At 38.8% G+C, this 288,358-nt stretch overlaps 3 protein-coding genes and 1 long non-coding RNA gene across 11 annotated transcripts; 2 read left to right on the plus strand and 2 right to left on the minus strand.

Moving 5' to 3' along the window:
- Positions 1-12,714: 12,714 nt before the first annotated feature.
- Positions 12,715-116,436, minus strand: osbpl8 (oxysterol binding protein like 8). Of its 4 annotated transcripts, XM_062980868.1 has the most exons (24): positions 116,095-116,436; positions 101,312-101,400; positions 93,170-93,206; positions 85,764-85,901; positions 66,019-66,089; positions 57,904-58,002; positions 56,132-56,233; positions 53,303-53,506; positions 40,844-40,928; positions 36,452-36,620; positions 32,855-33,080; positions 31,879-32,063; positions 29,753-29,834; positions 28,552-28,650; positions 27,495-27,591; positions 27,182-27,280; positions 25,294-25,391; positions 23,726-23,815; positions 22,069-22,205; positions 21,312-21,497; positions 19,464-19,551; positions 18,765-18,864; positions 18,412-18,514; positions 12,715-17,281 (listed from the first exon to the last, which is right to left on the minus strand). In XM_062980868.1, the coding sequence occupies exons 2-24, from the start codon at positions 101,351-101,353 to the stop codon at positions 17,146-17,148; spliced, it is 2,673 nt and encodes an 890-aa protein (XP_062836938.1). In that variant the 5' UTR covers positions 101,354-101,400; positions 116,095-116,436; the 3' UTR covers positions 12,715-17,145. The 4 variants fall into 4 exon arrangements, with proteins under 4 accessions (XP_062836938.1, XP_062836940.1, XP_062836939.1 ...); XM_062980870.1 differs by lacking the exons at positions 93,170-93,206; positions 116,095-116,436; XM_062980869.1 differs by lacking the exons at positions 85,764-85,901; positions 93,170-93,206; positions 101,312-101,400; positions 116,095-116,436 and adding exons at positions 71,034-71,181; positions 76,171-76,472.
- Positions 72,569-95,758, plus strand: LOC134299123 (uncharacterized). Of its 5 annotated transcripts, none has more exons than XR_010006264.1 (5): positions 72,569-72,741; positions 73,370-73,473; positions 77,815-77,987; positions 80,031-80,127; positions 94,907-95,758. It is a non-coding gene; the product is annotated as an uncharacterized LOC134299123 (long non-coding RNA). The 5 variants fall into 5 exon arrangements; XR_010006262.1 differs by lacking the exon at positions 94,907-95,758 and adding an exon at positions 83,612-83,974 and having other exon boundaries at positions 72,586-72,741; XR_010006263.1 differs by lacking the exon at positions 80,031-80,127 and having other exon boundaries at positions 72,586-72,741.
- Positions 116,437-167,280: 50,844 nt separating the features above from the next.
- Positions 167,281-221,428, plus strand: zdhhc17 (zinc finger DHHC-type palmitoyltransferase 17). The gene is made up of 17 exons (XM_003221156.3): positions 167,281-167,431; positions 184,711-184,814; positions 187,936-188,058; positions 189,475-189,552; positions 190,969-191,113; positions 193,221-193,285; positions 195,213-195,375; positions 202,725-202,850; positions 204,787-204,929; positions 205,544-205,644; positions 208,376-208,500; positions 209,653-209,715; positions 211,437-211,530; positions 212,453-212,536; positions 213,868-214,025; positions 215,049-215,143; positions 218,174-221,428. Exons 1-17 carry the CDS (start codon positions 167,369-167,371, stop codon positions 218,310-218,312), a joined length of 1,869 nt encoding a protein of 622 aa, XP_003221204.1. The 5' UTR covers positions 167,281-167,368; the 3' UTR covers positions 218,313-221,428.
- Positions 221,429-224,400: 2,972 nt separating this feature from the next.
- csrp2 (cysteine and glycine rich protein 2) lies at positions 224,401-245,842 on the minus strand. The gene is made up of 6 exons (XM_003221158.3): positions 245,687-245,842; positions 232,891-233,009; positions 230,126-230,294; positions 227,730-227,859; positions 226,696-226,789; positions 224,401-225,997 (listed from the first exon to the last, which is right to left on the minus strand). Exons 2-6 carry the CDS (start codon positions 233,000-233,002, stop codon positions 225,921-225,923), a joined length of 582 nt encoding a protein of 193 aa, XP_003221206.1. The 5' UTR covers positions 233,003-233,009; positions 245,687-245,842; the 3' UTR covers positions 224,401-225,920.
- Positions 245,843-288,358: the final 42,516 nt, after the last annotated feature.

The following is a 288,358-nucleotide window of genomic DNA, read 5'->3' on the forward strand; positions in this document are numbered from 1 at the left end:
CTGACACATCCAGACTGACCCTTTTTAAAGGAAATATGTGTGCAAGTGAATTCCCTTCATGAAAGGCTCCAAGAGTAGGCACTTTACTTTGAAAAAGAGTGCAGCGCCCTGTAGTATTTAACATTGCCATGTGTCCTACTTTACAGAGGACAGTCTTCTCTTTGAATATTTTGCATTTGAAATATCTGCAGTCCACTTTAAAAATAAAGACTTGAATCCTGTGGAAGTTCAGTAGCTTGACCCACTGAATAAATTACTGAATGGTGAGTCAATGCTTATGTAAATTTCATTGTCTTATTGGATCTGCTTTAGTTAGGGCTACTCATAGGCTTCAAGGCAATTCTTCAGAATGCAGAGTAAGCTGGGGGGTGTTCTGAAATTGCCCACCAGCCCTGAGTGATCCCGAGGCAAAGTGAGTGCCTGGTCACAGCCTTTCACTATTCTAGTCAGATATATTCTTCTTCTATTGGAATTAAAACCAACTGTCCCTAAATGTGCACCAGTCTCTACATGTTAAACAGTATATGTGTACTACTTTTGCACATTTGTGTCCTCTGTTATGCTAACTAGCAAGAGGCCCTCTGAATTTTTTTAGCAGACTTTGGAAAGCAACCTTATTTGGACAATGTCAAACTCAAATTCTATCTCTATGGCATTGTTGTTGCTGCTGCTGTTTTGTGTCTTCAAGTGATTTCTGACATACAGCAAACTCAAACGTTTACACCATGCTGGATCTCCAGGGGCCTGTAGGTATGGAATTGGGGAGCTTTAGCCTCCAAAAGTAACCTTCCCAAGCTCTGTAAAAAACCCAAAGGAGGACCCTTGTGCACTCCAGCACAATGGTATTCACATCCACTTAGAGGTAAGCACCATTGATGTTCATGGCATTTACTGCTAGTTAGTGTCTCTGTGATTTCACCCCAGCCCTTGGAATAGTAGTGGCACAATGCTTTATACTATATTCATGTTACAAAACAGAAACTGTTGTGATTTTTCTATCAGTTTCTTTTTTTTTAAATGCAGCAAGGAAAATAAATACTGAGGTGTAACTACTGGGATTGCTAGCAAAAATCTGGAACAAAACAGAAGATATGCACATTGTGTTGGAATGGCGGTCAAGAGGGGAGCTCCGGAGATCATTAGTAAAATTAGGCCACGGCTCTTTCAGTGCTCAGAATGCTTTTACAACTGTCTTGCATAGCAACAGCAGAGATCACACTATTAAATTGGGGAAGAGTCTAACATACCGCTCCGAGCAAATCACAGCATTGTTATATAACATGATTTCACTTTCAGCTGCTTTCAGTACCTAATCCTTTTATGAGCTCTCCTTCAACATTCATCATTCAATTTAATGCCTAGCAAATATTGAGTCTTTTCATCTCTGTTCTCAAAATCATAATGGATATTTATGTTTGAATTCTGAATTAGCTCTTTGTTTTTCATTGTTTGAGATGTGTGTCACTGTCTGCGTATTTAATTGTTTGTTGTATTGTTCTAGAATCCTTTGCTTGACTACTAACTATTGGAACTCATCAATTTGCGAATTATTCCTAATTCTCCTTGGATGCTTATTTTGTGTTGAATTCATAACATGTTCAATCATTAGAATTAAATATTTGAAAAGTAACACTGAAAAAACTAGTGCTAGGTGAGGTTTTACTCCACTGCTGCTTATGACAGCACAATCCTGTGCTTGTTTTCTCAGATACGAGGTCTACTGTGTTTAAAGAGACCCGGCCTTGCACTTTATTGAGTACAGATGTTCAACATTGCATTGATAGACCAGTTTCCTATTCCTAAGAATTAGCGATCAAAACAATTTTAATGATTTCTCTTGTTTAAACATAGTATAGATATATAAATATAAATAAGCATGTTAAAGCTATGTGTTTACATATAAATATAAATATAGCACAACCCTGTACTTGTGGGCCAGTATCAGTGGAAGAAATGTACAGACACAAATGTGAGGAGTATATTACTATATTTACTCAAATCTAATGCTTGCCTTTTTTTGGCTAAATTTCATAGCTAAAAGTAAGGTGCACATTAGATTTTATAGCACATCAGAATTGCACACGTAAATACACCTTCGCTGATGGAAAGGCATGGCATCTTAACTGCCCTCATTTATAAGGCCTTCAGAACCTCTCTCTTGGTTTTGAAGGCCTCATGAATGAGGCCTTAGTTGGGAAGTCAACACCCGTTCACCAGCCTCAGAGTCACGGAGGGGCACAAATTACTCTTGCCCATCAGCCACTCTGAGGCAGGAAGCAGAACAGCCAATAGGCAAGGGGAAGTCACACATTACATTCGACAACAAATATTTTTTGCAACACGTACCTTCAAAATTGAGGTGGGCATTACAATCAATGGTGCACTATACTCAAGTAAATGTGCAACAGCCGCTCTAAAATTTTGCACAAGGTCACTGAAACTGCTTAATACATAACCGACTTGTGCCCTTATTGGTGCCATTGAATCCGCTGAATCCACCTGTGGTCATAGGCCCCTTCTTCCTTTGTCCAATAGCAGCTGCATTCCTACCGCCCACCCTAGCTGTGTCCACTCTCTGTTGTCTCTGTGTGGGGTGGTTCCTACCTTACTCATGGTCACTCACTTGGGCATGAAGGTTGAAAGGGGACTGGCTGGGGAAGATATCTAGTGAGAGTGCAAGGAGGATGGTAAGATTGGCAGATAAACAATAAAGATTATTAGTTGATCAGTTTATCTATGCTGGGAAGAAAAGCAAAGGAGCATCCCTTTTATAATGATTTGAATTTGGGCATGGGAAATGTGTGGCTATTCATTGGAATCCAGTTAATGTGGAGTCGGTGTGATGCTAACAGAATGAATCGAGGAAACAATACTCTGAATTACAACTGAATTATTTTGCTGATATAGACCAGGGCTTCTTGAACTTTTTCCACTTGATTCCTTTCTGCCTGACAAATTAGTATGTAATCCCAAGTATATAGGTATAAATATTAGGTATAAAAATAAAGCATTAATTATAATAAATCAGCATTTGCAAGACATGCAAAACAAGCTGATTTTCCTTTTTGTAGAGTACAGCTGAAGCATTTGCTGCAGGGTCCACTGCAAACATTGTTGCTAACTCATCTATATAAATGTCTGAAACATTAACTATAGGTGGCATTCAGAAACCTTTTATGGTTGCCAATTTTTTGTGACTCTAGCATTGAGCTAAGGGGACCCCATTTGTGGTTGGGATCTCTGGTTTAAGAAACAGTGGTCTAGACTACTGCTCTGTCACACTCATTTTATTACCAACAGCTCTCTAGTAAAAACTAGGGGGACTGCTAGGATCCACTTGGAAAAGGGACACTTAGGAGCAATTACATCCTCTGCCTTGACCATTGTGTACTTCGGGAATCACCTGCCAAAGTATCAGGGAATTCCCCAGATCCATAAGCATCCAGGGTGGACCATTCTAATTGCTCTTTTGATCCTGTAAGGGTGCCAAGTCACAGTGAGTCTCAACCTCCACAGGAATTCTAGACCTATGGAAAGTTCTTCCACACATAGACCACCATCATGCCATCCAGGACTGAAAACTGAGTTCAGAGTGTGTATTGCAATATGGGTGATACTAGATGGAACTTGGAACAGGACCATGGTCATCATGGAAGACATTCTAAACTGCTTCTCACAGAATGTTCTTGGAACAGATGTTGAAGTTTTCCAGCCCAATAAGCCGTGGCGGAGGAAAAAGCTCTAATGCCACCACTGAAACCAACTCACTTTGCTGAGTCTTTGTTGCCTAAAACATCACACATCTACTGGAATTGGTTTATAGCATGAATTGATAAATTTTGACCCTTCAGATATTAGAGTCACATGGCACAGTCAATTGTTAGAGGTGAAGGGAACAGTAAGGGGTTCCCCATCACTGAGGCTAAATCTAGCACTATGGCAGCTAGTACAAAATTCTAGTACATAATTCCCTCCTCTTCCCTGCATTACTCTAAAACATATTAATGGGAGGAGTTCTCAGCCATTGAGTCAGTTGGGTTTATAAAGGGCTGCAATTGCTCTTGTTTCTGGCTGGCTTCTAACATTCTGGCAACAAAACTTCACTGTCAAATCCTGGCCACATTTTGTTGCCCTCCGCACCCCACTGATGTGAATGTTTGTTTTCTTTGGATGGCTAGTATCCAGTGGTTGAATAAACATTTCTCTCTCAGAATTGCATCATGTAACGACCTTAACTGTGATGGAAAGCAGTCTTGCATCTTTGATCTTGCTTTATTTCCATATTATTATTCAGCATGCATGCAGCTCATGAAATTTAATCATCTACATTGTGGGAGTTCAGATTTTGATGTGGAAGAAACCTAGGTCTCTGATTATATTGCTTATCTCAGAACAGTGACAGGGGATTTACATGGAATTGTTTACATTTCCTCTGTATGCAGATGAATATAACAGATCGGAGTGTTCCTCTTGAGCCTATGTTTATTTCAGAATGTTTTTAGTTACAGCTTGTTCTGAATTGTCTGGATTTCAAAAGCTGGTTAATTGTTCTATTGAAGGTGAAGAAGTAAAATGCTATATGAAAAAGAAAGCTGTGCATATTAATGAGCTTCTATAACCTGCCATGTCACTACTTTTCTTTGGTGATAAAATTGTGAACTCCTATGAGGCAAGAGACTACGCTGATGGGATATCAGATAGGCTTTTGCTGAGGAGCCAACAAAATGTGAGAAACAGCTACTGGGCAGCAGCAGTATTAGTGGACTGAAGAAGTAACACTGGTGGAAAATCTTTCAGAGGCAATGACTGTGGCACCATAGCTAACACTTATTAGTATTGCTCAAAAGGAGGCCCAGTAAACCATTAAAAATTACACTGTATATATATCTAGGAAATGAAATCTATGAAGAAAGGAGGTGGCATTAATAGTGACCCCACAAGCAACAAACCTCCAAGTCTGAGACCAACAGACTGACTTTTGTGAGGCCAAAGTTTGTTTGACATTCCCTCCTTAGTTCCAACCTTTGGGCTTCTGTCAATTACTTTGCCCCTTTCCCTATAGACAAAAAGGAGATCCCTATAAGGACCAGTGGATGTTTTATATGGTTCACTGTGGTAAGTGTGACCAGATTCTCTACGAAAATTTCACAGAAACAGTTAGACCAGTGGTTCTCAACTTGTGGGTCCTCCGGTATTTTGGCCTACAACTCACAGAAATCCTAGCCAGTTTTTTCAGCTGTTAGGATTTCTGGGAGTTGAAGGTCAAAACATCTGGTGACCCACAGGTTGAGAACTACTGAGTTAGATACAATGGCAACAAAGAATAAACAAGTGAGAATTTATTAATACACAATTAGATCACCACTCAAACTCTGAACTATACAATCATTCACAGCTCTCCAAAACCATATTCAGTTCTTCCCTCTGGTTGACTGTTATGTATAGCTTTTCCCTATCTCTGGTCCACCTTTCCCTTTCTAGCAGAAGCAAGACTCAGGGTCCCCCCTCCCACCGGCACTAACTAGGCTTGCTAAGCTTCTTTCTTCACATTATGCAGTCTTCAAAGAATCAGTGCAGTGACTACATACATGGACATCACTTAATAGTCAAGATATACTACATAATCAGAAGATGGAGAACCAAAAAACAAGACCAGGAGCAGATTGTGGTATGGGCCATGAACTGCTGACATTTAAAAAATGAATAAATCTAAAGAAGAAAACTGACCCAACCTTCATGATGATTGAAGGACAACCTCTTGGAATTTAAAGACAATGTAAGAATAGATTCGTACTATTAAGTTTAATTGACTGAAAAACAGAGGAACTCTGGACTTGCTAGAAAGGTGTACATGCAGGGTGTTCTGAAATTATTTCAAAGCAGTATATTACAAACTATTACAAACTGTTTAATGAGTTTTCAAGTTTTACTAACCATTTCAAGCCAGAAAGAAATCTAAAACATAATTCTGCAAATGAAGAATATCTTATTAGGCCTTATGTTGTGGGGTTGTCATCTTGCAAGTGATTGAGGCTCAGGGCTGTTTGTAAGCTGGGAGAGGCATCTAGTGGTAATCATTTGAAACTCCGGGCCCCAACCTTTTAAGGGCTAAGATTTGCAATAATGGACAGTTCATGGTTGCAGAGATATAGTGATTTCAAACTGGGTCCATATTTTTTTTTGAAATACCCTGTACAGGATTTTGTTCTCACAAAGAATAAAACTTCCAATAGTTAATAATAATAATAATAATAATAATAATAATAATAATAATAATAATAATAGGTCACCCTACTGGGATCTATGCGCATCATCCGAAAATACATCACACAGTCCTAGACACTTGGGAAGTGTTCGACTTGTGATTTTGTGATACGAAATCCAGCGTATATATCTCGTTTGCTGTGTCATACTATATCTTTGTGTCAACAATAATAATAATACTTTATTTTTCTATCCCGCCTCCATCTCCCCGGAGGGACTCGGGGTGGCTAACATGGGGCCAGGCTTGAACATAAGAATACACAAGCCACTATTTACTGCTTCATGGCAGAACCCCTATAAAAAGATCGATGTTGGCTTCATATACATGCAATAGTTCATCAGCTAAATCCATTATTAATAAATTAATGCAAGGTTGCTAGACTCAAGAAACTTTGTAAGTCACAAAACCTTTTCTCCTCTGATAGGAACAGGGCTTGGATTTGATGACCTTGAAACTTGCTGGAATAACCTATTTTAGGAGCAAGGAACAATTCCACCGTATAATTTTATTCAGAAGTTAAGTCCTATTGTATTCAAGGGAACTTACTCCTAGGTATGTTTGCACAGAACTGCAGCCCTTGCCTTTTACTTGTTGTTTTGTGCAGACAGACATCAATTTTCTGTGGAAGTCTAATGCCAGGAATCAGTGTCAGATTCAATTTTGCTCACTGTAGAAGAAAAACCATTGTTATTGTTATGTGCCTTGAAGTGGCTTCTGACTTATGGCAGCACTAAAGCAAAGCTATAATGGGGTTGTCTGAGGCTAAGTCTGTGATTTGCCCAAGGTCACCCAGTGGGTTTTCACTGAGTTTGAACCTTATTATCTAGAGTTGTAGTTCATCATTCAAACTGTACACCACATTGGTTCTATAAGGGAATAAAACCCTACTAAATGGAATTCAGATACACTGATTTACAATTTTTAAAAATGATATTTTGATAAAAATAAACATTTTAAAAAATGTGTCCAAATCTCTTGATTGCTTTCCAAGGGGATTCTGAGATAAGGCTAAAATTATTTTTTAAATGTTCTCTAGAAAATGGAGGGGGCCAAGGGGAAGAGCTTTTAGCAGCACACCTACAACTTGAAAACAGAGACATGCTAGGTAATGGAAATTGCTTTGCATGGCAAAGAAGTCAGTCATGCAATAGCAACTCAAAGATACCCTCTACTGGCAAACTGATCTTGTTTTTAGGGAAGAGTCAAAATGCTTAGGAATTTGCTTTTGTTTAACATAAAGTACGACTTATCATTTCCAGCTATATTGCTAGTGTGTAATTGTGGCGATATAACTTTAGAACATGCAGGGAGCCTACAGCTTGTTGTAGATTAAAAGGGGGAAAAGTAATTTCACCTGAGATGACTGGGAGCCTGTGAGAGTCTATAAGAATCTTCATATTCTTCATTCCTGTTCCATCCCAGAGACAATATGGTTTTTTACTATCAAGTCTTCTTCCTCTCCACGTACATTTCACCCTCCCTGCTTTGTGAAATCCTGTCTGACAAAGAGATTGAATTACCTTGAAGAATAGAATAACTTTATTGTCATTGTACATTGTACAACAAAATGAAATGCTTTCCGCAGCACACATTACAAAAGCTTGCACAGATATTTTATGTAAAGTGTAAAGGGGCACTGGGTGTGAAAAAAAATCTACTACAGACAAAAGATCACACAAATTACAGTTGCACTTGTGCCATATTCTCCTCAGGAAACTACTTAACCATCTCATCAGCATCCTTCATAGAAAACAAGAGAAGATCAAAAAGGAAATCTCAGATCTGGAACCATATACTATATCCAAATTTTGAACAACTACTTATTTACATAAACAGGATGCATTACATGGATAGTAAAACAGGGACACAATCCTGCTACAAATCCATGTGCCAGCTATATCCCTGATCTACCCTGGTAACAATACTACAGGGGCCAATAATATTAGCCATAAAATCAGAAGTACATTTACGTTTTCTTCCCCCAGTGTGCTAAATATCATTATGCCAGCAATGCCCCTCTGTACATCGGACAAACAGGGCAGTCTCTATGCAGGAGAATTAGAAGTGCAAATGTCCCAAAACCAGTTGCAGAACATGGGCATGCAGTGTGGGATCTAGAAGTTGAGTCCTTGAACAAGGAAATAATAAAAGAAGGCTAGAAAGAGAAGCAGCTAAATTGAATTATATTCACAAATTTCAATCAATTAGGAGGGGTATGGACAAAGATAATGGCTTCACGGCACACAACATGTATAAATTCAAGAGTCCTTGTAAGAGGAATCTTCTTAAAGAAGGGTTTGCACTCAAGGAAAGTCACTTTGGGGTAAGCAGATCTATTATATTTCACATATCAGCACTAATTAAGCAGCAGCACTGTAAAGAGCTTGAAAAACCTCTGTTGCCTTACCCAGCCTTTTGAGAATTTAGACCAAGGGTCACGATTTGCATCTTTATGGATCCCATTTTGTCCCATCCCCACAACTGTGTAAATATGCTTATCGCTTTGTACTGCAATCTGAAGGATTGGGTTTATATACATAAAAGCGTGTATTAACATTTTAAAAACTGGGTTGCTGTGAGCTTTCCAGGCTGTATGGCCGTGTTCCAAAATCATTCTCTCATGACGTTTCGCCCACATCTATGGCAGGCATTCTCAGAGGTTGTAAGGTATACTGAAAACTAGGTCACTGAGGTTTATTTATCTGTGGAAGGTCCAGAGTGGGAGAAAAAACTTTTGTCTGTTGGAGGCAAGTGTGAATGTTGCAATTAATCACCTTGATTAGCACTGAAAAGCCTCACAGCTTCAAAGCCTGCCTGGGGGAATCCTTTGTTGGGAAGTGTTAGCTGGCCCTGATTGTTTCTTGTCTGGAATTCCCGTTTTCAGATTCTTGTTCTTTGCTTACTGTCCTGATCTTAGAGTTTTTTAAAATAGTGGTAGCCATATTTTTTTCATTTTCATGGTTTCCTCCTTTCTGTTGAAATTGTCCACATGATTGTGGATTTCGATGGCTTCTCTGCGTAGTCTGACATGGTGGTTGTTAAGAGTGGCCCAGCATTTCTGTGTTCTCAAATAATAGGCTGTGTCCAGGGTGGTTCAGGTGCTGCTACATCCCTTCTTTTAGCCCCCTCCAGCTCCCAGAGGGTTACATTGAAGAATTAATGCAGTTTGATACCACTTAACTGCCATGGCTCAATGCCATGAAATCGTGGGAGCTGTCCTTTCACAAGGTCTTTAGCCTTCTCTGCCAAAAAGTGCTGGTGCCTCACCAAACTGCAACTTCCAGGAACCTACAGCATCGGGCCATGGGCGTCTAAAGTGGGATCAGATTGCATTAATTCTACAGTGTAGATCAGGCATGGGCAAACTTTGGCCTTCCAGGTGTTTTGGACTCCAACTCCCACCATTCCTAACAGCATCAGGCTCCTTCCTTTTCCCCCTCAGCTACTTAAGCTGCGGGAGAAAAGGAAGGAGCCTGAGGCTGTTAGGAATGGTGGGAGTGGAGTCCAAAACACCTGAAAGGCCAAAGTTTGCCCATGCCTGTTGTAGATGCATCCTTTGTGAACCTTTCCCTATCCTCTTCAGACAAGGATTTGAATCCCTTGCTTGCCCATTGGGAAGCCACTAGTTGGCCTTGGGCAAGTCACATTGTCTCGGCCTCTGAACAAATCTTGCCAAGAATACCCCAGGATGGGTTGGTTCTCTTCAGGGTTGCCACAATTCATCAGGCACACAACCACAATCAATTCTGAAAATGTGTAGACACCTCAGGCCATCGTTCAGTGGTTCTCAACCTGTGGGTCCCCAGGTCTTTTGGGACTACAACTCCCAGAATTGCCATCCAGTTTACCAGCTGTTAGGATTCTGGGAGTTGAAGGCCAAAACATCTGGGGACCCACAGATTAAGAACCACTGCCATAGTTTAAGCCTCCTGCACTGGGGAAAAATATTGAGGAAGAGCATACCGCTTTCTCGTCCCCAGCCTCCCCTCAGAGTCTGCAAACAGTAACCGGAAGTAAAGAGCAGCCAATAGTTCTTTCTCCCACCCTGACCTTCCACAGATAGATAAACCTCCCTTGCCTAGTTTCCAACAGAACTCACAACCCCTGAGGATGCCTGCCATAGGTGTGGACGAAACGTCAAGAGAGAATGCTTCTGGAACATGGCCATACAGTCCGGAAAGCTCACAGCAACCCAGCGATTCTTAGACTTTGAGTCTTCAGGTGTTTTGGACTTCAGCTCCCATAATTCTTGAATGATGGTAAAGCAGCCTGAAGCACCCTATAACACTCTCACAAATGGGCAACTAAAATAGCAGTCTTTGCTAACAGGATATGATTTTATTTTCCTGCAATACAACAGAGGTCTGTCATGATGGGAAATTAACTCCCAGCAGGTAACAAACTCAATATAAAGGCAGTTTGTTTTTTCATGTCAGAGTGACTTGAGAAACTGCAAGTCACTTCTGGTGTGAGAGAATTGGCCATCTGCAAGGACATTGCCCAGGGGACGCCCGGATGTTTGATGTTTTGCCATCGTTGTGGGAGGTTTCTCTCCTATCCTTGCATGGGGAGCTGGAGCTGACAGACAGAGCTCACTCTGCTCTCCACATTTGAACTGCTGACCTGGCGGTTAGCAGTCCTGCTAGCACAAGGGTTTAACCTATTGCGCCACCAGGGGCTCCATAAAGACAGTGGAGCACCAGGGGAAAAAAAGTTCTTTTTGTTAGATCTCTTCTTACACATCCAAAAACAATTTGTCACATGGTAGGGTGAAAAGAGAAAGCTTTAGTTCTTGGTAGTTTGGGTAACATAATAATGCACCCTCTTTGGCAATTAGAAGTAGGGCCTGATCTAATTGTGCACTCACTCTTTCAAAGCAGTAACAGAAAGCAGCTGCAACCTGTTTTTTCTTGAATTTTTGCTCTAAACCCTTTTATGATTCCCACGAGTAAGCTACCATGAATGATGTTTTGCCTGGATCCAGAGAGACGGTCTGAGAGAGAAGGACAACAGACATCTCATAACTTGTAATAATTCACTTTTATGAAGGAAATTTGTTGCTGCACATCTGCGCATGTACAGAAACTGACCCAAGTCACTGGCCTATCAGATTGAACTCTGGCTCCCCAAACTCAACATCACAGATCTTCCTGGGACAAACAATAATACAAATGGCTTTGTGTATATCTTACTCATTCTGCATGGGTTTCTCTTCTGGTATCAGTCACTGATTGAGGTTTCAGGATGAGAAACTCCCTCCTGGGCACACAGAAGACTGGGCGACTTGGAAGGTGCTGAACAAATTGCGCTCTGGCACCACGAGATGCAGAGCCAACCTTAAGAAATGGGACCACAAAGAGGAGTCCATGACATGTAAGTGTGGAAAAAAAGCAAACCACAGACCACTTACTACAATGCACCCTGAGCACAATGGAGGGCCACATGCACAAATGGAGGGCCTTTTTTTTTTTTGAAAGGAGGGAGGGCCAAAATGGAGGGTCTTCTTACAGTGACACCAGAGGCACTTGAAGTGGCCAGCTTCTGGTCAAAGGTAATTTATAAAATACTGTACATTATAACTGTATTCTCAATTTGCAAGAGGATTATGCTTTTTAAACCAGTAGCTCCTAAATTCTGGTCCTCCAGATGTTTTGGATTGCTCCCAGATTTCCTAAGTATTGGCCAAGTTTGCTGGGGACTCTGGGAGTTGAAGTCCAAAACATCTGGAGGACCAAAGTTTGGGAGCCATTGGTTTAGGTTTAGAGAGAAGGATGCTTTGTTTCAGACTGACATGACTAGAACTAATTTCAAGATTGATTAGTGTAAATATTAGATGATCTTTTTTTCTCTGTTCAATCTATTTCTCTGTGTTGATCTATCTTGAATCAATATAACACTGAATTACTTATGAAAGCTGTTTGCAAAGTAACGATCTATCTCACATGATTGTATACCAGCACCCCATGCACAGTGTATTGAAGGAAAAGTAATGGCAATTTGCAAATACGACATTGCTATTCCCTTCATTGTAAGTAAGCTCTGCAGACTGGGATTTCTTATGTCCTCCATCTTTAAAATACTGAACACAGTGATACTATTCTTAAGTAGACAAAGGTGGTTTCCAGAATATTTCTGCCTCATCAGAAGAGTGAGAACATGTGCCTTTCATAATTTGAAGAGGAAGCTATCCACAGCTATTCTTGATCTATGCACCATGTTTCCTATGAATGATGTGGGAGAAATTACTCAAATCACATACCAGTGGTTCTCAACCTGGGGTTCCCTAAATATTTTTGGCCTTCAACTCCCAGAAATCTTAACAGCTGGTAAACCAGCTGAGACTTCTGGGAGTTGTAGGCCAAAAACATCTGTGGACCCCAGGGTTGAGAACCACTGCATTATACTAAATGACTGGTGAGAGGTTTTAATTCACACAATAACTCAAAGTATTGTTTTGATCACAGCTCTTTATTCTAGTTCTTTAATTGTACAAAACTACTGACCAGTGCTAGAACTTTAAATTTATAAATGGCCTTTTAAACAAGTCGTTGAACTGAACCGTACACAAAGCATGCAACACACAATTTCCCGTTCTTTCAAAAGAATGACTCGTTTGTTTTATCACACTGCATGCAGCATGATTTTTTTAAAAAAAAAATACAGTGCAACACCAACAATGCTATTTTACATGATATGCAGAAACAAACAAAAACCTTCTAGGAAGAGGGTTTCCTATGTATAAATCTGAATAGGTGCATTCACATTCACATTTTGTCATCACTTCTGGCTTTCTTTAGATATTTTTTAATTCATTGGACTAACACCGGTCCTATACAGCTGTAGTACAACAAACCATTTTCAGTTTAAAAAAGTGTAACAGTATAAAAATCCAAGCAATGTGTTAAAATAAAAAGAGAAGGGGGAAGTGTAAAAAAACATTAGTGGAAGTTCAGAATCTAGAAGGAAGTGAAAAGAGTTCAAGACTAACAGAAGGTCGTATATTTCAAAAGTGCTTTCCAGACTTGAGCCAAAGTTTAAATCCATAAAATGTGCTTTTGGGTCACACAAGGAAGTATAATTTTTCCAAAGGTTTTAGCAAGAGTTCAATACAAATTTTCTTTTGATCTTCAACCATATCCCTTAAAAGAGTATTTTCTTAGAATGGTTTTAATCCATAAAAACAAATGTGAAGCCAAAATTGTCTGTCTGTGATGTTACGGTTTTCATTATGGCTATTTTTGTGATATCACAAACAAAGAGTTGTGGCTTCGTTGTACAAGAATGAATGTTCCACAACATGGAGATCTTGTTGATTCTAGTTATTTTTAATTACTGACTGTGAAAAAACCCTGATGTGCCATACTTTTTTTAAAAAAACATTTGTTCTGAAAGTTAATATTGGAAATATAAAAACTTTCAGACAATAGCTATGGCACAATCTTCATAACATCTTTTTATATACAGACCTCACCTATGTGTGAACTCCATCAAGGCACTATTACAATACTCAAGTATCTGATGGCCTGCTCTCAAAAGATACCCCAAAACTGAGGATAGAGGAGAAATACATTTATCATTCAGTTCAGTAGTTAACAATTCTATTTACAATAGGATAAAAACCACAAGACAATACAGCAGTTAAAGCAGATGACTATCACAATGGAAGATGAGACAAAAGTAACTGAACTCTCGTTCCATTTCATTAACATTGAATTGGCAAGATTCCCCTTCCCCCCCCCCCCCCCAAAAGGCACAGGTGGGCAGTGAACTGTAAATAGTAAGATCATTATACAGATTAGCTGTCTGAGTGAAGTTTTCATGAAAAGCAAGCATGCTGTATATCTAAGAGATGCCCAATAATAGGTAACAACTAACCTATCATATGAGATACAAGAAACACTATATATTGCCAGGACTCCATTATACACACAACACATTTTTATAGTTATGTTCATAGTAATGGTTACAGGGTATATTAAAGGCTTATAGTGCATTTAGTTTAAACAAACAGCCATGAATATGGCGTTAACAAGCAATTCTGAATATTTTCTACTTATGTACAAGTAGGACCATACACAATCAAGTGAAAAATCAAGTGCTTTTCTTTAAATACTTAACGTTACCAAAGAGCCCTTGCCTTCGAGTTCTACAAACTGTACAATCACAGTTTCCTTACAGCTTTGTGCAGAAAACAGTCAATCTGAAGGAATTTAAGGTCATGACACATGGCTAAATATTATATATGAACAAACATTTCATAAACCAAAGCCACATTCAACCATATAATATAAAAAGTAATCAGGCAACAAGTTCTTTTTTCAGCATCAAATGGGCCAAACTAGGAATTTAGGCATTATAAGCTGTGCTTTTCTGTGTCTGACACAGAAGACAACAATACTTGTAATGTAATGCTGTCACAGAAAGTTTAAGAACCATATGCTTTCTTAAAATAAGAAATGCCTAATACTCTGATGGAGAGAAAACAACCCTTCAGGTGTTGCACTGCAACTCCTACTAACGTAACCTTCACAGTTAAAAGGCAAGGGCTGAAGTCTAACATAATTCCTCATTACTACCCTAAAAAAAGCAATGCTACAATTTATGTAGCTATGCCTCACAAAGTATATTCACATACAGAAAGGGGAGAAAGCAGATAGAGACAAAGTATGATATACATCAGGCATGGGCAAACTTCGGCCCTCCAGGTATTTTGGACTGCCAGCTGTTAGGAATTGTGGTTGCTCAAGTCCAAAACACCTGGAGGGCCGAAGTTTGCCCATACTTGGTATACATCGACATCAGTGGATGGGGCCAAAGCAGCAGAAGCAACTTAAATATAACTGACAGCTGTTGCATGAAGCTAGTTATTCCAAATGCTTACCAATAAATACAAAGCAGGACAAAAACTTACTTTCTTCTGCTATCATATTTCTTTACTATAACTATTTTAATGAATTACGCAGCATTTTAGAAACTACATAATAATCTATAGAACTGAAGAAACGTTGTTCATTGTATCTCAGGCTTGTAAGAAAAAAAAGGATTTGGCAAAAAGTCCACAAGGCAAAAAAAGAGGGGGAAATTGAGACCATCTAAACTTCCAAATTAGACTCATTTATTAAAATGTGTATTTCTAAAGATTCTAAAGATATCCAAATAATAATCAGAAATACACATCTCAATAAATTTGTTTAATTTGAAAGCAAGCATTTTATTTTGATAACATCATTTTGGGCTGTAGAAAAACACACATTTTTTTTTTAAAAAAAGATACCGAAATCCAAACTGAATAGGAGAACTTATTTTTGTCATAACAGAAGGCTGAAGATTTCTGCAGTACTGTGTGTTATCATGCATATCTAATTATTATTATCCTTGTCACGTAAACAGAATAGAAGGGCTAATACAAGCTAAAACTGATCTACCTTCCAAAATGTAAGCGTTAAGAGTTCACTCTAATTTACAGGATGGAGGTTTTCATTTACAGAAACACCTTATCAAACCTATGTTTTACAGTACTGTGCGCTCCATTAATGTGCTAAGATCTGGGGAAACAAAAACATCATTAAAAATTGCTAATGCTGCTAAATAGGCTTTGAGTGGCAGATTAACTAGAACTGGCCCGTAATTCTTCAACATATGGGAGTGTTATGCAAGCCTGTATATTATAGCATAATTATTCAGATGCAATTACAATTGAATGGACTGACTTAAGCCCAATATTTAAAATATCACATGGTCTCATGTTAAGCATCCATGGGTCAAATCCAGAAAATCCTTTATATCATTCACTACAGTATGGTATCCTGTGGCCTACATATAGCCCAGGACAGCTTTGGTATAGCCTTCAAGCCTCTCGTTTTCCAGCAAAATATATTACAAAGTAAAAAAAAGTGCAATTCTGTTTCCAGAGGCCTCTAGAAGGCACCATTATCTCATTTCTACTTCTTTAGGTCAAGCAGCATTAGACAAGAAGCCCCAAATTGGTGAACAAATGGACCCAGATGTCACTTCTAGTTTCATCAAAATGGTGGTGGTGTGGGCTGTACACAGAGGACCCTTGGACACACCACTGCTGCCCAACCCTGCATTACAGCCCTTCCTTTTCTCATTCAAATAGTGACTCCATCACTGTCCCCCACCCTTTGCATCTAAACTTAAAGTATTTCTGGGTCTTTTGAAGCAATGTGTCAACAGGAGCTGCTATTTAGGAAGAGATGGGTACAAATACTACTGAAAAGATAAAGCTATTTGTGTACTACTCAGGACTGTTACAATCACTAACACTATGATCACACTCCATTTTCATAAACTAATGGAAACATCTGCCAAGTGACAATCACTGAAATGCAGCAGGGTTAGTGAAATGTTGGTGGACTAATATAGCTTAATATATTTAATGGTAACAAAGAGCTGAATAGCTTAATCTTTGTACAACTATATACTGACATCGCTGGATGGAATCTTCCTAATGAAGTAAGATCTCATTAAACTTTGAACACATATTGAACTTAAACTGGCCTTTGGGAAGTATGCGGTCACACTGAAAAGGATGCCATAATTGCTGAGAGTGACAATGTTGTATACTGGCATTTATCACTGGAGCCTAACCACACTTTAGAATATGCAAGGCAGTTTCCTAGTATATCAAAGATACAAAGAAAAAGGTACTGGCACATAAGCATCATCCATATCTTCTGGATAAGACAGAATATAACAGACACTGCCACGTGAGCACAAGCCTTTGAGGCAAAGGCCTACATCTTCACAGCTCTTGTGTTTTAGAAAATATTGCCTTATTTGAAGCCAACCCAAGCTTAAAATATGGTCCCACGAAGAACACAATCATTCCACTTCATATATTCTTCCATCCAGGCATTCTATTTAAACAAGTAATTGATCATAAGTTGCAGGAGAATCATCAGCAAAATGAAGACATAGTGCTTGAACTGAAAAAAGGTATTATCTTGTGGTGGCGGGCTGGTAGACATTCGGGTTCTCAGAGCAGTGATGTCCCTATAAGAAATGAAAACGAGTACAATAAATGTATAGATTCGCAATACTAAATTTGCACCAAAGTTGCAAAAATGCCATATACTGAATGTGTGGCTGTTGGATTGTTGCAGCAACTGAATAACTTAATAGCAAGATTCAAGGCTAAAGCAATAGCTTCTGTCAGTGTAACAGGACACAGTAGCTTTGGCAAAGTTTCTACACAACACAGAAAACCTATGGGACTCAGGGTATTCATTTCACCAGAGTTAGCACTAATCCTGTGGACCTCAAATTCAAGGTCCTGACACAAAAATCTGCTACGAAGTAACTTTTGTAAAATATGATTCTTTTGAATGTGATTAAAACAAACAAACACAAACAAAAAAAAACAAAGGACAAGACTGAACAGCAACAAAAAGTGGTTTTCCCTTAACTGGTAGACTCCCATTCAATTTAAGCAGCTTGGGTGAGAAGTACACATTGACTCTTTATGAAGCCAAGTAAAACATTATGATGCCAAGTAAAACATTTTAGGTCTAAGTAGCAAACTGATTTTTCATTTGTTGAATTTACTGTAATTATGAAATTATAGAAAAAGCAAACAAACTTTAAGCTCAGATAAAGCATTTATAATAATGCATGAGCACCTGCAGTTTATATCAACATGAATTTCATCCTATATCTAATGTCTTAAGAATCAGTTCACACAGTCCTCTGTAGGTACCAAAGTCATTGTAAAATGGTACAGTACACTCTTCCTCCATTCCAATAAAACACAGAAAAAACTATGAAGACAATAAAGTGAATGAATTCCTATCTCAATCCACAGATACAAAGAAACTGGTCAGAGACAGCTCATAATCACAAAAAAGTCTGATTCTCACCTTGAAAAAAAGGAATCTTATATGTTGATTTCTGTGTAAATTAGAGTTGCTTATTTTAAAATGGATGTGATCAACTGTGGCTCTCCAGATGCTTTTGGATTGCAACTTGCATAATCTTTCACCACTGGCTAGACTGACTAGAGTTGATGGGAGTTGTGAGCCAAAACTAAATCACGGTCTACAATTGCTCATCAATTTGAAACCAAACACTTACGGTAATAACAAAAGGTATTGTAAAACAACCAACCAAAACAATCAAAATCCTACCTCCGTATGTCTTCCTGCGTCTCCCTTATAGATTCAATGGCACTTTGCAATTCAATAAGATCAAGGGTCTTCTTTCGGACTCTTGTACTATGTGTGAGTTGTGCTTCAAAAGTAATTCAAAGAATGTATAAGGATATAAATCATGTACATTACACCAAAGAGCTTTTAAAAATTCCCAAAATAAAACAAGTTCTCTCCCTCTCTTTTTTATAAGTCAGAGCACAAAAACTCAGTCCTCAAATCATGCTACAGCACAAAATGAAAACAAAGTAATAGCATGTGTTTAATGCACTCACAATAAATGTAGCAAAAAACTGAAAAAGGGTAGGACAATGAACAGATACACTGCTCACCTTCACTGCCAGATGAGTCCTGATTATCAGGTTCCGGTGAGGAGAAGCCACACTCCCCTTTCTTTGACTTTGCAGACCGCTTTATTTTTGCAACACTAACCTGAAATTAATCAATGTACAATGCTCATCTGCTCAGAACAAAATATACTCAATGGAATTATAAAAGCACTGAAGAAAGAAGTCAGGGTGGATATTTTATCTGATTTCCCCTTTTTCTGAAACTTCTGGTTCCAACTCTCATGGTGTCCTAGAAGACTGGGAAATTGTGAAGGACATGGGGAAGGGGACACAGTGCCCTTCCATTTATACAGTGGGCAGCCTGGATCCACCATAACTAGATAAAAGAATGGCTGTAGTACAATGGCAGATTGAAAATTTGCTTTGAAACGACAGGCAAGAAAAGTGATAATTGAGGACAGGAAGGTGTTAAGTTATTAACACTGCTTACCAACTAAACTGATCATGTTTTAAAATAAAACTACAATATTTCAACTACTTTTATTCAGTTACTCAATACACAATTTTGACTAGTCACCTATGAGATATGGCTACTGTAAAGATTTCACTATGACCTTGTCATCAGAACAGAAAGTAACACAAATGTTCCAAATCTGAATCCTAACGTAAATATTTCATTCTTTCCACCCCATTTAATACAGCAGTTGACCAAAAACAACCATTGCTACCACAAGAGCATACCATTGGTGTCCGGTGTTTGACCTTTGTTTGAATGGCACCACCTTTTTCAAACTGTATCATATCATTCAGTGGATCCCATGGTCTTGTGCTGTGGATGACAAACAGCACAACTTAAGACAGAACAATAAAGATGCTGTTTCAATCTTTTACAGACATTTCAAGAGTATATCGTTTGTTGGTATTGCGTGCCTCCAAGTCATTTCCGACTTATAGGGACCCTAAGGCAACCCTATCTTGAGGTTTTCTTGGCAAGATTTGTTCAGAGACCTTCCTCTGAGTATGAATGAGTGTGACTTGGTGTGCCATTGCCTTCCTCTGAAGCTCAGTATGCCTTGCCCAATATCATCCAGGGGCTTTTCATGGCCAAGTAGGGATTCAAATCCTAGTCTTCCAGAGACCAGAATAGCTCTCAGAAAGGGTATTAACAAGTGGCAAGGGGGAACATGGATGGTTGCAATCTGACAATTCCACTTTTTCTGGGTAGGTTGTTTGCAAGGGTCAGAGTAAAAGATCTTCCTGTCTCACCAGGCAATAATCCTTTGGATCAGAAATGTACAACAAACATTAGAAACATTTCTACCTCTGAAAGATTCTGGATCCAAGAGATTATGCAGATTAGGCCTGAACAGCTTGTAGCTCTCCAGGTATTTTACACTTGATCTCTCAGAATTCCTGACCATTGAAGCAGCTGGGCAGGGTTTCAGGGAGTTGGAGGCACAAACACCAGGAAGGCCACAGGTTGTGTAGGCCTGATGTACAGCAACTCAAGAGTAAAACCTATGCAACTATGAGCAAAAGGGAAAAAAATCACAAAAGTGAGTGAAATTTAAACAATCAGAGAATCAGATCTCTTCTTTTCCCTCTTCCTCAAATTTAAAACAAAAATCTTAAACAAGCAGCATATAAAACCCAGATGAAACCTACATGTCAGTATGTATAGCCCCCCCTCTTTTTAAAAAAGTAGCAGTGATATGAACAGAAAAGTACCAGTTCCATTACAGTAAGGTGTTGTATCACTGGGAAATTCAATGAATAAAAGGGAACACAAATTTAAGTCATTTCAATCTCTAACACAAGACAAAAGTTTCAGCTGTTCAACCTCTATCTTCCATCATTAGTACTTACAACAAATGAAACCAGTCTTGTAGTGTCAAATATCTGTGTAAGAAGCACCCATTTTGTGTAAACAATATAGTTAAAGAGAAGCAAATTGGATACTGTAATGATGAGATCAATTCTGATCACAAGAACATAAAAAGAGATCAGACCAATCTAGTCCATTATTCTTACAGTAGCCAAGCAGGTTCTGCCCCAAAACAGAACATGAATGCAACACTACCAAACTAGTTGTATCCAACTTGTAATTACATGTATCACACCTTCAGGAAATTAAAAGGTAAAAGCATCTTCATAAAGGCCTTTTCGGTAAAAGAGAAAGTGGATATTTTCTTAAGAAGTCACATACTATATATTGTTTTGTAAACAAGATTTTCAATTACAATTCTTGACTAAGGCGAAATCAATTATCAGGTGTTTGTATATTGACACAAGTTAAGGTGATAGCTGCAGTACATTTGTGAGCCAAAAAAATATGTTGCATGCCATTTGAAAATTCTGAAAGTAGACCAATTGGTTTTTCTGCAGTAAAATAAATAAATGGGCATAAATGATACTATGCACAATCCAAGGCAAATTTAAAATACTGAATTTTAAAATCTGCCTTGGATAACAGCCATGATGCAGTAAGTGATTTTTTTCATTTTGTTTGCTTGTATCTTAAGTAAAGACGTACCTACAATGCACGCGCATGCGCGCGCCCACACACACACACAGACCTCTGTGACTCACTCTGCATATCTGTAAATCCATTCTCCTGTGAGTGGATCTGGCTCAAATAGCCTGCATATCCACTCTTCATCATGGGCTTTCCTTTCTTTGGCAGATTTTCTCTGAGCTTCCTCCAAAACATATTTTTCCTGAGTTGCTTCTGCTTGGTCCTTGTTGTTTATTGCTCGAGTCACATGTTGCCAAAGTCTATCAGATAAGAGCAACAAAGTTGCAAAAATTATTTTGACTGCATTGTCAGAACAGAGGTATTTGGTCATTTTTAAAAAGTGTGTTATTTCATTCTGTTTTGTTGTGGAATTCAGGGTGATTACATATATGTTCAAATGAAACTATTCTTGTTGGCACACAATTCCAATATAATAAAAACAGCTAATAACAATAATGGAAAAATCGGTTTTAACTGTTTATTTTTAATACTGTTAATATTTAATTCTTTTTAATATTTGTATTTTTTTAGGTTTTAAATCATATTGTTGGTTTCACTGTAAGTTGCTTTGAGTCCCCTTTTTAGAGAGAAAAAGCAGGGTACAAATAATAATACAAAAATCAATGTAATAGACTAAGAAAAAGACTAATGCATTAAAACATGTTAACTGTCAAGATTAAAAAATCTCTTTCTCTAGTTTGCTAGAGGTAAGTGATCAAATGTCTACATTCTTTTGATGGAACATTACTTCCATTCTGCTTCACCTTTCTGCTTCAGCCATTAACAAAATACTTCTTGCTGTGAGCTAATACAAGTTTAGAAGGAACTTACTTTGCCGACTCAAAGTCACTTTGCTCCTCAAACTTCACTGTGTGTCTTCTTAATCTGCACTGCCTGATTTCAGATGTTGGATTCCAGAATGTTGCTGAAATACCCGTCTTTTTGTCTCTAATAAAAACTTCACTGTCCTGCAATGTTTAACATATTGGATTACTTGAATAGCCAAAGAGTAAACAATTTTTACTGAGTCAATAAGAACAAATGTTTCCTTCAGAAAGACTCTTTTTGCAACTCAGAAGGCTGCTGTGCCAATTTGGCTAGAGCAGCAGAAAGTCACATCTGAAAATAGATCTTATTTCAAGAGCAAGGACTTGACTTAAGGGAATGGGTATATTCAGTTTCAGTTGTGCCCTGATGTTTGGTAAAATATAACCATTTTCAAAGTCTTTTGCCAACTGAGCATTAGTAGGATTTTACCTTTTCCCTGTAATCAGTTTCTACTGCTACAAGTGAAATTTTCCTGATGTCCTGTCTAGCCTCTTGTGCCTCTCCAGACTATTGTGACAACAATGGAACAATTTAATTTGTTTTACATTTGTAAGAATTTCAGGCAGGATATTACTACATAATACACTAGCCATGGTTGCACAGTATTTTGTAATAATTCCTAACAAAGCTCTGTTCAGATTTATCATGGAAAGGGCAAACTATTGATCAATGTTTTTTAATAATTTCATTGCCTTCAGACTGCAATGCTAATCAAGGAGCAGGCTGCCGGGGAAGTGTGGTTGGGATTCGGGGGGGGGGGGGGGGGGAAGATAAAGTAAATAATAAAATAATCTTCTGCTGTATTAGCATGGGACTAGGAAACTGCCACAAGCTGTTCCTGCTTGTGTACCTCATTAGTCAGCCATGATTTAATGAATCATTAGTGAACCTTTCACTTCAAAGTGAGTGGAGCAAAATCTATTATTTGTTCTTTTCACTTCATACTGGTTTTACTAGCTGCCTCTCTCTGGGTCCTTATGACTCAACTCTTACCCTATTTGCCCTCTCTTACATATATCTAAAGTTCATTTCCACACTTTCTTTTCCTTTAGAGTGAAAGTTCTGTATGCTAGAATCCAGAAGAATGAAACTGTTTATAAATGTATATAATTTTTGTGCTTTGATGTCCCAATAGAGGTCAATAAATTTCGGAAATGAAGGTGTCACAAGGAAACATGACTATCATACAAAGTGATATATCAAGTTAAGCTTTCTTCTCTCCGTTGACTCTTATTACATGTCCTGACATAAGCTTACTTTGGGGTTAGATTTTATGCCCTTCTCCATACATTGTTACAAAATATGTGCCACAATTTTGGGTAACAGGCAGAGTATAAATAAAGTATAAAATAATATTCAGCCCCACTCTGTAGCTCTGTGAGAACATGAAGAAATTGGTAGAAGCATTCCTGTTCAACATGTCCAGCTAGACTTACATAAGTATGCAGTTGCCACTTAAGAGGTGATATTCTGTATTTTAGGTTTCTGAAAACACATAGAATATTTAAATTTCAACATGATTGCAAATGATCATTATGGAGATCAGAGGATGTGCAATGGATACTAGCACTAAACGTTGTAATGCATCTAAATGTAAAAATACATTTTAAAGATCTGGCCAATATTTAACAAAAAAAAACAATGTAAGTGTACAACTTACCCAATGGCCTTCCAGGGTAGCTAGAACTTCTTTTCCCAGTTTAATTTTCCCCATTATTTGATTAACGTTGTCATTGTTGCCTAAAAAGGGCTATTGAAGATAAAAAGATTTATGTTTAAGATGCATAGCACTTCAGTTCTTTAGAAAACATTACAAACTGCTAGATTTCTGAAATCTCAGCTAAAATTATTTCAATGTTTTCTGTTGAAACTACTTAAAGTCATCCACAGAAAAATATTTGAAGAAAATTAAGTGTATGGCAAAAATTAAGCTGGGCATGACACCTTTCATGAAAAGGGTAGAGTAAGGTCCTACATCTACACATCTAGAGTAACCTCCTGTGGAAGTGCTTCCAAGTTATAGCCTGGATTCAGAGTTGTCCTCAGTAGAGTTTTTAGGCACTAGAGAAATGCTGGGAGAGGCAATTTTATATGAAGTGTCTTGCTTTTCAAATCTTTCAAAAATTATTCTAGAAGAAAAACCATCCAGAAAAACATGGAAGATACTATGGAGGAAGGAAGAATCAAAATCACCACAGCATCTTTTTCTTCTGAAGAAGAGCTTTAGTAGGACCATGAATCCCTTAGAGAATGGGAAGTACACTTCCATTTGTAGAAGGCCAAGTCCAGATATTAGAGAAGGACCCGAATTCTCTTTCATCTGTTTCTTTCATGGTTTTGTACCATTCCATCCATTTGGCACCCCACAAGAACAAAAGAAACAGTGAAATGAATTTTTAAAAAACGGCAGCCATTTGGTTGACTGATTTTCAGCGCTTGGCTGTAGGCCTTGGCTGGCAGGTGCTCAATGGCTCGTAGGCCCGGCTCATAGGGCCTGGCGCTCTGCTGCCCAAGGCCCAAAAAACCTTTTGTTTTCAGACCTTGGATGGAAAGACCCATTTGTATAGGCACCCGTTTCCATAAGTGGCGGATGGAAATGGAAATGGGGCCATACAAATGGCACAAATAGAAACAGTAAGTACCCTATATACTCGGGTATAAGCTGACCGAATATAAGCCAAGGCACCTAATTTTACCACAAAAACTGGGAAAGCTTATTGACTCGAGTATAAGATGAGGGTGGGAAATGAAGCAGCTACAGGTCAATTTCAAAAATAAAAATAGATATTAATAAAATTGCATTATTTGAGGCATCAGTAGGTTAAATGTTTTTGAATATTTATATAAAACTGTAATTTAAGATAATAAGACTTTAATAAAATAAGACTGTCCAACTCTGAATACCTATATACTTAAGTATAAGCCGACCTGAATAGAAGCCGGCCAGGACCCTCACTCAAGTGTAAGCTGAGAGGAGCTTTCTCAGCCCTAAAAAGGGGCTGAAAAACTAGGCTTATAATTTTATACAAATGCACAAGTCTACCAAATATGTCTTCTTGCATTTTCATTATGAGCAGAAACATAGTTTACTATTCAGCACAAATGTAACATTAGAAAATGTTCATGCCCATAATAATAAATGTATTGTTTAAAAGCATAGCAATCTGAATGTTAGTGTTTTCAAAAAATGTGACTACTCATTTTCCACCAATATATCCACCAACTAACCTTTAGTTTGAATTCAAGTGCTGCACTGTATCCAGTTTTCTCACATGCGATGTTAACAGTTCCTCCTAGCTCTAAAGTCAGTGTACCATAGAGAATTCCTGTAAGAAGCAGCAGCAATTTTATTTCTAGTTTTGTTACAATTTCATAGGGTACAAAACTTTCAATTTCTACTTATAACCAAAAAAGTACACAGAAAAACTCAAGCCATTCTGTTATAATTAATGACATCGTATTTAATTGATTATAAAAGCACAAGGGCAGGGAAAATATAACAGAAAGTGTACATTGATTAAAAAATGGAAGTACACAACCAGTGGGCAAACGCCGAACATAACTGGCCAGCAGAGGGACACATCTCTAAGTGATAAAATCCGTTATTCTAAGCTGCTATCAAGTCAGCGTCCTACAAAGATGCAAATCCTGAAAGGCTGGAGCCTTAATTCAGATCGGGCCATAAGGATCTGGCTTTCAAAGTCCACAGAAACTTGCAGATCATTTGTTTTAAAAAAAGTAAATACTAAGGTCTCAGAAGAGGATGGTCATGAAAAGGCTATATTCCAAAATATGATTTATATGGTTGCCTTATCTTCTCTGCCACTGCCTTTTACATTTTCAGATGTGCATTACTAGTCCACTTTCCTGTAAGTCCTCTTCCATTGCAACTTCTCTAATACCAACAGAATGTCTTCTAAATGACTCATCAGTAACTATAGTTCAAAATGTCCCACAGCTATCTCTTCGAGACTTGAAGCCTAAGCTTTTTTAGAAAACATATTGACTATTCAGTTTGGATTTTGTAACTAGGATTCAAGGAATCTACTTGATATATTCTCCATTAGTCAGTACAACAAGAAATGTAGGTCACACTATTAAGGACAAGTTGACTTTCTGCAATACAGCTCTGTATTTATTGGAAAACCTTTGTATTTTGGAATCAGGATCCAACATTGACACTTCTGCAGATTGAAAATGAATATATTTGCCATGTTAGCAAAGGACTAACTTACCATAAAAAGGACCATTGTTATTGTTGTTATCATAATCACTATTACTATTATTACTAAATCTTGATTCTCCGCTAAAGTAGGCTTTTCTCTTTTACTGATCACATGAACTGTAGCCAGCCTTTTAGGAATAAAATTGATTTTTATTGAAGTTGAGAACTACCTCCCTCCAATTATTTAAATTAGTAAACAATATTCTGAAATGTGGTTCCTTCAATAACAGGAGTATATGAAAAGGAATATTTGTTAAATAAAATCTGAGGGCCTTAAAATAATTTGGATCAGGCACCAGGTTCTAAAATGCATCGACTAATTCCTCAGTTTGTATACGCAGCTGACAAAAGAAAAAAAGAAAAAAGAACAATGCTTCTCACAAAAGACAGAAAAACCTAACTGCTATTTTTGTCCCCAGACCTTGGGGGACAGTGGAGATTTCTCTCAATTGAAATGCAGTCTGAATAAGAGCAGGAATTTCACTTCCCAATTCCTATCTTATCAACACCTTTCAATAGGTCAGAACACATTCTAACTCTTTCCTAGGCCCCCTGAGATTGTCAGAGGAATGGGGGAATTGCTAGCAACGATGGACAGAGGTTTGGCTAGTAAAGTCAAGTTCTTCTTTACAAATTCCTGGAAAATTTATTTATTTATTTACTTCATTTATATCCCGCCCTTCTCAACCCTGAGCAGTTTTACAAATTTTGTAAAGTTTTGTAAAATAGGCAGGAATTTGATGCCATAAATAAACATACAATACAATAAACAATTACATTAAAACCAAAGACATTAAAACAACATAATTTAAAACCAATTACTAAAATCATGCCAGCTAAAATCATAATCCAAGGCCATTCCACTTGTCATTTCACTAAACAAACATATACCTTTACAATGTGCATATGGCATATTCATTATATATTCCTCTCCTCTGTTTAGGAAAAGAAGTCGCCCTTCCCCTTCCAGAATGGCAGATAATGAGTTTCCTGAAAAAACAATAACATGGTAGATTCAAAGAAACATGTCCAAAAATGAACCAGATTTCTGTAAAGTGATGTTTCAAATCTTAACAAATTTCCAGCAATACATTCATCACTATTTTTATTCTACTTCCTATACAGATGTATCCTGCAAAAGCAACAATTAAATACAGAATACTCTCACAGACAATACAAAAATGGAGACCTTTGAAGAACTCACCATAAAATCTGGATTTGGCCAAAATATTTCCACTAAGGCAAAATCCATCCTTTCGGTTGCTTACATAAAAGGCAGATATGGGGGGATGATGAGATACCTGTCAAAATGTAATAAAGTTACAAACAAGCAAAAGAGTTAAGAATCTGATTTTTTCAACATTTATAGAAATGTGTGGCTATTCCACCACATCTAGGAATCTTTGACTACAGAATGTATGAACGTAAAGTCTGATATGTAAGAAAGTTATATCCAAACACTTCTCAAACTACCGTACAGTTCTCAATACACTCAATACTACATATAAAGTTACATGGCTCCTGCCTTCAGATGATCAAATCTTATTACATTTGCTCATGACCGATGTCAAAAGCCTCTTCATACCAAACTGAAAACCACCAGGCACATTTCTTTTCTTTTCTTTTCTTTTTTAAAATAATTTTTATTGAATTTAAAATTTTTCACACCAGGCACATTTCAACAAGTTTGCTGAGAGGTTTGTATTTACACTAGAAGAAATATCCAAAATCCCACACGTAATACTTTGAAACCAGTGGTTAACTAGGTAGATTTGTTACTAGTACAGAATGTGAAATGTGACACTGATGTTTCATTTGCAGCCCAGTCTATTAATTTCTCCTCTCTCAATCCATCAATTATAATAAAATCTTGAGTATTTTAATATGCTCAATACATTCTTTGTACGCAAATATATACATGATGCTTAATTCACCAGTCAGTTTTAAGCAGTTTTCTCCACCTCAGCTCACTTTGTTTTGCAGCTTGGCTTAGGAAAAGTAACAAATTTATTCAAAAATGTTGTGAAGGACAGGGAATCCCAAAGAAGAAATGGCAAGGGGAAGATTTAACCAATCCCAGAATGGAGCAGGAAAGGAAATAAATATAACACATGGATTGTACTGAATTATTATGAGACTAACATGCCAAATTCTACTTTAGATTTTTACTAATTGGGCAACATTGTGAGCAAATATAACATATGGAAGAAATGAAGAAAGCTAATTAAAAAAACAGACTTGTGTCATATTATTAGTAATACCTGTTCAGCAATATAAAAAGTCTTGCTATTGGTCTTTGGATGAACCCACAAGCAACGGAAGGTCTCACCAAGTATAGGATTGTAAGGTTTTTTAAGACCCTGAAAAGACAAATACATGTTTATATATACCATTTATAATTTCAAAAATCTCATCCAAATGTCCAAAGCATTTTTTTTTCAAATATTCTACAATTGGAGTCCAATGATGTCATACTTCACGGGGTACGAATGGACGGTACGAAATGGAAACACAAATGAAACAAAAGGAACAAATACTGCGCACATCTCTGTAAGGTTGTAAAGAGGTCATATGAGACAATACATATTGTAAATAAGAGTATGGCTGTATTAAAGATCAACCCAGAATGTACATAATAGTTAGAACAAGGATCTGAATCATTTGGCTATTTAGATATTGTTGGATGGCAGTTTTTGCCATTCCTTACTACTGGCTATGCTACTTAAGACCACTGCAACTTGTTTTCCAACATTCCCCATCCCTTACTTACAAAACAATGCATGGTTCTACTTGACCAGACTTTTCTACGTGAAGTGATTCATGAAAGCAACATAAAATATAAATAAATCAGTCATGGTTAAATAACTCCTGGTTAGAAACAAATCATTTTTGTATGGTACCAAAAAGTGGTGGGCCAGAAAGAAGGCACTACAATGTCCAAAGCTAAGGTGTTTTTTAAAAGAAAAAACCCTCTGAGATATACTGACCCATTTGTAACAATAGCTGGGGAAATGAATAATTTGTTATGAAAATAAATAAAGTATTCATTTTTAACTATAAGTATTCATTTATAATCTTTTCATACATGACATGGTAAAAATAGTTCTGGTGAAAATCATAGAAGAATAGAATTGGATGAGACCACATGGACCATCTAGTCCAAATCATACAGCAGTTTGCAAAGTCAGCTTGACTCCTAACACATTGCATTCTTAGCCATTCCAACACGATAGATCTGATGCTGAAATTTAAAATAACCACAAGCAAATAAAGGAAAAATTAGACAAAGAGAAACACTTTTAAAACAGATTTTTCACTAGATTTAGGATGATTGGGCAAAGAGAGACATTTCATATAGCCCACCATGGCAGCCTAGATCTTTTAAATACCGACATAAATATCCGATTATTTTTTCCATCACCACAGGATTATATTTGACTCAAAAAGTATTCAATGTGTTACCTTTGGCTTTTTGTAGAATCCCGACAAATACCATTTCACAACTTGTTTCATACGATTGTAAGCATTCTCTTCAAGGGCAGCTCTAGAATGAGATTCAACAAATTTGTGATCTACATTTAAGTAAAGCATAGATCAATCTTTGTCATGTCATATAAAGCTTGAACCTCTTTTTCAATTATTACCTAGGAAACAAATGCTAATATATTAGAAAATGCAGGGAAATCATAAATCTTCCCTAAGCTCAAGAACAGCAGCACTCAGCAACAGTTTTCTTGTGTATTGGTGTTCTTCAAACATTCATCTTGTCCAGTCACACATATGGGATCTGTGGCTTCATGGAACATATGGAATTTTTTAAAAGGGACTTCAGCATTCTACACATTCCCTCACAGAGAAAGGTTCTTTTCCCCTTTAGTACACCTAAATAATTAAAGAAATGCTCACTTCTTTCATGCAAAACTATTAAACATTTGCAGGGAAGGAGAAGAGTAGCCATGGTAGCCCACACTTTAGTTACATCTTGTATGGACTATTGCAACACTCGCTACATGAGGCTGCCTTTGAAGGTAGTTCAGAAGCTTCGACTAGTTCAGAGATTGGCAATCAGGTTACTAACTGGAGCGCTGTATAGGGAGAGAACCGCTCCCCTGTTACGGCAGCTCCACTGGCTGCTGGTCTACTTTCAGGCTAAATACAAAGTGCTGGTTATCACCTATAAAGCCCTAAATGATTCGGGCCCAGGCTATTTAATCAATCGTGTCTCTACATGCAAACCAAAATGGGCACTGCAGTCAGTGCAGGAGGCCCTCCTCGCAGTCCCACTTGTTGCTACTAGAGGTTTACAATAGGCTTTTTCTAAGTAACAGGGAGGATCAGAACCTTTTCTGTTATAGCTGCCACAAGTTAATTGGGTGTGTTATCAACTTCTGCATAAAACAAGGCACTAAGTTTGTAAGTTTTGAGCTTTGCATTTTAGCTTAGCTTGATGGCTCATTGAGAGCTGAAGAAGCTGTTGAAGTCGTTTGAAGTGCTGCTTATTTATGGAAGATAAGAACATTCTACTAATAACAAAGTAGAGAGACTATTGTTTGCAATGTGTTTGCGTGTCGTCATTTAAAGAAGACTCACCGGAGATATTGTTTATTATATTGTTTGGTGAGAACAACTCTTCTGTTTTGCTTTGTGTTTTTGTGCTACAGTGAATAGAACTAAAAAAAAATTTCTACTTTAAAGCAACAGACTCATGTGTATGTTTTATTTTTTATCACACTAAGAATAAAAGGGGCTGGGATATTCTGCGGGCTGCTATCATTATCCTGACACCATCCTGTTTCAAGTACGGCTGGTGGAGACGAGAGAGGTCGGTGATTCAAATCTGAGGAGAGGGGTGAGCTCCCCATTAGCCCCAGCTTCTGTCAACCTAGCAATTTGAAAACATGCAAATGTGAGTAGATCAACAGGAACCGTTTTGGTAGAAAGGTAACAGCGCTCCATGCTGTCATGTCGGCCACATGACCTTGGAGGTATCTACGGACAACGCCAGCTCTTCGTCTTAGAAATGGAGATGAGCACCAACCTCCAGAGTCAGACACGACTGGACTTAATGTCAGGGAAAACCTTTACACCTTTACTATTATTGTTGTTGTTGTATTTTCAAAGAAGTCAACTACTGGTAAGTGATATATTTTTCTAAACATACACAAAAAGGACCACTGAGCTTGGCCTACCCAGAAGGTGGTGCTGGAATTAAGACAACATCTATGCATCACCCTGAGATCTTGTGATATACAGCAGGATACAAATATATGAAATAAGAATCTGATGGATTATAGATAATGTTTTCCATTTTATTTTTAAAATACTATTTTATGAATACTGAATACTAAAAAAGAAAATAAAAAGATGGTTAACCTTCACTATCTGTAGTTTCTCAAGTTGCTCCTGACACGAAAAAACCCAAACTATCTTCCCAATAGCTTCAAGTTCTCCTTTGTGTAGCACACAGTACCCACTTCACATCAAAAATGAATTCAAATTTATAATTGATAGTTTTTGTTTAAAATAAGAAAAACTATGAGCTAACACATAGCCATTCTTTTTATTGCAAAATAATAAAATGAACTCACTCAGATAGGAAGTCCGCATGATAGTAGTAATCAGAGAGTTTGTCCAAGAATGAACGTGTTTCCAAAATAAATGTAGGAAGCACCACTTTAGAGAGATCCATTCCCGGCCGTACTTGTTTCAACAGTGTCCAGATCAAACTCTTATTCTCTTCTGATACTGTTTCTGTTTGAGAAGCTTCTCCTGCCTTCATCAAATACAAATCAGAATGTAGGAAGACTTGAACATTGACATAGCTAATACATTACTGAAAGATATCTGGCTTGATACACAATAATCCAAAATTCTTTCTATGTGTCCTCTTGTTTGTTTAAACATTAAATTTAGGCAAATTTTGGATGGCTCTCTAGAGACATTTTTTTCAACATACTTGTCTAACACAGACTTCTTTAAAATAAATAGCCTTGAGTATTCAACTTGACTGAGCAAAGGATAACATATAAGATGTGAAACACTTTACTCATGAATAAATCAGGGAATACTTGAGGAAAGGAATCATTAGACGATAGATGAACATTCATGGCCTGCAATAACCTTACAACTCCCAGATGAACAACTAGTTCCAGGTTTCTGTTTAGCCTTTTTTACTGCACTTGGTGATGTTTTTGCTTCTGATCAGAGCTATAGTTCTAGATCAGGTTTGTTCACCTTTGTGTTGCTCAACTAAAATTACATGGTACACAAACTGACTCTTTACATTTGTAATTGTCATGCCTTTCTAGCACTTTATCAGCACAACTTCTAATAGTTCTATTTGCTTTTTAAGGAGCTGGTTTACATTTAGATATACACTGACAACTTATTGATGATTCTAAAATTGTCGACCTTAAGAATATACAAAGACAATAAAAATAGCCACCTACACAAAACTATTTTGCAGTTCAATTACATTCAAACTGACACTGTCTTTCTCTTTCCAGTATGCTTCCAATTTAATTGAAATATACTCATTACAATTGTATAAAAACTATTTTTTACCTCACCAAGTTCTTCATGTGCTTCTTCTATGTAAGTCGTTTCCTTGACATGATCAGGTTCAGGGTCAATGTAAGAGTCGTCCTGCCGCTCTGATGTGTCAGAGTCGCTTTCTCCTAGGGCATCATTATCGGATTCATCACGATCATGATCATTTTCCCTATCCGATTTATCGGAATAGAGATCTGGATCTTTAAAGTGATGCCTTTCAATTTCACTATCGTTTAAACTAGATGGGGGTGGGAGAGGGAAGGAGATAGAAAAGTTTCAATTTTGGTGTTTCTCTGCTTCCGTTATATAATTTACTAAATAAGAAAATGTAAGATAACCTCTGTACTCAACTAATAGCTTTCTGATATTCTCCATTCAATAAACAAAACTCAATGAAGCTAAATTTATGGACTTTCCATCTTTTAATGGCTTTTAAGGAGAAATGTTGTCAACAAAGAATTAACAGGACAGAAAAATTGTTAAATTTGATTGTGTTAACTACTGAAAATTGATGCAAATTAATTTCTAAACCTTAATACATATTTATCAGTATCTTGTTTCTGGCATCTTTATTTTAAAATATCTATTTATATTCCTTAGCTCTATAGCATACCTTATCTCAGGGAGTATATCTTCTCCAACTGATTGAGGAGAAGAGTCCATACTTTCAAAGCTCACAGTATTCTAATATACATTTGGTTTATATATGTACACTCACACATATCTATATGTACATGGGTAGTGATCTTATTAATAATATACTAGTTTGTCAGTTAAACCTGAGATAGATTTTAGTATAAAAATACAGTATTTCTTCCAAAATACATCAACATAAGTTAAAATGGAAGTATTCATATAACCATAATACTGCCTGTAAAGAAATCACTTTGACAATTGTAATTGAGAGCTACAATCGTAATGTGGGCCCTTTATTACTTCAAGCCATTGGTAAATATTGGCATTATGACACATGGTTAACTCAACCAATCACCACTCTCTAAATTTGCTGCAGCTGTACTGACTGAAACAGAACAATGCATTAAGTGGGGCTGTTTTGTGTATCAGCAATTTTTTTATAGCCTTCATGACTTAGTGGTAAAATAAAGTAATAAAACATGTAAATATCAAAAACTACAAAGCACAAAAAATTAAAGGCAGCATGAACAGTAAGCTATATTAAAATAATTTCTAAAGGTCCAGGAGAACCAAATGAAAACTGCCTGCTGCATAGGAATGTCTGGTAGCCCCAACATAAATTACTCTGGGAATAATAATAATAATAATAATAATAATAATAATAATAATAATAATAATAATAATAGTTTATTTGTTTTACCAGTCATATGACCATTTCAAAGTGCAAAATAATTTTAAAAAGGCAAAAAGGATGGGAGGACAGGCAGCTGACCTTCTGTTTCCCGTCAAAATCTTATTTTCTGGGAAGAACATATGTAAGTGGTACACCAGCACCAAAAGATTTCTCACTTTGTTAGTGATCAGCATCACATTAGATGGTAAGGATCTCCAGAGTGAGTCCTCCAGTGAAGATCTTATTATATAGGCAGATACATATGGATCCTGCTGGTCCTTCAAGTGTTTTGGGCTTAAGCTATATGGGGCTTTTAAAGGCCAAACCTGCACCTTCCAAATTTTTTTCAAACAATGATGGAACTATGGAAAAAGAACTACCACACTTGTGCATTCTTTGGTCTAGAAAATAGGGAATATAATGTGAGGAGTGCTTTTTTATAACAGCAGAATGTGAGGTCATTTAGCAAAGCAAAATCATGAGAGATTCAAAACAAGCAGAAAGAATTACTTCTTCACAGACAGGTGTGCATTAGATGAGTAAATATGGTACATTGCAGCAGTTAACCTGGAGCTTAAACAGAACATGGATAACTGAGGCCAGATTTTATCTGGCCATGCAGAAGCACAATGGGCCTAGGTATAAAAGGAAGATGGCAACTTGTCTTAGCACCAGATGAACACCACTCCCTTGGTTAAATGAACACTTATTAATTGTATGGCTATCATATTTGTACTGAGCTTCATTTAATTTGTCTTAATCCAGTACAGGCACTCCCCAAGTTACAAACAGTGGAGACACCTTTTCCTCATTGTAACTCTTTCAGGAGTGAATTTCCTTTCCAAGGGGTAGATTTCTCTCACTTCCTGCTGTTTCACCCGTTTGCAACTATGAGTCATTTATAATTCAGATGTTTTTTGTAAGTCGGAGACTGCCTGTACATTACTACAGGCCAACACTGCCTTGATAAAAAGGGGAAAACGAACAGGGTATTTTATCTGAATATCAGCAGCACCTCTCTCAAACTATGAGATGATATCAGTTCAGCACTTTTATGTTAATGTTCACCGTGTTATGATTAATTTCACCCATAATATACTAGCTGTTTATAATGTTACTTTAATGTTCAGGTTATTTGAAGGACCATGTTTCTCTTTATCAGCCAGCTAGAGCTCTGGAGAGGCCCTTATCTCTGGCCTATCACCCTCTCAAGCTTGTTGGGTAGGAACATGGAAGAGGATGTTCTCATGGCTGCTCTCAGTCTTTGTAACTCCCTGCCTAGACAGGCCAGGATGGTCCCATGCTGGCTTGCTTTTCACCTGCAGGTAAAAAACATTTTTCTCCCCTTAGGTGTTTACAAATTCATGGGGGCTGGGCTTTTGAATTGTAATTTGGATTTTAAGGTGTGCATAAAGTTTTAAATATTTTTAATGTTTCATGGATCTAACAGTATACAATTAGCAACCTCCAGGTATCTGAAATGGTAGGTAGTTGAGCAGTAATCCCACAGAACCCCATTCAGCAAGAAAGTGCCTCCAATTTCCATTCCAGGCAGCCTATCCAGAGTGATACTATATTTGATGGTCTCAAAAGCAACAGGAAGAATGGACTGGATTGCATTCCCCATGTAAGTCATTCATCAAGATGGCCAAAGCAATCTCAGTGCTAAAACTGAATGAGATATAGCTAGACACACAAATTCTGTAGTGATATTTGGAACTGTATAAGTACCTATCACAGCAACATGCCTAAGAATTATTAGCACTCCCTATTCCCATTTATAGACCGTAGAAAATACAGCAGAAAATTGTAAAGAAACATAATGTAAGAACAAACATAGCTTGAGTAATTAGTTGCATTGACTACATGTCCCTTTTTCAGTTGTTCTTTTGTTTCCTTTGAAAAAGCTGCAACAGACACACATGAAGCTTAAAACAACAGGACACAGTGGCTATATGGGTGAAAACTCTGAAGCAGCCCACTACAATACAGCAGCAGCAACAAAGCCAAGGCTTTTTAACCACTTCTCCACCTTTCTCTTCCTGATTGTTCTGTTTCTTCCCCTCAGATCCAAAAACGATCAGGCATGCTGTAAACCATCAGTAAAGAACCCTGTCTTGCCTTCTACCTTAGAAAACCTCTTGATTGATTTCTGAGCCAGAAACTTTCTAGGGAAAGGAAGAAGATGGCTGGTTGGAGTAGTGGCTACTGTTGGTGCTTTACATCACACATTCCTTCTTTAAAATAATTCTAAACAGACATCAATGTCAAGTAATGAAACAAACATTTAGCTGACTTACGGAAAGCTTTCACTACTATGCACGTTGTTTGCACGCAGCAGGCCATAGAAAGACACATGTGCACCATCTGTTAAGTTGGGTTCATGCTCTTTACCTTCTCTAATCATTGTACGCTTGAGCAAGCTTGAGCATTTCAAAGCCAGTTCCAAGGCATCCATCCAACATCTACCTAGAAATAAATGAGAATATTTGTACACCTCTCATATTAGCGGAATTACAAATGGAATATGTTAGGACTTCAACTTAATAGCTTTATAGCACAGAACTAGAATTTTAGATATCTCATTGCTTGTGGGAAATCATTTAAATGGGTCTCTTTAAGCCCCAATTCTCATCTTTTATTTCAATAAGATGCATTTTCATGCAACTATACATGGGGATGCATCTCTTGCATCTGATTTTCCAAAACACAAGGCACTGGATTCAATTACTTTATTTATACATACACGCACAGTAGACTCTCAGTTAACCAGAATTCAAGCAGCCCGAATTTTCAAGTAACTGCAAACATGTTTAAAATTGCATACTGCATTTGCAAAGCTATTTCTATAACACAGTAAAACTATATTCCATTATGTATATCTTTATTTGTTTTAATTTGCTGTTAATTACTGTATTTCAATTGTAATATCAAGTTAATACAGAGTTTATGGCAGAATACAGAATAGAATACAGTATTAGTTGGGCCTATTTTTAATAATAACTCAAAAACAATGAGAAAGTTGATTTCTTCAATATCTTCCAATCCCTATGGATGCTGGTTAACTGAGAGTCTACTATATTTGGATTAAACGGGAGAAGGGGAGACTTCTTGTTATGATTGAGCCTCATGGCTCTGTTACTGACAGACGTGGGCGTAAGACTCCTCGAGAGTCAGATACTCTCGAGGAGCGAGAAAGAAAAAGACTGCGAGACATTTTTGCAGCACCATCTGACGAAGAGTCTTTTGAGGGGTTTACGGAGAGAATGGAGGAGGGGCTGGTTAGCTCGGAGGAGGATGAGATGGATTGGACTCGGGTAAGGGAGGAATTGGGTGCCACTGGTCATGATGGGATAGAAGATGAATGGGGACCTTCAGGATTAGACCCATGGCTTAGCTGGAGGGATGGGACGGGATCCACAGCTGGAGATGCTGTGGGGCGTAGTCAGAGGTGTTCCAGCTCTGATGAGGAAAGTGATGAGGAAACGCCCGGGTTAAGGAGGACAGCTGACAGTGATGAGGATTTGTAACTGGCATAAAATGGGGCTTGGGAGCAATTGCAAATTGCGTTGGGCAAGGTAATCTGGACGAACGCTTGGGATCTGTGTGGGACGCTTTCCTGAAGACTGGTGTGTTTTCCTGTGCTGAGACGTAAGTTGTTTTGGAATTCAGGGTCAGACGGCGGGAGGAATTGTGTGGGCATTTGTTTGTGCAAACCTGTGCTTACTCTTATTAGCTTGACCTTCCGTCGTCTTCTTGACGAACGCCATCTCCTGTTTTGAAAACTCGGACTGAACTGACCACGGCTTGTCTTCCCCCCTTCTTGGACTTGGAATCTACAAACGTCTGCTTCTGGCTTTGAACTACGGAAAGGAACTGGGTCTACTCTACTGCTACAATCCTTGGCTGATCTGTTCGTGTTGGAAATCCTGTCTGCTGTGTGTGTGGGAGCGACGCAAGTTACTCTAAGCACAGTGTTGGCAGCAGAGAGGAATCTGCTGCCAATTAGTTGCATTCTTTTGTATCTTTTGTTCCTCGGCTTTTGTTTTGTTTATCCCCAGGCTGAAGCAAGCAGTTTGTTTTTACCCGGATTAAACTCCGGTTTAATCCGGTTTATCTTTTGAACGTTTTTCCTTGCCCCTTTTTGCTCCTAAAGGCTAATACTGCCTGGCCCTTGTATTTTACGGGCATTTTTGAGTTCTGTAATCCAATAAACTCTGTTATCTTGAACCTTGTGGCGTTCTGTCCTTGACACTTCTTAAGGAAAGATACTGGACTACTCTGTCTAATATTTGGAAACTATCCTCAAAATTTTGTTGTTTATTTGTTCAGTCGCTTCTGGCTCTTTGTAACCTCATGGATCAGCCCACACCAGAGCTCCCTGTCGGCCATTGCCACCCCCAGCTCCTTTAAGGACAAGCCAGTCACTTCAAGGATACCATCCATCCATCTTGTCCTTGGTTGGCCCCTCTTCCTTTTTCCTTCCATTTTCCCCAGCATCATTATCTTCTCCAAGATTTCCTGTCTTCTCATTATGTGGCCAAAGTATTTCATCTTTGCCTCTAATATCCTTCCCTCCAGTGAGCAGTCGGGCATTATTTCCTGGAGTATGGACTGGTTTGATGTTCTTCCTCCAATAGTTCATTATTTTTAATAGTTACTAAATTCAACCAAAACCTATATATATACCATTGCTCAGGAATTAAACTTTACACTTACAATGACACTACTGGGAAAAGTTTGTTCCATCAATTTCAATAAGCCTATTAATGACAAAACCTGGAACTAATGCAATGTCTAATAGATAAGATTTGAAAGAATGATCTGGTTAGGTCATGCTGGAAAATAAAATTGCAATTTTAGAGCAATAATCTGAAAGATTGTCTTAAGTATCTGTATATGCACCTGATCCTCCCCTCATCCCAGTTCTCTGCACAGAAGGGCAGCCCCTTATATCTCTTATTCTTGGAAATTTTTAACATCAGAAAACCAAATGCAAAAATATTAGGTAAAAACCAGTATTTCTGAATCAAGAAGCTCTGTTTGTATTAATGCAAGAAAAAACAAGGAACATTTCCCAAGATAATGGATGCTATCTACATTCTTTCAGGGATTCTATATATATGTATACACAATAAATTAATTACTCCAACACACTCTTTTAATAAATAGGCAGAGCAATCCTAGTTGCTATGCCCAACCTTCCCAACACCCAGACAGGTTCTGGGGCAGGGCAGCATTGGGCAACCTTCTTGTTTTTTCTTTATTGCATTGCTTGCAATAGGGGGCATTTAGATCAAACATAGGACAAGTTTAAACAATTTCCTATATTTAGAAATAATTTAAATCAGCTCTAGGGAAAGTGCAATGTTTTCTTACATTGCGATAAGGTCAGTGAACTCAATGACTTTGGATCCTCTTTCTTCTTCCCTGAAGAAGTGAAGGGCATGGATTTTCCCATGTTGACATGGAAACTGAAATGCAATCTCTTTATAGAGTTAAATGCAAAGCTCTGATAATCCGGACTGCGTCTCAAGCATCAAATTTCTGTGTGTTTTCCAACTTAGGGGTTACAGGGTTGTACAGTGGGCCTTTGATATCTTCTACGGATTGATTCTAGGAACCCCTGTCGATACCAAAATCCATAACTGCTCAAGTCCGATTGTATACAATGGCATAGTAAACTGGTGTCTCTTATATAAAATAACGAAATCAATATTAAGTTTTTGGAATTTTGGGAGGGGGGATGGGATATCTTCAAGCCATGGATGGTTGAGTCTGTAGACATAGAATCTGTGGGTATGGAGGGTCAACTATACTGTAAAAGCAAAACAAAACATCAAAACACTGTTCCTTTTAATATATTTCATTGATTAATTTAATTTTGCAGCCCTCTTAGCTCTAACATTTATAACCTTTTCACTATTTTCTAAATGGTTTTGATGAATTTTGATTGTTTAAAATCCTGAGCTAACTTAAAAACCAATTTAGCAATTTCTTAAAACCACTATTTGAAGAAGGCAAATGAAAATATAGCTGTTTTCCTTCACCAGAATCTCAGGCAAAGCTTTCCATGGTTGAACTAAGCATAGTGAAAAACCTCACAATATTTTATTGTCTTTGTTTTTTATTCTGAAAAAGTAAACTGAAAGCATAAAATCTGTAAACCATAAGCAAAGAATGCAATAGTGTCACCATTACAAACCATTTTCTGAAATTCTTTGATCACAGTGGTATTTGCAGTGCTACCCCGACCTCTAAAGGAATTCAAGCAATATATCCTACAAAAATTATTTCCGGCTTCCTTATCTAATTAGAAGAGATATGGGGCACTTCAGTTTTTGCTCTTATGAAGGGATGCACTGCCTTAAAAAACAAACAAACCTGGAAATCACAGTTTGAGTTCACTTCCAACCGCAATATCTGCCATTTGGTGGCATTGCAGGCATTTGTGTATGTGTTGAGGAGCAGGGAATGCACAGCTTTGGCATGCCAAAGAATAGGCATTGTGTGAACTGCATATGGCCTATAGAGCAAATTTCTCCCACCTGCCATTCATAATATACTATAGTATTTGGTCAAATCTAATATCCAGTTACATACTCAGTTATTCTACTTCTTATTATCATTTGCTTCAAATACTTTCACATTAAGAATGGTAATAAACTGATCTCAAAAGGAAAAAAAAATACCATCTGATTCTGAAGCTGCTCGGATGATCAAATAACTGCTAGGCAATGGTTGTGTTATAGAGCCAACAGCTTCCCCTTTAGGACCCTGAAAGTAAAAACAAGAGTTTTACGTTGATTTTAATGCACTGATCTTCAAAGGTTTTATTTTTAATTAATTTAAAGCAACCAGTGATCCTGGTGACATTGAGAACTCTGATTGCTCATTTATGTCGATGAAGAAAGTAAAAAGGGATGTTATCAAGAAAAAATGGATGATAACAAGAAGCCACCTGGGAAGAAGCCACTAATGTTGCCTGTACTTTAGATCCATGTAGTAACTCAAGAAACTGGGAAACAGTTAAGCTGTAGCAGAATCAGAATAAACTAGTTTGGAGAGTTGGCTCAAGCCCCCTTTCCCAAGAATTTCTTGTACAGTACATATTTCCAGGTAAGTATGGGCATGCAGAGCGTGAGCCATAACAAAGTGCACAGTAGAAAAACCACAACGTATCTGTGTAGGGTTCAGTTATGCCTGATTCATAATATGTAACAGCAATCCTAAAACTAGAGTATGATACACAATTCACTACAGTGTCTACATTGAACAGTCCAATATGATGCAAAAAGTGATATTATCTTTTACATCAAATAAAATCAATATGACATAATATTACTGTTCTGACAAAGAGCAAGTATCTGCAATGACAGTTATAAAGATCAGCAGTACAAGTCCTGCATGCTGAACTTATGCTGAATTTTAAGACTGATCCTAATTCTTATAGACCAATATCCCTAAGCAATGTGGACTACAAAATATTTACTAAAATATTAGCAAAAAGACTGAGAGATATAATACCGGATATAATTAATGAAGATCAATACGGTTTTGTAAAAAACAGGAAATTAGCAGACCCTATAAGGAATATTTTGAACATTTTGAACCATGCCACAGAAAAAAAATCTAAAGTACTTATATTAAAATTGGACTTTTGCAAGGCATTCGACTCAATAGATCACAAATATTTGAACAGACTCTGCGAGGAATGTAATATGGGGGGGAAAGTGTGCAAGGTAATAAAAGAACTATATAGTGAAAACAAAGCAACTATCTTGGTAAATGGGACACAAACCAGACAAATAAATATTAATAGAGGAACTAAACAAGGATGCCCCCTTTCCCCGGCCCTATTTTCATTAGCCATTGAACCTTTAGCAAACTTAGTAAGGAATAACCCGGTCATTAAAGGCTATAAGATGGGCAAGGAAGACATTAAGATTAATTTATATGCTGATGATGTTATGATAATTTTAGGGGAGGTGGAGGAATCACTACAATCACTACAAGAAGATGAAATACCTAGGAGTGGATATACCAAAAAAACATCAACAATATAATACAAATGAATTATAATCACCTATGGAAAAATATAAGCAAACAAATTATTACATGGGGAAAGAAATTCCGAGACATATCTACAAGGCTAAAAATCTATAAGATGAAGATCTTGCCCAAATTTTTATTCTTGTTCCAAACCCTCCCGGTGAATATTCCTACCAATTTGTTGAAGAAGTGGGATAACTCTATGAAACAATGGGTAGTGGGAGGAAACAAAAATAGAATTGCCAACTTTTTATACTATAGTAAACAAGAAATGGGTGGTTGGGGAGCTCCCTCGTTGGGAATATACTACGAGGCAAGCCAGTTAGCGAGGCTATTAGAATTCGAATTGGAAGGGTCAAAAAAATGGGTGCAAACAGAAAAGGAAGCAAATAATTGGCAAAGGGGAACATTATTGGGAGAGAGAATTGATAGAAAAGACTTAAAGAATTTAAAAGCGGGCCCTTGTTTTTCAATGTTGTTAATCTGGAAAAAATGGCAAAATAAATTACAAATAAATAAAATTGACCCTTTCCCACTAGAAACATTGGAAAATAAGGACAAGACATTCACAAATCTAATTAGGGCACTGAAGGAAAACGGTTTCAAAAGGATTGGGGACATCATGAATCCCAAAGGAGAAATACTAAAGTGGGATAAAATAAAAGATAAATGTGGTCAAGGGAACTGGATAGCATGGTTAGGTCTGTCCAGTAAAGCCCAGGCCATGAAAAGAAGAGAAGTTGTCGAAACTCCACTGGATAGAATAATTAAAAGGAAAATAGAAATAGATAAAGGAATAACTGGGCTATTGTATGATGTACTAATCACATTAACTTACAATACAAAAATAACCATTATAGATAATTGGAAACAGGAAAAAAACTTCACTGAGAAATTAATTGGGACTTGGATTGACAATATTCCTAAAATTAAGCATATAAGGATTAAAGAAACACAAAGGAAAATAATATCTAAATGGTATAGAACCCCACTCCAAGTAGCACATATAACGGGAAATACTTCAAATAAGTGTTGGCATAACTGTGGGGAAATAGGTACATTTTCCCACATGTGGTGGGACTGTAGAAAAATTCAGAACTTCTATAGAAAAATAAGAAAAATAATGGAAGAAATAATAGGGAAAGAATTAATATGGGACAAAGCTAGATACATGTCTCTCACAGTAAAGGTAAGGGAAGATAATAATAACTGGACAGAGATTCTAAAATATATGACAGCCGCAATACAAGCCACGATAGCCCGAGGATGGAGGGATGATACAAAATGGAATGTAGAAACCTGGTGGACTTATATATCAGAATATATAATTAACGATTTCATCATTCAAAAGAAAAAAATTTATACAAATAGCCTAAAAGATCAAGACTGGTTAAGGAAATGGACTGTTCTAATCGACAAAATAGACGGAGACGAAAGATACCGTACCTTGAACCAGGCGTTCCACATGATTAAACTGATGTATTGACAATTTTGAATGGCTGTTCCAGGGGGGTGGGGGGTATGGGGGGAGGGTGGGGGTGGAGGGTGATACATTTCTAAGAACTGTTTGAAATGTCATTTAAGAAATAGTTACCTTTGGAACAATGTATACTGAAATAAGTTATGTATGGCAAAAAGAGTTAATTGTTAGGATGTATCAAAAAGCAATAAAATAATTTTAAAAAAAAGAATTTTAAGACTGTAGACACAGTCTTCTCCAATCTGATGCTCTCAAGATAGGTTGTACAGTGAACCCTATCATCACCAGAAAAACATGGTGGAAATTAAGTCTGGCTAGGGACAACAGGATTGTAGCTGAAAACAAATATAGGACAACAGATTGGGAACAGATGGGTTAATGGAAATCAAAGCAAAAAAAAGGGGAGGTGGAGAAGAAGGAAGAATTCATAACAGAGGCACGGATAAAAAACAACAACTGTAGAGTTTTTGAGTTTACTAACAGCATGAATTAAAAAAGTCAAATTTTTGGCTTTTGTGGGCCTCAGATTATTATTGTTTTGGCACACTGTCGATATTATTTTATTTTGGTCATGTGCTTAGGCTGGCTTCATTTTTTTCCATGTATGGTAATTTTCCACTTCAGTTTTTTGCTTACTTATGAGGTATGCTTATTTTAAATCTGATTACTCTCACAGCCACTTTGTAGATGAAGACATATTAAATTAAAATAAAAGGGCTAAAAATAATGGCTGGGACCCTTCAACTTCACACAGAAATTATAATAATGACCTGATGATGCCATCTTTGTTCAGGCCATGCCCCAACAGAAAGAGTTCCAAGGTGTTGGAAATAGCAACCTTCTACAAGCCTCCTATACAAGTTATTTGTTATGTATATAACTAAGATTGCTTACTATATTGTATGTATATATTGGTATACAATTTTCCCTTAACACTATGTTGTTTGAAGTTGTGGGAGGGATTACAGACCATGTGACCAGACCTGAGACTGTTCAGAGTGAGACTCCATTATAGAATCCGTTTGAATCAGAAGTCAGTTAGAAGTCAGTTAAGTCAGTTGATGTCAGTTAGAAAATGAGTCAGTATGCATTAGCAGTAATCTGTGGCCTAGTAGATTAAAGCCTTGTGACTTGAAGGTTGGGTTGCTGACCTGAAGGCTGCCAGGTTCGAATCCCACCCGGGGAGAGCGTGGATGAGCTCCCTCTATCAGCTCCAGTTCCATGCGGGGACATAAGAGAAGCCTCCCACAAGGATGGTAAAAACATCCAAACATCCGGGTGTCCCCTGGGCAACGTCCTTGCAGACGGCCAATTCTTTCACACCAGAAGCAACTCAGGTTGCTCCTGACACGAAAAAAAGCAGTACAGTTGAGTATAGCATAGTAGTCTGTTTGCATCAGTTGATGTATGAAGTCAGTTGAGTATAGTTGAGTATAGTACAGTATGCTGCAGTGAGTAGTCAGTTTATATTAAGTTAATGTTCAGTAATGTATTAGACCAGGGGTCCCCAAACTTTTAAAGCAGAGGGCCTGTCCACAATCCTTCAGACTGTGGAGGGGCTGAATTATCATTTGAAAAAAAAAAAACCCAAACAAATTCCTATGCACACTGCACATGTCTTATTTATAGTGCAAAACAACAACAACAACAATGAAAGAACAATACAATATTTAAAAAGGAAAACAATTGTAACCAACATAAACCTATCAGGATTTCAATGGGAAGTGTGGGCCTGCTTTTGGCCAATTAATTAGGATTGTTGCCGTTGTGTGCCTTCAAGTCATTTCAGACTTCGGGAGACCCTAAGTCTAAAATTATTTATTTATTCATTTACTACATTTATTTATTACATTTATATCCCGCCCTTTTCACCCCAAAGGGGACTCAGAGCAGCTGTATGTACATACAATATATTATACTATTAGCATAGCACAATATTAGCATTATATATTACTATATTGAACTATACCACTATACTGTAATATCATATGTAATATATAACATATAATTAATATTATTATATGGTATTATTATTAGCATTATATTGTATAACATTATAATATTATCAATATTATATGTATATACAATTATTATATTATTAAAAATGATATAAAATATATTATAAAACTGAGGGCGGGGGCCAGGTAAATGATCTTGGAGGGCCGCATCCGGCCCCTGGGCCTTAGTTTGGGGACCCCTGTATTAGACTGAAAGGAGTATCAGTTAATATGAAACCAATAAGCAATGTACCTATATGCTAAATATATTAAGTTTGTAAGTAAATCAACCTTGTTAACTTTTTGGTCTCTCGAGAGCACGATATGAAAGCAATATATTTTATGGGAGAGTAGATATTTTTTGGACATCTGAAATAACGCTTTTGAAGATCTGCTATATATTTTATGCATTAGTATATTTTTGTCGTAACCATTCAAAGAGAGAACCTGGGATATCAGTGTTATGATTGAGCCTCATGGCTCTGTTACTGACAGACGTGGGCGTAAGACTCCTCGAGAGTCAGATACTCTCGAGGAGCGAGAGAGAAAAAGACTGCGAGACATATTTGCAGCACCATCTGACGAGGAGTCTTTCGAAGGGTTTACGGAGAGAATGGAGGAGGGGCTGGTTAGCTCAGAGGAGGATGAGATGGATTGGACTCGGGTAAGGGAGGAAGTGGGTGCCACTGGCCATGATGGGACAGAAGATGAATGGGGACCTTCAGGATTAGACCCATGGTTTAGCTGGAGGGATGGGACGGGATCCACAGCTGGAGATGCTGTTGGGCGTAGTCAGAGGTGTTCCAGCTCTGACGAGGAAAGTGATGAGGAAACGCCCGGGTTAAGGAGGACAGCTGACAGTGATGAAGATTTGTAACTGGCATAAAATGGGGCTTGAGAGCAATTGCAAATTGCGTTGGGCAAGGTAATCTGGGCAAACGCTTGGGATCCGTGTGTGTGTGGGACGCTTCCCTGAAGACTTGTGTGCTTTCCTGTGCTGTGACGTAAGTTGATTGGAATCCAGGGTCAGACGGCGGGAGGGATTGTGTGGGCATTTGTTTGTGCAAACCTGTGCTTACTCTTATTAGCTTGACCTTCCGTCGTCTTCTTGACGGACGCCATCTCCTGCTTTGAGAACTCGGACTGAACTGACCACGGCTTGTCTTCCCCCCTTCTTGGACTTGGAAAAACTACAAACGTCTGCTTCTGGCTTTGATCTACGGAACGGAACTGGTCTACTCAACTGCTACAATCCTTGGCTGATTTACTCGTGTTGGAGATCCTGTCTGCTGTGTGTGTGGGGGAGCGACGCAAGTTACTCTAAGCACAGTGTTGGCAGCAGAGAGGAATCTGCTGCCAATTAGTTGCATTCTTTGTATCTTTTGTTCCTTGGCTTTCGTTTCGTTTATACCCAGGCTGAAGCAAGCAGTTTGTTTTTACCCGGATTAAACTCCGGTTTAATCCGGTTTATCTTTTGAACATTTACTTTTGCCCCTTTTTGCTCCTAAAGGCAAAAACTGCCTGGCCCTTGTGTTTTACGGGCATTTTTGAGTTCTGTAATCTAATAAACTCTGTTACTTTGAATCTTGTGGCGTTCTGTCCTTGACAGATTGCCCAACGCCCATAAAAAGTTTATTGCAGCAATAAACCCGTCAGGAAGACGATGGATGAGTTAAGGGCCAAAGTAGACCAATTGCAAACGGCTTTTACCGTTATCCAAACAGCTCAGGCTGTGAAAGGACATGTTTTGACTCCTGAACGCTTTGACGGAACCAGGTGCAAGTTGCCAACCTTTTTGGCACAAGTGGAGCTTTATTTTTCTCAGCTCAGTGCTCATGCTTTTCCTACAGACACTAGCAAGGTGGCCTTTATTTTGAGTTTGTTGACCGGTCCCGCAGGACAATGGGCCACTAATTTAATTTTGGGAAATGACCCAGTCAAGGACAATTTGAATAATTTCAAAAAGTTGTTAACTGATACTTTTGGGGATCCTCTCCGCACGGAGAACGCTGGGTGGGCTCTGTATCGGTTGAAACAGGGAAAGGGGACTGTTTTGGATTACTTAAATAAGTTTAACCTGTATCGCCACCAGCTGGATTGGGGGGAAAATGCATTCATGCTTTTATTTACTGCCGGGTTAAGTGATATGCTCCAGGATGAATTAGCACGCTTGGAGCCGGCTGAAAGCTGGGACGCCTTAGTAGCTAAGGTGCTGCGTTTAGACGCAAGGTTCGAGGCTCGTAAACACTCAAAAGCAATGTGTGCGCCACCCATGCATGTAACCAGGGCACCTGTGGTGATGGGGGAAGAGCCCATGGAGCTTGGGGTCTTTAAAAAGCTGTCTACAGAGGAAAAGAGCCGTAGGAGGCAGCTGGGCTTGTGTTTGTACTGTGGGAATGCTGGGCATTTTGCCAAAAATTGTAATGTGAAACCTTCCCAGCTTTCGGGAAAAGGCCAGCCCTAGTGCGACGTGAGTCCAACGCACTAGGGCTCCTCAAGCAGTCAACTGAGGGGAGGAAGCATGTTTTCGTACCCATTACATTATCTGTTGGGGGAAGGGAACTTGTTTCTACTTTGGCACTGCTGGACTCAGGGGCTACGGTCTCCTATGTAGATATTGAGTTTGCTAAGAAGCATGGCATTCCTAGAGTACGCAAGGCATGCGACGTGTGGGTGGAAGGAGCAGATGGGAGACTGCTGGAGACTGGGGTGGTTAACCATGAAACCTCAGCAGTAACGTGGGAGGTGCAGGGAGTAACGGGAACGTTTGTGTGGGATATTACGAGCTTGCCTAGATATGATGTGATCCTGGGGATGGATTGGCTAGCTGTAGTAAACCCACATGTAGATTGGGCAACACGTAAAGTGATCTTAAAGAGGCAGGATTGTTGCACTCTAAATGTTACTCATTCTGATATGGAGGGAGTGCCTGCTGAGTATGGGGAGTTCTCTGATGTATTTTGTAAAAGAGAAGCGGACAAATTACCACCGCACAGGCCATATGATTGCGCCATCAAGTTGGCAGAAGGTGCGAAACTGCCAGCAGGGAGGCTGTATGCCTTGACTGTACCGGAAAGGCAAGCTTTGCGGGAGTTTCTAGATGAAAATTTAGCCAAGGGGTTTATTCGCCCATCTAGTTCTCCAACTGCGGCACCGGTATTCTTTGTAGCCAAAAAGACTGGGGAACTTAGGTTGGTCTGCGATTATCGGATCCTAAACAAATACACCATTCGGAATAGGTACCCGCTGCCTTTAATCTCGGAACTGTTATCAAGGGTGCAAGGGGCTAAGGTCTTTACCAAGCTTGACCTGCGGGGGGCCTATAACTTAATCCGTATACGGGAAGGGGATGAATGGAAGACGGCATTTAACACGTGTTTCGGATGCCACGAGTTCCGAGTCATGCCTTTTGGGCTTTGTAATGCTCCTGCGGTATTCCAGAGGTTCATGAACGATGTGTTCAGGGACCTAATTGACCAATTTTTAGTGATTTATTTGGATGATATCTTGATTTTTTCTAAGGACGAGAAAGAACATCGTCAACATGTCAAGCAGGTTCTGCACCGACTGCGGGCTAATGGGCTTTTCGCCAAGGCTTCCAAGTGCGTCTTTCATGTGCCTGAAGTGGAGTTCCTAGGTCATGTAGTGTCAGGTAGGGAACTTAAAATGGACCCACATAAGGTTGACGCCGTCAACTCATGGCAGGAGCTAAAGACTAAGAAGGATGTACAAAGGTTCTTGGGTTTCGCTAATTACTACCGGGAGTTTATTCCGAATTTTGCAAAGCTCACGGTACCTTTGACGCAGCTTCTGCGCAAGAAACAGCCATTTGTGTGGGGGCGGGAAGCTCACGAGGCGTTTCTACAACTAAAGTCTAGTTTTCAATCGGACAACATACTAACCCATCCTGATGTTGACAGACCGTTCGTGGTAGAAGCGGACGCTTCTAGCTACGCGTTGGGGGCTGTATTGTCTCAGAAGGATTCCTCAGGGACCTTGCGTCCCTGTGGATTTTACTCGCGGCAACTAACACCCTTCGAGCAGAACTATACCATATGGGAGAAGGAGTTGTTGGCGATTAAGGTGGCGTTTGAGGTGTGGCGGCACTGGCTTGAAGGGGCACGGCACCAGATCGTGGTCAGATCTGATCACAAGAACTTAGAGCACTTGCAAACAGCAAAGAAGTTAAACCAGCGTCAAATCCGCTGGGCTTTGTTTTTCTCCAGGTTTAACTTCAAGGTGCAGTTCGTGGAGGGGAAGGCAAACTTGCGGGCCGATGCTTTATCCCGCAAGCCGGAATTTAAGACCAATGAGCAGGTAGTATGTCAGACCATCTTGCCTACTGCCTCTCTGTGTGTTGTAGATAATGAGCTTGGGTTACATGACCAGATCCTTGAGGCTCAGAAGGATGATGTGTGGACTCAGGAGCAACTGATGCTGCTCTCTGCAGGTAACCGTACCATACTGCCGCATCTCCAGGATCAAGACGGGGTATTGGTGCGTAGGGGGCAGGTTTACGTACCAGTAGGGACCCTCAGGTTGGAGGTGATTAGAGCCCACCATGACGAACCCATGGCTGGGCACTTTGGCAGGTTCAAGACCGTACAGCTTATCACCAGGAGCTACTGGTGGCCAAAGATGCGGCAAGACATTCTGCGCTTTTGTGACAGCTGCGCCGTTTGTCAGCAGAGTAAGACGCCTGTTGGGCGCCCTAGAGGGTTGTTATCGTCTTTACCTGTTCCGGAGAGGCCATGGCAAATCATTTCCATGGATTTTATTTCAGATTTGCCTAAGTCTGGGGGTTATACTTGTATTTGGGTGGTGGTGGATTTATTTAGTAAACTGGCTCATTTTATTCCTTGTTCAACCATTCCGGCGGCCCCTACGTTGGCCTTACTATTTACAAAGCACATCTATCGTTTGCACGGAGCACCCGAGGTGATTATTTCAGATAGGGCTCCGCAATTTGTGTCACGCTTTTGGAAACACTTCCATGAGTGTTTGGGGACTAAGTTAAACGTGTCTTCAGCTTTCCATCCGCAAACGGATGGACAGTCGGAACGGGTTAATGGGCTCTTAGAGCAGTATCTGCGTTGTTTTTGTTTAGATCAACCCACGGCTTGGGTAAAGTGGTTACCGGTGGCGGAATTTGCTTACAACAATGCGGTGCACACGTCTAGTCAGCATACGCCATTTGAGCTAACTTATGGTTTTCACCCACGGGGAGGTGTGGCGCCGTCGACCAATGTGGTCTCTTCGGACCCTGTGTACCGCTCTTCGGAAATGGCTGCATTGCATGATGTTGCCCGTCGCTTACTGTTGGAAGCTAAGGCAACGCAGAAGACTCAGGCTGACCGCCACAGGCAGGCAGGGGAGGAGTTGGAAGAAGGGGATTTGGTGTGGTTATCTTCCAAACATATTAAACAGGCTGGGGGAAAGTTTGCGCCTCGGTATTTGGGTCCCTTTCCTATCGTTAAAAAGATTTCTTCTGTTGCGTTTCGTTTGCGTTTACCGTCTAGTTTAAAGGTCCATCCAGTCTTTCATCGTTCGCTGTTGAAACTTGATACCTCTAGTCGTCGTGGTGCTATAGCGGAGGGTATCACTGCCACTTCTCCGCCATCGGGGGAGGAGGCCTTTGTGAGAGGGGATAGTGTTATGATTGAGCCTCATGGCTCTGTTACTGACAGACGTGGGCGTAAGACTCCTCGAGAGTCAGATACTCTCGAGGAGCGAGAGAGAAAAAGACTGCGAGACATATTTGCAGCACCATCTGACGAGGAGTCTTTCGAAGGGTTTACGGAGAGAATGGAGGAGGGGCTGGTTAGCTCAGAGGAGGATGAGATGGATTGGACTCGGGTAAGGGAGGAAGTGGGTGCCACTGGCCATGATGGGACAGAAGATGAATGGGGACCTTCAGGATTAGACCCATGGTTTAGCTGGAGGGATGGGACGGGATCCACAGCTGGAGATGCTGTTGGGCGTAGTCAGAGGTGTTCCAGCTCTGACGAGGAAAGTGATGAGGAAACGCCCGGGTTAAGGAGGACAGCTGACAGTGATGAAGATTTGTAACTGGCATAAAATGGGGCTTGAGAGCAATTGCAAATTGCGTTGGGCAAGGTAATCTGGGCAAACGCTTGGGATCCGTGTGTGTGTGGGACGCTTCCCTGAAGACTTGTGTGCTTTCCTGTGCTGTGACGTAAGTTGATTGGAATCCAGGGTCAGACGGCGGGAGGGATTGTGTGGGCATTTGTTTGTGCAAACCTGTGCTTACTCTTATTAGCTTGACCTTCCGTCGTCTTCTTGACGGACGCCATCTCCTGCTTTGAGAACTCGGACTGAACTGACCACGGCTTGTCTTCCCCCCTTCTTGGACTTGGAAAAACTACAAACGTCTGCTTCTGGCTTTGATCTACGGAACGGAACTGGTCTACTCAACTGCTACAATCCTTGGCTGATTTACTCGTGTTGGAGATCCTGTCTGCTGTGTGTGTGGGGGAGCGACGCAAGTTACTCTAAGCACAGTGTTGGCAGCAGAGAGGAATCTGCTGCCAATTAGTTGCATTCTTTGTATCTTTTGTTCCTTGGCTTTCGTTTCGTTTATACCCAGGCTGAAGCAAGCAGTTTGTTTTTACCCGGATTAAACTCCGGTTTAATCCGGTTTATCTTTTGAACATTTACTTTTGCCCCTTTTTGCTCCTAAAGGCAAAAACTGCCTGGCCCTTGTGTTTTACGGGCATTTTTGAGTTCTGTAATCTAATAAACTCTGTTACTTTGAATCTTGTGGCGTTCTGTCCTTGACAATCAGTCTGAGAAGCCTACACTGCCTTGCATGAATATTAGTGGATATTTACTACTAAGGAGAAGATTTACTCAAGTGAGTTTTTAACTCTTCTCAGGAAGATCATACTTAACAAATAGGTTGTGATTATTCTAAATAGTGTGGATGCCAATTAATCTCCAAAAAGGGTCACACTTCCAAATGGCTTTGAAGTTGCTAGTTTTCCAAAGGGTTACGATCTCTAACAAGGTCATGCCTTTCCAAAACAAGATGCTGTAGATCATGTTATTTAAATTATTGTTTTTATGTGTATTGTGCAGTCTAGAGTTATTTTGTATCGCACCTCTTTACACCAAAGGTTTAAAATTTAGTACAAATTATCATTCAACATTCATCCTTGATAGACCATGCAAATTGGACATTTCATACATAAAGTGAAAAAATGTCCCATTCTGATGCTAAAACATTGACAGTGGAAGTATTTTCACACTTGCTGAAACAAAGAGGTTGTGTTAACCAGTGCTTTAAATTCATGTCCAACAGCTTTCTCCTGCAAGTTTCATTTGTTTCAACAGACTTCCAGACCTCTGGATAAGAGGAAGATACAATGCACCCACACAAGATGAGATTTTCCTCTTTCAATGTCCCCAGCTATCCAAAGCAGTATTGTTCAGGATACTAGGATTTGAGAAAATAAAGTAAGCTTAACAGAGGTGTAGCTCTGCTGGACTAATCTATGCCAAATGAAAACATTCTGAGATCATTAATATTTAAATGTGCAGAAAGGTTTAGCATGTCATCAGGGCAATGTTCTATTCAGCATTAAGGGTACATATTCACTTACCTTAACAGCCCAGATAGATTGCTCCAAAGGATGGAAAAGTTTGAAACAAAATCCATCCTTTTTTGAAGGCCGCTCAATGAGTTCACATGCGTTCAAAAGTACTGTTCCTACCCACTGGCCATTTTTAGGAGTTTTGTAAATAAGCAGTACTCCTGGTTTCAGCACGCACCAAAGTTTTGTCCAGCTTTTCAATGTACCACGAATCTTAACAGGAAAAAAGAAGATTTTAGTTTGCACTGCAATTCCTCTCCTCCTGAGCAGAGACCTGCCCTGAAAGTATACATAACCAGTTCAGTATTATAAAATTAAATTAAGATAGTTCCAGGTTTCTTTCAACTATCCAAATGTCATGGAGTTATCCATAACCAGAATATGTATATTGCACATTGTATATTGTTATTTGATAGACTAGTAAACTACTAAAAGATATCAAATGTAACATGCAGGGATTTTTTAATGAAATAAAATCATGCACAGTAACCCTATAAATATCTATCTACTCAGAAGTACAGATACTTCTAGCCAAGTATAGGATTCCATTCCAAACTAGTACTGTGTGTTACATATGTAAATGGAGATATAATGCTCTTAAAGAGTCAATTGACAGTTTGGGTGTGGGATTGCAATGTGAACTGAATTCAGGTTAGGCTGATTTCCAATCAGCAATGAGGTTCACTTGCAAGCCACAAGCAAATCACTCTCCAGGGTTGTTGTGAGAAGGGTACAACTGTAACCCATTGATTAACAATGTTGTACATTAACAAACTCTCAGATTTTAATCCATTTCAGAAAATACAGATTTTGAGGTAACAATATCTCAGGCATAATATTTTATTGATCAGCCTAAGGTATTTAATTTGCATTTGACCTGTGATAATCACTAACATTAAGCAGTGCTGAATTACAGTATAATTCCCATAACTACAGTCGATACGTTCGTGAATTTTTGGTGGAAATGTAAAACTGCAGATAATAGCAAATCCAGAAGAAGCATACTATAGAATTTAACTGGAGGGCCTAAAAGATGTGTAGAAATGATAAGTGAAATCACAGGAACCGGTCCCATGGATACAAAGGTTATACTGCATTTAACACCCATGTTTGTTTTACCGTGTCTTCTTGATGGAACAATTTATATAATTCTAATTTTCATAAATGAAACATTCAAATCTTTATGCCCTCATATATAAAAAGAGTGTATGTGTGTTTGTTTTCAAGAAATAATCTGTTCAAAATACAGTAGAGTCTCACTTATCCAACACTCGCTTATCCAACGTTCTGGATTATCCAATACATTTTTGTAGTCAATGTTTTCAATATAACATGATATTTTTGTGCTAATTTTGTAAATACAGTAATTACAACATAACATTACTGCGTATTGAACTACTTTTTCTGTCAAATTTGTTGTATAACATGATGTTTTGGTGCTTAATTTGTAAAATCATAACATATTTTGATGTTTAATAGGCTTTTTTCTTAATCTCTCCTTATTATCCAACATATTCGCTTATCCAACGTTCTGCTGGCCTGTTTATGTTGGATAAGTGAGACTCTACTGTAGTTGTATATCCATAACCTCCAATTTTCTAATATTAGAGGAACATCTTGTAATTCGCAACATATTACCGTATTTTTGCTTTATAAGACGCACCTGATGATAAGACGCACCTAGTTTTCAGAGGAGGAAAATGGGGAAAAATAATTTGAACTAAAAGATGACCTAGAACATTTTAATAAAATAACATCTGAGGGGGGAGAAGGGCACCCACCAGCGGTCCTGCTGCCCGCCCGTCCCGCGCGGAGAGGGCGCCTAGCGAGGCCAGGCTCCATCCTGGGCGGGCAGAGCCACAAGAAGGTAGCCATCTTGCCTCCTCCTGCAGAAGGAGCCTCCACAGGGGCGCCGCTTTCGGGGGTCTGCGGCCATGGTGTCGCTTGTTGTGTTACAAGGAGGCGCAAGGGCGAGCCGCTTCACCTGCTGCCAGCGCTGGGGACGTGCCGGGCATGCCTCCCCACTCCTTCCTTCCCTCCCTCTTTTCCTCCCTCTTTCCTTCCCCACAGGTGCCTCAGGCACGGAAAGGCCTCCAGGAAGGGCCCAGCCTCCTCCTCCAGCCTTCGAGGGGGCCAGTCTGTCTCCACATGCACACGCACACACGGAAGTGCCTTTTGACTCTATAAGGGAAGAGGCAGCGCGTTAGTAGGGTGCTTTCTCCTTCTCTCTCTGAGATGAGGGTTACGTGGGGACACTGTCTGCAGGGGGAGGGGGAAGAGCAGCAGCCCACGCCTCACGTCGCGCGCGTGACGGAGCCCATTCAGAGCGAGCGATAAGGGAAAGCAGGAGGGGGAGGGGGAGGAGGAAGAGGGAGGGGGCTCGAGACCGCTTGACGGCGAGATATGAGGGAGGAACTGGCTCTCCCCGCGTTGTTTGGAATGTTTCGGGGAGGGGGGGGACACACTCTACACTGCTCTCTAATGCAGTTTCAAACTGCATTGTATGGTGAATGTAGATATTGCGTTTATAAGACGCACTGACTTTCCCCTCTATTTTGGGGGGGGAAAAGTGCGTCTTATAAAGCGAAAAATACGGTAAATACGAAGGAATCATCAACCCAATTAGTTACTGCAGACAGATGTAGCCATGGCAATAGCAAGAAAGCAGTAACGAGGTATTCCCCTTGGCTCCTTTTCCAGCAAAGACTGAGCCTTTGGGATACAATTAATAAATTCCCTGCTATAGGTAAACATCAGAAGTTAAGCAAGATTCTACTATTTAATATTTTAGTAGATGAACAATTACAACTTTCACTAATATTACATACGGTTTCTGACCTTTAGCCAGTCAGCCATAACAATGACTGATGGATCAGTGATTGTACTAAGTAATTCTTTTGTAGCTCTTTTCTTCTCTTCTCTGTAATTTTTCTTTTGAACCTATAACAAACACAAAATAAATAAAAGAGTAAGAATCATAATTAAGGGAAAGAAAGTTATAAATTGACTAGACTTGCAAAAACCAAAGGTCAAAACATAAAAAGAACTGTAAAAGGACTAATTCATTTGAAAAAACAACAAATCCCACTGTTAGTGGCACTGTTTATCTAATAGAAGAATTATCATTCTATAATACTTATTTCTAACTAGTTTCCTATAGAAGTCTTTATATGACGGTTCTTCAACTATGTAAGCTTACATCAGGAACCCCTTTTTGTAGTGGTATTTTGCCCCCTTAGAAACTCATTTAGTGCTGATGTTGGCCTCATCACAAAGTTCAAATCTAGATTTTCACCAAACCTTTTGAGAGATATAAATCATAGTCTAGAAAAATGAGATTTTACAGACGGTATAAACTGTTCTAAACTGCTGCTTTTTGGACCATATCCAAAACCTAAGATTTTAATATATATAAATATTTTCATAAACAAACTAACATCTGTTGCCAAGAACTGACTGAGCAGGTTTCCATGCCTGAGCAGGAATTCAAATCCTGGCCTCCCCAACCCTTGAAACTTTACATCAAACTTGTTCTCATTACCTCATTACCTTATATTAATTATTTATATTTTCAATTTACAATTCATAGTTCCTAGTCACTTTTCAATCCCTTTTCAAATTGGCTTTCATAATCTTACAAAATAATTCAGCAGCTTGGCTTAGAAAATACTTCTAAGTAAAGAAAACAGCTTCTGTAATTCCAAGATGAAAGAATAGTAAAGGTAAAGGTTTTCCCCTGACATTAAGTCCAGTCGTGTCTGACTCTGGGGGTTGGTGCTCATCTCCATTTCTAAGCCAAAGAGCCGGCGTTGTCCGTAGACACCTCCAAGGTCATGTGGCCGGCATGCCTGCATGGAGCGCCGTTACCTTTCCGCCTGAGCGGTACCTATTGATCTACTCACATTGGCATGTTTTCGAACTGCTAGGTTGGCAGGAGCAGGAGCTAACAGCAGGCGCTCAAGCCGCTCCTGGGATTTCAACCTGGGACTTTTCGGTCTGCAGGTTCAGCAGCTCAGCGCTTTAACACACTTTGCCACCGGGGCTCCAGAAAGAATACCAGACTTCAAGTGAATCTAGCATCAATTTCTATAGATGTGACCCATCTTTGCTAGCATAAAGTGGTAATGACTAGCAACATATTTATTATTTTCCCAAAAACATATGACGTGCAGCAGGTTGGCAATAACTGGTCCACTTTGTCTATACATAATTATCACTGAGGTGACAAAGTCATGTGCAGGCTATGTTATACCATTTGGATGGAAACTGGAGACTGCTGTGATTAAATGGGCTTGTTTAAAAGCTGGTAATATACTCGATGAATTTTACCAGTAGAGGTTATGTTGGTGGGGCTGTTAGGAGTCCAACATCATTTTGAAGGCTACAGCTTATTTATTTAACTACGTCCTTAAGATGTATCTAGAGATACATCAAGTCTCATAGAATATTTTCTAAAGATGATGACATTGATTCAGCACTGCAACTCTTCCAATATCCTAGTGTTTTTCTAAAGCTCTTCAATATTTCCTGTTTAGCTTCTGCCAGTTGAGTGATGCTACCTAGCCAGAATAATGGGGACAGTAAGTATGCTGTTTTGAAAAGCAACTGACCTTAAGAGACTCCTTCTTGGTGAGTTTGGTAGTTGAGGAGGTGGTGGTGGAGGCAGCAGCAATATCCTTCTCTGACCCATTATAAAGCTTAGATTCCGACTGAAAATATACAGTACACAAGAAAACAATGAGTAAAATGCTGCACTAGTTAACTTTTGAGTCAGTTAAACTTCAATTAAGTAAAAAAAGAAAGCCAAAAAGCTTTCCAGTCTACAGGTCTAATGTTTATATTCATATTGCTTCATTTCATTGAGGCAGACAAGGAGTTTTTAATTAATCCAAAAACAAGTGTTTTTATGGTACTTTGTATGTGCCTCTATTTGCATGTCTTTTGAAAATGAACTAATTTGCATAACAGAGTTCAAGATTATCAACTGAGCGCCACATGTACAAACAGAAACAAGACTTCCCTTGTTCACTATCTCCTTCAAGGAGAATGTCTCCACACTTAATATTTGAACAATTTCCTGTATATATTACAGATTTATAGATGCATTTTTCCATTTAAGGCATTAATTGTATTCTATTTACCATGGAAGTGAATACAGTGTGATGCATGCGATGAAACTCCCCAGACACTCCTAAATTTAAAGGAAAATGTCTATTTTTTTTTTTTTTACTATTTCTTACTTGACTGACCAAACTGACCAAACGCCTGGCACAAATGCAACAGTTTCTTCCCCCTTAGAACCTCCATGCCCAAAACAACAACAAGAGACCACAAACCAGTCAAAATGCCACAGAAAGTGACACATCACTACTTCTGGCATGCCAAAACATGGTGGTACAGCCTTATGTAAAGGATGCAGGGGGAATGGTTCCTGCCCACAGTTGTCCACCACAAACTTATAGCTGTGGCAGCATATGATTTTTAGTTGATTTGAGATAGGGTTTGATCTATTCTGCTTTCTGAGAGAGAATCCACACCATCCGCAAAGAACTCGCAAACAGAGACAAAGAACTGCTGCACCTCCATATCAACATCAGTCAAAAGATGAACACCCAGGACTGGGATAAAATAGACAGCCTCACCTACAAAAAAAATGGAGAAAGACATGGTTCTCCACACCAAGAGACAAAAACAAAAATTCAACAAATGCCGTAAGCAACAGCCAAAACCAGAACTGGCTAAGTCACGGACCATCATCAACCTGACTGACAGACAACTCACTGAAGAACAAGTATCCATTCTAGCAAAAGGAGGAAATTTTGCAGTCACCACCACCAGGATCCCAGTAGAAAACATCATTGCCAATGTTGAATCAGCAATTTACCGGCTACCTGAGGAAGAAGCGGAGGAGGTAAGAATGGAAACAGCAAGGATCCTGAGAAATGAAAAACTTCCCCCCAGCAACATAACGAGAAAAGAAAGACAGGCCATCAAAGATCTCAACTCAGATCCAGAAATCATCATTCTCCCGGCTGACTAGGGGAATGCCACGGTAATCATGGAAATAGAACAATACAAAGAAAAAAATCAGACAACTTCTAGATCCCACAATTTACAAGAAACTGAAACAAGACCCTACTAACAAAATCACCAGAAAAACGAACAATCTAATCAAGAACTCCATTAACTTTGACATACGCCAACAGCTGTGCAAATCAGAAGCCCTCCCACCCAGGCTTTACACACTCCCAAAAATCCACAAGGACTCCATCCCACTCAGACCCATTGTAAGTGCCATTGGATTGCCGACTTACAACCTGGCAAAATTTCTGGTTACACAGCTACAAACCCATATTGGGCTCACTGTGCACTATATCAAGGACTCAACACACTTCATAGAAAAGATCAGCAACCTCAAGCTAAGCACCAAGGACATCCTGATCAGCTTTGATGTGGTGTTCCTATTTACCAAGGACCCGGTAGCTGATACCCTCACACTAATCAAACAAAACTTCCCAGAAGACATCACAGCCCTGTTTCACCATTGCCTCACCACTAGCTACTTTCAGTGGGACAATGGATTCTATGAACAGAAAGATGGAGTGGCCATGGGGAGCCCTCTCAACCCAGTAATAATAATAATAATAATAATAATAATAAATTTATTCTTATATCCCACCCCATCTCCCCGAGGGGACTCGGGGCGGCTCACAACAATAATAAAAACAGTGACAAATTACACATTGTAAAATCAAACATGAAAAGCAGTCATACAATCAATACATACATCACATGTGAAAAACAAGGAGATAAAACAGTTCTAGGCCGAAATAGAGGGCTTCTGTAGCTTCGTGGCAGAAGTATTCAGCAAGGTATCAATAATCATGGCAGAACACTCTCTAATTAAATTAAATGGGCAGACAAATCAACCCCCAAAAATTAGTCGTCGAAGGCCCTCTGGAAAAGCCAGGTTTTAAGGCTTTTTCTAAAGGCTAGGAGGGTGGGGACCTGTCTAATCTCCCTCGGGAGTGAGTTCCAGAGGCGGGGGGCCACAGCAGAGAAGGCCCTCTCTCTCGTCCCCACCAGCCGCAACTGCGAAGGTGGTGGGAGCGAGAGGAGGGCCTCCCCCGAAGAGCGAAGAGATCGTGCAGGTTCATAGGGGGAGATGCGGTCTCTAAGGTAGGTGGGTCCCAAACCGCAAATTTCTATATGGAACACTTTGAAAAACAAGCCCTAGAAACAGCACCAAAAAAGCCAACTGTTTGGTTCAGATACGTAGATGACACCTTCACAATTTGGAGCCATGGAGAGGAAGAACTCAGCAAGTTCCTGGACCACCTTAACAGCATCCACCCAAACATCCAATTCACCGTGGAAAAAGAAAAGGAAGGAAAAATGCCATTTCTAGATGTTCTGGTCATCCGCAAACCCAATCAACAATTGGGCCACACAGTTTACAGAAAACCTACACACACAGATAGATACCTTCATAAAAACTCCAATCTTCACCCAAGTCAAAAAAGAAGCAAAAAAGCCCTGACAGACCATGCACAAAGAATCTGCGAACCTCACCTCCTCCAAGGTGAACTAAACCACCTAAACTGGGCTCTACAGGCCAATGGATACTCCACCACAGACATCAGAAGAGCTGAAAGGCCAAGAACAAGCCATGAGAGTCAAGACAAAGATCCACCCAGAGGAAAGGTGTTCTTACCATACATCAAGGGAACCACTGACCACATAGGCAAACTAATGAAGAAGCACAACCTACAAACTATCTACAGACCCACAAAGAAAATCCAACAAATGCTACGGTCAGCGAAAGACAAGAGGGATCCTCTCTCCTCTGTAGGAGTCTACCGGATACCATGCAGCTGTGGGCAAGTATACATAGGGACCACCAAACGCAGCGCACAAACACGAGTCAAAGTAGCAGACTAATTCAACCAGAGAAATCAGCACTTGATGAACCAACCTGGACACAGTATATTATCTGAGAACACAGAAATGCTTGACCACTCCAACAACTATCATGTCAGACTACACAGAGAAGCCATTGAAATTCACAAACATGTGGACAACTTCAACAGAAAGGAGGAAACCATGAAAATGAACAAAATCTGGCTACCAGTATTAAAAAAACTCAAAAAAATCAGAACAGTAAATAAGAAGCAACACTCTGAGACATGGGAACTAGGGGCAGTTAACAAAGAATGCCCCCAGGCAGAAAGTAGCTAGATGTAGCCATTCAATACAAATTAGGGTGATTAACTGGAACATTTAAGCTGGCTTCCAACTGACAAGAGTTCTTCCCTCACCCTGGACTTCCCACAGATATATATAAACTCTCCTTGCTCAGTTTTTCCATACCTCACAACCTCTGAGGATGCCTGCCATAAATGTGGGCGAAACGTCAGGAGAGAATACTTCTGGAATATGGCCACGCAGCCCGAAAGACATACAACAACCCTGCTTTCTGATTATTGAGAGTGCCTGTTTTTCCCATATCCCACTCCAACATAACAAACCATCCCATTGAGAATGGTCCCTTGACTGTGGTTGGAGAGATAGGAAATTTCATTTTCATTAATTCAACTGCATGCACTGACTATAGTTCAAATCCTTGGTTTGAATAGTCTAAACATGTTTTTTTTACATGTACTTCCCACAGGCTGGAAAAAAACTGGATGATAATAATAGAACTAATAGAGCCTCATAACTCTTCTGGCAGCCAGTTATTCCTTACTAGCTGATACTGTAACCAAGTTACTAGGAATTTCTCAGTAAGCATTTGCTTACTAAAAATATACTTTGGATGAGTTACAAGGCATTTGTTTTCCCGGATATCAAACCACCAACTTGACTGACAAGAGGAGCTTAATTAAGATAGTCAACTAAACCTTCCTGCTAAATAAAAGGTCAATATTTTTTCTCAAAACCATTCTCATTGTAGTTTTCAAAAAAGACGCTACTTGCTCTTTGATACAAAACACCAGTTTAAGAAGTATTGGCTGAAAACTGTACATGTGAAAGGGATCTAGGAGTCTTAGCAGACCACAAGCTAAACTGTGTAATGTGGTAGCTGAAAAGGGTCAGTATGATTCTAGGCTGCATCAGAAGGAGTATTCTAGATTGAGGAAAGTAGTAGTCACACTCTATTCTGCTTTGGTCAGACCTTACTCAGAATACTATGTCCAGTTTTGAGCACCACACTTTAAGCAGATATTGACAAGCTAGAACGTGTCCAGAAAAGAACCACCAAAATGGTCAAAAGTCTGGCAGCTAAGCCCTATGAGGATCAGCTTAGGGAGCTGAATATGTTTAGCTTGGAGAAGAGAAGGCTGAGAGGGGACATGATTGCTATGTTTAAATATTTGAAAGGATGTCATATTGAGGACAAAGCCAGCTTTTTTCTGTTCACTTCAAAGACTAGGACATGGAGCAATGGACTCAAGTTGCAGGAAAAGAGATTTCACGTAAACATTTGGAAGAACTTCCTAATGATCAGAGCTGTTTGACATTAGACTATGCTGCCTTGGAGTGGGGTCTCCTTCTCTAAAGGCTGGAAGCCCTCCAATTCTATGATTCTATGAGGAATTTGAGACCAGAGGCTGTATTTCATAAAGCTTATAAATTTGAAAGCTCTACAATCTAAATAACACTTGTGCAAGAGAAACTTCAGTAGCAACTTCTGAGGACTCCAAAATACCTTTCAAGGATGGGCATTGGAGGGAAGACAATCTTGTTAATAAATTAAGAATCCTCTTACATATAATTTTCTGTGTGACTTTCCAAGAAAATATTTAAACTTCATAATTCAGCAAAACAGATGTAACTGCTCCTTAAACTATCAGCTAGTACAGTAGATTCCACAAAAATAGATGCATTATAAGCCAATTAATGTCGGTACACAACAATTAAAACTTCTAAATGCATGGTTTTGTTTGAATCATTCAATCCAATTTTTTCAGAGATAAACATCAGGTTTTTTCTACCAGATCATAAATTGACCGTTCCCTGGTTCCACAGATTCAGCAGGAAAGCTTGCACAAAAGTGACCTTGATTGTTCCTCTAATAGCAGGTACTGCCAGGTTTCTGTTTTCCCTTTGTGATATTGGCTGCTGAGAAAACACTTCCATACGGCTGGAGAGTCACATGTAAATCACCCATGTTTGTCATGTAAATAACACATTTTGCAGAAGCAATCATTCTGATGGATATACAGTACTGATGATGGAGGAAAAGGAACCAAACAATCCATACAATCCATACAACTATCAATAGCATGAATTATTGGTGGAATACTCAGCACAGGTGACATTAAAGCATTTTCCTAGTAAAGTTGATTTTTCAAGGTTAACTATTGATGAAACTAGTTGTGTGACTACCTCCCAAAACTGGAAAGATCCTAAGTTTTTGGTTAGTCAAAGGAAAAATAGTATAAAGACTGTCTCAGCAAAACTATATTTTAATGCTGTTCACAGAATACAGAAAAATCTGCTAATTTTGGAAAGCTAGTTCAAAACAACTGAAAATCCTTTTTCAAATCTCCTATGTATCGTTACTGTATTAAACCATGAAGCATATGGAACAACAGTTAAAAGCCTGAATGGAATATTTTTAAAAATACAGTATTCATGGGAAAAGAAACAAACTGGAAAGAAACATTTGGACTTAAAATATTTAACACACCATATGGCTATAATAACCTGATGTCAATTTGCTGAAATGTATGTTTCGTATTCCTAATACAAAACTCTAAAAACAATGTTTTAAGCTGACTGAACCTAAATAAGACAAAAAAACACCCATTAGGCATAGTAAAATGGTGTCCCTTATATAAATGGTAAAATCACAGTTTGCTTTTTAAATTAAAACTACCGTATATACTCGAGTAGAAGCCAATCTGAATATAAGCTGAGGCACCTTATTTTACCACAAAAAAACGGGTAAACTTATTGACTCGAGTATAAGCCGAGGGTGGGAAATGCAGCAGCTACTGGTATACCAATAAAATTACGTTAACTGAGGCATCAGTGGGGTAAATGTTCTTGAATATTTACCGTATTTCAAAGAAAAACAGTAAACTAACTCTATAAGTGGAAAAGTAGGGTCAACAAAAACAATATGGTATCCACAATAACTTTATCATCATCATCATCAACAACAACAACAACTTCCTTTGTATCCTGCTCTATCTCCCCTTAGGGACTCAGGCCAGCTTCCAACATAACAACAAGCAAACATTCAATGCCTATATAAACAATGCAGAGCTAGATACAGATCGATAATTATATATACTAATTTCACATTTGCAATTTCCCCTGAAATGTTTGCAAATCCTCTCTCTATATATGTGCATTTCCCTCCTGCAATATTTGCAAGCTCCATTTATCTACGTTTACATCTATACTTACTTACTTACTTACATCTATCTAGACATCTTTCTGTGTGTGTGTGTGTGTGCATATTTGCAAGTCCTATATATCTATATTAATATATATATATATATAGACATCTCTCTATATATAATTATATCTATATAGGACTTCCAGAGACTTGCAAAAATGTGAGGGGAAATTCATATATAAAATTAATGTATACATATAGATACATGGAAATCTCTCGATATCTATATGTATATAGGATTTGCAAAAACCTGCAAACATATGAGGGGAAATTCATATATTAAATTAATGTCTCCCTAAAAGCAACTTTGGCCTCTTTTCTCCTGCCCTTTCCCACCTCTTTTATTTCTCCCTTTTTCAAACTCTAAAAGTAGCCTGAAAAGCCTTTTTAAAACTCACCCCTCTCAAAAAAACCCACCCCATTTTGTTTCCTTAGGAATAAAAAGAAATACACACCTTCTGTTCCTCTCCCTTCCCACCTTTCCTCCTTTTTGACTCAAACGTTCTTGCAATAATAGTAATAATAATAATAATAAATCCTGCAAATTTGCCAGACTCTTTTTCTTCCCCTTCCACCCATGCAATACTTTTCTTCTTCCTGGCTTGAAAGGCTTTCACTCACTCTCCTTTTGCTTTTGAAAACATTCCCTTCTTGTCTCTCTCTTAAAGAGAGAGATAACTCCAGCCTGAGAGGAGAAGCGGAGAAAGGAGGTTTTGGAAAAGAAAACATACTGTAGCCTCCAGGCTCCGCTGTCTGGTTTGACCTTGACCCCATTATAAGCCAAGGGAGGCTTTTTCAGCCCCCCAAAAGAAATAAAAAACTCAGCTTATCTTCAAGTATATACGGTATATTTTGTAGATATAGATGGGTAAATTTGTGGATATAGCTCGTAATGTTATAACCAAAGTTATATATAGATGTTATTTATCTTATGGTGTTAAATTTTATTTTAGGAAGGTACAAAATATGTTTTAAAATAATACTTCACTCATTCAAATTCACATTGTTAGTAGTACATTTCATGCCATCATGAAGACTGTCATGACTTAATAGGAAATGACTTCCCTCTACCACATAGTAAAATAAAGATCCAAAAACACTGAAAATACATTAAGGTAAAAGATGCAAACACAATTCTGATATTTGATTCCTATTAAATATATACCTAGTATTAAAATATTAGTAAAATTGTATATTATCAATTCATAACTGAACCAATGAGGCAATGTTCAAAAATTTATTAAAATGAAACATTCTAAAAATGTTGCAAACAGAACAATGTCTTCACTTGTACAAAATGAATTAATGTACTTACTTTGCTCTTTGACATGGACTGTGAGGAATCATCTTTACCTTGTGAAGCATCATCTTTCCCCCTGTCAAACCCTAAAAAAGAATTTGAGATGACATCAATTTAGTGAATGCTATATTTTTAAAAAAAGATTTCTATTCTGGCTTTCAGATGAAGATTCTCCAAAACAAAGTAAGAACATTTAAATACTCATATATAAAATACAATTAATTTAAACATAAAACATTTACATCCACATTTAAAAGTGATTCCAAATGTATTTATTTAAAATATTGTTATGAGATATAGCATATGGTGTAGCAGTTCCAGCACTGGACTATGACTCTAGAGACCAGGATTCAAATCCTCACTTGGCCACATCCTTTTAGCATCAGAGAAAGGCAAAGGCAAACCCCTTTGAACAAATCTTGCAAAGAAAACACAGTGATAGCTTACTTCAGGGTTGCCACAAGTAAGAACTTACTTGAAAGCACATGCCAAAAAACCATATTTTGATTAAACAGTCTATCATTAAAATAGAGTGGTATTTAGGACTAAGATATGCTCTAAGAAAAACAATCTAACTATACAAAATATCCTTACACAATATAAATTCTAACTACATATATGTGGAATGCAAATCATTTGGGATATTATTTGTTTGCTATACAGTGCAACAATTACTTTAAAACTAAGAAAACTTTGTTTAAAGTTAAAATTACATTGGAGACCAAAATACAAATCTTGTTCCCAATCTTTTTATATTGTATTTGCAGTAAGTTCTTTTAACAGTTTCAAAAATCAACAAAAAAAGTGTTACCAATTCATCTTACCAGTTATTCCTAAACTAAATTCAGATGTCAAAAGACTCTTTGTGAAAGAAATAAATCAAGGATAATAATAATAATAATAATAATAATAATAATAATAAAACTTTATTTATATCCCCCCACCATCTCCCCACGGGGACTCGGGGCGGCTTACATGGGGCAGTGGCCCAAACAACATAAGAACAAAATATAAGCAACACAATACAATCACAATATAAAAAGATAAAACAATAATACAATATATCAATATAAACAACAATACAAGATAACAGACGTTAACCATACATTCTGGCTACTTCTGAACTGGAAAGTATGGTTAATATGGTTAATATGAACCAACCATAGCTTTCAAATATTGGCTTATGTGGAAGCCATCAAACATAGTTCCCACCTGATATGTAACAGGTAGCTATGATGAATTAGGAGCTTCTTGACTTAAGACTGCTGTTCACACCAGAGGCTAATATAATCTAGTCATTAATTATCATTTTTGGATTTAGCTGTAATAGCAGACTATGGTTAATTGCTGCTTCCTGAATATGTGAAGCAGGGAAGCAGAGTGGATGAGTGCATGGAGGTCATTAAATATCCTGGTTTATAAAGTCAGAATCTGATCTTCCAAATGTGATCTTTTTATTTGCACTGGATCTAATCCATCCCATCTGTTATCATTTGATGATACAAGTGCTCTTCAGCAATATTTTAAAAATAAAAATGCATATTTATATTTGTATTTAGGAAACCAATAAAATGTGTTTACAATAATTTCCAAGAACATAAAGAAGTACAATTAACAGATTTGATGTTATGAAACATACATCTTCGTGGTCATTCAAATTAGAGAAGACCTATTACATTAATGGGATTTGCTTAAGCATGCATTCACTATTCAAATTTAATTCATTGAGTTTACTCTAGTAGGACTACCAACAAGTTGTTGCCAGGACAAACTGCTTGAAAATCAAATGTTTAATATTACTACTATGAATACTAACACTAAGTTTCTCATTTTTTGTGTAACAAAATTTCCAATACATTTACACTTAAGTTATGTTCTGGGAAACATAATAGCAATGAAAGAAAACAAAGAAATATATTAAACATTATTCAGAAATTCTGAGCTCTGAAAATGATTGCGAATTTCATATACAGTATATATTCCTCATGTGTAAGTTTTGAAATTTTGGTCAAAACATTGATCCCTAAAACCTGAGGTGACCTATTCTAAGGGTCTATGTAAATACTGTACTTTAACTCTTATTCATAAATAAACCATCTCCTTCTGTGAATAGCGTGGCAAAACGCAAGAACTTAGTCTGCTCTGGGAAAAACTGGGTAAAAAAAATAACAGTGATCGTCAGGGATGGTGGACCCTCAGATAACACTGGCCCTTTCCCCTCTTCATGGAATGACCCTTTTGCTGATTCATGCGTCCCATCAAAAAAAGGTAATTTTGGCCCAGAAACTTGTCCTCGACAAATACATGAAGTCGACATATACATGTATGTATGGCAGGCATACCAGACAATTTATGAGCTTAAATGCAATCCTCTGACTTAATACAGTCCTCCAGAATATGTGTTCAGCCCTTTATAGATATCCGGCATGCTAAGTAAATCCAAAGAAAATGATGGGAATGAATAACAATCGAATTCCAGTGAGTGATTTACTAGAAATAGCCTGAAATATAAAATAATGCCATATCATCTCCCCATCTTTTACATAAAGGGATTTTATTAAGGCAAGTTAGAAATTCTGAGGGTAACAGTACTAAATTGTTGACAGTTTCTTCCTGTTGAAACCTAAACTACACATACATATGCAATAACCTATACCAGGGGTCCCCAAACTTTTTAAGCCGAGGGCCGGTCTACAATCCTTCAGACTGTTGAGGGGCCGGATTATCATTTGAAAAAAAAAAAAAACAAATTCCAATGCACACTGTACATGTCCTATTTGTAGTGCAAAAACAACAACAACAACAACAACAACAACGAAAGAACAATACAATATTTAAAAGTAAAAACAATTTTAACCAACATACATTTATCAGGATTTCACTGGGAAGTGTGCTTCTGCTTCTGGCCAATGAGATAGTCAAGTTAATTAGGGTTGTTGTTGTTGTTGTTGTTGTTGTGTACCTTCAAGTCATTTCAGACTTTGGGCAAGCCTAAGTCTAAAATGTATTTATTTATTATTTATTTATTTACTACATTTGTATCACACCCTTCTCACCCCAAAGGGGACTCAGAGTGGCTTACAAATTATATAACTTTTATAACTGTTTATTGATGTTATGTTTTTATTGATGCGACATTGTTTTATTGCCGATCTTGTTTTATTGTTTTATTGTTGTTATTGTATTGTTGTCGGGCATGGCCCATTGTAAGCCGCTCCGAGTCCCTCGGGGGAGATGGGCGGGATATAAAAATAAAGTTATTATTATTATTATTATTATTATTATTATTATTATTATTATTATTATATGTACATACAATATATTATATTATTAGCATAGCACAATATTAGCATTATATATCACTATATTGAACTATACTGTAATATTATTAGTAATATTATATGTAATATAGAATATATACTTAATATTATCATATGGTATTATTATTAGTGTTATATTGTATTACATAATTATAATATTATTATCAATATTATATGTGTATACAATATATTATATTATAAAACTGAGGGCGGGGGCCAGGTAAATGACCTCGGAGGGCCGCATCCGGCCCCCGGGCCTTAGTTTGGGGACCCCTGACCTATACTAACAAAGGCGCCAAATCAAAATTGATTCTTATTTCCTCTCACTATAGTTATTCAGAATATTCAACATCACCCTAGACAAATGAGCTTTCCAAAAAAATACAAGAAAACCTCTGATGATAACATATGGCTAAACCTATTAATGAAGGATCTATGTTCTGAAAATAGGAATTATGTGTATTAAGAGTCTTGACTGTCAAATCAAATATGAGAAAGGGGCAGCAAAGTGGAAGATTTCTGAGTTATACAATATCTTACTATAGCTAGAGAGATGGAAGCAAATGAACTCTATTTTTCTTGTTTGCTGTAGTTCTGACAATTTTAACTCCCTACATTAAAACAGAAAAACAAGAAAAGCCATGCTCAGTCCCATTTCAAGGAAAAGGGGAGGAATGTAAAGAAAGATTGTGATAATAATTTCTAGGGGGTGATCATCATTTTTATGGTCAAATAAAGGATAAAACATTTACAATAAAAAGCAAACTCATAACAGACCCACTAAAATGAAACCAGAAGATTGCAATTTTAAATAAACTAAATTTATGTTCACAGTAAATAGCAGTGGCAGTGGGTTAAACCGCTGGGCTGCTGAACTTGCAGGTTGAAAGGTTGGAGGTTCGAATCCAGGGAGCGGGGTGAGCTCCCACTGTTAGCCCCAGCTTCTGCCAACCTAGCAGTTTGAAAACATGCAAATGTGAGATCAATAGGTACTGCTTTGGCGGGAAGGTAACAGCACTCCATGCAGTCATACCAGCCACACAACCTTGGAGGTGTCCACGGACAATGCCAGCTCTTCGGCTTAGAAATGGACATGAGCATCAACCCCCCAGAGTCAGACACAACTAGATTTAATGTCAGGGGAAAACCTTTACCTTATGTTCACAGTATACTCCCATTATACCCAAAACTGATCATTCAATAACAAGTACAGATCCAAACTACACATGCAACATCATGAGTAGGGTTTTTTTTTTATTGTTAGAGAATGTAAAACTGAGGACACAGCACTGATTTAACACCACACCAAATCTGAATGCTTAGTTACAGGAATTTTAGATAACAAATATCTACTGTAAATTCGACAAGGAAATTCAGATTATTAGAAATTCTGTTCCCTTTCATTTAAAAATCAGAGTCGGTATCCCATCCCATCTACAGAAGCCAACTACATTAAGAACAGACTCTTTCGTCTGGGACAGCAGGATCGCTTACGGGGCACAAAACTCTGTTTGCCAATACAATGGTCCTACTTTAATCACAACACATTATTTCCAAATCTCAGTTGATTTCATTCAATCAAACGTCTGCCAAAAAAACTCCCCAGAACATTTTAGGAAATAGCTTTTAAAAAAGAAAATAAGAGGTACTATCTGTACGTGTTTAAACACAGAGCTATTTCAGTGACAACATTAAAAAGACAAAACAAACCTCGAAAGACAGGAGAAAGTTCGTTGTATCCTCCAAATGAAGCATTCCGGACAAGTTTTCGACCATCAGCTCGTGGAGGAAGCGAAACCCCAGCACATGAAGAAAACCTACGTCGTAATGGGCCCTCTTCCTTCATGAGTTAGTTGTTCTGTGTAATAATTGTTGTCATTCAGAAGGCTGATTGTAATAAGAATGCTGCAGAGAAAGCCTTTGCCCTCACAGTCAGATCAGCAACATGCAAACCACACATATAGAGTAGGTGCCATATGCTCACTTGGACTGACAACTAACTAAAGCTGATAAAATTGGGAAAACAGTCTTGAGATGTTTAAAAATTCAATTATAGTTGCAGTAAATCTTTCATCAAAATATTGCATATTATTACTCCTCTTTGTTGTGTAGACACCCGACAACTATCATGATAAAATACATTAAACAGAGGAGTTATTACAGGATGAGTATCCCTTATCCAGAATTCCAAAATCCAAAATACTTCAACATTCAAAATAGCCCACATGGGTGGCTGAGATAGTGATATCTTTGCTTTTTCTAATGATTTAATACACCTAAACTTTTCTTAATGCATAACATTTTAAAATGTTGTGCATAAAATTATCCTCAGGTTCTCTATATAAGAAACATAAATGAATTTTATGTTTAGACATGGATCCCATCATCAAGATATCTCATTATGAATATGCAAACATTCCAAAATCCAAAATACAGTTCAAAGCATTTCAGATAAGTGATACCCAACCTGTATAGATTCTTCCACTGCCAAATTGTGAAACACACAAAGCAGCTTATCATAAATTGGGTATCTGCCTTCTGCTGCAAAAATTATACCTGCTCACAGAAGATGGTTTAACATGAACATCAGAGATCCCTCCCATCCCCAACTCAACTATATAGATTTCTCAATAGACTGTTGAATGGTAAGCCAACACTTATGTACATCCTATTGATTCATGTGTTTACTCCAATAGGGGCTGGCAATTGCACTAAGGCCAGTCTATAGAATTTTCATAACTAGAAAACAACTGTTCTGTTTAAAAAAAACCATAAACCATTTATACAACCCCTCCCTGACCTCAAGGGAACTCCTCCTCCTATCCAGATAGAATTCAGCTTTTATTCCGCTCTTGATTGAAAAGCACAGTAGAAGCAGGGTGGCATCAACATCCCATGTAGGATCTTCTATTCCTCTTTGTGTACCTTTTTCTGTTTCTCATTTTATATGTACCCACATCTAGATAGAGCTAAGACAGAGCACACTTCTGAGGCACACAGCCTGTTGTTATAACCCTTGTACCAGAAATGCTCTAACAGTATTCTGCTTTTTATGACATAGAAATGTGCTATTCATAAAATAAGTTTCAGCTGTGCCGTTTATTATGACCCACATTGTAACTCTAATAATAAACACATACAAAGGCAGAACCTGTACCCGTGTGTAGAGATTAAAGGGCAGAACTACACTTGACAAACAATGGTTTCCTTAGTAACTACACTATGTGGGTGGGCAACTACAGGGCAGAATCAATGGGTAGGACAGTAGTAATTATCCCATTTTGAACACAACAATTCTCCTATACAAGTTCTTCTGTCATTATTAATATATATTTACCAAGCCAGGCTGTGAAAGAGGACATGTGCCTAACCAAGAATGGGACTAATTGACCTGGTGAAACATGTGTGCAGAATATTCGTAAGCATGGGAAAATTGTCACTGTTCATATTCTTGTTATCCTAGCAAACAGATGTTTATTGAAGAAGAAAAAGGAAGAAAATTATTTAAGAAGGGTTATGGTTGAAACTATTGTCATATGTTTAAAATTCAATATACTGGACATATGGATAAAACTAAGCCACTGTCTGCCTCCAACATTTTAATGGATATATTTTAGTTCAACTGTCTACAGGTAATATTTGGTTTAAAAGATAGCATTACATCAAGAAATGTAATATTAAAATTGCTATTGTTAAGTACAAGATTTTAAAAATATACCTATGTTATAGTATCAATATTTTCTGTGGTTTTCCTCCCATAAGGTGTTCTACTGGAGATTACAAAATAATCACCATTATTTCTGCTTAAAGAAGCTGTAATCACCTGACAATTTGGCACACTTGAGAAGGCACAGTAGTCTTAGTTCAGACCTAGTTCTTATTGAGTTGTACATTTGTGTTTGGGTTGTACCACTTTAAAAAACAAACCCAGTTGTCTCTAACAAAGGTAGAATGTTTACCCATAAAAACTACTGAACAAAGTCTGCACTAGAAGACTTTCTCTGCAACAATCAGACTGTCTGTGCTTCTCTTTTTGTACTATGCAGCATTGAATTATATGAGCCTCCACCTGCATCCCAAAATGGTATAATCTTGACAGAAATGAAAGGCTATATGAAACAAGAGGCTCTGAGTCAAAACTAAAGAACAGGTAAATATGTGGTCCTCTATGTTTGACTACATCCCCCATTGTCTCTAAACACTGCATTGATGTGAGTTGGTTCTGAAGAACATCCTAAAGCAGTGATTCTCAACCTGTGGGTCCCCAGGTGTTTTGGCCTACAACTCCCAGAAATCCTAGTCCCTTTAACAGCTGTTAGGATTTCTGGGAGTTGAAAGCCAAAACATCTGGGGACCCATAGGTTGAGAACCACTGTCCTAAAATAAAGGGACACCATTTCTTAGTTTTAACAAATTTCAATAAAGGAGTGAAATATTTCAAATATATTGTGAAGAATAATTACAGGTATCCTTCTTGAAGCAATTTCTGTCACCAGCAAGTAGTCTATTTTATGTCACGCCTTAACTTTAATGTCAAATCTTAATTTTCTCTCACCATAGTCTGTATCAATACAAAACTCTTTTCTTTCTGTTCTTAGTTTATGCCCTTGCTCCCAAATTCCAGTCTTGACTTCAAATCCATCTTTGGCTTTCTTAGTCTATTTTTTATTAGCTCCAACATTTCATTCTGTATTTATTATCCTATTTCCCATTCATCACTACATCAGGAAAGCAGAAGACATCAGGTATAATATGATTTACAGCAATGATATATTCCTAGTCCATGCTATATTTTCCATTCTAATCTGAGGTTCTTTTTGGATTAAATTATATTGAGTTCTAATCATTATTTTATAGCACAAACACTTTAAAACATTGCTGCTTCTCTAGCTAATGGTCAAATAGAAAGAAAAACAAAGATCTTGAGAGACAGCTTTCCAACAAGGAAATTGTGCTTAATATGTAAGTTCCCATAGGATAATTCAATTAAGTTGAATATGTTGGGTCTCACTAATCATATCTTTTTATTGGTTCATGCCAATACAAAGGCAGCCAACATTAAAAGATTTTAGTAACAGAATATGATGACTAGGACAACAAAACATTTGATTCTTCTAAAACAGGAGTTGAATCATTTTTAAAAGGGCTACGGATCCAGAGACACATGAAACTAAAAGTGTAATTGAGTCATAGAGAAATGCCTAGAAATCACAATGGAAACAATGTGCATAACCAAAATGTGTGTTTATAGTGTATGGAAGTACACTGTAATGATCTCTAAAAACAATTATGGAACTTTTAACTAATCCCTTTATTCAGATGACTAGTATATTTCAAATTATGGAGAAAATAACTAAATACCCTAAAGTTACCAGATCCTGTATGTTCTTGGAAGAAAAGCAGAGTTAGCCCTGGCTAGTACTCGGATAGGTGTCTGCCAATGGATACCAGGTGCTGTAGGCTATATTTCAGAACAAAGAAATGGCAAAATAATTTCTGAATGTTCCTTGCATAAGAAAACCCTATGAAATTTATGTGGCAGCCGTAAGTCGACAGGCAACTTGAAGGTATGTGTGTGCATATATATACACACACACACAATGATAAGCTAGTAAACACATGAGAATAGGAGATTTTCTAATGCTGACTAATGATGCTCAAACAGAAAAGTAGTTTATCAAATCTGTAGAGACTGGAAAAAGAAAAGAAAAATAATATCAGACTTTTATCAAAGCAAGCTAATAATCTATGCAGCTCACCACTGGAGCAAAAGCCTTAAATTGGGATAAGAGTCTTAGTTACTGGAAGGAGAAAAATTGACCAAACTGCTACCAAATACAATTGTCTAGAAAATACTGCTAATAAACATCATGTTAAACATTCAACATGGATTTTACCTATGGATATTCTTAGAAGAACTATATCACTAGGTAAGAAAATCAGGAGAAACTAAATACATGTTTAACTACTGGCAATTATTCAGCTAGCTCAGTATTAACTTCCTAATCTTTGGTTAAGTCCAAGACCTAATGTTATTTTTACTGTCTTTAATGGAAGCACTGCTTTTATTTTGGAAATGCACTGAGCAGTCTATTACTGAAAGCTATTCAGGTGGATGTGTCTCCCTTCAGTAGTTGAGGTATTTTTTACTACAGCCAATTACAGCAAAGCATATGCACACACATCATGTACAATATATATATATAAAACAATGTATGTAAAACATATATACCTAATAATAATAATAATAATAATAATAATAATAATAATATCTCCTGTAATTACCATATTGGAGGTTGGATTTTTTTAAGCTGGATTGAAAAGTACTAACATTTAATGTAACATTACAAATGCATTTTAATATTCTTATTCTCTGCAACAGCTGAATAATCAATTGAGAAAATTGAGCTAAAAACAAAGGTTGTATTCAAGTAGCACAGCCTATATAACAAGAATAGGCTTTGTTGCTTCACTACACATTAACACAATTCAGATATTTAGGGCAGCTAACCTGGCTCACAAATGTAGTTACCTCTATAGATGAGTGTAAGAAGGGGCATGAATGAATGAGAGAGATCAGTAAGGGGTGAAGGGGATCTGTTTATTAAGAATGCTATGCCATCTTGTTACATCTACAAAGCTATCTAAAAGGAAGCATAAATAAGTACACATTACCTACCTATATCAGTGACATATGCTCTTTCCTAACAAAATATATCTGTAAAATATAGTGAGCCGCTTGCAGCTTGTCTAGCAACAGCTGTAGAATATGCAATTTAGAAGGCACCAGTTGCTTGTCTGACTATTCCCTGTGAAAAAAATCCGGAATCTTTAAAGGTATACTTACCTTCACGGGTGTATCCACAGGGTGAAATTTCAAAACACAAACCAGTTTATATTATCACAGCTCCAAAGGGTTTTACAAAGAAAAAAACTAACGCTTTCAGACTTGATTTTCTTTAAAGGAAGCTCAACTGAATCACAATGTCTTTTGGCACATCAGGCTGCAGCTGAGGCACTTCTTTTAAAAGGAGCCTGCAGCTTATTGCGTCTGGCTTGGCTCTCTGACTGCTCTGCAGCTCCTCCCACACACTTGTTGACTGCTCAGGTTTCGGTTATTTTAGCGCAAGTAAGACCTCTAAATTGCCAAGGACAACAGATTAGACTCAAATGGGTCAATCTGGCTAAAACCCATTCTGAATGAAAGCTTTGTTGAAAGTATTTTATTTGCATTCACACACACTGAGCCAAAATCCTATTTCTCATATACTCAGGATAAGCGATCACATACAAAGGAAGGAACAGGATCACAACACTAGCTGCACTTTATAGGTATTCTGATGTCTCTCTGCATTAAGTCTTCTAATATCAACAGTGTTGCTTAATGCAAACTGGCAGATACTCCCCAAAGTATGTATCAAGAGGTCGAATAGCCAGATGCCTTAGAAGCAACTCAAACTGTGGCTTAGGCACCTTGTGTCCATCTGCTCCCCAGGCTTCTGTCCATGGAACAAGAAGGCAATTTGCACCAATTCCTACTACCCCATATTCCTCTGAAAGCCTCTCCCCACCCAAAAAAATTAAGTTGGAGAAGAGAAGGTGGCCCTTCAGAAGTACATGATGTAGAAGGCTACAAGGGAGGGGGAGAGGTGAAAATAATCTAATTTTGCATTCAGATGACAGATGCCACTGCAGGATCAAGGGACCTTCTGCCAGCAGAAGATACTGACGCATCCTTTACTTAACAAATCTCTCACAACCTCCTTATAATACTGGTTTGAGCCTCTTTAAGTAGTAAGAGGTCAAAACATGTCCCTCTCTATTTATAGGCATTAGCCAGACATCTTGGTTATATTCAAGAATAGCTCAAATTACAGTGTGTAATTTCAAGTTGTACACTTTCAAGTGGAAAAAGCCAACTGCAGTATTATTTCTCCCTGTTTGTCAACAGAGGATGGCTTTCACCATTCAAAGGCAGTGTAATGTTTACTATTATTAGAGACGACATATAGGTATGCTAATATTTTAAATGCGGCTCTAGTCTATCACATATAGATCTTGGTGGAGATTATGGGTCTAATTTTCAGGACAAATCATCATTTGATCACAAAGCTGTGACATCTCTTAAACCTGCAACTTCTTTTTAAAAAATGATTTATTTCTCTAAAGATGGCCCATCCTGCTCACTAGCAAAGAATGTAACCTCAACTAGGAAGATACTGGGAAGGTATGGCTTTGGCAAGTAATAATCTAGCACAGGAAGAATTTATTTTCATTGATATGATCCCTTTTTTCTGAAAATCAGCAGCACCTCTTCATATAAGATTTACATTCCAATCTTGGGCCAGGTATTTTCGGAGCTCTGAGTCCAATGAGGTTCAGAGGGGCTTACTCCAATGTAAATGTGAATATGATTATAACTGAAATCTGCAAAGTCATAATATTAACACTAATAACCTTATAAATACCCATCTTCCATCTTGCATTACAGGAAGGGCGTAGAATTTAATCTGGCCGGCTAGAGATCTCAATACAACCAAGAAAGGATGTACAGAATGTCCACTACACACTTCAACTCTTACCCTGATCACAAAAGTTAATGGAGAAAGGCGGGTGGACTGAGACGGAAGCCCACTTCTCAGAGATTGGAGATAATGTGATGAGGTGAGGGGAGAGGATGTCACAAAACTAAGTACCAAGACTATTGGTACCCGATCTGATTGAAATGAGCCATACAAATGAGAGAAAAAAATAAATGTTGTCTATGTTCCTGGCTAACGAAGAGATTTTAAAAAAAAATAATGAGAGTTAAATAGTCAATTTATGCTTAGCTTCAAAGCCTTAACTGCTTTATTTCCACATGCCTTTTGTACCTTCAACCATTCTACAATTCTCTTTAATACAATACCAGAACTACACTCAATCTTCTAAATACGTAATGGAATTCTGATCCATTTCCCCTCCATAAAGGTAATAATGTTGCTTACTTTTCAATTAGGGAACAGAATTAAACTACATTTCAGTGGTCATTCTCCTATGAATCCATATTGGCATATATAGTACGCCAACCCCCATCCCACCCCATATCTGTGGGGCCAGTACTTAACATGTCACTGTTCCAATTCTTTAAAAAAATGACCTCTTTAGTAATTTACTAGGTCCTCCAGCATTACTCTATGGTATTTTTAGGTCAGAGTTCATTTCAGTAGGGTTTTCTATTATCCGTAATTTTGCATATCCATGCAAAGGCTAGGAATGTATCATCCATGAATATGAAGGTCATGTCATATCTTTTCTAAGCAGTTACAGGCCCTTTTAGAATCCATATGCACGTATATTTTGTTCTAATATAATCCTTTAAAACTTGCATTGCATTTCCCCAGACGTTTCGTAGCTTAATGCTTCAAGTGGACAAAGTAAATGACCTTGATTTGTTTATTTAGATAATTTATTTAGATAACCACTTAAGGGGAAATTTCATTTCAATTTGAAAGTAGGAGAAAATGGTACAAAAGATCCAACTTTCAGACTTTTAGGAGCAACTGAGGCTCCATCTGATCAGTTAATACAACTGATCAGTTAATACAATTCAAAGCTAGCTTCAAACTGTGGTGGCTCTCACAAAGGTCCTTAGTGCACACCAGTGCTCTGTGGTTTGTGTGTAATCACCATCTGGGGTTCAAACTGGTTCCAAGATCTCCTATGTATGTAATCATCTGCACAGTGAAGCCCCTTTCTTCAATATCAGTTTGAAACTGCATTAAACTGTCAGTGTAGATGGGGCCTAAGAGAGTGCTGACATGTATTGATTTTCAGCTTTTAGGCTAACAGTTCACTGGTCACTAGTGGCAACCAGAAGTTGCTCCCGAGCTGACCAGTAGCTCAGAAAATGAGCTTTGTAACAGTTTCTCCAGGATGATGCATCTATTCCTTTTGAATTAATTTCAAAAATCACTTCAATAGGCAATGGTGTTATCCTGCAAGCCAGTATCAGAAGCCACGGATTTCTGCAATGGCATTATATATGAAGCCCTGTATACCAAGTATGATTCACCATTATTTAAACTTTTTTTTTGCCTTGAAGTTCAGTCATACAAAAAGTTGTGCTCTACATTAAGCCAATGCAAAAACTACTACACAACACCGGTTTACACAAACCTTTAAAAAAGGTTTTAAAATGGATGTAATTTGTAGGTCATGCAATATTACCTATGGCACAGTAGGTGAAAATGACACCTCAGTAATTCTAAAGCTCCAGATTACTTCACATTTTTCTGGGTCAATATAAGGTAGTAAAAAAAATTATAAGCAATAGGAGGGAGATATGTATATTTGCCTTCATAGTTCCGGTGCATTGCTGCTTGTTAACTTGTGCTTTGTTTTTGTCAGTTACACATTATGAAAGGGATCCAATAATGAGAAGCTGCTATACAAGTGGCCCTTTGTGCTCCTCTCAGCTTGCAAATATTCAATTGAAATTGAAATTGAAATTCTAGGACTGCTGAGAATTTAAAAACACATGGTTGCTAAGATTTTACTTTCACAGTTAAAAGGTATATTTTGTGTGTTTACTTACAAAAATAGAAGCACATCTTATTGCTCATATTAAAAAATGGGTGTACAAATGTCTCTCCAAAACAGTGTTCTAACCATCAAGATTTTTATTTTCATACTTAAATGCATACTGAGCTTCAGGTTTTCATTTAGGTTGAACATACCCAAGCCATTTTGACATTCTAGAAAGATGACATTCCTAACCATCTCTACAGTATGAAAATGGCAGTGTTTATCTAGCCGTTAAAAGGTAAAGGTAAAGTTTTTATTCTGACATTAAGTCTAGTCATGTTCGACTCTGAGAGTTGATGCTCATCTCAATTTCTAAGCCAAAGAGCCAGCGTTGTCTATAGACACCTCCAAGGTCATGTGGCTGGCATGACTGCATGGAGCACTGTTACCTTCCCGCCAGTACCTATTGATCTACTCACATTTGCATGTTTTCGAACTGCTAGTTTGGCAGAAGATGGGGCTAACAGCAGGAGCTTACCCCGCTCCCTGATTCGAACCACCGACCTTTCAGTCAGCAAGTTCAGCAGCTCAGCGGTTTAACCCACTGCGCCACCGCGGGCTCCTTTTATCTAGCCATTACGCTGCAAATACAAGTAACACATATTTCCTTCCCCTTCACAAGCATACTTTTTGTCAGTAGGATTTATTAAGTAAAATAATTTGTTACAACTATCACAATATAAGATCGTTGAAAAAATAACAAAATCCTCCTAAATCATATTTTTTCATATTGTTTTAGATAAATTGAACATGATGTTGATGTAAAAGTTCCTTCATTCTTTTCTTTTATTTCTTTACATATTACTTGGCCTTAACAATTCTTCCTGAATTAGTATCACAAGCATTTTTTCACTTGCAAAGTTGAACGCATTATCATAATCGTTGCAGGGTCATATGGCAGACCAACCAAATATGCATAGACTTTTTTTTTATGCAGCACGCATCATCATATTCAGCTATAAAGCCATTCTGGATTATTGGCTAACATGTCGTGTGCAACAAAATCAGGCTTTTTGCTAGTTTGATTTAGAATCAGCAACATTTTTTAAAAAATTATGCAACCGAAAAGCAGTGAAACGAAAGTGTATGCCAATCTAACATGCTTGAGGACATTACAATACCATTGTTAATTGTACAGTTATAACCTAATGTTAAAGATTAAAGCATTGGCAATTTCAGTTGACCAATTTCAAACCTCCCATTTTTAGGCAAGGTTTTGGAGCGAATAGTGGCCTCTCAACTCCAGGGATCCTTGGATGACACCGATTATCTTGACCCATTCCAGTCTGGCTTCAGGCCTGGTCATGGGACTGAGACGGTTTTGGTCGCCTTGGTGGATGACCTCCGTAGAGAGCTTAACAGGGGGAGTGTGTCCCTGTTCGTTCTCTTAGACATCTCAGCGGCTTTCGATACCATCGACCATGGTATCCTTCTGGGACAGCTCTCCGGGATGGGCCTTGGGGGTACTGCTCTGCAGTGGCTCCAGTCCTTCCTGGAGGGCCGATCCCAGATGGTGAAGCTGGGGGGACACTTGCTCAGACCCCTGGCCTTTGACCTATGGGGTCCCGCAAGGTTCTATTCTTTCCCCCATGCTTTTCAATATCTACATGAAACCACTGGGCGAGGTCATCCGGAGTTTTGGAGTTTGGTGCCATCTCTACGCAGATGACACTCAACTCCACTACTCCTTTCCACCTACTTCCAAGGAAGCCCCTCGGACCCTAGACCAGCGTCTGGCCACTGTAATGGGCTGGATGAGGGCCAACAAGTTGAAGCTTAATCCTGATAAGACAGAGGTCCTCCAGGTCAGTCGTTCGACTGATCGGGGCATAGGGTGGCAACCTGTGCTTGACGGGGTCACACTCCCCCTGAAGGCACAGGTCCACAGTTTGGGGTCCTCCTGGATTCATCGCTGTCGCTTGATGCTCAGGTGTCGGCGGTGGCCGGGAGGGCCTTTGCACAATTAAAACTTGTGCACCAACTGCGACCGTACCTCGAGAAGTCTGGCTTGACCACAGTGTTCCATGCTCTAGTTACCTCAAGGATGGACTACTGTAACGCACTCTATGTGGGGCTGCCCTTGAAGATGGTCTGGAAATTGCAGTTGGTACAACGGTCGGCAGCCAGGTTACTTACTGGAGCTGCTTACAGAGAGCGGTCAACCCCCCTGTTCAAGCAGCTCCACTGGTACAGGTTATTACCTATAAAGCTCTAAACGGTTCGGGACCTGCCTATCTTCGTGACCGCGTTGTCCCCTATGAACCTACTCAATTTCTAAGATTCTCTGGGGGGGCCCTCCTCTCGCTTCCATCTTCCCCACAGTTACGACTGGTGGGGACGAGAGAGAGGGCCTTCTCGGCCATGGCCTCCCGGCTCTGAAACTCCCTTCCCAGGGAGATTAGGTTGGCGCCCTCTCTATCCTCCTTCAGGAAACAGCTGAAGACCTGGTTGTTTAGGTTGGCCTTTGGTGAGACAGTCACTATAACTCTATCCTGAATTTTATTAGGTCCCTTTTATTCTGGTATTTTAAGTGATGATGTTATTTTATATTGCTGCTGCAGTCCCCCCCCCCCCACCCCCAATTAAGTTGACTGAATTGTACTTGGTGGTTGATTGATTTACTGCTGTATTAACTCTTGTTTTATTGTCTTACTGTGTTTTACTAATTTTTGTATATAGTTTAATGTATTTATGCTGTTGTTTTTGTAAATTGTGCTAGTTGGGCCTTGCCCCATGTGAGCCACCCCGAGTCCCCGTGGGGAGATGGTGGCGGGGTATAAATAAAGTTTTATTATTATTATTATTATTGACAGACATGAAAAACTTGAACATTTATTTACAATAGTATCATGATGTTTCTAGTACTGTAGTTTAAGAAAAAAAATGGAAGGCAATCATAAACCAACTCCAGAGAAGTTAGTAGAGGAAAGAATGCAATCAGCAATCAGAATATTCAACTCAATAATGGATTTATCATGGCAAATACATTATACAATTAATGTTATCCATATAGATAAATAGAAATCTACATGATGATGCTAATATGCCATGTGCTCAAAACTGATAGACTGGTTAGATTTCCTGTCCATTGCTTTATAAATGTAGATTTTGTGTACTTCCAATGTCAGCATATTAGCTTTTTTTGGCAACCAGCAGTAGGTGAAGTCTAGGATTTTAAAAGGCCTTATATAGTACAGAAGGATATTCATCTCAGAATGTTTTAGGCCCCTTCCACACAGCTAAATAAAATCCCACATTATCTGCTATATGGCAGTGTGGACTCAGATAACCCAGTTCAAAGCAGATATTGTGGGATTTTTTTGGCTGTGTGGAAGGGTCCTTAGTGACATTTTCCCACAAATCTATATAAATACAACCCACTTCCAGAAATTTTGTTACTAGCACTACCATATCAGGTAAAAAACATGAAACAAACTTGAGCCTGAAATGCTAGCATTTAATCAACTCCTTCAGACTTAGAATCTAAATATGGTATTTAGAACAATATGTTCTAAACTTCAGTTTCTGATGTGTTATATCTGATTAAAGATCCAATGTGGAAATGCAAACAAAAACAATAAATTGTTCTATTAATGTTTATATGCTGAGTGTCCCAGTTTCACTCCATACTTTCTCTTAAGGGTCTCCTTAGAGCAATTTATGCATAAAAACTACTGGAAACTTCACAACTCGCTCTGGAGCTTTGTTCTCTTGCATTCCAGGGTTCAAATCCATGTTTACTAATGGAATCCTATCACGTATTGGGCAAGTCACACCTCGAGCCTTAAGAGAAGAGGAATGGCAAACCTTCTTTGAGTAAATTTCAGCGACAAAATCCTATGATATAGCTATAATATGCGACAGGCATATAACAGAAACAACAACTAAAAAGTCCAACCTTATTTTTACTATTGTAACACTTCACATGTAACACTTCACATATACTTATCACATGATAAAATCTGATAAATAAAAGGCATTAAAACATAAGATAATTGACGGTGAACAACAAGGCTGAGGTAAATTTCCAATATCCAGATAACCAGTCGGTCATATTTGATTTGAAGTAATCAAGACAATAAACTTCTAACCACTTTTATGGCTATAGTGTTGTGCTTTTGTATGGAATTGCTGTTCGTTTAGTGTAGTTTCATTCGTGTCATCTCATTTTCGTATTTGGTTCCCGCTAACAAAAATGGGCCACCTATACGACACAAATTTTCATCTGGCTAATGAAAAACATGAAAATTTTCATGCCATTGGCAGCAATAGGAGGGCTTCTGAGGCTCATCCTCCCCCTCTCGGTTTTTGGGCTAGAGGGGTGAAAATCACCACATGGAAGGCATTTTGATCTCTTTTAGCCCACCAACTTTTAAAACACTTGGATCTTCCCCAGAGTATTATTATTATTACCCATTGGCACACATCAGCTATCATGGAGAAGCACTCCTCTCCCAGACTGTTGCACTCCTAGGCTGCAGAGGCACCTCAAAACCGCACTGGAGTCACAGATTATAAGCAAGAAGCTGTTTACTGGCGATTATATGCAAGCAATACCAAATCAAAGTTCAAAGTCAATGAAATAAAACTTGAGTCCACAAGGTACAAATACTTGAGAATCTTGAAGCAAGAGTTCATTGAAATCACTCAAAGGACAGAGTCCAAACAAGGTATCAAAATTAGTTCAAGGCACAGGATCAAATTGGAACACAAGAATCAAGGCACCAAGATTAGTCCAAGGAACAGGATCAATGCTGGAACACCAAACAGGATCTTAACATGAGCAGGAAAGCCAAACTGCAAACTTACAGGAACAATGACTGGATACTCCAAAAATCCCCAAGAGCAAGACCAAAGACTGGAACAAAACTCAAGGCCCAAGGCTACATAACTTGACATGGAAGTGTACAGGTACATGAAACAGGATTCTATAAAGAATGAAACAGGGATCACCTCTGAAAATCTCTCACAGAAGCAGCTCTTCTTAAGGGTAATCAAGGCCTCTTCCTGTGGGAAGTCTGTTCATTATTCTTTCTCAATAACAGCTTCTTGCTGCGCCTGGAAACTTCCTTTTCTCTTCTCTGCTGATATATCGCTTTCTTTCTGTCAAGCTCATTAGCTTTATCACAACTAGAATGCCCATCTGGCAAAGGAAGGTTCAATCTTGACTCTCTCAAGGAATGCGGTTCAAGCTGCCGGCTTGAAACCATTGTGTGCCTGTTCCCAGAATCCTCCGAACCAAACTCTGGCTGGCCTGGAACAGCAGTTTCGTCCAACTCTAGCTGCGTAGGAATCTCAGACCCAAACCCAGAGTCCTTTGACAAGTCAGGTGCAGAAACAATCACAGAGTCAGGAGCAGGGGCAATCACAGGCTGAACAGGCCCAACCTCAGGCTCACCTGACAGCTCAGATGTAGGCTGGGCTACAACACAGACACAGCTTAGATTCCTAGAGTAGCTATTGTTACACACACACACACATATTATTAACACCCATTGGCACACATCAGATGTAATGTGGAAACATTCCTCTCCCAGACTCAGCTGAGATATATATATATATAGTTAACACCCATTGGTACACATCAGCTGCAATGGGAAAGCAGCTCTCTGTCAGTAACTGCTTATTGTTACAGGGCATAAACAAAAGGAAAACAAAAGCAAGCACAATGATTGTGCGGCTTTCATTTTCGTGTTGCCTCTCGTTTCCTACGAAAATGCCATCATTCGTTTTGTGTAGAACGGTCTAAATGAAACGAAGGAAACATTTTCACGCACATCTCTACTATGTATAAATCAAAAAATCAATGTTATCAGAAGAAGGATATCATATCAAGCTTTGTGTCCCAAAGAACTAAAATAAAATGCTTCTTACCATGGCTATGGACTGATCCTGGACTGAGTGATGGCTGGTGTAATTCTTTGGTTGGAGTAAGATACCCTTCTTTTCCTTGCCGTTGGCTCATTTTTCCTGGACTCTGAGCTTGAGATTCATCATTGTTTGTTACCATATCTGGAAAATAATGGATTTTTAACATTATTTAGTATCTTTACTACCACTACTACAGAGGTATACAACTAAAATATCACTGATCAGAAGCTTATCTCTCCATGGTATGCAATGCATGTCAGGTATTCCTTTTTCTTAGTTGGAGAACAGGCAGTACAGTCAGGCATTTCCCATTCATAATGCACTAGCTGTTCCTCATTTCCCAAAGCATTCTGTGAGTAAAGCACCAGGGTACTCTTCTACGGCATGGAAGGATAACGTGGCATTTGCCAGAACATATTATTAAGGTACATGGCTAAGTTCCTGTAGAATCACTACTATGTGTGTGTGTGTTAAGAGAAAAATCTCCCTAGTTGATAACAATCCACAGGCAGAGTAATTGGGGTAATTAAGGTCAACAAGTATTGGGCCACTCCCAAAGAGGTATAACTGGGGATTGTTTGTTGTATGTTTTTGGGTTTACTGAATGTTTGCTCTGAGCTTACTTGGTGGCAAGTTTGTCTTCCATACTCGTCTCCATGAACAAGAAATGAAGATGGAGAGAAGACATTTTCTGACGGAAAGCATTACAGGAATTAAATGCAAGGATCATACATGAGTTTGATATTCCAGAGGAACTTTTTTTTGTGTGTGTCAGGAATGACTTGAGAAACTGGTAATCACTTCTGGTGTGAGAAAATTGGCTGTCTGCAAGGATGTTGCCCGGGGGATGCCCAGATGTTTTGATGTTTTGACCATCCTTGTGGGAGGCTTCTCTTGTGTCCCCACATGGAGCTGGAGCTGACAGAGGGAGCTCATCCACGCTCTCCCCGGGTTGGATTCAAACCGGCAACCTTCAGGTCAGCACAAGGGTTTAACTCACTGCACCACCGGGGGCTCCTCCCAGAGGAACTTTGATTGTATTATTACTAGAAAGTTTGAAGTTGCTGTTTTTTCCATGAACTCTGCAGCACAATACTAAAGTTTAAATTTTGCATTTCTTCTACTAGTGTTACTAATCTTCTGCTGGTCTGCACATATCATCAAATTGTAACACATGACTCTTCAATGCTATTATTCTGATAACATCAAAAGATTAAGAATATATGGCTTGAAAATATAGCATTGGTGCTTTCCGCCAAGAATCATATTAAATCTTGGACAATACTGACATGGCAAAAATTCATGCCACTGATATTTCCCACATGGTTAGTTCTTTCAAACCACTCTTTCACCAGTAACCATGTCATCATTTCAAAGAAAATACATATTTCTTCACAGAATTCTAGATTCTATTAAGGCAACTGCTAATTTGAATAATAAAAGCTAACTTATATTTCAAAATCCTCCATAGAATTTTGAGTCTTCCTTTTAAATGCTGGTACTCATATCTTTATAAATTAAACAGGAGAATTTAGTGTTAAAGTTTATTAAAGTTTAACTTGAGAGAACAGTTGCTTGCATGTCCAAATATCTACTCCTATAGGACATTTACAAAACAGTAAACCTTTCAACAAATCACATTAATCCTCAAAGTTTTCTTGCATCTAATTAAAAATTTCATAGAGAAAATGACAACTTTTGTAGAAAATCAGCTTGAAATTTGATTCATAAAAGCATAATGGTCAATTCTGAGATAGTGTTGTCTTTTGTGCCAATCAATAAGAATTAAATAATTTGATTCTCCCATATAGTTGCTTCAGTCGTTATTTTTCTCATTTCTAATTTTCTGTACAATCACATTGCCCTCTAGAGGCTCCATTATTGAAACACAGGTCTCCAATATTACTTCAGAAGATTTTACCGCACTTTCTTTCCCTGTGATAATTGCATGTTGAAAAAACTGGCTTGCTGGGGAAACAAGGATTCGAGGTAAATCTTCCATTCAGACATCTTTTCCCCATAATAACTCTTTCAGGAGTGAATTTCCCTTCCTTGGGATAGATTTCTCTCACTTCCTGTTGTCTCACCCTCATTCTTAACTATGAGTTGTTTGTAACTCGAGGACTGCCTGTATATGTATTTTCATCATGGTTACACGTATTAACAGAATTCAATCCAGAAAAAATTCCACCCATGATAGAATTGATTGTCATTTCGGCATATCAATGTTTCAACACTTAAGCTTAATAGACAATACTTCCACATTGTCAAGCTGTTTAACAAACCTTTATCGGTTTACACAGCTTTTTGAGTCACAATTTATAAAGGTATTTCATTACACAATATTCTGTATCCTACTACACTCTGATACAACCTCTAAAACACCTGTACTCCAGTAATATGTCTGATGAAATGGACTGAAATCTATGAAAAAATTATGCTTAAATAAATCAAGTAGTTTCAAAGGCACTATTATATTATCCCCCCCTACCACCACCATTTTTATTAAGAAAACATGCTTCACCAAATAAGTCTTCCCTCCATTCAAAATTCCGTATTGATAATGCATCATACTGACTATAAAACAAAATGTGCTTTTGATAGAAAATGCTTTATATCTTAACAGCTTAATTATTTCAAAAGCTCTGCAATAAAAGCCTAATAACATACATGATGAGGTTGACACTAATTTGCAATAAGCAGTATATCTAGTTTGTTCTCATATCTGAAGGATGAGGATTGACAAACCTTCAAATTGAGAATCTAGTTATGAGGTGGAGTCTGGGACAGAAAAGCTTTCAGGTCTGCAATTAAACATTTAAAGAAACTAGCAATAGTTCCATTTGCTATTTTTGTATGTAAGGATACAGTAATGTACACAATGTTATCTCAGTTCAGTGAACAATATAATTTAGACTCCAGTTTCAGTGGTGCTATTTGAATCTAAAAATGTAAGACTCTAACCTTCTTAAGATCACTTAGGGACAATAGAACTTTAACTTTATATTTAAAGCATAAACAAATGTATGCCAATAGTTCCCATAAAGTGTTCATCTACACTGGAGATCAAAGTAGAAACCCCATGTGAAATCTAATTATGAAAACCCCTGTAGCTTTTTATTGCTTGTTAATATGTTTTTGCTGACTAGATATTATGTCTACGACATTACTCAGATGACTGCTCATCTTAATGTGAAGTAATACAGATATTATAGAGGCGTACTCTCACATGTTACCATGAACCCCAAATAAGGTACTATGAATCCAACCTCTCCCTTTCAGTAAGTCAGGTTTGTAACAGACAAAACATCAGAAGTAGTGAGGTAGTAAATACAGTAGACTCTCTGTTAACAGGAACTCAAGCAGAATTCTCAAGCAACTGGCAAAAAATGAAAGAAATAATATTTTAAATAAAAAATTTAATAAAATCAATTTTAGTGGAACAAAGATGTTTTTATAATTTAGTAATTTTTTCCTTTATTTCTCTTTATTTGCTTTTAATTGCATTATGTAACAACATTTGAAAAAATGTCTGTTCCTAGTTTGAAAGTGTTATTTCCTTTTTACTTGTGTGGTACATACTCTAAAAATAGTTGTTATATTCCAGAAACTTCGTTTGTGTGTTGCTTCGTTTGTGTGTTGTGTGTTGAATTGATTGATATAATCATTGAAAAACTATAGCAAAATGCGATACAGGATGTCCCACAAATACAAAGTTTTTGCAGTTTAATAAACCTTTTCCATGTTTTTATGATAGAATCAATTAGGAAATGACATTTATAACCCAGGAACAAAAATCATGTTAGAGTGTTATTGTATTTCAATATTAATATCAAGAATACAGATTTTAGTTGGGCCTATTTTTAATAGTAACTCTCAAGCAGCCCCAATATATTTATCTGACATCTACAAATCCCCATGGGTGCCGATTAACTGAGAATCTACTACTGTAAATAAACAATTAGACATTTCTAATCCAAAAGAAATGTATTTGAAATGAATAAATTAAAGATTTAATCCAATTGTATTTAGGAACGGGAATATTTCTTTTTCAAAAACATTTTTCTATTGTTATCATGCACTTTGCCTATATAGGTATAGGGCACTGGTGAATCAGCATCTGAAGCGCTAAAAAAAGAAAAAATGAAGTCTTTAAGAGCAAGTGGGATTGCAATAAGATATTGTTGTTTAAAATGTCCTTGCTCATTGCAATTAGAATTAGTGGTCTTAGAGTTCCACACCAGAGTTTCTTAAACGTTTCTACTCACAAGCCCTTTCTACCTAAGAAATGTGTATGTGATCCTGGGTATATCTATATATATAAAAGAGTAATGGTGTCCTCCCCTCCCACTAAACAACAATAGTACAAGCCCCAGAACCTAGAAATTTGGCAGCACAATCCACCATCCTTGCCCCTAGGTTCCGACAACAAAAAGAAAAGAAAAATAAAGTCCTAATTAGAGGGAGAGGAATAAAATAAATACAAAAAACATTTTAAAAAACAACATAAAATAATACAATTAAAAAAACAAAAATAAAAATAATATAATAATATAATCAAATAATAAAATGTAATACAGTAGAGTCCCACTTATCCCACACTTGCTTATCCAACGTTCTGGATTATCCAACGCATTTTTGTAGTCAGTGTTTTCAATACATCGTGATATTTTGGTGCTAAATTCATAAATACAGTAATAACTACATAGCATTACTGCGTATTGAACTACTTTTTCTGTCAAATTTGTTGTATAACATGTTTTGGTGCTTAATTTATAAAATCATAACCTAATTTGATGTTCAATAGGCTTTTCCTTAATCCCTCCTTATTATCCAACATATTCGCTTATCCAACATTCTGCTGGCCCGTTTATGTTGGCTAAGTGAGAGACTACTGTACATACAAATAATAAAATAAAATAATAAAAACACAAATAATAAAAGAATAGAAAATAACATAAATACAAATAATACAATAAAAATAATAAAAACACTAAAAATTAATACAATAAAATACTATAACAGAAAATAACTAAAATAATACAAGAAAATAATAAAATATAATAAATAAAAAGATAAGTTACAATAAAATTAATTATAAAATACAAATAACGTCAAATAAAAATTCCACAACAATTTTTAACCAATACCACCACCACTTTGCTACAGCAACGCGTGGCTGGAGACAGCTAGTAGGTATATAAAACGGATATTTTAAAAAATCAAACATTTGCTGATAACAAATCAGTATTTCCAAGGGTTGCTAAACAGGCTGGTTTTTCTTTTTATGAAGTACAGCCACTAGGTGATGTTCAGAAAACGTTTACTGGTGCCAAACATTTTGGGACTTCAACATTGAGCTAAGAGGATCCAATATGGGGTTGGGGCTACAGTTTAAAAAACAGTACTAAAGATGATGCCTTAGAGAAGTGGTTCTCAACCTGTCGGTCTCCAGGTGTTTTGACCTACAACTCCCAGAAATCCCAGCCAGTTTACCAACAAGTCAAGTACCACTGCCTTGGAGCAACTTTCCAGTAGCAGCAAATGCATTTCTAAGAAACTGCCAAGCCTTGCTAACTATAGTGACATTTTTCAATTAGTTAAAGAGAACTGCTCCTCGGTTCATTGATATCAGCTATCTGAGAAGGCATTAACAATGCATTTTAGCAGTCTTCTAACTGTTTGTGCCAGAAGGGGGGAAATGAAAGGAACATATTCATCCTTCATTTCTCTTATAAAACAATTTCTATTACAATAACTGTATCAAAACAAGAGCAACATGATTTTTAAAAGTACTGTAATATGGTGAGGTACAGTGACTATATAGTACAATGTTGGGTTTGCTTTTCCGTTAAAACACCATGCTTTTTAAACAGCATGAATAATAAAATATCCAGTTTGGGCTAAATATCATTCATTATTCTGCAGAAAGACTTATTTACTCATAAACAAATTTGTGTCGATTTAAAATATGTATATTTTGCAAAGATTTAAACTGTCAAGTGACAGCACCACTGTAATAAAAAATAAAATAGTAAAAGTCAAAACATATATATTGTTAAATTCGTTAATCCAACATGAAAGTGTTGACTGGGTGTGGACTAAATTTCTTTACATAACAATCTGTATATATAATTAAAGTCAGTGTTTGTATGTATGTGGGTATGTATGCAGTGGTGTATGTGGCAGCTTTCTGATTCGCTCCCCCTTTCACAGGTCACTGCGACCGCCAGGAACGACGGACCTGGCCCAAACTTGGCACACAGAACCCCCATGACACACTTTATGTCCTGGTGCAGTTTGGGGGAAGATGGACCACGGATGATGGGATTTGCAGTACTTTCGATAGCTTTGCCTTCCACAGACACTGCGACGCCTACCAGTGAGGGAACTGGACCAAACTTGGCACACACAATCCCTGTGACCCCCTTTAAATCCTGGTGCAGTTTAGGGCAGGATGGACCAAGGATGATGGGATTTGCAGTACCTTCATCCAATTCACCTCCCACAGACCACTGTGATGCCCATGAATGACAAAACTGTACCAAACTTGACACACAGGTGCAATGTGGCCCACTTTACATCCTGGTGTGGTTTGCAAGAGAATCAACCAAGGATGATGGGATTTCCAGTACCTTCATCCGATTCACCTCCCACAAACCACTGTGATGCCCATGAATGATGAAACTGTACCAAACTTGACATAAAGGTGCAATGTGACCCACTTTATGTCCTTAGGGGACAACAGACCAGGGACTATGGGATTTATAGTCCCTTCACACACTTCCTCAGACAACCAAGCTAGTAATATATAAAAAGGCCAAGTATATGCTTTAAAATAACTTCAAGTTTCTTTATTTGATTGTTTTGTACAGAAAAAAAATCCTTACCAAAATTGCTTTCATTTTACTAGTCCAACAGATTTAGATTGCAGTATAACACAAAGTCAATATAAACAAACTTATGCTGAAATTAAGGAAGCCATCGAAGTAAGTCCAAGATCAGAACATGACATTCACACATCATCAATTTTCAAATGTATCAGAACCCTTCCTATTTTCACATTATGCTATCTATAGACTGTACAGGCTATATTCTGAGGAAAACAATAGCATCTTCTTATGAAAATCCTGTAAATTTCATGATGCACTTAAGTCAACATATGACTTGAAGTCACATATTTTACTTGTTACCTGGAGTATAATACCATCTTTTAAAGACACATAAGCCTTTAAGTTAACACACAAGAGCGTGCACATGCATTTCATTAGTTGAGTTATATTCTTCCCATTACTTGAGTTTTTGCTCAGCATTCATTAAATTAGTAAGATGGGGACAGGACAATTAAATCAAGATTTTGCTTTATGAAAATTCAACTATGCAGAGGAGGCAGCAGAAATATTACTTACTTGAGGGTCCCTGCCAATCTTTGATCTCACCATGATTCTGAGGATGCAGTGCAATTGAGTACGCAGTACAGCAAACAAAAGCATCCAGGCCAAAAAATGGGGAGAGGATGAGGAACACGGGGGCCACAATAAAAGGGAAAGAAGAACAAGGGAAAGAGTATGTTAGTCTGGAATTAAAAATGCAACATGACAGAATTTTAATCAAGTCGCGCCAAAATAGGGGAAATGAAGCAAAATGAAAATTCACACAGGAAAATGCTTAGCAAAGGCAATCATTAGCTATGCTACAGTTAGTAAACAGCTCCTATACTCAAGGCATAAAATATTTTTGAAGTTATTTCAATAAGGTATCATGTAACATGTCCAGTATATTTGTCCACTGAAACACTCCAGCAACAGAAAAGAATGGAAGATTAACTTGTTTAATAAATAGATAGTTATTGCCACTACAGTGTTCCCTCACTTATTGCGGGGGTTAGGTTCCAGGACCACCCGCAATAAATGAAAATCCGCAAAGTAGGGACGCTATATATTTATACATTATTTTAGTACTTATACACTATTTTAAGTCTTTATCAACCAATCATGTGTTGATAAATCACCTCCTTCTCCTCCCGTTGCCACTTGGGTTCCTTTTCTCTCCCTTCGGCTTCTCTTTCCTCCCTTCCTTAGGCTGTAAATTGTAATTTTTTTAATGATTTATAATATTATTTTAGAGTTTATTGAAAAACCGCGAAAGAGCGAATCCGCAAAAAGTAAACTGTGAAGTAGTGAGGGAACACTGAATACTGGAACTCAAACATCTCATTTTCAGTCTGACAGTAGTTTGCTAAAAGTTGCTAATATATGGCTTTCAAAACAACATATTGTATTTAATATAGAGGCAGTCCACGAGTTGGAAACATTTGACTTAGGAATGACTCATACTTACAAATAGGAGTGAAACAACAGGAAGTGAGAGAAATCTACCCCTCCAAAGGGAAATACACTCCTGAAAGAGTTATTATGGGGAAAAGGTGTCTACTGAAAATTTCTCACCAATTATTGTTTCTACAAGAAGCCAAATTTGTCAAAATCCAATCATCAAAGGAACAGAAAGTAAGGTGAAATCTTCTGAACAGAATCAGACAACAAAACAAAAAATGAAAGGGTGTCAACCCTTCCCTATTCTATCCAAAGTTTGTATGTGTGTGTGTGTGTGTGGCTGGAGTTGCACTTTAAAATGTACTTGTTCTGACTTAGAAACAAATTCAACTTAAAAACAAACCTACAGAACCTATCTTGTTTGTAACTTGAGGACTGCCTGTAGTGAGTAAAGAATGGAATAGCAAATTGAAAGATGGGGTACCTGTATTCTTCTCCCTGTGATAAGAAAACAGTGGGGGAATTATGACTAGAAATGGCTGGAGAAAAGGTTACACAGAATGTTTACCCTGCTATTCCTCTGATCAAACTACCTCCAGTAGCTACTAACATATAACTGAAAGAAGGGGAAAAAAACAGTTGAACACGTGTTGGACTCTGCACAGGAATAACAGGGGGGGGGGGAGAGAGAGAGATTACCACTCTCATTATCAGCCAGTGTTTTTGTTAATGTTTTTGTTTTTCTAAGTTTTTCTTTATTAGTCTAAACTTGGTATATATCTTGTAAGCACATCTTTAGTTGCATGTAAAAGTCTAAATAGTTTAATATCTGTCTCTTCCACATCTAAATGGTTTAATATCTGTCTCCTCTAGATGGAGCAGAGAGCGATTTCTGATGGAAATTCAGAAGCTGCTGACATTTGGCGAAGACAATATTGGCCTGGATTGATTACTTCAGCTCCCTATTTCTCCCTGATGTTCCACAATCCCAACTTGGGAACGTTGCCTTAGCAGAACCTCCATCTTTTATCTTTTAGAAACAGAAAATGAAGAAATGAATATAGTTAAAAAATAACAAGTGTGTCCCATGATGCAGATAGAAAAGTAAAAACAGATTTATCCACCTGAAGAAGTTGAAAACAATCTGATTATACTATTAGCATATCTGTTTAGATATACCTCAAGGTGCTTACACAATGAAAAAAGTTATGAGAGGGCCTCTGTAAGTTACAAATGGCTATAAAAATATCTTTAATTTCTCTGACCAACGTTGTCAGCTTCCCTTAATATGTTCAATTATAATTCCATGCTACATTTTAATAGATTACACAAATATTAAAGTACTTTTTTGGTCATGACATCTTTCAAAATTTACTGCAACTGAAGAAACAGATCTATTTGGGCCTAAAGAGGAATCAGTATATTTTGCCACATGATTTGCTTTCTTTGAACTTTGGTGCTCTAATGTCTTCTGAAGATGATTCTTGCACATGGATGTCTGTTTTTGCTCTTCCCTTCCATTCTTGACTTTTTTTTCTTTTTTAGCTGGTTATTGCACTTCGGAATTATGCATAATTATCTCCTCTTACTCTGCACTGTTTTGGAAACACTGTACTGCCTGTTTACACTATCACTCAGATTTATTAGCAGTCACTCTATAAGTTACTCTCTTAGATTGAAAACGGAAACTAAGAACAGTAAACCATAAACTTTGGGAATACAATACCTCACAGCTTTGATTTTTTTTTTGTTCTCTCCTGTGACAGTGCTAATTTTTAAATGTGTTATAACAAAGCAAGGGATAGCTAAACCAAACAAAGCCTCCAAACAGCTCAAGATTAATGTACTCTTTAGCAACAAAAAAAAAACAAAACAAAAATACAAAACACACACATACATAAATAATTCTAGGGGCAGTTCATTAGTTACTGTAGAAGCAGTAGTTAAAGTGATGCTGAAAAAGCCTTCCCTGGATTCTCTGGACCTTGATAATTACAAACCAACCAGTCTCTAACCTTCCTTTTTTGGGCAAAGTGATTGAGAAGGCAGTTGACCTCCAACTCCAGTCACACATTTGGGTGACACGCACTTCCTTGACCCATTTCAAACCAGCTTCAGAGAAGATACGGAGTTGAGACTCGCCTTAGTGCAGTGGTTCTCAACCTGTGGATCCTCAGATATTTTGGCCAATAACTCTTAGAAATCCTTGCCAGTTTATCAGCTGTTAGGATTTCTGGGAGTTGAAGGCCAAAACATCTGGAGACACACAGGTTGAGAACCACTGTCTTAGTGGATGATCTCTGTCTCAACAATGTCAAAGGTTTTGTGTCCCTGTAAGTACTTCTAGATCTCTCACTGGCTTCCGATGCCATTTAACATGGTGTTCTTCTGAGAGTATGGGGGGGATTAGAGGCACTGTGCTGCCGTGGTTCTGGTCATACCTCTCAGGCAAGTTCCAGATGGTGGTGCTTGCAGATAGCTGCTCAAAAAGGAGCTATTATGTGGCTTCCCACAAGGGGCCATTCTATCCCCAATGTCTTTTAACACTCACACAAAACAACTGTGAAAGATCATATGGAGGCTATCAGTATGCTGATGACACCCAAATATATTTAGCCATGCCTTCAGAAACAGCCTCAGCTAAGGATTGTGTATCTCCTCTGAATAAATGCCTGGAGAAGGTAATAGGCTGGATGAGAAAAAATAAATTGAAACTGAATCCAGACAAAACAGAGATGCTTAACATCAAGGGTCATAACCTAGAGATGGAGGTGTGTCAACCAGTTCTGCATGGGTTTACGCTCTCCCTGAAAGACTGTGTTTGTAGCTTGAGAGTGCTCCTGGATCCATCCCTCCAAATGTCAGCCCAGGTAGCTGCAATGGTCAGAAGTGCTCGGCTGATACGTCAGCTGTGCCCCTTCCAAGAATTGGAGGGTGTGGTAGTGCACGCCCTGGTAACCTCAAGATTGGACTTGCCATGCGCTTAACGTTGGATTACCTCTGTACCAAATTCGGAAACTCCAATTAGTTCAAAATATGGCACCAGATTGGTTACAGGAACATCTAGGAGTGAGCATATTACACCCATTTGAAAGTCACTCCACTGGTTGCCAATTAGTTTCTGGACAAAGCACAAAGTTTTGGTTTTGATCTTTAAAGTCCTCCATGGTTTGGGTCCAAGTTACCTAAAAAATCACCTTCTCCCATACAATCCACCCTGAACACTTAGGTCCTCTGGGGACAGCTACTCCAGCCTGCCAGAACCCAACTGATGACTATCACCTAGAGGACCTTTTCATTGGCTACCCCAAGACTGTGGAACAACCTGCTGGAAGAGCTCTGACAGCTAAATGAGCTGTCAGAATTTAAAACACATCTTAAGACCTATCTCTTTCAGCAGGTCTACCCAGTCAGTTTTAACAATGAATTTGAAACATATGTCTTGCGTTCACTATTTTAATATTTGTTCTGTGTAATTTACTATATATATTTCATAGAAATTCCTTCTGAGATGTGTATTTTATATAATCTTTAGATTATATGTTTTTAACTATGTTGTAACCTGCTTTGAACCATAAGGAGAGGCAGGTGAGAAATAAAATAATAATAATAATAATAATAATAATAATAATAACTCTAAAAGAGCTGGAAAAAGGAAACCGCAAGGGGACTTGAAAACCAAGCCAAAGTCATGTTGTAAATTGCCTATAACAGAATAATCTATGGTAAATGGAGGTGGTGTAAAGCTATTAGATTTTCTCTGAACCAACTTTTACATATGTTTCCTCATAGTATTGGCAGCTATAGAACTGCTTCCCAGGGTATCTGATTTAAAAGACTTATAGTAATATTTGAACAGTGTACAATTTCTTTTACATTGATACATACATGTTTTGTTTAGCATAGGGAAGGGTCAACACCTTTGTGGCATTTGTTTTGCTGTCTGTGCCCCTGTTTAGAAGATTTCACTGCACTTTCTGTGCTTGTGATAATCTGATTTTAAAAAAAAATGGCTTCTTGTGGAAGCAAAGATTGGCGAGAAAATTTCAGTGGAGATACCTTTTGCCATTATAACTCTTTCAGGAGTGAATTTCCCTTTCTAGGGGTAGATATCTCACTTTCTGTTGTCTCACTCCCATTCTTAACTATGAGTCATTTGTATGTTGGATGTTTATAATTCAGACACTGCCTGTACTACATGGAGACATAGGGATTGAGTCTTGTCTCCTGTGGCATCCTGGTTGTACAATGCCTTCTTTATGACACACATTCAGCACCAACGTTGGCTGGATTTCAAACATTTCTCTAATGCAACCAGCACAAGTATTGTCTCCACTCTGGCAGTGACAGTCTCTTTACTCTCCCTAAAAAGACACAGGTATATTTTAATCACAGTTTCCCTGACTTTTGACCAATGTTCATTACTGACTTTACAAAAGAGGTAAACTTAAAATAGCATATGAAACTAAAACAGTACATCTTTAAATGGATTTTTCTCTACAACTAAAATGACAGAATTATAAATAATTATTAAATGAAGTGCAATGTAACAGAATAAAATTTAGCCAGTATGATCACCAATGAAACGAAGCTTTTCTTACAAAATGGCATGCAGAAAGAGAGAAGAGACAACTGCATTTTAAAGATAAGTGACTTCTCAATGCAAATACTGTATTAACATCATTACTTACATGATGAAAAAGAGAGCATAGCCACAAACACTACCACTAACTTCACAAACCTAGATGAATGCACAATTGCCAACAAAACAAACAGTGAAGCAGGAAAGCTAAGAAGAAACTGATCATTCAAGATTACTGTAATAACCAGTACGTAAATATTTCAGCACTGCAATGCATTGCTAATCACTTTCAAGTAGCTTCTAAGAAACAAGCTAACACAACCTTAGTTGTCTACTTCTGTTGTCTCAAGTTTATGAAAAGAAGTACACTGTACACATTTAATCATGCGTAAAAAATGAAAAAGCAGCTCATCTACAACTTGATAGCAGACATTTTATTTCATGTTCATGTAGGTAAATACGCAAGGATAACTTAGCAGTTTTCAATTAAATAAAACAAATTACCGAAAAAAGAAGCTTCTACAAAAACAGAAAACATTTTCCACGCTGATCTTTCTCTTATGTCTCTTTATGAAATGATTTTTATATCCGTTAAACAAGTGCACACCTATATAAACAAGTGCACACCTACATAATGTGTAACCCACCAATATAATGTGTAACATAAACAAATGCACACTTACATAACCCACCAAGCCAAAATAACACCACAGTCATATTTTTTACAGTTTTCGTCATCTGACACCTAGTAACAGAAAGTACCAGAAGCAGGAGGTTTATTCGGCTCTTGGTAATTTTTCCCCCCAGCTGGATGCAGAACTTCTTTTCTGATGTAGCAGACTGATATATCTTTCTTCCCAAAAATGTCAGGGAGTGGCATCATATTCATGCCTTTTGGCTGCAACTGTTTCCTCCTTTCTTGGAAACTTGCCACAGAGTAGCCAATGGCTTGTAAATCATCACTTTGAGTAATACTGAATTACACTACATTAGGTTACAATTATGATTTCAGACTTAGATCTTTCATTCTTTATGTGGGGCCTACCATCCTTATTCTTTTGGTCTTTTAATACCAGCCATGAACCACCAAGATAATGTTTTTTCTCCCCCATCATTTTATATGCATCTGACCTTCCTTTTATTGGCTTGATATTGGTAGATTTGATATATAATTTTTAGTGAAAAATTCAATGATAAAGTCACTTGAAATGTCATTAAAGACGATGCTTCACTACTGTGCCACCATGCATACAATAGAAGCACTAATTATTCCACCAAGGTACTGCCTTTCTTTAGTTTTCTCATCTACTGGATCGATCACTAACATATAGGAAACACTGCATGAACACCAAGCACAAAGTAGCTGTGCACAACAACATCCTGCGGAAACTTACAGGCAGTGCATGGGATGCAGACACACAATAAGAACATCAGCCCTGGCCTTGTCTTACTCAACTGCTGAGTACGCCTGTTCTGTCTAGCACAAGTCTGCCCATGCGAAGCAGGTGGACATAGCACTGAACAAAACATGCAGAATAATCACAGGATGCCTTAAACCTACACCTGTTGATAAATTGTACAAGTTAGCTGGCATTGCCCCCCCCCCCCCGATGTATGACGGGAAATTGCTAACTGTGAGAAATAAGGTCGAACCTTGTGAAAGTCATCCAATGTATGACTATCAGCCTCCTCCCAGTAGACTCAAATCAAAGAAAAGTTTCATGAGAACCGCCACTCCTCTTAATGTTCCTCCAGCAACAGCAAGAGTATCCCTCTGGGTTAAACCTGGCAATTCCAACTGGATGGCCCCCCATGAGGGTCTGCCTCCAGGGGCAAACCAAAAATGGGCAACTTGGAAGTCTCTAAACAGATTCAGAAGCGGAGTGGGCAGATCAAAAGACAACTTGGCAAGATGGCACTACCTGGAGGAATCCTCCACCTTGTGTGACTGTGGAGCAGAACAAACAACCCCACATATGTATGCTTGCCCACAATGTCCTGCCTCATATATGGAGGAGGAGTTATTTAAAGCTACGGATAATGCGGTTGCTGTTGCCCGCTTTTGGTCTAAAATTATTTAGCTGCTTGTGATTCCTTTATTTTGACACGAAATAAAAAATAACAATCTTCTGGTTCAAACCAATTTTCATTTAAAACTATTGTTGTTTTCTTCCACCAAGAGCTTCAAATCAAAAAATGTAGATTGACAGTAAATTATTATTCCTATATAAAATGTATTTCAACAGATAGGACAGCATATCAATTATTTTAAAATAATGAAAGAAGAGAGACCAGTTCCTGCCATTTTACTGCACACTTCCCAAGAGGACACTGGAGTTACCATCTCCTAGCTTTTATCTTTGCCTCTTACAATTGTAAAAGAAATCAAAATAATCCAGTCTGTCATTTTGACTGAAATCTCTCTTTTAGCTTAGCTAAATATTATGTAAAATTTATGCAAAGAAAGGTCTTAAAGGGGGGAATCATTTTAGAGGAGAGCTCAATTATTTCCCTGCTTTCCTCAAGCCTTGGGTATTCTAACAAAGTAGATTGCCAATGTTTCATTATATGAAGCCCCTACTGCAAAAAGGGGACAAATACAAGATCTTTAGTTTTCTGTCATACACTGTGTGCATTAGGAAATGTCTCTTCTTTTGATCTATCAGTTGCCAGCCACTTTATATAAAATTACTCACCGAAACTCTATCAGGTTCTCCTTCAAACAAAACAGTTTCCATTCTGAAACGGAACTTGTCTTTCTCTTAGAATTTTTCCATTCTGCAATCTACAAAACAACCAAACAATGAATTATTGGCTATTGTAATCAACTACTTTTGAAGAACAATGCAATAATACATTACATATTTTACCCCTACAAAATCTAAATACATACAATATTTAAAGAGAACACATTATTGCTCTGGTCAAGACAGAAATAAAAAGACACACAAGATAGTAAAGAAATGTCCAAGTTTTGTCTTTTGGTTATATTGCGTAGACTGTATCTACATATGTAACGGAAATACACTGTTGACACATGATTTTTTTTTAGCATAACACTTAATATGCTTTATACTGGTCAGGTTTATGGACACATACTATTTGTCAAAATTGCTATGACTTTTGGCTTAATGTAGATAAAACTATGCTTTACTCAAAATTCTGAAAAAAATTACTATTTGATAATGCCCTTGTAACAAAACTTAGAAAAAAGTTTTTAAAATCAATGGCTTTTTATCAGTATATCTGAAAAGTGACAAAACAAAATGCAAAGCAAAATTTGTATGGTAGGTTTCCTGAACTTGCAGCCATCAGTGTCTTGAGGTACAACCAACTCCAACATGGCATGGTCAATGGGTCAGAATTATGGGAATTGTAGTCCAAGACATTTGGAGGAAAAGGTTCCCAAGCTTTTCTTATCTGGTAATTTTTATTTTCCAAATAATTGAAACCACTGCAAATTGAAGACCAGATAAGACAGCAGGCTCCCTAGCTTTAATCAATAAACTACAATTAGGTCAAATTTCTCTCTCTCTGATCCTGCCCTACTCTCTTGTTACTCATCTCACATTCTAAAGTTAAATTATAAAGTTATAGTCTTAATATTCTCTGAACCATAAGGTTTAAAGGTTCCCTCCCAGCCAGGATTAAATCTGATTTTGAACTGAGTTTTTAAATTGGAGGGTTTTTTTCCAAGGATCATATGAAGCTGTAATTTAAACAAGATATCTTCACCAATATTGAATAATGGGAGGAGCAAAAAGCCCATTTCATTTCTGAATTAATCAATATTTCTCAGGATAATATACTCATTCTCTCACTAAGCATAATAATAACTAAGCTAAACATTCCAGAATTGTGACTGGCTGCTACTGGAATGATTTTTTTTCCTGGAAAACTCAGAAGCAGTGGATAGATACCATTATCACTTAATATATGTTCATAGCATCCAATATTCACACACATATACTTTTCTGAAAATGAAGCTCTCATTGAAGTATAGCAGCAACTGGTAGTAAATCATTATTACAGGTGCAGTATTTCTTTCCCCAAAGGTATGAGCTTTTCATTGAAATTGAGACCTTTTGCATTCTACTAAGAATTCAGGCCTTTCCTGAATAATACTGAAGATAGAGTCAAAGAATTTTAATAATCTATGATTGTTCATGAAAATATATAGCTGTGAGTAACCTAGTAAGCAACTGGTAAAAACTGAAATTCCTTTCTAGCAGAAACTGAATAACATTGCTTACAAAAACAAGCCAACTAGGTTGGACAGATTAATTGCAACACTGTTTTATTCTCCTTGGGAGGGCATAAGAACATCAAAAGAACTCTTCTAGTTCAGACCAAAGGCCTATCTCAGTGTTGTCAAGATCTTTTTCCTCAAGGGTCACATTGGCCTTATGGTTGCCTTCAAAGTGCCATTAAATCCATGGACAGAGAATCTATATTTTTTAATATAGTCATCAGTGCTCTTTAGGTTTTACCCAATTTTGGTCCTCAGATGTTACTGAATGACAATCCCCATCACTTTTTATTACCCACCATGTGGATGAGGTATAATGGAAATTGCAACCCAACAGCATTGTGGTTCTGAGGTTTGGAAAAGGATCAAATACATTTTTAAAGTCAAACAACCTATCCACAAGCCTTGTTATCTAAATTCAAAGTCCACTATCCAGACTAAAGTCAACAAACTGCAGCCATAGCACTGTATCCTAACTTTCATCAGCTCCCGTCATGATGTCTAATGATCAAGAATACAGGAATTGTAACCCAGCACCTTGAGGGCCACTTGAAATAACAGGGTGGGACAGATATGGCCCACAGGCCTTGAGTTTGACACATGTGGCCTATACAGTCTAATATTCTGCTCTTACAGTGGGCAACCTTGCTTTTAGGAAACTCCATACAAGATTTAAACGCAACAGCATCCTCCTTATGTTTTCAATAATGTGCATGCTACTTCTGATACTGGGGGTAATTTACAGCTATCCTTAACTAAAAGCTGTTGACATCAAGGAGTTTAAGAGGAAGATGTGAAATTGCATTCTTCCCTTCCTCCCCTTCAGGTGTATGTCTTGTCCACCTTTGCTAAAATTTATCCAAAAGTAAAAGTGATATTAGGGAATTTGTTTTTACCCAGATTGTTAGGTTGTTAGGAAATGTTATATAGTTTTTATCATAGTATATGTTTATTCAACCTTCAGATTTGTTTTGTAAAATCTACAACAGTTCAAAAACATTAACATGGGGAAAACCCCACTAACACAAAGAAGTGCTAAAAACAGTACAGCAAGTTAAAAACAGTACTGACAGAAAATTGCTGCAGCAGATTGAAATTTCAGAAGCTCTGGATAAATTAAAAACTATTGGCTGTGGTCTATATAGAATTAGATTTTGTCTCAAACAGACTCCTTGTGGAAAATATATCTGAGAAAGCACCATAGCTGAAGAGATCCATTTTCAGCTACTATTTGCCAATTTTATGATGATGGGGCACCAAGAATTAGGCCTATTCTAATATCAGGTTCATGTAGTGACTACTAGGTTATGAGATGAAGACCATCTCAGGAATGAAAATGGATGTGCAGGAATAAAGAGATTATCAGAATTACATATGCACAAACTCAAAATGTAGAATTCACTTCCCCTAAATGCATGTCAATACCAACCAGGTAGTGAGTAATGACTTATCTTGAATAGCTCACTAGGTCTCCAACAAGCAAAAACCTGCTGACACAGAAAAACCACAAAGATGAGAAGGACCTGACAAAAATAACAAGAGGCAGAAAATGTTCAATAAAATGTTACCAGAAAGGAAATAGAAGCACAATTGCCACAAAGCTTATAAATCTTTAGTCAGCCACTGGGCATGCATCATTGTCACTCTGATAAGTTTTTCTCTATATGTCTCTGGACAAAATTTATAATCAGAATTGCTTCCTTCTTTATGAATTTTGGAACAGGTAGACAAGTGAAAAAGGTTGCAATCCTTTGGGCAGAATTTGGCCCATTTAGTGATCCTTCCTTGCATTATTTATTTAGGTTTCCTGGAGTACCAGTCAAAGATCTACACTATTATATGCAATGCTTAATCACTGTGAGAGTGCAGTACTATATTTAGCCACTCTATTTTGTTTTATAAGCAAGAACAGCTTATTTCCAGATAATCACTGCTTCCTCTCTTGCCAATGCCAAAATATTCACAACACGTTTATCAAAAAGATTCCAATGGTATGACTGGCCAACTATTTCTTTAAAACATATACAGGCAGTCCCAGAGTTTTAAAACATCAGATTGACAAATGATTCATAGTTAAGATTGTGGGAGACAACAGAAAGTGAGAGAAATTGGCCCCTTGGAAAGGAAATTCGTGCCTGGAAGAGTTATCATGGGAAAAAGGTATAACTGAAGCTTTATTGCCAATCCTTGTTTCCACAACATGCCATTTTTTTTTTCAAAATCCAGTTATCACAGAAACAGAAAGTAAGGTGAAATCTTTTGAACAGGGGGGCAGACAGTAAAGCAAATGTCACAGGGGTATTAACCCTTAGCTATGCTATCCAAAACTAAAATTATATACAGTAGAGTCTCACTTATCCAAGCCTCGCTTATCCAAGCTTCTGGATTATCCAAGCCATTTTTGTAGTCAATGTTTTCAATATATCGTGATATTTTGGTGCTAAATTCGTAAATACAGTAATTACAACATAACATTACTGCGTATTAAACTACTTTTCTGTCAAATTTGTTGTATAACACGATGTTTTGGTGTTTAATTTGTAAAATCATAACCTAATTTAATGTTTAATAGGCTTTTCCTTAATCCCTCCTTATTATCCAAGATATTAGCTTATCCAAGCTTCTGTCAGCCCGTTTAGCTTGGATAAGTGAGACTCTACTGTGGAACTTGAAGGAACTGGGGGCGGCGACGGCCAACAGGGAGCTCTGGCATGGACTGGTCCATGAGGTCACAAAGAGTCGGAAACGACTGTGTGAATGAAGAAGAATATATATATATATATATGGCTGGAGTTCCACTTTAAAAACGTACCTGTTCCTTTATTATTCAGAAAATCCAAGTATGTTTTGATGTAAGTGCTCTCATCAATATTTTTGATGGTTTAGAATAACTTTAATGCATTTAATCTATGAATTTTAGTCTTTTATATGCCACAGTAAGAATTCTTCAAGTCAGCTGGCAATACAAATGGATTGCTATGTTGGCAAAATATAGCATGACTTGTACAGTTTTCACTGTATACAATTCTGTTTGTCAATTATGTTTACGTGTGTTTTTAAAACAAACATTTAAATCTGCATTCTAATATTTTTAAGCTGGCAACAAGCCTCCGTGCTACTAGAAAATATATGGTCCTGTTTATTATTTGAGAAGGGCTATATTCCTGGCTCACTGTAAAAAGTCAGTTTACCTCTTCACATGAAAAGAGGTAAATGTCATCATGACATTACTTACGGTAATCTGCAGAATTTAAGTAATATATTTTTATGTTTAATAAGTTATAATAATATGTCTAAATAATGATTTTTTTAAAAATGGCAGTCATTTCCAAGATGCTTTCTATTTAAAACAGTTTCAAACCAAATATTCATCAATGCCAGACAATGCAAACCGTTCTCATGGTAAGTCAAATTTTCCAAAACCTCAACAGTTCTGAAATACTTCCAAAAAGGGACAACCCCAAGGATCAATGACAAAGAAGAAAAATTCCACAGTGATTTATATGGATTTTATCTGCAAGTAGGAATCATTTGAATGATATTCTTTATATATCTTATGACTTTTCAATGACAAATTAGTTTTTATGTGGCAAAATAATTGTGAACACCATCTTCACTATATTAAGCAGAAACTAGGCTTTTTCCACAAAAAGTTGCAATTTCATTTCAGGCAGAAACCACTATAACTCAGAGAAACCTATACTGCATATACGTAAGATACTTTTTCATGTATATAAATGGCATACACTAGATAAGTGAGCTGCACTTTGCAATCAAACTAATATTTCCCTCAACTTTTAAAGATACTGCATCTGTTTATTTATTTATTTCATGTCAAAAGCATTGCATAATAAATAAGTTTAAAAGCGATAAAAACTGCATTGGTGAAACCATCAATGTTTTCAGTTTAGAGTTCTGTCATGCAGAGAGCAGAGATTTAGTTGTATTCTCCAAGAGCTCACAAGAGCAAATGCAGACAAGAAAAGCATATTAACTATAGACTATATGCAACACATACTTGGCAGTGAAATCATTTTTATGAAATTTAAAAGATTCTGAAATTCTTCCAAAAAAGGAAAGACAAAAAAAATTCTTAAGAATTTAAGTACAGTAGAGTCTCACTTATCCAACACTCGCTTATCCAACGTTCTGGATTATGCAACACATTTTTGTAGTCAATGTTTTCAATACATAATGATATTTTGGTGCTAAATTCGTAAATACAGTAATTACTGCATAGCATTACTGTGTATTGAACTACTTTTTCTGTCAAATTTGTTGTATAACATGATGTTTTGGTGCTTAATTTGTAAAATCATAACCTAATTTGATGTTTAATAGGCTTTTCCTTAATCTCTCCTTATTATCCAACATATTCGCTTATCCAACGTTCTGCCGGCCCGTTTACGTTGGATAAGTGAGACTCTACTGTATAAATAATTGTGAATTGTGTAACTGAATTACACAATTATTGCACAATTATATTAATGTACAATGAAATAGAAAATACGAGTAGTTTGCATCAGTAAAATCTCCAGAAAGACATTTAAATGGTGGTACTTCACGATAGATAAAAAAGAAATCACCACACAATGCTCAACCACAAGCTCATGCTGACATGCTTTGAGAATTATAGCACTGGAGATTTTAAGTTGGATCCAGTGCTGTTCTTCAGTTGACAAAAGTTTATTTCATCCAGCAGAGGATTTTGCAAACCAAAATGGTGAGATTTCTGACAATTCCTCATTCTTCTGGGAAACCCTCCTGCACCACCTTCTGTCATCCATCTTCTCCCTTAACCTTTTAGACAACATGTTTGATGATGCAGGAAGGTGGGGGCAAAAGAAAAATAACCAATGAAGGAATGTCAGTAGAGATACAACCATAGGGGTGGGTTAAAAGCCTTAAGCCTACCTGTGATACAGCTATCTGATAATGGTGAAATTTCCCAACTATTCAACCTACTCCCTTTCCAATTCAACACACTTTTCCCATCTGTACTCAAAGTTGGCAACCCTTTGAAAAATTACTTCTCCTATGAGCATCCATGACAATGTTGTCAGAAATGCTTTCCTTTCAGGCTTTTTATTGTGAATAACAGCATACATACGTCTGTGTGAAATTCCCAGCCCTTTTTCTATGAATCACAGTGTCACTATTTTAAAAAATAATTTTTATTGGTATTTTTCAAATACAGTGCAGGTTTTAAAAACGGGGATAGGTGCAGGAAAATAGGGGGAAAGGGAAGGGAAAAATTAGGGGGTGAGTAAGGGAAAACAGGGAAAGGGAATGAATCAGAGTAACTTTCAGGGAAACATCAACAAAACAGGGAAGTAATCTTCCATTCTTTACCTATTTACATAAGTTCACTGTATTTGACATTTCCCTGCTTCTCAAACTCTTAATCTGTATCACTACATTTCTTAAAGTATTCTTCCATTTTACTCCAATTTGTCCTTCTTACATATTTTCCTCTTGTATCTTTCAGAAGGAACGTAAGTTTGTCCATGCTGTGTATCTCTTCTAATTTATAGATCCAAGTGTCTTTCTTCTAATTTCCATGCTGTCGCAAATGTCATCCTGGCGGCTATAGCACAATATGTAAATAAAATTTCATCATTTGTATCAAATTTAGTCTCATTGTCTATAATTCCAAATAAATAATGCTCAGGTTTTAATAAAAATTTCTTTTGTAAAATAATTTGTGTTTCTTGATGGATCATTTTCCAATATTTTTTAGTCTTTTCACAAGTCCACCATAGATGGTAGAATGAGCCTTCCTGGGTTTTACATTTCCAACATTTCCTATCATAGTTTTTGTACATTTGACCTAATTTTTTTGGCATCATATACCATCTGTGGAATAGTTTAAGCCAGTTTTCCTTTAAGTCGGAAGAATATGTATACTTCAACTTCTTATTCCAAATTTCTTCCCATTCTGCTAGTTTAATCGGACAGCCAATATTCCTGGTCTATTTCACCATACAATTCTTAATTTCTTCTGTTTCCGTCGACCATTCTAGTAAAATAGTATAGATCTTAAAAATTGTTTTCTTATTGTTTAATATTATTTTGTCCCAAATGTTGTCAGGGTTGCTGAAACCAATTATATTGTCCTTGTTAAACTGTTCCTTTATTTGCGCATATTGAAACCAGGAAATAGCCGGGAAATTCAACTTTATTTCTTCTTGTGTTTTTAATTCATATTTATCTTTCCTATTAATCAAAACATCTTTATATTTTGGCCATTTTGACCATCCTAATATATTCCTTTGATTAGCCTCCAGTGATGAAATCAGAGTGGAATCTTGTTATTATAGAAGCGCAACGTATATTTTCCCCAAATTTTAATTAAGGCTGACCTAATGAAAGGTTACCAAAGTTTTTCTCAATTTTCCTTTTTTCATAGCCAATATATGTGTCACTTGACAGTCCTACATGATTATGTTTTCACGTGCCACATTCTCATCCATCGTTGCAAAATTTGCAACACGGTTCTGACTATTTTTGTCATCTTACAGTGACTCCTTCACATAGGCTCAGGTCTTTTCATCCACCCCTCATACAATCCATAAACGTAGTTGTAAAAGAAAACCTGCCTGGTCTCAAATAATGGTTCCCAAAGCACTAAAAGTGCAAGAAAAGTTGGCAGAGTGCTTGTAAAAACAGATGGGATAATGAGAAAATAACGTTTCAAGGAAGTATTCAAAGAACTTTCAATTTCATATCAAATAAAGCAGATTAAGATGGATGCATATTCAGACTCTAAAGACACGTGGCTTTTATAGTATTTAGTTTTAAATATTGCATTTCTCTGAAAAATAGCCTATAAGCCCTGGTAAACCTTGATAGTTTCTAAATACTGTCTTACCCTGCTAGGCTTCCAAGTTCAGACTGGATCAGATGCCTTCAAGATATCTAATAGGGCCTAAACACATTGACAGTGACCAAAATCTTTTGTAAACTTGCAATCACACTTAAAACTCTCTATTTTCAACAGTTTACTGTAGTGATTTATATGACTAAACAATCTACCAGAAGAGTTATGTGTATCAGTTTTTAATTTTTAAAAAAATGTGGATTACTTTTATATACATAATGCTATACAGTGAAGATGTGATCCAAGTCTAAGCATGTACAGTGTTCCCTCACTTATTGTGGGGGTTACGTTCCAGGACCACCCACAATAAGTAGGGACACTATATTTATTTTAATATTTATACATTATTTTACTAGTTATACACTATTTTAATTCTTTATCAACCAATTGTGTGTTGATAAATCGCCTCCTTCTCCTCCCATTGCCTCTTGGGCGCCTTTTCTCTCCCTTCGGCTTCTCCTTCCTCCCTTCCTTAGGCTGTAAATTGTAATTTTTTATGATTTATAATATTCTTTTAAAGTGTATTGAAAAACCGTAAAACAGTGAATCCGCAAAAAGTGAACCATGAAGTTGTGAGGGAACACTGTATTTATGTTTTATATACACCTTACACAAAATCCTGGATGTCATTTTATGCACCATTTTTAAAAATAATTTTGTGCATGAAACAAAGTTTGCTTACATTTAATCATCAGAAGGAAAGGTTTCATTATATCAGCCACCCACATAGATTATTTTGGAGGATTTCAGAATTCAACATACGGTACTCAACCTGTATATGGTATCTTAAACTACACGATTCAAAAAGATAATGGAGTTTCTTTTTACTGTAGGAATAGGTTTTGACATAGAATTTCCAACAACCCTAACCAGCAGGATGTATGTAAATTATAGACCCAACATTTCTGAAGAAGTACAGCTACCCACTTCAATTTTATTCGATCAATACGATGAATATGGAAGAACATAGGCTTTTTAGTTACACAGAATTTGGAAGCAGAATTGAAGGTATTTAGATCTCAAGTATATAGAAAGCAGGGCTAATCTGAATATAAAAAAGTTCTTCACTTCAGAGAGCTGGATTAATAAAGGTTTACTACGGCAGCCATCCTGTTGCTTAGCCCCAACTAGATTTCATTTGTTCAATCAACTGTTAAAATTCACTGACTGAATGGATCTACTCATTAGAACTATGTCCCAACATCATCTAGACCACTAGTTCCCAACCTTTGTTCCTCCACTTGTTTTGGACTTCATCTCCCAGAAATCCCAGCCAGTTTACCAGCTGTTGGGAACTGTGAGAGCCAAAGTCTAAAACAACTGGAGGACCAAATGTTGGGAACCACTGATCTAGACATTAGCAGATTACAGTGTGGGTATAAATAATGTCACTTCTTTATGCATGTACCCCTCCTGGAAACATTAATGAGGAATACATCTACACTGTAGAATTAATGCAGTTTGACACCACTTTAACTGCCGTGGTTCAATGATAGGGAATCATGAGAGTAGTAGTTTTATAATCCTTCTTTGCCAAAGAGTGCTGGTACCTCACTAAACTGCATCTCCCATGATTCCATGGCATTGAGCCGTGGCAGTTAAAGCGGTGTCAAACTACACTCATTCTACAATGCAGATCCATCTTAGATCTGACAATGAATCCCATATTAATCAGAGGATAAACTAATGAACCATTACAGAGACTTCATTCATTCCTAGAGTCTGCCATAAGTAGTCCAATGAAAGGAAAATTAACACAGAACTAAAGGATTTTAACTCTGTCCATGATAATTCTCTTTCCCCCACCTTCTATTACCTTTGGTTTCATCTCATTTCTTCTGTCTACCTCACTTTTATTTTAAAATCTGGAACTCTTACTGCCAAGGGTTTGCTCAAAACCAAAAGATTATGAGCACACAGGGATGCGTTTGACAAGTCCACATTGCTCAAACGCCTCACCTCAAAACATTCCATTCTCTTCAGAAGCTGCCAAAAAGGGTGTTGCCTACCTATCTTATTACTTGCAAATGCCAACACATAACCAAAATCACACCCTGGATTCTGAAAGCAACCTCCATGGAAATTTAAAGGATTATGCTTCTAGGAAAATGTATACGGAATCAACAACAAAATGCATTCACAATTTATGAGCAGACAAACAAATATATCTTTGCAGAATAAACAATATGCCTGCTATCTCACAGGAAGTGAGCCTCTCAGTAAACAAATGACCAAACTATCTACACCACACAGTGTTGACTAACAGGGAGGAGAAAAACTAAGTACTGAAAAGTCAGGTTATGTGACTACCAATTATATCAGACATTGGCAAGAACATCAAAAGACGTACTGTTTCTTTGTAACTGACTTGACACAAGCCTTATGTTTGCTTCTTTTGCTTACTTAAGCTTCTTGGAGTGCCTTTTGCATTTTTCCCAGGTGCTTCAAGAAATTTCACCAGCAGCCCTGCAAAGGGCCAGGGCAGGTTGTACTCCTGCATTACAGCCAGAAGAGTGCCAATAAAGAAATACTGCTTGTTCATCCCCATATTTCAAGGAAAATCTTAGAAAGCCAAGCTTGCCTATGGTCAAATAGACAGATGTTATGACTTCAGATTAAGCATGATACATTCATCTATAATTTCGGGACAATATGCAAGTGAGTATCCTTTATCTGGAATTCTGAAACACTCCAAAACCCAAAATTGTCCACTTGGACATTTGAGATAGCAACACCTCTGCTTTCTGATCGTTCAATGTATAAAAACTTTATACAGTGTATAAAATGACTTTCAGGCTATGTGTATATGAAACACCAATGAATGTTGTGTTTAGACTTGGATCCTATCTCCAAGGTATCTCATGAGATATATATATGGAAACTCTCAGTTAACTCTGAATATCTGTGTATATGAAACATCAATGAATACTGTGTTTAGACTTGGATCCCATCTCCAAGATAGCTCATGAACGGTATATAGAAATACAGTAGACTGTATCAGTTAACTGCGTATTTGTGTGTATGAAACATCAATGACTGTTGTGTTTAGACTTGGATTCCATCTCAAAAATATCTTATGATGTACATATATGGAAATACAGTAGACTCTCAGTTAACTGTATATATGTGTGTGTGCGTGTGTGTGAAACATCAATGAATGTTGTGTTTAGACTTGGATCCCATCTCCAAGATATTTCATGATGTACGTATATAGAAATATAGTAGACTCTCAGTTAACTGGCACCCATGAGGACTGCTCTGAGTCTCTTCGGGGAGAGGGTGGTCTATAAATAAAGTATTTTATTGGTAGATGCTGGGTAAATGTATTTTCTGGTAGCTTGAAAGTTACTATTAAAACCCCATACTATACCATACCATACTATTAACTCTGTATTGACTTGATATTAATGCTGAAATACAGTCATTAAAAGCAAATAAAGAGAAATAAAGACAAACTGAGTTCAATGTTACTGTTTTAATGTATTATAAAAACAGCTTTAAAAAATTAAAATATTATATCTTCAGGGTTTTTTCCCATTTGCTTGAGAGTGCCGGTTGCTTGAGTTCCAATTAACTGAGGGCTGTTCCACACTGACATATAATCCAGAATATCAAAGAAGAAAATACCACAATATCTGCTTTGATATCTGAGTGCAAACTGTTATATATTCCAGTTCAAATCAGAAAATGTGGCATTTTATTCAGCTGTGTGGAAGGCGGCTAAGAGTTTGCTGTAAAAATCTATACACATAATAAAAGTCAAAATACGTATGTATGTGTGTGGCTGGGGTGTCCGCCTACACAGACAAGTTCCCACTTCCACAAATAGCTATAGCTCCTACTCAAGAGACACCAATGGCCCTCCCTCCAATGACATTGTAGGTTATAGAGAGCTCCCTAAACGTGTACAAGAATCCTGCCAATATCCTCCACAAACATCATACTCCCCCCCCCCCCCACCACCACCACCAAAGTGAAGGCTTTCATACAAGGACAATTTCATTCTGGATTTTTTTGGTTTTCCCGCACCACAGATATCCCAGTGTTCTTTACTCTTTCAATTAGTGTGGAATTTGCATGACCCTGCCCACTGCCTCTCCCATAACCCTTTCCTATTCTTTTCTATGGCACACAGAAAACATGATCAGCAACTGAACATACCAGAGAGGGTTTTTTTTTGGGGGGGGGGGTCACCATGATTTATAGCAGTGGTTTTCAATCTGTGAGTCCCAGAAATCCTAACAGCTGGTAAACTGACTGAGATTTCTGGGAGTTGTAGGCCAAAACACCTGGGGACCCACAGGTTGAGAACCACTGATTTATAGGAGTTGTAGGTCCTGTGATGTATAGTTCACCCGCAATCTAAGAACACCCTGAACGCGACTAAAGATGGAATTGGACCAAACTTGGGACACAAAGCTCCCATGACCAACGTGATGATGTTTGGAGGGATTTATAGGAGTTGTAGTTCAAAGCGTACTATGAACCCAAACAATTATGGATCTGGACCAAACTGGACATGCATACCCAATATGTTTATTTATATTGTTTATATGTGTTCTCATGTTTATAATGTGTATGATTATTTTATTTTTTGACCATGTTTTATTTGTCTGTTCTATGTGGCATCGAATTGCTGCCTATTGTACTCTGAATACCCTTCGGGGTGAGAAGGGCGGGATATAAATACTGTAAATAAATAACAAATAAATAATATGCCCAAATTTGAATACTAGTTGGTTTTGAGGGGAATTGGCCTGGGCATTTTGGGGTTTTAGGTACTGGGATTTATAGTTCACCTGCAATCTAAGAGCACTCTGAACTCCACCAACGATGGACCTGGAACTAACTTGGCACACAGAACCCCCATGACCAGCAAAAAATACTGGAAATCTTTGAAGGGATTTATAGGAGTTGTACTTCACCTACATCCAGAGCGCACTATGAACGCAAACAATGATGGATCTAGATCAAACATGGCATGCATACCTGATAGGCCCAAATTTGAATACTGGTGGGTTTTGGGGGGAATTGGCTGGGATGTTTTGTAGTAGGTACTGAGATTTATAGTCCGCCTGCAATCAATGAGCACTCTGAACTCCACTAAAGATGAAATTGGACCAAAGTCGGCACATCAAGCCCCCATGATCAGCAAAAAATACTTGAGGTCTTTGGGGAAAATTTACCTTGATTTGGGGGAGTTGTAGCTCACCTACATCCAGAGAGCACTTTGAAATCAAACACCAATGGATCTGGACCAAACTTGGCACACATTCCTGATATGCCAAAAAATTTTTACTGGAAGGGTTTGGGGAGAACTGACCTTAATTTCTGGGAGTTTTAGTTCACCCACAACCAGAGAAATTGTAACCTCCACCAATGACGGACCTGGACTAAACTTGGCACACAGAACCCCCATGACTAACTCAACCTTCTGGAGGGGTTTGAAGGGGCTGACTTAATATAGTGGGAGTTGTAGTTCATCCTATAGCCAGACAGCACACTGAACCCCACTGATAATGCATCCAGAGCAAACTTGCCCAACATAACACACTTTAAGTACTGATGGGAGTTTTTCGGGGTTAACCTGACATGATGTGAGCTGTAGTTCACCAACAACCTTATGCATTTTGGACAATTTAAAAACTGACTTTTTCAAATAACCCGGGCAACACCGGGTACCCAAGCCAATAATACAGAAAAAGAAACTTCAAAGCACTTCTAGAACAGGAATGAGCAAACCTGGGCTCTCTTTCCAGGTGTTTTGGACTTCAACTCCCACCATTCCTGACAGCCTCAGGCCCTTTCCTTTCCCCCCTCAGCCGCTTACGCGGCTGAGGGGGAAAAGGAAAAGGCCCGAGGCTGTCAGGAATGGTGGGAGTTGAAGTCCAAAACACCTGGAAAGAGAGCCCAGATTTGTCCATGCCTGGGGTCTACATTCTGGTCTAATAAAGAGATCCTGTACACAGCAAGACACTAAACGAAACATGGCCCTCCCTGGGCAAAAAGGTGCACCAGATGTGAAGGGATTTGAAACTCTTGAGTTCATTAATGCAGCACCACGAGGAGCCTCTGTCATTTGTGTAATTATTATGATGGGGATGCTCAAGGCTCCACAGAAGTGAGAGGCATACCCAAGCCCAAGGTCACTCACGCAACGCAGCAAGGCGCCCGACCACCACAGAAGGAGGAAGGTAGGCCCTGAAGGGAGGGTTTTTTCCCCCTCCCGGCTTCCCCCGCCCCACCCCTTCCTTCGCATCCCTCTCCAGAGCTAAGCGGGACGACGGCGCAGTAAAGGCTCCCTCTCCTTTCCCCTCAGCTCAGCTGTCTTCGTTTCTTCCTTCCCTTACCTCCTCCTCCTCACCCGCTCCGTGCCTTGAGAAAGAAGCCACGGCCGAAGCGACGAGAGATGCTCGAGATTTCCAGGGAAAAAAAACTAAAGAGTTGTCGAGAAAAAAAAAAGGCTCGGGACCCCCTCAATTGCGCACGCGCGCGCCGCTCGCGCCGGCTGGAAAAGCAAGCCGCTCACGCGCACACTGCGCGCGAACATACACACAAACACACCCGCGCGCGCGCACCTCTTCTTTTCTCTCTCTCTCTCTCTCTCTCTCTCTCTCTCTCTCTCTCTCTGTCTTTCGCTCGCGCGCGCGTGCGCGAGACCGTTGCTGGAGACTCGATCGCGCACGCGCGGCTCGCGACAAAATGGAAAGGCGGAGAGAGAGAGAGAGAAAGAGAGGGCAGCCACGCCATTTGGAGGCCTCACGTGACTGGAGGGAAGGCGGTGGCTCCAGCTTCGCCCCTCAGCTCTGCGGAAGGCTTCTCATTGGTCCTGCCCCTTGTCTCTCTCTCTTTCTCTCTCTCTTTTCGCCCCGCCCCCTCTCCTTTCAGTTTCTGTGAGGAGGCTCCTTACTTACCAGCTATAAGTGCATAAGGCAGCAGCTGTCACTTTGCCATCTTCTTTCCCCCCTTTTAGTTTTTATATCTATGAAAATATCTATGAATATGTCAAAATATCTATGAAATGAAAATCCTTGGGCATTTTCTCAAGCCAAAACTCTATTGCATCTGACAATATGCAGTACCTGAAGGTAAACAAACCTGTATACTGTGGGCCAAACTTGATTCGATGTTCATTTCCTGTAAGCAATCAATATGCTCATTTTCTCCTGTTAAATATTTACTCTTTCCTGTTAAATACTTATATTTCAGGAGGAGCAAAACATTCAAGGCTCCAGAAACATTCAAGGGTCAAGAATAAACAGACAATAATAATAACTTTATTTTTATATCCTGCCTCCTTCTCCCCACAGGGACTCAGGGTGGCTAACATGGGGCCAAGCCCAAATAATCACAGTAGAACAGAATAAAATACATACATAAACACAACATTAACAAATAATATTAAAACAAAGCAAAACAAGTTTATACATAACATAGTAATAAGATAAAATAGGAGGCCATCATTTAAAAGCAGAACAAAGATTAACCTAAAAACAAACTGGGCCAAAGTGCAAGGAGTGTATATACTCCTTGCACTAAGGCCATGGAAATTAACAAAAGCTGGCTACCATTGTTAAAAAAAACCCAAAAACGGGACAGTAAATAAAAGAACAACACTCTGAAAATGGGGGAATTCCAGACTTAAAACAATCAAGGCCAGCTAACACCTCCCAACAAAGGGAATATCTGTGGAATGCCATGGGTAGGAGAAATTTATTTATTTATATTCCGCCCTTCTCACCCCAAAGGGGACTTGGGGCAGAACACAACATATATACGGCAAACATTAAATGCCAGAACATAAAATAAACCATAATTATACATAAACACTAAAATCAGTTTCTTCGCATTAAAACCATTATTTAAAACTGTCACAAGTCAACAGGGTGAAATGTCATATTTCTGCAGTTATTGCACTGCCCCAAAGGCTTGGTCTCACAGCCAGGTCTTTACCATCTTTCTAAAGGACAGGAGGGAGGGGGCTGATCTAATCTCACCAGGGAGGGAGTTCCATAGCCAAGGGGCAATCACTGAGAAGGCAGCTTCATCAGCCAGGCCTTGAAGCTGCAAGGCTTTTCAATGCTAATCAAGGTGATTAATTACAGCATTCAGACTTGCCTCCAACAGACAAGTGTTCCTTCTTTCTCCCACCCTGGACCTTCCACACAGGGTCATAGCCAGAAAAAAAATTGTGTGGGGGTAGGGGGATTTGAAACTTTTTTTTAGCGAATCATGAAGAGTAGTTCCATAACGCAAAATAATTTAGAAATCAGGCTCCATCAATAAACTTCAGTGGACACTCAAGACAGACCAACTTCAGTGGATACTCATAGGGATTAACCAGTTAAAATTCATGAGTAAACCAGAGATTTTAAAAAAAAAACCTGAAAAATTTCGGGGGAGGGGTTTGAACCACTAACCCATCCCCCTTGCTACAGTTCTGCTTCCACAGATATATAAACCTCCCTTGCTTAGTTTTGAATATACCTCAATATACCTCAATATACTTCACAACCTCAGTTGTAGTTCACCCGCCAACTGACACTGGATCGAGACTAAACTTGGAACAAAGGCAAACAATTCAATTCTCAAATAACCTGGGCACCGCCAGGTCCTCAAGCTAGTAATGTATAAAATGACCTTCAGGCTACTTGTGAAAAGTATATCTGAAACATCAATGAGTTTTGCAATTAGACTTGTGTCCCATCTCCAAGATTATGCATCTGAAAATAGTCCAACATCCAAAAAAACCCTGAATCCAAAACATTTTTGTTTCCTTGCATTTTGGGTAAGGAATATCAAACCTCTACTACTTTCAGGACCACAACTCCTCAAGCCAGTATAATACAAGGTATTCCAAAATGCAAAATACTTTCAGTCCCAAGCATTTCAGAAAAGGAATGCTCAACCAATATATGATAGAAGAGTTGCACAATACTGTTTTTTTTTAATCTTCCCCTCCTTATCTCTGCTCCTTCAATATGGGTTTTAACTTCCTGATAAATGCATTTGGCACAAACAATTATTTCAACACTTTGAAACAGCCAGCACAGCTACAGACTGTACAAATTGTCCAGCTGATTGTTACTTAAGGCACACAGCTGAAAACAGCTGATAACTGGCTGTTTTCTGTTTTATCCAGTTGCCTCTCTGAGCAGCTAATTTTTTTCTCTCTCTAAATACTCTGCTCAAAACATCCAGGCCTCCTGCCACAAATCTGATAATGCTTTTTTGAGTGTAGCAAATTGGTTTTTCCTTAACAGTTTGCATAGCTTCATAGTTGAAGCATTGTGAGCACCAGCTATTTAAGTATGCTTTAGCTCATTGATCTCTCCACATCTAATTTGATGAAATCAGACTATGGGTGCATCTATACTGTCAAATTAATGCAGTTTAACACCACTTTAGTACTGTGGAATAAGGGGAGTTGTAGTTTGGTGTGGCATCAGTTCCATTGGCTGCCAGTTAGCTACCGAGCACAATTCAAAGTGCTGGCTTTGGCCTATAAAGCCCTAAACAGCCCCGGCCCAGTTTACCTGTCCAAAAGCATCTCCCTCTATGAACCATCACACAGATTAAGCTCTTCCAGGGAGGCCCTGCTCTTGGTCCCACCACCGTCACAGGCACGATTGGTGGGGACGGGAGACAGGGCCTTCTCAGTGATTGCCCTTCGGCTATGGAACTCCCTCCCTGGTGAGATTGGATGAGCCCCACTCCCTCCTGTCCTTTAGAAAGATGGTAAAGACCTGGCTGTGGGACGAAGCCTGTGGGGCAGTGCAGTGAGGCAATAATAGGAAACCTACTCTGCTGACTGGAGCCAGCATGCTACCCTGAGTTGGTTTAAACAGCTGATTTTAAATATAATTGATTTTTAATGTTTAATATTTTAAATGTTTTAATGTTTCTGTATATTTATAATTATTTTATGTCCCAGCATGCAATGCTTGCCTTATATATGTTGTGCTCTGCCCTGAGTCCCCTTCGGGGTGAGAAGGACAGAATATAAATGTTTTAAATAAATAAAATCAGCACTTTTTGACAGAGAAGGCTAAAGACTTTGTATAACAGGCATGGGCAAACTTTGGCCCTCCAGGTGTTTTGGACTTCAATAGCCACAATTCCTAACAGCCAATAGGCTGTTAGGGATTGTGGGAGTTGAAATCCAAAACACCTGGAGGGTCGAAGTTTGCATATACCTGCTGTATAATCATAAATCTCAGGATTCTATAGCATTGCATCATGGTGTAAATGCCCCCTATGTTTGTACTCATCATGACTAGGTACAGTAGAGTCTCGCTTATCCAACGTTTTGGATTATCCAATGCATTTTTGTAGTCAATGTTTTCAATATATCATGATATTTTGGTGCAAAATTCGTAAATACAGTAATTACTATGTAGCATTACTGCATATTGAACTACTTTTTCTGCCAGATTTGTTGTATAACATGATGTTTTGGTGCTTAATTTGTAAAATCATAACTTAATTTATGTTTAATAGGGTTTTCCTTAATCTCTCCTTATTATCCAACATATTCGCTTATCCAACGTTCTGACGGCCCGTTTATGTTGGATAAGTGAGACTCTACTGTATTGAACATGTATATTCATCGTTTGAGGCAGAGACTATTAGAAGATGCTTGCTTTTTAATTTTGTTTCTTGGAAATGTAATAATCACTGCTTTGTTGGGGCATCCTTTGAACATGGAAATAAAGTGTGACTAATTTGAAAGTGAGTTTGTGTATGTTTGGGTTAGTGCATCCAATATGCTGTCTGTAAAGAAAGATAGCTAATGAAAGGAGAGCAAAAAGAAAAAAGAAATAGTCACAGTTTTCATCATAGGCAAACCCGACCTAAAGTGTGAGATGATGCAGGTATGGGGGAAAGCAAGGCTGAACTTAAACAACACAAGGAGATATTGGGATGCACTATCTCATATCAGAGTATATTTATGGGATCATGCATTTATGGGATCATGGTCATAACGAGATCAAATTAGGAGAAGTAGCTAATAACCCAGAGAACAGGATCAAATTCAAAGTGACCTTAACCGATCAGAGAGCTGGGCCAAAACTAACAAAATGAATTTCAACAGGAGGAAATATATGGTACTACACTTTGGCAAAAAAAAAATGAAATGCACAGATATGGGATGAGTGACACCTGGTTTGAAAACAGTACATGTGAAAGGAATCTAGGAGTCTTAGGGCACTTCCAGGTAGCACCAAAATGTGGGTTTTAAAAGTGGAGCAAAAACTCCTTGAACCTGACAGCAAGTTTACACAGAGACCTGTCAATCCCAGGAAATGGTCCCCTACCATCCTCACACTTCCCTTTGAAGTGGATCCAGGGCCGGCCCCACTAATGAGGCACCTGACGCCGCCGCCTCGGGCGCAGGCCCGGGGGGGCGCCGTCAGGCTGGGCGGGAGGCGGGGCACCGCCCTGACGGTGCCCCGCCTCCCGCCCAGTGCGCCCTGGCCCGTCTGGCCTGCTAGAAAAGGCCAGACGGGCGAGCGGGAGTAGCGTGGGAGGCGGGGCCAGCTCTGACGCCGCTCCCCCCCCCCGCCCAGCGTGCCTTGGCCCTGCCTCCCACGCAGCGTGGGAGGCGGGGCCAAGGCACGCTGGGCGGGGGGGGGGGGAGCGGCGTCAGAGCTGGCCCCGCCTCCCACGCTACCCCCGCTCGCCCGTCTGGCCTGCTACAAAAGGCCAGACGGGCGAGCGGGGGTAACGTGGGAGGCGGGGCCAGCTCTGACGCCGCCGCCCCGCCCAGCGTGCCCTGGCCCCGCCTCCCACGTTGCGTGGGAGGCAGGGCCAAGGCACGCTGGGCGGGGGGGGGGGAGCGGCGTCAGAGCTGGCCCCGCCTCCCACGCTACCCCCGCTCGCCCGTCTGGCCTGCTACAAAAGGCCAGACGGGCGAGCGGGGGTAACGTGGGAGGCGGGGCCAGCTCTGACGCCGCCGCCCCGCCCAGCGTGCCCTGGCCCCGCCTCCCACGTTGCGTGGGAGGCAGGGCCAAGGCACGCTGGGCGGGGGGGGGGGGAGCGGCGTCAGAGCTGGCCCCGCCTCCCACGCTACCCCCGCTCGCCCGTCTGGCCTGCTACAAAAGGCCAGACGGGCGAGCGGGGGTAACGTGGGAGGCGGGGCCAGCTCTGACGCCGCCGCCCCGCCCAGCGTGCCCTGGCCCCGCCTCCCACGTTGCGTGGGAGGCAGGGCCAAGGCACGCTGGGCGGGGGGAGGAGCGGCGTCAGAGCTGGCCCCGCCTCCCACGCTACCCCCGCTCGCCCGTCTGGCCTGCTACAAAAGGCCAGACGGGCGAGCGGGGGTAACGTGGGAGGCGGGGCCAGCTCTGACGCCGCCGCCCCGCCCAGCGTGCCCTGGCCCCGCCTCCCACGTTGCGTGGGAGGCAGGGCCAAGGCACGCTGGGCGGGGGGGGGGGAGCGGCGTCAGAGCTGGCCCCGCCTCCCACGCTACCCCCGCTCGCCCGTCTGGCCTTTTGTAGCAGGCCAGACTCAGCGGAGGTTCCTCCAGGCCGCAATCGCGGCCTGGAGAAACCTCCGCTGAGTCTGGCCTGCTACAAAAGGCCAGACGGGCGAGCGGGGGTAACGTGGGAGGCGGGGCCAGCTCTGACGCCGCCCCCCCCGCCCAGCGTGCCCTGGCCCCGCCTCCCACGCTGCGTGGGAGGCGGGGCCAGGGCACGGGGGCGGGGCCAACTCTGGCCCCGCCCCCTCACTATTCGCCCTGGCCCCGCCTCCCACGCAGCGTGGGAGGTGGGGCCAGGGCACGCTGGGCGGGGCCAGGGCGCCGGTGGCGGGGGCGCTTTTCAGCACCCCCGCTTTACATCAAAAAATATCTCCGGCCGGCCCTGAGTGGATCTATATGGAGGGTGGGCAAAGGAATCCAGTGGAAGGTTGTTTTTTAGAAATCTCTCTGAGATGTGCTGGACCTCATAGGCATATATGCAAAGATCCCAATGTACACACAAGCAGATTTTTTTATCTCTCTCTTCCCAGCTGTTAATTCATGCTCTGTTTGATATTATAGGAAAGAACGGAATGCTTGCAGAGCTCTAATTGCATTCTAATTGTGCTTACCTTTAGCCACCTATGTGTCCGTGGCTCTATATTTTGACAGCCTGATCAGCTGTTTCAGGCTTTAAAAACATGCAGGTATGCTGGAGGACTCCACACAGGGGAATGGGAAGGAAGTCACATGTTTTTCATGACTGCAAGGATATACAGTCATGTGAAGGTGTGCATTTTTGGAGCGGAATCAGGTTTTAAGTGCACCTTTCAAACACATGCTTTCAGCTGTTAACCCTATTCTGCCCACACGTTTCCCAAACGTCATTTAGCTAACCCCCCTTTTTATCACAGTTACTTTCAGGTTTTTCTGCATGTGTAGAAGGGCCCTTAGTAGACCACAAATTGCACATGAGTCAACAGTGTGATGTGGCAGCTGAAAAAGCTAATGTTATTCTAGACTTCATCAATAGGAGTCTAGTGTCTCAAGGAAAGTCATAGTCCCACTTAATTCTGTTTTAGTCAGACCTTATCTGGAATGCTGTGTCCAGTTTTGGCCACCACAATTCAAGAAGGATATTAACAAGCTGGAATGGGTCCAGAAGACGGCAACCAAAATGGTAAAGTTATGAAATCCATGGCTCATGAGGATTAGTTTAGTGAGCTGGGTATGTTTAGTGTGAAGAAGAGAAGGGTGATAGGTAACATGATATCTATGTTTAAATATTTGAAAGGACATCATATGGAAATTGGAGACCATTTGTTTTCTGCTGCTCCAGAGACTAGGACACAGAACAATGGATTTAAACTACAGGAGAGGAGATTACACCTAAACATTAGGAAGAATTTACTGATGATAAAAGCTGTTCAACACTTGAATATGCTGCCTTGCAATTTAGTGAAGTCTCCTTTGTAGGTTTTTAAAAGCGATATTGGATGACCATTCTGTTGGGAATGCTTTGATTGTGTATTCCTTCATGACGGGGTTTGAACTGGATGGCACAGTTATCCTATTAACATTACATCAGGAGATGTGCCTCTACTGCAGCAGGAGAATTAACACCATATTAGAGATATGTATTCTATTTCTGAGGAAAATAGACCCCTTCTACATAGCTGTATAAAATCCAGATTATCTGCTTTGAACTGGATTATTTGGAAACATCCTCAGCATCATGATATACCATGTGCAAGATTAAAATTACATCCCAACTCAGCAGCCCTAGAAGCAGAAGCAGAAATTACCTTACTACTGGCCCCATGTATCTCTCCAGGCAATGGTTCAAATGTCTTTTATGCTTCTCATAACAATTTAGTGGAAGCATAATGCATAGAGAGCACAAATAACTCAAAGATAGTTTCCAGTTTTGTGCCTGATGTAAAGCTGCTCTTCCACTTCCAGATCTTGCTCAAAATTCCACCTCATTTTCACCTTTGTGCTGGCTTATATTTCCTGGCAGAACAGCTCTCCATCTTATTTTGAGAACTCTGTGTGTCTGTCATGGTAGTACATGTGACCTTCCACTGCCATATGAGAACATCTCCCATACATTGCAGTCACACAGATGCTGGACATTTCGTACAGAATAAAATCCGATATAAGATTGCATCATAAAATTAAGGACTGCGGAGTTGAGCACATTAATGAATACCGTAACAAAAACAGATCCTCAGCTTTAGCATTGCAGTGTAGGTTGAAAAGGCAAGCTGAAGGAAGTTTTTGATAACAATGGTTAAAAGGATTATAATAAGCGGGGATGTATGAGGATTAATGAACTCATTGAATTAAAATTGAGTGGTGAGATTGCATTCTTTATTTAATCAGCAGGGAAGTTTTATGTTAGCACCGTATAAATATGTTTATATTCTACGGGAGCAAAGAAATGAAAAACCAACAGTTTCAGACTTTCAAATTCTGAAAGGTTTTAATATAGAGAATTTTCTGTAGTAATTAGACTGGGTGGATGGAGATCGGTAGATAGAAGATACATTTTTACAATACTGTAATGTTGTTTCTGTCCAATCACACTATAGCTAATGACTGAACAATGCCCTTTTAGTCCAGTTGTGACACAAATTGATAACATGGACAGTATAGATAATGGGCTTCTTCTCCACTTACAATACATAATTATTAGCTAGAGTTGCTCATTTGAAGAGAGGGTGATGTTCATGTGCATTTAAAAGTCATGTGATGAGAAGAATTTCAAGTACTTGGGTCTCCAATCTCCAGTAAATATCCGTTTCTGTGGAACATGAAGGAGGATGCTGTTACTTATAATCTGACTGTCCCTGTCCTCTTTCTTATCTGTAAAGCCTTGGGAGGGACTCTGTGAAGGGAGTTATTAGGCAAAGGCAAGGCAGGCCATCACAGCTCAAGGAATGCTGTGAAAAGGGACTTCGGGTGAAAGCAATATACAAAGACTTGCCTCTGTGGAAGACAGGTAGGGTTTGGATTTAATAGATATAAGGTTTCGCTTTGATAGAGCTAGGGTTTGGATTTGACAGAGACGAGAGAGATCTGGAATAGGTAAAAGGTAAAGGTAAAGGTAAAGGTTTTCCCCTGACATTAAGTCCAGTTGTGTCCGACTCTGGGGCTTGGTGCTCATCTCCATTTCTAAGATGAAGAGCCAGCATTGTCCATAGACACCTCCAAGGTCATGTGGCCAGCATGACTGCATGGATCTAGAATAGAGATAGGATAATCAGGCCCCTTCTATGCTGTCCTGTATCTCAGGATCTGATCCCAGATTATTTGCTTTGAACTGGATTATCTGTATTCACTGCCAGATCCAGCCTCAGTGAGAGGAAAGTGTTGACTATGGTTTTATGAAGCGGTGATTTATTTTCAAAGGTTAATATATACATTATTGATATCATAATAAACTTCCACTTATTTTGCTTTTACCACTGTCTCTGTTCTTATAAAGTTTGACTGAGGCTGGTCATGCTAACCACAGATGGGATAAGGGCCCTTTCTACATTGCCATATAATTCAGGTTATCAAAGCAGATAATCTGAATTTTATCTGGCAGCGTAGAAGGGGCATAAGTGTGGAACAAAGGCAGGTCAAACAAGAGTATTCCAAGAGTTTGAACTGTAGGGCCAGCATTGAAAGGGGATCGGTCATAAGCTGTTGTACATGTTCCTTACTGATGCAGAAAGGAGGGGAGAGATGATGGAGATGAAGCTGGACACTGCTTGCAGGAGGCATGAAATTAGTACTTTCTCTTCCCTGTGGATTAAAGACTATCCTTGTCTTCCTCTTCCACATTAATTGCTCCATCTCCTCCACACTGATGATAAGAAGCAACCCCCTTTTGGGATTTGACAGCTGAAAATGGGGGCTTTGAATGTGATCCCAAAAGAGGCATATGTAAGTTATGTACCTTAACAGTATGCAGCCATAGTCCTACTTGAGGGATTTCAGTTTATCTTAGATCCCATCTACACTGCCATATAAAATCCTGATTATTTGCTTTGAACTGGATTATGGACCTCTTCACAGGGGGTTAAAACAGCCTTGTTTAGCTGCTCTTGGCCAGGCCTGAACGAGGTCTACAGAGCGTCATCAGATGCCCACATTCCTCCCAAAGTGGAAGGGAAGCGCTGTAAGGAGCTACCGTACCTGTGCTTTCCTCCCTGTAAGATTGGGGGGGGGGGCATCTGATGGGGACAGGGACAGATGGCCAACACACGAAAGGGCTATGTGAAGAGGTCCTATATGGCAGTGTAAACTCATATAATTCAATTCAAAGCAGATCATGTGGATTATCTACTTTGTTAGTCTGGATTATATGGCAGTGTAGATCCAGCCTTAGTTGACTACTGTGGGAACATAATACTGGATTTAGTCTAACCCAGCATGGTTCTTCTTGCATTCTTAAATGACTTTTCACCACTCTGCAACATTGTGCAACACATGTCAATTACTTGGTGATGTAGTGCAATGCACAGTGTGAAACCTCTATGTGCAACTACAGTGTGAAATACTCAGCTGCAATGCACAAGCCTAATGTACAACATTGCTGTATGTGCAAATCCATCTCCACCACTGTCAACTGAATGCATCTATTGTGTTGTGGTGAATATTGCACCTGACACATGCATGTGTCACTGACAGAATGCCAGCTAAGAAATATTAGTGACATTTGTGATGTATCTATATAGTTTTGGGTTAAATCATCCTGTTAAATCATCACATTCCTAATAGTAAAACTAGGGTGGTATTTTGAAACCTTTTTTAGAGATAAAACAACATATTCTAATAATCATGAACCCTAGCAATACAGGTTTCTTCTACACTGCCATATAAATCCACATTATCTGCTTTGAACAGGATTAAATGGCAGTGTAGACTAATATAATCCAGTTCAAATCAGATAATATGGATTTTCTGCTTTGATAACCTGGATTCTCTGGCAGTGTAGAAGGGGCCAGAAAAAGGGGAAATGAATACACTTCTTCCTTCTGGGGCTTCCAGCTGGGCTTTATCAGGCCACAATAGCATTCTCTCTTGCTTACTGTATTTATGCTCTGTTGCCTCATTGTATCATTTTACCACTAAAGCCCATGTGAAAACAATGTGTATCCTTGTCAGTTTTGTATATTTGATATTATCCCAATGGAACCATTTTATTTCTGACTGCTATAACTGGTTGTTATTCTTCTGAATTCATTAGTATACATCAAGATGCTTTCTATTCAAAACTTGCAGACAATCCCAAAACACAAATTGCTGATAGACTGAGGATGTTGGTTTTTGGTTAGTATCCAGGGAACATGGATACAGTAATTATTATACTGCACTTTTGTTTCAATGAAAAATAGTATTACCAAAAGGCTTCTGGGACACATTAAATATGGATTGGTTTATAATGCATAGCTTTTATATGTATAAGCCTACTACAGAGTTAGGCTGTGATCACATTACCGATTTACTTATTGTAGGGAGAATGAAACAGGCTACTAAAACAAACACAAATGTCAATGTGAATTTAAAACTATGGCCCCTTCTTCACTGCCATATAATCCAGATTATCAAAGTAAACAATCCACATTATTGGCTTTGAACTGAATTATATAAGTCTATACTGCTATATAATCCAGTTCAAATGAGATAATCTGGATTTTATATGGTAATTTTATATGGTAGGGGCCTATGGCAACCATAAACTACATAGGGATGTTATGTTGGTTTGAAAAGTACTGACAAACTAGTGCATTTCCACACAGCTGAATAAAATCGCACATTTTCTGCTTTGAACTGGAAAATATGGCAGTGTGGACTCAAATAACCCAGTTCAAAGCAGATATTGTGGAATTTTCTGATTTGATATTCTGGGTTATATGGCTGTGTGGAAGGGCCCTAGGTTGTCAATATTGTTCAAACTGATATGACATCTCTCTGTAGTTTCTTGTTGCCCTCTACAGGACAGTCAAAAAATCACTTCCAGAAAACATTGTCATAAAATTCACTTCAGCAATTTTGGATTACAATCCAGAAAAATGTTTTATATCATGCTAAGAGGATTTAACTCTCTTAACTCTAACACTGTTAATTGATTTTGCCCTTAACTGAGCATAGGATCAGAAATTCTTATAGGGAACTGAACAATCTTGCTTATTTTGTGAATAAACACTCTTCTCAATTCTAACTTAAATATTTATTTAATTAAATATTTTATTTTAACATTGACATTTCCAAGATCCATATGTAGAAGATATTTGAATATATGTTCAACATTTTATAGCAACATTTTCTCACATTGCAAATTGTGGAAGCTGACAAATCAAGGCAAGTATTTTTTTTCTTCTTTTGCTTGTGATATGAATTTTGTTTGTTATAAAAGGAGAAGCATGTTGAAACCTAGTGCTGGCAAAAACTGTAAAGTCAGTCACATATAAACAGGAGATGTGAATGGTGAACAGTGATCTTTTTCTATTGTCGACTGAACAAGGCTAAATGATTATGAAAAGGGTATGTGTTCTCTACAGGAGACTGAAGACCTTATCCACAAAATCCATCCCATGTGTTAACTTTTCAAGGTGCTGCTCTATATCCATTCTAGAGAATGGAACAGCAAGTACAGGAATCTTCTTTGTGACCGTGTCCTCAGACCAAAAACATAGATTTTGTGTTTGGATTGCCACCATTACACTTCACTACTTAAATCTTTAAGACAATGGGTCTATACTAGTATAGCTTGAGTATGGCTGGATCTACACTCTTCTATATCCTAGGATCTGATCCCAGATTATCTGCTTTGAACTGGATATTCTACATTCTTATTTTAGCTAGAACTTTAAAACAAAGCCTCCTTCTTGAGCAACTACCCACACTTTCCAAGTCATAATTTACCATTACTCCATACAAAGATAGATGACTTTGTAAAACATCACCTCCACTTGTGCATACTGAGCATTGCTCATAGTATACTATATTTCCATCATGTTATATTTAGCTCTTGCAGAAGGTTATTAATTTGAGAATCGTGACGAGAACTTATTGGCAGCAGAGACGCAGAACGCATCTGCTTTTCCTGCTGTTCAACTGCTGGGCTCTGTTGCCTATGCTTTAAAGACAATTTTATCCAGTTGTTAGTAGTAACACCAGTGTTCAGCTGTGTTGGAAAAGGAACTTATGTTAATATTAATATCAAATATTTGATTGAAATGAGCTGTGGCTGAAGAGGCATCTACACCGTAAAATTAATGCACTCCTTTAACACTGCCATGGAATCACTCACCAGCACTCTTGGTCAGGAAAGACTAAAGACCCTGTAAAACTGCAAATTCTATGATTCCATAGCATTGAGCCATGGCAGTCAAATGTCATTAATTCTACAGCATAAATGCACAACCAAGGTAGTCTCTGTTGAATTTTAAACTGAAAGGGACCTATGAAGCTAGGTTGCTCCACCATGCTCTAGGCCAGGGGTCCCCAAACTTTTTAAGCCGAGGGCCGGTCCACAATCCTTCAGACTGTTGAGGGGCCGGATTATCATTTGGAAAAAAAAATACAAATTCCGATGCACATTGCACATGTCTTATTTGTAGTGCAAAAACAACAACAAGAACAATGAAAGAACAATACAATATTTAAAAATAAAAACAATTTTAACCAACATACATTTATCAGGATTTCAATGGGAAGTGTGATCCTGCTTCTGGCCAATGAGATAGTCAAGTTAATTAGGATTGTTGTTGTTGTTGTTGTTGTTGTTGTTGTTGTGTGCCTTCAAGTCATTTCAGACTTTGGGCAAGCCTAAGTCTAAAAATTTTTTATTTATTATTTATTTATTTGCTGCATTTATTGACTACATTTGTATCACACCCTTCTCACCCCAAAGGGGACTCAGAGTAGCTTGCAAATTATATGTACATACAATATATTACATTATTAGCATAGCACAATATCAGCACTATATATTACTATATTGAACTATACCACTATACTGTAATATTACTAGTAATATTATATGTAATATAGAATATATAATTAATATTATTTTATGGTATTATTAGTGTTATATTGTATTACATTATAATATTATTATCAATATTATATGTATATACAATATATTATATTATAAAACTGAGGGCGGGGGCCAGGTAAATGACCTCGGAGGGCCGCATCCGGCCCCCGGGCCTTAGTTTGGGGACCCCTGCTCTAGGCAATTACCTAAATAGGTAAAAATGGAAATTGTTTTGAAGCTATTTTTAAAAGGAGTGCTTTTCAGGAATGGTCACATAATACTTTTCTCCAAGGCAGAACCCTTTAAAGGAGGAGTTTTCTGCTTTCAGTCCCTGCTTGGCCAGTTCCTTCAGGCAGCTCTATCTAACTTGCCTGTACATAGATCTGGAATCTTAGGCCCCTTCTACACAGCTGTATAAAATCCACCATGGATTATATGGCACTCAGGTAATCCAGTTCAAAGCAAATATTGTGGATTATCTACCTTGATATTCGGAGCTATATGGCTGTGTGAAAGGGCCCATAGTTGTAGGCCTTCTCTCTCCAAACCTGTTTCCATGATCACGCTGTACATATTGGAGGAACATGAGATAAGGAGTGTTTTCAGAGCTGCGAATCCTAGGAAGGTTGCTGGGCTGGATGGCATTTCTGGTCTGGTGCTTAAAGACTGTGCTGACCAATTGGCTGGTGTTTTTACTGCAATCTTTAACTGGTCCTTATCTCAGTCTATTGCTCCATCTTGTAGGAGCCACGGTGGCTCAATGGGTTAAACCCTTGTGCTGGTTGGACTGCTGACCTGAAGATTGGGTTGCTAACCTGAAGGTTGCCGGTTCAAATCCGTGAGATGGGGTGAGCTCCTATCTGTCAGCTCTAGCTTGTGGGGACATGAGCGAAGCCTCCCAGCAGGATGATAACACATCCAGGCGTCCCCTGGGCAAAGTCTCTGTAGATAGCCAATTCTCTCACACCAGAAGTGACTTGCAGTATGTTCTCAAGTTGCTTCTGACATGTTAAAAAAAAAACCCAACTCCATCCTGTTTGAAGGTCTCCATCATTGTTCTGGTACCAAAAAAGTTGCCTACCAGGAATTTCCAGGACTACAGACCAATGGCACTCACTTCCATCATCATAAAGTCCCTTGAAAAACTAGTCTGCAGACATATCATTTCTTGCCTTCCACATGCACTGGATAAACATCCGTTTGCATATAGAGCTAACAGATTGACAGAGGACGCTATAGTCATCATGCTCCACACTGCTCTGACCCACCTGGAATGATGGAGAAACTCTGTGAGGATGGTTTTCGCAGACTTTAGTTCCGCGTTCAACACAATCCTTCTACATAGACTGGTGTCTAAACTCATGGATCTTGGATTGTCATATTCAGTCTCTTCCTGGATTATGGACTTCTTGTTTGGATGTTCCCAGAGGGTTAAATTAGGTCACCATACCTCATCAGCTCTCACTCTCAACACTGGGATTCCACAGGGCTGTGTGATGAGTTTTTTGCTTTTCACTTTGTACAAATGATTGTACCCCCATCCACCATAGCAATATCATCACCAAATTCACAGATTATATAACCGTGGTGGGGCTTATCTCTGAAGGGGATAAGTCTGCCTATCGGGATGTGGTGGATCGGCCGCTCTCATGGTGCAGGGACAATAATCTTGTTGTTTTTTTTTAACTTTTTATTTATAAAGTTTTGTGATACATAAGATTTAATAACATGAAAACTGTGAGACAGCTTCTCGATTGCCTATAACCACCCTCCTTCTAGCAACAAGATCCGTTATATTTGCATTCTTAATCGATAGATGTGAAGCAATCTGAAGCCAAAGGAGAAGAAAAAAAAAAGAAGAAGGAAGGAAGAATCCCCCCATTTTCCTTCCAGACCTTTTACATGACAACATATTTTTGCTCAAAGTATTGTCGATTTTTGCGGTATCCTTAAGAACATTTAAGTCCTTGAGTAATTTCTTGCAGTGATTTGTATTCAGTTCATCTTTTCTTTATCCATGTATTCTCTCAATAAAGTCCAATTTGTCTCTCGCGTAGTTGCATTGTCCTGTTTTAGAATTTGGGTTAATAAATCCATGTTTTGGATGTCCAAAAGTCTCAGAACCCAGTTTTCTTTTGATGGTATTTCTTTTGTTTTCCACATTTTTGCCAGACATATCCTGGCTGCAGTCACCATATATGTAAATAACTTTTCTGTGTTATAGTCCATCTGGAAGTCCGTTATTCCTAGTAGGAAATACTCCGGCTTGAAACCAAATTTCTTTTTGATTATTTTCTCAATTTCTTTGTGTATTGTCTGCCAATATCTCTTGACATTCTTACACCTCCACCACATATGCATAAAATCACCTATGTGTTTTCCACATTTCCAACATTTGTCATCCCCCTTCCCTTTGTTCATTTTGGCAAGCTTGTCTGGGGTGAGATACCACCTGTAAAATACCTTATACCAGTTCTCTTTTATTTCTGGTGCGTATGTGTATTTAATATTTGTTTTCCATATTTTTCCCCATTCCGACATGCTTATCGTATGGCCTAGCTCTCTTGCCCATTTCGTCATCACCTCTTTGACCTGTACTTCTTCTGTTTCCCAAGCTAATAACTGTTGATATAAAATTTTTATTATTTTCTTTTCTGATTTTAACATTTTATCCCAGCAGGTTTCCTTCTTTTCAAATCCTGTCTTACAATCTTCTTTATAATTTTCATTTATTTGCCAATAGTTTAACCATGTCATTTTTGGCTCCAACTGTTTTATTTCTTCATATCTTTTCAAACTGATTTCTTGATTTCCTACCTTTAGTATCTGTCTGTATGTTAGCCAATTCTCCCTTGGTGTTTCCCTTCTATGTTCTGCTTCTAATGGTGAGTACCATAACAGAATCTTCGTGTAAAATCTTCTTTTATATCTGTTCCATGCTCCTATCAAAGCAACTCTTAAGTAATTATTTTAAAAGTTTTTTTCCCTTTTTATCTTTCTCTTTCCATAGATAGCTATGCCATCCCTTGTTTAGATCGTATCCTTCCAAATCTAATGTTCTCTTGTCCTTTAGATTGGCCCAATCTCTTACACAGCTCAATGCCGCTGCGTCATAATATAACTGTAAATCTGGTAAGCCCAGTCCTCCTCTTTTCACTTCGTCTTTCAGATATTTTGAAGCAATTCTGCCTTTTTACCTTCCCATAGAAATTTACTTATTTCTTTGTGCCAATTTTTAATCATTTTTTTATTTCTCAGAATCGGTATATTCTGGAATAGAAATAGGACCTCCAGCAAGATTTTCATTTTGACTACTGCTATTTTACCTAGTAGTGAGAGTTTGAGAAACCCCCATTTTTTCATTTTTTCCCTCATCTCCTTCCATTTCTTTTCATAGTTATTTTTTTGTAACTGAGCATTGCTTGCCGTTAGTTCTATCCCTAGATATTTTATCTTTCTCACTATCTCTATTCCCGTTTTTTTTTTGGTAGGTTTTCCTTGTTCTTCTGTGGCATGTTTTTTGTTAATATTTTTGTTTTTTCCCGGTTAATCTTCAGTCCCACTACTTCCCCAAAGTTTCCAATTGTCTCCCACCAATGGTCAAATTGTTCTAGTGGGTTTTCTATCAAGCAAACTAGATCATCAGCAAAGGCACGTGTTTTATAGCTGTGATTTCTTACTCTTAGGCCTTGGAGATCTTTATTTTTCCTGATTGCTTCCAGTAGGACTTCCAGGGTCATAATAAACAGTAGCGGGGAGAGAGGGCACCCCTGCCTTGTTCCTTTATGTATCTTTATAGTACTTGACCGGTTCCCATTTATTATTATTTTTGCCATTTGTTGAGAATAGATCGCCTTAACTGCATTAGGAAAGAAGAAACCTGCATCCATCTCTCTAAGGACTTCTAACATACAATACCAGTTGACATTATCGAATGCCTTTTCCGCATCAAGAAATAGAAAAGCTATTTCTTTTGGGGGGTTTTTATCGTAATATTCTATGGCATTCAGAATGTTTCTGATGTTTTCCTTCATGTGCCTACCTGGTAGAAAACCTGTCTGATCATCCTTAATTCTTTCCCTTAGTATTTCCTTGAGTCTTGTTGCTAGAATACTTGTAAATATTTTATAATCAACATTCAAAAGCGATATTGGTCTGTAGTTTTTTATATTGGTGGTATCTGTCTTGTCCTTTGGAAGCAATGTTATATGTGCACTTTTCCAAGTTGCTGGGATTATTCCTTCTTCTAATGTCTTATTCATGATCTTCTGTAGTGGTGTAGTTAAGATCTCATTGAATGTTTTATAATATAACATTGTAAATCCATCGGGCCCTGGTGCTTTATTGGGTGGGAGTCTTTTAATGGCTTTTTTATTTCATCTTGTGTTACCTTCCTGTTTAGGATCTCTCTCTGGCTCTCTGTAATCCTTGGGATTTCTTGTTTCCCTAAATATTGTGTAACCTTTTCTTTTGGGGACAATAATCTTGTTGACTGTGATGTCTCAGGGACCCTCGAGTCATGACCCCGCAGCCATTATGGATCAGACTGAAGAGGATATGGGGTTTGTGCCGACTCAGCAAGATTCTGCTCCCTTCCAGATGTCCCCTGTTGACAGTTTTAGCCCACAGTTAATTACAAAAGCCCTTGAAACAGAGCCTGGTTCCCCGGAGAGTGCTCCTTTTGATAGGAGTTTGTTTTTGGAAACATTCCGCTCTGAGAAGCAGAATAGGAGGAAAAGCTCGAGATTAGCAGAGAGAGCAAACGCTAATTGAACCGATTCCCTTGAGAGTTTCCAAGGAGGTTTGCATCTGGCAAGTTGTTGTCTTCAGTCCGTTTCCCTTGGGAAAAAGTGTTCAGGCACCTGGTTTGAGGGGAGATTCGAAGTCCTTTAAAAGTTCTGCGCGCAGGCTGGCCATCGCGGTGTCAATGTGTGAGTTGGGAAACCAACACCGTCTCTAGATTCCTGCAGCGGGCTACTCCCGAGTAGACCGGGCTTTGAGTCTCGTCTCCCTGCCAAGTCTAGACTGCGATTCAGTTCCACCACGACCAACTTTGCCTTGCCTTGTTATCCTAGCCTCGGACATTGAACCTGGGACTCTTGAAAGACCTTGCTCATTTCCCCTCTCAAACTGCTTGGAAGTTTGAGTGTGTTTCGGTATTTGGATTTAAAACTTTGAACTCTAATACTGGACATCTAACTTCATATTACTGGACTATATTTGACCTTTCCTAAAAGGACTATTGTTGGACTATATACTCTGCTTATTTTTGTTTGACTCTTTTATTTCTTTAATAAAGATATTAGATTGTTTATTGGCCTCCGTGTCTGGTTCCCAGTGCTCTCGCAGCTTAGAGTCGTCACATTGACCATTTCTGCTACCTTGGCAGCCACCTCTCCACAAAAGTCAACATTGACACTGAAATACAACACCGCCTGAGCTCTGCGAGTGCAGCATTTTTCCAAATAAAGCAGAGAGTGTTTGATGACCGGGACATCCGTAGAGAGACCAAGGTGCTTGTTTACAAAGCCATTGTCCTCCCAACCCTGCTCTATGCCTACGAAACGTGGACTGTCTACAGACGTCACACCAAACTCCTGGAGTGTTTACATCAGCGTTGCCTCAGGAAAATCCTGCAAATCTCTTGGGAAGACAGGCGGACAAATGTCAGCGTGCTGGAAGAAGCAAAGACCACCAGCATTGAAGCAATGCTCCTACGCCATCAACTCTGCTGGACTGGCCACGTTATCCGAATGCCCGATCATTGTCTCCCAAAGCAGCTCCTCTACTCCGAACTCAAGAATGGGAAATGTAATGTTGGTGGGCAGGAAAAGAGATTTAAATATGGGCTTAAAGCCAACCTTAAAAATTGTGGCATAGACACTGAGAACTGGGAAGCCCTGGCCCTTGAGCGCTCTAATTGGAGGTCAGCTGTGGCCAGCAGTGCTGTGGAGTTCGAAGAGGCACGAATGGAGGGCTTAAGGGAGAAACGTGCCAAGAGGAAGGAGCGTCAAGCCAACCCTGACCGAGACCGCCTTCCACCTGGAAACCGATGTCCTCATTGCGGGAGAACATGCAGATCAAGAATAGGTCTCTTCAGTCACCTGCGGACACACCCCCAAGACCCTATAACTGGAGGACCATCATCCTCGGCCTACGAGGGATCGCCTAAGTAGGTAAGTAAGTAGACCAGAAATACAGCCCTTGATCATAAATGGAGACCAAGTGGAGCAGGTGGCCAGTTTTGAAGTTCTTGGGTGTCACTGTGAAGGAGAGAGCCTCCGGTGGTGCAGTGGGTTAAACCCTTGTGCCAGCAGGACTGCTGACTGAAAGGTCAGTGGTTTGAATTCAGGGAGCAGGGAAAGCTCCTGTCTGTCAGCTCTATCTCCCCATGGGGGGACATGAGAGAAGCCTCCCACAGGATGGTAAAACATCAAACATCCAGGCAGAGCCGGCCCTAGGTATTTTTCAAGTGTAGGCGAACAGAATTTTGCCCCCCCCCCCCAACCAATCACTGAAAAATAAAAGCGTTGGGTAAGCGGAAATGTTGGATAATAAGGAGGGATTAAGGAAAAGCCTATTAAACATCAAATTAGATTAAGATTTTACAAATTAAGCACCAAAACATCATGTTTTACAACAAATCAACAGAAAAAGCAGTCTCGACTGCGCCCCCATATGTTTTGCGCCCAAAGCAACTGCTTAATTCGCCTCATTGTTGGACCGGCTCTGCATCCAGACATCCCCTGGGCAACATCCTTGGAGACGGTCAATTCTCTCACACCAGAAGTGACTTACAATTTCTCAAGTCGATCCTGATATTTAAAAAAGCTGGAATTACACTTAAAAATGCACCTGTTGCAACTTACAAACAAATTCAATTTAAAAACAAGCCCACAGAACCCATCTTGTTTGTAACTTGGAAACTGCCTGTATTTACAACTAGAATTTACATCTAATTGTGATTCTGTGTTCATTAGTCCAATTTCAAGCTGGGACGTGTGTCACAAGAGTGTTCTTAATGAGCCTTCCACCTCCAGAAATGGCAATTGACCTATTTTTGTTCATTTTGCAAGAGATTTTTCACCCTTCACTCAACCTGGTGGGCAGGGCAGATACTTGGTGGAGCTGCAGAAAAGCAACGTAAATCTGGTTGACAGACAACAGGTTCATCACCCTAGATTAGATCATGTTGCTATAATTAAAATAAACAGTGGCATGCAGTGCTGCAACTAGGGTTTTTTCAAGTGTTCAAGGGCCATTCCTTTTTCCATGTATGGTTTAAATAGGCTGTTTGATTCTTTTTGTGGTTGCTGCTGCTGCCGCTCCTACTATGTGTCTTTGAGTCATTTGCATCTCATAGGATCCTAAGGCAAACCTGTCATAGGGCTTTCTTAGGTCCCTTCTACACTGCCATATAAAATCCAGATTATCTGGATTTTGAACTGGATTATATGGCAGTGTAGAATCATATAATCCAGTTCAAAGCAGATAATGTGGATAATCTGGATTATATGGCAGTGTAGAAGGGGCATTAGTAAGTTTTGTCCAGAACCTTCCTCTGAGACTGAAAGAGAGTGACTTGCGCAAGGTTACCCAATGGGATTCCATGGTTTTGAACCCTCTTCTCCAGCATCATAGTTCAACATTCAAACCACGACACTGTGCTTTAAGGCCTTAAAACAGAGGCAGACTCTTAACTTTTTTCCATCACCATCCCCTCCCTTTTCCCAATCAATGAGGTTAATCTTCTAGATCAGTAGTGAATTCTAAATAAGACTGAGCTGGGATTTTTTCATGGTTGTATGCATTGCATACAATTAAAACTTAAGAGCATTGATCGTTATGCAACCCATCCCAATCTACTTCACCTTGTGCAAACTTGCTTAGACTAAAAATCCACAGGGCAATTAATCATGAACAAAACATTGTGAATAGGTAGGGATGGGAGATGGGGAACAACAAGAAAGATCTGTGAGCAATAAGGCAAAATTAATATTTCACATTTTATAGGAAGCTCGCAAGCAGGATATGAAGATATGCCCTTTTTTTGCCTTCTCCTTATGTTATTTTCCCCCAATGGAGCAAGCACTGCAACATTAGTATGGGGCTCATGTGCCCACAAGCTTTATTATAGCCTCAGATGTCCCAAGACTCTTCATTGTTTTCAATTCAAGCTGTGTCGGCTGTAAGAGAAATGACAAAACGAAGCACAGCATTGCTCAACTTCAAAGACTGACTCTTGGGATTAAAGAGAGCCATTTAGATAGTGGATTCCCTGGTAAAATTATGCAACATGTGTGATGAAATCATTATTTCAAGCTCCTGTTGGGTTAAGAACAGGAAGTTGCCAACTATGTCAGGCAAAGAGGCTTACATTTACTTCTCCAAGGTTTCAAAACATATTGTTTGGTTTTTTTCAGAAAGTCCTCTTCACTGAAGGGGAACTGTAGTTTAACAGATTTAGAGGCCAATTGGATAACACTGTTTCACATCAAATTAATCACGACTGAAAAACCTGCTTGACTTAATGTCTGGTGAAATCCGGGCTCATGGTTAGCTGTTAAGCAGCAGTGAAACACACGAGCAGGTGTCTTTTGAGTGACAGTGACAAAAGATCACTGTGGATGGAAAATGTCTATAATTACTGAGATGTAAAACAGAATTGCTGGAATTCAGTCAAATGTTTGTTTATTTTTCTTTCTGCATAACTGCAAGCTAAAAATCTGTTCTACTCCTAACCATCTTGTTAATTAATTGACTGAGTCAACCCATGTGGATGAGAATAAACTGCCCATGCAAGAGTTTATATTTGGTAATTATAATCATTACAATTGCTAAATTTATTTATATGCCAGTTTTCTCTCAGAAGCAGGATTTGAGCCAGATATTGTTCATAAAAGTATTTCTTAAATTTATGACACTCAGACCCCATCTATACTGCCATATAGAATCCAGATTGTCATATTTGAACTGGATTATATGGCAGTGTAGACTCATAGAATTCAGATTATCAAAGCAGTTAATCTACATTATTTTCTTTGAACTAGATTATATGACTCTATACTGCCATATATCTTGTTCAAACCAGATAATCTGGATTATCTCTTTGACAATCTGGATTATATGCCACTGTAGAATGGACCTGTGACAGCAATACCTTTGTTCTGATGGTTCAGTGTACATAGGTAAAGTTAAAGGTTTCCCTCTGACATTAAGTCTAGTCGTGTTCGAGTGGGGGATGGTGCTCATCTTCATTTTTAAACTGAAGAGCCGGCATTGTCCATAGACACCCCCAAGGTCATGTGGCTGGCATGACTGCATGAAGCGCCAGAGCGGTACCTATTGATCTACTCACATTTGCATGTTTTCGAATTGCTAGGTTGGCAGAAGCTGGTGCTAACAGTGGGAGCTCACCCCGCTCCTCGGATTCGAATTGCCAACTTTTCGATCAGTACGTTCAGCAGTTCATTAGTTTAACCCACTGCGCTACCGGATTACACTTTATTTTATGCACAATATTATGAGTGCGTGTATAAAATTACCTTCAGGCTGCATGTATAAAGTGTATATGAAATTTAAATATATTTTGTATTTAAATTTGTATCCCATCTGCAAGATATCCCATTATGTATGTAAATGCAAGTACAACAACAGCATTCCAAAATCTGAAAATAAATCTGAAATCCAAAACACTTCTGCTCACAAACATTTCAGATAAAGGATACTCAACTTGTTTCTTTCTTCCATCAGCAGTGCTCTATTCTTAGAAAGTGCCTCCGCCCTCTGATGAGAAGCATGCAGAGCAAAACAAACCAAAGAAAATCTGGAATATGCCTTGACATAATACATTCTATTATACATATGCATGGTGAGGTTGCCATACATATCGTATGATTAAATATTAATAGATGCAAAGTGTTTGCCATTAATAGCAATACAGATAAAAGGAGCTGTGTTGGGGAATGGTATATACAGATAGTACAAAGTCAAAGTGATTAAAGAGAAAGTAAAAAAGGGTGCAGTAGAAAAACAATCTAGCCTTTTTTGTGCTGATTCACACATTATACAGCAACAAATCTCAGTTCCGTAAGTGCATATTTGGCAGAGAGCACCATTCAGTCTTGCTCCTTGGTAACTGTACCTGCAAACACATTTGTTCTATTCATACTTTGCAGCGATAGGTGTGCACTTAAAATATTTTAGATGCAAGCTGGAGTCTGAAGTGCTCTTCATTTTAAACATATTAATTGTTGTCACACTTTTCTGGCATTTACTGTGTTTTTTTCCACAGAGATCCTTAGTCTCTCATCTCCTGCAAAATATTTATAAGAAACCTCTTTAGTGATAGGCATTATGTGCCATGAAAATGTTTACAATACTTAACTCTCTTACACGAGGGACCTAAACCTTGACATCTCGGTCTTTATTTTACTATTACTCTGATACTATTTTAAGGGCCCTTCCAGACAGACACAAAATGCGGGACTTGTCTCACTTTTTACCTGAGGCATCCAAAGAACACCTTAGGTAAAAGCGAATTAATGGAGACTAACCCGGGTTTTCTCAGTTTACTCCACATTAATTAAACTAAAGATCTGGACCTTAAGCTAAAGCCACCCCGCTTCTTCGAACTCCCACCCCCTCTCCTCCAGCCCCCCATTTCACCCCCCAAACTTATCAGCGGACAGTACAGGCCCCTCTGTACAGTCCTTCTGATGAAAGAAAATGGTGCATCAGGAGATGAGGGGAGGAGGGATTTCCCTCCCCCCATCTCCTGACATCAACCCAATATTTGTTGTTCTTTTGTGTCTTTCGGTGGTTTCCAATCTATGGTGCCCCTAAAGCAATGCTATCATGGAGTTTTCTTAGCAATATTGTTCAGAGGACATTTGCAATTTCCTTCCTCTGAGGCAGAAAGAGCATGCCTTGCCCAAGCTCACCCTGTAGGCTTCATGGCTAAGCAGGGATTCAAATTCTGGTCTCCAGAGAAATAATCCAATACTCAAACAATTATACTACACTGGTTCTCTATCAAATCAATATACACTTTCTCAAATTGATATTGCTCTAGTGCAAGTACAGTCAACTGTTCTGGGGCTAGGCACCATTCATAGCTCCTTTTGTCATCTCTTCCAGGTTTTTTATATAATTTTTGCACACAAAAACCTCTCAGTGCCCCCTGGGAGTACAGAGGCAATTTCAGCATGTTTCCAGTCCACCTTGGCTCATTTTAAATCAAATAAAGACCCTTTCTTCCTGCAGGAAATTACCTAGAAGTCAATTTCCAGGTCCCTCCTGTTGGAACATCACCCTTGCCTGGCACATCACAGAAGGTGTTCATCCCACATACATCCGCTTTGATCCAATTCTGAATTTAGAGGGTTCTCAGATGGTGCTTGGAACCAGTCCCAGACTGATCATCATTTGGAAGAACTGTGGAAGTTATTTAGGTTAATCCTTGGGATTCAGGATGAAAATGCAAAAATTGGGGAGAAACTTTAATAGTCATGATTCTGTTTTAATGGGAAGTTCATATTGGGTACTTGTTTTGAATCTTTTGAATTGGTTGTTATACAAGTTTAAATCAATAAGCTGGAACTAAATGCAAGATTTTTCTTTCCCTCGCCCATTCCTTCTGGCAAATCACGTAGTTTCTATAAATAGAGTTCTATTATCCAGTGTTATACTATATTATGTCTGTCATGGTGTGAGCTCTTCGTGGTTCTTGCCAGATAAATAAAATGAAAGTTTATTTGGGACGGCATTACAGTAAAGTGCATTGTCCATTAAAGCACAAAACCCAGTGCTCTATTTTGGCAGGTTTTTTAAAGGACTGCTTTCTGAATTGACATGATCACTTTGGGGCCAATGCATACATATATCAGCTTTCCTGATGATGTCAGTGAGTGTTTTTCCACCTTTTGGCATCAGAAAGCCCAGAATTTATCTTGCTGATTTTATAGCAATCTGATAGGAATAATCAAAAGTCAATTAGAAAAAAAGTAATCACCTCTAAACAACATCTACTTAGAGATGTCAACATCTGTTATTTTAGATTAACAACAACAACATGTTTTCATTTTCATTAGCCATGGCAATCCAAATGTTGTTAAGCATGCTGTTGCTATCCCATGACTCAACAACTAACTTCAAAATATGTCCTAAGGATTACTTTGACCATTTAAAATTTTGTGTATTTTTATTTAATTGTATTACAGTAGAGTCTCACTTATCCAACACTCGCTTATCCAATGTTCTGGATTATCCAACGCATTTTTGTAGTCAGTGTTTTCAATATATCATGATATTTTGGTGCTAAATTCGTAAATACAGTAATTACTACATAGCATTACTGCGTATTGAACTACTTTTTCTGCCAAATTTGTTGATGTTTTGGTGCTTAATTTGTAAACTCATAACCTAATTTGATGTTTAATAGGCTTTTCCTTAATCTCTCCTTATTATCCAACATATTCGCCTATCCAACGTTCTGCCGGCCCGTTTACGTTGGATAAGCGAGACTCTACTGTATTTAATTAGGGGCCCTGGTGGCGAAGTGTGTTAAAGCGCTGAGCTGCTGAACTTGCAGACTGAAAGGTCCCAGGTTCAAACCCCAGGAGCGGCAGGAGCGGCCGCTGTTAGCTCTAGCTCCTGCCAACCTAGCAGTTCGAAAACATGCAAATGTGAGTAGATCAATAGGTACCACTCCGGCGGGAAGGTAATGGCACGCCATGCAGTCATGCCAGCCACATGACCTTGGAGGTGTCTACGGACAATGCCGGCTCTTTGGCTTAGAAATAGAGATGAGCACCAACCCCCCAGAGTCAGACATGACTGGACTTAACGTCAAGGGAAACCTTTACCTTTACCTTATTATTTAATTGCAGTCATGACTCATCTGTTTGTTTCAGCTCAATAGCCACCTGTATTTTCTTAAAGTAGAAACAGACTTTATTTCTATATAAGGCCAATCCTACTTTTGATCTGCAAGAACTAAGATATAGTCCACGGCCTCACCGTTACTGCTACGGATAATAACACAGCCCAACCAAACACAAATTTCTTGGTGCCTTTGTTTTTTGGCTTGTTCCTGGGGTTATTTGGGGTGCTGATTCAGAAAATTGCATTGGATAGACCACATCAGCACTAGATTATTAAATATCGTTTTCAGTGAGTGAGCAGATGGCGACTACTGGATGGCATATGTTCTGTATCAGAAACTATAGATGATGTGGTTGATCCAATGCAGTTTTCTGAATCAGCACCCCAAATAACCAAACCAAACCAAATCTAAAGTTGACAAAAATCTGATTTGTAACCCTTTTGGTACTAATGTTGGAGAGTCGTCCCTGGTCAAAGTCTCTGCTTTAGATAGAGGGAGGGAGGCACTTCTGGCAATGTGAAAAGGTCACATTTCCCTTCTCAAATAGCTTCCCTCAGATACAATGAGTGCTGACAGCATTCAAAAATTTAATACTAATCTGGTCTGTTTCTGTATAGTAGAAGTGTGTATGTCTGTGCCATCTTGTCCTTTACCTCAAGCAGCCAAATATCTTGAGCAAGCCCTGTTTATATATCTTTGATGTGCTTAATTTAGTGAAGTTTGATTTTCAAGAAATGGCTGTCTTCTATGTTTTTATATATTTTGATAAATACGGTATGTGACAAAGGCATGTTGGTTTTATGCATTGCATTATATAATAGGTATCATTAATTATGCTGTATACAAGCATACAAACATACATACACAGAGTTATATTATTTTTTATTTGTCCCCCTTTTTTCTGTCTTTCCTGAATTTACTACATACATTCCAGTTAAGAATTTTTGCCTCTTTATTGCCTGGCCAAAACCGTTAAGCAAAATTCATTGTTGTTTGACCATACATGTCCTGATTTTCAACTATGAAACGTTATAGAATGTGAAACAATATAGTGAGAACTTTCCTTTATTCACTGAATTGCAGCATTTGTTCACATCCCCAGCCTCACTCATTTATAACAGTGGGTGTCCAAATTATTGGTTCCATTAAATCAGAGGTGCATTTTGTATTATTTCTTTAGAGGTAGGTTTTCTATTTTTGAACTGATGTCTTTCATCTCTGAAGTACTCCACACATAATTCTTGACTCTTTATAGCCAGGTTGGGGAATGTTTTTGAGTGCAAAATTCAATTTCTGAAAAGTCCCTGGAGACCAAAAGCAAAAGGGAGGATCCGAAATATATTTTAAGTAAATGTTCTTAATACCTGGAACTAAGCTTTAGAAGAGGCAAGTGTTCTTAGAAGAAGAACACTTGCCTGTTCTCATGCACTAAAAAGTACATTCTACTACTTTCAGTATAATTTACTCCCAGGTAAACTTGCCTGACATTGCAGACATAGAAGTACATATTTAAAGCCACCTTCCTTTCCCCTCTAAATGTAGGCAGTATGTAAGGGCTGGCCTCTCTTGTGAACCAGACCATATATTTTTTATTTCCCCCCATAACTTACAGATGAGTCCTATAAAATGCATTCAGAGGTAGCTGTGTTGGCTCTGAATGCTAGAGAAATGTATCTTGCGCCTTTTTGTTGCCCTAATAAAGGTGTCACTATGATATGTATTTGGATTTTTATTGCATTTAGGTGATTCCTGAGTATTACTTGATATAACTGCTAATATTGAATGAAATGATCCAAACCAATTCCATGTTGAATGGGCAAAATACCAGCTGCCACACAGAAAAGAGACGCATATTCTCTAACATTTCACAGATGGAAACTGGGACATGTGTGACCAAGAAAAATCAGAATGTGGTCAAGATGGCTAAAGTTGTTAAGAGTGAAGAACACACAAAATAGGAGAGGCTGCAGCAGTTCGCTTTTGCCAGATCTTCTAGGAAAGGAAAGATCTGTCCCCATTTTTTCTTTTCTCCCACCAGAGTTAATAGAGTGCAAACAACTTCATTTTGAACTTAGGCCACTTCTACACTGTCCTTATATCCCAGGTTCTATTCCCAGGCTATCTATTTTGAAGTGGAATAGATGAGGCCCTTTTCACACAACTGAATAAAATCCCACATTATCTGCTTTGAACTGGAATATATGGCAGTGTGGATTCAGATAACCCAGTTCAAAGCAGATATTGTGGGATTTTCTGCCTTGATATTCTGGGATATAGGGCTGTGCGGAAGGGTCCTTTGTCTCCACTGCCAGATAATTTGGGATAAGCGGATAAATTGGGATCCTATCCTGGGATATAGGGCAGTGTAGAGGGGCCCTGAGTTTGCAGCAACTTAAATGAGTCAGGAATATTGGGAGATGAAAGAATGAGAAAGTGGAACTTTATTTAAAAAGCTGCTGAATAAATGGGATGACAGGGGCTTAATTGGGGTTGTAAATGGCAAATTGCCATAGCTTTAGATTATGGAGTTGATAGAAAATCTCAGCTATATTTCTATTTCCCAAAAGGCACAACTGAGCTGGTATGAAGTAAGTGGATCTTCACTGAAAAGGAAGAGCCAATAAACCCAAATGTCAATAAAGCTTTACTACAATCGGGACAATGGAGAAAAGCCCTGCTGAGTCTGTTCTGTATTCACAAAGCACATGGAAGGGCATAATGTCTCAAATCATTGTTCTCATATAGACTCTGCCCAGACACTGAGAATTCGTCTCTGTATGCTGAGGATGCATTTTACCCTTTAAATATGATCCCGCTGAGCCTAAAACAGACTTGATGGAAGGGATTCTGTGTTTACATAGGAAACTACACTTCCCCCGATTTGTGATGTAGGATGGGAACAAGTCTTTGGGAGTGAATGCCCTGTGATGGTTTAGTGCAGGCTTTAAATGTCAATTTAATATGAACGTAATATAGTAGTTAACAGCCCCTTTTTCTAATGCAATTGAATCAGAATTGTACCTTGTTAATGATAAACTAAACACATTAATACACATTAATAGCTTTCCTATCACCGATTTTTACAACCCTTAAAATCTATTTGTGAATCATAAACTCCTGCAAGCTGCAGGGCTTTCTCTAAAAAGAGGTAGGATGTGGGATCTTCCCTCAAGGGGGCAGCATGGAAATGTAGCACACTGTCAGTTGCTTCATCATGCATTCGCACCACTAGGAGCAGAGACCATCATTTGGATCCTCTGCCTCAGGCACCAATTTGTCTTGGGTTGCTTCCAGTATGCCTCTCAATCTCTTCATTATTCGGTGCAGCTTTATACAAAACAACAAAGGAAGCCAGGCCCAGATTTCATGCAGCAGAAGGTCACAAGCCTAGCCACAGGGGTATTGCTTGCTTCAGTGTTCGGCTGTTCTTTTCGCTACAGAAGGGACTGTTTTTCTTTTGTTGCCCTTTGCCTTTTGCACATTTCAGCCAATCGGAATAATTAATTTCCTAATTGCAACTGCATGGCAGTGAGAGCAAGCTGCCTTTCAGTGAGATATATTTCCTCTATCATCAGCCTGTCCCACTCACATCCTCTTCTAGGAAGCAGGAAAAAGCATATGGTCACACAAGGCATGTGATTAGAATTTTTGCAAAGGAAAAGATGTCCTGAATATACAGTATAATGTCCTTCCCCCTTTCACAACTCAATATCCATGGTTTCACTTACCCACACTCCAAAGAAATCTCCAAAGTGTTTGTGGGCTTCCAGGTCCTCCAGTCCTGTTTCATGGTATGCGTGTGGTCTGAGTATAGGAACACTGTTGCTACAACAAAAACCAGTTCTAGCTACTTCATGTAATTGGTGTCTCTGTAAATCAGCATTAATAAATCTGGCAACCTCCTGATGTATTGGACTACAACTCTCGTCACTCTCGGGCACCATGGCCATTGACTATGCTGGCAGAGGATGATGGTAGTTGTAGTCCAACACATCTGGAGGACACCGGATCAGTAAAGGCTGCTTTAAACCAAATTGCAAAGTGGAACTAAAAATGAGATTTGAAAATAGTCATGGGTTTTTTTTGTGTCTGGTGTGACTTGAGAAACTGCACGTCGCTTCTGGTGTGAGAGAATTGGCCGTCTGCAAGGACATTGCCCAGGGGATGCCCAGATGTTTTAATGTATTACCATCCTGTGGAAGACTTTTCTCATGTCCCCGCAAGGGGGGGGGGGGTGGAGTTGACAGAGGGAGCTCACCCGTGCTCCCCGGATTTGAACCGCCAACCTGTCAGCAGCTCTGCTGGAACAAGGGTTTAACTCATTGCACCACCAGGGGCTCCATAGTCATCGGATGAAAAGAAGAAACAGGGTGAATTGTAGAAAAGAGAAAATGAATGAGAATGATTTCTTGATGAAGAGGTTTTTTTTTTAAAAAAAACAAAACTTTAGACTCATGAGAAGAGAGATATGTGGCACCTAATAATAGCAGTTATTTTCAGTTGTGGAACTCAATAGTATTGAGTGAAGATAAATGATTTTCTTGGATTCATATAGTCAGCACGTTGCCTTAAGAAACCGTTTCCCCCAAAATAAGACAGGATCATATGTTAATTTTCGCTTCAAAAGATGCATTTGGGCTTATTTTCAGAGGATATCTTATTTTTCCAAATTGACTTTTTATGTACTGTGGCTAGGGCTTATTTTTGAAATGGGGCTTATATTTCAATCATCCTCAAAAATCCTGAAAAATTGGAGCTTATTTTTGGAGTAGGTCTTATTTTGGGGAAAACAAGGTAGTTTGGGAGGAAGAGTCTGCAAGCTTTCTGAGCAGAAAAAAGAAGTGGAAATAAACACCTCCAGTGCTGGCTACCTGGGTAAAGTTGGTATTCATCTGATCTTATTAATACTAGAACTGTGAGGCAGATTCCAAAGTCTATATTATAGTAATGCCTGTAAAAGAAATACATAGATACTTGTGCTCAAGTTTTTTGAGACTGCAGCTTTCTTCATAATGCAAAGATCTCTGTCTTGAAATAGTCCAGCAGGAGGCAGGCTTTTCTCAATTACTTTCAGTCAACTTCATAACAAAGGATTGTAAATACTGTATTCGTTTTTAAGGGGATATTGTTTTCTCTTGCACAATTTAGAACCCTGAATTTATTTCTCTAAATAATAATTCCAGGAAGTCCTGATATTTACTTTAGTTTAGCAATGTGACCCCCTTTTTGGCATTTTTGCACCATTCTCTGAGAACTTGCTGGTATAACATCTTTGTGGCTTTGAATGTTAAATGGTTGTATCAGGTGTGAAAGAGTGTGTGATATCAACTGTGATGGGCTTTCTGGGCAACTTTCTGGGAAAATGTTACTTCCTCTAGTAGAGTCAGGAAGTGAATAGTTAAGAAATATTGCTAGTGAAACTACGGTGCATCTTCACAGCATGAGACTATCCTTTTGGTAACTATCACCTTAATGGGGCAGACCAATATACATGTCTATTCAGAATAAGCATGTTAAATGGGACTTATTCCCAGCTTAGCATCATATTATTGTGCATACATGTGTATGTGTACCGTCGTCAGCTGTTAACTTATTATGAATTCATACATTTCATAAGGTTTTCTCAGGTAAGGAATACTCAGAAGTGGTTTATACAGCCCACATGCATCTGATATTCCTTATTGCCTGTACCTTGGGAAGTCTGACTTGGTCTCGGTGGTCCACGTTCTTGTTACATCCCGTAGAGACTACTGTAATGCGCTCTATGTTGGGTTTCCTTTGAAGACTCTTTGGAAGCTTCAATTGGTCCAACGGGCGCAGCCAGGTTGCCCACCGGAGCGACGTACAGGGAGCATACAAACCTGCTCACAGATGGTCCTCAATTCTGGAGGATCTGAACACAAATCCAGACATACAAACCCCTGAATGGCATTGCCCAGGGCAACCACAGCACCCATAGCCTAATTACTGGGGATAAAAAAGAGGACCTGAAGTAGATTGTATAATCACATTTCAAAAAGGTCCCCTACCTCCCCCCCCCCCCCCCCGCCAAAGCCCTTTCATAGCTGTGTAGTGTGTTATCATTGGCCTTTGCTGGAAAAACCAAACATTGGCATAAATATGAGCAGGGTAGTAATCAACCCTGCTAAGAAACATGTATTTGTCATTAAGGAAGCTCAGTACCACCCACTTTATTAAATATGACTGCTTAAATGGCTTGTGAGTTTGCAGTGGAAAGCACTAGATTTATGCTGGTTGAACTGCTTTTTCTTTGTGAAATTGTTCTATAAACAAAGCAATACAGTGAAAGTCAACCCTACAATAAATCTTTACAACAAGAAATCTGTGGACAGTGTTTATGACCCCACAAAAATGCCTATTTTATTAGACTAGCAGTCTTGTAAAGTATAACTGCCTAGGAATTAAACATGAATCATTTATTTCTGTTATACTGTAAGCATTGACCTGTGAACTACATGAAGCCAGCATATAGGCCAGCTGCCCACAACCTGGTGTCATCTGTGTGTGTTAGAACACAGTTCACATCAGCAGTAGCCAGATACGTCGGGTGATCAGATTGGGAGAAAGTGCTAAAACCTATGAGTACCTGGCTTTTATCTGTTTTCTTCACAGCAGTTCCACCGTATGCACAGTTCTCTGAAAGAGCCCCCACTCCCAAGTACGAAATGGCCGAAATCTGAGAAATGAGAATTATCACTAGTATTTATATGTCTATTGCGGTTGTTATATTTATTTGTATCCTGCTCTCCCCCTCAAAAGTGGAGCTCTGAGCACCTCAACATGTAAAAGGAAAATACACTTAAAACATATAAAAAGTGGACATTGAAATAAAATAATCTGTTTACAGTATTAAAACAATTCACATTTCAAAGTAAAAGATTATTATTTTTTGTATCAGGAGTGACTTGAGAAACTGCAAGTCGCTTCTGGTGAGAGATAGTTGGCCGTCTGCAAGGACGTTGCCCAGGGGACGCCCAGATGTTTGATATTTTACCATCCTGTGGGAGGCTTCTCTCACATCTACGCATGGTAAGCTAGAGCTGACAGACAGGAGCTCACCCCGTTCCCCAAATTCAAACCGCTGATCTTTCGATCAGTAGTCCTGCTGTTACAAGGGTTTAACCCATTGCACCACAGCAATTAAAATAATTATAAAATGCAATTACAAGGGGGAAGCTCTTAAAAACGGTTCAGTTAAAACAATACAGCACCTATTCTCTAAAAAACTTTGTTTAAAATGCTTGTCTAAATAAAAAGGGTTTAGCTTGCCAAAGGAAGGAATCCAAGGAGGGAATCATTCTGGTCTCCCTGGGGAGGGAGTTCCTGAATGCATCTCCACTAACCACACTTGCAATGATGGTAAAACCGAGCAAAGGATCTCTTATAATGATCTCAGAGCCCAGGCTGACTCATTCAGGGAGATATGATCTGCCAAACAGCCTAGATCTGGGTATATAGGGCTTTATACGTTATAACCAGCACTCAAATAAGCAAACTATTAGCCAGTGGGGCATAGTGAGGTTCTTTCAACTTACTAATCAAGTCTGGCTGCAACACTTTGGACCAGTTGAAGTTTCTGAACACTCCTCAAAGACAGCTCCAAATTGAACTTGTTACAGAAGTCCAAAAGGTCTGTAACAAAGGCATGTATGTACTATCATGACTAGGTGTCTCAGGGAAATAGTAAAGTTGGCACACAAGCTTTAAATGTGCAAAGGTGCTTTTGGCCATAGCAGAAACGGGGGGCCTCCAGGTTCAAAATTCCCTGCGTCGTCGGAGGGAGTGTCGCTGTATATATCACAGGCTGAATCTTCATTCCTTAATCCATCTTTCCACAGACCAAGAGTGCATCTGTCTAGTCAGCATAAAGATTAAGTTTCTTTGACCTTATCAAATCCTGCTAAGAGACACTGGTTTATAACCAGGATGGCATCTTTGGTTTGGGTGGAACTGATAATGCTGCCACTATTGCATATCCATACCCTAAGACTCTGGATGACCTTTCCTAGCAATTTCATCTAGGTCAGAGGTGCTCAACCTGTGGGTTCCCAGATGGCCATCACATGCTCCAATAATTTGTCCAAAATTGGAATGTTGGAGACTGACTGATCCATTATAAAAGCATTCAGGGATGACTTTTTCAACAAAGGCCTCACAACTGCCTTCTTTAGGCAAGTTGGACAGCCTAGCATTATGTCAGCCTATCATTAAACAGACCGAGGCAATTGCCTTGGGCAACAAATTTTAGGAGTTGGTAAAATACTGCAAATTGTTGATTGATTTTTAATAATTATACTACAGATAAGACACAGGTACTGATAGGATCTTCTACCTCTGCCAAAATAATTTGACTAGCGAACTATGCACCTTGACTTGGATAGATGAGGAAGAGCAACATTTTCTGTTCTGCCTCAGGAAGCAAAATAACTGGGACAAGCCAAATTAGTTTTTGATGCATGCCATCCAAAATTTCTCAGATAAAAACCAAGCAACATCAAGATAGCAAAAGTTATGTATGTGGAGGACAGAAGCTAGGAGAAGCTGAAGGTGGGGCAAGGTGGGGGTGGCAGTGGAAAGATGAGGAAAAACTGCAGCATTTTAAAAGCATATGAAACGTGGGACAATAGAAACTTTGGGATAGTTGGAGGGTAGGTTGCTGCATATTTATTGTATCTGTAATTAACAGCTTCATTTCACTTAAAATAAATCAGTCTCAAAGGTGCTGCTTGATTACTTTTTCACCCTTTTTCCCATTTGTGCCAAAAGACTAGGGCCCTTCCACACAGCTGTATAAAATCCACATTTGACTGCATTTTATGGCAGTGTGGACTGAGATAATCCATTCAAAGCAGATATTGTGGATTATCTGCCTTGATATTCTGGGTTATATGGCTGTGTGGAAAGGCCCTAACACAGCAGTCTCTTTGAAAAGTGTTCCATGTCAATATCATCTATGATTAACTTATAAAATGCACTGAATCTTGGAAGAGATGTTTCAAGGGAAAGACTAGTTGGGTTTTGGTTTTAAGGTTAAAAAGTTCTGTATATGTAAGTTTTTGAAAAGTTATTTTATGCAAGATATTAGTACAAAAAGAACAAGTGCGGTTTTCAAGCAATAGTGTCCCAAATTTGACATCTGAACAGAAGTTTTAAAAATAAGGAATATAATGACACTCTGAATCTATCCATAACTGAGTAGTAGGCTGATCCACTGGTTTGATGCATTATCCTACTATGCTCAGTTATCAATGATTTCAGCATGCTACCATATTCATTCTTCTTTAAAGTAACTTTACTGTGGGTTACTGTGAGTTTTCCAGGCTGTATTGCCATGTTCCAGAAGCATTCCCTCTTGACCTTTTGCCCACATCTATAGCAGGCATCCTCAGAGGTTGTGAGGCATCATACCTCACAAACTCTGAGGATGCCTGCCATAGATTTGGGTGAAACATCAGGAGAAAATGCTTCTGGAACATGGCCATACAGCTTGGAAAACTCATAGCAACCCAGTAGTTCTGGCCATGAAAGCCTTCGATAACTTTACTATCTCCAGTTAGAAGGAGGCACTCTAAACCTTAAGATGCTCCCAGCCTTTAGGGTAAATTCCCAACTCTGTTGTCTCCTTTTGTCCCCAGTATTTCTTCCTTTGTTCTTCATACACAACCCTTGGAGCAGTGTAGTAGTTGAATAAAGGTAAAGGTAAAGGTTTCCCCTGACGTTAAGTCCAGTCATGTCTGACTCTGGGGGTTGGTGCTCATCTCCATTTCTAAGCCGAAGAGCTGGCGTTGTCCGTAGACACCTCCAAAGTCATGTGGCCGGCATGACTGCATTGAGCGCTGTTACCTTCCCGCCGGAGTGGTACCTATTGATCTACTCACATTTGCATGTTTTCGAACTGCTAGGTTGACAGAAGCTGGAACAACAGCGGGCGCTCACTCCGCTCCCGGGATTCGAACCTGGGACCTTTCGGTCTGCAAGTTCAGCAGCTCAGTGCTTTAACACACTTCGCCACTGGGGCTCCTTAGTAGTTGAATATTGGGTTCAAATTCCTGCTTAGCCATGGAAACCCATTAGGTGATTTTGGGCAAATCACACTCTACATCCTCAGAGGAAGGCAAAGGCAATCTCTCTCTGAACAAACCAGGAAATCCCTATAATAGGCTTGCCTTACAATAAGTCAAGCAGTTGCCATATATCAGAAACTGCTTGAAGGCACACACACACAAAAAACCCTTACCTTAAGTTCCATTTGCATAGGTCACTTTTTAAACTCTGGTGACTTCCCCATTCCAAACATTTCACAGGGATCTCTGTATCATGAAACCATCTCCAGACAATTAGCATGGCAAAGAGACACACAGGGGCTATCTAGGACCATTACGAAACATTTGCATTCTCTTTTGGTTTCTTGGATTTTGCTTGAATAATGCTTTCAGTCAAATCTGTAGTGACAGATTTATTCAGTAACAGCAAGTTGATGATAATACCATATACAAAAGATGATTAAGTATCCGAGATGATTGTCATTCTTAAGTAACTATCGAATAAGTGCTGCTATTTTAAGAACATAAGATCTAGTGCAGCACAGTTTTTTAAAATAGAAAACTAAAATGGTGGATTTTCATGCAGTAAGGACAAACTATACAATCATTTCTATTTTGTATTCAGATTTGCAATGAGCAATGAAATTTTACATTGAAGACAGATTGAAGCATAACCTTGACTGTTTCCATCTAAATAGAAAAATATTTATCTCAAATAATCATAAATTCTTTGGTTTTTGACGGGCTGATGCTCTCAAAAGGCTTTTTACATCTAATTTTTAAAAAATCAGAAAAGTGTGGAATCTTATTAGTTTCTGGATATATAGAGCACTTCCTATCCATCAGTACATGTTTTCATTCACACTGTACCTTCTTGACATGCTAATATTTCATCCTCTTCCATATAACAAATTTCCTATCTTATTTGTTTTCTGAGGTTATGGAAGTATAATTTAATTTTATACAAAATAGATGTATTGCTTCTATAGTTTGGGGTTATTTTCAACTTTTGAATTGTTGCAAGATCACAAAAAGTATATAGAAAGAGGCATTTTAATGGTAAGAAAAGGAAGAACAAGCAGCAGCAGCATTGAGGGAAAGCTGGGGAAAATTGGACTGCCTGCATGATACAAGAATAACCACCATATTCTATAAAAGGCATGGGCAAAGGTTGTCTCTCCAAGGATCTTTCTGTGGTCCTTTTTCAAGCCAAAAAAGAACATGACTGGCTGCTCCTGAAAGCCTTCAGGTACAACAGTTTACCTTTTAAATAGGCTGCATGGTATCTCTGTACAGAGTAACATTTTTGAAAATCTACTTTTGAGAACCCAAAATGAACTTCAAACTGTTTTGCGGGAATTGTTTTCTTCTGCTGTAGTTCATGTAGCTCCCAAATAGTCCCAGGACATACAAGTAGCCCCCAGACTGCTCTTCAAAAGAAGCTGCAGCAACTTTGGTTACACTAGGGCCCCTTCCACACAGCTGAATAAAATCCCTCATGATCTACTTTGAACTGGAATATATGGCAGTGTGGACTCAGATAACCCAGTTTAAAGTAGATATTGTGCTTTGAATGATTTCTTGGTCCTTTCAAAACCCATTCCATCCTTGATAATAATACTTACATACCCTTTGACATTTCACAGATGAAAACAAAGATCTCCATCGCCAAACAACATCAGTGTGGTCAAGATAGCAAATAGTATTAATGAAGAAGAAGGACACTGCAGTTTGCTTTTGCCTGAGTTCTACAGGAAAAGACAATGTTCCGCCCTCTTTCCATTCCCTGTTGTCGTAAATTGAGTGGAAACCACAATTGTACTTTGAATTTAGTTTGCACTAATGGAAGTAAGTGGAAAACAAAGGCAAATATTTTATCAGAAACTTAGTGGATGAGCCTAGCCTTGTCACCTCTAACAAATATATATTTGAAAAATATTCATAGCTGTCTGAGGCACTGCTTGTTAAACTATCTGATGTGAATTATTAGGAGGTTTTCCTCTTATGTTACATAAAAAGGTAAAGGTTTCCCCTGACGTTAAGTCCAGTCATGTCTGACTCTGGGGGTTGGTGCTCATCGCCATTTCTAAGCCGAAGAGCCGGCGTTGTCTGTAGACACCTCCAAGGTCATGTGGCCGGCATGACTGCATGGAGCACCATTACCTTCCCGCCGGAGCGGTACCTATTGATCTACTCACATTGGCATGTTTTCGAACTGCTAGGTTGGCAGGAGCTGGAGCTAACAGCGGCCGCTCACGCTGCTCCCGGGGTTTGAACCTGGGACCTTTCAGTCTCCAGCTCAGTGCTTTAACCACTTCACCACTGGGACCAACATAATATTTGATTACAATTGTTTCTGCTTTCCATGGAAACTCTCCATAGACCAGTACAGATTGTTGGGCCACTATTTGAGTAGCCCTGCCTAAAAAACAGAATGAAATAGTGAAGGATGAAGGCAGTGGAATGAATAAAATGCAGAGCAATCAGAAAAACTGTGGGGACTGTTACAAAAAAAAGGGTAGGCTAGGAAAGGACAACCTCTAAAGGGTAGGCTAGGAAAGGCTATTGACAGTACTGGCTCAGGTTACTTCACAACTTTTCGCCACAGTGAAACAACAGTGGAAGATATAAGCATGTCCTTGAAAATCCTAATGGATTTTCATTAAACATCATGGCTAAATGATTTGTATTTGGAAACCGCCACTTCTTCATCGATCCTAATGGACAATTGATTTTGAAATCATTTTCTTCCAACTTTGAGTTTGACATTGTTGACATTAAAAAATGAACCTCAGGAAACTAAACAGTATTTCTTAGTGCTACATTCAAAAATATTCCACTATGGATACCTTCAATTCAAAGGTTAATTTATCTGTATATATTTGCCTTGACGCTTAATCCCTGCAAATATGTAGTAAAGGTAAAGGTTTTCTCCTGACATTAAGTCTAGTCCGACTCTGTGGATTGGTGCTCATCTCCATTTCTAAGCTGAAGAGCTGGTGTTGTTCATAGATACCTCCAAGGTCATGTGGCCAGCATGACTGCATGGAGTGCCATTATCCCTGCAAATAAACAAAGGGAAATCCAATATTTTTTTTCTGCCTGAGGAAAAGGATAAAATGTTGCCTTCCTATTGATGCCTACAGGAGCTGGACTGGACTCACAGGTGAATCCTACTTTGAAATGGTTGATGGGACAACATATTTGACAGCAACATCTGGCTAATAAATGGAGTACATTGTGATGTCTTTGGAACACACCTCTATTCTCTAACAGAGCTAAAAGGTTGTTGTTTATTCGATCAGTTGCTTCCGACTCTTTGTGACCTCATGGACCAGCCCACTCCAGAGCTCCCTGTCAGCTACCACCACCCCCAGCTCCTGCAAGGTCAAGCCAGTCACTTCAAGGATACTATCCTGCCCTTGGTCGGCCCCTCTTCCTTTTTCCTTCTATTTTCAACAGCATCATTATCTTCTCTAAGCTTTCCTGCCTTTTCATTATGTAGCCAAAGTACTTCAGCTTTGCCTCTAATATCCTTCCCTCCAGTGAGCAGTTGGGCATTATTTCCTGGAGTATGGACTGGTTTGATCTTCTTGTGGTCCAAGGCACTCTCAGAATTTTCCTCCAACAGTACAGTTCAAAAACGTCTATCTTCCTTCGCTCAGACTTTTTTATGCTAAAAGGTTGGGGAAGTGCTATTTCTCCTCCTCCTACGCCACCGGAAGTGAGAGAAATCTAAGCCTAGGAAGGGTAATTAACACCTGAAAGAATTAGCATGGGGGGGGGGGGGGGAGGTGTCTCCACTGAAGCTTTATCACCAATCCTTGTTTCTACAACAAGCCACTTTTTTTCCAAAATGCAATTATCACTGGGACAGGCAATGAAGTGAAATCTTCTGAAAAGGGGCACCACAACAAAACAAACACCCCAGGGGTGTTAACCCTTCCCTATGCTACCCAAAGCTAAAAGCTATCTTTTAGCTATGTATTTTAGCTGGTATTACACTTTAAAATGTACTTGTTTCATCTTACATACACATTCAACTTAAGAACAAACTTACAGAACCTATCTTCTTATTAAATTGGGGACAGAAAATAAGGATTGTTAGGCACAATTTGGAGTGAAATAAATAAATGTATTGAAAAAGAAAATAATAAATTGTTTTGTTTGTTTTTTATATGTATATGCTGCTTAATGGAATAAAATATTCTGAACAGGCGACAACAATCAAAGGAAAACTTAGAAAAGTCATTTTCACTACAGTACTTTTCTCAGAATTGTCCTGCCACAATGGTCAGTGGGATTATGGAAGTTTTAGTGGAAGTTTAAGCTATTTAGCCTCTAAGATCACAACATCTGTTATAGAACTCCAATATGCCAATGATAACGTTGTCTGTGTGCATTCAGAAGAAGACCTACAAATCACTCTAAACACCTTTGCAGAAGCATACAAGAAGCTCGCCCTCCCATTGAACATTGAGAAAACCAAAGTGCTCTTCCAGCAGGCACCAGCCAATCCCTCTGCAGTGCCAGAAATATAGCTTAATGGTGTAAGGTTAGAAAATATTGACCATTTCTGCTAACTTGGCAGCCACCTCTCCACAAAAGTCAACATTTACACTGAAATACAACACCGCCTGAGCTCTGCGAGTGCATCATTCTTCCAAATGATGCAGAGAGTGTTTGAGGATCGGGACATCCTCAAACAAGGGGCTTGTTTATAAAGCTATTGTCCTCCCAACCCTGTTATATGCCTGCGAAACGTGGACTGTCTACAGACATCACACTCAACTCCTGGAACGATTCCACCAGCGTTGCCTTTGAAAAATCCTGTTAATCTCTTGGGAAGACAGGTGGACAAATGTCAATGTGCTGGAAGAAGCAAGGATCATCAGCATTGAAGCAATGCTCCTATGCCATCAAATCCGATGGACTGGCCATGTTATCCAAATGCCTGATCACTGTCTCCCAAAGCAGTTACTGTACTCCCAACTCAAGAATGGAAAACGGAATGTTGGTGGACAGGAAAAGAGATCTAAAAATGGGCTTAAGGCCAACCTTAAAAACTGTGGCATAGACACCAAGAACTGGGAAGCCCTGGCCCTTGAGCGCTCTAACTGGAGGTCAGCTGTGACCAGCAGTGCTGCAAGATTTGAAGAGGCACGAATGGAGGGCTTAAGGGAGAAACATGCCAAAAGGAAGGCACATCAAGCCAACCCTGATCGGGACCACCTTCCATCTGGAAACCGATGTCTTCACTGCGGAAGAACATGTGGGTCAAGAATAGGGCTCCACAGTCACTTACGTCCCCACTGCCAAGACACTACGCTTGGAGGGCCATCATACTCGGACAACAAGGGATTGCCTAAGTAAGGAAGGAAGGAAGAAAAGAAGTTTTAGTTAATCTGAATAAAAATAGACTTTCCCCAATATCTGAGCACAATTAAAGTACACGACAACCTAAAAATCAAATAATATTGGCAAATATGGGGAAGCTAAAATGCTTAAGATTGCAGTACTTTCTTCAAGTTACAGATGGATCAAAACAATCATGGTATAGTGGTCATTAAATGGCATAACAATACTTTTGTGTAGGTATGATATTTGGCTGGTATAACTACTGTGCCAGCATGGTCCCTGTAATGTTGAAAGGACTGAAAATACATGGAAGTTGGGGCATAGTGGGGGAGGAATAGAACTTGAATTCTATGTTGATTCAGAGGCTGATCTTATATGTTCACATATAAATATAACCCCAAGACAGGCATAACTTTACATTTGCTAAGCAGTGCAAATAAAAACAGAGGTACTCTTATATGCTTCATATCTTGTTCCCCTACTGTCACAACAGAAGAGAGTGTACTGGCTCATTTATAATTATGGTACATTATTATTTTGTTGGTTCTATTCCACCTTTCCTTCCAATTAGTTCAAGGCAATATTGCTCTTCTTCCCAGAAACCCACAATATCCCTGTAGTAGGTGAAGTTGAAAATGAATTACTAACCAAAGGTCACCCAATGGATGTCATGGTTCAGTGCGGATGTGGGCCTGTATCTCTTTAGTCTTAGTCCAGTACTCTAACCATTACACCACAATGAATGTAAATGAGCTGGAGGCACAGTTCAAGGTATGTTGTTCATGTTGCATTTGTAGGCATCAAGTGGAAAATTTGGGGATGAAAATTCACTTTAAGTGAGCAGAGTTTGCAAACAGAAATGCCACCACTTTAAAAAGAAATCACAAAAATACACGAGTAGATGAATACTGTGTATTTTCTTGGGACTTGTTTCAGGCATAAGATATCACAGGACGCTTCCAGACAGACAGAAAATGTGCACCAAAGCTGGTTTTTAAAACCCACGTCAGCGCACATTTCTGTTCTTACTCTCCCAAAACCAGGTTTTTCCCGGGGGGGGGGGGGGGAGGGGGGAAGAGCCCCACCTGTCTCCTGGCATGTCATTTCTACATGCCGGGGGATGCAAGGACCACCGTGAAAGTTTTTTAAAAATTGAAGACTCGTTTTGGGGGGTTTGGGGGAAGGGGATGGGTGTCACCCCACACTTTTGGGCTCCAGGAGCCCAAAAGGTGCGAAATGGCTGTAGTGACTAACCACCGGACAGTTCCAGTTGGTCCTGGAACTACCCGAGGGTGAGACCCCCAAAGACCCAATACCCCATTAGACCTGGTCTTTCAAGAAGGAACAGATCTAATGGGGTATCTAAATATTCGGATCAAACCAGGGAAACCAGGGGATTAATTTGGTTTTACTGGAGGTGTCGTTTGGATTTCTCCAGTAAAACCGAGACAGGTCTTGGTTTAAAGGCCTGTGTGGATGGACTCTTAGTTCAATAATAGAATCATAAAGTTTGAAGGATCCTCATGGGCCACTGAGTCCAACCCATTGCTCAGTGTAGGATCTCCAACTAAAGTGTCCCAATCAGACAGCTTTCTGAAGATATCCAGAGAAGGAGACCCCACCTCTGAACCATCTTTTCTGAGAATTATTTCAGCCTATTATTTTTCCTATTGGTTTACAAGGAATTTTGTTACCTTCCAATTATCTTTTAATGTAGAACTGAAATTTCAGAATATTTACTTTCCTCTTAAACACCTATTGAGTCATTAATCTGGAGATATCTACCTTATCTTAACTTTATTTACAGCACTCTGCAACCATTTGCCAACAATGATTTCATGGCTGATGTTATCTCTCTGTCTAAGATTTATAGCTCATGCATAACTGTGGGGATGACAATAATTACTTCTAGGCCATATTAATGCTACTGGTGTGTTTTGTTTTTCTTAATGGTTTGAGTATTGTACTATGATGCCAGAGACTAGGGTTTGAATCCCAGCTCAGCTATGAAAACCCATTGGGTGACTCTGGGCAGATCACACATTCTCACTCCCAGAAAATCCTGGTAATAGATTTGCCATAAATCAGAAATGACTTGAAGACACAAAGCAACAGCAGCAACAACAGCCTCCAAACAACCCTACAAACACTCCCAGGAATCCTTAAGCATGTACATCATCACCATCTAGAAGTAATCTAGTAGCTACTGAGGCTTTAGAAAAAATGAGATGAAATAAATCCCTTTTCACTGCACTATCAGTAACAGTATGCTGCATTATACACTAGGACAGAGTTTCTCAAACAGAAGTTTTGGACTTCAGCTCCCACAATTCCTAACAGCTGGTAAGCTGACTGGGATTTCTGGGAGCAGAAGTCCAAAACACCTGTAGGAGCACAGTCTGAGAAACACTGCACTAGGAGAAACCTCTGGTTCATTTCGAATGACATTAAGTCCACTGACTCTTTGAGCAGTCAAAAACCCACATTCAAAGCATACTTTGATACTATGTATCTTGATTTGGACTGGGTGAAGTGCCGTGCGCCTCTCTGTCTCAGGCAGCAAAGTATCTTTAGACAATCAGGGCAATCAATATAAGTGCCCTGGGGCAATATGTCTTTAGACACGAAAAAAGACAGATGGTATCTGATAATGTTGCGATTGAGTGAGTGTGGTGTGGTGGCTTGAACATTGGACTATGGCCCTAATCATCCATTAACTAAGACTCACTGAGAGGGAAGGAAAGTCTCAATCTCAGGAAAGCCTGAACAGCTACTTCAGCCTGGCTCTAAACTAAGAGGGACGAGGATATAATATTTGGGAAGATGCAGTATAGTTATATCATCCATTAGCTAGAACTCATTGAGAGGAAAGGAAAGTAGCAATGCAATCCCATGAAAGCCTGAACAGTTACTCCAGCCTGGCTATAAATCAGTGTTTCTCAAATTGTGCTCCTCCTAGTGTTTTGAGCTTCAGCTCCCAGAAATCCTGGGCAGCTTACCAGCTGTTAGGAATTGTGGGAGGTGAAGTCCAAAACTGCTGGAGGAGCACAGTTTGAGAAATTCTGCCATAAACTAAGAGGGATGAAGATATCATGTTTGGGGAGAGCTAGCACAGTTTAGCAGTGAGAATGTTGGACTACTGCTCTGGAGACTAGGGTTTGAATCTTCACTTGGCCATAGACCTTGGTGATCACACACTTGCAACCTCAGAGAAACACAACCCCCCTCCCCCCGCAAATAGACCTTACCAAGAAAATCCTGTGATGGGTTTGCCATACATCAGAAATGACTTGAAGCAAACAACAATGCAATGATGATGTGGAGGTGAAAGGGACTTAGCAGTTACTATTGCGTAATGACCTGAGTACTAGACTAGAGCTCTGGAAGGTCAATATTTGAACCCCTACTCAGCCTTGACCTTTGGTAAGTCATATTCTCTCAGCTTTAGATAATAGGAATAGAAAACCTTTTTCTGAATAAATCTTGCCAAGAAGTTTCCATTATAAGGTTTCAAGAAGTCAGAGATTTCTGGAAAGCACAAGGACTCCTACAAAATTGCACTGCAGCAAGATAGTCTAGGCTGGACCTGGATTTGAGAGGCGGAAGAGACCTAAATTGTTTTGTGTACGAAATCCCATGATACTATGGCTGTTGGAAGACTGAAAGGGAACAATAATATGTTCGAATGCTAAAGACGACAACTCCCAAGAGTATCCATAGCATAGAGAAGATGGCTGTACATTTACCAGTCTTTCCCTTCCTTCTTTTTCTATAGACTACTTTCAATAATCTTGTGTTTATATTTGAGAGAGGTGGCTGGAGAGATGTAAAAAGTTCATCCATGACATTCAAAATACAGCAATAACAAATCAAATTATGAAAAATTCCCTGTCCTCTCATGATACCCAAAATCTGTCGCTTCACTCCACTTATGGTAGAGTTTGGAGACCTGATGTAACCTATTACATTTTTACCATTGCTACTATTGTTAAAAACTGAGTGTCACACTTTCTGTCTCCTTTATCAAGGAAACAAGGACACAAAAAGGTATCTCGAGAAATCTCTAGTGATCTCCTTCCTGTCATTAGCACCTATTGAGGAAATATTACCTAACATCCTGCAGCATTCCCTAAACAAAAGGAGAACCATAATTTAACTTTAAAAAACATCTTCCAATTTATCTCTGGAAGCAGGACTAAAATCGGCAATTTTTTCTTTTCTTCATTAGCAAACAAAGGGACTTCTAGTGTTATCTTCCAGTGTAAGACAAATGCAAAAAGTGTTACCAAAAACAAATGTTAGCCTCAGAATATTCCACTAATTAAAAAAAGAAAGACTTAAACACACCTGTTAAAAGCTGCCTTGTAGCTTGCACTTTAAGGTGAAGGTTTCAAATAAATAAGTAAAGAAATAAAACTGTATTCATCAGTTTGCTTTCCTACTGAATTATAGCAGATTATAGTGTAGAACATGTTTTGCTTTCATGCTTATACAAAACTGCATAACATAGGTTTTATTTTAAAAGTAAAATAAAAGGCAGCATAAATAATTCTTGCCCCTCACAATAAGGTTATACTGTTAACCTTTGGTTTATCAATTTAAGCATGTTTTTCTATAAAATATTCACTGGCTTTCTAGGGTTATTCCTTCTGTTAATTGAACCTAAGCCTATGAAAGCATGTGGGCTACCTCTGAATTATGGTCCTTTCTTAAAAATTTTAAGGAAACCATGGCTACCTAGATCAGTGAACTTAATGGGTAGGGTAAGCAGGGTTTGAACCTGGGTTCAAATTAATGTTGCCTGGTTTTCAAAATAGCTATAAGGGATAATCAAAATTCATGACATGCACAAATTGACCAGAGCAGTATTTGAAGATGAGAAAGGGATAAAAGAGACACCATCTGCTTGACTCAGGGTAGAGGTCAAACAGTGTTCATTCAAAAGTAACTCCTCATTCAGTAAAGCTTACAGTAAAGCTGGGCACATGGATACAGGATAGCAGCTTTAAAACCTGCCAAAAGGGCAAAGTGATGCGAGTGAACTTGACTATACAGAAGGACAAGGGCTTATGTTTCACACTGAACCCAGAAATTAAGGTAGAAAGAAAGTATTCAGGAAAAGCCACAACAGGAACCAACACTGTAACAGAAATATAAGAAAACTGAGTGGAAATGGTCCACAGAGAAAGATAAAGTGCACACCTTTGGCCCTGCAGTGGTTTTGCATAATTTCCACACTTCTTTGCAATCAACTAAGACAGCTGAAGTTTACAAATACTTGAGAAGCTTACATCTCTCTCCATACAGTTTTAACAACAAAACAACTACTTGACAAAATGAAGGCTCCTGACTTTAACATTGTAAATTCCCCCTTTCCTATAAGATTTTAAATACTTGTCCCTGAAAGAGGCCAATGGTGCTTCAAAAGCTTGCATCCTGTATTTCATGCATTTTGGTTGCCCCAATAAATATATAGCTATTCTGTGGATTATGGATGTTATTGTATCTTTCTCCTAAGACAGTCATCACATACTACTCACTGATAGGGCTGACCCTGACTTGAGAAATATTGCACTTATTATCTGAGGCTGCTGGGTAAATTTGGAGGAAAACAAAGTAGGGAGATATATCTCCAAGTGTGCTATGAATATTTTATTTTTACTTTGGAAACAGCCCATCACATTGCACCCTATATACACCATAGGGTGTATATGTTTCTGTGATCTTCTTCAGGGGCAATATGAAGTCTTAATAACAGAAATTGCAGGAGCTGAACAATCCATTCCATTTGCTGGATGGAAAAAAAAAACAAGTGGAAGAGTTCCTTTCAAGGCTTAAGGTTTTATTTTAGCAGATGGTCCTTTCCCCCCTGTGGATTCTGTTGGGTGCTCTCCAGTTTTTGTCACTTTTAGTGAATTTTGCCAAGGTTGTTGTTGGAGCCTTGGCTCTCTTCCAAAAATAGGATTCCTTTTTAATGAGCACCCAGCAAAAACAAAGTGCTGTGTGTTTTTGTGTCCATGTCTGAAATGAATGGATCCACTGGGATTTTCAAAAGCTAATTTGCTGTTAGAAAGTGAAACCTTCTGACATGTGGAATGCAGTGGGCCCTTGATATCCATTGTTATTTTTTGTTTCCAGGATCCCCATGGATTCCCAAATCAATGGATTTTCTAATCCCATTACATACAATGGCATATCAAGGTTTGCTTTTTGGAATAATTGTTTATTTTGGGGAAAATATTTTCAAGCCGTGGATGGTTGAATCCATGGTTATGGAGTGTTGACCTTATCGCAATCATTATCCGATTGATTGATTGATGGGCGGCTTTGGTTATTTTGGGTGAGGCTGGCTGCTGCTGCTGGAGCCTTGGTTTCTCCCAAATGTAAGCTTCTGTGCATAGCATAAACCTAAATGGGCATGTGCGTGTCAAATGAATGAATTCAAGATTTGTTAACTGTTAAGACGGTTCAAACTTCTGATCTGTGAAATACTGCAATCTTTTTCTGATTGATAAGTTTTGTGATTTTTGGCCATGGCTACTTGCTGCTGGTAGTTTTTTCAAAATGTAGGATGCTATGTCAATTTGCACCCAGCATAAAAATAAAGAGGCTTGAGTGTACAGAAAAAGCAAGAGAAATGAAAGAGTCTCTCAAAAGCAGATTTCCTAGCTGCAACTTAGAAGGTTCAACCTCTTGACTTGAACAATATTGCAATCATTATTTGATTGATATGTGTGTGTATTGGCTGTGGTGATTTTAACCATGGTGTTTGTTAGCTTTGGAGTCACTTTCCCAAATGTAAGATTTTAAGGTGCATCTAGTGTAAACATAAAAGGTTTGTACAAAGAAAAAAAAAATGAATGGATCGAGGCCTCATCTACACTGACCATTTAATGCAGTTGGAAGATAGCTTAAAACCATGACGGCCAGACAACAAACCCACAGAGAAGCATGCGAAAAGAAAGCCTTTAATGTACATCAGGGCTCAGTTGTTTGTGTTATCATCATCCAGGCCTCAAACTGGCCCCAGGATTTTGTATGTAATCATCTGCACAGCAAAAACACTTTCTTCAATACCAGTTTGAAATGGCATTCAACGGTCAGTGTCGATGGGGCCACACTGGGATCCTCAAAAGCAGTGGTTCTCAGTCTGTGGGTCCCCAGATGTTTTGGCCTTCAACTTCCAGAAATCCTAACAGCTGGTAAACTGGCTGGGCTTCCTGGGAGTTGTGGGCCAAAACACTCAGGGACCCACAAGTTGAGAACCACTGCTCCAAAAGCAAATTTGCTACCTTCAAGAAGGTTCGACCTTCTGATTTGTAGAATATTGCAATCACTATCTGATTGATATGTGTGTGTGTCTAGCCAAGGATGGCTGCTGCTGCTGAAGCTAGGTCTTTCCCAAATGTAGGATGCTGTGGCCCTATCTACACTGCCATATGATGCATTTTGAAACAGCAAAATATGATCAGTATAAACTCATATAATGCAGTTATATAGAATCATGAGTCCCCGCATGGAGATAGAGCGGCATACAAATAAAGATGATAATGATGATTATTATTATAGAATAATAGAGTTGGGAGAGATTACATGGGCCACCTAGTCTAACCCCCTGCTATGCAGGAAAAGCACAAAGTATCCCTGACAGATGGCCATCCAGCCTCTGTTTCATAGTTTCCAAGGAAGGAGATTCCATCACACTCTGAAGCTGAGAGTTCCACTGTTGAACGGCTTGTACCTAATGTTCAGGTGGAATCTCATTTCTGTCATTTGAACCCATTGCTCCTAATCCTAGTTTCAAGGGAGGCAGAAAACAAAACTGCTCCCTCTTTCTTATGACACCTTTCACGTATTTATGCATGGCTATCATGTCTCCTCTCAAGCTTTTCTTCTGCAGGCTAAACATACCTAGTTCTTTAAGATGCTCCTTATAGGGCATGGTCTCCAGATCTTTGATCATTTTAGTCGCCCTCCTCTGGACACCTTCCAGCTTGTCAATATCTCTTTTGAATTGTGGTGCCCAGAACTGGACACAGTATTCCAGGTGAGGTCTAACCAAAGCAGAATAGACAGGTACCGTGACTTCCCTCAATCCAGACACTATGCTCCTATTGATGCAGGCCAAAATCCCATTGGCTTTTAAAGCTGTCGCATGACATTGTTGGCTCATGTTGGGCTCGGGCTGTGGCGCAGGCTGGAGAGCAGCTGCAATGAATCACTCTGACCAGGAGGTCATGAGTTCGAGGCCCAGCTCGGAGCCTATGTTTGTTTGTCTTTGTTCTATGTTAAAAAGGCATCGAATGTTTGCCTATATGTGTAATGTGATCCGCCCTGAGTCCCCTTCGGGGTGAGAAGGGCGGAATATAAATGCTGTAAACAAATAAATAAATAAATAAACTTGTCCAGGAGGACTCCAAGATCTTTTTCACACTTACTGCTGCTGAGCCAGGGAATCCTGGAGTCCCCCATTCTGTATCTTCACATTTCATTTTTTTTCTGCCTACGTGGAGTATCTTGCATTTGTCCCTGTTGAAGTTAATTTTGTTAGTTTCGGCCCATCTCTGTAGTCTGTTAAGATAGTTTTGAATTCTGAATTCTTCCTTCTGTTCATCCCATGACAAAGTTCTAACTGGCTGGCTGGCTGTTTCCTTCGCCATTAGGCCACTGCTGGCCTTGCCTTGGCAAACCCCTCAGCACTTCCTCTTCCTCTTCCTCTTGGCTGGTCTCCTTCAGGAGAGGGAGGGGGAGGAAGGAGGCAGCGGGAGGTCGCCAGGGAGCTCGTTTCCCGGCATGCAGCGGGCGGCGCGTTCGCACAAAGATGGCGGCGCCTCTGGAGGAGTACGAGAAAGAGGCCGGTTGTGTCCCTATCCTGCACCCGGAGGTGAGGGGAGAGGCCTGGCGGGGCTTCTGCTGCCGCCTCCCTCCCGGAGACAGGGGAACGGCGGGGGAAAGCCAGCCGGCAGCGGGGTGTCTTCGGGCGGGGGCGGAGGCTGGCCCGAAGGACTGCCAGGGAGAGAGGGAGGGAGGAGGCGGAGGCGTCGGTTGTGGCAACGCCTCGCCCGGGGAACAAGTCGCAGAGCTTTGGGGAGAAGAGGCAGAGCGGCGCCCCGTTAGTTCTATCCCTGCAGGCGGGGAAGGAAATGGCCCATCCTTGCCTCGCCTCCCTCCTTATTAGGATTCCCTCACAGGCTTATTTATGGCAGGAGGGAGGCCTAAGGCCGGAGGGGTCAGCCTTAATTCCCTTCATCCCAAAGCAGAGGCCTTTCTCCTTCCCTCCCTCCCCCTCTCTCTGTTGTCTTGCATCTACACCAAGCATGGGCAAACTTGGGCCCTCCAGGTGTTTTGGGCTCCAACTCCCACCATTCCTAACAGCCTCAGGCCCCTTCCTTTTCCCCCTCAGCCGCCGGTGCCTCACTAAACTACACCTCCTATGGATTCTATAGGCCAGTGGTTCTCAACCTGGGGTCTCTATGTTTTTGGCTTATAACTCAGAAATCCCAGCCAATTTACCAACTGTTAGGATTTCTGGGAGTTGAAGGCCAAAAACATCTGGGAACCCCAGTTTTCGAACCACTGCTATAGGCATTGAGCCATGACAGTCAAAGTGGAGTCAAGCTGCCTTAATTCGGCAGTGTAAGTGCATGCTAAGTCATTGCTGTAAGCTCACCACCAAGTAAACTTTGACTGTGGGTTCATCTCCACTGTGGATTTAGTGTGCTTTGACATGTGTGGGCGACTAAAATGATCAAGGGTCTGGAGAACAAGCCAAATCTAACAAAACGAAGCTAACATAATGAACTTCAACAGGGACAAATGCAAGATTCTCCACATACTGCCCCATAACACTAGAGCATGAATCCACTTTAAATCAGGTTTCTGCCTCCTGAAGAATTCTGGCGTTTGTAGTTGGGTGAGACCCAGGACCTGTCTGGCTGAGCTGTTTAAAGCCCCTTTCTTAAAGTGGATTTTAAGTGGATCCAAACTCAAGTGTGATGAGGTCCTTAGGCATTAAAAAATAAATGCAAAGATACAGAATGGGGGATGCCTGGCTCGACAGCAGTACGTGTGAAAAAAGATCTTGGAGTCCATGTGGACAAGAAGTTAAACATGAGCCAACAATGCAATGCAGCAGCTAAAAAAGCCAAGTATCTAGATCCAGGAAAGTCATGCTACCTCCCTATTCTGCCTTGGCCAGACAACACCTGGAATCATACAGTGTCCAGTTCTGGGTACTGCAGTTGAAGGGAGATGTTGACAAGCTGGAAGGTGTCCAGAGGAGGGCCACTAACATGATCAAGGGTCTGGAGAACAAGCCCTGTGAGGAGCAGCTTAAAGAGCATGGCATGTTTAGCCTGCAGAAGAGAAGGCTGAGAGGAGACATGATGAGGGCCATGTATCAAGATATGAGGGGAAGTCATAGGGAGGAGGGAGCAAGTCCCCATGGGGAGATGGTGGCGGGGTATAAATAAAGTTTATTATTATTATTATTATTATTATTATTATTGTTTTCTGCTGCCCTGGAGACTAGGGTGTGGAACAATGGCTCCAAACTACAGGAAAGGAGATTCCACCTGAACATTAGGAAGAACTTCCTTACTGTGAGGAGAGCTGTTAAGCAGCGGAACTCTCTGCTCTGGAGTACAGTGGAGGCTCCTTTTTTGGAGGCTTTTAAGGAGAGGCTGGACAGCCATCTGTGGGGGTGCTTTGAATGCGATTTTCCTGCTTGTCAGAGGGTTGGACTGGATGTCCCACGAGGTTTCTATCAACTCTATGATTCTATAATCCTTCTTTCATTTTAAAAATGCTTTAAGACCCATAATCAATATTATTGACCTTTGACATTGTATTGTCACTGATATTTTTGGTGAAATAATAAATAATATAGTTTTTCCTCACCACACAGCAACTCCCAGGATTCCATAGAACTGAGCCAGGCAGTTAGTGTTAATCCAATAGGATAGATGCACTCTCAGAAAGAGTTAGAATATTAACTCCCTCTGAAGGAGCCTTACAGCAGTCGTAGTGCATTTGCACTATAGGATCAATGCAGTTTGACATCACTTTAACTGCTATGGAATCCTGGGATTTGTAGTTTGATGTGCTACAGCACATTTTTTGCAGAGAAGGCGAAAGACCTGAAATTATAACTCCCAGGATTCCACAGCATTGGGCCAGGGCAGCTAAGTGGTATCAATCTGCATTGATTCTACAGTGAAGATTCATCCCCAAACTTAGCCGCTTGCTAAAACTTTATTTTTAAAGTCAGAAAATTAAATCCCTTTGGAGAAGCTCTACCGTAGTTATTTACCTCTGTGTCTAAAAGCCATCTTCCCATTAAAGAGTTTGAGCCCTAATTGCAACCCAATTTGCACAGTCCAGGAAACCCCAGGATGGGACAGTGCTTTGGGTCTTATTACAGATTATCTTTCTGTGCTTGCTACATGAAACCTAGAATAAAACCTGAGCATAAAACAAAACTCCCTGGTAGTAGTTGTTTTGGAGTTACTTGATCTGTCTTTGCTGCCTTTCCTCTTGTGTTGTACAAATTGGGGCCTAGTGTGGCCTCTATCAATGTCTTCGCCTCTATCAGTGGAACAAGCTATCTTGTAAAAATCCTTCATTCACAGTCTTAATTCAGTTTATTGGAATAAGCTAGTTGTTTTGCTCCAGTCTCTCTCTCCCCCCCCCCCCCCCACCTGAGTAAGAGTGACTTGTCATTCATTTCTTTTGGTCAGGAAGATGACTGCAATGATATTGAGAGCACCTTAGTGGATGGTTCTCCATGCTGTCTGCATCAGTTCTTGATCCTCCATGAAACTTCAGAACAACTTTCTACATTAGTTTTGTTCTCTGTCATCCTCAGCTTCCAAAACCCCCACAGTTTTCCTTCCTGAGAAACACAATCCTCACCCCTCCCAATTCAAAGTCAACATTTAATATGTGCAGTTAGAATTATATTATTATTATCTGTCTAGGAAAATCTTTATTATCATTTAATTTAAAAGTTTATTTCTCCTGCCTTAGTCTTCAAATTTCCACAAGACTCCACTGGTTATTGTAACAATACAGTAAACATCACAGAAGACAATTCTGGTTGGTTTTTTAGTTGCCTCCCACCTAGTATGAGGTAGGGAATGCTTTGGTTTGTTATGAAAGATTTTATCATTGAAAGACATGCCAAATATAAGGGGGTGTTTGGATTTATTTTTCCCCACAGAGCAGATGGCATTTGTGTTAAGAGTCAACAGCTTGAATTTTTGTCTGAGACAAAATCTTAAATTTAGTATCCCTCCTTTAAGCTATAATTGTACTTATTTGCCTAGAAGTAGATGCAATTGAACTCAATGGATTTTATCTTTGAATACACATGTATAAGACTATATTGTTATTTTCAGTGGAAATTATGTAATTAAAGGTTATAACAGGGATGAGCAACTGTGGCAAATGTGCTGTAGAAGAATTCACACTGACTGTCAGGAAAGCCCTATAAAGAACATATCAAAAGTATAGGTCTCCAGACCCTGATTTTGATTATTATTATTTTTTTAAAAAAGGTCTTAAGCAATGCAGGAACTTTTGTAATCTGTTTAAAGTGAATCACATCTGGAAGTTTTGTTTTGGTCAGAAAAAGCACTGTTTAAGGGCCTGAGGCAGTCGAAGCCTGCTTGTGTCTTCATGGCTGAACTTTGCTTAGCTCTGTCCTATGATAAATATATTTATTGTGAAACCCCAAATAGTACCAGAACTATAAACAGAATGGCTAGAAATACAAAACAAACTTGAGTCCACCACAGAACAATCCTATGGTTGTGGTAGCACAGACGGATGCTACTCTGTGGAATAACTTCCTTTACTTGCTCTGACTCTAGAACACAACAGTCCAAATGTTTTTATAAAAGTAGGCATGCAAAAATGTCCCTGGAAATGCTGCATGTGTCTGTATTCTCTGAGCTTCACAGTTACTGTTACTTCAGAGTTCCCAAGTGGGCAGAAGGAATGATGGCACAACGCAACACTTACATGGCTCCTTTATGTTTATTTTCTACCTTCAAGTATGTTAGGCAATATTCCTCCCCATTTTTATTCTCATAGTAACTTTTCTATAAAATCCCATTGCACACTGTTCCAAACTATATCTTTGAATTTTACCTGTGAGAGATATTGACGATAGGCACCAACTGAGTTTTACAGGTGAGTTAGGATATAAATCTATGTTTCCTTGGTCAGTATTTCATCTCAGCATAATTTTTAAAATTGTCCATCCCATTCGAGTAAACAGTAGAGGAATTATTGTGCCAGGTCTTGGATTGATGTAAAGTAGAACCATTAGTAAGAGTGTGTCCTTGTTCTCTAGTATATGATTGGGTGGAAATTTGTTCCCTTTATATTCTGCCCACAGCTCCTCCCCATATGTTAAGTATTCTTTCAGCATATTTTTGCCACAGTAGTTTACTGCTGGCATATTGAAGGTGTTCTGTTGGTGCATCTATCATGGTGCTTTGTGTGTTCTTCTGCCATTGTATCTCCTGTGTCCCATCAGCTCAATGTTCTCAGGTATGAGATTCTTATATTAGATGCTTAGGAATCTGACAATCTGGATTACATTTTTGATTGTGGGGCATAGATCTATAGGTATTACAAGATGTATGTAGTTAATCAAATTTTATTTTGACTCATGATTGAACTTCCATTAGGGCCTTCAATTTAATATGTGAGATTAGAAACATTGCTGCAATTGCATTATAAGTTTTAACTGACTTCTTGAAAGGAGGAGACATGGTTTGACATGAGGACCAGGCAGGGGAAATTAGTTGAAGAATTGTGCCTCTAAAGAGATAAATACTGTATCTCTATCAGTGTGCTGTATCATGGTCTCATTGCACACATGTGAGATTTGAGGAAGCTGTTTGTTGTTGAATTATGATGAACAACTGCATTGCTGTGTTGCTTTCTGCCCATGACTTTGAGCTGTTCTCAAGAGATTGGAACCCCATTCCCCTAGGAAGGATAGGATGATTGCTTCCTTGTTGTCCTGCTGGCAAGTGCAAACATTTCTATTTCATCTTGCTTCTTCTCCAGCTGACTGAAGAGGGCTTTTAATAGTGTGCTGTTTTGTTGATTTTTATCTTCTGAATTTTAGATTTTTTAAAAAAGTAATTGTTTTCATTCTATAAATGTTGATTTTTTTTAAAAAAATACTTCTTAGTAAAGTTTTTGTAAGTATTTAAATCTGTAATTGTTTTTATTTTTATCAGATGTCTTGAGTGCCAGTATGGGGAGGAAAGGCAGAATATAATAAATGATAAATAAATTAATAAATAAAAAGTGAGTGAATCATGAAGTTAATTATTATAGTAATCCTGTAAAGCAAGTCTTTCTGTGGATATGCCCAATCTGCTAGTTGTTTTAGGATGTTTATTACGGTACTGATATTAAACAGGTTAGCAAGTTAAAACATATAGGTATGTGATATATAAATCATAGGTTACTATGTGTGTGTGTGTGTGTGTGTGTGTGTGTAAGAATGCTTAGCCCCTTGGATTGTGTTAATTTCTCATGAGCATTCAAATACCTGTATCTATAGAAGTCACTATTTTATTTAGAATAGGAGTAGGGTTATCAGAAGAACTGAGTCAGGGCTCCCTTATTCACTTAATGTAATTTTCCCCCTGTATCTTAGAAGGGGTAACAGCAAGGGATATAACACCTAATGGAATTCCATCAACAGCTAAAGAGACAAGAGCCCTGCCCTTTTTTTCACTTGGGAACCATAAGGAGGAGAATGACTAAGGGAGTTGTTAGATGCAATTAAACTAGTTCTAGTCTTAAAACTACAGAGTAACTTTGAATTTCCAGGTGGACAGTGAAGGGCAGAAAATTAGAAACATGTGGATGTGCAATAGACTGTTATTGAAGGAATGGGAAAGAATAAAGGATTATGTCTCAGTTGCAACCAGGAAAATACTTAATAATATTGAAGTAATGCTTCATAGTATCTAATCATGATATCACTATGTTGTTAATTTCTGATGTTTCAGAAAACATTGACTACAAAGTGTAGAACAAAGAAATTATTTTGAAGAGTTTTAAATACCTAAAAATAATGCAGTTCAAAATTAATTGATTCTTGTTTTTGAGTCATAATCAAGGAAGCTTTAATTATGTGCCATGAGTGATTTAAGCATGGCTGGTTTTTTAAAGTTCATAAGATAGCTAAGAATGAGGCAAAATAAAAATGGTAACTTCCTAGGACATTTTGTCTCATTCTTAGCTATCTCATGCACTTTTAAAACTAGCCATGCTTAAATTTATGAAAAGTTAGGTCTTTCAACTAGTTAGTCTAAAGAAGAGAAACTGATGCAGCCTTCAAATGATATACAGTAGAGTCTCACTTATCCAACACTCGCTTATTTATTTATTTATTTATTTTTCAAACTTATATGCCGCCACTCCCCTAGGGCTCGGAGCGGCTTACAAGAACCGGCTAAAATCAACAATTTAAAAAACATTTTAAAAACATCATTTAAAAAAAAATCTTTAAAACATCCTAAAAGCACCTTTTAAAACATCAGCAACAGAACTGAAAAGCCTGCCGAAACAGGTGTGTCTTACATGCCCTGCGGAAGGCCAACAAGTCCCGCAAGGCACGAACTTCAGGTGGCAAGGTGTTCCACAGAGATGGCGCCACTACTGAAAAGGCTCTGCGTCTAGTTGCAGTTAGACGCAAGGTCTTAAAACTGGGGACTTCCAGCAGGTCTTGGTCCTCAGAACGGAGGGATCTCTGGGGTTTGTAAGGGGTGAGGCGGTCCCTCAGGTACATCGGCCCTGGACCATGTAAGGCCTTGAAGGTAAGCACCATCACTTTGAAAGTGATCCGGTGCTCAATTGGTAACCAGTGCAGCTGCCGTAAGATTGGTGTTATGTGGCATCTTATGGGGACTCCCGCAAGGAGCCGGGCAGCTGCATTTTGCACCAATTTGAGCTTCCGGATCACCGACACAGGAAGGCCAATGTAAAGGGCATTACAGTAATCCAGTCTCGAGATGACTGTAGCCTGGATCACTGTAGCCAGGTTGTCCCTAGATAGATAGGGGGCTAGCCGTCTAGCCTGCCGAAGATGAAAAAAGGCAGTTTTGGTAACGGCCGAGACCTGGGCCTGCATCGTCAGTGAAGGGTCCAAGAGGACTCCCAGACTCTTTACTAGTGAAGACGGGCGTAGCACTTCACCATCCAGGGTTGGCAACTGGATATCCCCACTGCCCGGTCGGCCCAGCCATAGGAACTCCGTCTTTGCTGGATTCACCCTCAAACTACTGGAACGCAACCATCCAATAATGGCCTCGAGGCACTGGTGAAAACTGTCGGGTACAGACTCCGGTTGGCCTTCCATCTTTAACACAAGCTGAGTGTCGTCAGCATATTGATAACACTCGAGCCCGAAATCTCGGACCAGCTGAGCAAGTGGTTGCATATAGATGTTAAACAACAGAGGGGAGAGAATGGCCCCCTGAGGAACCCCACAATGTAGAGGGGACCTCTCAGAGACCAGGCCCCCCCTCTCCACTCGCTGTCCACGGTTGTGAAGAAAGGAGGCCAGCCAATTTAAAGCTGTCCCCCTAACTCCAGCAACGGCAAGGCGGTGGGTCAGAAGATTGTGATCGACTGTGTCAAATGCTGCTGTGAGATCCAATAACACAAGCAACACCGACCCGCCCCGGTCAAGCTGGCATCGGAGATGATCTGTGATGGAAACCAATACAGTCTCTGTCCCATGCCCCGCACGGAAGCCAGACTGGAAAGGATCCAGTCCGGCTGTGTCGTCTAGGAACTGCTGCAGCTGCACCGCTACTGCCCTCTCAATCACCTTGCCCAGAAATGAAAGATTCGAAACTTGGCGGTAGCTGGAGGGAACCAAACGATCTAAATCTGGTTTTTTCAGCAGAGGAGAGACCACTGCCTCTTTTAATCCCTCTGGAAAGACTCCTTGCTCAAGGGAGCTGTTTATTATCTTCAGCAGCGGGTCACGTAATCCCTCCAAGCAGGATTTTACTAACCAAGAGGGACACGGGTCAAGGGAGCAAGTGGTCGGTCTAGCTGCAGCTATGAGCCTATCGAGACCCTCTGCGTCCAGTGGGATGAACTGGTCGAGGGTGGGCCCAGCAAGTGGCCACGGAGTCTCAAGTTCTCTCATTGTATCAGTTGTGGCGGGGAGGTCCCGGCGTAGTAGTGAGATCTTGTCAGCAAAATAGCTTTGAAAAGCCTCGGGTGAAGGGGTCTGATCATCACTTTTTGGGTTGGTAGGAACCGTCGTTAGAGATCTAATTATTTTGAACAATTTTGCCGGGCGTGAGCTGGCGGACTCTATCAAAGAGGCATAGTATACTCTCTTTGCTTCGATGGTAGCATGCTCATAGGACTCCATAAATGCCCTGTAAGCTGATCTCGAAGCTCTGTCATGAAGTTCTCGCCAAACGCCCTCTAGCCGTCTCTTTTCCCGCTTCATCGATCGAAGTTCCTCGGTGAACCAAGGAGACCGATTTCGGCGGGGTTGGAGAGGGCGTCTAGGGGCGATCTCGTCGAGTGCATTGGACAGCCTGATGTTCCACATGTCCACCTGCACATCGATTGAGTCGCTGACAGGCTCCAGATCCTTCAGAGCATTCTGGAACCTACTAGGTTCCATAAGTCTTCTTATCCAACGCTCTGGATTATCCAACACATTTTTGTAGTCAATGTTTTCAATATATCGTGATATTTTGGTGCTAAATTCATAAATACAGTAATTACTACATAGCATTACTGCGTATTGAACTACTTTTTCTGCCAAATTTGTTGTCTAACATGATGTTTTGGTGCTTCATTTGTAAAATCATAACCTAATTTGATGTTTAATAGGCTTTTCCTTAATGCCTCCTTATTATCCAACATATTTGCTTATCCAACATTCTGCCGGCCCGTTTATGTTGGATAAGTGAGACACTACTGTATCAATGAAGGCTTATCAGGCTTTCTCCTGAGAAATAGAAAAATAGCATCTTCCTATATTCATTATGTTTTAATCATCATCACAGGCTATTACTTTTGGCCGAGTGTGATGGTTTTCCAGGTATGGAGTTTTGGTGGTGGGTCCACAGCTTATTGTAAAGAATTATTTTGGATCCTCATGAACTTTCTCAGTGAGGACATACATTTCCTCTATTCATGCCTCTTCACAATCCACAGCACTGTTGGTAACAGCTGACCTGTTAAAATGCTTGAGGGCCAGGGCTTCCCAGTTCTCAGTGTTGATGCCTTATTTTTTAAGGTTGACTTTTAAGTCTCTTTTGTTGTCCACCAACATTCTGTTTTCTGTTCTTGAGCTGAGAATTGAGTAACTGCTTTGGGGGATGATCGGGCATTCAGATAATGTGGCCAGTTCAGTGAAGGTGGACTGTTGTTGAAGGATTGTAACTGCTTTATTATGTTCTTCTGCCTTTCCTTCCACCATCTCTGAAAGGAGGGAATAATGAAGGAGGGCAGCAAAACAATACAAAATGAAAAGTCACTTTTTTCCTGTCCCACAAACAGCTTGGTCTGCACTGGTGGTAGTGAAACTGATACTGATGTGAAAATAATTATAATGTGTATAAGCGTTCCTTTGCCTGTCAACTTACAGTGTAGTACTTAGGGAATGTGTTCAGAACGCTTCACGCTGTCAGTGAGGCTAGTATTCCTGTCCTCATGTTGAATGTGAAGACTGGAGTAAGATAAAAGAGAACAGGTTGCCAACTGTGACTTCATGGGTCAAATGAGATGGAAGCAAAGACACAGGAGAATTGGCTTTCTTTTGATAAATAGCAATGTGTTTTACATCCTACTCTAGTCTTCACCATCTTTCAGAGCTGTTCTAAAATTACTTTAAGATTTTTGTCTAACAAATTTGGCTTGACTTGCTGCTCAGAAATGAGCAGCAAGATCACATAATTAAGCACATGTAAAATACATATTAAAATCTGGAACTTAAACTAATTTAACTGGATGATGTTATGCTCAAAGTTACATGTGTCACAGTACCTTTTAATATATTACTACCATATGTAAACCTATGCCATATGAGAAAACTGTATTTAAATGCATACTAAATCAAATTTGAATGACATGTTGTCTCAGTACAGAGTAATGATTGAAGATGTTACATAATTATAGAAATATAACTGTGATATTCTAGATTTTTATATAATTTAGGGAAGTGGTACCCCAGCTAGAATGAATAAATTCTGTATCTCAGATTGACATGGAGAGTGAAATCTGAGAGCAAGAAACTCGACACAGAACAGTCTAATGATTTTAATGCCATAGTATTTTGGCTTGAATGAATTAAAACTCTATTAATCACAGTTTTTTTTCTCATTTGGAATCACCAACAACTTATTCCATGCCAGCTGTGCAGGAAGTCACATGATTTTTCTGGCCTCAAAATACAGTGTTTGGATTAAAGGTTGTGGTTTTGCATCTGTCTGTCTCTTTGTTATATAAAAACTGCGGAAACACAGAGAGAGAATATAAAGAATTAATCTGTTAGTTAAATGGCTGACTTAACAAATAAAATCATCCTTTTTAAAAATTAGTTTAGAATGTTTGAAAAATACAATTTTGTTGTCCTATTAGTTTTAACATGATTGTGTGTGGTACTGCCTTTCTCCCCATGAATGTAAAAGAATGTGTAGCTTTGGGTCATGTATTATTGATGTACAGTACTTGCAGCAAAATTTGCAATGACTGTTCTTCCTTATAAAGGTTTCTAGGGAGGGCTTCTTACAGGATATCTAGTGATACTGAGGTAGATAACTTTGAGACAAATTTCATCTTTGTGATTTTGCTTGGTGCACCTTCATAGGGATGAACTTTTTATTTCTTAAACTGAATAGTTTGGAATCCAACAGGTTGCTTATATGTGTCCTTAGATGTGTATGCAGATGAACTGTTGAATGCCTTATCACAGAATCTTAGAACTGGAATTGTTCCCAAAGGCTATCTTTCCCATGCAGGCATTCATAGCTACTGGGTTCCCTGAAAGTAAAAATTCAACTTTTGTTTAAAGACTTTTAATGAAGGACATTCCACCACCCTCCCAGATAATCTGTTCCACCGATATCGCACATCTTATGTGGAAACTGATAGGAGACCTTGGATTTAAGGCCACCTCTAGACTCTGAGGACTGAAACAGCCCCTGTTCCAGTTCCTCATAATAGCTGATTAAGGGCTCAGCTTTGAATCAGTTGTTTAGCTCCCAACTCACAAACATGGTTCATGTTGCATTTATTCCTGTGTAATACATTGTCCCAAGTGAATGGTTCCTGTGTTGGAAATTGTCATTTTCCTGAATGTTGCCCTTCTAGGAGATTCTGCTTTTTCTGAAAAAAATTATCTTCCCTTGTAAGCTTCCCTGACTATGCGGGCGTGCACTTGCTGGAGGTATATTTCCTTATATCCCCAGCACAAACACAGCCCCAAAAGTTGCAGGTCACTATAGCACCTCATCTGCTTGCTTAGACCACGCACACAGGCAGAACACATGGCCCAAAACACAAGGAAGCCTCCCAAGCAGTTCAGGCAAGCAGTCAGACTTAACACAAGACTTGCAAGCTCACCTTAAACTGTCTCTTAACCAATCGCCCACAAAAACACCTATTGTCTTGGTTCTGGTAGCCAAGCTCAAATTTGAGTTATCAGATTACACCCTAAAGGCTTGCTAGGAACAGGAAAGGCAATAAAATTGCCTTCATAAAAACAAGGGCAATAAAACGATGAAACAAGGGCAGTAAAATTTTCTTCTCCATTTTGAGACTGCAACATAATTTCTTTGAAAACTAACACCATTATCTCTCTTGCAAAATTCACAGACCTCCTTTGAGAAAAGAACAGTGAGTTTCTCAAGCAATAGTTGAGTATGATACTCTTATCATTATTGTTCACTTTATCCTGGTTTTCTCTGATGTTGAGAGGTGTGGTTTCGAAAGTCACATAGAGATTCTTGTGGCCTTTTGGATTATTTGGATACCACACTATGGATTATTGGATTTGTCTTATTGTTAATGTAGATACCTGTGCATTGGTAAATTGTATTTTTGTACTGCTTTTCAACAAACTGATCATTAAGGTGATACACAGTGCAAAGTTTAAGAGCAAATTGACTGCCATTTAAAAAGTAATAGTAGTAGTAGTAGTAGTAGTAGTAGTAGTAGTAATTGTTGTGTTCAAGACATTTGCAACTGATGATGACCCTATGATCAGGGCTTCTTGATAAGATTTGTTCAGAAGAGCTGGATTTCAATTGAAGGTTCAAGCTTAGGTTGAAAGAGATGGTCTTTCAGATATCTGGTCTCAAGCCATTGCATATCTTTCTCCAAAGGGACATTTCTAGTATTTGTGATTCAGAATTTTGCCACAAAGGTGCATGGTTTGAATGGCTTTTAGATAAGAACGACTTCCTAAAAAGTGTGAGAGGTGAATAGGGTTCTGATAGGTCCTTTATCAAAGGAGCAGGGTGACTTTAATAGTACCTTTTTTGGACAAAGGCTAGATTGGCATCTAGACTTGCAAATTGACTTTTGAATACTGGTAGCCATATTGGAGTCAGGAAACTAGATAATTCAGAATTCTAACTTGAAATTTGCAGTCTTGATGGTGAACTTTCTGGATTTTTAAAAATGGCTTGAACATTTGACAGTTTTTTTTAACCTATAAAATGAATAAGATGGAAATATAACCGACTGCTAATTTTCTGTACATGCAGTTTCAGAGTACAAACATAGCATTTTACCACACAGAATAAATGATTTACTTTATTTACACCCTTCTTTCCCCCCCAAACCAGGACTCAAGGCAGATTACTAATTACATACAAAAGGTCAACATAAAATGTAATTATCTGTAAGAGCCATCAAATTATAGCAGATGGCAAGAAAAATAAATTGCCACTGGAATATCAGCTTTTAAGTTTGTAGGCTTTTGACTTGATTATGTGCATATGCTCATAGTGTATACCATCTTTCCAAATAATTTAACAAGCCTACACATGGATACAACTACTGTAAATGAAACTAAATCTAATTGTAATTCAATTAAACTCAAAAGAATAGCAGCAATAATATTATCCAGATAATATATTGTGATAATGCCATTATTATGCCAACAGAAATGCATATACATCTCAGTGCTAGCTTTGAAATTAACATTGCTTCATCAGGTAAACATGCTTAAAAGCATGCAGTGTGAGGAAGCAAGTGGGAATGGTGATATTTTAGTCAGAATCATATTGTCTGCAGATAGTATGTGTGGAAGATTTATCTATCTATTTATTTATTTACCATATTTATATCCCGCCTTTCTCTAACCTGAGGGGACTTAAGGCAGCTTACAAACGGCACTTGTGCAGTGCCTTGGGCATAAAACATAAACGAAGTAAAATTATTAAAAATTGATTCAGACATAAAAACATAATTAAAATACCTTCCAATATAAGATACGTCATCCAGATACAAAATCTAAAGCCGTTCCATAATCCATTGCACAATTTCCAGGTAAAATTATTGCAATATGCTATTTATCAAAGGCCTGCTCCCAAAGCCAGGTTTTTACTGTCTTCTAAAGGCTAGGAGGAAGGGGGCTGATCTAATATCGCTAGAAAGGGAGTTCCACAATTGGGGGTCACCACTGAGAAGGCCCTGTCTCTCATCCCCATCAGTCGTGCTTGCGAAGGAGGTGGGATCAAGAGCAGGGCCTCCCTAGATGATCTAAAACTCTGGGGTTATCCATAGGGTTAGTAAAATTATTCATAGGGTGAGTTAAATTATTTGGAAAGATGTTCGGACGGGTAGACTGGGCCGGAACCGTTTAGAGCTTCATAGGCTAATTTGTAATGAAGCTTTTACTAAAGGCTTCATTCCAGATATCTGAAATGCCAGATCACTTTCTAAGACATGCTTGTTTATCACTGAAAGTTACACAAAAGGGAAGCATTAATTGCTACTGCTCCACATTGCATATATTCATTTCCCAATTCAGTGTTAATTTTACCTTTAGGTTAGGGGTGGCTAGTGAGATACTGTCAATATATTAGTCTTGTGAAATTTCTTGCTAGCATTTGTTATTGTTATGGCTGTCAGTTTGATTGAAGGCCTTATAAAGTTTTTGCAGAACACAAACAATATGGAATTCTTAAGGATTAATTCTCTCCACATAATAATAGGTGTTTTAAAATAGTATCATTTATTTCAGACATGCTCCAATTATTTTCATACAAGTGTATAGCCTGTCAACACTTGAAAGCTATATACACATACCCACACTCTTTTCTATTTCTGGTTGCCATTGCTTGTGTGATAGTTTGAAAATGGAAAAACAACATGGAAATCCGTAAATTGTTAAAATAATTCATCTAGAATTATAGAGCAGGAGGAGACCACAAGGGCCATTCAGTCCAACCCTCTGCGATGCCGGAACACCATTATAAATAGCAATTCAGCCTCTATTTGAAAAAATTCAGAGAAGGAGATCCACTGACCTCCAAGATAGCATATTCTATTGCTGAACAGCTTTGATCATTAAAAAGTTCTTTCTAATGTTTAGTAGAATTGCTTTCCTCCAATTTGAATCCACTGTTCTGTGTGCCAGGGTGCATCTACGCTGTAAAATTAATTCAGTTTGAGAGCACTTTATCTGCCATGGCTCAATGCTATGGAATCATGATAGTTCTAGTTTTGCAAGGTCTTTAACATTCTCTGCCAAACAGTGATAGTCCATCACCAAACTGCAGATCCCACGATTCCATAGCATTGGACAATGGCAGTGAAAGTGTCAAACTGCATTAATTCTACAGTGTAGATGCACCCCCAATCTCTAGAGCAGCAGTAAATAAGGTGGTTTCCCACTCAATATGATGTCCTTTCAAATGTTTAAAACACAGCTATCATGCCCCTCAGGAGCCTCTGGTGGCTCAGTGTGTTAAAGCGCTGAGCTGCTGAACTTGCAGACCGAAAGGTCCCAGGTTCAAATCCGGGGAGTGGAGTGAGCGCCCGCTGTTAGCTCCAGCTTCTGCGAAGCTAGCAGTTTGAAAATATGCAAATGTGAGTAGATCAATAGGTACCGCTCCGACGGGAAGGTAACGGCGCTCCATGCAGTCATGCCGGCCATGTGACCTTGGAGGTGTCTACGGACAATACCGGCTCTTCGGCTTAGAAATGGAGATGAGCACCAACCCCCAGAGTCGGACACGACTGGACTTAACGTCAGGGGAAACCTTTACCTATCATGCCCCTTGCTTAACTTTCTCTTCTCCAGGCCCAAAAAGTCAGATCTGTTACCATTTTGGTTGTATTTCTCTGGACACGTTCCAGTTTGTTAATATCCTTCTTGGATTATGGTGCCCAGAACAGGATACAGTATTCCAGGTGAGGTCTGACCAAAACGGAAAAGAGTAGTACTATTGCTTCCCTTGATCTAGACCAGGCACTGGCAGCCATTGAAAAAAAAGGAATCGACTTCACAAAGAAGAGAAGGCATTTTTTGGGGTGGGAAGGAGTTGTTTTGTTTTAAAAATCTGATGCCTTTGTCCTGTTTAAAGCACTGCGTATCCCACCATTTCCAGAAACCCTGTCTGCTGGTGGTGTACTGCCCTCCTTTCATCTGAGGAGAGGCAGCAAACATTACATAGCTGAATCCTCTGGGTTCAAGGCCCTTTGTTTGTTTGTTTGTTTGGCCTTCTCAAAGCTCTGCATGTCCCATCATTCCCCAAAACCCTCTCTGCTGGTGGTGTACTGCCCTCCTTTTGTCTGGGGAGCGCAGCAACGTTACTGATCCTTCTCTGGGTTCAAGCCCTCAGCCTGTTGTGTGTGTTTGGCCACCAGCTGTACCAAAGTGATTTTGGGCAAGTTACACACACTCAGCCCCAAACAACCCAATCAAACAGGAAATAACACTTTCAAAACAGGAACAGATTTCCTTATTCTAAGGCTGATGGGCATCTGTCAGGAGTAGTTTGATGGTGTGCTATGATCTCTGTTCCTGGTTGATAAATGTCATTTCCTAATTAGTTCTGTCACAAAAATATGGCAAAACTTTATTACACTGCCAAAACTTTGTCTTTGTTCAAGGGACATCATCCTATAAATAGCATATTATGGTTTGCTGAGTGTCCTGTCCACCAATTTATCAGTTTCAGTCACAAAAACATAGTTTCTGAAGTAGAACAATGACTTTCAAAGTAAAGACAACCCAATGAAACAGGAAACAGATTTCTGTAATTATTAAAAAAATGATTTTAGAGGTTTTTTTTTTTTGTAATACTGGTAGCCAGTAATCAGAGGATAAGGGAAACGTTCTGAAATTTGGTGAGCTAACAGTAGTAAATGTGTTCTACTACTGTAGAAAGTTTTATCAGGATAGCTAAAAAATGAGGGCAGGAGAATCCCCTAAAGTCCCCCCCCCCCCGTGCTATTTTTTGCTATTTCACATGCACATCCATCATTAACGAATTAATTACGAATATTTGGAAGTTTTGGAAAGTTTCAATTTTTTTGCTTCAACATTCGGAATGACTTTAGAAACAAAGCGCCAGTGCCCACTACTTTCAAAGAGAGTTTAGAACCATTTTTTTCCTGGATCGCACATACCTACAATCCACCTAACATTAGCATTGTTTAGCCCACATTTTATTAGCTACTTTGAGAAAATATCATGGGAGAACTTGTCAAAGGCCTTACTGAAATCAAGATATGCTATATCCACAGCATTCTCTTTCTCTACTAAGCTTGTAAGTCTTTAAAAATAGAAAAATAAGGTTAGTCTGGCATGACTTGTTTTTTAGAAACCCATGTTGACTTTCTAGCTTAAAACAACTGCTTCCTTTAGATTTTTCAAAAACAAGTGACTGCTAGTCATAATGGCTATATGGAACTTCGAGGCTTAGAGGTAACATGTCTCTGAATACCAGTTGTGGGAAAGAAGAGCAGGAGAAGACAGTTGCTGTGATGTCATTTGCAGGCTTCCTTGGAATAGAGGGCTTCTACTGGAGGAAACACAGTACAGGACGCCAGCCATTTCACTGAATCAAGTATTTTGTACCTCACTTCTCAAGATCTTTAAATGATTCTAACAACCTAACAAAACTTATTTTGTAGGAAATCAAGACTCAAGCCCATTATAATCATGGATACAGTGAATCTCTTGGGCGCAAAAGCCACATTGATGATTATAGCACATGGGATATTGTCAAAGCTACACAGTAAGTAGTTTTAATTGTCATATTTATATTGGCATCTAACAAAAAACACTGACCATCTCATTACTGTTGTGAAAATTTCTGGAGACTTGGAACCAAGGTCTAAATGAGCACTCTGACAACAGAATAAGCTTTACCAGAGAATCTAGGAAGAGGTGATTTTCCTTCCCATACAACACCACTTTGCACGCAGTTCTATCTGTCTAGGTCCGGGTTGTCTTTTCTAAGTATAAATTTGCTCTGAACATTTCCTCGTCCTCTGGGGCAGATATAGATGGGTTGTGTCACTATTTCATTCATCTTGATCTTCAATGCACAAATGGTGGTGGTAGTGGTGGGGAATCCGGATAAACACTGGTAGCTTTTGCTAACAAATCCAATGATGCAGGCATACAATAAAAGCACCACAGAGTTGAAGATGTATTTGTAGTACCATTCAACTTTCAGTTGTAATACATTCCTTCCTGTCCTGCTCATCATCTTTCATCAGTTGCCTACGCTTCTTTTTCTGCCGGTTGTTTACCAACATGAAAATAGCAGCAACTATTTGCTGGGCAACTGCAGCAGTTCTAACAACTCACAGAAAACAAAGAAGAGGCTTAAATAAGTAACTGCCATTGTACCGTACTGTGGAAATAGTAGAACATAAAACTTTCAGGTTATAGGAGCAAGTTACCTGTGCAGATAATGCATAATGAGTTTGATCTTGGCAACAGCCAACCATTCTTACAATTTGTAAACTAGGGCTTATTCCATCAGGGCCGGAAAACATGAAAAATAACAGCAGGCAGTGAAGTGTTACACTTTTTTGCTTGTAGCCACAAGCAACCAAATAGTAGTTAATTACAAATTGTTAATGATGTGTTTGGGAACTAGTGGTAATGTAGTATTTATTTATTTGTTCGTTTATGACATTTCTACCCCATTTTAACCCTAGAGGGGACTCAAGGCGGCTTTACACATAGGCATACACATAGTAGGACTGCCATTCATGGACACTGTAAAACAAGTCACTTCAAAATTAATTTAGTTCTAGCATTATGGGCAACACCTATTCACAAATCTATTTGTGTTATGTCTCTATTCGCGTACATTGTTAAAAACATAAAGACATTCTGTTTCCCTGGATCAAGAATTATTTTGTTGACTGTTCAAAAAACCTTCTGCAAACTGGGATTTAAAATTAATATTTTAGATATTAATTAATATTTCAGTTTCTTGCAGAAGAAACAACATGACTTGCTAAATGTTAAAAGCTAAATTTAAAAATTTCTAGTTGTCTTTGGGTGGGTTATAGTAGCTTGTAATAAATATACGAATTATAGTAATTGTAGATATAATGGAAAGTCTTCAGGTGGATTACAAACCTGACCATAGTGGATTTATATAAGATTAGGATCACAGGACCAGAAGGGTTCAGGGCTAAATGAATATATTCAGTTAATTAAATAGTAAAATATTGTGTTTTTTAATATGTACTTGCTCTTGACTCCATAACATAAAGTATTGTGTCTAAAACTTTGAAAAAACATTAAAGGCTTAAAAGTTATTCTGAGGTAGCAGTAGTGAAGTCTTGATTTTGTTTATTTGTTATGCTTTGGATTTGCAGTTGTATCTTTGGGGGAGCTATAAGTCATGTGGCAGCTATTTTGTGAAATTTATGAAAGAGCCAGAAAAGTGATTATGAGAAGGATGCAATGAACTAGTTCTGCAAGATACTCATTGCCAAGATAAGGGGAACTGATTCCTAAATTTTTGCCTGGCAGCTCCAGCAAAAAAGATATGTCATATGTCACACAGAATATATAGAGTTCTCCCCTTATCTTTGATCTTAGGATACACTTAATATTTCAAATCATAACTGAGTGAGAAAGGGGAAAATAAGTAAACACTGAATTAGCCCCTCCACTCCCAAGATTGTGTACACAATATCAGCTTAAGTTGTAAGTTGGCTAGCAGCTGGAAAGAAGCCTTCAGGGAAGTGTTAATGATGCTGCTGTTTTCCTTTGTGGTTCTGAAGAAAATATTTCAGAGAATCTTGGGAGTGAGTGCCACCTACTGATCAGACTACAAATGGCCATTTAAGAAAAAGAAATATCAGAGAAGTAGCTTTCTACTCTAGAATCATACCTCACCCCCAACAACTTTCAGAAAACTATATTTGATTCCACAGATAAAAGTCTCCAACCTTCTTAAGCCTGTAGCTGCATTTTGAAATCCTGAGGAACAGTTATAGGCACCACCACTAAATGTCTCCTTCCTAGGGTCCACTTTGCACAAAGGACTTGCCTGAGAAAATGTTGTAGAAGATAAAGTTTATGCTGGAGTCCCTAAAACTAAAAGCTACATTTTCTCTTACAAACCCAAATGCAGTCCAATTTAAAAGAAAAAAAAATACAGGAAATCATATCACTTCAAAACATTTAGGAAAGATGGTCTGCCACCAGATGGCAAAAGTTGTCTCCCAAAGAAAGCCAAATACACGGGTAGCAGAAATGCTTGGCTATGGTCCTGAAATAGATGATTTCAAAATGACCAAAGACAGACAAGTAATATTCACAGTAACAGATCTGACATTAGGCCTTAACAGACTTTACTGGGGCAGAATTAGCTTCATAAAATGCAAGTGCTTGATATAATTCCTTTGATAATGTTATCTACTCAACAAATTTGGCATATGTTCAGTAAAACACATTAAATAATCTTGGTTTATATCTGCAAGTTTTTTGTTGGAAGAGATGAATAGGTTATAGAAGTTTTAGGAAAGATGGCCTGTCACTAGATGGCAAAACTTGTCTCCCAAAGAAAGCCAAATACATGGGCCAAATACTTTGAGAGTTGGAGAGTGGGACTCTGGGAGGGATATGAAGGTGTGGATTGTGAATGGAACATAGCCTTGTGCATTCTACACCAAACTACGTGTTATCTGAGGAAGAAAAAAAGAAAGAAAATTAGACAATTAGGCTTCCCTGAGCTGTGTAAATAACCCACTTGATTTCCCCCCTTGTATTTTGTCTTTTTTATCATGGAGATATTGTAATACCACTGTGACATTTAAGTTTCAAATGTGTTTGGTTTTATTACCCACAAATTACTAGCTATACTAATGACATTTTTCTTCAAGGTATGGGATTTACGAACGTTGTCGAGAGTTAGTGGAAGCAGGATATGATGTACGGCAACCAGATAAAGAAAATGTTACACTTCTTCATTGGGCTGCAATTAACAACAGATTAGATTTAGTGAAGTAAGTATTTATGTATTATCAAGGTCCGATTAGTAGTTAAAATTGCTAAAATCAACACAGTAGGATTAGAATTAATTAATGTATATTACATTGATTCATTCTAATCTAATTAAACGTAGTGATGACGTTTACTGTACCTGTTGTGTCATTCCCCCATATTCATTGTAATAATAAGCCACGGCCTTGTTGATGATTGCAACTCTTGGAGTCCTCTCATTCATAAGAGTTGCTATAAGGTTATTTTGTAAGCAATGCTTTTAAAATTAGTTATCTTTATAGCCTTCTGAGCAACCTACTGCAGATTTACAGAATATCTGTTTAGTTTTATCAGCATTCAATATTAATGCCAAAATAGGAATTTTAGCCCCAAATTTAAGTAATTTGTATGCTGTGAAAGTTATATCACGCAAGACTGAAGCAAAGCTGAATTACTTTAATGGAAACTACAATGTGGTTCTAATGTTTTAGAAGCACCAACATTATAAAGAGTGTGTATAACTTTGGTGATAATGGCACTTAGGTTTTTACAGTGTGTTCTGGTATATTTTGTTTAAGCTCTTTTGAGGAACTTTCTGTCAAATATTCAAATAAAAATAAATAAGTATTTGAAAACCTAGTTTCTATTGTCTTTGTCATAAAAACAGTATCTGGGTACTTTAAAAGATGAAAGTTTAAGTATTATTTTTACTATTTTTTTAAAAGAACTAGTAAGGATTAAAAAAATAAATTGAAAAACAATTTCAAAGGCCTGGAACAGCAGAAAGGTCTGTCCATGGTCCTGAAAAGACAGCCGTATAGGCATCAGGCAGGCCTCTTTGGGGACAGAGTTTGACAAATGGACACCACAATTGGATACCTTTGCAATTTTTTTACTGTTTTACTCATGAGGGTAGTCAGGTGAATGTGCTGCTGATGTGCTACATATGAATACTTTGTGCTACATATGAATACTTTGTTTCTGGATGCTGACTTGCATTACCTGTGAGGCCTATGATATATCTTGAATTGTGTTGTAGCTGCTGTTTATCCCTCACAGTGAATATGGACTTGTTTCTGTGTCCATAAATAATTTTTACTGGTAATTGCTGTATAATGATATAGTACTTTTTTGCATGTTCCTAACCTTATTTTAAGATGTTCAGTTTACTTAATCACTTGAAAAGTATATCATTTCTTTTTCTGCAATTGTAGATTATTGTTAAATTAATAGGTTGCAATCATTCGGTTAGTCTGCTGTAGTTGAAATTAATATTGGATTTAGACCTTTGTTTTTAACCAATTTAAAAGGAGGACTTCATTGATATGTACACTATATGTAAAACTGGTGTCAAATTATGTTTCCCTAGGTACGTCTTGTGGCATACTTCTCTTGTTCTGACTATTAATTATTATATTCATTTTCTTCTATGCCTACAGGTTTTACATATCAAAAGGTGCTATTGTTGACCAACTAGGAGGTGACCTAAACTCCACACCACTTCACTGGGCAACAAGGTGAGGAATGACATCTCCCTTTCACCCTCAGATTTTATGACAGGAGATGTGTTGGTGATTATCTACATGGATTTGCTCTAGGAAAAATTTCTTTCTGTGCAATAATAAATTAACTTTCTCAGCAAACATCTTTCTGTAATAGACACTGCATTTGCATGCCAAGTCTGAGGCACGTCTTACTCAAGAATTCTTGAATCTCATTCAGGAGAAGAGTGGGATATAATATAAACATAATAAAAAAAAACATTTGAGGACATTTGCCAGAGAGGACTTCATATCCATTTAGTTCCTTCTAGACATTGAGTTGCAATAAAGTTGATTGAAATTGCTTTTTTGTAAGACTTAGTTGTAATGGTTTAACTCAGTTTAAATCCCTAATTAAGAAGATTTTATTTGATCATGTTTATTAAAAGTACAGTGTGAATTAATTAAACTTTAATGCATTCTCATATAGGTATGTTTCATTAAAGAATGGATATGCATTAAGGAGTTCTGAGTACTTTCAGATTAATTTTCAGTTGATAAAAATAGGATGGTAAATTGGCCATTTCCGGATTATAAAGCAGGATGAACATGTGGAATCATTCAACACCAACTGCTCAAAATATGTATTGTCACCACTACTAAACAGGCTGTTCAGTTATACTAATATGAACAATACACCACACTCATATACACCCTTGTTGTCCTCGTTGCAATATTCTACCCTTACTACAGTGGTTTTTAACCTGTGGATCCCCAGGTGGTTTGGCCTTCAACACCCAGAAATCCTAACAGCTGGTAAACTGGTTGAAATTTCTGGGAGTTGTAGGCCAAAACACCTGGGGACCCACAGGTTGAGAACCACTGCCTTACTATCACTGCTAGAACAGCAAGATGTTTTTCCCTTAATGCGGATGGGATTTCTCAATCTGGAATTTTGCAGGCTAGATTTCCCTTTGTTGTGACTTTCTTCAAGGGGTTGTTGGTAGGGCAGCTGCAGTGTTCGAATGCTAGTTATTATTATTATATTCCTCTGATCAGTAGCAGAGGCCAGAATGTCTACCACTGTCTTCCATAGCTTCAGGACAATTTGGACTGGCAGCAAGCAGTCTAAGTATACCAGTGTTGTTGGATAATGGAACAGGTCAATTAGTAAAATTTAAAGAAGCACATTCTCAGAAGATTTCAAAGAAGATACAATATTTTTGGAATTCCTGCAAACACATACATATAACACCTTTCAGTTTACTTCACCTAGGATGGGACAAAATCCCTTTTCTGGACAGAGGGGAAATGACAAGAAGGCTGAATCATGGAGCAAGGGATGCCGTTAGATGCCTTCTGAGTTTCTTTCTATGCATCTGTATTTTTTTTAAATCCTGGAAATAAATACTATTATGAAGATTTCTCACACTTGAATTTTGTTTATATTAGACAGGGTCATTTATCAATGGTTGTACAGCTAATGAAATATGGCGCAGATCCATCTTTAATTGATGGGGAAGGGTGCAGTTGTATTCACTTGGCAGCACAGTTTGGACATACCTCGATTGTTGCGTATCTAATAGCCAAGGGGCAGGTATGTATGTTCTTGCATTCTCTGTAGCTTTTAATAGTTCTGTCTAGCTGTTAATGGATAAATATGTATCTACCCATTACAAAACTTTAATAACTCACCTATCTTGGGGAGACATGCTTCGAATTGCATTCTTAGTTCTTTTTATTGAAACAAAGCTCCTAACCTTTGACCACAGTAGCTATACTATTGGACCTCAAGGATTATTTTATAGCATCTTCTATTTCTAGATTGAATTTAGATTTGGTAGATAGGGGAGGAATAATGAGGCTCTCTAGATGTTGGACAACCTGAGTCAGCATTGCCAGTAATAAGAAATGCCGAGATTTGTGGAGGATGGCATGATCCCCATCTCTGCAGTAGAGTCTCCTTCAGTGCCCCAGAGTCATTTTCTCTAGGCATAGGAGACTGAACGCAAAGTGAAGAAAATGGTCTGCTTCTTTTCCTTTATTGGATTGAAGTCCAGTCCATGAACAGAAGAAGTTCTCCTGATCATAGAAAAACATGTTGTGGATTAAGATCATAATGTAATAAAAGGGAAGAAATTCCCTTGGCAATTCCAAAGGATTATGAGAATAATTGAATACATTTTTTGGGCTTCTGTATTCTCTACTATCTTTAGTCTTGATAAAACAAAGTATGCTATGTATAAGATTGGATCATAAGGTAATGTGCAGATGTTACAGTTGTAATGAACATTCATATAGTTAAGTGTTCAGAAATGGGATGCAGCTTCATGGATTCCAGGCAAAGGCCCTCTTCTGAAGCAACACATTCCCCCTGCCTTAAACCCAGTTGAAGGTAACTTAGCCACTGCTTCTGACCAGTGTCAAGAATCAATAAGAATTTAAAATATAATTATGTTATGTAAAAATTCTGCTTAACTTTATCATTGATCAATGATGATTCCAAAATACAGTTTAGCCATGATTTAGGTAGATATTCAAGAGCACAGCACGGGTGGATGTACAGTTCCCTCACTCATTCCTGCTGTCTTTCAGTTGTTATCAGTAATCAAAAATCTTGTGTGTGTGTTGACCCAAAATGATTTTTGTTTTCTTGAAAAGCAGAATGTTGTTATTTGCTTTGGATGCTTTGTTGAATAGATAATAGACTAAATTTCCCTGCAGATAAGTAAGGAACCTCTAGTAGATTAGATTTGTTCCTCCCACTTGCTCCAGGTAGACAAGGAAAAGTGGTCATTTTCACAGCCGTTGCCATGCTGTGATTCTCTTTATGTTTCCAGATAAGAACAAAATTGAAGGGGAGGGGGAGTGGAGGAGGAAGCAAAGGGCGAGTGCAGAAGATAGGGTGAAAGAAAAAGTGCATATTTTAAAAAACGTTAGGTGAAAAAGGTAAAAGATTTAAGATTTTTTAATGGTATACAAGAAAAAGATTGGTTTTCTGGACCTTGCTTCCCCATGTTGGGACAGCAGATGGCCTTTCTTTTTTTCTGCCTTTCTGGAGCAAAGACAGTCTGCAAGAGGTTCATCCCTTATCTGCTGGAAACAGACATATCACAGGTAAAAACCAACATTGCTTTCTATACTTTGGCCATAATACATTTTATATTGACTTCTCAAGTAAAAAATCTATTTCAGTAACATGATCTTAGTATAAAAAACCTTCACAATTTTTATTCCTACTCATGGGCTGCATTGAATACATTCTTTGGAATCTTAGTTTCTATTTCTCAAACATTTATAAGCTTTGTTATTGTAGATTAAATAGCCCAACTCCTTTCTGATGCTGAGATCAGAGAATGGCACAGCTTCCCAAATAGATTTTCCTTCATTTCTGGGAATCCCATCCAGTGTGCTTCAGAGTGTTTTCTCTTTAATAGTGATCAGAACATCCTTATATTATACTTGGGCAGGTTATCTGCAAAAGTGACAGATTTGTAACAGCAGATGGTGCTCTAGTATACTTTACCAATTTGGGTATCACTGTATTCATACAGAATCATATATCATGTATTCTGCAGTGTGAGATAAAACCATTTGTTACAGCATTTTTCCTGTTGTACCAATGTTCCATGTTTGTTTCCTTCAAATTGTTGTTTTTTTGAACTGAAACGTGCATGTCTCATTACTGCTGTTCTTTGTGTTAGGATGTAGATATGATGGATCAGAATGGAATGACTCCATTAATGTGGGCAGCTTATAGAACACACAGGTAATCTCCTTCAAAACATACCTATCTGAATATAGAAGTGAAGTGGAATGTAAACTATACAATTACATGTTTATATTGGACTTTATTAATACTTCTAATTACATTAGAATACAAAGAGAGTTAATTTCTGAAGTGAATTAATCTATCATTAAAACAGTGTCATTTTAACATTATGTTTAAAACATTTATTTTACATTTATAGTTGCATTAAAGTGTGTGATGTCCTCAGTCTACTGTGTACTTTCTATCTGTTTCAGATCTTTAGAGACAGAATCATAATATTTTCCTGTTAGCTCTTTTTTTTCATGTAAAAAATCCTCATTTTAAATATCCCTTCAGATAAGTTTGAAATGCGTGTAACTCTTTAGAACCTTTGTGTTCTGTGTATAGCAATAGTTTATGTAGGGTGTAGATACTCAGAAAAAACAGGTATTACTTTCTGAGGGCAGATGCAAACTCATGCCTTCTCTAAACTTGTCTATTAATATTTTGGTATCGGCTTGACTGCCGTTTTTCTAATTTTGCATTTAATTTACACTTTGGGGAACCATAACTGGAGAGAGAGAGAGAGAGAGAGAGAGAGAGAGAGACAGATCACAATGTTAATTTATGAAGAACAGCTTAAATATCTATTTTTGTGTCAGAATCACTAAAGATATTTTTTAAAAACTACTAGAGTGTCAAGACCCAGGCTACAGAACACCAATAACCATGCACAGAGGCCGGATTCTATCTAATATCTTTATTAAAGGAATATATAAAGTCAATAAAAACAAGTGAAGAATATAGTTCAGAAGTAGACCTTTCAGGAAAGGTCAAATATAGTCCAGGAAAATAATGTCCAATATGTGATATTAGAGTCCAAAGTTATAATCCATTAACCGAAACACACACTTTGCCAAGCAATAGTGTGGGGAGATGACAAGGTCTTTTAGTCCATTGAAGCTTGACAACAAGGCTGGAAAACAAACTAGATTCTTGGCTAAACAAGACTTGATACGAGGCAAACAAGAAGCAAGAACAAGGTCCGTGGCGAGGTCCGCGGCCAAACGTGAAACAAGGCAGGCTTGGAACTTGGTCCGGGAAACAAGGAACTGGGGTTACGAAGTCCACACACGATCTCACTCCTCAAGCTGATGAGTTGACTCCGCAAGGTTTCCTTTGCGGCAAAACACCTAAATAGGGTCTTGTTTCCCGCCAGAAGAACCCTTTCCCTGGAGAACGAGAAGTGAAACCCAACTCCGTCCAGATGCATGACTCCTTAGAATTTCCCAAGGGAAGCAGACCTAATCAGCTAATTGTTTGGCTGCGATTCTGAGGCTCCGGCGATTAGCCTCCCTAGCTCCTCTATCTCTATTATAATTGTCCTTTCGGGAAAACGGGGGAGAATTCTGCCCAAGGCTTGTTTGGCTGACTTCTTGAGGGCAAACATCCTCCAGGTGCAGGGGCTCCGATTCTGGCTGAACCGGTGGAAATCCCATGTTTTCCTCTTTGTCTGCCACAATAGTACTAGGAACGGGACTACAAGGCCCATGAGACATCACATGGAGACAGATACTTTCTATTGAGCATTTTATTCATATAATAAAAATCTGATCATTATTGCTCATTTGATTCAGTAGTCTATAATACATGTAGAACAGTTCAATGAAAGAAATTTGTGCTTATTAGTGGTTTTAATACAGTAAAATAAAATAATACCTGAATATTCACTAATGTAGGGATGTGGATATTGTGGCTTTCAAGAGGATCATGGTCAGGAGCTCCCATGTTTCTTGGTTAATGAAGGATGCTAAGAATGACATCTAACATCAGGAGAGCCAAGTATTTCTCCTCCTTGCCTTGAGTGCCTTAGGATGATAGGATCAATATGAAGAGAACAATAAGTTCTCGCTTATGTAGAATTAACACTGACTTTATTTTCCAGCGTGGACCCCACTCGGTTGCTTCTTACATTTAATGTTTCTGTGAATCTGGGAGACAAATATCATAAGAACACAGCACTACATTGGGCAGTACTAGCAGGAAATACGACAGTAATTAGTCTCCTCCTAGAAGCAGGAGCTAATGTGGATGCTCAAAATATCAAGGTAAATTTATATTTATATTATTTCTAATCAATATGAGATCACAAGCAGATTACTCTTATTCATGGACGCTTGAGTTTTTCCATGCTTAATTTTCTGTTTCCTTCCCTCCCCTTTACTTTTTCATCAATTCTGTGGTAATGGCTTCCCTTCTGAATTGCACCAGCTCTTGTGCATGTACCTTCAAGTTGCCTGTCAACCCATAATTTTATAGAGGTTTTCCTAGCTAAAGAATTCTCAGAGATGATTTTGCCAGTTCCTTACTCTGAAATATAACCTAAACCACCTTATATTTGTTGATAATCTCCTGTTCGAGTACTAATAATACTTGGTTCTGTTTTGCTTCCAAGACCAGCAGGATCTAGAACAGTGTTTTTCAATCTTTGGGTCCTCAGATGTTTTGACCTTCAACTCCCAGAAATCCTAACAGCTGGTAAACTGGCTGGGATTTCTGGGAGTTGTAGGCCAAAACACCTGGGGACCCACAGGTTGAGAACCACTGATCTAGAATCTAGTGCCTTTAGGGTATTTAGGCTCCTCTCACCTCTTCCAGTTATTATCTGCTTTTCCAGCATATGCCATCTGCTGTTATTAAAATTACTTGCTCTGTGAATGAAATAGAATAGAGCAGAACATAAATATTTGAAGAACAAAAAATGCTCCTGCCATTGTTTCCATGCATTCATTATTTTACAAAGAAAATATAGATAATAATAGGTGTTTCAGTCTGACATATCTGTTTTCTTTTCAATAATGACAAGCAACAGTTAGCAATGCTACCTTTCTTCAGACATTTTCCCCTTGAATGCTGCAGACTAACAAGAAGGTAGAAAGAAAGAAAAACATGATGTAAACGCATTGATGTAATTTGAGGTTAAGATTAGTCAGGCTGACTTCTTACATCTTGGGAAATGAGAGTAGCAGACAGAAAAACCTATTAAAGAAGAGGGAAAATGAATAAAGGTAGCAAGAGAGTTAAATGAAAAACTCATATTTATAGTTTCAGTGTAATGGCAATTGTGAAGATTAATGTGTTTCAATGATTGAAGCAGAGTTTCTTAAGAAAGACCTGACTAGAGCCACTTTCTTAGATTACAGCTGGAAACTGAATGCATTTAGCTGAACAGGACATTATATCTTCCGGTAGAAGAGGTTTGACTCCACAGTGTGTTGAGTATCAGTTGCTCTCACTAGCAAAATTTGTTCGTGCTAAATGTTATGAGCTTAGTCATGTCATGAATACTTTTGAAACAAAGATACTTTTAATTGCAATTTTCAGTATGAGAGAGTATATCAGAACTTTTAGACTTTTATGCAAAGAACAACGGGCTGTGGCGCAGGCTGGAGAGCAAGCCAGCTGCAACCAGCTGCAATGAATCACTCTGACCAGGAGGTCATGAGTTCGAGGCCCACTCATTGTCTTTGTTCTATGTTAAAAGGCATTGAATGTTTGCCTATGTGTAATGTGATCCGCCCTGAGTCCCCTTCGGGGTGAGAAGGGCGGAATATAAATGCTGTAAATAAACATTGGACATACAGACATAAGGATTCTATGTAACTACATTGGATTCACAAACAACCTACAGTTACATTGGCTAACAAACAAAGAAAAGGGAATTATATTTTTACTCGGCATTCACATTACCCATATAAACATTAATTCATTCTCATGCATACATGACCATTTCTCCTGCCGTATCCTGGAGAAGAACATTTCTTAGGCCAGATTGCTTCCTTGCAAATCTGCCAACGCACCAAAACTTCTAAAATGCCAAAATGCATCCTCTTTCCCTAAGAACATGACTCCAAAATCACACTCCTTTCTCTTCTCTTAAGAAAAGAGGCCAAGTGTCCAAACTCTTGCTTTCCATTGCATATCTGACTCTCCCCCCAGGCACCATCTCTTTCCATAGAGTATGGCAGGTGAACAGCACCGCCGTCTGTCACAATTTTTGGATTATAATAAGGTCTCTTATATTTCCTGCTGATGTTGCCCCAAAGTTGTAAATGAATGATAGATAGATGTTTTTCCAGCGTGAAAAATCCTGGCTTCATCTCTTCCTGACAGATATTTACTTTTCTTAATTGGTGTTGGTAAACACAAGCAGCTCTGTGTTGACTTCCTTCTTAACATAAGGAATCTTGTAAACATTTCCTTAACTTAAAGAGCCATTGTCTCTGATTAATGTAAACAAGTTATTTTCCCCCAAAAGTTGAACAGTTAACCATTTGTCATACTTATCAGCATCAGCAATTCAGCAACTTTTAATTACAGTCTATGAGTGTTGTTGTTTTCCAGGCCTCAATATGTTAGAATGGTGTCTCCAAAATTATTATCTCTCTTTTATTCATTCCTTTCATTCCATTCCATTCAAACCATACATCATATTTATCCATGACATTCATACTGCCATGTTCCTTTTTTGTTTTCTCTTTTTCCTTTAGAGACCCATGGTAGAGGGAATATTTTCAGATGAGTTGTGCTTTTTTGTTGTCTCTTCACGCCATGTTTACTGGGTGGATTATACACAGTGTTCCTGCTCTGTTGCTTTTTATATTAATAGCACTGAATATTATCACCTTTTAAAAACATGAAACTGTATAAATTTAAATGTACCTGTGGTGGCAGTGCCTGTAGGATAGAGATAGAGTCACCTAGTGACTGCCAGCCAGATTCAGATTCTGAGATGACTCATCATAGTTGCAACTTGTTTTCTTAACTCTTATCGCTTTATTTTGCCAGGATAAAGATAAGTCATCATGGTTATTTTTTCTTAGTGTCCCATCCCTAGTACTGTTTCAGATTATGCAGAGATTCCTGTCATGCTACATGAAATAGCTGAGATTGTGGAAGGAAGTGAGCTTGCAAGAGAAGGACAGGGAAGGTTTTCTGTTTTCGTTAATTTTAACTTTTCTTTGCGGTCAAGACAAGTTAAAATTAACAGAAAGAGAAAACCTTTCCTGTCCTTCTCTTGCAAGCTCACTTATCAAAGATGTTAGTTCCTTTTCTTGCCATTTCAGAGGCAGTTTGAAAGTGTTTGGTCTTGTTAACTACATGGTTCAGTTACAAAATTCCTGTATGCAAGTGTAGTAAATTCTCTGTGTCTTCACCTGAATGCCATGTACCAGAGAAAATGTCTTTCTGAGTGGATATTGTTCAGGAAACACTTTTTGTTTCTATGTTTCTCTCTCTTTGTCTGTGAGAAAGTACTGCTTGCTTTTGAAGCTTTAAGGGATGCGCTTATCTATGGCAGTAGGCATCCTGGTCAGTGCAAAAGTACATAATAAAAGTAAAGGTAAAGGTTTCCCTTGACGTTAAGTCCAGTCATGTCTGACTCTGGGGGTTGGTGCTCATCTCCATTTCTAAGCCGAAGAGCCGGCGTTGTCCGTAGACACCTCCAAGGTCATGTGGCCAGCATGACTGCATGGAGCGCCGTTACATAATACCTAGGGTTAATTGACATGCTTTGTTGCATAGAACAATGTGATATTGATTTTTTGATCAGTATCTTTTTGGCGTTTTGCCTGTTGCAAGCCCTTCAAATGGATACTAATTTCCCTCTTTTATTTCATTTCCAAATGTAAATTCTGGTGGATTTTAAGAACAGCATTCTAGAGACAATTGTGGCAGGATTAGGATTGTATTCAATGGATTATGATTTTTTTTTTATGAGATCAGTCATTACATTTTTAAAAACCCTGTAAAGTGTTTGTTATGGATGCACAGTTGAACATTGAAACCATAACATAAAATTAATTTCAAATTTCAGCCATTTTAGGGGAATTTTTGTGCTTCTTGAAAGGAGTATTAAGTTGAACAATAAATTATGCCTATTCACAAAATCATTTGTTTTTCTGGAATCTACTCATGAGATTCCAGAAAATAGCTATTCAAAAATTAAAATTAAAATATTCTTTTTTTTTCAGTGCATGGCAAGTATTGCATCACTTTGGTAACATAAACTTGATTTTTGGTAGGCAGTAACTGTTTTTGTTACAAACTGGGGCATTGAAATGAATAGAAGTCACCTACTTTTAAAAGGTAGTATTAAAGATAGCTTGGTAAGAGATCAGTTTAAATATGGAAATCATTTTGAAAGCATTAGTTTTTATTATGGAGTCAGTTATCTATCAGTTTGTGTTATTAAAAGAACTTATTTTCAGTTTTTGTTTTTGTAAAAAAAAAAGCTAATTTCATCACTTAACATGAAGAAGCTCCACCTGGCATATTGAAACTGTGGTATAAGAACTAATATTTCTCTAGAGGTGGAGGATTTCTGAGGTCTTCCACCTTTAGGTCCTCCAGTGCTGTTCTTTGGTGTTCTTCCAGCTCAAACATAGTAGTGGAGGACTTGGTGAAGCTCAGACATGAAAGTGTTTTTTTTTTTAACCTTTCTATATCCACCACTGCTACTCTTTGGTATGCTTGGGCCAGAAGTATAGTAAAGAATAGCATTGAAGGACCGCCATAGATGCTTCCGCAGAAGAATCTTTTTTTTAGAGCATGGATATTGAGTCCTCTTAGGACCTTGTACTGTATCTTGGAGAAGAGACCCAAATCTGAACATGAAAATCATTTATTTTTACACATTTTATAAACATATCCCAAAGGTAATTTTATACAATATTTTAAATTGTTTTGTGCATGAAACAGTTTGTGTACATTGAACTATCAGAAAGCAATGGTATCACTATCTTAGCCATACATGTGGACAATTTTGGATTTATTTCTCATATTTCAGAATTCCATATAAGGGATTCTTAACCTGTATTATCAAGTTATTTTAAAAGCACAAGGGAGTGTTTAATTTTTCAAGCCATTCTCCCCAAGAAAACTGGTGCATAACAGTCTTGTAAGGCTTCATCTCCTTTTGAGCTCATTCCATTTGCTTCTCTGCTGGGACAAATTTGTTAATTTCAAAAGGATTTCCTTTGGCAAGAGAGGTCCATAGAAAAAACAGGATCTTTTGATCTTCATTAAGATGTTTTGTAGGCTAAGCTTGAGAAAGTACACATTGAAAGTGGAAGGAAACTCCTTCTGAACCAGAAAATACTGTTGCCTGGTTTCCATTGCTTTGAATTTCTTAATAGCAATTTGTAGGCTGAAATTTCCATGTTAAAATACGAGGTTCTGGTTTGCAAATCTCTTTAGTAGAAATTAAATGTGTAATTCTGATTAGAATGCATTATTTCTCCTTAATACTCCTTACACAGTACTTGTTACAGGTTTTTTTTTAAAGAGGGATTGAATGATAGGGTATTCAGCTGTTTTTTTTTAACCCTCCATGAATGCTTTGTTTAGGAAGTGAATTATCTTCATTAGAAGAGTGGAGGTCTGCATATTAGCTCACCCTTCAGAGAATGGAGGGGCTCAGGCCAAGCCAAACACTTGGTATGGAAGTGGGGAGAAAGTAGGTGCCTTAATCCAGTCAGTAGTAGGGTCCTAGAACCAATATCCCATAGATACGTCATTTGTGAAATCAGAACAGAATATAACCAGTAGAAGAGAAGTTACTCCTGCTGAAAGACTTCATAAGCTTCACTTCCATGTCAGTGAGGACGGAGGGCACACTGTTTTTCAAGTTTAGAAAACTTGAAAGGGCCCTGGCTGCTTGAGTGCCTGCTAAGTAGACAACCTACTCTATATTCAAGACTCACTTTTTTCTTCTCACTTTTTTCTTTTTTTTCTCCAAACCCAATTGTTCTTCTGCTATTCTAACTCAGCTATTCTTCTCCAGAAAGTTGTGCTGCCCTGCCCCTTTCTAATATGAATTCATTGACTTTAACTTGTGTGCAAGTCTACATACATAGTATGATGTATGATATGTACAGTACCTCCATATTCCAGAGGGATACATTCTTGGACTTTGTGTGAATATGTAACACCAGATAATACCAAAGCATGTTATTTTCAGTGGAATGGACAACTGGCATACCTAGACAAGGCTAAAGTGTATACAGTAGGCTTGTGCATTTCGGCTGAACCTTGAGCTGTTTTTGCTATAAGGATTTTGGGTTGCCTCCTGAAAATGGGTGGGCGTCTGAATTGACGTTTTTGGTCAGCAGGTGGAAAATATTCTGTCATAAAACTCCTGTTCTTGCGAAAGTGACTGTTAGTTTTGGTTAAGGAACCAGGTATCCAAAAGCACAGTTGTAGTAGTTTGCTGCCAGAACAAGAACCCACAGAGACTTTTGTTCTTTCCCAAATAAGTGGGAAAGCTTTTCCTTCTCCTTTATTGCAACAGTATACAATGTATATACAAAATATACCAACTTTACAGCTTCTTCTTCCTCGCAATTTAAAGAAGCAATTCTCCAAAACCTTCTCTTCAACCCTCATCAGACTTACTCAGTAACGACAGCCTATATACTATTCCAATTGCATTAACCACCGCACCCTAATTACAGTGGCTTAACTCTTTTACAGGTTGTTAGGCCAAAGGTATTAACTCCACTATCACTTAGAAAATGTCAGGTAATTTCCAAATCCTGACAGGAATTCCTAAGTGAACAAATGAAACCACATTTGTGATTTGTACTGAGGGTTGTACTGTACATGATAAAAGTTATGTTTTCAGAACATGCTAATGAGATCTAAGTTTGTAAGGCACTATTTAACTATTTATGTAAGCATTGCATTCAAAATGGAAACATATTCTGTAGAATGGTGTGGGCCAATACATTTAGCATTTTTTGCTATATACAGTAGAGTCTCACTTATCCAACGTTCTGGATTATCCAATGCGTTTTTGTAGTCAATGTTTTCAATGCATTGTGATATTTTGGTGCTAAATTCGTAAATACAGTAATTACTACATAGCATTATTGTGTAATGAACTACTTTTTCTGTCAAATTTGTTGTATAACGTGATGTTTTGGTGCTTAATTTGTAAAATCATAACCTATTTTGATGTTTAATAGGCTTTTTCTTAATATCTCCTTATTATCCAACATATTTGCTTATCCAATATTCTGCTGGCCCGTTTATGTTGGATAAGTGAGAGACTACTGTATAACAGTATTATGATTTCCATTTTAATGGCACATTCACTACATTTAAAGATTAACAAAAGAGGACACTGATAATAACATTATAAACATATCTGTTAAAAATTATATGAATTGATATTAATTCCATTCTTTTGGCTTTGCTTCTGATACCTGTCAAAATACAAATTTTAAACCTTTTTCAAGAGCATTCAGAAATAAATAACTGAGTAGAAAATAATTTTCTCTATAGCTTAAATTACATTTCTTACTAAAGTAATGTATGTTTTGAAGAATTGTACATATTTTAAATTACTTTTCCTTTTTAAAAGGATGCTGATCTTTATAATCTTATTTTTTTACAGGGAGAATCACCACTTGATTTAGCAAAACAAAGAAAAAATGTTTGGATGATAAACCATTTACAGGAGGCAAGGCAGGCAAAAGGATATGACAATCCATCATTTCTCAGAAAATTGAGGGCTGATAAGGTGAGAAGAAGTCTTGAGTGAAACTGTTGTTTTCTGTTGTCATCTTTATATACATTGAGAGCCTATTAAAATGTGTGCCTCCCATGCTCAATAGTATACCAGGACTTCTTGGGAGCCTTGGAATTTTTACATTTCTTCCATCCCAATTATTAGTTTACTAATTACTTTTTAAGTAGCTAATCTTTTTAAAATTAAATGTCAGACTTTTGGAATTAAATATCTTTGTGTTACTTAATGGATGAAGTTGATCAACTTTAATCTACAGAAAACTGTTTTGGCAGATATTAATGAATCTGGAAAGATAGTTTCAAGCTGAACATGCCCTGGATGGGGAAATTAGCTGGCATTAAAAATGTATTTCCAAATATATTCTTATTAATTAACATTTCTTTGATGCTTAAGAAATCTAGATCAAAGGAACAGCAAGATCTTTGTAGGAAATTTATATGGTAGCATGAACATCTCAAACTAGCATCGACAAGATTGAACTGTTCATGAAGGAGAGGCAGGATTAAGCTGTTAGTATGACGTATGCAGTATGTGGGAGTGGCTCAATAGAGTAAAAGATTACAGTAGAATCTCGCTTATCCAACCTTTGCTTATCCAACGTTCTGGATTATCCATTGCAGTCTGTGGATCCACAGTCTGCCTGGATCCACAGCTGTTTCTCTAGGCAGCAAGGACTGAACTTTTTACGGATTTAACTTCTGACAATGTTGTTACTGCAAGTTCATTTTATGCAATACTGTCTTTATTTGTAGTCAATTTGTTAGTAGTCAATAATTTTATAGTCAACGTTTTCAATACATTGCGATGTTTTAGTGCTAAATTCTTAAATACAGTAATTACTACATAACGTTACCGTGTATTGAATCGCTTTTTCTGTTGAATTGTTGTAAAACATGATTTTTTTGGTGCTTAATTTGTAAAATTATAACATAATTTGACGTTTAATAGGCTTTTCCTTAATAATCATTATCCAACATTTTCGCTTATCCAACGTTCTGCTGGCCCGTTTATGTTGGATAAGCGAGACTCTTCTGTATGTCCAAAATATAATTTGTTCTTTCATCATGTATCTGAAAAAAATATGGTCTGTATTTGTTTTTGGGAAACTTTACACTGTAGGGGTGGGAGTCATATGGCCTTTTGTTGTTGGTCTGCAGTCCTCACAGCCCAAGACAGCATAGCTATTGGTGAGGAATGTTTCAGTCCAACAACAACTGATGATGATATTGCCTTATGATTCCCATTCCTATTGTTTTGGATCTGCTTTGAAGTTTAGCTCTTTAAATATAAAGGAGTAATTGGTCAAGGACTAAAACCAAAAATGTCTTCTGTTCACATGTAAAACAAGCAGAGAGAATAGAGGAACTCTCTCTGAAGCAAATTTAAATTAAAGTTTGTGAGTGGAAACTCCATGGTTACTTAACAAAGGCAGAGTAAAAACTGAAGGGCAATTGAAACAACATCATATTTTCTGTATTACACAGCTAGAGAAATGTTAATTATCTAGTTCTTATAAAGCTCTAATAGATAAGGCTTGTTGACATTTATAGAATGAAGATTCACTCTGGGTTTTTTTAAACAAAAAAATTGGGAGAAATCTATAAGTAATCCTATCTGCTGAAGTCTGTGAACTCTAGAGATGGTTATTGAAGCTGTTCTCAGTAGCTAGAATTTCTGTAGTACATTGAAAAAACTATTGCCCTTTCATTAACTGATCTGTGCTGATGCTATTATATAAAAGCAGTAATGAAATCAAATTATCAGATTTTATTTTGAAAAATGCAATTGTATTTTGAAATTATAATTTTCAGGACTGTAGTCAAATCACTATATCTGTGAAGCAGAAAAATTTAATTTTTATTATCTGATTTTTATTTTAATATTTTCTTGTTTTAAATCATGATGTTAAATGTTCTTTTTAATGTAGGAATTTCGGCAGAAGGTGATGCTAGGAACACCCTTCCTAGTTATTTGGTTGGTTGGGTTTATAGCAGATCTTGATATCGATTCATGGCTCATTAAAGGACTGATGTATGGTGGTGTCTGGGCTATGGTTCAGTTTCTTTCCAAGTAAGTACTGTCTAGGAAATTTCTTTGTTTTAAAAAAGTAAAGATAATTTAATTATATAAAATATTATCAGGTATATAAAAGGATTGATTTTTTGTCATTTTTGTGTGTCATAATATTATTATTCAGAATAAAAAGGCATCACAAATATATGAGTAATAAACAGGAAAAATATGTTTGGTGCTTTTAGATTCTGACATCTCAATAGTTTAATTATCACATAAATGAAAGAAGCATACTTTTTGTAGGTCTAAGCAAAAAATAACATTAAATATCTAGTTCACTCAATGTATGCCTTATCCTCTTTGGACTACCTTTAGTGATTTTTTTTATCAGAGTTTTGATACAACTTTGCTTTTTAAGAAACAAACTTTAAAGTCCCTTTAAATACAATTCATACTTCACATTAAATTCAATTCAAGCTATTTACTACTAAACAAATAAGTATTCAGAACCAGATAAAAGAGTGCATGTTTTAATTTAGTCTTAAGGGTTGTTGTTGTTTTTTTTTTAAACTAGACGGCTTTTTGAACAGGTTCAGATAGATACAATGAGACTGGACACACACACTATGGAATCTTATGTACTCTCATACCATTTCTTTGTTGTTCCACAGATCATTTTTTGATCACTCCATGCATAGTGCATTGCCACTTGGAATCTACCTAGCAACGAAATTCTGGATGTATGTGACGTGGTTTTTCTGGTTTTGGAATGATATCCTTTATAGTGTTCTCAGGAGTTTTGCCTTTTGAATCTTTTCATTTTAGTGATTTTATAACGTAATGCTGATTTTAAAATGCTAAGACTTTTAAGGACAGACTTGTAAGGGTTTAAGAAGAGTAAAGGTAAAGAGTTTGAAAAGGATATGGTTAGAAGGAGTCCTGGAAAAGCCTTGAAGAAAGATGATATTGCTGAAACAAGAGACCACAGAACAGGAAAGGAATGAGGATGGGCACCATATATAAGTGGAACAAAGCAGAACGGCATAGTCGATATGAGTTACAGTAAACCACATTATGATAAGAATTATCATATGATATGATTTATGCCAGCTAGGGACACTGCTCCTCAGCCTTTTAAAAATTACTCCCATCCTTTGACACTAATGGTAAGGAAATGACACCCACTGTTGTTTCATTTTTCAGCCTTTCTGAAAGTATGCCAGTTTCCTTGGGTCCTGCATAGCACCACAAATGATGCTGAAGAAGCAGACATACATTCTGCTTCAGCTTTAGAAGGGCTCTACATATGGCGATGAATGAATGCAGAATCCACAGATTGTTAGCTCCTCTCTCATTGCTCCTGTAATTGTAAATAATATGAATGTATAACACAAAGAATCAATTCAATGATCCTTAGTGTAATACAATTTTCACATATAATTTCTGGAACACTCTATTTCTTTGGGTTTCCAGCCAAAATCTACCATAAAATTGCTCTGGGGGACCTACTGATACCTAAACAAGTGTTCTCCCAAGGCCTCCAGTGCAATTCTGTGGTTAAATTTCCAGTGGAACTTCCAACTAAAGTTGACCATAGAATCACATTGGAGTCCTAGGGAAAACACTTCTAGGCACTGCTAGGTCCTCCAGATGTTTTCAAAGTTCATCATGTATAAATGACATTGCATTCAACGAGTTTGCCTAATAAGCAGGTCTTTATTATTATCCTACTAGTATGCATATCCATTTCTGCTGGGTAACATTTAATTGGTAACAAAAACAAGAATAATTGATTTGGATTACACCCAACCACAAAATTATTGAAGAATTATCTGATTTATAGCAAAATGAAAAATAGTTCAGAAAGTAGTATTCCAGTGATCAGCTTTCTGTTAATTTTTCTTTTTCTAAGTTAGGCTGTCTTGGGTTCATAGCTATCTAGGCCCTGAAGCCGTCTTCCCATTAATACATTCATTGCCTTGGGCTTTTGCTATCAATCATTTTGTTTTCCTAAGCCCTACATACTGGTACTAAAGTCTGTTTTCTCTGTAGCTGCATCAATTATACTTCCATTACTAACACTTTCTCTTTTGGTAATTAATGTTCTTGAACTTTTTAAGCATTGCAACAGATTGTGAGCATGCTGCAGTTGCTTACATTAATTCTATTAAAAATAACCTCTAAATCCTATATGTTCATTTATTTTTTAATACTGTAAACTTATATTCTTTTAGCCATTCAGATACTGCTGTCATTCAGTTTGGCTAAAACTAATTTTTAGGAGTGGGGGAAATGAAGGGGAAGAATTATGACCATCATAATTTATTCTCCTTTTTATGGCCATAGGAAACTATTTTGAATGGAGAACAGTACCTTTTTATTTTCTGAAAAATGAATAATGTGCTTACTGATGAAATGTCTCCTTTCACAGAACTTCTACTGGACATACATTTTCATCAGAAATGAAAAGGGTCTCAGAAGGTTTAATTTGAATAATTAGAACTGACATTTAAAGTTTCAGCATAATTATATATGGAAAAATATTTCAAATTATGATTTTAAAATACTTTTGTTTGTTGTTGCTTCTTACAACATGCAGAATATTTCAGTGATATTCTTCACATTGAAAATGTGTTAATTTCTAATTTATTTGGTCCAGGAACCTGATTTTAATGGGAGATTGCATTTCTAAAAAAATTCTTTTGTATAAGAATATGTACATCTGTAAAAATCCAATGATTAGAATATTGAGAATTTGTTGTAGGTGCATACTCCCTTGTTTGTATATCAATTATTGTACATATTGGGATACCAATGATACATTATGTAGACTTAGCTGTAATATATAAAGCAGCTGATTGTCTTCTGAAATTCTTTGGTGTGCTGCATTATCCAACCCGTGTTTGCAGTATGATCCCTAGAGCCTTTTCCCTTCCTGAACTCAGCTTTTACATGTTTTACATGTTGAACTTTTGAGCATTGCTTTGCTTTTATGGGGAATGAATGCAATGATCCTGTGGTTACTGCAGTCTCTGATGTCTGCTTTCTTGAGGATTGGAATGTACATGAGTTGTAAAGGTCATTTTAGTGTATTTATTGTATTTTAATTCTGTTTTTATCACACTGTTACTATGTAATTTTTTTTACTTTTGCATTCTCTTTTTAAACTTGTCTAGTGTGGAGTGTTAACTGCCTTGATTCCCCATGGGGAGAAAGGCGTGGTATAAATAAAGATAATACAGTAATAAAATAATAATATATTGACCAAGTATATATACAAAATCTTTTACTGAAAGTAGACTTTCTGAAGCAAATTAAGGAGGTTTTATGTGTGAAAATTATATACCCGAATCATTGAGCATCTTATGAGGCATTTAGCATATTCCCTGTGAAAGATTTCAGTAACAACAGAAAAGTTGTTACTGCTTATAGTGTATTAATTAACCTCAGGAAATGAATGCTAATTTGAAAATTCCAGCTCTGTATTCCTTAATGTTTAGTACATCTAAATTTTGTGTTCATCCACCTACCATTTCTTGTCAATAGTGTTGCACTTTTCTACAATTTTGGAAAATCCTGGAAATCAGATCCAGGAATAATTAAAGCCACAGAAGAACAAAAGAAAAAGGTAAAAAAGGTGACTCTTGTATGATGGATGACAATAGCTTATTTGCATAGCTGCTTAAAGTATGGCCCACTTAAAGCAATCCTAAGAAAAGCCCATCCAAACAATTAGGGTTTTATAAGGTAATAAAAATATAATATTAGAAATTAGGTGACTCTATGCAGTGTGTTCAAAGCATTAGTTTTAGTGTTAAAAAGGTTGTGTTTAGAATCTGTTTTAACTGCTGCCTGAAGCAAGGACTGAAGCTGATGTGGGAACGTGAACTGGCTTCTAGCAATAATAACCATATCCTTGAATTAATGCCAGAAGTTTTCAGCACAGGTGGGCAGTACTTCAGTAGCTTAGCCCAGCCCAAATATAGGCCAACCAATTCTGTTTTATTTTTTATACTCTCACAAAAATCAGCAGTTTTTTCAGTAGTTGTACTGGGTAGGATCTAGTCTAGCGTTTGTCTGGTTTAATGATATTTATTGAATCAAAATTTAAAATACTTAAAAATATTATGCAATACATGATTATTGGTTTAACTTCATTAATACATATAGTAAACACATGCTAAATAAAGCAATAACCACAACTTTGTATCCTCATTTGCGCTCCGATAGCATGCTACTTCTGTGCAGGTTCTTACTGAATTTTACTTTCTTTTTACTTTAATGGTTTAGTTTTTCACTGTCTGGCAGTGGTACATCACTCTGTTGTGGCAGTTTATACTGTGCAAATACAAGATAAAATACAAACATTAACACCAATTATTCTTTAAAACAAACCAAGACTGAACAATAGGATTGCAGCAGAAGTTAATACTCTGTGACCAGCAGCTATTGCTTAGAAGGTAATGTTAATAGCCATGCCTTTAGAACCCAACATAGAGTCAGAATTATCTTGTAGAGAATCACATCCTTATGGCTTTTCCTGATAGACCTTAGAATGGACCTTCAAAGTCAATCTTAAGGATTGGGCCTGGAAGTACTGTAAATGGGCAACAGTCCGCTAGTACAGAATTAGTCCAAGGAATCTTGATTGTTTGGCTATTTGGGGGCACAACGTGGCTTGTTAGTGCTTGAGATGATCTAACTGTTACAGAAATTGAGATCTTATGTCTGAATTCAGTACTTAAAATATTAAAGATGAAATCTTCCTATTTTTCTGCAGACAATAGTGGAACTTGCAGAGACAGGAAGTTTGGATCTCAGTATATTCTGCAGTACCTGTTTGGTAGTATGCTTTTTTCCTTACATGTAATTAAACTATAAATTTTAATGTCATGTTTGGTTTTAGAATGAATATATCCTTAGAAAGATCAGATATCCATATAGGATATAAGTGAAGTCTTTGCTATCTGACAACAGAAAGCCAGGATTTAGAAATATCATTTCTTGTTTTTCACTAATACAGAAAAAGCAGTGTGTACCCTGCTGTTGAGATAGATTCAGGAAAACAAGGGTAATCAGGATTCCTCATTTAGATTTTAACCTATTGTATTAGACATCTATTTTCATGGGACCATGTTGGATATAATCCATTATCATTTCCTTTTGGGCATTCCAAAAGACAAATTAAAATTTGTATATTCACAAACCTCATTTTGTACAGAAAGCCAGCCTGATAGACATTACTGACAGGCCTTTCTTTGGATAATGTGTAAACTTTAAAAAAAAATCCACGTGGACAACCATCTTTTTTTGTGCACAAGTCCTTGAAGAAACATTTAAGATGTAGTTTTCATGAACATGCAGGAAGTGCATAAAATAAAAGTTTCATAAATATGAAGCTTGTCTATATTTATTTGTGTCCAACTCAAATGATGGGTCATGTGTAAGTGTGAAGTGAACAAATTTCACTTTCAGCTTCCATTGGTAAGGTCTTCCATTATCACGGGATTCAGCAAGTACCATTGCATTAAAAATCTGTCAGTTCTTTAGGGGCTTATTTTCCAAGTGTGGCCCTTGAGATAACTAGTAACAAAGCCACCCCAGCCCCTCCAAAAAATTAAGTTTGAGGAATCGTGTAGTTGGTGGGGAAAAACACATCAAAAGGCTCCAGATACTTTTTCGGGTAATGTCCCTCCATCCTAATTAGCACAAACTCTCCCAATAGCATCAAAGTCTAGGGGGAATGACATAATAATAATAATAATAATAATAATAATAATAATAATAATAATAATAATAATAGCTACTTTATTTCTTACTCCCCTCTCCTCATGACTAGAGGCGGGTTACAGAATAATTAAAACACATAAAATCTCTATAAAATTTCTATATTTTTATAGAAATTCTAAAATGTATTTCTATAAAAGCTACATATTAAAATGTATTTCTATAAAATACACAAAACAGACATGCACAAAGGATACGCATTTACAATTCATGCTTAAAGACACTCCCTTTAAAATGGTGACTACCATTGAGCTGTTGCAATCCCAAGGTCTTGAAGAGCTAGGCATTAGCAGGTGCAGTGCTTAAGGCATTGGAGCAGACCCTTCCTTGATTTTAAAAGGATATTAAAGTAAACGAGTTAGGGAAGACCTGGTGTTGTCATTTACAATGCAAAGGATTACTTTTCAAAATCACCAGCCTTCCACACAGCCCTATATACCAGAACATCAAGGCAGAAAATCCCACACTATCTGCTTTGAAGTGGGTTATCTAGAGTCCACACTGCCATATATTCCAGTTCAAAGCAGATAATGTGGAATTTTATTCAGCTGTGTGGAAGGGGCCTTGAATACATGAGAAGTAAAACCCAGTTCTTTTATGTAATACTTTTATATTGTTTTATACTGTTTTGTATTGTTGCACTTTTGTATTGTATTTATTTGTATGTCAAAAATCTGTGATCTAAATATTAGTAAACAACTGTAACATAACAATGTATGCAAAACCTTACATGTGAAGTTTTATTATATTGTTTAAACATTAAAATCTATCAAACAGATACGGAAACCAGTGAGGTCCAAACATTGTGGCGTATGCAATCGATGTATAGCCAAGTTTGATCACCACTGTCCATGGGTTGGTAACTGCGTAGGTAAGTACTAAATTAGCCATGTTAAAATGAGTCTGTTTAGATGAAGTGGACTACAGGCCATGAAAGCCTGTGCCAAATAGAACTTGGTATTCAGTAAAATACTTTTGATTCTTTTGGATATGACAGACTTAACCCTAACCCTAACCCTACATCCTGGCAAAAAAGTGTGAAAAAAAATCTGAAATAGAAGCAATGAGATACTTTTGAGAGATCAGAACCAAAAATCCCAATAGCGATCAGGATACTGAACAGTCTTATTTAGACTGCAATGATTTGTCAAGTCTAGTCAGCATTTTGCCTGCTGTCATGAGAACAGAAATTCCTCAGGTGGCTATTTGAAGGAGGTGGGATCATAAATGGTGTTTGTTCAGATTTCATCTCCAGCAATGCAGGGTCTCTCCACCCAGAAAGACCTCTGACCATTTATGAGTATTCCCCACCTCTGCATCTTTTGGAGTGTTTGGGAACGGTGTGGGAAGTTGTTCTTTGGCAGTAGAGCAGGAAGGAATGGCCAAGAATTGCGTCTCCTCGACTGAAATAGTCCATCATTTGTGACCATTGTGTTTCAGACGTTTACAGTCATCCTTGTACTGAATTGGCATCTCAGAGATGATGCTTTTATCCCATTCATGTGTGTAGGGGATGGTGAGTTAATTTTGAATACAAAAAGCCACCAGGCAGGAGGGTTTTTGTTAAATTGTTATTTATATTAATGTTATCCATACATTAGTTTCACAGCTTGAACACTTACAATTCCTAGAGGAGGATTTTGATTTATTTGTTAAGCATGTAATTGTGAAGTTCTAGTATTACAGCAGGAAAGCTAAACTTATGTACTGTTAGGATCACTCTCTAGTGTCTTGTTAAAATTATACTGAAAAAAATTATGTTGATTCTTCCTCCTTCCTTTTTTCCATGTCAGGAGCAGGCAATCATCGTTATTTCATGGGATATCTATTCTTTTTACTCTTCATGATTTGTTGGATGATTTATGGATGTATCTCTTGTGAGTATAATGCTAAATCCCTAACTCTTATGGTATTGCAGTCTGCATGTTTTTAATGTTGTCATTTTATAACATACTAGCTATGCCCGGCCACGCGTTGCTGTGGCAAAGTATGGTGGTATGGGAAATAAAGTATTGAGGAATTGGTGGTAGTTAAGGTAAAGGGTAAAGGTTTTCCCCTGACATTAAGTTCAGTTGTGTCTGACTTTGGGGGTTGATGGTCATCTCCATTTCTAAGCTGAAGAGCTGGCATTGTCCATAGATTCCTCCAAGGTCATGTGGCATGACTGCATGGAGCGCCGTTACCTTCCCTCCGGAGCAGTACCTATTCATCTACTCTCATTTGCATGTTTTTGAAGTTTAGGGTTGGCAGAAGCTGGGGCTAACAATGGGGGCTCTCTCCGCTCCTCCAATTCAAACCTGCGATCTTTCGGTCCAGAAGTTCAGCAGCTCAGAGCTTTAACACGCTGCGCCATTAGGGGATATTATTTCCTAAAGGTTATGAATATTATATATAGATTGTTGAATAAACAACACATAGATAATTGCTCATTTGGATTCTGACCACAAACAGCATTTTTATATTTAACAAGCTTAGGTACTTGATAATGTTCAGGTTAGGTCTTTTGTAACGTTATTTTTTAGACATAGTGATTGTTTGATTTTGGATTTTATGAAAAGTCTCATTAGAAATATGCATTGTTCTTTGGCTGTAAGATGCATATGTGTGTTTGGACTTCAACTCCCATGATCCCCGATGAATTCCCCACCCCGCAAAAAATCCCACCATTATTTAAAGTTGGTCATATAAGGTATGTGTATCAAGTTTGGTCCACATCTATTGTCGGTGGGAATCACAGAGTTGTAATCCACCCAATTCCCAACATCTTCTGCCAGTCGTTCCCCCCCCCCCCAAACCCCACCAGTATTTTAAGACAGTTATGCTGAGTATGTGTGCCAAGTTTGGTCCAGATCCATTGTCAGTTGGGTTCATAGTGCTCTTTGATTGTGGGTGAGCTTCAACTCACAACATCCTGGTTCAATTCTCCCCAAATCCTGCCTGTACTTAAAGTTGGTCACAGTGTGTGGGTGTGCCATGTGTGGTCCAGAACCATTGTAAGTGGGAGTCACAGGACTCTCTGGATGTGGAAGCCATCTTGGAATAGCTATGATAGATAAGTAGGTAGGTAGGCTACCTAACTCTCTGAGCTCTTGCGGGGAGGGGCATGATATAAGAATAAATATTCCACGTAATTTTGTATCTGAATAATAGAAGGGGGTGTAATGCTATTTTTTCAACCTGAAATACATATTTATGTCTTTTATTCCAGATTGGGGAATCCACTGTCACACTAGTTATGCTGCAGATGGTTTCTGGACATATGTTACACAGATAGCCACCTGTTCACCTTGGATGTTCTGGATGTTTTTGAACAGTGTGTTTCATTTCATGTGGGTGGCAGTTCTGCTAATGTGTCAGATGTATCAGGTAAGACACTTTTAGTATAAATGTACAGGGGTTTTATAGTTGCACGTTTAGAACATTGACACAGTCGAGGCTCTGCATACACTATTCCATCCCAAAGTTTTTCCTTTTTCCATGGAATGCCTCAAAGATGTTTAATCTTTGGATGGTGCTGGATTTGAAGACTGCCTTATGGAATTTGATTAGTTTTAGAATATAAAATGATTCTACTTTTCTCAACTCTGTTTTCGTAACATCTGTTATTATAAATTATCATGAGAAGTAGAATCATACAGTAGAATAGAAAGAACCCAGGGAGTTGCATTGGATGCAGCTGTTCTATTGGCAAAGATACTGCATTTTTGAAATTCAGTCTGGTTTTTAAACAGTAAGTTTACTCTAGCTAGTTCTCTGCCTGCAAGACCACATTCAAGATACTAATCTGACATGTTGCTAGTGTTTAGGAAGTCTGTCATGGTTTCTTTCTATTTTAATAGTGGAGGTCCATAATTTATGGTCCATTTAAAAATAATTATTCATTTTATTCACTTCTATATGTTTTAGTAGAGAAAAGCAAATTTATCGAGTAATAACTTCAGAGTTTTCATTTTGGAGTTTATAAACCTCAAAATGGTCTCAAAAGAAAGTTGGAGCTCTTCATGGAAAGAAGAAATGGCAGAAAATCAGAGAATTTGCTAAATAAACAATTTTCTTGTCAGGTTCATAGTTATTGGCAAAAGAAAACCTTAATCTTGATGTTAACATCTTGTTCAGTATACTTCAGACCAGTCACTTAGTGGTTTTACTGAGAGTGGGTTTTTTTTTGGTTTTTTTTTTTGCATTTGTGAGCTGTATGAAACATATGAACACTAGTATGTATTGTAGGAATGCAATTTCATTTGCAATAACTTGTTTTTTAAAAAAACTATAAAAATGTTGTAAAACTGCAGCCTTGCCCACTAAAATTTAGAGGTGTTGCTTTAGGTCTACTACATGATAACTCTCAGAATTTTAAATGCTTGTTCGCTGTTCTCCATTTTTCTTCAGATTTCTTGTTTAGGTATCACTACAAATGAAAGAATGAACGCTAGGCGATATAAGCACTTTAAGGTGACAACAACATCCATTGAAAGCCCATTTAAGTAAGTGTGTGAATGAAATGTATCCATATTTATGTATACAATTGTAGTCTCACAGAACAGTCTTTGTGTTTTGTGCTTTCCTAAAATGTGTTTATCTTTCCCTTTATGGTGCCAATCAGGAAAAAACTTACAGGAAGGGACAATCTCTTTCATAACACTGGTTTGCAGCTTCCACAATCCATCAGCATTGACTGCGTGGATTGGGGTTGAGATAGTTCATTCCAACCACATCTGGAGGGCCACACGTTTCTCAGTAAAATCTGGATTATGATTTTACTTTAAGACAGAGAAAGAGTTCCTGGGAAGATTGATCAGGGTTTCCCATGTATCTCATTGGCTTTTGTCTTCCTAGAATGTTGCCGAGCAATCTTGGAGAGTATTTTGAAGTTAGTTTTTAAAAAAACGAAAAATGAGTTATAAGTGGCAGCACATTGTTTACTAGGAATAGAGTATTATGTACAGATCAAAACTACCAAAATGTATCAAATCACTTTGGTACACAGCTTAGAAAATTGCATTTTATAGAAAAAAATTGTAAAATTTGTTCAAATAGATTTGGTACCTTTTGGAAATAAGCTCCATAAATGTATTTTAAGGAGTCACACAGTTGGCCATTCCTATTATTTCAATTGAGCATCATAAAACCATTTTTAAAAATAAAAAATCAGGGACGTTGGTTTTATAGGAATTTGGCATTTCTGTGTTGTAAGATGTGACTGAACGAAATTAGTATTGAAATATTAGTAATGAAATCAGCATCCAAACACGCATTCTCAACTTTAAGAGAGCTGACTTCCAAAAAATGAAGGAATTACTGAGCGGCATTCCATGGACACCAATATTAAAAAACAAGGGAGTTAAGGATGTATGGGAGTTTTTCAAAAGTGAAATACTCAAGGCGCAAATGCAAACAGTGCCAACAAAGAAGAAAAATAAGACAAGTGCAAAGAAGCCAGAATGGATGTCCAAAGAACTTCTAACTGAGCTAAAGCTCAAAAGTGACATGCATAAGAAGTGGAAAAGGGGAGAAATCACCAAAGAAGAATTCAAACGTATAGCCAACACCTGTAGGGAAAAGGTTCGCAAGGCTAAAGCACAAAATGAGCTCAGGCTTGCCAGGGACATAAAAAACAACAAAAAAGGCTTTTTTGCTTACGTTGGTAGAAAAAGGAAGAAAAAGGAGGCGATAGGGCCTCTGCAAGGAGAAGATGGGGTGATGGCGACAGGGGACAGGGAAAAGGCAGAACTGCTCAATGCCTTCTTTGCCTCGGTCTTCTCACAAAAAGAAAGCCATCTTCAACCTCAGCAACATGGAATGGACGAAGGATTGGGGGAACTCCAACCCCAAATAGGGAAACAAGTTGTCCAGGAACACCTGGCCTCTCTAAACGAATTCAAGTCCCCAGGGCCAGATCAGCTACATCCAAGAGTATTGAAGGAATTAGCGGAAGTTATTTCAGAACCACTAGCAATTATCTTCGAGAGTTCTTGGAGAACGGGAGAAGTCCCAGCAGATTGGAGGAGGGCGAATGTGGTCCCTATCTTCAAGAAAGGAAAAAAGAACGACCCAAACAATTACCGTCCGGTCAGCCTCACATCAATACCAGGCAAAATTCTGGAAAAGATCATCAAGGAAGTGGTCTGCAAACACTTAGAAACAAATGCAGTCATTGCTAATAGTCAACACGGATTTACCAAAAACAAGTCATGCCAGACTAATCTGATCTCTTTTTTCGATAGAGTTACGAGTTGGGTCGATATACGGAATGCTGTGGATGTAGCCTACCTGGATTTCAGTAAGGCCTTCGACAAAGTCCCCCACGACCTTCTGGCAAATAAACTAGTAAAATGTGGGCTAGACAAAACTACGGTTAGGTGGATCTGCAATTGGCTAAGCGAACGAACCCAAAGGGTGCTCACCAATGCGTCATCTTCATCATGGAAAGAAGTGACAAGTGGAGTGCCGCAGGGCTCCGTCCTGGGCCCGGTTCTGTTCAACATCTTTATTAACGACTTAGACGAAGGGTTAGAAGGCACGATCATCAAGTTTGCAGACGACACAAAACTGGGAGGGATAGCTAACACTCCAGAAGACAGGAGCAGAATTCAAAACGATCTTGACAGACTAGAGAGATGGGCCGAAACTAACAAAATGAAGTTCAACAGGGACAAATGCAAGATACTTCATTTCGGCAGAAAAAATGGAAATCAAAGATACAGAATGGGGGACGCCTGGCTTGACAGCAGTGTGTGCGAAAAAGACCTTGGAGTCCTCGTGGACAACAAGTTAAACATGAGCCAACAATGTGATGCAGCAGCTAAAAAAGCCAACGGGATTCTGGCCTGCATCAATAGGGGTATAGCGTCTAGATCCAGGGAAGTCATGCTCCCCCTCTATTCTGCCTTGGTCAGACCACATCTGGAATACTGTGTCCAATTTTGGGCACCACAGTTGAAGGGAGATGTTGACAAGCTGGAAAGCGTCCAGAGGAGGGCGACTAAAATGATTAAGGGTCTGGAGAACAAGCCCTATGAGGAGCGGCTTAAAGAGCTGGGCATGTTTAGCCTGCAGAAGAGAAGGCTGAGAGGAGACATGATAGCCATGTACAAATACGTGAAGGGAAGTCATAGGGAGGAGGGAGCAAGCTTGTTTTCTTGCTGCCCTGCAGACTAGGACACAGAACAATGGCTTCAAACTACAGGAAAGGAGATTCCACCTGAACATCAGGAAGAACTTCCTCACTGTGAGGGCTGTTCGACAGTGGAACTCTCTCCCCCGGGCTGTGGTGGAGGCTCCTTCCTTGGAGGCCTTCTGTCGGGGGTGCTTTGAATGCGATTTCTTGCTTCTTGGCAGGGGGTTGGACTGGATGGCCCATGAGGTCTCTTCCAACTCTACTATTCTATGATTCTATGAAAGTACATTAAAAACTGCTACAATACTGAAAAAGGTTTTTCATCACAAAACCTTGCTTGGAAATTATTGTTGCAATATTACCTCATTAACTTTGTTTTTGTTTTTTTGCTTTTTAGCCATGGATGTATAAGAAATATTATAGACTTCTTTGAATTCAGATGCTGTGGTCTTTTTCGTCCTGTTATTGTGGACTGGACAAGGCAGTATACAATAGAATATGACCAAACGTCTGGGACTGGTTACCAGCTGGTGTAATACCCAACTCCAACCTGTGAGCATATCATATCTGAATGGTGCCTGGAAAATTGTTTCTTTTCTCGAATCCACATCCCTTGAACAGTAGCATGCAATGAGTAGAGCTAACGGTGAATCGTACGGTACCTTCTCTACATCCGTTTTATTAACAGATGTTTAAAAAAGGACAGAATAAACTGCCTATCCTAATAATGAGGAGGAAGAAGGAAAAGGGGATTTTAACTGTTCTTACCACAGGAATTATTCACAGACACATTCACGCCGTTTTCTTTCTTTTCAATTGCTTTCAAAATGGAGCATGAGGTTGTTAGAGAAAAAAAATACTGAAGTCATGCTGTACTGAACTTTCAGTATTTATTTTATAATTTGGACAATTGCATAGGAACTAAAGGTAAATTTTATGAAGCAGCCAGACTTTGGGAATCAATGTATTATATTTATTGCAATGGAGTTTTGTATCGATTTGGCATAGTATTAGGTGCACTGAAAGTGCATGTAATACTCTGAAGAATTATGTTTTATAAGGGATCCATCTTAAGTGAAAAGCAGGGCATGGAAGGATGTTGGTCAGAAAACCTGTTACCTAAATGTCGTAGCGTCTTCTCTTATGGCTTTGTTTCTGAAAGAAGTTGCTCATAATAAGCCTTGTGTAAAGTTGCACATTCTGGTGGGAAAGCGTTGCACAAAAGAAGTACAGCTTCTCTATCAATATAAAGCTCCACTTAAGTGCACAGTTATACTTTTATGATTAGATCACAAAATGAAACATGGCATAATACACAATTTTTTATTCAGTATAACTCATTGAAAACTTCTGGTACATGCAATCATTACAACTGTAGCACCTATGTAGTGGGGATCTACTAATATTGTATACTTACTAAATAATTGAGACCCACTACCAATGGCATGTTGTGCTACAGTCATTGGATGGTTGGAAAGTTCAACAGGAAAGCCAAACAAGTGTGAAATATGGGAATGAAAGAGCCAACACAGAATAACAGAAAGGCTGTGACTATAATTGCTTTGCTTTCAACTGTTGGAGAAGTAGATTGCTTAAAAAAAGAAATGGGACTAATTCAGGCTCTAGCACATTATAATTTCTCTATAACAAGGCTTCATGAAGAATCTGATATGTTGGTAAGTGGGGAAACACTCTTCTCTTCATCTCAAGTTAGCAAACCCAGATATATGTGAAAGGTAAGGAAGGAGTGGTATGAAGTCTCATTCCAGAAGAGGTTTTTTTCGTTGCTGTTGAATGTGATGCACTGATTTTCTCTTAAGGCATTTTAATATATTCCTTGTGAATTCTTCACTGCTTCCTTAACTATTGTTTACAGAGACTTGAAATTTGTTTAGTTCTCCTTTTTAAAGTGCTGTAGCAACATTGTGGTTTGAGAATCCTGTGAGGGGGATTGGGGAGGGGAACCTTAAATACAGATGAGAGACCAGTGTAAAGAATGTGTATCTGTATATAAATAATTTATCAAATAGTTTCTTTGTGAGCGTGTGCGTGTGTGTATTAGTATATTTAAAAGCTGCTCATTTAATTTTATCCAACCAAAAAAAATATAAGAAGATATCTAATGGGCTTTTATTAATGGTCAATATTGCTGTTAATAGGCACTGTACCCAGCAACTTCACTGCATGTTCAATGCTTGATAAACTAGCATTTCCTGTAATATGCAGATTACAGGTATTAAAGCAATCTAGTGGTATTCCCGCCCCTTGCCTTAGTAAGAGGAGCAGTGAAACTGTACATAATTGGTGTTCAGTATTTGCAAGTAGACATTTTTTCCCCTCTAGCTGTTCCTTTGAATGCCAGGTGTGCATAGTTTGCAAGTACCAGATATCAAGATTTACAGAAGTGCAGCATTAGTGTAACTTGAATATTTCATACTGGAAAAATTCAACTGTATGGTTGAGTGGGAAGAAAGCAAAGTTGGCCAGAAGCATGGCAAAAAGTCCATTCAATTGTGACAAAAAACAATTTAGAGATGTAATAAATCTACAATTGTTACACTATTACTAGGAAATTTTATTTTAAACCTGAAGCTGTTTGGGCAGAGCCATCAATTTCTTCCATTAAACTTGTTCTAAGGTGGATGAACAAAGAATAAATGCCACTTAGATCAGACTACTTACTTCTCAGTAACTGTTGTTTAGAAGCATTCTACCAACATAGATAATTTCCTGGGGAAGTATAATTCCACATAATCTCTTAGGTTCAGCGTCCACAATTTGTCTGCTGAATATATTTGTGCTCCAGAAAAATCTGTGCAAAATGCATTTGAAATTCTTTTGTCATTTACAGTAAAAGGTACCTTATAGACCCCTTGTGTGCTAGATTGTAAAAATTGAATCCTCTGTAAGAAAAATGAAAACCTTATTTTAGTTGAATCTAAATACATGTAGTTGGCCCAAGATATGCTCTTCCTCAAACATATCCCAGAAGTCCCCCTGAGATTCCCTGTAGCCTTTCCAGAGAAAGAGGCATGGGCAATTTTGTTCTACCATTTCATTTATGAAATCTGGATACAATCTATGTAGCGTAAACCTGCTTGGCTGCGCCCTGCTGAAGTGGTGAAGGAAAAGTATAATAGTTAGAATAACTTTTTGGAACATTTTGGGCATCTAGAATGATTCTAGTTGTCAAAAATACTGAAATATATTCTGAAATCTGAATAAGAGGGGGAAACTATGCAGTTTTTTTTCTGCCAAGAAACTTGTTCAATGTATTGCCTGTCATTCTAGCCAATGTATGAACCCAATTCAAATAGATTAGGAATTAGACATCCATTTGATCTGATACAGAACAAGCAAAAAATTGAGTCTGCTATATAAGCTATTTTTGAAGGTTTTCCAGTACATCCTACCCCCTAACACCCCCTTTTGTTTTTAACGGTTAATATGCATAAAAGTGCATCTGTTAAACTTTTTTTATTTTATTTACCTTATTTATAATTGTGCCAAGTATTATTTTACTACTGTCAAGATATTGGTGTATTACATTGTGAACAGAATCTGTAAAATGTTTAATAAAATAGCTCTCCTTACATTAAATTAAACCTGTCAATTTTTGTAAGTTATTAATCAAATAAATACTTGTCTCCTACATGGTAGTATGTGTTTTGGCTTCTACAGTTGCTTTCCCCCTCACTACTTATCATGATCAAGTAGGTGCAGGTGCAGAACCCAGGAATGTTTTCCTTTTTGTCTGTTAGAAGGTAGGCTCTCCTTAGAAAAAACATTTTAAGAATGTTTCTCAAAGTAGATGTGATGGGCTGCCTCCTCACCAGCATCAAATTTATTTTATTTTCATAGTTTCATTGGAGTGTTGTGTGGTTTCTAGGCTATATGGCTGTGTTCTAGTAGCAGTAAGGTAAAGGTAAAGGTTTCCCCTAACGTTAAGTCCAGTCATGTCTGACTCTGGGGGTTGGTGCTCATCTCAATTTCTAAGCCGAAGAGCCGGCATTGTCCGTAGACACCTCTAAGGTCATGTGGCCGGCATGACTGCATGCAGCGGCGTTACCTTCCCGCTGGAGCGGTACCTATTGATCTACTCACGTTTGCATGTTTTCGAACTGCTAGTTTGGCAGAAGCTGGAACTAACAGCGGGCACTCAAGCTGCTCCTGGGATTTGAACCTGGGACCTTTTGGTCTGCAAGTTCAGCAGCTCAGCGCTTTAACACACTTCGCCACCAGGGCTCTGTGTTCTAGTAGCATTTTTTTTAATGTTTCACCGGCATCTTCAAAGGGTTTCATGCTGGTAAGGAAGCAAGCAGAGTATATATACCTATTTTTCATATGTCTTTGTTTAGTAAACTGCTTCCATTTCCCCTCAATATCAAGTCTGCTGTTAATCTAGCAAAGTAGTGAGGTTTATTCATACCACTCTTAAAAATATATTTCTGAAGAGCAGAAAGTACCGCAGCTGGATTGGAAAGCAGATGCATCTACAGGTGATTCCAGGACAAAATTTACTTGACTCTTCTGTCCATGTTCAACTCCCTTGAGTCAAATTCAGGAGGTTTAAAAGTCTGATTAGATGAGACTCAGTAAGTGTGCTCTGCAGTAGTCTATATGAAAATGATTATAAAGCTCTTCTGTTTAGCCTTGAGGCAAGGCAATCTCCATGGATAATAGGTTTCTGCAAGTAGAGTCCCAAAAACTTCAGTCTTAACGTATTTGCCAACTGAGCCACTTTCAAAGGTTTCTCTACTCTTGTTGGCATTTGTTGGCCCAATTCCAGTGAAGCTGAAATTGTGTGGGAACAAACACCCTCCCACGAGGAGTTGGAAACAGCTGCTGCAACTTGTATTAGCAGAGCTGCCAGCAAAAAGGCCTACAATAAGTTGAGGCATAGAGAAACTGGTTCATACAAACCTTGCATGGAACATATTGAGGGGTAACTTCGTTGGCTCTACAGCAAATCCATAACAGAGGACCTTTATTACACAAAATATATCATCAAAGCTTTTGAATCTCCAAATGATGTTTTAAACCATACAGAAGAAGAAAATTGAATATAGTACTGTGTTGACTTCAGGCATTTGTCATGTTTGCGACAAATACTAATGTAACATAAGAAATACTAGTGGAATACATGATCATGTTGAAAAGGCTTTAAGTCTGCACATGATAATAGTACTGACATCTATGCATGTAATCCCCATTTTCAATTTGAATTCAGTTGTAAGAACAGCAAGGCATTCAAAGTTTTTTTAAAGCTCTAATAATATAATACTGTAGTTCTCAAAATTACTCTTAAAATTGTCATGTTTGAGCCTTCTGACAAAGTTGGAACTTCTTGGTTAATAACAATTTCACCTCAATTGAATTGAAGGGTTGCACTCTTGATTCGGTAATCCTTTTAAAAACTGTTCTACTTACAAAACTGATTTTCAAAGCAGAAATGAACTCATACTGGCAGTCAATCCATTTATTATCAGGACATTCTCATTTCCTACATCTTTGTTTCATCTGTATTGTAATGACATCATGCTTCATAGACTTGGAACAAAATTTAGTTCAATATTATCCACATGGTTTACATAAGCATACTAGTAAGGCTTCAAATATTAACAAGAGCAAAGCTTTGCTTGAAATAAAAATCATACTATCATTGCAAGGGTACAATTTGGGCACTATTTTGAGTTTTCTCCCCTAAAGATTTTCTTACCTTTTAAAGATTATTAAAATTGCGGAGGAGTAGAGGTGATAAGGATTGCAATACTGCATAGAGGACAAAATGCCTGTTCCAATTGTGTTAGGTTTAGTGTGTGTGAAAGGAAAAGATGTTTGTGATGTTAGATTAAGTTTGCCACCCACATATTTGTAAACCTGATTCATTTCTCTAGGTCCTTTACAGATATACCTTGCGCTATAACAAAAAATAGTTAAGGAAGTTAGCTGAGCTCCTGAAGGGGTTTGTGAAAATCATAGCATTCAATAGCACATCTATATTCATGACTGGGCAAGTTCACTTTGATGAGGGACTGGAGAAATTACGACTTGGACTGCAATATGGATTTCCTCATGCTAAAATATGAAGTTTTTCATGGCCATGTAAATTTGAGCATCAGTGTGGACTAGTGGCTTGAATACTGGACGAGGAGACCAGGGTTCAAACCCTCACTCAGACAAGGAAGCTACTGGGTGATTACACTACTGACAAGTCAACAGAAAGCAAGGGCAAACCCTCTGCACAAATTCTGCCAATAACACCCTGGGACAGGGTTGCCACTAATCAGAATACTTGAAGATACACAAGAAGTGGAAATTGGTCCCCAAAAATCAATCTTACCCTTTGTAAGCTGTGAAATATACAGATCATAAAGGGACTAAAAGCATCGCAGGAGGCTGATGTAGTAGTTAGAAGAGGAGGAGCCCAACTCACTGTTACAAGCATGCAATTAAATCTCCGTGCCAGGTTCTGTAAGCTATATTTTAGAGGAAGAAACTGACAAAATCACCTCTAAATATAGTATTCCTTGCCAAAGAAAACCACATCATTGGGTTGCCATAAGTCGACAAATGATTTGAAGGCACATGTGCAAACTTAAGGAAATCAAAATCAAAACGAGGTGATAACTCATGGCAAACTTTATTGTATATAAAATATCCTATTTAACATGGATTGTTTTCATAAGCAGACGACCTGCCAATTTGTGTCAATTTTCATTAATTAAGACTAGAGGAGGGTATCCTCTGGTCCTCCAGATATTTTGATCCACAACTCAAAATAATGATGAAGCCTATGGATGTTGAGGTCCAAAGCATTTGAGTGACCAAACCCACTGACTTGTACGAAGATGAGTTCCTCACACAATATTAAAAACCGTTCAACAGACCACCCAACTTATTGTTAAGTTAATAAGGATGGCAATGTTCCACATGAAAACTGGTCAAAGCAGAATGGAGAGAGTGTAATGCTGGAAGGCAGCAGGATATTACAATGTATTTGATGGCCATAAGGAAAACATCAGCAGAATGATTAACTAGATTAATAAGTGGAACAATGAAACAAGATGACTTTAAGATAGTTTGGTATCTATTTATTTCATATATAAACATTAATGTGCTAATAGGTCATTTTGTACATAATAGTCATTCTGGAAAAATACCCTTGTCAGAAATTTGAATTTCTAATACTATTCTGACATGTGACTGGATCCTATTCATAAGCAAAATAAAAAGAGTTATATTTTTATCTGAACATGGACCTTCAGTACCTTTGTTTTACTCTTTAATGTAATTTCTTTAAGAAATTAAGAAATCTGAATACTGGGCTTGCAACAGGTCCTGGTCTTTTCTTTTAATAATCCTTGGCAAAATCAGTTTACATAGACTTCTCTAATGTGCTCATGACATTTTCCCAGAGAATCATTCATACACATCAGCCATTTGGCTGTGTTCCTATGCAATGAAGCTGTATCATATTTCCCAACATATGGCTTGCCTCTAAGTCTTATCTAGACATAGCTTCTCACTGCTAGAAGTTAAATAGAGCTAAATGGGATTAGCATTTACATTCTTAATCATTTGTTAGGACCATTTCACATAATATTGTTTAGAAGTGTGTCTAAAGATATACCTGCTTAAGGCAAAGATCTTTTACTGTTTGCACACATGTGAAGGGTAGACACTTGCTTATTCCAAGCAATTGCTGTTCTTTTCTCCTGTGACTGAAGTTAAACCCCTGTAGAATCCCACCGCTTGATGAAGATGTACACCAGTTGCTAGAAACATTAGGGACACTTTCGCTGTAAACCCACAATGAAATACCTAATAATCCAATACCAGATTAACAAGCTTTCCCACCAGATAACAAATACTCTTTATGCCATACTTCAAAGTCTTGAGGGAAGCAACAGTGTTGCAGTTCTGCAGACAGTAGAAAATATTTTCTCTAGAAATTTCAACACATTAATTTTCCAATAACCCAGTTAACCGTGCATGTAAAAGTGTAGTGTATGGCTTGGAAATATGCAGGATTTTAAAACAAAGCAATAGCATAGGAAACTAGTATCAGTTTCATACTAATTAGAAGCATTTAACTTGTATTGACTAACTAAGAACCATCTTGGTGGAATGGGAATGAAGAATCATTGAGCATGAACAAGAGCTCCAGCTCCTTGCCCATATCCAAATCCTTTGGGGCCGAAGTTTTTTGCATAACAACCTGCAAGAATAAAGAGTTAACTATTAGTTCAATTCCATTGTATACATGTATGCTGAAGTATAAAGCAGCGAAGCAAGCAAACTAAAATCACTGTCAGAAATGTGAGATTTGATTTTCATCTAGGGTTAAAGCATTGCTTCATACCAGGAATGGGCAACTGTAGAAGGCGAGGGGATTTGGATAAGCATCCCAGAAGACCTTGGAGGGCCATCACAACTCAACAAAAAGGATATGTGACTTCAAATAACATCTGGTAGGTGTGTGGTGGGCATTTTCACACTATTTAAAAACCCATCTGGACCATTTAGGGCCCAAGAGAAGAGAGGTCTTCTTTTAATAAGAAGCAGTCACTTCCTGTTTCAAAAAAGACCAAGGGTGACCTCAAACTTTGGCAAAACGCTCATGTTTACAGAGAGCATTTGGAAACATTGGGGGACAAATAAAATGCAATAAATTTTTCTCAAGTAGTATAATATAATTGTCTCCCTGCCAGTAATGACTATGTTCTTATAAGATGAAAACTTGCTATCTTTTCTAAACAATGCTCTTAACTATCACTGTCATTAAATACATTTATATGCAACAATGAAATTAATAAATATAACTGAACCTCTTGGCATCCTCTGCAGGTCAAATCCATCAGAATCAAACACATAATTCTATACCAGAAACTGAAATATAATTTAATTTGGGCTTACCTTTGCAGTAAATTTCACCATCTTTCTCTGTCAGAGTTGTTGATTCAAGGCTTTTGCCACATTTGGCACATCGAAAACAGTTTTTGTGCCAAGGCTGAAAAGAAAGCATCTCGTTTCAGACGTCTTTACTGTACAATCCAAAATCATGCTATCATGGACAGATAGAGTATCTTGGGGTCAGACCTTTTTTGAATTTTCAGATGTTTTTTTAAAAGTATATACATGTATGTGTGTATATATATAATGAGATATCTTGGAGTTGGGATCCAAGTATAAACACAAAATGTATGTTTCATATATACTTTATATAATGCAACCTCCATATCTATGGGGGATACATTCTAAGACCCTCTGGGGATATCTAAAACTAGTTAAAAGTTTTCCCCCTGACATCAAGTCCAGTCATGTCTGACTCAAGTGTGGTGCTCTTCTCCATTTCTAAGCTGAAGAGCCGGCATTGTCCATAGATGCCTCCTAGGTCATGTGGCTGGCATGATTGCATGGAGCGCTGTTACCTTCCTGCCAAAGCAATATCTATTGATCTACTCACATTTGCATGTTTTCGAACTGCTAGGTTGGCAGAAGCTGAGACTAACAATGGGAGCTCACCCTGTCCTGCGGATTCAATCTCCGGCCTTCCGGTCAGCAAGTTCTGCAGCTTAGCGGTTTAACCTGCTGTGCCATCATGGCCCCTATCTAAATCTAGATGGTAGCAAACTATATTTTGATGCATTATTAAACCATCAAAGTATATGGACAATTTTGAATTTTGAAACATTTTTGATTTTCAGAAAAGGGCTACTCAACCAGTATTATAAATTGAAAACCAGTATTTACAAAGTTATTTTCATATTAGACTGCTTATTAATTTTAAAAAAATCTCAAATAGAAGTATTTATATCAGAAATTAGATTTAATTACTATTTTTACCTAATGAGCTGGTTGAGACCGCAAACAATCCTACTCCATCAATATTGCAATCTTGTTAGCTCAGTATTATGTGGCAAGACATTTGCAACAAAATAGACCCTTACCTTTCCAGCTCCTATTACTTTCTCAGCTGCATATACAGAATCACCACATCTGGAACACTTCTCTGCTCCACCAAATTTTTGGGCAAATTTTGAAGTATTTGGACTTGTTGTAGGCCGATGGGATGGTGTGCTAAAATAAACAGATGCCCTCATATGAATATCCTGTTCATCTTCATTCGCTTATTGCAAAAAATCCCACTCCAACCAGTATTTTCAATGCAACATCTAGTTGTATTTGGGGCTGCTTGTTAGTATTAAAAGTCAGACCTGAATCCAATTGTTAGTCCCAATTTGAGTGACCCATTAACCAATGGGAACACAGTAAGCCAACATATATCATGCTCTATTAATTTGATGGGTCTGTTCTAATTAAACTAGCAACTAGATTTGGGCTTCTATTTGTAGTCCTGTCATTCAACAGAGAAATCAGCTGCCTGATTTGGGCTTTGAAGAACAGGACTGTCACTTTGTATGTGGATTTAAAGAAATCCAGGTTTCATAACTCAGCTTTAGTGTAACAGCCAACTAAGCTGAGGCACAACTCGTTCAAATTCATCAGTTCTTCTTCCTGCTCCCAATAGACCTTAAGTCTTATATCCTGAATCTATTCAGCTTTAGCCAACAACTGCTTGAGCCTGTACAATGAAAACAACATCATTTGTTGCAACTGTGAGAGCGATGCCACCTCCGCCTATCAACTAAATGAAACTCAGAGCATTTAATAAGATGTAAGTAACAGATGGCATCAATAGGCAAGAGATGGCACAAGACCACTAGAACCTTTATGCTCAGCCAGAGTATTTTGCAGAGCTGAACATGACAGCTCTTAGTTGAGACCACTGGCTCAGATCCATACTAATCTACAGCCATGCCTCTCATTTGTTGCTCTGCTGAATATACATAATGCTATTTTTACGGTTTCATACTCCATTATCTGGCACTAGAGATCTCAGTATTTGGAAGCAGTCTTCAAATAACCCTTTAGTTTAAGCTAAAAGTTTAAATATGCCCTACTAAAAATATACTCGTTTAAACAAACGATTAAGTAGGATTTAAAAACTTCAGTGCAGCTTGAGTTCATGGTGCTAAAAGTCATGAATGCAGCCTCCTTTGTAGCTGATGTGGTCAAGACTGAGGCAACATTCTTGCAATCTTTGAAGATGAGCACCTGTACCAATCCAAGTTTGTCTTCTATGCCTACTATGTGAGGAAGGTGCCTCTTGTAGTCAAGGATTCTCACCAGCTGAGTAACTCTAAATTCCCCTGTGTCAAGGGGACTATGATGGGCCTCCTCAATACAGCACTTTTAGAATAAATATAATGCTTCAAAGTTAGTATTTTGGATGAAATCCTGTTCATTCACTGCAAGAGCAATTCAGCTATTTCCATAACTGCAGTGGTGGCAAGGGAAGGCAGCAAAATCCATACCTGGGCAGCCCATTTCTCGAGTGCCTTTGGGGCCACTGCTCTTACAGTGTTTATTCCTCCTCCTTTCACTAACTATGGTGATGTAATGCACCAATAAGGATCCTCTTTACAGCTGTGAAGGGGCGAGAAACTCGAGAGATACAAGACCTCAGCCTTGAAGCTGATCTCAACAAAAGTAACTGGTCAGCAAACACAACTTCGATCTGTTCACACAAGTTGCTGGACTTTGTAGTACTTATACTTAACTATATTGTTGTGATACTTATTTTCATCTGCAGTCCTTTGAGATATTAAGCAAACACCACCATCATTCTTTCCTGAACCAACATATGTTGGTTAGGGAGGAAGATGAAGTAACTAAAGCTGGGGAAATGAAGAACAGAAGTGCACACAAGCACACATTCAATATTGCCAAGCCACAGTCTGGTTTTGCATCCCAACTGATTAGTCTGTTGCCCGATCCAGCATTTAACTGGTATTTATGAAGTTCACGTCAACTTCATGATTAAGATGTAACCTCCTACTCAACATCTTTTTAAACACTAATTTCCCAAGTCAAGCAAGCTTCATCCAACAGGAAACTACACAAGCGGTGGCTTTGGCAATTTTCCTAAAGCTATAATCGTTACTACAGGCAGAACACAAGAGGGCTGACTTGCTCTTAATGATGTTTATTTTCTGAATGCCCTCAAATCAGCTGAGGCTGGCCCACAAATGCAGACTATCATTCTCTTCTGCTTACAAAAGCTAGCGCAACTGCCACTTGGTACCTAACATGGGTTATAAGAGTCTATGAAGATGGCAGTCCTCAAAAGCCAATGAGATAATTATTTCATTTGAGTTCAAGCTTCATAATATGTTTAGTATAAGCAAAGAGGCCAGGCAGCTGATATATCTGTCACCCAAAAGTATTTCTTCCCAGAGTTGGAGGGGTTCATATCCCAACTGAAAACCAATTCTGTCCTTACTTGTCATGCTTGATGCCCAGTCTTTCCCCTCTGTCCATGTTGAGAGTGCCTGCTCCCTGGCCATAGCCATATCCTTTGGGACCATACTTCTTTCCGTAGCACGACTTGCAGTACACCTCTTCATCGTGAATGGCTACTGTTGTGCTGTCTAAGTTCTTCCGGCAGACCACTGAAGAGAGAACATTTGCTTTTAAAAGTAGGTCTGTTATAGTTTACTATTCAGTCACAGAAAGAAAGATCACATGCCAGATGTTCTCACTTCTCTTTCCTTGCCTATGGCAGTTCCCAGTAAACTATACAGAACAATTATAAGATTAAAGAGGATTTGAGTTTTGTTTTTGTTTTTTTGTTCCGCTGAATTATATTCTGGTCTATGAAAGGACTTTTCTCTCCTTCCCCTTCCTGACTGACATTTACAGAACAGAAGCCTGATCCTGTTTAATTAGTGAGCCTGCAATGAATCCAAGTGCTGAGGTCAGCAATTTTCCCTCCTGCTTTTTTAAAATCACACAGAATAACCATCTCTATTAGTGCCAACATGTTCAGTTATGCAACAGTTCCCAAGCCCACTTTTACTTGACAAAAGTATCCATAAATAGATGTCACAGTGGATTAAAATGGTTGAGGACTCTTAATTCGAACATTAAGACAACTTTAATCTACACCTGGAAAACTCTTGGCAATCTCTTGTCTCACCTATATCTGCTTTTTCCATTTCCAATTGTTAGTTTTGTTGCCTGGGAAATGAGTCCAGTGTATCCCCATTAAAAAGAAAGATGGTTGTTTTCACAGGCAGCTTTCACAGCCAAGTCTCCATGGATTACTGTCAATGCAAATCTATTACACTACCTGTTTCAGGGAAAGATGCTTAAATTTGCAATAAAGGCATATATACACATTGGCATTAACAGCATTGTTTTGACTGTTTTTTGTTAAATTTAAGTATAACTCTTAATAGATGCAAATCCCTATTTGTTTCTATTAATTTTAAGCACAACTTTTTATCTACAGTATTTGTTTTTACTTTTTTATTGTGAAAGTATCAGCAAATAGCATAACTGTGAAGTGTGGCAGTCAGGATCAGTTAATATTACCTTGCATGGAGAGTTAGTATGGGAAACCTATTTTAAGTCCTGGATTGAGGCTCCAGGAGACCAGGGTTGAAATCCCTGACAAGTCATGGAAACCCACTGGGCAACCTTGGACACAAAGCACACTCTCTGAGCTGAGGAGTAAGATGATAGCAAACCTCCTTGGAATAAATATTGGCAAGAAAACCAAAATATAGAGTTACTGCAAGTCAAAGCATATAATAAGCACTAGTGAAGCACACCTCCTCCTGCTTTTATTTGCAAAAATGTGGAAACATGGGGCCATTGTTACATCTAGTGTGACCACCACCATTGCTTGTCAAAAGTAAATCTGCTGTATGGAACAAGACCTAACTTTTCATTCTTTGATAAAAAGCAATCCAGTAATACATTCCAGGCTTCTTCAAAACATCATTTGGTTTCTAAAAAGAAAGATTTTAGACCTCAGATCTTCTAGAAGCCATGAGGACTAGATACTGCACCTTAATGCCACATTTTCAGAGGGCAGTTGTATTTACATATCCCAGCCTACCAGTTTTTCTTTAGTATTCAATTTCTCTTTAGAAATCTATTCCTTCATAATTCACAGAAGTGAACCTCAGCAGGAAACAAACTTGAAAAGATATAACAAGTTGGAGATTGCTCTTCCCAGGCTAATCATGTTCAGCTCACAGACATACTTGCTGGCAGATTAGACAGTTGTTAACAACTTCCCTACCTTTCCTAATTTGCAGCTACCCAGAGATTCAGGCTGAATACATCCCCAACACTTCTTTACATATGTGCTACCATCTGCATTTTTATCTCATGATAGTGCTGTTTTTTTAATTGCAGTTGCATTACCACGCAATTATTTTCATATGTTCCTTTGTTTAGCATCTTCTAATGAACAAGCTTTTTAGTACAAAAATTCAACGCTTCAATAAGCTGTTTAGGCTAAAGCGTAATCACATGGGCTCTGCTCATTTAAGACAATCCACAGGCTTCTATGCCAAAGCCTAACAACGTTTTGGCTCCTATACTCTGAAACAGAAAACCAACCAAATCATTTAATTGACTTATTTGGGAAGAGATCCAACTAGTGAATACTTTTTCACAAATTAAACAGCTTTTAGTACTAAAAACTGCCGTTCCGACAGGCTGTTCTTCATATTTTTAAATGCTCAATTTTTAAACATCAGCTAGTCAATGGGAATATAGGTTTTTGGTCAGAAGTGACCACATGGACAAATGCTGATTGTTTCATATTATCATTATTGGGATAGAGCTAGTTCAGACTGATAGAGAGTTTCAAAAAATTTGAAAGCTTGCACACTACTGTAGAGTTGTATCTAAAGGTATTTGCCTCCCTGTAGATTTTGGGGTTTAACTGTTACTAAGATGAACTGTAGGAAGTACAAAAGGCTTCTTGCTGTCGAAAACACATTCCTCACAAAGTCAAATGTACTCACCAATAGAAGGTATTGTTTAGAATATCTCATAAGTAAATCAAATTATGTGGAACTTGGGTTCATATAAGGTGATGGGAACCACCTGGTATTCTGAACTCTGTGAATATTCATAACTTTGGGCATAAAATGGAATCCTGTAGAGCTAAAGCATCAGATTGTATTCTTATCACTTTTGACTAGCATTGCTAGGTTGGTGACTGATAAGAGCTTCATAAGTACTTACTACAAAGAAAGCAGCATCTGTGAAAGCTTCTTCCATCACACTGAACCTCTTCTGCATGGTATACTGTTCTGCCACAGGCTCCACACTTGTTTCCGCCTCCCCAATTTGGCATTATGAGTCTGTAGAAGAGTATGTCAGCAGTTAGTATCAGGGAAATGAACTCTTACATACCAGTCTGAAGAAAACATGGGGCAGAAAACAAATTACAGAAGCATTTAGCTAAATTGTCCAGCCTGGTGGTGGTTTTCCTTCTCCTCCAGCATAACCTAGAGCAGTGGTTCTCAGCTTGGGGTCCCCAGATGTTTTTGGCATTCAACTCCCAGAAATCCTAACAGCTGATAAACTGGCTGGGATTTCTGGGAGTTGTAGGCCAAAAACACCTGGGGATCCCAGGTTGAGAACCACTGGCCTAGAGAGTACTAGCAGGATGAAGCACTCCTTAACACATTTCATAGAACATTGCAGGTTTTAAGTTATGTTTAAGAGATATTCCAAGGAGAAAAGCAAGCTAACCCACCCAAGAATGGTTGTATCAAACTGATAGAAACAGGCTTGGGGAATTCATTGGAATATTGCACTAATATGTAATGATACTGTTTAGAATTCCATCACAATTCGAGAGCACTCGGTGAATAACTCCCATCTTTGCCCTTTCTGTTGGTTAGAACAATAAGTCTTTGCTCCCATCACTATTTTCCATTAAGTATAAGAAGTAAACACGTATAGTCCATTTTCCTCTGAAAAAGAAAGCCAAGTACAATACCATGTTGCTTATTGTTTCCAATGTCTTGGACAGGCAGTTTGAAAGAACAAAGTAACACATTTCAATACTATTCAGCATCTGTTACTTTTAGGCAATGGGATAGTAAGTGAATAAGATTATTGCATTAAAACTATAGAAAAACATTATTTTTTTACTAGCATACAAAATCTAAAGCATTGTTTTCTGTGAGTACCATGATCTGCATTATTGATAGTATGCATACTACAGACATATAATACTATGTATATTACATTTAATATACATGTAATATTATGAATGAGTAAATCTAGATGTTTTGTCCTCACAATCACTGCTAACACAATTTTAACTCCTTCTCCATCCCAACCATACTTAACAAGGCATCAGCTGCATAGCAAAAATGCCTTCGTGACTGAAACGTCGGTGCATAATATTCCTTTCAGGTGGGGGGGGTGGGGGGTCAGACATCAGACTAATAATTGTTACCTAACTAACCTACACACCTGACTAGCTGACACAGGATTCCAGTTTTTGCTAGGAAATAATGAGTAACAAACCAAAAATATCAGAGGAAGAAGACTTAATTTTCAACTACCAATTTTAGGCTTTCAGATAATAGTGCAGTGCAATAATAGATTTGGAATATGTGCAATGACTACAGAATGGCCTTAGACTACGATTTCTGTATTTTAATACTGAGTGTAATGTTTTTAAGTGCTTAATATGTATTAATTTTAATTCAATTTATTTTAAGCTTATGTTTTGCATGTGTTTAAGGCATTGAATAACTGCCATATGAAAGCCGCCTTGAGTCCCCTTTGGGGTAAAGAAAGGCGGGGTATAAATAGGGCAAATAAATAAATAAATTCCATCAGTTAAATTCTAAGATGCTACAGAATTCCTTTCCATATTGATATTCAAGACTGACATGTTTATGTCATTCAAAAGTAAAAACAGTATTCCAAGCTCTGATTGGAACTCTTCAAATATTTCTCCAAACAGAGGTAAGGATATATTCTGGGACTATGATTCTGGAAAATTTGAGGACAGAGTACTTGATTTAGAAAGGAGCCAGGAATGTTATCCAAGTTGTTGCTGAACAAGTATGCAGATGAGTTTTCTAAAAGTATACTGCAGAAACACTAAGCAAGTTTGCTTGTCAGCTTAAGTATCTACATTGAAGTAAGACAACTTATTTAAATACTTGAATAAGCACAATATGTGCTTATTCAAACATAGTGTATGACAATACCTTTACCAATACTTTGCTTTGTAGATATTCACTGATTAATTAAAATTCATGTTATTAAAGTGAACATGCAAAGCAGCTTACAATATTCTCACATATATTAACTGTGAGAACAAAAAACATCAATGGAAAAACTCCATAAAAGAAAATTTAAAAATTCGCTGAAGACTATTTTAAGTGTTTACTTAAACAGTAGGCCAATATGTCAAACCTATTGGGTACAAAATTTTCCTAATCTCACTGTCACCAACAAGAACAGCCTTTTCCTAATCCTTGTTAGCTACATAATATAATCTTATTTGCATGTTTCATATACTGTAGCTGCAATTACTGGAACTAAAGTTATTTCCATCTCACTGAGATTGATCATATGATTTGCTATAATCCATTTTTCTATTAGAAATTTTTGTTTACTTCACCACTGGTGTTAATACCCAACATGACTGCTGACATCTTGTTAATTTTTAGATGTGTCCATTACTGCCTGCAGTTCACTTTTTGCCATGCACTAAGTTTTTTCTGAAGAAGGAAGCATGCCTGTTCTTATTTCAATTATTCTGCAATGTGTAGCCATGGACACTTTTGTTGTCATTTTTTCTGCTTCAAATGTTAGACAAATACTAAACAGAAGGATTCAATTTTGTAAACTGCACTAATTTTCAAATTCTTCATCTCAAGGCATCAGGAACATAGAGAGCGGCCTTATGCCAAGTCAGACCATTTGTCTGACTAAACCAGTATTGTCAACTTTGATTCTCCGGGGTTTCAGTTGAGATTTTTCCCCTACTTTGACCTAGCTATCCATGATAACCAACGAAGTATCCAATTGCTCATAATGTGCGAACTAAAGATAAATAGAGTTGAGTGTTGTGGAACCTCAGTAAGAAAACACCTGAAATTCCCTTTTCATTTTCCGACCTCCCAGTCTTCAATTAGACTCCAGGCCTGTTCGTGACCCCCAAGCCCAGACTCATCTTTTTTCTACCTCTTTCTCCTCCCTACACACATGGCCACATAGTGGTCCAAAGAAAGGTGGGAGACAGGCAGATTGTTGCCATCTCTGTTCAGCACCACAGTGATATCATTCTCCAGGACTCTGAGGATGCCCACATCATTGTGTGCTGTCAGTTATCAAAACGCAACTAGCTATGATCCTCATTTGCCTACCACTGATCACTAGATCAAGCAAGCCAAGGCCACTGGATGTGTAACAAGTGTTACTGGGATATGCCTGTTTTCATGTGTTTCCACATCTACAAATGTGTACTTTGGGCAAAGTTTGGAGGGAGAGGACAGGACGTCAACTGAGTATCATCACTGGCAATGTCCAAACAACAATCCTTACTTGGCTGCCCCAAGCCAGCCACCATGTGGCTATGCTGCAAGTGAAGATCATTGCCAGGTACAGCCTATGCACAATATTGCAAGCATCCACCAGGATATCCCAAGGGTTCTCTCCTGAGTCCTAACAACTACCAGAACATCGCTCGCTGCTCTCCATTGACTACATTCTACTCCAAGGTCATGTTGAGGAGCATAAAAAGCATGAGTCAGAAGAGACTTTGTCCCTGCTGTGAAAAAAAAGTTATTGAACATTTTACTGTTTTCAATTATGTTGACTAAATTATGTATGTGCTCACCCCCTTGGAAAAATGAATAATTGAAACATGCATATCCCTATAGGAACCATTCCTGGCCTTGCTTAGATTTTGACTTTAAAAGAGACGGGATAATGTTCAGGATAATATAGTGGAACAAGTTACTGTATGTGGTTTTTTTTACAACTTTCTAAGGATGAAATAGCACAGCATTCCTCTCATTTGAATTCAGAAGCCATAACACATATGTCTAACTCTTTTACACCAGAGTTTTTCCTGCTTCGGCTTTAATGTTCTGTTGGAAACTCTATCATTTGCAAGACAAATCCACAACCAATCAAGCCAACATGAGACATGGCAATTTAGAGACCATGCCTCTGAGGCAATTATTTGTATGAATTCTGTTGGTTTCAAAATAATCAACTGTGCAACAGAAAATTGGAGTTACTACCCCCAGAAACAAGGCTTCCAATACAGGAAGAGGAAGGTGCAAATGATTTAGGGTACAATGTGAATCTGGCCAATTTCCTAATAATCTGGGATCAGCATAATGCCTCCCTCTCCACAGCCAATTCTTTCAAGGGTATGTTGAAAGAATTTAAAATAAAGCACCGGCTGTTCTGCTGGCTTTAGACAGCTGGGACATGGAAGGGGGAGTTAGTTTTAGTTGTTATGGAGAATGGCCCAGTAAGCCTTTCAAAGAAGGGTAGCTAAAGAGCAAAATGACCATTGTTCAAAGGCAGCTATTCTTGGAATGTGGAAAAATGAGATTAAAAATTAATCCAAAAAAGGATATTTGTGTAGTCTCTACACAGCAGTTATAAAGTCCACTGCGTGATAAATGCCTGACCTAGAAGCTAAATTTTGGGTAACAACATACATTTTAGCTACTCTGCACATGCTTTTACAATTCCCAGAAGCTTCGTACTGCTTTTGAATGTTTTAGTATTATCCAGTGTTCACTTATCAGGGGTTGGACCCAATAGCCCCTAAGACCCTTTCCAACTCTATAATTCAAGATCAGCCTGAAGAGCTACTTAATATAGTATGTGTTTTGTTCTGTTGCTATTAGCATCATTGGCATCTACAAAGTCAGGATTCATTACATTTATTCAAGAGTTGCACTACTACACAGCAACTGACAGTGATGCAAGGCAAACAGAATCCAAAAAGGATCTGCATCTCATTCTGTTTCCAAACTATGTTCATTACAAGATGTTATGATTTTAGAACATCTCCCAAAGAAGAGGAACATCACTTTAACACAATTTTTGTTGCTATTCCTTACTTGGTCTTGACAACATCCTAAGTCATTGAAGAAGCTATTTTTTTTCTTCCCACTTCAAAAAACCAGATACCTTTTGGAGTACAACCCATGTATCCATGGGATCAGTACCACAGCTGACAAAATATGTCATGTCTAGGCATTTCCTAGGTTGGTGTACCTTTTGGTCCTCTCAATGTTTCAGACACCAATTCCTAGAAGCATTAGCCAGCTTGCCCATTGATCAGGAATTCTGGGAGCTGAAGTCCAAAACACCTGGAGGACCAAAGGTTGGACATTACTGTCCTAGGTCATCCAGCTACCTAGCAAATGCCAAGATATGACATATTTTGTCAGATGTAGCTAAATTAAACCACAGGTACTGGTCCCATGAATATAGGGCTTGTACTATAAAAAGTGTGACTCTATGAATGTGTTGACAACAGAGTCACACTGGAGGACATTAGTAATGCCTATAGAGGTATAAAGCTGCCATGCCAGCTACTGAGCCAGCAAATGAGCTTTATTTCCTGGTAGGAGTACGTTTTGCATTGTCCCCAGGCGCTGTTACACTAAAGGATGTTGAAAAGTGAAAGTCTGCCAGTGGAAATTACCAACAGGCTTCCAGCCTCTGGGGACAGTTTTTTTTTTATTTAAAACAGTGTTGCAAGCTACTGGAATGGCATGAAAATAGGATTGTCAGAATCAGAACTGGAGAAACCTGCTGTATCTTCAGTTATGTTGAAAGGGGCATTTCAACAGGCATTGCTTGTTATCTGGTTACATGACAAGTGGCATATACTGAAATGTCATGTTTTACACAACCGTTAAAAGTACTAGGAACCCACTCCAAATCTCTCTCTAGCAACTAGATCCCACCATAATATTTCTCAAAGTGACCATTTCTGGTCAACCAAAATGGTGGCTGAGGCACTATTGGATAGGGACAGAAGGTACAAGAACTGGTCTCTCAGCTTTGGCAAAGGGCCCACTCCCAATCTAAAGTACAATGTTATGCATGTAAACACACATCCCATGCAGTACATTTGAACAAGACTTCACATCTTTCTGGCCTGAAATCAACATTTTCTTCCTGACTTATCTCATTATCCCATTGATCAAGACACTCAGGTGGAGGTACCACTGAACAAGGGCTTCTATGCATCACTTTTGGAATCAATGCTCCTAGCAAATTAAATAATGGCTATCATTTATTATGTTAGTTTATAGTGACAATTTTTATAAAAAACTAGGGAGTACATGGGAAGAAATACTAATTTCTCTTTCTAGACTCTTTAATATTGGGTAGTTAGGAAACATTAACTGTAACACCAATATCTCATTGGTAGATTTATGTTGGAATTTCATGCTTCTGATTCTAACTATGCTCGTTTGCCACAGGAAACGTTTCAACTTTTAGTTGAAGATGCAGTCAGTACTTCACTGGCGATCCCTTTCCTGTAGAGATAGGCCTATATTAATATGTAAGGGAAGCTCAGGAGTGACTAAACCTTTATCAGACTAAACCTTGATCATCGTATTCATTATAACTGAGTTCTAAGCATAAGTCCACTTAATCCTTATTGGCACAACAGTGCCTAGCTATGTATGTTGAATGGTAGTCAATTGTAGTTTACTCATGGAGTGATCTGCATGGAGTGATCCAGATGTTGCCAGCAAGAGACCTTTCAGCAGCACATTACAAGCCTACATTTAACAAATAAGCAGCTAAATTCCAAGTTAGAAAAATGGCTTTCTTCTCAGAAAAAATGATTAGGCAAAAGCTTGGTGGAAAACCTGTCTCTTGTTATGCAAGATGACGGAGCTTGCTTTTAACAGAAAAAGTCATCTCCAAGTTTTGGGACTGGTCTTCAGCTACTCAGCAATTAACTGCAAAAAGGTATGCTCAACAATTGGATGGTAAAAGCCAAACTTCTAATGGCATGATCGCTTACCCATTCAGAAAGAAAGATGCAAAGCACCCCAGAATCTCTCAGCCAACATGGCTATGATGACAAAGAGAAACACTATGACCAGAGACCAGGGTTCAAAACTCCACTTAGACATGGAAACCCACTGGGCGAGCTTGGCTAAATCATTCTTTCAACCTTAGAGAGTGGCAAAGACAGCCTTTTCAACAAATCCGGCCAAGAAAACCCTGTAAGTCAGCAATAACCTGAAGACACATAGTGGCAAATCTATTTCCTGACTTTTCAATATGTATTCTGCCATGGCTGTTGCGAGATCCTCATAACTCAACCCCCTAGGTATGCTAACCTAGCAATTTTCTGATGGTTGGGCTTTTAAGGACTAGTAGATAAGGTGGTCATGATCAGTAAGCAGCAGCATGGTCAATTTTCATGAATTCTCTCAAAACAGACATGTAAGATATGGATGGATTTCCTCTTGTCTAGGACAGTGGTTCTCAACCTATGGGTCCCCAGGTGTTCTGGCCTACAACTCCCAAAAATCCCAGCCAGTTTACCAGCTGTTAGGATTTCTGGGAGTTGAAGGCCAAAACATCTGTGGACCCACAGGTTGAGAACCACTGGTCTAGGAGCACAAAAGAACTTGGAAACATTATTTTTTATGGATTATAGCAGTCAGAATTCCTTGGGTGGTATAACCAGCTGCCATGCTGTCCAAAAATAGTGGGACTTCCTGTTCTAAAATTTAACTTTTCCAAATTCTTTACATTATCTTTACCAGACTTTTCCAAATTCTTTACCTTTTCCAGTTCTCATGGGAATTTCCTTTGCTAGAGGTCAGCAACAAGATTGCAAATACCTTGTTTATTTACATTTTAACAGTACATGTTGATATGTTTCACCTATGTCTTTCTAAATGCTTTTAATCCCATAATTATGCTACCAAGTCTAATTTTTCCTTTATAAACAGTTCATGCTGCCAAGAGACATAATTCCAGCACAACCTGTTTGAGTGTAACAGTGATCTTGGTAATCAAAATTAACTGGTGATTCAGCTGATGAGCAAAACTTTCCTCCATATTTATGGAAATTATGTGCAAATGTAATTACCAAGTATAATCCAATTGATTGCTAAAGAAGCCTGATGTCATCTGAATGAGATATTTTAAAACTTTCCTTCTCATTCCCCCATCTCACAATGCTATGGTCCCACTAAAAACCCTTCCTTCTAATCCCAGAAAAAGAGCTTCCACTGGTAACTTGGGGGAAGGAGGGGAAATGATTTTAAAAGCCCGTCTTGCAGTCCTGTTTCGGACCAAGTTCAACATTAGATGTCCATGACAAGTAGACATGTCAACTGACAATTTTAAATAAAGCTGCATAAACTTTCGTTGTTTCCAGTAGTAAAAAGTAATTGTAAAGTGTTTTGTGAGCTACAGAAATGAAAGGTATTTTCTCCCTGTGTTTTTCAGAACAGACGGTCTAGAACATATGTTCTATAATTGTTCCATCCATTATTGTGAAAAGGAGCAGCCAAATTTAACTGCTTACTGGTTTTAGATCCCAGTTATTGTTATAAGCAATGTGTTATCTCCTGAATTTGATGGAGTTTGTTGCATTACTGATATGTTTATTTTTTTGGGTTGCAACAGTATTTCCCCCCATCTTTGAACTGCATACTGCCTTTAGTGTGTTTGTCTTTGGAAGGCAAGGAAAGCAGGGTAGCAATAGAATGAATAATACGTTAACTTGAATGTTTAATTCAAGTTACTGAAACACTCCAGGAAAACATGAACACTAACCCATAAGCTGCCGCAGAAGATCTCATCCAGACAAGGTAATATTCTGTAGCAACCAAGTTGTAGAACAAGCTCAGTGAATCAGAAAGGATAGTTGTATAATTCTTTGGCTCCGCCTTTGAGAAGCAACAGCCTTTAATTTTCCATCTGTCTTTGGCAATTCTTCATGACAGAACCTGTACTAGGCATAGAGTAAGAACTCATTCTAAAAACAGGGAGGGGATTTTCAGTAGGAGTAATTTAAGGAATCCCTACATTATTTCTATTCTTGTTTGTTACAATATTTCATACTCTATGTCCTTTAGTGAAGAACATGTTACAAAAATTCAGAAATCCAAACAAATAATTTGAAAAGTATGGAAGGAAAAAGCTATGATGTTTGCAAAGCCTTGCAGCAAGCGAAACTCAGATATTTTCTCACAAAAGGGCAGGTTCAAATATATACAATGCATCAGCCAGGATATACTACTATCATGTTATATGGCCAAGGCATATTTATGTCTTCAGATTTGTATGCTTAATTAACACAGGGATTAAAATCTTACAGGGCCACTCATATTGCAGCAATTCCATTCTATTTACTCTCTCATTAGGTACCAACTCCTATTTGTGAAACAGAAAGTTGTCATGATTACACCTTATACCTGGAAGAAACAAAGTGTAAGCTCAAGACAGTTAAGCACTTAACAAGCAGGATTTGGACTTGCAGTGAAGGCATGTGACTAAGCCCCATTACCTACATCATTTAGCTTTGCTGTTAAAGGGTTTACACTAGGTAGATGTACTCCTCCTAATTAATCCATGTCTATTTAGAGCGACATGTTACAGTACAGGGAGATGGGAAACTTTCCAGGTATCAGTGAGCAGTTATATAGAAACAATACAGAGTACTCAGAACACTTGAAATAACATTTTTATAGGAATTAGTACTCAAGACCCAAACTAAGAAATCCCAAGTTGCTTCATACAACTGAGTACAATGACTCTCAGCAATAGAGCAACTCTGTATCTACACCAAGCAGGCATCTGTAGTGTCATATAGCTGAACCAGAAGTGCACCAACACAATTCAATTATAACAGCCTGATACCAGTTTAAATACCATGACTGCATCCTAAGAAATCCCGAGACTTGCAGTTTGGCAGGTACAAGGAATGCTAAACATGGTAGGCTATATTTCAAAGGAAGGAATTTACAAAATAGCGTTTGAACATTCCTTAAGTAAACCCTATAAAGTTTATGGAGCTAACATAAATTGGGAGTCAACTTGAAGACACACACAGGGCACACAAGAGCCAGAATCGTGTAGTGGTTTGAGTACTAGACTAAGGCACTGAGGGAAAAGGGTTCCAATTCTACTCACTCACGAAAACTCAATGAAACTTTGAGCAAATCACACTCCAGCCTAAAAGGAATGCAATGGCAATCTCGGGGGGGGGGGGGGGGATTATATCTAAATCAACCTAAAGGTACAGAATAAAGGCACTTTGAAGGCTCTCATAAATGCCTATGTACTACAGCATCTTTTGCAGAGGTCAAAATACCACATTAAACTAAAAATCCTAGTATTCCACAGGATGCAGCCAAGGTGATGAAGTAGTACTATCAAAGGACAGTGGGGATTTATCCCAAAACCCAGACAAGAAATTGTGCTGCCTGGGAGATTCCAGGAGCTGTGGACCAAAAAAGGAAATCTCCCAACCTCTGCTAGAGATAGGTAAAGGTAAAGGTGTCCCCCTGACATTAAGTCTAGCCGTGTCTGACTCTGGGGGTTGGAGCTCATCTCCATTTCTAAGCCGATGAGTCAGCGTTGTCTGTAGACACTTCCAAAGTCATGTCGCCGGCACGACTGCATGGAGTGCCGTTACCTTCCTGCCGGAGTGGAAGGTAATGGCAGGAAGGTAACAGCCGTGATCTACATGTTTGCACTTGCATGTTTTTGAACTGCCAGGTTGGCAGAAGCTGGAGCTAACAGCAGGAGCTCATCCCCACTCCCCAGATTCGAACCGCCAACCTTTTGGTCAGCAAGTTCAGCAGCTCAAAGGTTTAATCCGCTGTGCCACTAGGGACTAGAAATAATGCCCTCTATATGAGAGAAGTTTGCCAAGCTTTCATTTCATTACTGATTGCCACTGCCAGGCCTGGCCAAAGAGTGAAGATCCCAAGAATACAGGAGCAGTGTTGTTCTCAACATCCAACTCTTGCTTGGAGAAAAGAGTGGAAGGACCCTTTTTATTATCACATCTTGCCTGTGGACTTTCTCCAGAAGTCTATATACTCATGTATATGTCTACAAACTTTAGTAAAAAAAAAAATCAACCCCAAAATGCATGGATCCACAGCTCAGCAGAGTACTGTATGTTAAGGACTGACCACTTTCTCTGAATGGCAAAAGGCAAGAGCTTCATCAATCCCAGGAGGACCCAACAGAAGCACCGATTCTCTCCACAGTTATGCTGCTTCTGGCCTTTTTTGAATGCCTGAACGGGGAAGGGCAATGGCCAGGGGTGGTTGGCCCCTTGAGATGGCACTGGTGCTTTTTCCTCTCTGCAGAATGACTTTCATTCACATCAAAGTCCATAACTTATCCATGAGGTCAACTTTCATATGGTACTTACTTACCTGACTTGGCCACTCTGCATCACTGGTGCAGGCCGTGAGCAACAAAACCCACAAGTCAGCATGCTAAAGCCTGGGAAAGCTAAAGAAAACTGTTCAGGGAATAAGTTCTACCTAAGTATTGTCTTAGAAATGGTATCCAAGTTTTCTGAAAATGAACTCCTAAGGGCGGAGTAGAATTAAGACCAGTGATTTAAAAATAAGGCTAGATGAAAGAAAAACTTTTAATTTAGCAATTGGGCACCCTGATTGTCTGAATGGCTGTGCAGATTCAAGGACTGGCTGCTTACTGCATGGGGAATCCTTTGTTATGAGGTGTTAGTAAAGGTAAAGGTTTCCCCTGACATTAAGTCCAGTCGTGTCTGACTCTGGGGGTTGGTGCTCATCTCCATTTCTAAGCCGAAGAGCCAGCATTGTCCATAGACACCTCCAAGGTCATGTGGCAGGCATGACTGCATGGAACGTCGTTACCTTCCCGCCGGAGCAGTACCTATTGATCTACTCACATTTGCATGTTTTCGAACTGCTAGGTTGGCAGAAGCTGGAGCTAACAGCGGACACTCACTCTGCTCCCTGGATTTGAACCTGCAACCTTTCGATCTGCAAGTTCAGCAGTTCAGCGCTTTAAAACACTGTGCCACCGGGGGTGTTAGCTGGCCCTAATTGTTTTCTGTCTGGAATTCTCCTGTCTTCTGAGTGTTGTTCTTTCCTGTCCTGACTTTAGAGTTTTTAAAAGTAGCCAGATTTTGTTCATTTTCATGGTTTCCTCCTTTCTTACCTCGCCTTGCTCACCATACTTGAAATTGTTCACACACTTGTGGATTTCAATGGTCTCTCTGCGTAGACTTGCATGGTGATTCTTTCTCACTCTGAACTTTCCACAGATACATAAACCCCTCTTCCCTGCTTTCCAACAGACCTCACAACCTCTGAGGATGCCTGCCATGGAGGCAGGCGAAACGTTAGGAGAGAATGCTTCTGGAACATGGCCATACATCCTGGAGAACTCACAGCAACGCAGTCCCATAAATTTCCATGAAGTGTTATGTAATCCGACTCCAAATTAAATGTGCAAAAAAAAAAAAAAAGCATACTCCTATCTGAAGGCTGCTTTTACAGAAAACTCACAGCAACTCTTCCACAGAGCCCTATATCCCAGAATATGAAGGCAGAATATGCCACAATATCTGCTTCGTACTGGGTTATCTGAGTCCACACTCTGAGAAAGTTGTGTACAGAATGGCTCCAGAATAGGCATAGGCAAATTGGGGCCCGCCAGGTGTTTTGGACTTCAACTCCCGCCATTCCTGACAGCCTCAGGCCCCTTCCTTTTTCCCCTCAGCCGCTTAAGCGGCTGAGGGGAAAAAGGAAGGGGCCTGAGGCTGTCAGGAATGGCGGGAGTTGAAGTCCAAAACACCTGGCGAGCTCCAATTTGCCCACGCCTTGTGCAAAAGTCCCAACGCGGTGAGAAACAACTCTACAAGGCTAGAAATTGTCTCAAACTTTCCCTAAGAAGGTTGCAAACCCCAGTTGGTGGCGACATTAGCGCAAATTCGGAAGAGGAAAAGCAAAAGAAACGAGGAGGTCGCTATTCTTACCTCGCTTTGCGCACCAAGCCGCACCAGAGAAACCTCTCCAAACTCACCGCAATTGTGCTCTCTGGAGGCTCCGTCCGGGAGAGGATTTATATAGCGAGGAAGGCCAGGGGCCGGGCTGGAAGAGACTCTCCCTCCTCCTCTCTTTACAGAGATCCCGCCCAGACTGAAGCTCACAGAGAGCAAGGCTCTGCTTTCCGCCCAGCGATGGCAAAAGGCGCACCGCGGTGGATGTGCTGGGCTCCATGACAGAGCTAAGGATGAGCCTTTCAGGGCTTTTCTCTTTGCTCTGTGGCAGGAAGGCTCCTCTCCATCTCCACTGTGCAGTGAATGCAGTCTGATACAGTAGAGTCTCACTTATCCAAGCTAAACGGGCCAGCAGAAGCTTGGATACGCGAATATATTGGATAATAAGGAGGGATTAAGGAAAAGCCTATTAAACATCAAATTAGGTTATGATTTTACAAATTAAGCACGAAAACTTCATGTTATACAACAAATTTGACAGAAAAAGTAGTTCAATGCGCAGTAATGTTATGTTGTAATTACTGTATTTACGAATTTAGCACCAAAATATTACGATATATTGAAAAAATTGACTACAAACATGGCTTGGATTATCCAGAGGCTTGGATAAGCGAGGCTTGGATTAGTGAGACTCTACTGTACTACTAGAACTGGCATGGCTTAGTGCTATGCAGATTCCTGGGAGTTGGGAGTTTTATAGGGCCTTCAGCATAATAATAATAATAATAATAATAATAATAATAATAATAATAATAATAATAATGATCTGCCAACTGCAAAAGGCCACGCATCATCCGAAAATACATCACATAGTCCTAGACACTTGGGAAGTGTTCGACTTGTGATTTTGTGATACGAAATCCAGCATATCTATCTTGTTTGCTGTGTCATAATAATAATAATAATAATAATAATAATAATAATAGTTCCTTGACAAAATTGAAGGAAAAGCTGATAAGGAGAAGACCTGGCTCTGGCTCACAAATGGGACCCTGAAGAAGGAGACAGAAGGCCTGATCCTTGCAGCCCAGGAGCAAGCCATCAGAACAAATGCAATCAAGGCCAAGATCGAAAAATCAGCTGATGACCCAAAATGCAGACTGTGCAAGGAAACCGACGAAACCATTGATCATCTCCTCAGCTGCTGTAAGAAAATTGCACAGACAGACTACAAACAGAGGCACAACTAAGTGGCCCAAATGATTCATTGGAACTTATGCCTCAAGTACCACCTCCCAGCAGCAAAGAACTGGTGGGATCACAAACCTGCAAAAGTATTGGAAAATGAGCACGCAAAGATTCTGTGGGACTTCCGAATCCAGACTGACAAAGTTCTGGAACACAACACACCAGACATCACAGTTGTGGAAAAGAAAAAGGTTTGGATCATTGATGTCGCCATCCCAGGTGACAGTCGCATTGACGAAAAACAACAGGAAAAACTCAGGACCTCAAGATTGAACTTCAAAGACTCTGGCAGAAACCAGTGCAGGTGGTCCCGGTGGTGATGGGCACACTGGGTGCAGTGCCAAAAGATCTCAGCCGGCATTTGGAAACAATAGACATTGACAAAATTACGATCTGCCAGCTGCAAAAGGCCACCCTGCTGGGATCTGTGCACATCATCCGAAAATACATCACACAGTCCTAGACACTTGGGAAGTGTTCGACTTGTGATTTTGTGATATGAAATCCAGCATATCTATCTTGTTTGCTGTGTCATAATAAAATAATAATAATAACGATCTGCCAGCTGCAAAAGGCCACCCTACTGGGATCTGCACGCATCATCCGAAAATACATCACACAGTCCTAGACACTTGGGAAGTGTTCGACTTGTGATTTTGTGATACGAAATCCAGCATATCTATCTTGTTTCCTGTGTCATAATAAAATAATAATAATTTTATTTTTATACCCCACCTCATCTCCCCGAAGGGACTTGGGGCGGCTTACATGGGGCCAAGCCAGCATTCCCTGCATAATAATAATCATCATCATCATCATCATAGTCATAATAATAATACAGTAGAGTTTCACTTATCCAACATTCGCTTATCCAACGTTCTGGATTATCCAACACATTTTTGTAGTCCATGTTTCCAATACATCGTGATATTTTGGTGCTAAATTCGTGAATACAGTGATTACTATGTAGCATTACTGCATATTGAACTACTTTTTCTGTCAAATTTGTTGTACAACATGATGTTTTGGTGCTTAATTTGTAAAATCATAAACTAATTTGATGTTTAATAGGCATTTCCTTAATGCCTCCTTATTATCCAACATATTCGCTTATCCAACATTCTGCCGGCCCGTTTATGTTGGATAAGGGAGACTCTACTGTAATAGGATTGTTGTGTGTTTCCCGGGTTGTATGGCCATGCGCCAGAAGTATCCTCTCCTGACGTTTCACCCACATCTATGGCAGGCATCCTCTGAGGTTGTGAGGCATATGGAGAAACTAAGCAAGGAAGGTTTATATATCCGTGGAAGGTCAAAGGTGGGGGAAAGAACTCTTGTCTGTTGGAGGCCAGCGTGAATGTTGTAATTAATCACCTTGATTAGCATTAAATGGCCTTGGAAGCTTAATGTCATGGCCTGGGGGAACCCTTTGTTCAGAGTTGTTAGCTGCTCCTGATAGATTCATGTCTGGAGTATCCATTGGCCTGGAGAGCCCAGTTTAGGTCTCCAGGCCAATGGATACTCCGCCACAGACATCAGAAGAGCTGTAAGGCCAAGAACATACCATGAGAGTAAAGACAGATCCACCCAGAGGCAGGCCCGTAGCCAGGATTTTGGTTTGGGAGGGGCTGGGATTTTGGTTGGGGGGGGGGGGCTGAGTCTGAGTGAGAGAGGATTTGCCCTAGCAAACCTTTTGTATCATTATCCCAATACCCCCATGCATATGGGATATATTGAGCATGGGGATCAGATCATGATATGAATAAACGTAACAGTTTAAATAATAAATATAAGGCCTTCTCGCAGACCACCCTGGGAATTTCGGGAGGGGGGGCTGAAGTCCCTCAAGCCTCCTCCCTCCCCCAGCTAAATGCCTGCCCAGAGGAAAAGTGTTCTTGCTATACATCAAGGGAACCACTGACCGCATAGACAAGCTGATGAAGAAACACAACTTACAAACTATCTACAGACATACTAAGAAAATCCAACAAATGCTATGTTCAGCAAAGGACAAGAAGGATCCTCTCACCTCTGCAGGAGACTACCTACCATATACCATGCAGCTGTGGACAAGTTTACATTGGGACCAACAAACACAGTACCCAAACATGAGTCAAGGAACATGAAAGGCACTGCAGACTAACTCAACCAGGGTAGTCATCCGTAGCAGAGCACTTGATGAATCATCATATTGCTTGAGAACACAGAAATGCTCGACCACTCTAACAACTATCATGTCAGACTACACAGAGAAGCCATTGAAATCCACAAGCATGTGGACAATTTCAACAGAAAGGAGGAAACCATGAAAATGAAAAAAAAAATCTGTCTACCAGTATTTAAAAAACTCCAAAATCAGAACAGTAAATAAGGAACAACACTCTGAAAACAGAGGACTTCCAGTTATGAATCAATCAGGTGCAGCTAACGACTCTGAACAAAGGATTTCCCTAGCCAGGACATGAAGCTTGCAAGACCATTTAATGCTAATCAAGGTGATTAATTGCAACATTCACACTGGCCTCCAACAGACAAGAGTTCTTTCCCCCACCCTGGACCTTCCACAGATATATAAATTTTCCTTGCTTAGTTTCTCCATATACCTCACAACCTCAGAGGATGCATGCCATAGATGTGGGCAAAACGTCAGGAGAGAATACTTCTGGAACATGGCCATACAGCCGGAAAACACACAACAGCCCTGTGATTCCAGCCATGAAAGCCTTCAACAACACAATCATCAGCATCATCATTTCTATCCCACCTTATCTCCCTAATGAGGACTAAGGGCAGTTAACAACATGTAGCAGGCAACATTCAGTGCCATAAAATGTAAACAACAAACAAAACTTGTATTGACAAAGGAAAATAAAAATCTCATAAACATAAACATAATTACACAGACACATTTATAATAATAATAATAATAATAAAAAAACTTTATTTATATCCCTCTCTATTTCCTCGAGAGGACTCAGGGCGGTTTCCATGTACAAAAACAGTCAGTTGTCAAAAACATACAACTTAAACATACTAAACATAATAAAACAACAACATCATCATTTAAAGGCTAAAATACATAGAAAAGTGCCTGAGCAGTAATAATTAAAATGAACCATAGCAACCCAAAGAGTAGTTTTGCCAGCACACGTAAAATGTGCTAAAATAATACTGTGGGCTTTCCAAACCATAGCTCCCAGACTTCCATAACACTGAATCATGCCAGTTAAAGCGATGTCAAAGCTGCATTCAGTGTAGATGCATTCAAGATGGAGGATACATCTAGAGGTAGTCTCCGAGTTACAAACATCTGACTTACAAATTACTCATAGTTTAGAATGGGGCTCAGGCCCCTTTACACTGCCATATAAAGCAGATACTCCACATTAATTGCTTTTAACTGTATCATATGAGTCTACACTGCCATACAATCCAGGTCAAAGCAGATAATCCATTTTGGAGCCGCAGTGGCTCAGTGCTGGCTGGACTGCTGTCCTGAAGGCTGGGTTGCTGACCTGAAGGTTGCTGGTTCAAATCCGTGAGACGGGGTGAGCTCCTATCTGTCAACTCTAGCTTGTGGGGACATGAGCGAAGCTTCCCAGCAGGATGGTAACACATCCGTGTGTCCCCTGGGCAATGTCTCTGTCGACGGCCAATTCTCTCACACCAGAAGCGACTTGCAGTATGTTCTCAAGTTGCTTCTGACACAATAAAAAATCTGGATTTTATTTGACAGTGTAGAAGGGGTGTAGAAGTGAGAGAAATATACTCCTCAGAATGGAAATTCACTCCTGAAAGAGTTGTGGGGGGAAAGGAGTCTCCACTGAAGCTTTCTCACTAATCCTTGTTTCCACAACAAGCCAAATATTTCAAAATCCAATGGTCACAGGGACAGAAAGTAAGGTGAAATCTTCTGAAGAGGGATCAGACAGCAAAGCAAACACCACAGGGGATTTAACCCCTCCCTATGCTATCCAAAGCGAAAAGATATAAATTTTTGGATGCAGTTATGCTTAAAAATGTACATGTTCTGACTTACATACAAATTCAACTTTAAAACAAACCTACAGAAGTTATGTTGTTCATAACTTGGGGAGTGCCTGTCCGGCACTATTAGGGCTTTAGCAGGGAATCAAGCACATCTGCAACTACAAATCCCAGACTTCTGTAGGATGGACTACTGGCAATCAAAGGAGAAACGAGCTGCTAGAGTTTGTAGCAAAAGTAATCTGTCAAAGTCAATGTCTGTCTGTCTGTACCACAAAGGCTGTCGCTAGGTGACAATCCAGTGGCCTTTAGTGATTTACTTGGAGTGGCTGTTGCTAGGTCAAGTGGCCCTTTGTGATGTCACTGGGAAAGAAAGGTGACATGTGTACGAGGAGAAGGGAGGAAAGAGCCACAAAGAGAGTCATGTTGCCATGGAGACATTGTGAAGGAGCTGGAGGCATCTCATGCCCCTGCTACACTGCCTTATAATTCAGATGATCAAAACAGATAATCACATCATTTGAACTGGATTATATGAGTCTACACTGTCATATAATCCAGTTCAAAGCAGATATGGATTTTATATGGTAGTGTAGAAGGGGCCTAAGAGCTGGGGAAGGGAAGAAGAACAGAAAGAAAGAAAAAGGAGGGAAAGAAGGAAGAGAAGAGGAAAGGGAAGATGTATTAGGGGAGGAAAAGAAAGCAAAGGCAGCAGTCCCTTCAACAACCAGGCAATGCCTGCTAGATGTGCTAGTATTATATCTAGTAGGTAAAGGTTTTCCCCTGATGTTACGTCCAGTCGTGACCGACTCTGGGGGTTGGTGCTCATCTCCATTTCTAAGCCAAAGAGCCGGTGTTGTCCGTAGACACCTCCAAGGTCATGTGGCCGGCATGACTGCATGGAGCGCCGTTACCTTCCCGCCGGAGCGGTACCTATTTATCTACTCACATTTGCATGTTTTTGAACTGCTAGGTTGGCAGGAGCTGGGGCTAACAGCGGGGGCTCATTCCGCTCCCGGGATTTGAACCTGGGACCTTTTGGTCTGCAAGTTCAGCAGCTCAGTGCTTTAACACACTGAGCCACCACCAGGGGCCCTAGTATTATATCTATCTATACACATAATAAAAGTGAAAATATGTATGTATGTTTGTGGTTGGGGTATCCATTTCCACAGACAGGCTCCCACTTCCACAAATAGCTATAGCTCCCACTATTCAGGAGAGATCAATGGCCTTCCCCCCAATGACACTGCAGGTTATAGTGAGTGCCATGAACATGTACAAGAGCCTTGCCAATGTCTTCCACAAACACCATACTGCCCAACACCCAAGTGAAGACTTTCATACTGGGACAATTTTATCCTAGATTTTCTGTTTTTCCTCTACCAAAGATAACTCCTAGTGTTCCTTATTCTCTCCATTGGTGTGGAACTTGCATGATCCCGGCCACTGCCTCTCCCTTAACCCTTTCCTATTCTTTTCTATGGCACACAGAAAACAGGAATTGATCAGCAACCGAACAAAAGGTTTGGAGAGAATTCACCATGATTTCTAGAAGTTGTGAGTACTGGCATGTATAGTTCACTTGTAATCTAAGAGCACTCTGAACTCCACCAACAATGGATCTGGGACTAACTTGGCATACAGAACCCCCATGACCAACAGAAATTACTGGAAGTATATTGCCGAAGGCTTTCATTGCCGGAAACACTGGGTTGCAGTGAGTTTTTCAGGATGTATGGCCATGTTCCAGAAGCATTCTCTCCGGACGTTTCACCCACATCTATGGCAGGAATCCATAGAGATTGTGAGGTTACTGGCGGACTTTGGAGGGCTTTATAGAAGTTGTAGTTTACCTACATCCAGAGCACGCTATGAACCCAAACACTGATGGATCTGGACCAAACTTGGCATGCATACCCGATATGCCCAAGTTTGAGTAACTGGTGGGTTTTGAGGGGAATTGGCCTGGACATTATGGAGTTGTAGGTACTGGGATTTATAGTTCACTTGCAATCCATGAGCATTCCGAATACCACCAAAGATGGAATTGTACCAAACTTGGCACACAGAACCCCCATGACCAGCAAAAAATATTGGAGGTCTTTGGGGGAAATTCACCTTGATTTGGGGGAGTTGTAGTTCACCTACATCCAGAGAGCACTATGAACCAAACACTGATGGATCTGGACCAAACTTGGCACACATATCTGATATGCTGAAATTTGATTACTGGAGTGGTTTGGGGGGGGGACGACGACGACTGACCTTCCTTTCTGGGATTTGTAGTTCACACACAACCAGAGAAACTGTGACCTCTACTGATGATGGACCTGGTCCAAACATGGCACACAGAACCCCCATGACTAACTCAGCCTACTGGAGGAGTTTGAGGAGACTGATTCACCATAGTGAGAGTTGTAGTTTACCCTACAGCCAGAGAGCACACTGAACCCCAACAAAAGCTAGTAATATATATCAAATAATATCATTTGGGGAGTCAAGAAAAAATTCTTGGAGTGAGACACAGAATTCATATTTGAGATAGGCAGTGTCCTTTTTTTTCCCTTCTCAGTATATACATCCTTACATTTGTGTGTTTATTTTCAAACATTAGTTCTATGAAAGCTAGGATTGGGTTCTTCTCATGAAGAAACAGCTTCTCACGAAGAAACAGAAATTGGGTTTCCCCTTGCCACACACAGAAAGAGTACCTGCCTTCCTCAAGGTTATCTCCCTGATGAGACTAACAGGCCCTCATTCATCTTGTAGGAGACTCTGCCAGCAGACCTTTAGAGGTTCAGTGTTTGGATCAGCTGAGTGTTTCTGACACAAAGCCTTCTTTGTATTATTTTGTCTCACAGGCACAACACCATAATAGAAAACCATTGTTTCTATTTTAAGATAGGCATTCTTCAAGCCATTTAAGTGCTCTAACCTATATGCACTAGTTCCCATTCCCACCGTACATGTACTATTTGAGACTTGAATTGCAGGACACCAAATATTACTATCGCGTTTACAGCAGTATAGCATTGCTCCCCCATAACAATTCTGTCCCTTCTAATGAAACCTTCCCTTCACTCCCCAAATTTCTAGCATTGCAGTAAGTTAAAACCGGTTGAGCCTTTAGTAGTACAGTCCAAAGAAAAGGGGCAGGCAACGTAACCAAGGGAATGCAGACACAACAAGTGTGTGTCCAATGTGTAAACTATTTTTCCACTCTACACAAATACAAGTCATTTGGGGATCAAATTAAATTTCAGATGAGGCAAAATTATTTTGGAGGTCCAGTGCTCTTCTTTTGCCCCCTATAGCAACACCCGTATTCATAGGCACTTAAATGCAACACTTCCAAAATTGGTACCTATACATGAAGTGCATCTACACTGTAGAATTAACACACTTTGATACCACTTTAACTGCAATGGCTCTTTAACATGGAATCATGGGAGCTGTAGTTTTACAAGGTGTTTAGCCTTCTCTGCCAAAGATTGCTGGAACCTTCAAGCTACGAATCTCAGCATAAAGCCGGCCAGCATGGCCTTGATGAAACCAATGAAAATATATTGATACAGGCTGAGCATCCCTTTTCTAGAAATCAAAATTTGAATTACTTCCAAAATACTCCACATGGGTAGCTGAGATAGTGTCACCCTTGCTTTTTTGTGGTTCAGTGCACTCCAGTTTTGCTTCAGGCATAAAATTATTAATAATATTATATAAAAGTATATTTAGTTTATATATATATATATATATATATATATATATATATATATATATGTGTGTGTGTGTGTGTGTGTGTGTGTGTGTGTGTGTGTTATATGAAACATAAATGCATTGTGTGTTTAGATGTGAGTTCCAAAATATCTAATTATAAATGCATATGCAAATATAGATATTCTAAAATCCAAATAAATTTAAAACCGAGAGCTTTTAAGGTCCCAAGCTTTTCGGATGGGGATATCCCTGTAATGGATTTGAATAATTTTCAAACAGTGCTGGATCCAAATAGCTTTTCATAACTTAATTTGCTATGATGCTGTTAATATGTATATTCATTGGACAGGTCATATAATGATGTATGTGGTAAAAGACTGCAGAAAGACAGGCTGTGCTTATTTACAGTCTTAGGGCCCTTACACACAGCCATATAACTCAGAGTATCAAGGTAGAAAATCCCACAATATCTGCTTTGAACTGGGTTATCTGAGTCCACATTGCCATATATTCCAGTTCAAAGCAGATAATGTGAGATTTTATTCAGCTGTGTGGAAGAGGCCCTAGAGGTGTACTGTAATCTCCTATTAAGTAATCAAGGCCTATAGTCTCATGAATAATACAGCTGCCTTTAAAATATATTGACACCACGTAAAAGTATTTAAAGCAAATACAAAGCACAGAGATATGGGATTTTATTTTTATTCTTAGTGCTGCTTGCTACTACTTTAAACTCTGCTTGACTTAGTAGGTGCATCTTAAAACCCACTAAGAAGATGAGAGCAGCTCACTATTTACATGTAATCCAAAATGTAATTAGTGAAATAATGTACAGCGCAGACCACAGGTGCTGATACTATCATGGCAGCTGAACTTGATAAGCTCAGCAACATAAGGAGGTTATTAAATCCAAGTTCTCAGTGTCATGGACAGAGCTCTCTGAAAGGCTTGGCAAAATGCAAATGCCACTGAAGGACTGTTTCTGGAGAATTTTAATGCTTGTATGAATCATTTTATGGAGAACGCTGTTTTAAAACAACAATAATATTGCCTAATTTCAAACTCTGGGCATTTAAGGTAATAGAAGCGATAGCAAACTGCTTTGGCCTGAGTCTATAGCTTAAGTGCAAGATTCCTTCCACCTCCTGTCCTATTATTCTTTCTAAAGTCTCCATTGCAGAATCAAGGCAGTTTGACACTACTTTAACTGCTATGGCTCAATGCTATGAAATTCTGGGATTTTTTTTTTTCATTTTACAAGGTATTTACAAGCTTTCTCTGCCAAAGAGTGGTGTTGCCTTACCAAACTACAAACCTCATTATTCCATAGCATTGAGACATTGCAGTTAAAGCAGTGTCAAACTGTGTAGATGCACCCTGAGTTAGGTTAGTTCAGTACAAATGCTTTTAGAGAGCTAACGTGGTATAGTGGTTTGAGTGCTGGATCACAATTCTGGAGAACGGGATTTAAATCTCCATTTGGTCAGAGAAATCAACTCTGAACACACCTTATAAAATCAAACTTGTGATAGCGTCACCATAAGTCAGAAACGACTTGGAGGCACACAAAAATAACAAACTGCTTTTGTACTATGTGTTGTCGAAGGCTTTCATGGCCGGAATCACTAGGTTGCTGTGAGTATTCCGAACTATATGGCCATGTTTCAGAAGCATTCTCTCCTGATATTTCGCCTGCATCTATGGCAGGAATCCTCCGAGGTAATGAGGTATATTGGAAACTAGTCAATTGGGGTTTATATATCTGTGGAATAATGTTCAGGCTGGGAGAAAGAATTCTTGTCTGTTTGAGGCAGGTGTGAATGTTTCAATTGGCCACCTTGATTAGCATTGAATAGCTTTTCAGCTTCAAGGTCTGACTGCTTACTTCCTGGGGGAAATCCTTTGTTGGGAAATGTTAGCTGGCCCTGATTGCTTCATGTCTGGACTACCTCTGTTTTCTGAATGTTGTTCTTTATTTACTGACATGATTTTAGAGTTTTTTAAAATACTGGTAGCCAGATTTTGTTCATTTTCATGGTTTCCTACTTTTTGTTGAAATTGTATACATGCTTGTGGATTTCAATGGCTCTTCTGTGTAGTTTGACATGGTGGTTGTTAGAGTAGTTCTGTGTCCTCAAATAATATGCTGTGTCCATGTTGGTTCATCAAGTGCTCTGCTATAGATAACGTGTCTGGTTAGTTTGCAGTGCCTTTCATGTTCCTGCATTTGGTGGTCCTTATCTAGACTTGTCCAAAGCTGCGTGGAATACAATAGACTCCTTTTGTAGACTACTTTTGTACTTCTTATTCAGCTTGTAGCAATTTAGGTGAACTGAGGACAAAGGTGCAAAGTAAGAGGAGAGAGAAACTGGAACATTTTTAAAGTAGATTAAAAACTGAGAGAGTTGACTTTTCCTGCCATATTGGGACAGTTGGGGTATGGAATTGTGCTCCTCTGACATACACAACACAGAAGTGTATTTACTTCCCTAATCTGCAGCTTGAAACAGCAGTGTTAAAGTGCTCTTCCCCCCATCCCCCAAGTAGATTACTCACAGGTCTGTCGGCTTGCTGATAGCATTTTCCATGCCAGGAGACCTGCTTCTGATCTACTTGATCTCACTTCAAAGGTGTAGGAAATAATCTTTTCATTTCCCTCCTTTCACATGAAGGAATTGCCGCCTGACAATTCTCTGCTGGTAGAAAGGTTTACCAGCCTACTTTGAACCTCTTGGCTTTTCCTACTCACAGGTATGTGCTGAGACTACAACTTGGCCCCAGCCCATTGCATATGTTCTTTCTTCCCTGGTTATGTGTTGAGACCTTAGAAAATTCCTGGAAGTGTTAAGTGACTCTAACACCAAAAAATCATGATCGGTAAAAACAACCTTTAGATAGGAATATACTTTTTTGCGAAACATTTATTTTGGAGTCGAATTACATAAGAGGTAGAATAACACTTCATGGAAATATTTGGGACTGGGTTGCTGTGAGTTTTCCGAGCTGCATGGCCATGTTCCAGAAGCATTCTCTCCTGACGTTTAGCCCACATCTTTGGCAGGCATCCTCAGAGGTTGTGGGGTCTGTTGGAAACTAGGCAAATGGGGTTTACATATCTGTGGAAGGTCCAGGTTAGTAGAAAGAACTCTTGTCTGCTTGGGGAAAGTGTGAATGTTGCAATTGGCCACCTTTATTAACACCGAATGGCCTTTGTTAGGAGGCGTTAGCTGGCCCTGATTGTTTCTTGTCTGGAATTCCTCTGTTTTCAGAGTGTTGTTCTTTATTTACTGTTCTGATTTTAGAGTTTTTAATATTGGTAGGAAGATTTTGTTCATTTTCATGGTTTCCCCCTTTCTCTTGAAATTGTCCACATGATTGTGGATTTGAATGGCTTTTCTATGTAGTCTAACATGGTGGTTGTTAGAGTGGCCCAGCATTTCTGTTATAGCTGACTTCTCTGATTGAGTTAGTCTGCAGTGCCTTTCATGTCCCTTGATTTGTGTTTAGCAAAGCTGTGTTTGTTGGTCCCTATGTAGACTTATCCGCAACTGTGTGGTATACGGTAGACACCTGAAGAGGTGAGAGGATCCCTCTTGTACTTTGCTGAACGTAGCATTTGTTGGATTTTCTGAGTGAGACTGTAGATAGTTTGTAGCTGGTGTTTCTTCATCAGCTTCTCTATGCAGTCGATGGTTCCCCTGATGTATGGTAAGAACACTTTTCCTCTTGGTGAATCTTCATCTTTATGGGACTATTTTTTCCCTATCCTAGAGTAAATGTTTGTAGCCTTAGTCCCGAAGAATACAGATGCTAGGTGTTTTCTATTTCATGTAGTCTGGCCCTCAGCTTCTTACTGTGCAATTTTTCATTTTCTTCAGACGTTGCTGACATGCAGGTACTCGGTGCTCTGGCATTGTCTGATACTAGACAGCTGCATCTCTGAATTCTTTTGTGGTGTAATTTAAACCTTGCTAATCTCACTCCTGCTTTGAAGTGGGAGGTGGCATGGTGCCATTGACTCCTAAACCACTGTGGCAATTATTCTCATAATAAACACATTTGAAGTGCTTATACTTAAGAAGGGAAATGGTAGGCAATCAGTTTTTACTGTCTCACATGCCGTACTTTAAATATACCCCATACTCTTCTGCAGCAAGGAAATACATTGGGAACAAAGCCCAATGTCCTGAGGTTAAATAGTACCGACTCCTTTCCTTTTTCACTTTTTTGAGTCGGGTGATTTTGATGTTCATTTTCTGAGGAATCAGATTACTTTCCTTCAAATGTATTCAGAATAGTTTGATCAAACAAACAAAAAAGGGAATACTCCACAGAAAAATGGGAGAAAAGAAAAGGATCAATCAAATGTAGAAACAAATCTAGAAACAAGTCAGTTCTATTTCTGATTGTAAATTGCTTTGTTTTCTGTCATATTTACTTGATTGTATAGCCGTTATGGAGCTCCCAGTGGCGCAGCAGATTAAACCACTGAGCTGCTGAATTTGCAGCGGTTCGAATCTGGGGAGCAGGGTCAGCTTTCACTGTTAGCCCCAGCTTCTGCCAACTTGCAGTTTGAAAACATGCAAAATGTGAGTAGATAAATAGGTACTGCTCTGGTGGAAGGTAACGGCACTCCATACAGTCATGCCGGCCACATGATCTTGAAGGTGTCTAGGACAACGCGGGCTCTTCGGCTTTGACATAAAGATGAGCACCAACCCCCAGAGTCAGACACGACTAGACTTAATGCCAGGGGGAAACCTTTACGAATAGCTGTTATATAGTACCAACCTGCCTTCATGTGCTAATGTGTCTTTGAATATAATACTGTCATTCTATGGTATCCATGGATTCTGTTGGATCTCACCCATTCATAGTGTTAAAATAGCTCTAAGTAATAAATCCAAAAAGTAAACATTTCACAGGGTAGGCCCTCAGGTTTTCTTTGGCAATTGTTTGAATTGCTTGCTATTTTATATAAGAGATGCCATTTAACAATACCATTGTATATAATGGGACTTGAGCATCCATGGATTTTGATATCCTTGAGGCATACTAAAATTAAATATTGGTGGATATCAAGGGCCCATACATGAATTCCTCTTGATAATTTGCTTATAAATGATTTGTTTCTAATTGTTACTTTTATTGTTTGTTTTATGCCTTCAAGTCAGTTTTGTGCCTTTGCATCAATTCAGATTCATGGTGACTGATCCTAGGACTTTCTTGGCATGATTTATTTAGAGAAGGATTGGCACTGCCATCTCTTAGGCTGCAATAATGTGACTTGCCCAAGGTCACTCAGCAGATTTCTATGGCTGATTGTGGATTCATATCCTAGTATCCCAGAGTCCTAATTCATTTTCAAACCAGGTAATGGGTGCTATAATTATAACCTTGAGCAAGTTACTATTTATTTGGCTTTTCTCCTTCAGTATATAATTCTCCATCCTCATTTTATTTTAAGAATAACCCTCTGTGGTCAGTTAGGTTGGGAAAGGTTGATTGGCCCAAGGCTATCAAATCTGCCTTGTGGCGGCCTGTGGATTTTATGAATTTGAGAATATTCTAGATTAGCCTGCAGCCATGCTGCCCTAAATACACCCAGTTTTATCTGATCTTGGAAATTATTCAGGTCTGATTTTGATTTGTATTTGGAAGGGATCACTTGGGAAACTACAGGGACTTCTTAGCCCTGGGCCCTACAACTCTGAACACATTAAGGTTAGTCTAGTCCAATGATTCTCAACCCAGGGTCTCCAGATGTTTTTGGCCTTCAACTTCTAGAAATCCTAACAGCTGGTAAACTGCCTGGGATTTCTGGGAGTTGTAGGCCAAAACATCTGGGAACCCCAGGTTGAAAACCACTGGTCTAGTCTGATGTCAGAAACAAAGCAGATCCTGATTGGCCACTAAAGAAAGATCTGAACCTAGGTTTCACAGGTCCCAGCCCAGTATAGTAAGCACTATGCTACATTGCCACTTCTTTCCTTTCCTGTTTATTTGAATTATATCATGCTCTACTTCTTGCCTCCAGTATTAAGGAAAAGCAGCTTTGCACGAAGAAGACTAGTAATTGAAGGACAACCTTGGCAACTATTCCCTCTTTCTGTGAAGAGAGCTGAAGTAATGGAAGAAGGACAAGGACACTGAGCTTCTCTTGTATACAGATGACAATCTGCGCTCAACCCTTTGCTCAGTAATTGTCCTCCGGCACTGTTGGCCACTTTCAAAAGGGACATAGTTATGTAACTCTTACTCCTGTGACAGTGTACAAAGGCAGCTTTCTGAGTCCCATCAGAATGGGCATACAGTATGATTCTCTTCAGCTGCAGAAGCCTCTCTGGAAAATTTGCAAAAGATGGGAAAGTGAATATAATTTGAAAATGAATACATGTTCACGACAGAACAGTCCCTGTCATTAGGCAGAGTGAGGCAACTGCCTCAGAGCGTAGGTGTTACAGTTTATGTTGGAGGAAAGTTCTTTGTTGGCTTCTGTCCTGTCCCCCAAAATGGGTCCACTTCTCTCAGATGTGACAGAAGAGGCTATTTTATTGATAGTGTTGAACTTGTAGTTCAATCACCTTCTATAAATGGCGCAGGACAGAGGACATCTTCTCCTTTACCACAACATACCTTTAGCCAGTCCTTGGTCCAAGGTCAGAGGAAATCCAACTGTTTACAATACATCATTACACCACTCTCACTTGTTTTTTTTAAAAAGCATGCTTTTAATTAATTCATGTATTTCTCGTCACATCCCGAATAGACTAGTGCAATGCACTTTACTTGGGATTGCCTTTGAAGACTGTTCGGAAGCTTCAAGTAATCCAATGGGTGGTAGCCAGATTGCTCACCGGGGTGACATACAGGGAGAGCACAATCCCTCTGCTGCATCAGCTCCACTGGCTGCTACCGAGCACAATTCAAAGTGCTGGCTTTAGCCTATAAATCCCTAAATGGTTCTAGTCCATTTTACCAGTCCGAACGCATCTCCTTTTATGAGCCAGCCAGGATACTAACATCTGCCCGAGAGGTCCTGCTCTTGGTCCCGCCGTCTTCGCAGGTGCAATTGGCAAGGTCGAGAGACAGGGCTTCCTTGGTTGTGGCCCCTCGGCTGTGGAACTCCCTCCCCATTGAGATTAGATCCGCCCCCTCCCTCCCTCCTAGCATTTAGGAAACAACTTAAGACCTGGTTGTTCAAGAAGGCATTCAGTGAATGACAGGAGTATTGAAATATGGAAATACTTAAGATAATCTCAGGATTGATGTAAGACTTAAATGTTTTATGTTTGTGATTGTTATTTATAGTTTTATAGTTTTAATGGTTTCAATTTATTGTTATATGTGGTTAATTTGATATGTGATGTTTTAGACATGTAAGGCATTGAATTTTGCCAGGTATTATTTTGTGAACCGCTTTGAGTCGCCCCGGGAGTGAGAAAAGCAGTATCTAAATACAATAAATAAAAACATTTTCTCTTTGCAAAAAAGTCATGGGTTAGAGTGAAATCTAAAAATTAAAAAAGAACATATGGAAATTCAGCCTATGACTGAATGGAGGAATGAGGTGCAAAAATTGCACATAAGCTGACGAAGTCCACAAAAATGTATGACACAATAAATGTGGTGGTCTTTATGGGCACAGGAATCTTTGCTGCTTTTGTTGCATCAAGATTGCTTTGACCACTCCTCGGGGACTGCATTTAATCTCAGTCTAATCTTTGTTTCACGCAGTCGTTCAACCTGCTCTCTTACCTTGGGGGAAAATGCATGTTGCTTTGATTAGATGATCATTCTATCGCTCCTTCAAAGGAGCTCAAGCCATGCCAATGTCTGAGGGACAGTTCCCTGAAAATGTACCTCCAGGTCTTGGGTTAATTGCTTTCTGCTGAATTTATCAGACCTTTTACTTCCATACTACATTTTCTGACAAGAGGGCAAGACTTGAAGGATTTTAAATTTGTTTGTGTTTTCTTTCTAACTCCAATCTATTGCTGCCATTATGGATCTTTTGTTGTCATGTACCTGTCTTGACAGAATAAGTGTTGGAAGTTGTTGCCAGTTTTTACTGTATTTATTTCTGCAGAATGTGTTTGTCTGGGTAAATTTACCGTTCTCTCAGCTGTCATTGATGTCTTCATCATCTGAGCCAAGCAATGACAGGAACTGTGTTCCAGTCATTTAGGGCAGGGCCAAGACTACTTGGCAGTCCTCCATCCTCCAGTTCCCAATCCTTGTTCCTATGTTTGAAAAGAAATAAACCAAAAATACATTTTCCAACAACAACAAAACACCTCTAAGGGCTGGAATTTAAGGCTTCATTAGTTCCTTGGGAACTTCAAGAGTTTAAGAATGGCAGAAACAATGACTGGAAGAGCTTGCAATATGAAGAACAGTTTTGACAAAATTGGTGAGTGCAATCCATTTGATGCTAGGAGGATCAAACTGGACCTCTGCTCCTGCCTGTTCATTCAGTAGATGAATGGTCTGACAGATTAGAGCAGTGGTTCTCAACCTGTGGGTCCCCAGATGTTTTTGGCCTTCAGCTCCCAGAAATCCTAACAGCTGGAAAACTGGTTGGGATTTCTGGGAGTTGCAGGCCAAAAACATCAGGGACCCCAGGTTGAGATCCACTAGATTAGATAACAGAATTTTAATGTACTGCTGTAGTTAAATCTTTGCTCCATAAGAGCCCTTTATGTTGATGTTTGTGCCTTCAAGTGAACTCTAACTTATGGTAACCCTATGAAAAATTTTTCTGTAGTAACATTTCCTCAGAGGAGAATTGCCAATTCTTTGCTCTGAGGACTAGACAGAGTGACTTGCTCAAATTCACCTATGGCTGAACTAGGATTTAAACTCTGGTCTCCCAGAGCCTTAGTTAAACTCTCCAACCACAACACCACATTGGTGCCCTATTCTTTTTAAATTCAGTTCATTGTGGCATTTATTCTTTGGACATTGTAGAATTACTTTAGTCCTGCTGGTAAAGCTGCAGCAACTAAATTCTCCTGTAGCTGAAATCTGGTTCAGGAGATGGAAAAGATTATCCAAAAGACTCAGTGATATCAGGAAACGCTATTGCTTGGAGCAGTATCGTTTTCCCAGATTAGTGGTTCTTAACCTATGAGCCGCAGCCCAGCAGTGGGCCACAAGGACAAAAATCTGGTCTGTGAACCTCCTTTCTTTATTTTATTTTATTTATTTCTGGTCCTTTCTGTAGAGCTGACCATTGCATTGGAGAGACCACATCATCTCTAGATTGTTAAATATGATTTTCTGTGGGAGAGCAGACGGTGACAACTGGATGGCATATGTTCTGTATCAGAAACTAGAGCTGATCTAATGCAATTTTCTGAATTAGCACTCCAAATAACCAAACTGAATCTAAAGTTGACAAAAAACTGATTCATAACCCCTTTGGTACTAATGTTGGAGAGTGCTCCCTGGTCAAAAAAAGGCTGGGAATCACTGGTCCAGATGAATATTTTTAGACCCGTTTATAGTATTAGTTGCTTTCAATCATTATTTCCTTGCTTGGAAAGGAGGCAGACATTTCCAGTATTGCACAATAAACTGTGTGACAGGTCAATTTTTGTGCCTCCTTAGGGATCAGGACATGGAGTATCCAAATGAGTAAAAATCCCTGACTGCCCTGGGCAGCTACTGATTTACTTTGTGAATACTTGCGAATTGTATGAATGTCACTGCTAACTCAATAATGTTCTGTCCTTAATTCACTCAAATCTGACCTTTTCTACCCAATACATTGCTATAGATCCAGTAGCTGAATCAGGGAAGTGGCCACATAAGCAATCAATGTTAATGTTCTGGGAGAATTCAAAGGTGCCTATGTTTAGCATCTAAATGAGAAATATTTAGCTCTCCTATTGTTTTGGTTTACAGCTCCCCCAAACCCATCTGAGATTGGGCAAGGAATTGTTGAAATCATCCGAAGGAGAGCTTTTCCCCATGCCAAATTAAATCCATCCACAATCTGAAACCTTATTTTTATTAGAAAACACCTTTTCATAGAGAGTCTGTACTCATGCTCTTGCTAAGTAAAAATTAAGACAGAAGTAATGCTTTTGTTTCTTTAGCCCTAAAACCGAGGTCCAATTTCCTATCTTGTTTCTACACCAGCATTTTTATTGAGAAAGCATGTGGCTTCTATACAGAGGAGCCAATAAAGGGGATTGTAGCCAGCTTCACTGATAAAATAGGGAAGAAGCACAAGAATTTTGTTATTTCAACCCATCACAGGAGTTGCAAAAGGAAGCAACTGGCCTAATATCAAGCTCTGAGAAATCGACTTCATTTTAAATTCCCCACATAGAGACAGGTAAAAACATCCAATTTAACATGTGATGGGAATTCCCCATTGCCCACTTTTAAATATAACGATGACGTCATTCTGGAGGGAGGAGCCGAGATGGGCAGCATTGATTCTTTTCTTCCTCCAAAAAAATTTTTCGGGCCAAGGAGGAAGGAAAGGTAATTTATATATTTTTGTTATTAATGTAAATTCAATAGAGTTACCTTTTGAATTGAGACATATCCGTACTTATAAATTATAATAGAGAATAATATAGAAGAAAACCCATTTAATGATCTCATGTTAAAAAGTACTTCTGTGAAAAAAAAATAGAGGATTCTTTCAAGTGAAAGAAAACAGGAGAGGAGTCTGTGGGAAGAGAAATATGTCTTCTGTGTGATGAGAAGACAAATTGATTTTTTTTTAATTGTCAGGAGCGACTTGAGAAACTGCAAGTTGCTTCTGGTGTGAGAGAATTGGCTGTCTGCAAGGATGTTGCCCAGGGAACACCTGGATGTTTGATATTTTACCATCCTGTGGGAGACTTCTCTTATGTCCCCATATGGGGAGCTAGAGCTGTCAGACAAGAGCCCACCCCGCTCCCTGTCAACACAAAGTTGAACAATGGAAAAGGTGTGACGGGGGTAGGAAAATCATTTATTTAATTTCCAAATGGAGCATTGCAAAGCTTAAGGGAAAAACAACGATCCACAACACATTACTCATTTCGTGGGTGAAGTCCTATTATTAAGATCTACAGGGGAGGAGTTTCTCTTGGTACTTGGTGAAGACAGGAAAGAGTCATCCCAGCAGCTGCTCCCATCCTCTGGAATTTCCTTCTGCAGGGGGTTAGGCTGGCTTCCTCCCTGCCTTCCTTTCACCACTGGGAAAGTTCTTTTTAGCTTAAAGCTGGGTTTTAATATGTAATTGCTTGCAGGAAGGCTTCTTGTGCATGCTTTTAAAAGAGAAGCCAGTATGGTGCAGTGCTTTGAGCATTGAACGATGACTCTGAAGACTAGGTTTCAATTTCCTGCACAGCCATGGAAACCCAGTGGGTGACTTTGAGCGAGTCACATTTTCTCAACCCGGGCTTTAGCACAGAAGGTTAAACACCAGCTGCATTAAAGTTTGTCAAATTGAAAGGTTGACAGTTCAAAGCCTGGGTTGGGGTGAACTCCTGGCCTTTAGCCTAGCTTCTGCCTACCTAGCAGTTCGAAAGCAAAATGTGAGTAGATAAATAGGTACCACTTAAAATTGGGGAGGTATTAAAGGCACCCATAAGGAAATGCCAGAAAAAATGCCAGACTGTGGACCGGTGTCCTCAGGGGGAGTGTAACCCTGTCGGGTATAGGTTTGCCACCCTATACCCCAATTGGCCTCGCGACTGACCAGGAAAACCTTTGTCTTGCCTGGATAAAGCATCAGTTTGTTGGCCCTCATCCAGTCCATGACAGCTGTCAGACACTCATCCAGGATCCAGGGAGCTTCCTTGGAATGAGATGGAAAAAAGTAGAGTTGTGTGTCATCTGCATAGAGATGGCACCCAACTCCAAAACTCCAGATGACTTTACCCAGCAGTTTTATGTAGATATTGAAAAGCATGGGGGAAAGAATGGAACCTTGCAGGACCCCACAGGTCAAAGGCCAGGGATCCAAGCAGGTGTCCCCCAGCATCAACATCTGGGTACAGTCTTCTATGAATTTGCAAAGTTCAGCAGAACAAAGGGAGGTGGGCTAGCCTTCCAAGTGAGGGGTAGGGAACGGGATACAGGAACATCAATGTTCATGTGAATTGTATGGCAGATTGATTCCAAAAATTCCAAAATGCCTTTTCCCTGTTTTCTCCTTCAACCATCCATTCTGGTCAAGTACAATATACAGTATACACCAAATATGGGCAACTGTGGAAGACTAGGGTCCTTCATTAACCCTTACTAGGAAACCTCGGATGATTTCATATTTTCCCACAATATAAATACATCAATAAACAGCCCCCAAGTGCCTATAGGGCACACATGGGCAAACTTCAACCCTCCAGGTGTTTTGGACTTCAACTCCCACAATTCCTAACAGCCGGTAGGCTGTTAGGAATTGTGGGAGTTGAAGTCCAAAGCACCTGGAGGGTTGAAGTTTGCCCATGCCTGCTCTAGGGAATATGTAGTCATTCTTGCTATGTTCTGGGTTTCAAATAAGACCATTTTTATGGTAGGTAAAATGGAATAAGAGCGATATAATTGTGTAATGTGAATGGGCCCCAGGATTGAACAGGAGAGAAAGCACATGCTCCAGGACCCCCCAAGTAGTCTGAAGCAGTTGTCCCAACTGAACCATTGCACATCTGGCCACTTAATGCACATCTACAGACTAAATCTGACCCTTGTCCCATGCCATCTTTTTGTACAGCTCAAACACGTTTTACCTTCATTGCCACCTTAAAAGATTTAATAAATAAACTACTGGTGTAGAGAAGTTCTATTATCTTTGTCTGTAGAAAATAGTCTCTGAAAGCAAAACGAGATTTGTGCAAATGTAAAGTTTATATAAGCTGATCTTGCAGGAAGAACATTGAATAGCCTTTTGATACATGCATAATAAAGTCTCATTCCCTCAAAATCCCTGGGTGCGCTTAGTATTGCAGGCTTTGGGTTGATGTTCTAAGTTGAAATAAATGCTGACAGTTTAAATAAGAACTCTTTTCTTCACCAACTCTTTGGTAATATGGCTTTCACTCCTGGAAATATTGTTAGCTATTACTCGCCCGTTCTGCATTTTTTTCCATTAAGAAAAAAAATCCAGAACAATCATCTACAGTATTTCTTCAGCTGTTTTTCATGCTATTTTCAGGCTGTAATCTTATTCACTTTGGATTCGGAGTAGCCCCTTTCAACAAAAGTGAGCTATATTCCTGCATAATATTGCTCTGTCAGCTATTCTCCAAAATCTCTTTAGACTTGTCTAATTATGTCCGTTCTATCATTGCAAACGTTAGCAGACTAAACTAAATTGTCCTGCTGTGTTCATTTTACTGGACTCATAAGACACAAATGATTATGGTACCCCGAGCTTATCTGTTGCAGCTGCATTCTATTCTACAACAGCATTTTGGAGAAAGAAAAGAGATTTTATTTGCTCCTAAATCAATCAAATGTTATTTGGCTAAGGTTTAGACTTTGTGGTGGACAAGCTAATTATTAATTTTAAAAGCGTAAAATATGAACAACTGAACCCTGCTGGTAGAGCCAAAGGCCCCCTTCATCCTCTATGCTGTTGCCCTTAGTGGCTAACCATATGTCTCTGGAAAAAATAGAAAGACACAAGATCAGTAACATGAATCCCACATGTTTCCGAGCAACTGGAATACAGAGGTATACTGACTCAGTGTTGTCAAAGGCTTTCATGGCAGGAATCACTGAGTTGCTGTGAGTTTTCCAGGCTGTATGGCCATATTCCAGAAGCATTCTCTCCTGACATTTCACCCACTTCTATGGGAGGTATCCTCAGAGGTTGTGAGGTCTGTTGGAACTAGGCAAGGGAGGTTTATAGAGTGTTCTCTCACTACTTTGCTATTTTACAGTTTTTTAATAAAAAACTTTGTTCTATGTTAAAAGGCATTGAATGTTTACCTATATGTGTAATGTGATCCGCCCTGAGTCCCCTTCGGGGTGAGAAGGGCGGAATATAAATGCTATAAATAAATAAACACTAAAATAATATTATAAATCATAACTTATGGCAGTGGCGGTGGTCTCAATCGGGTGCGGGCAGCAGGGCGGAGAAGGAGCCCAAACGGCAGCAGGAGGAGAAGGAGGCAGCGCCATGTTCCCATGCTTCTTTCTGCCTTTCCTTCCCTCCTCCCTCCTTCCCTCTTTCTACTTCTTTCCTAAGGAGAAACCTACTTAGCAGATTTTCACTTATCGCAGGTGGTCCTGGAACATAACCCCCGCGATAAGTGAAGGAGCACTGTGTATCTGTGTAAGGTCCAGGGTGGGAGAAAGAACTCTTGTCTGACTGAGGCAAGTGTGAATGTTTCAATTAATCAAAGCCTGGCTGATTCCTGCCTGGGGGAATCCTTTATTGGGCGGTGTTAGCTGGCTTTGATTATTTCATATCTGGAATTCCCCTGTTTTCAGAGTGTTGATTTTTATTTACTGTCCTGATTTTAGAGTTTTTAAAATGCTAGTAGCCAGATTTTGTTCATTTTCATGACTTTTTTTCTTTCTGTTGAAATTGTTCACATGGCTTCTCCATGTAGTCTGACATGGTGGTTGTTAGAGTGGTTCAACTAACACCTCCCAACAAAGGATCCCCCCCTCCATCAGAAATCAGCCACCCTGGATCTTCCAGAGATAAATAAACCCCACTTGCCTATTTTCAACAGTCTTCAACAACCTCTGAAGATGCCTGCCATAGATGTGGCCAAAACGTCAGGAGAGAATGCTTCTGGAACATGGCCATACAGCCCGAAAAACTCACAGCAACACTATACTGACTCTGCTTCTGGAGGTGACATAACACCATATGGTGAGTAGCCAATGAAGATCTTATTTGTCATTAACTATTTTCTATTTCATGTTCTAGCCTCTGGTCTATTTTATCTAATGGTTTGTATTTTGCTTGGACAACTTACGATGCATTTTTACTCTTTTGACAGCACACAGTCACCCACTCATGCACATGGAAAAGATAACAGCCACTGAGAAAACCCATCTCAGAATGCATAGGTGCCAGCTATTACTTCTTGAGTAATTCGAATGGGAAGCTTGCAGCCCTTTCCCCTAGCCCACCCTTGGAAAAGACCAACCCCATCTTTCAGCTGGAAAGCATCATTGTGACAGGTCATATTACCGATGGAAAGACATTCATTATGCAAAAACCACATTATGCTGGTTGTTGCATTTGGAAAAGTGGAATAAAAAATTGTTAAGTCAAACTGTCCGGTTATGTTGGCTTCAACAATACAGAACTTTATTTATACCCTGCCTTCCCCAAAAATTAGCACTCAAAGTGAGAAGAGATGGAATTAAGTGGCAGAGAATAGCACTAATATAAATAATTACAAATTCTCCTTCTGGAAGAGCCCTGCAGTTTCAAATAAGTCACTTTGAACTTAGGGTGCATCCTACACTGTAGAATTAATGCAGATTGATACCACTTTTAATTGTCATGATGCAGTGATATGGAATAACGGGAGTTGTAGTTTTATCCGGTCTTTTTTATCCAAAAAGGGCTGGTGCCTCACTACATTATAATTTCCAGGGTTTCCTTAGACTGTCTTCTGGGGAAAAGGGCATCCACTGACTTCAGTGAAATTTATTACCAAGACAATCCACACAAAATTGGAGCAAAAACATCCCTGGATGACAGTGTGAGGAAAATGGCATCAATGCCAGCTTTTAAATGGAGCAGGCGTGTGCCTGCAAATAGACGGTTCAATCATAAATAGAGCCCAGTTCTCATTCCTTTGGTCTTAACTGTCTTCATCTTCATGTTTTATAGCCTTCCTTCTTCCATTAACTTTATTTTCTCATATATCCCATACACACTTTTTCAAAGCTTGTAAATGGCAATGGTTAATAGCATTTCATGTGGGAGTCCATCTTTGCTGCTTTACTTTTTATGTCCCCTGTTAAACTACCTATCTTAGTCAGATTTCTTTCCCCAAGTGTATAGTAAAAGTGTTCACAGAGATACTTCTTGCCAGGTTCACTTGGAGGTTATGCCTAAAGAATTCTCAATCTATTTTTGTTGTTGTTGCTTGAGGAATTTTCCTTTACTTTGCTGAAACAGTCTGGTTGTCCACAAGATTCAGTAATGTCTTTCCTCTCCTTTAATGTCTGCACAGGGACTGGAGGAATTTAAAGGGAAAATTGGTTGGTTGGGGGAGGTTTAAGCCTCTCCTCCCTGTCCACAATGGCTCCAATCTGGACTGGACCTGCAAACAATTTCTTTGAGGTTGGGGGGAAATGAGGCTCAGCCATATGTCACATATTCTGCAAGTTTACCACACTCTTTCAAAATGACTGATTAAAACATGAGATGCTCACAAGATGTGGATTATTTGGAAAAGTTCTTCCAGAATATAAAACAATTCAGGAGTTGTTATATCACAGTTATATCAATTCCATATAACTTCAGTGATATATAATTGATCTGAAAGAATTTATCTTATGGTTTCATCCTAAGGATTTCTCAAATTTGTAGTTTGGTGACATCTGCTAGCGAATTTTAGCCCACTTCCTTGAACTGCAATTCCCAAAATACCCTGAGTCCTAACTGTAAAATACTAATTTAATCCTCATTCCATTTCTTCTCAGGATCTGTTGCTATCTCTCCAGACTACACATCTCAGAATTCCTTAATACAAGACCATAGGGCCAAGTTGTATGAGACTGGTTAGTGCTACCAGAAGCCACAAGTGAATCAGGCCCTGGAACATGGTTATAAATAATGGCTAGAATCCCGGTGGAGTCTCACATGTTCATAAGTAGATGCAGATTCATAGAATCATAAAATTGCAAGAGATCAAACGAGCTATCCAGTCCAACCCCCTGCCATACAGGAACACACAATAAAAGCACTTATGACAAATATCCACAGCTAGTGTTTAAAACCCTCCAGAGGAGATGACCATGCTTCAAGGTGGTATATTCCACTGTCAAACCGCTCTTAGTGTCAGGAATTTTTTTTCTAAGGATTAGGTGGAATCTCCTGCAATTTGAATCCATTACTTCATATCCTAGTCTCTGGAGAAGCAGAAAATATGCTTGCTTTTTCCCCAATATGACATCCCTGGGCGCGGGGTATCCCTGGGAGCTAACTGATGCTTTTAATCAAGGTCTTAATGAAGGATATAAGAACAAACGAGCCCAGAAAGAGTGGTATCTTAACTCTGATTCTTTTAATTCAGGTTTTAATGAAGGATATAAGAACAAACAATTCCAGAAAGAGTGGTATCTTAATTCTAATGCTTTTAATCCAGTTCTTAATGAAAGATATAAGGATAAAGCATCCCAGAAAGAGTAGTAACTCTGATGCTTTTAAATCCAGGTCTTAATGAAGGATATGGAAGGGGAGCCGGTGGGAAGTCCCTTCCATAATGGGCTGGATAGGGTACTTTCTTAATCCCATTGCTGACACACAGGCTCCCTTGAAGGGAAAAAAGAAAGGCCCCCAGGGGAAAGGAGAGCCTTGTAAGTTCCTGATTGCTGCTGAGGGACCAAAAAGAACAGGAGTTTTTTTGGATTTAGAATGAAAACGCCCATTCGGCAGCACACCTGTTTTCGGAAGGTGCTGGAAAATGGATATGGGGAGCTTTCAGTATCCGGAAAGCAGAACAGATAGCAATTCACCTGAAATGCACAAGCCTAGTGTATATTGGTCCTGATGTGCACTATTGCTGGGGTCTTGATACACATTTTTGCAATTAACTAATAGAATTTCTTAGTGCTTTTGCTACTAAGCTAAGTAGATATCACAGCTTCTAATGTGAAAGCAATTCATTCTTTGTCTCAATGTTTTCTCTCAGAGCTAAACCTATTCTTAATTTAAGTTCATGCCCCCGCACTCCTGTTCTGAATGCTGATTCAGATTACTGTGTAAAACATATCTGTTTCTTCTCTTTGAATGACTCCCTTTTTCTGTTGACCTAAAAAAAGGGATTAGTTTACCATTTCAAACAATTCAGATCAAGTCTCAGCTTTACTCACATCTGCTTTAGCACTTAATTTTTCTCTTTCTTTAATATATAACTTATTGATAGACTGGAATTCCCTCTCTCCATTTTAGATAAAAAGATTTAAGAATCTCTGGAGAAATAAGTGTATAATGCAAAACACAAGTGAAGTCTAACAGTGAGTTATTGTATTTAAATATGACTATATAGGTAATTAAGGTCATAGAACAGAACTAGATCTGCTTGCTGTATTTTGTCTTAACTACTAGTATAATAAGTCACTGTGAAGAGATTACATTTGATTAGAGGTGTCTGTTATTGTTGGCAAAAATGAGACACTTTCCAGAACTCCACAAAATATAGAACAGAGTACTTTTGGGAAAACAGATAAAGTCTTCCATTTAATTTTTGGCACTAGTCACAGCTATTTAACAGTTTCCTTTGTTCCGTTTCTGACTTGCTGTTGATGTTAGATTTGCTCTGATAAGTTACAGTTTTTACTATTGTGAATATAGCCCCTTGTATAGTATTAGGTGCATTTTTATTAGCTGTGCTCTCAGGGGGTTTATGTACATGGTGTTTTCAGATCATATGTAATAACGCACCACTTTCATTACAATGCCAATATTCATTATTTCAGAAGTAGCAACTGTCAGTCTTGCTACTGCTTGTCAGCATCAGATATTCATTTAAGGTATTTCCTGACATCTCAAACTGCTGTTGCTGTAGACCAGCATGAACCTTGCAGGATTCTGTTTCCCATTTATAGGACTGGTACCAATATTGTTCATCCAAGGAGCAGAGAACACAAATGGTGTAGCAAGATGGTAGAGACTCTATGGGCCTTTCTTAGGAAGCTTGAACAAAAATTGCCCCCAAAATAAAACAAAATCTACTACAGAGAGTTCATTTGATTGCCAACTAAAATGCACAAAGCAGTTCATATAAGCTTCTGAAGGTCCACTGGCTTCTTCATCAGATGATAAAAAACATATAGAAGAAAAGTTTCTGTGTTGTAATTACAAGCTTACCTATTCTGCCCTCATGCTATCTTAACTATTTGGAAGGTGAACTGGCTGAGCAGGGAACAGATCAGAGACTTTATAGTTGAATCAAACAAGGATTTATTAACTGACAAAAATTCTAGACTTTTTATCCTCCTGAGTCTTTATGGGGAGAGGTAAATTCTTTTAGAGATGGACACAATTCTGGCTGAACTGAGGCTTTTGAATCTTTATTTCTTCTTATTGTCTCTTTCTTGTATGGTGTTCAACTGTCTCTAAGATGGTCTCAATATTTAACTCTGATTGGACTTGAATATTTTATTTATTTACAATATTTTTACCCTGCCTTTCTCACCCGAGGGGACTCAAGGCGGCTTACAACACCCGGCAAGATTCAATGCCAAACAATCAATAAAATTAACAACACATTTAAAACCATACTGATTAACAGTAATCAGTAAAAATACATTATACAAATATTAAAAAGCATTAAAAATGTATGTTTTTATAGCATGTCCAGCTCCGACTGGACATGCTATTTTGTAGACCTTCCGGCCTTCCTCTCTCTTCACCTTCCAGCCACAAAAAGGCTGACTCTTCCAAGAACCTGAGGCTCCACCACAGAGGGGATTCTTTAAGGGGCAGGGTGTTGGAGGCGTCAAATGCAAAGAGGCTATTTAAACTGACCCCCCAAAAGTGTACATTAAATATTAATCCCTCTAACTAAAAAGGTCTTAACTAGGGGTAAACAGTGAGGGTCTTCATGGGGCATTTTGAATAAGTTGTTGTTCAAGTGATTCTGGAGGGCCTCTACTTTCCTTAGCCATGTAGAGACTGAGACAAAAGGCAGAAAAATTCAAAGTCGGCAACATAGTAACTCCTTTTGGGATCCAAGGTGCGTCTGTCTTTTGTGGTGCCACAGACCCCTTTTCTAGGTAGAGGATATTGTCAAGTAATTGTTGGTTCCGTGTTCTCTGCTTATAATAAATGCAGTCATCTCTCCACATTTGTAGTTTTGACTTTTATGGATTGGGTTGCAGTATTCACCAATTTGATTTAAAACATTGTTTTAGGAATCTCATAAATTTTCCAGTGGGGCTGTATTCTCAATTCCTCCAGTCATGCAGATGTTTGGCCTTCAACACCCAGAAATCCTAAAAGATGGTACATTGGCTGGGATTTCTGGGAGTTGTAGGCCAAAACACCTGGGGACCCATAGGTTGAGAACCACTTGACTATAGAGTAATGCTGGAAGATCTAGAAATTCCAGAGAGCTGTTCTCTCAGTTTTAAAATATAGTAAATTCTGTATTTGCATCCCCCCCCCCCACTTTCATGGGTTTTGTGCTTCTAACTCCACTGAATGTGGAAGGCTGACTGTACATACAAAAACACGATAATTATCAAAATTTCCGAAGCTCTATTTTAAAAAGTAAACTATTCACCTCTTGACAAAAGCTAAATCCCATGATGATCATATTTATTTTAGCTGCCAAAGACAATGAAACAGATCAGTGTCTGCAATGCCTCCAGAGACACAGGGTGAATGTACAGTGCAGAATTAATGTGGTTTGACACCATGTTCAATGCTATGAAACTATGGGAGTTTTAATTTTACTAAGTCTTTAACCTTCCCTACCAAAGAATGCTGGTAACTTGTCAAACTACAAATCCTAGAGCAAAATAGCACCGAGCCATGCATTAGTTGTGAAGCTCTTATCAGAAAAGAATGGTCAGAGGGAGAAAGTCCTTTCAGTAAGTCTCCTAGGAATGAGGTGTAAGTTATGGGATGAATAAAAATTGACGATGGCCCAACTATGCTTTAAAGAATGAGGTCAGTGGACCTCATAGAGAGGTTTTGGGCCAGATTGATTATTATTACCTGTGATAAATGGATTACTGTGTTTTATTTCTAAGACGGAGAAGACCTTTAAACCACAGCTATTCAAAGTGGTGATCCATGGTCTAGTGCTGGTTAGTTTCCAGGAAAGAAAGAATTATGATAAATGGTTATAACTATAGTGACAGATCCTGGAGCATTTGGGAGGGGGGGCTGGTTTCCACCAGATAACTTATAAATCACTGCTTTAAACCATGCAGGATCAGCTCAGTTATATATAGGTAAAAAAAGGTCTTTTTCAACAAGTGCTATCATTTCCATGCCCTACAACAGGGGTCCTCAAACTTTTTAAGTGGAGGGCCGGTTCATGGTCCCTCAGGCTGTTGAGGGGCCGAATTATCATTTGGAAAAAAATACGAACAAATTCCTATGCACACTGCACATGTCTTATTTGTAGTGCAAAAAAAAACAAAACAAAAACCCAACAAGAACTATTTATTTATTTACTACATTTATACCCCACTCTCTCTCACCCCGAAGGGAACTCAGAGCGGCTCACAAGTTGTAGGGACATACAATATATTATATTATTGGCATAGCACAATGTTAGCATTATATATTACTACTAGCTGTGCCCCGCCACGCGCTGCTGTGGCGAAGTCTGGTGGTATGGGAAATAAAGTATTGAGGAATTGGTGGTAGTTAAGGTAAAGGGTAAAGGTTTCCCCCCAACATTAAGTCCATTATAAATGGGTTATATAGCTGTGTGGAAAGGCCTTGAGTCTACACTGCCATATAATCCAGTTCAAATCTGATAATCTGTATTTTATAGGCAGCGTGGAAGAGGCCTAAATTAGGCCTAACTCTGCCTGTCCCCTGGGCTGAGTGGGTTGTTAGGAGACCAAGTGGGCGGAGCTTAGCCTTGTAACTGGCAGCAATTGGATAAAAACAATTATTCATCTCCCTCTAATTAGGACTTTATTTTTCTTTTCTTTTTGTTGTATGAATGTAGAGGCATGGATGAGGGGTTGTGCTGCCAAGTTTAGTGTTTCTGGGATGTGTAGTTTTGTTGTTTTGTCCTAGGCTGAAATTTCATTACCCTTTTATATATATAGATATTGTCCTATACCACTATATCGTAATATTATTAGTAATATTACATTTAATATATAATATATAATTAATATTATTATATTGTATAATTATTAATATTATATTGTATTACATTATAATATTAGTATCAATATTATGTGTATACACAATATATTCAATTATTACCATAGCACAGTATTAGTAAATGAAAGAACAATACAATATTTAAAAATAAAAACAATTTTAACCAACATAAACCTATCAGGATTTCAATGGGAAGTGTGGGCCTGCTTCTGGCCAATGAGATAGTCAAGTAGGATTGTTGGTTTTGTGTGCCTTTAAGTTATTTCAGACTTTGGGCGAGGCGAAGTCCAAGAGCGGGGGCCAAGTAAATGACCTTGGAGGGCCGCATCCGGCCCCCGGGCCTTAGTTTGGGGACCCCTGCCCTACAACATACCAGTTCAAATCTGGCCTGATTTGTCTGGTAATTTTACTCACTTCCCATGCTCTTCAATAAACCAAAATAGGATTTAAGAAGATCCAAGAAGAGGTTAGGAAGTAACTTTTTGGAAATTAGGTTGAGGGATGGCCCATTATAGTTTACCAGAGCTTTAAGGGGAAAACATTATTGGGACTTGAGTGTTGATTTAATTTCTGATTGGTCAAAGACTTCTTATTTCTTATTAGCAGAAAGTTCCTGAGTGTTCTGGAGGACTTCTAAGCTCAAATAACATTTTCCTATGGCTCAGTTCTTCGGCCAAATTGTTCTATTGTACTGTTCACTGGCTCAGTAACTGTTGCCGTTTGTGCTCCTTGTCATTGCAGGTCTGTCAGTTTGATTTAATTCCCAAAAGCTGATGCCAATTAAGCTCATTGTTTTGAACTTTCTCCTGGTGATCAATGTGGATGTCACTCATTTTATGTACTTTGACTATGTGCCAGGTGCCTTCCTATTACTGAGAGAATTGTGTGTGACTTCCAGTTGGATGCTGTCAGTATTTTTCTGTCAGACTAAAGTATCTATTAGGGTTTTGCTTTTGTTTGTTTGAGCTGATTCATTTTTTTTTCTGTGTTAGTTGGAGTCAAAGCAAACGTGTTCGGGAAAGTAACTGGGATTTGTTTCTTCTTTTACTTTTCTCAATATTTGTTTTAGGCTGTAAATTGTATTAAAGTTTTCTTTTGAAATTTTTAATGGAAATTAAGGCTGAAAACAATTTTTAAAGTAAACATATTTAATGTAGTAACATTGCTCAACACGATAAAACAATCAAATAGGACATTTCAAAACCAAACAAAAACAGATGTTGTATCTGTCAATAAGTAATGGACTTGAGAGTAATGTAACTACTTTTCAGCCACTACTGTTCATTTTCTTTAGGTCCGCTTTATTATAGCTTGAATTTGTGAATATTAGAAACTTTCCACCTGAAGAAGAAGGTTGAAACCGGTTGTGGAAGTGCTCTACATGTTTCATTGATGAAGATTTGTTTATAGAGACTTTGTTGAAATTTCCTTTACAAGATAGAAAGAGAAAGAAATCACCATTGTGAACTTTAAAGAGGAAATCTGTTTAAAGTAACCCTTGTTAAAATGCCCTTCTACAAGAAAGAAACAGTAATCAGTATTGTGAATATAACAAACTTATGTTTCATTGTATACTATTTTTGTTGTACCTTTTTGTTGAGACAAGTATATGTTTGTGATTACTTCAGTATTGTAATAGTGGAGTATTGCTTTGTTAATAAGTAATGAACCCCTGCACACTCAAACATAAAGAAAATGTCAAGGCTAAATCAACAAAATCAGTAAAGAGGGAAATGACGTAGTGAGCTAGATTTTTTAAAAAGCAGAGGAAATGAAACCATAGCATAATAGACGGTGGTAGCACAGTGGTTAAAAAGAGTTAGCAGTTAGAAGCTGCGAGTCGGAGTGAGCTCCCAACTGTCAGCCCTAGCGTCTGCCAACCTAACAGTTCGAAAGCATGCAATGCGAGTAGATTAATAGGTCCCGCTTTGGCAGGAAGATAAAAGGGTGCCCCATGCAGACACACTGGCAAAAAGATTGGGGATGGCAGGCTCCTCAACATGGAAAATGGAACAAAAACGTCTCCCCATAGCTGGAAATTGAGCAGCACCTCCAGACGCAGGAAATGGAAAGGGGAAGGCCTTTAGCTTATCTGTGTATTGTATGTTGCTGTTTGTTGTGTAATAAGGCATTGAATGTTTGCCTATATGTGTACTGTAATCTGCTCTGAGTCCCTATATAAACAAATATAAATAAAGTGTATTATTATTATTATTATTATTATTATTATTATTATTATTATTATTATTTATATAAGTCCATGGGGAAAAACTTGGTGAAATAAGTGAAAGAAATCTTTGACAATACAAGCCCTTATTAATTAATAATTAATAATTTTTTAATTTCAAGGAATTGAGGATCATCAAAACAGTTAAGGAGCATGACTTTGAGAACAACATGGCATATGTGTTCCTACCAGAAGTCAGTGCAGAACTGTTGAACACCTTTCCCCCCAAATAGTGACCCAGAGCTGTAAGGAAGCTTGCTGAACAGCATACAGTTGGTCTGATTCACCATGAAATTCCCATTTGTTCCATTCTCATTTGTTTCTTTTTCCTTTTAATGCAGTTTGTGTGGGCTTTTTAAAAACTCTCTCTCTCTTTTTTGGTATGCTCAGGCAAGTTTTCCTTGAAGCCCTCATAAATTCTGAATCCAAAGAGTGCTCACTAAAAAACGACAGCTGACATGCTGTAACAATGCTTGCTTGTAGTGGTTAAATAATTAGAACATTTTTTCCTGTGTGACTCACCTTTAAAACTGGGAACAAATTTTGCCATTCAGGCCCCCAAATACATGGTGAAAAACGTCATTGTAAAATCGTTCTTATTTAGGACTGACATTTTAATGCTTTTCATATTAATTCATTTTTCTCCAATTTATGTAGCACTTCAGTACTTTTTAAAAATTTATGTTCATTTACTTTTACCCTGCTTTTCAAATCCAAAATAGGGCCGCTAAAGTTGCTAATAATACTGGAAAAATAGTAAATGACTACAACAATTAATAAAAACATCAAAATAATTTGGGAAGTATAAGACAGCAAATGTAGGCGCAACCAGTAATAAATCTTATTCTGTTCCAATGGAGCTTACTCCCAGGTAAGTGTGTGAAAGATTACATGACAATATAGAGTATTGTCACATGTACCAATTTGTTGTTTACTGCCAAGTCAGCTTTGATTTCAGGCAACGCTATGAATGATCTCAATGAACTCCAGTGATCAACAATATTGCTCATGTCAGGGTTGTGGCTTCTTTTATAAAGTCTAACCATCTTCGATTTTCTCCTACTACCTTACCAAGCATTATTGACTTTTCTAGTGAGTCATGTCTTCTAATGATATGGCCAAAGTATGACAATCCCATTTTAATCATAGAGGCCATCCCACAATGCACAGCCACTTCTAGTGGCTGTCCGTGGGAATCTGTGTTGCCAGTGTGGTAAAACGGAGAGAAAACTTGGTTTTCAGGAGTTGGGAAGCAGGGAAAGCACAGGAAAGGACGTGGGATGACCAACCATCCCAGAAGATGGGGAAAGATGGTAGATAACAAATTAATGTTTCCCTCTACTTTCTCTTGCTTTCCCCTGCTTTCTAATTGTCAAAGTGATGAGGTCCATAATGTACATACCTAGATGTACCACAAGCAGTGGGCACCAGATATTCTGATGGACTAGACTAAAACTGGATTTTAATTTTTATGATTTTAGCAGGCTTGCATGTTTTGCTTTATGATATCTATCTTGTTGTATCATCTTCTAGGGCGGTATATAAGTAAAGTTTTTATTATTATTTATTATGTCCTTAATCTACATTTAGAGGACATCAACTGCACATATTTTAGCCTTTGATTTTTGTATTTTTGTACTGATTGCCAGCCCATGATGGCTCCCAAGGCAATGAACAAAATAATTTCAAATAATACAAGACAAAGGCAATTATAAAAATGTATTTAAAAACTAATTAATAACTCCTAAAATCAGTCTAAAAACAAACTTGGAATCCAGTTTTACATCAGTTAAAACAGCACTTTCAAATATTGAATACCAAGTAGAACAGAACTGTTTTGGCTGCTGATTGGAAGCTTTAAAGCAGTGGCTCTCAACTGTGGGTCCCCGGATGTTTCGGCCTTCGACTCCCAGAAATACTAACATGGTAAACTGGCTGGCTGGGATTTCTGGGAGTTGTAGGCCAAAACACCTGGGGACCCACAGTTTGAGATTCACAGCTTTAAAGAGATTAGGCCAGCCTAACTTTCTTGGGTAGGATGTTCCACAGTCACAGTGTTACTAGGGAAATCCCTGTTCCATGTGCCCACCAAATTAACTTCATGAGATGTTGGAGCATCTAACAGGGCCTCCACTGAAACATTTCAAATTTCTGGCAAGTTCATATGGGAGCATACCACAATGCATTGATACTTCATCCTTTTCCTTTCTCCTGAAATATTAGTATAACTGACAAGTAATCTATCCCATTCATCAGCTGTTGTTAGAACAAAAATATTATTTATAAAGTGTTCCTGCAGTGATATATCTTGTCCTAAAATCAGACAATGGCCAGGTAATGTGAAAATACTTTTTTGTAGTCATGAGACAGACACATGATGAGCTAATCTGATCGCCATCATTAGATGTTGCTCAACAGGATGCTGCTGACTTTATTAGGTTGGTCTACAGCAGAAGAACAAACTGAAAGGTAAACGAGATCATAAGTTCCCAGAGTCATTAGTTCTGATAATTGCTATGATTTTTTTGAAAGTGTGGTGCAATTTTCATCTACTGTATAAATGTACACTTGGGGAATCAATTATCTAACATGCCATAGCACAGTAATTTCCTATATAATTTCATCCAATTGCTAAAAGAACTCATTTAGGGTTAGCCGCAATTGTTAATAAATCATTATCAGTCATTAACTTTGAGGTACCAGTGACAGCTAATCAAGATTTCTGGAGAACATTGTTGCCTTTGTAGGTTTCACATTAATCAAATTACTGACAGAAGCAGTCTACATCAGAAAGGTTTCCCCTCCCCCTTATTCAGAACTGCTAAAATTACTTTTGTGTTGCATTAATAAACCCAATATAATTATCTTTGTCTATGCAATGATGAATTATATTGCTTTGGTTTTGAATAGAGAGAAACGTAATTCAGAAAAGTAGTAGGTATCTCATCAAATCATGTGTTTCCTGCTAGGAGTTCTTATCACTTATTTTTGGTGGGAACCATGGATGGCACAACTCAGGCATATATCATTTGGGCTGGAAAACTATTCCTGCAATTTCAATATATATTGTTTTAACATTATTGAAAAAGGTTCCTCATGTGCCAATCCCTTCTTATCCATGTTCAGCCAATATGTCACCTTCTACTAGATCAGGTTTCTGGTCATTTAGTGGCCAAGGGAGGTTTATGTAAATGTGTGCCCAGGAGATGTCTAGTTTTCTACTCAAGGCAAAAAGGTTATACACTTAGCAATTCATCTTTTCTAGAAGTTGAGATCAGGTGTCTCCCTCTTCTCCTTCTCCCTGAAACTAAAAAACAAAGGAAGAATAAGAGAGAACCCCTTATTATCATTACCTTATCTCGCATAATGTGTATGTCTGTTTACAAATGCACAGGACATGAAATTCAAACCAAGTGCAATGAAGTTATGGAGTTAACTGTTGTCTTTAAAACAAGTTATCATAAAATGTGGATATAATATAATAAACGTCTGTGTATGAATAAAAAGCCCAGTTATTGAAAACTCTTCCCTAATCTTCTGCAAATGCTATTAACTACACTATCCAGATCTTATTGAACTATAACTCCCAATAGTCTGAGCCGGCTTAGCCAATATTGAGGTTTATTGGGAAACCAACAACATCAGGAAAATAGTATGATTGTTGCTCCTGCTCTTAATGTAAACATGCTAACATAGCTGTCAATAAACAATTTAAGGGCATGTGTAAACAATACTGTTGTGATAAGTTTTGAAATGTGTTTGCTCAGCATTACAGTCCCCACACCTGTCTCTCTGTTATTGTTTCTAGGATCATTCCATCCAACTCCTACTATCTACTATAGGGACTGGCAACTAAATTTAGAGGGAAGAGAGAAATCTAAATGAAGACTAAATGCTGGAACAGATTCACCACCTCCTTGATATCAGATCCCCTGGAAAAAGAAGTCCAGTCGCATTGGGAAGTCAGCATGGACGCCACAGGGACTTGAACCCCATCCTGGAAGCCAGGAGTGCCAACCACCAGCGCCTTTTGCTTTTTTCTGGCAATGCGACAAGGGGAAAAGCAAAACCTGAGAGAACACAAGTGTGTTCTCTCAGGAAAAGAAAACCTTTCAGAGTTAGGATGGCAAAATCTGCATCCATTTCTGACCAACTTGCTTTTTGTGACCTGGAAGAGGCTTAACAGACTACCTCTCCAAAATATGAGTACAGTAGAGAATTCCTGCCTAGCCAGGTATTATTATCATCATCATCATCATCATCATTATTATTATTATTATTATTATTATTATTATTATTATTTCTCAGAATTGATATTCAAAACAGCTTCAGCATAACATTAGAAACATAGCAAAGCTAAATATTGAATTTGAGTTATATAGTATTACAGCAAATCAGTTTAAATACAATTAAAATAAATGAATAAAAAGCTTTAAAAAAACAATTCAGGTAATAGCTCCTGCATTGCATACTCAGAATTCATAGACTGTTTATTTTAACTTTTTGAAGGTATGACATTTAGATAGTGCTTATTAAGTAACATGCGCCTACCTTATCCAAAATAATTATTTATCTATAATATAGTAAAAAAAAGTAGTATTTTTAAACATGTTACCTTAGAATAGCGATGCTGATCAGGATTTGATCTCAGCGCTGAGTCAACGCTTCCTCTTTTCGGCTCAGATGTTAGAAACTAGAGGCAAAAATCTACTACATCCAGCTTTGAAAAACATTTAAAAGTAAGCTGTCCTCTATGATATATATAGTATAAACCAGGAATTTAGGGTTACTATCCCAATGTCAAATCACAGCAAATACAGCAAATTTTCTGTTTCTTAAAATCTAAGTTATGCATGGTATGAAAACAGGGAAATACCTTTTCTTCACTGAAGCTCAAATTCACTTGTCTGGGCATTTCTTGTCTTGATCTGTGAAAAAAAAAATCTCAAAACGCCCTAGCCTGTCTCCAGCCCCAAACCACAAATCTCATAGAAATAAACAGAATAATACATTTCTATGTAGAGCATGAGGAATGAAATGGTACTTACTGGCATGGCTTCGGTGGCTGACTGTGAATATCAGGTTGTTAAATCACAACAGTCCAAAATATAGACAAGGAAATCACCCCCCAACAAAAACTTTCTCACTTTGTAAGAAAAGAGCAAAAAAATGGCTTACCTGTATTTTTGTCCATTAAAACGACAACTTCTTGGGTTCCCCTACAGATCTATGAAAAGCAATCTGAAAATACCATTGCTTCCCCAGCCCCCCCCCCCCAGTTTACCCAAAGAAAACCAGTAACAATCAAGAGTAATGCTGCATCTCTAAGGTAGAAGGAAGGCATCTGAAAGAACATTGGTCCCTGTTCTGACCAAAGGCCCCAGAACTATCCACAAAAACAATTTTTCAAAAATTAAGGCAACACCTATTCTCACTGACCCGGCACGATAACTGTAGATAAACTTTTAAATTCAAACATGGCTATTCACACAATATTTGAAAAGAAAGAGCATAACAAGACAAAGGGAGAACTGGAATTTTCTCCTACACAAATAAATCCAAATAGCTATTGCTATATCATGTGTCAAAATAACTCACTGCGCAGATCTTCAAAGATGGCCAAAGGAGATTCAATTCAGAACAGCTTCACAATTTTTCAGAAAAATCCATAAGAACTACCCTTCCACTGCTATTAAGTGTTCCTTTGTCTACCTGTTCCCCAATCTCTCTCCTTCATCTTCCCCAAAGTTCTGGCAATGGAATGATCAGGGGGAAAAACCAGTATGGAATCCATGGGACAGGCTCACTTACTAAATGGGCCAGATCCTTCCGCCAGCCATTGCGCATCACAAAGGAAAAAAAAGTTCCTGGCCATAGTGCTCAATGCATGTAAACATGTTTCTTGTAAATCATTGCTCACAAAATACTGGCTGAGCATCCTTTATCCAGAAAACCAAAATACAAAATGCTCTAAATTCCAAAAATTTTAATCTGGGAGGCTGTAGCGGTGACACCCAAATATTGTCAAGAGATAATTTAGGCCAGTGTTTCCCAGACTTTGGTCTTCAGCTCCCAGGATTCCTGACTGTTGGCTAAACTGGTTGGGATTTCTAGGAGTTGAAGTTCAAAACAACTGTTGGACCAAAGTTTGGTAAACACTGGTCCAGACAAACATGGCCATGACTGTGTCCACACTAGAGAAGCATAGCAATTTAACCGCATGAACTGCCATAGTTCAATGCAATGAAATTCTGGGATGTGAGACATTTACCCCTCTCTAGCTGAAATCTCTAATGCCACAACAAGTTAGAAATCCCAGAGTTCCGTACGATGTCTTCATAATTAAAGTGGTCCCAATCTGCTATAATTCTGCAGTGTGGATGGTCTTTTAAGGATTTAATCACATTGATGGGGTCCAGTGTTTTGATTCGTCAGCTACCATGGAGAATTGGGGGACAGCGGGGCAATCCTGGCACCCCGTGCCCTGCTTTGCTGCAAGCTGACACTTCCCCATTATATGGGTCAAAGTGTCACCACACAGCTTCCCCTGTGCTAACCTCGTTGTTCCAAATGTAACATGGGAACGCTCCCATGTTGCCGGCACAGCATCCTACGATGTTGTTGCCCCAGTTGACCCAGAGAGCCCCGCCGAAAGTGAGGATACATTGTGTGATGGGTGGCGTGGGGCTCCATGGGTCAACTGGGACCGAAGTGTCTTAGAATGCTGAATTTCCATTGTGTGATGGGATCATAACTCAGTGGTTCCCAAACGTCTTTGGTCATGGAACCCTTCAGAAGACATTTATTTTTCATGGAACCTTAATTCTATCCCTGATTTATTTAAACAAAATATTTATTCTGGATCGTTTTACACTAACTCAAATACATTTCCCAATTTTCTATATAATCTTGGGTTTGGGAGTAAATTTTATTATTGATATTTTATGAATAATATCCCAATATTCCAACTGTCTTTCATCTCAAAAACTGTACAAGAAAGAAAAAAACTCAATTAGAAATGTAAAAGCAATGTGAAAAATTGATTACGTGTAAAACACTTTTTCAGATGGCAAATAAAATGCTGAAATGTGAAGCCAGTAACTACATGCCTGATAGCAATAATTATAGTACAAAATAGGTACAAAATTACAGAAACTCTAAATCAAATAGTCAACCATTTTAAATTTTATTTTTAAGCTTTTTGAGAGAACCTCTATGATGCTTTTGTGAAATCCTGGAGTTCCACGGAACATAGTTTGAGAACTGCTGCATTACATTATGATCCTAGAGGGAATTTTATAAAAGAAGACAGTACAAAAATGTTTCAAATGCATGTTGGAAATGTGAATAGCAAGAAGGGACATTTTATCATATGTTGTGAACATGTGAAAAAGTGCCCCCCCCCCAAGAAAAAAGGATTTTAAAGATTAATTTTAAGCTAAAACCAGAACTATTTCTTTTGATAATGTTGGATGTAAAATTGGAGAAGACTTATTGGATGATTGCTTCAGTATATGACCATGGCAGCAACATTGTTATAGGTGCAAAGATTGAAGAATTGTCATGACCAGCAAGTTGGTGGTTGTAGTATTGCTGCTGTGAAATGTTTGGAAGGGCTTAATAATCTCCCTCCTGTTTGTAAGAGGTTAGATTAATCTTCCCAGTAAGGATTCATAGGTTGTAGCAATCAATTCAGAGGCCTGCTGAAATGGGATGCAGCTGTGATCAGCTGCATAAAAGAGCTTTGCAAGAGACTGCTCTTTGGGAGAAAAGTATCTGTTATATTAGGATGTGGATTTTGGCTGTTTTCCTCCAGGTTGTGTGGATCCTGATACCCAGACCAGATTCCTGAGATCTTGTTTTGTGCCTTGATTTTTTGTGTGTGTCAGGAGCAACTTGAGAAACTGCAAGTTGCTTCTGGTGTGAGAGAATTGGCCATCTGCAAGGACATTGCCAGGGGACTCCTGGATGTTTGATGTTTTACTATCCTTTGTGGGAGGCTTCTCTCATGTCCCAGCATGGGGAGCTGAGCTGATAGAGGGAGCTCATCCACACACTCCCCGGATTCGAACCAGCAACCTTCAGGTAAGCAACCCAACCTTCAAGTTAGCAGTCCTGCTGGTACAAGGGTTTGATGCTGGATATGGCTTGATGAATGCTTGGGGAACACTGGATATGGCTGTTGAGCTACTGGTTAATGGACACTGGTTTACCTGAATTACTTGATATTATTTTGGGAACTTTGCTTGTGTCGTGGATCAGGGCACTTTGTTTTACAACTTCACCTGTGGGCTAACTTTGTTTTGTAGCTGGACATTGAAGGGACTAAGGATCTCTTAACACGGGGCATTTTTGCCCCATTTTGTCACTTTGGTTCATGGCTTGGATGGGGCCTGCTGTGCGACATCACACGATGCATGGCAAGTGCCACCCACATTCCTCCCAAAGTGGAGGGGAAGCGCCAAAAGGTGCTTCCTCCACCACAAGGGGGAGGAAAGTGAATTTTGGGTAGATCCGGCAGAACTACTGGCATTTTCCTCCCCTTCCCCCCCCCCCCCCCCCGCAAAAGGGCTGTGTGAAGAGGTTGTAAGTGTTTAAATCATTGCTTTCAGTAAAATGGTTTTTGACACAAACTGGGTGTTGTTTTAGTTAAACTCTGCCTGCTAATGCAGGCAGAGCTCTGAACATGACAAGAATGGTATATCGTCTACTATGGTGGCATGGTTGGTGAAACTGATGGATTAGCGGAAATGGACAAAGAAATGGACAGAGAAAGGCTATTAATGATGTTTCTAAAATATTGGAAATCTCTTATGGATTTTTTATGATAAAAAGAAAGAAAATGACTTGGCAGCTTTTGATTTTTTTGATGCATAAGACTTATGGGAAAAAGAGATTAATATTTGAGACTGAGTTATGAATAATTATGTATATGTAGAACTGGGTGACTTTGGGCAAGACAAACATTCTTAGCCTCAGAAAACTTTGGGATAGGTTTGCCTAAAGTTGCCTTAAGTCAAAAATGACTCAAGGGCACACAACAATAGCCAAATTAAAAATCTTTATTATGATCATAGACCAGCATAAGTGGAGTATAGTTTCATAGAAGCATGTATATAAAATCTAAAAGGCTAAAAAACAAAAGTATGTTGAAGACTAAAACACAAAACTCTTTAGCGAAGGGAAGGGATTAAAAAGGGATGGAGAGGGAGGGAGATTGATGGAGAGGTAGGAGCATTCAGGGCATAAGTCTAGGAGACTGGGGTGGGAAGAACTGATTTGCATTTCAGTTAGCTGATAGTTGGATTGTTAGCTGTTGGATCCAGTCAACATTTGGCGGATTTTAAGTGTTACTACACAAAACTTGGCAGCATTGTAGGTTATAACTGGGTTGGTATCTGAGAGCAGCAGGTTGGTGTAAAATTGTTCTGAATGGCCTGGGTAATTATATAGCAAAGGCAGGATGAGTCTGGATCGAATGTCCCTGTAGAACAGGCACTGGAGAAGCACATGTGGG

The sequence above is a fragment of the Anolis carolinensis genome, chromosome 5, assembly GCF_035594765.1.
Source record: "Anolis carolinensis isolate JA03-04 chromosome 5, rAnoCar3.1.pri, whole genome shotgun sequence".
NCBI classification, from domain to species: Eukaryota; Metazoa; Chordata; class Lepidosauria; order Squamata; family Dactyloidae; genus Anolis; species Anolis carolinensis.

Excerpts from the sequence above, each read along its gene's own strand:
- osbpl8 (XM_062980868.1), bottom strand. The coding sequence starts at position 101,353 with ATGGAAACTGTTTTGTTTGAAGGAGAACCTGATAGAGTTTCG. Across the intron at positions 28,651-29,752 it reads GATTCTACAAAAAGCCAAAG|GGTCTTAAAAAACCTTACAA; the intron begins GTAACACATTGA and ends TTGTCTTTTCAG. Across the intron at positions 27,281-27,494 it reads GGCCAAATCCAGATTTTATG|GAAACTCATTATCTGCCATT; the intron begins GTGAGTTCTTCA and ends TTGTTTTTTCAG.
- zdhhc17 (XM_003221156.3), top strand. The coding sequence starts at position 167,369 with ATGGCGGCGCCTCTGGAGGAGTACGAGAAAGAGGCCGGTTGTGTCCCT. Across the intron at positions 193,286-195,212 it reads GCAGCTTATAGAACACACAG|CGTGGACCCCACTCGGTTGC; the intron begins GTAATCTCCTTC and ends TTTATTTTCCAG. Across the intron at positions 204,930-205,543 it reads ATGGTTCAGTTTCTTTCCAA|ATCATTTTTTGATCACTCCA; the intron begins GTAAGTACTGTC and ends GTTGTTCCACAG.
- csrp2 (XM_003221158.3), bottom strand. The coding sequence starts at position 233,002 with ATGCCAAATTGGGGAGGCGGAAACAAGTGTGGAGCCTGTGGCAGAACA. Across the intron at positions 227,860-230,125 it reads CTGGGCATCAAGCATGACAA|CACACCATCCCATCGGCCTA; the intron begins GTAAGGACAGAA and ends TGTTTATTTTAG. Across the intron at positions 225,998-226,695 it reads TGGTGAAATTTACTGCAAAG|GTTGTTATGCAAAAAACTTC; the intron begins GTAAGCCCAAAT and ends TTATTCTTGCAG.